This window comes from Acanthochromis polyacanthus, chromosome 13, assembly GCF_021347895.1.
Source record: "Acanthochromis polyacanthus isolate Apoly-LR-REF ecotype Palm Island chromosome 13, KAUST_Apoly_ChrSc, whole genome shotgun sequence".
NCBI classification, from domain to species: domain Eukaryota; kingdom Metazoa; phylum Chordata; class Actinopteri; family Pomacentridae; genus Acanthochromis; species Acanthochromis polyacanthus.
In genome coordinates, this window is record NC_067125.1 from 33,121,462 (window position 1) to 33,352,420 (window position 230,959).

The following is a 230,959-nucleotide window of genomic DNA, read 5'->3' on the forward strand; positions in this document are numbered from 1 at the left end:
TCCAAAGAAATTAAAGGTGAACTCCAAGGCCAAGGTACATCAGTGTCAGATCGCACCATTCGTCGTTGTTTGAGCCAAAGTGGACTTCATGGGAGACGACCAAGGAGGACACCACTGCTGAAAAAAACTCATAAAAAAGCCAGACTGGAATTTGCAAAAATGCATGTTGACAAGCCACAAAGCTTCTGGGAGAATGTCCTTTGGACAGATGAGACCAAACTGGAGCTTTTTGGTAAGGCACATCAACTCTATGTTCATAGACTCAAAAACCAAGCATACGAAGAAAAGAACACTGTCCCTACGGTGAAACATGGAGGAGGCTCAGTAATGTTTTGGGGCTGCTTTGCTGCATCTGGCACAGGGTGTCTTGAAAGTGTGCAAGGTACGATGAAATCTGAAGACTATCAAGGCATTCTGGAGAGAAATGTGCTGCCTAGTGTCAGAAAGCTTGGTCTCAGTCGCAGGTCATGGGTCTTCCAACAGGACAACGATCCAAAACACACAGCCAAAAATACCCAAGAATGGCTGAGAGAAAAGCGTTGGACTATTCTAAAGTGGCCTTCTATGAGCCCAGATCTGAATCCCATTGAACATATGTGGAAGGAGCTGAAACATGCCATTTGGAGAAGTCACCCATCAAACCTGAGACAACTGGAGCTGTTTGCTCATGAGGAGTGGGCCAAAATACCTGTTGACAGCTGCAGAACGCTCACTGACAAATACAGAAATCGTTTAATTGCAGTGATTGCCTCAAAAGGTTGTGCAACAAAATATTAAGTTATGGGTACCATCATTTTTGTCCAGCCCTATTTCATTAGTTTGTTTTTTAAATAATTATGTTAATCAACAATTCAAAAGTGATGGCTGATTTTGATTATTTAATTTTCAATAAATTTTTATTTATTGTTACTTTTGTGAGTTTCAAGTGATTTCAGTGAGAATTGTGGGTTTTTCCTTCTTTAACTGAGGGGTACCAACAATTTTGTCCACGTGTGTAAATAGTTAAAACTGGAGTTCAATCTACAAAACCAAATTATAGTGGACGACGGCGAGTGAACAATGGTCTTATCTATCTATCTATGTGTAAAAACAGCTAGTTGTTTGTAGTAATTTGCTGAATTTCTGTGTTGATTTACTTCACTTTGTAGCAAAAGAAGGTTCTTTTTTTATTGCGGATTAGTGAACTATTTACTGACCTCTGTAAAATAATTAAATAATTAGCTCATGGATTGACAATTGGGCGGAAAACTCACCACAAATGCAATTTTATATCATATAACTTACAAGGAAAGCGTTAAATGTAAACAACAGGAAGGAAAGGTAATGTAATTATTTCACTTTTAACCAGGTTACCCACTACATGTGCTTGTTAAGTGGTTTATTGTTTGCTGAAAGCTTAAAAAAGATTTTTGCAGAAAACATTTAGTCTCCACCCCCTAAAGCTTATTTGATTTAGTTAATTTAAAAAGGGCATGTCAGAAAGATAAATTATATCCAAGCATGCTTTGTTTCTTAATGTAGAAATTAAATTCAGGTCTTAAATGCATAAATTAAATACTTGTGAAATTACAGAAGGTTGAGCCTGAAGCTAGACAGACTCTCTGCTCCACTGTGCTAAATGACTGCATGGATGTAATTACTTTTGTGCACGGTTATAGGTTTTTCTAGTCAACCTTTCCCCCGTTGTGTCTTCGTCATATGCTATGTTTGCTACGTGTCCGGCTCCAGGGTCACTGGCCAACCATAAATTAGCAAAGTGCAGCATGTCCACTCACATCAGTGACCAGGACGGAGGCCTTAAACAAGCATTTATTTTTATTTCTGATGGATAACCTGTTGATTGGTTTGCCATTTTCTCCCATTTCCTCATTATTATTGCCTCACACTTTTCAAACTTGCAAGACTCAAAATCATCAAACTGTATTCTGCATGACAAACCCAATAACCCCCAAAATAACAAACATACCATTTACAGGTAAAAGTCCCAAATGGATCCACATGGCGAAAGCTTACTCAGCTGGTGGTTACCTTTTGAACTGACTGTAATGCCTGGGATAATTACATTCTCTTTCTCAGGCTATTATTCATTAGTTAAAGGTCAAGAGCATTATTTGCAACACAAACTCAGCCTGGCATTGTATGGGCCTGCACACAGTCTTCTAGTAGCTAAGTCACTTTGATATGCATGTGAATGTCAAATTAGAGAACTAAGCCCTAATAGGCAGCCATTACTGCAAGTGAGGAGCCTTTGTGTAAACCTTAGGTCTAATCACTTATTCAATCACAAAGCATTGTGTCCCTGCTTCCCTCCCCCTGCCACCACAGCTCCCCCTGAAAAAAGCAGCTGATTTTCATTTCCCAAAACCATGGATACACTTGAATAAAATATATATTTCTTTCCATAGCCAGAGCCTAATTGGTTATCTGAAGTACTAACAAGGTTCTCTTGGTGGCTTAAATTAAATGGGAATCCATTGTTATGTTAACTAGGTAATTAAGTGAGCCACAGATGATCTCGAAGAACTTTCTCTTATCAGTGGCACTGCACTAGATCTTACAAACAAGTATACAGAATGTGAAATACACTGGTGATTGCAGGCAGAGAAGGCTGCAGCTTCTCCTAACTATGTAATCAGTGAGATGTTGAAAAGATAACAGGAGCGTGCCTAAAAGTAGAAACTGCCATCTTCTTCTTTAGCTCTTATAAGGCTCATCTCCGAATTGTCACCATCGAGGACAATGTGGCATCGAGCCAGAGCGGTGGTGCGGATCAGACTTTTCCTCTGTCGCATGAACAAGAGAAAGCACCAGAAATTGATGTTTTGGCTTGTAATAACCTGAGGTGGTGCTTTATGTTCTCACTAAAACATCTATTTTGAGGCACCATTTCAGACCATCACACACAGCTGTCTATACACAGTGGCAATATTTTTAAGACGTTACTTCTGTATACATATTCACAAGAGGAAAAATATTTCAACCTGTATTTAGACTAATATGAATTCCAAAATAAGCCCAAGCAGGATTCATTTCTTTTTAAAGGGATTTTTTTAACAATATGAAGCTTCTACTGCACCATTTTACTATTTAAATATGCTCTGCACTTCACAGTCAAGATCCATCAAAGAAACAATGAGGAAGTGTACATTCATAAAGTTCCAATAATGTTTTGTAATGGAACATTACACTGTAATGAACAACCAAAAATGGTTCTTCATGGAGCCACTAAAGTGCCGTGAACCAGAGAAACACAGCTACTGCCATGTGCTATATTGCTAATAGATGTGCAGACTGCAGTCAGAGGCAGAACCATTAAGGATTTTAAATTGTTCCTCCAGAATGTAAAGAGTCTATAATGCACAATTTTGTTCAACTCTAAAGAGTCATCTCGGTAAGTGTGTAGGGCAACTATTATCTTGCAGATCAGCAGCCCCTGGAGAGGTGACAGTCCTTTCACCTTGCACCTGCTTCTCTTTGGCACCACACACCTCACACATCCCATCGCTGCATCTGGACAACACCAGATGTTCTTGAATAATTTTTCACACAGGTTAAAGTTCCTCCTCGTTGCAGCTGAACCTCAACTTGCTCGACATTTCTTCCGATTCAGACACATCAAGACAGGCTGGTGCAATTTCTCTTCTGATATTTCTCACTTTAAAAACCTTCGCTGCAGCGCAAGGAAGGTGAAAACCTACAGGGAGGGACAGTGGAGAGGGCCCTTTTTTCCCACTCATTTCATTTGCCCCCTGCTGAAAAATAAGACTTTAACCTGATCCTGAAAGGTACCATGTCTCAAATGCATCACAATGTCCGAAAAGCAGATGGCTGTCTAGCAGGGCTACAATTCTTTTTCTGAAAAGCTGAATAATACATGCATATCTTGCTGTGATCCAGCGAATTCAATAGCCTATAGAAAAGGATTGCTCTCAACGTAAACCATTTTGCTAGAGGCCGTTCGCTTTCCTCAGGTCCAGTCTCCCATAAATAATTTGCCTTCAACCTTCACATGCATAAAAATTGCAACTTGTTGGTTATGAGAGAGAACAGTGAGGATGCACTTTGAATGCCAATGTGGCGATGAATAAACAATGGCTCGCTGCTCCAGGAGCAATGCGGAGCTGCCAGGAGACATTGCTTTGAGTTCACCGGCTCTCCTAATGGTTTTTGCCACAGACCAAACCTTTCAGTCAGCTGTGAATGGGAGGCTGTTTTGATCTGGGGGGGAACACTTTAATAATTTTTAACAAAGCTACAATTCCCAAGGCACTTTGGACAACCTTGGCTGATTCGCTCTGATTATCCTCCAGCCAGTCAACTCTCTTTACCCATGATTGAATGGGCTTTCTATGGCAACAGACTTATGGTATATAAAAAGCCTCACACTCACTTTCAGAACATATCATCTCCAGCCGAGGTCACAACTATAGGGATCCATCACACTGAATAAATGAGCTCTTTACACATTTCCACACTGAATCCAGACAGTTTTTGTAATAATCTAACTGAGAACCATAAGCAATAGAAACAATGAAATAGTCAGAATCCTCTGCAGTGCTTCTGAACAGATATGAGATGTCTGAGAAGCAAATCAAAGTCTGTGATCTCCTCTGAATGCAGCAGGAGGTTCAGCCATTCCTGCAGTGCTACAGTGCCACCTGGTGAGGAGCAGACGCCACTGTGACGCTGCAAGACGTCTCAGCAGATATTGAACATACAGTCCAAGTATACAAAATGAGGGTCAGGACACAAGATTATCCCAAACATAAGAACAAGGAGGAAAAGGGATGCAACTGTTTTAAATGTTGTGAAACGTTTCCCAAGTTTTTTTCAGCTGGAATACCAGACAGTTCGATTTCTTCAGAGCTTAACAATTTCAGAAAAGAAACCCACTAGTTGGTTTAAAAACAAACTAGAATCCCCAAAGACTTCCATCCGCTGAATTATAGTGAATACTTTTGAACCCCAAGGCATTTAAACTACTGATGCAAAGTCTTGTGTTGTGTGAAACTCTCAGAATAAAGCTTTGTGTTTTGTTTTGTCCTTACAATAACCGTGTATTTAAACACACATGGGATTAAGTAATCCACAGAACAGTGAAATGCTAATTCATTGATGGCTGTTATTCTGTTCATTTGCTAAATTGTAGTAGCATATTTCTCTTTTATGAAAGTGTAGCTGCTTTTAACAATAATACATATTCATTTCCAAATTGATTCGGTCATCTTGTACTTAGGCCTGTACAAGAAAGAAGGATTTGGAGTTAGCGAGGTAACTTCAGGTTTAATTCTGGGTTTTACTGGTCACCATGTAGTTCACTTCTCATTTGGGTACATCGCTACACTAGATTATGCTGCATACCTAACCTACTCCAGAGAAAGTTAAGTACAAGACAGATCAATACGACCAAAAACACTGCATCACCATTCCATTTCTGTGGAGCTCACTATGCGTACTGTGAGCATCACCTTTGTTTGAACACGATTTTAAAATGATATGCCACTTTTTATGCTGTCAAAACCTTAAAGAAAAAATATTTTGCAGTACTCTCGTCTAGGGGTGAGACTCGCCACTTAAAGAATTTTGTATAAACGATTGTGCCTAAGACGACAGTTGTAGGACACATTTTATCGGGAGCTCCGACTGAATTGGTGACTCTAAATTGTCCATGAGTGTGCGTGTTTGTCTGTCTCTGCGTTGGACTATGATGAACTGGCAACCTGTCCATGGTGTCCTCAAAAGTGTTGTAAATCTGCATTCTTTCTAAAAGCATGCAGGGAACAACTCGTGGGATTTTCAGATTGTATAGAGGTCTATGAGAACATGGCCCTACTTCTTACTTTATCCGTTGCCTCAGTAAACATTTTTCAAACAAATTTCCGGTCTCAATCACAAGTTTCAAGTCTTCCTCAATACAGCATGGTCTTTATTTTGTAAATTATAGTTCCATTTAGAGTAAAATAGATGATAAAATGGGGCACGTTTTAGGGTGGGGATAACTTGTGATGAGAAAGTTGCTACTATAAAGGTGTGAGTAGTGTCCTTGAGCTTCAAGTCAGATCCACACACAAAGACCAAGATGGAGACAGCCTAATTCCAATCCTAAGATTTCAAAATGTTAGTCCACAAATGAGTGGGTGACATCTCAGTGGATATGCTCATCTTACATAATGGGTTGTTTGCATGTGGTTCAGTAATCAAACCAACTCTAAGTTATACTTTATCTGCTGCAGTGAATCCATAACACACAGCATGACAGCAGCCTTGTGTGCTTGTGCATTCTTTGTAACAGTTTCCTATGTATAGCAATCATTTGTTTTTGAGGCTTGCTATGATGTAGGCGGCATCGGCCTGTGTTTTGACTATCACCAGTTAACATGGGCACATTTCCTAAATCATCAGCAGGTGTTACACAGCTGACAGAGTAAACAAGATGTAGGTAATGCATTTTTATCGCTGAGACACAGTGTTTCAAATTCTGTTGCAGGGTTTGATAAAAAAAATTTAAATTCTTCTAGCCATGATGTTTTGTATTGTTGTCTGTAAATGATACCGACACGGATATGCATTTTACATTAACTGGTGATGTCTATATGTACGCTTTTTTTGGGCAATCTCTTCATCTCGTCACACTTCACAGACAAGGAGGCCCAGTATTTGTGAAAATGACAGAGCTGCAAATGTCAACATCTGCAGCAAAAGGAGGATGCAATAAGAAAACAAATATCACCAAACAACAGTCGCCCGTTAAAACTTGAACACTGGACCCCGAACACTACAGCCACTCACGTTCCACTGTGAGTAATGCAGGTGTCAGGTTTTGATAAACGGGTAATTGTATTGAATAAAATAAAGCATACCTGGTTCTGCTGCTCAATTTTTCCAGTTTTAACTGTTCAGTCAACAGTGGGGAAATATTAGAGAACTGCAAAGCTAATGAGTGCTCTTTTAAAGGCCAAATAAATCACAAAGTTTAAACGCAGAGAGTACTCCTCTAAAATATCCATGACACAAGAGTTCAACAAACTAGAATCATTGAGAATATATCTTTATTTTTTTGACTATCACTAAAATAACGCATTTAACATGTCTTAACAGAATATCCTCATCTAGTTTGGATTTGAAATAGCATCTTTAATGAATAAAACAACATCATATTTTCATGTAAAACACCACATTGTTAAAAGTTCCCTATAAAGAGGAAAGAAATTGTCATTTTTGTGACAAAAACCACAATGCCATACAAAATACACTTGTTCACCTAACTGAATGAGCTGATTCGCATTTATGTCAAGCATATTTCGCCATGGTAACTTTGACCTTAACACAAATTATGGCACTCATTGTTATTTTAAATTTGCATTATACAATGTGTGATAAAGAAAGAAAAAAAGTGAAAAGTTAGAATCCATGAGGTTATCTTCCATTTTGCCCCCCTCACCCAAAAGTGCTAATTTAGCATTAAACAATGATTCAGAGCAAGCCATTTCTTACAGAAAAAAAATATATGCTGTATATCAAGAGGCTTCATGTACACCACGTTAAGACAATGTGTTTCATACACAGTTATCCTCAAAAGTGCTTGCTGAAGTCTGAGCAGACTAGAATAGAAAACAAAATGTACAGTACATTGGCCACATGTTAGCTGTGTGTTATTTATACAAATATAATACATTTAAAATGAATGTTATTTAATACACATTCCTAAACATTAAAATAATATTAATAGAACCAGTTAATTTACCTTGTTGTCCCTTGTCACGTTTTGTAGACATTAAATAAAATACATGTCAGCCATCTTTTTCTCACACACGGTTCTCAGCTGTTACTTTCTAACAGCATACGGTTCGTTTCTTTCCCTTTCCAAGAAGCCTTTTGCAAGCTATGTAACAACCAGTGATGCTGACAGTAGGATCCCCAGCAGCAGCAGCCTCGCTTCACACTTTTTGTAGCAGCTCGTGAAGGTTACAACAAACACAGTTTCAACACAACAGTCTGTTGGTGTGGCTGAGGATAAAGTGCAGTTCTCCTTTGGCCCCGATGTGGAATCAGATAAAAACCAGTGGTCAGAATCACTCGTAGACACCGGCCTCTGATCTCAGTGCAGCATGATAAAAAGCCTCATGACCCAGAGCCTTGGACAGCAGTCTTTGCCCGCGGGGAGACATGCAGCTCTGGCCAGGCAAATATCCTGCCACGGCTTTACCGGATCTTGTGGGTTTAGGTTTGGGCACCGCGTAATACCCCTCCATGTGGTCATATTGTGTGGGCCTGACTTTAGTGCTCTGAGTCCTTCTGTTGGGCTGAGTGGAAAAGGAGCCCAGATGTTCAGGATCCAGAGGGGATTTGGCATGATAATGATAGTAGTGACGATTTTCTCTGGTGCTCTGTGACCGCCCGGGTCTCCTGAGGATGCTGGGTTTCACAGCACCAGAGTAGCTGTTGACAGCGTTGGCCATCATTAATCGATCCCGGTCGTGACCTCGGGTATGGCTTCTGTCATTGTGCTCAATGTTCTTGATGTTAGGACAGCCTCTTTCTGGGAGTGAGGGGACTTTGCGAAGTGGTGGCTGCTGTGAGGAGGCGTCTTTGATTTGAATTCGCCTCGATGGTCCAGATTCCATGCTGGACCGGTGACCAAACTGCTGTCTGGTGACCTCAGGTTCCACCTTTTGGGACCTCGGAGATGTTGGGGATGTAACTACCACATTTTGGCTTTCTGCCTTGCCAGGAGAAAGGAGGCAGGCGTTTCCGGGGTCCGACTTGCTTCGTGTGTGCATTATCTCTCTGCTCCTGGTGTCAGTTGGCGAGGCAGGACTCTCACAAGCAGACACAGCTGAATATGTGTTTTTAAGTCTGGATTTATTCTCCTGCTTGACTGGTTGATATACGACTCTTTCGAAAACTTCCGAATCTCTAGCCTCGTAAACAACAGTGCCCCTGCTTTCTATGTAAAGCTCCCTGTTTACAGGAGGGACGCGGCGTGGAGAGTAGTTGTAGTAATCTGACTGTCCGCTATCTCTTGTGGAACGCATGGTGTAAGACTGGCTGTGTCGGATACCACTTTGCCGGCAGGGCTCTACATAATAGCGGGAGCCATCTACGGGGCTCACATCTGAATAGGGGTTGTAGTGGTAGTCGGTGTGCGTTTCTTCAAACTGCGGGCGAACAGGGTGAAGACCAGCCTGAATCAGCCTCTGATAGGGAGCCTCCTGGCTTGTTGTTTGCTCAACATAAAACATGGTGTCAGGGGGCAGGACTTCTGTCTCTGCCAGCTCATAGTGACTAATCTGAGGGGCATGGAAGGAGCGAGCCCTCCGGATGGCCGGGTGCCCACTCGCTCTGTCTTCTGACCTCTGCCACTGGCTTTGTTGCCTGTGGCAGCCGCTGATAAGGTGCTCATCTCTGTGGTAGCGTCTGTACTGAGGTGACAAAGGGTGCCTTAAACCTAAAGTGCTGTAGCGGCTTTCAGAGGACTGCCTGTATAAGCCTTTTGGCCCAGACAGGTGAGGCGGCAGAGCGTCAGGCCGAGGGCAGTGAGGTGCAGGCATTCGTCCTGCTTGAATCGGCCGGTGATGATGATGGTGATGATGATGATTACCGTAGACATCCTCCACCATGCCCAGAGGTCTGTCTTCCTCTGGGCTGTAGTGACGGGTCGAGGAGGGCTGTAATGGACGTGGAAAGACCTCCTCAATGGAGGCAGGCATGGAGGTCTCCGCCAGAACAGCACGGAAGTTAAAAACATTGATAGAGTCTGCGTTGACGTATACGGGAGAAGTTGACGGGCTCTGAGCCGAGCAGACAGGCTGAGTGGGCGTTGAGACTCCAACACTCTGATACGCGTGCTCTGCTTGTGTCATATCTCGAAGCTCCTTTTCCTCTCTGTGGTCCCGTCTCTCTGCACTGCCTTCATCCAGGCTCCCTGACCCGAGTGGGCTGACATTAGGAGTGAAATTGCACATGCTTTCCTGTCCATCAGCAACCTGTAGTGGCTCTGAGCAGAGGTGTGGAGGCAGGAAATGAGCAGGATGGGGACAGCACTGGGTCTCCACGGGACTGTGCGCTGATGTTTGCCACTGTGAAACAGATGGGATATGAGGGCCACTGTACTCCTGAGGATACACTTTGAGATCGAGAACGGAGGGCCGTGGCAGTCTGTCCTGGGCATGAGGCGCTTCCTGTCTCTGGTGAGGATGCGATGGGGTGTTGCTTCTTCTTTGGGAGCCACTGCTCGCCTTCTGGGCAGATTCGGCCAGAGCCAAAGCCAACTTGCGTGCAGCACTCGTCAAGGGAGGGTGAGGAGGGAGAACAGACACTGAACTCATAAATCTATCTGTTCCTGGGGAGGGATAAGACAAACAACGCTACAGTATGACAGGACAAACAAAGCTATGGTAAGACATGATGGGACAAGACACAAAAGCTTTCATAAGAAACTACAAAGTGCATTATTATTTAAAAAGACACTAACTATAGAGTTAATATTGTATAATGTTAAGCAGGAAAAGCACTGACCTGGATCAGGCAAGTTCTGTGCAGACTGACTAAGGTCTGTCATGGCTGACGCCTGGCTCGCTGTGCTGAGTGGGCTGCAGTGTTGATAGGATGCTCTGGGCTGTTTTCCATCTGCAACTGCAGCTTCACACTTATCCACTGGGGGAGAAGACAATGGCAGAGGGGGCAGAAAGGCGGATGCAGACTGAACATCTGCTTGTGTCTTAAATGATTTCTTCCTGAGTTTTGGAGAGAGCTGCTTGGAGGGAACCTTCTTCCCACCTTTACCGAGAACCGGGCTGATATCTGGAGACTGTGAGTAGCTGATGTTGTTGTTAGGAGAGGAGATCGGCTCTGATTCACTGGAACAACCAGCGTTCTTCCTCCATTTATTTCCGTCTTTGCCATGTTGTGGTCCAGGGGTCGCTGCTGCTGGGCTGCACTGAAAAGACATAGGGTCAAAGTCCAAAGTAGAGATGCCCGCAGCCGGCGGAAAAAGGTCGAGATCATCTTCATGGTGTGGAGGTGAAATACACGCTGCAGTACGGACTTTATCAACACCATTCGGACTTTCATTCAGCGGAGTTCTGCGTTCGTCTTTACTTCTGGTGTTGTGTAGATCATCTTTACTGACAGCAGAAACAGCCTCACTGGTTGAACGAGGTCTGAGGGGACGGTAACTTGGAGGTTCCCCTGGAATGCATTTGTATACAGATTCTTTAGTAGTCAGAAATATGCAGATAATATAAACCATAGGGAGGCCATTTGAAGTGTGCAAGACAAACGATTCAAATGAATAATCACCTTCTAAATTGTGCAAAGAGGTAAGAGATTCTTCACTCTTGGTGGAGCGCAATGTGCCGCTATCTCCTCTTCCACCTGCAAATGTTTAAGCAAAATATTTCTTCTCAACAAATGAATCAGCACCTCTAAAACAACAGCACATCCAGGTGTCAAGGTTAGTAGAGGAAACTCAAACAAATTCAAGTAGAAAAAGAAGCTTTTAGATGTAGAGAAGCTGTATGACTTCCGACAGTGTAACAGCAGCGGTGAGCTGACCTGGCAGTGCAATGCTCTTTATCTCGTTAGGCTCACTCGGGTGTCGCTTCAGCTTACGTTTGGACACAGAATGGGACTTGCCCAGGTGGAAAAAGGAGAGCCAGTTCCCCACAGGAGACTTTTTAGCCTTGGCAGGAGGCCGCTTGCCGCTGCAAGACAAAAACAAATCATCTTCAGCATTTGCAAATGCTTCATTGAGCAAAAGTAGAAGGCCCCACACATAAGAAGAAAACATGACATTAGGGCTGCAACTACTGATTAATATCATTGTATTTAAATCTAATTAATCATTAACTTTACAAATATTCACAAAAAAAATGAAAATGCCTATTTTCTAGAGGTGTTTTACACAAATATCACTCTAAGGACATACAATTTTTATTACTGAAACAGAATGTTTCCAAATGTTTGGCGTTTTTGCTTCATTAATGATTTACTGACAATGAAACCTTCTATACATTTTCTGTCAACCAACAGCACATATCACATAAACCACAAAGCATCAGGACAGAACATCTCAATAATGCTCAAAAAGCAGAATGATTCATGTCAGAACAAACATGGGAGACGACTCTGGCGATCCGTAACTCTACCTCTCCATCGGGAGCTCGATGACTGTGTGGAACTTGCCGAGCAGAGCTCCAGGTCCCTCCCCTACCTCGATGTAGTCGCTGTGGGTGAGGCAAGGGGTAGTAGCAGGAGAGCCCAGCTGCACCTGAGTGCGAGCCTGGGCCTCCTCTAAAGACAGCAGCTTGGTGGACGGGGAGCAAACCATCAGGGACTTCGGTCTGGATATGGTGTTGTTCCCTAAAGTTGAGGTGTTCAGATAAGTATGATGCATGAAGTCTCTGTCATCTTGATTTTTTTATCTGTTCAGAAAATACATGAGGACCTACCAGTACTTTCTCTTATAATAGCATTGAGTTTGGGGCTGAAGAGAGCCTCAGTATTGTTGAGGATGAACTCCACCACCACCGACTGGATACGCACCTCCATGAACGCTGCTGTGCCGCTAAAGCAGGCCGACTCGATCTGTCTGGACCTAAAACACAGTTACAGAACAGGACAACCTATTTCACAGCTCTGGACCGCTGAGACATGCCCCAGTTCACTGTCACAGAAAGGCTAGAATGAAGCAGCAACGGTAACGGTGCCGCAACAGTGCTAGTCACCTGAGGAGGTTAGGCGCCCAGACGATTGCTAGGTTCTTCGTGTGCATGTTCGTGATGGAGCTGAAGGTGGCGAGGTGGGAGAGATGTCTCATGAGGTACTCCAGAGTCCTGCAGATAGAGGACAATGCAACTGTTTAATGCTCATTTCAAAATGTTTAAATATTCTCACTTTTAGACAGTAAAACTGGCAACTTTAGGTCACAAGAGAGGCTCATATAGGTCACATAACACTGTAATCCCTTCTAATACCAGCAGATGGAGTCATAGTTGGTGAGTTCAGTGCTTCGAGCAAAAAGCAGAATTATTTAACTTTGAACAGCTGCTTTCAGTGGACATCAGAGTTATGGAATTTCAGAGCTCAGAGGAGATAAGTCTGTTCTGTTGTTCATTCAGATAGAAGAATTGTGTAGAAATAATCCTTTAAAAGCTTGTTATCTTCACACAAACCAGTCACTACAGAGACCGTTAGTGCTTCTCTGATGTGGAGCATCTTTTTCAAGAAATCCCATTTCCCTCTTCAGGCCACCAGGGTGCAGTCGAGAGCTTTAAACCTGACCTGTAATGTGGAGGAGGCAGCTGCTGGATGACATTGTGAATTTTGACCAGCCTCTCCTCGTCTGTGGCTGCAGACACGGCCTCCTGTGAAGAGACAAGAGGATAAAGCGCAATCACTGCGAGGCAGATAATCACAGCGGAGGGAGTTGCCTTAACATCCCCACTCTCTTTTTTTTTATCCTCCCCTTTTATATTCAGAGCAGCCAGTGTTTCAGTTTGCTTAATCTGCTATTGGGTTTTTGCATCCACATCCCCTGCTGTTCCTAGAAAGCTGGGCGTAATGCAATGACCCCATTTTGAGCTACATTTCAAACTGAGCTGAAATTTTTATATTGTTTCTTCGGGTCTTTTGTTATGACACAGTTGCTAGAAGCATGTCCCCTGCTATCGTTTTCTCCTCACAATTCCTGACCCAGCTCCCTCCTCTGCATTTATCCCAGTATGAACCTCCAGTTCTACTGCTTTGATCCTTACTGAGAATCTGTCGTAGAGCTGGTAGGTGAGCAGAGGGTTGGGCAGCTCCCTGAAGTACAGCTTGCAGAGGGAGCCCACTGAGTGAATGTCCTGTCTGAAGACATCTCTGCTCAGGTCTGGGATCTGCTCAGAGTCAAACTCGTGCCTGACGGAGACAGAAAGAAAAATAAGAGGATATAGAACATCGTGGGAGTCATCCTACTGCCCATCTGTCAGCATAAAAACACAAAAACAACAAGGCATTTTTCAAATTACAAGCTACTTTCAATTTGTCACTTTTACACATTCTTTGATATATTTTAATTTACCCATAGACAACTGCAGAACATAATATTCCTCCTTCTCCAAATGACAAATGTAAAACCTTCACTCCTGGATTTCATGCATTAAGTCCTTTAATAGGCTTACTGGTCATTGTGAGAAAAATCACCAACATGTCAACAGCTTTTTATCTACCACATTTCCCAAAAATGACTATTTCATGTGCTGACAGTCAAGTTTTTCGAGTGAGGAACGTCCTTTTCATTCGCTGTCAAAGCCCATCACTTTATGTGGCTCCCAATTTATCTCCTGATGGGGGTTTGTTTCACAAATTCCTCCTGGCAAGCATAAACTACAGGAGAAGACCATTACAGTCATTCAAAGCTGCACAGCTTGAAACAAATTGTATTTGATGGATTTCAGGAGAGGCGGCTCAAAATCAGTAGTTGGAGAGCAACATCCACCGTAGCTGTCAGTAATGGGCTGTACAATTCCAGCCCTGTTAATAATATTTTCACTATATTCACTGTGACTGCTTTCTAAGCTGGGCTTGCTCCACTGAAACCTCGAGGTGAGAGATTTGGCACATGATCTCCTTTATAGAGGAATTTTAGAGATTGCATCACTGAATAAATAAAAGTGCTGTCCAAATTTGTCTACTTGACATGAAGTGAGATTGACACTTTTTGGACGCATTATACATTTTGGAGGACGTGGAACTTACTTTGTAAATAAAACGCAGCATCGTGCACAGAGAATAACAGCACCAGCATCTTGAGAGAAGTGTCAAAGTGGTGGAGATATGCACATATCAACATATCGTGTGATCAGTTGATTCTGATGATTCTAACCCAAAAGATCGTCACATGATGTTCTGTCCAGATCGCCCTCCTCTACTGAAACTAGCAACTTCTTAGAGCTGACTCACCAGCCAGGACCTCTGCCAATGAAAACACATTTGCATGCTACCCTGCTCAAGCTGTTGAGAGGATGGCGTTGCTCAAGTTCAATCGTCATTTGGAGTCACGTCTGATTTAATGTCATGTACACGACAAGCACAAACCTCAGCTTCTGAATGTTGGAGGAGATCCCTGAGAGTCTGTATATCCCGTCCACGACTCCATGTTTCTCGATGAATTCTGCACAACTCTTCACAACCTGTGGAACTACAAGAGACGAAACAGTCAGCAACAGGATTTCAGTCATTTAAGATATCTTGAGGGAAAAAAGTCCCAGCTAAGCACTTAGGAACACTACTACCGAGTTAGTCATGTTAAACTGATTTTTTAAGTCTGAAAAACCAGCATATAATCCTACTTTAAGTATTGGTTGTGCATCCAAAGTCTGAAAATCTGTATCTTACTCCTCAGCAATAATGTTCAGAAAGCATTAAAAACACATCACTGAGCCACATCACTGCACTGGATGACATCTTCCTTCATCACTAGAAATAAAAGCTCTGCAGTTTTTTTTTTTGAGTGAATCCAGAAAACACAAACCTGCTGCTGCAAATACTCACAAGTACAGCAAGTATACATACATCATTTACTACATTTGCTAAAATATACAGCACCCAGGTGTTTTAGGACATTTCCAAAAAAAGAAATCAGTAATCTTTTTTTGTAGATATAATCCACAAACATCACAAATAGAATTGAAAGTTTAATGTACGTACAATAAGTTGGACAATAAATCTGCAGGTTCATAATTAGACTATCTGCAAAGGGAAAATAAACTAATTTCTGCTCATGACAAAGTGTTTCCATTATGTTGACATGATCTCACAAGGAAGGGTCATAAATAAGTAACGTAAAAAAGGCTGTGAATCTCAACACAGTTTACTACAGAAAATGTGTAACTGAGCATAGATCGGAGAAATTCACATGAGCTTTTAATCCCTATTGTGCCACAGGGTTTTCAACCCAAGTCTGAATAAAAAAAACAAAGAAACAACTTTTGGCAAATCTACAAGGATCATTGCAGAACCACAGATTCACAGAGCTTTCTTTGGGATTAATTCTTATCTCCTGGCAGTTTACACTGAATTGTTAACTGCCAGTAGGTAAGAATTACACAATGGAAATAAGAAATAAAAGACTATTTTGGGAATATTTTACCCTCGTGGCCTGAGTTGTGGAGATGTTCCCCCAGATCGCAGCCAAACACTCGCTCTCGGAGAATACCGCGCTGCCGGAGCTTCTGCGGTGGCGGTCGAGACTTCATGAAAGTCCTCAGGAAAGTAACCAGCTTCCCATGCTTCTTACACACTGATTAAGATGGAACACACACACACATGAGAGGCACTTTAAATCAATCTGAGTCGTATCCTAGGAGCACGTCTTAAATAAATCATCAAGTGCAGTGAAGAGTACCTGGCTTTGGCACTGAGCTCTGAACACTGGGGGGGATCTTGTCATTTATCAGCTCAACACAGTCGCAGGGGAAGAAACCAACCTGCAAGAAGATAGAGGAGTGAGTGGACTAAAGAGGAGAGACAGAGGTGGTGATAGACCCGTAAGTTCAAAGGACCAGTGGGAGCGTAAAGCTGCAGCAGACTGTTGTAGTGTGAAGGTGCAGAAACAGGTCAGGAAGCACGAGGGTTCAAGCTGCCTACGGCTTCAGAATGACTTCTTTGTTTTGTTTACTGTTACCGACATTCTTGGAAGTCACACAATCACTTAGAAACACTGTAAAAAATATGATTAAAATACAAAATATTGGATTAACCTCATGCAATATTTTAGTATTCAAAAAATGTTCTTAAAATAGTTTTTTTAAATGTAGGACTCAACAAAATATGGAATTTACCACATGCAATATAAAATTATTAAAAACACACACTTAAACTTTTAAAATACACACATATGTGGATCACATCATGCGGTATTAACCCTTGAATGCACTGGACCCTACACTCTTCCATAAGTGGGTCAAATCAATGTGTTTTTATGCCATTTTTTGTCATTTTGGTTCAACCTGAGAATGATTTCATGGTTGAAATATGTTTATTTTTCCACTTTATAACAGATTTTGAACATTCTGAAGATTGAAAACGAAGAATATTACACAAAACAGCAACAGAAGAATGTCAACATCCATTTTGTAGACATTTTTCCACTATTTTTCTCCAGCTCTTCCTGCTCTCTGTTCCTCCAAATCTGTGCACTGCATCACCTCTTGTATCATATTATCAGTGACAAAGAGCTTGGGGTAGTAATACAAATATTACAATTTGAAAAGTATAAAAGTTAACCTAAAAATGTAAATGGGACGATGTCAAAAATAAGTTTTTGGAGGAATAGCAGGAATATGAAATGATAATATTATCATGTAATATAATGGTATTAAAATATATTATAAGATTTCTTTTAAATTATGCAATATTTAAGTATTTAAAATGTTTTTAAAATAATAATACCTACAAAATGCGCAGTTCATCTCATGCAAAATTAAAGCACAGCCAAAGGGAAATGATCTCTCATTACAAATTCCCCAGCCCTCAGAAGCATTATCTTCTACCTGACATGAAGAACAGCCAGTTTGCAGCCCTCCCTATTATACAGATCATACAATAAAGCAGATGTTTTACCTGAAAGCCATGCTTCCCTCTCCACCAGCCTGTGTCTTCTTTGGGAGGCATGTCGATCACTGACACAATGTCCCCCACCTGATCACAAAGGATGTAAAAGATGAGGGGAAAAAGGAAGTATGAAGGGATGAGATTTATGCAAGATATCCAGTGGAATAAAATCAAAGAAGAACATTCTTGTAGTGAAAAGACTGATTCAGCTGAGATTAGATTTCTCCTTTGTCTCATATAACAGCGGTTACCTCAAAGGTCAACTCGTCTGTGGCCTGAGCCGTGTAACGTTTGGTGACGTGGGCAGCAGCGATGGCGGGAACATTGATCGAGGCTTCTTCAGACACCAGCAGATGGTTCCCTTTGTTGTCGATCTGAAAACAAAAAGTGTTTCTAATAAAACCACATACGCAAGTTAGGTTAGCGTTGCTCAAAGCTCAGAAGCAGGGAATGGGAGCTGGTTATGCTTTATTAGAAGCGAAAGAGAGAAAAGAGAAAGTCCAGTAAAATTAATGTTTCTTACGTTTGCTGTTTTCTCCAGTTTGTTATTTTAATTAGTAGTTTTAGAGCTTGGAGTGGAGTCTGAACAATGCATCACAATTGCATTTATTTTAGTGTGTGTGGGATTTAAAACAAACAAAACGATAAAATTAAGCAAAAACTGCAGAAATCTGGCCCAGGAATCGCAACATACAGCGCAATTTCACATAGCATCTCCAGTGAATATACAATGTTTTAACATCTGTTTACTTGCTGGCCAGCTTCTGGTGTGGAGGAAAATTTTAGCTGGACCACACAGCCCTGGACCTGCTATTGTACTTCATGCACAGAGCTGAAAATGATGCAGTTTTCCTCTGCCAATTTTCCTCTGCCAATGTTCCTTCCTCAACTGTGGCAGCAAAAGTACTACACACACAGAAGCTTGGACATTGGCATGCAATTACAAAACAACATGGTCCATTCTCGAGTGTGCAGAATAAATTCAAGGAAACAACTGAGAAGAACAGCTGATACCTCCATCCATGTTAGCACTGGACCACAGTTGATCTTGTTGTCAGCGATGACAGAGAAGCGGGACAAGTAGGTGGCCAACATCGTGGTTATGGACTGAAAGAAAGCACGAGATTGTCAAGATTTAGAAAAGACCAACAAATTAAGAATCATAAATAATTCAGCAGCAGCTCTGTGGTACCTCAACAGTGTCCTTCAACGTGTTGAATCGTGGCAGCTCGGTGAGCTCGGAGTAACGGCGGTCATAGATGCACAAGTGCAGGTGTTTATCCAGCACCCGGAAGTCTTCATAGGATCGCTTCACCAGCCAGTTTTTACCCTGAAACAGAAAATACAAGAAGCTAAAGTGCAACTGAACCACAACACTAGCAAGAAATTTGCAGTGAAACAAAAGTATTGTTACCTGGCAAGTGATCTGGACCAGAAAGACCAGCTCCTTGGAGTCCGGACCAGCCTTCGGTGCTTCAGCCTGCCCCTCTGCAAAGGCCAACTACATGGGAAAAGAAGCAGAAAACAGGAGAAGAGCTAATATTGAGAGGGCTAGTAGACTGAATAATGAATGAGGATAATACAACAACCTCTCTGTATATAACCCGCTATACAAGAGGAGCATCATGTCTGAACCCTTTTCTCCATTAAATAGTAAAACCGCTTTTACACTGAACGATGCGGTCTAGAAAGCAACAAGGAATCATGGGAAGTGATGCCTGAGAAAAGCTGAATGCCAACATTTTTTAATAGACAGTCTGACAAATTCTTTTTGATTACTGTGTTTATTTTGAAATAAGTCAAGTATATTTCCTCTGCCACCGACATGATTTATTTTCTGACTTCGCCATAAATCCCGCAGTGTGAAATGCATAATAGATTAGCCGCTGGAGCTCGAAGGAGGTGTAGATTTAGCACAAATTTCTTCTTCTTCCTTCTCACCAATATTTCATACTCCCTGAAAACTCAGAAGATCAAAGCCTTTGCCAGAGTTTGGGAATTTGTTGATAGACGTTACTGCAGGAGTGACTTCAAAGGCCTCGAAGTCAAGGGAAGTTCTGGTTATTTTTAACTGGTGGCAACTCATCCAGATACACTGTTACACAACACGCAAGCGACCTAGTTACCGCTCAACAGTAACACAGCAAACCAGGCTGACAGGAGAAAACACACTGAGAAATTAGCTCTTGAATAAGTCATAATGGAAGAAGAAGGATTTGTCTGAAGTATTAGTCCAAACCAAACGGCTAAATGAAGCACTGAAGGAGGGCAAGAGGTCAGAGGGATGATGGGAACAAGGATCATAGACAGAATTACACATAAGCCAAAAAAGAGAAAAATTATTAAGCAAAATGGCAAAAAATAATCTGAAACTTTCCATTGAACGCATGCTTGCTTCCACTGTGATGCTCACACCTCAAAGGCTACAAACTAAAGCATGCTACTACAGCCCAGACCTCAACCCCTTTGCGCAAGAAACATAACTGCAATGTGTTATTTATTCATAAACACCTGCCACAGGAAGCTTAAATGAATACGTGCACATCCATATGTCCATGTTACCTGCCACTAAAGCATCTCAGATATCCATCCGCAGCTGGAGGAAGTGCTTCTCTCTTTGTGTGCAGCCGCAGTCCTGGACCACACTAAGCCCCTCCAAGAAGCCAAATCTTGGCTAAGAGGTAGCAGGAGTTTAAATGCAGCTCCTCACTTGCCTGTCTGCTGTCCCCCTTGCCGCCTCACGCAAAAAAAGCTCATTTACACTGCCTCGGATCGCCACGCGTTCAATTCAAAGCAGCAAATATGAAAAGAGGATGCTTCCCACTGTGTGTCTTACCCCCCCTCCTGCCTCCCTCTTTTTTCGATCTTGTCCCCCTCCTCCTCCCTCTCCTATGCTCCGTCTCCATCACCCTCCCCCCTTCCCTCTCTCTCTCTCTCTCTCTCTCTCTTAACCGCTCTCCTTTCTCCGCTGACAAAAGGGGGGTTTGCCAGTAAATGGGCTCAACTGGCACACACAGATGCACAAGCTCATCCATCATACTGAGGAGCGAGACAGATAGACGGCCCTTCGTCATCTCAAAACAATTCTCATTCATTGCACTCTCAAGGCGAGACTGGAGCTAATCTGGAAGAGGAATCAGTGAGGCGGGCTGCAGACGGAGGCGGTCTGCTGTCCTTGTGCTATTCTGCAATCAGGACATATGAGACTCGATCAGTGGCTTCCCTCCTTGCTGTGAGCGCAAAGTCAAACAAATCATCACAGGAGATGCAACAACAACAAAGACTCATGTGTGATATTAAACCACAGATTCATCACGTTACACAGTGACATGTGCCCACTGTGTCTTTTTATCTATCTGCGCAGTGCAGCCATTAGCCGGATATTTCTCTCTGAGCGCGGCCTTTTGTCTCCTCGTGAAGCATTTCAAGGTCACTGACACTGTTGTGCTGCTTCCCTTCCCTTCACATCACTGATGGAGCCATCACAGTCACAGCAAACCACAGCAGGACGTTCACCGAACAGACTGGGAGAACCTCGGGATTAAAGTTCCGTCCAGCCCGCCTCACTCTATCTCATTAATGCTACATGTGGGGATTCAGACACACAGAATGCATGAACTGGCCAGCCACCCTTTTGTGTTAAGCTATGCTGGCAGCTTCAGGTTGTGCAGAGGAGACTGATGCTCTCTGCTGGCGGGAAAACAGAACTACACCGAGGTTAACCAGGCGGGTAATAACCACTTCCACACATGACTGAGCAACCTCTAGTGCTTCAATGCTTCTCATTATCACTGCTGTGAAGAAACTCCTTCTTAAACTTACAGAATATCTATACGTCCAAAGCATTTGTCGGCTGGCGAAGTTAATTAAATCCCTAATAAGCACCTTCAGGACTGCAGGATTTTTAGATTAAAAATTTCCAGCAAAATGCTAAAACAGTTTTTCCAAATTTATGAGCATTTGTGAAAACAGGAAATAATAGTAGGTTTGTTATAAATATCAGTAAACTGACAATGTTTACATGTTGTTAGTTTTAAAGGTGTTTGCAAAAGTGAAAAGTTTGTGCAAATTCATCCAATAGGGTACATGAATGTCTGCATCAAAATTCACTGAAATCCATCAAACACTTACAGATCAACTTCACTCTGAACAAAAAAGAAGAAAAGTCTGAAGACTCGCACATTTAAAAAGCTTCACAAACTGGGAAACACGAACATGTGGACTGAATTTTGTGGCAATCCATCCAACAGTTTCTGAGTAATTTCAGTCTGGACCAATGCAGTGAGCCAGCATTGCCATTCCTCAAACCATGCTGCAAATTTGGCTCAAAACTGCCTCAGTTTGATTCGAATGTTTCGTACACTGTCTATTAAATAGCATCTACCTCCACCCACATTAAACAGCAACCACATATTCTCACACTTGTTATTGTTTTGACAGATTCTCTTTGTCATTTTTATTTGTCATCTTCCACAATTCCTGGAGGGAAACAGATGTCTGAAAACTCTAATGTAGTATTTCTGGAGAAAAAACAAAACGGAAACCGCAATAATGAAGACAGATTGTCTACAAAAGAGGATATTGATTCCACTGCCACAGTGCTTTTTAAGGATCACGCATTTCTAAAGCAATTCACCAAAATGGCCACTTGAAGCTGAGCCAAGGGCACAATTGGTAAACATACTAACCCTGCAGCTCACCTGGACATTGCCAAAATCAACAGTCTCATAGTGGAAGTGGGCGCACTCTGCCAATCTGGGGAAGTGACCTCTGGGAAACGTCAGCCTAAAAAACACAGAACAACAGCAACTCATCAGTATTCAATCACTGTGATGGAGAGAAGAGCCAAGTGAAAGAGAGCAAAGAGGAGAAAGAGGGGAGGGATGAGGCCTGCGTATGAGAACAGAGTTAGAGATGCAGCAGCTGACTCGTCTGTCAGTGTGTGTGTGTGTGTGTGTGTGTGTGTGTGTGTGTGTGTGTGTGTGTGTGTGTGTGTCGCACCCATCATTTTATAGGTCCTCATTTCACTGGCCTGAATAAGAGCCCTGGTTTACAGCCTATAATAGCAGCAACTCTGTCACAGGGAGCACCTACTTCTTCATGTTCTTGACCTTCATGCTGGCCGTGCTGACGCAGGAGCGCAGGAGGGGCTCGGCTGGGAGCTCTGTGATGTCATCACTCCTCGCCTGCAAAACAGAGAGAGCAGACGTCAATAAGTGTCGGTCAGCCACAAGACAACAGTTGGAGAACCAAAGTCCACAGCTATTATGTTGACAAAACAGAGCTGATGCAGTAAAAAACAGAGAATACACAACTAGACAGCTGGCATGACAAATAAAGACCTGAATAGTACATCTGTGTCGATTATTTTCAGTCATGCAGCTTCTGTCATGCTATACTATGCTGCACTATATCATGCAATGCTTTTATGCTATTTCATGTTACGCTGCACTATAATTTTAAGCTATGCATTGCTTATGTTATGTTGTAATGTTTCAGTATGTTGTGTTAGATTCCTACACTATTTCATGTAATGCCTGTGGCATCTATACTGCTGTTTTATGCTGTGTTATATCATATTTATGCTGCACTCTGTTCTGTTGTGCAGTTATGCTTTGCTATATTATACTATATGGTGTACGGCTTGGGCTGCACGGTGGAAGAACTATAATATGCCCAGTTCCCCCGCATTCCTGGAATCTTTGTGTGTGGAGTCTGCATGTCCTCCCTGTGCAGCGTGGGTTTTCACCAGTTACTCCAGCTTCCTCCAACAACAGGCTGAGGTTAACTGATGATTCTAAATTGTCCGTAGGTGTGAAAGTGATCGTGCTTGATTGTCTGTCTCTCTATGTGGCCCTGTTATAGACCGACAACCTGTCCACGGTGTCCCCTGCCTTCACTGTGAGTCGGCTAGGACAGACTCCAGCCCCCCGCAACCCCACAGAGGATTAAGCAGCGTATAGATAATGGATGGATAGTATATAGTTATACTTTACCATGTTGTTATGTTAGGTTCTTATGCCATTTTATTAGTGTTCTTAATTAATATCAACAGACCTGTGACCATTAAAGACCCTAAGACATGTCTATGCATTCTTTTGGTGACATATGTTATAAGTATCACTTGTAATTCAGAATATCAATATTAAAATGTGGCTGTGTTGTCTTATTATAACAGAATTTTTTGATGAGGATGATGACAGAAAGATAGTTGGGAGGTGAGACTACACAAAATCATGGTTCAGTAAAAATCTTGGTTTTGGAGTCATGGTGCAGTACGTTTTTGGTGCAGAAGAGAAAACCAAAAAAACCCCTGAAACATTCATTTATATTTCTACTGTAACAGTTAAGGAACTCAAATGTTGCATACTGTCAAAAAGAAAACACCGAAGAAAAGCTTTTATACTCAGGTATGAAGTAAATAAATATAAACTTGCTGTTAAAACAAATGCAGCATATTAATAACGAAATAAATGAACCATTAAGACCAGCAGTGCAATTTAAGCCCCACAAATAACACTATCTTTCTCTTTTTTGTCAACACCAAGGACAAAGCCATCTTATCTCATTAGGGAAAAACTTTATTGGAATTGTCGCTGGACAAAAGTGACCAGTGACTTACTATTTACCCAAACAGTGTGAGCAGGTTCTAGCTGTGGAGGAAGGCTGCTTAAAGCTCAACCTTGCATTAGAAGACACATAAAACTGGCAGAGTGACCCTCCCAAGCTTTCAAGACTAACCTTACGAACATAATGTAGCTGATGGACACCAACCAGTGCACTCCTTAAACATTCCAGTTGAAACTCGCAATATAGAGTTTCTGTTTTGGAAGGGCAAACATAAACAGACTTCTAAGTGTAACTGTTTGGCGTACGAAGCAAATTTCACACCGAATAAATCTACCATTAGCTTCCTAATTGAGACAGATTAGAAGACGTGAAGATGTAAAGAAAGACACACTGAGGAGGCCAGATATGTAACACTAGAGACCATTTTGCTGCATAGAATGGTCTGACTGCATCTTATAATCTGTCTATAGGGGAAAAACCCATTGCTGGTATTCTTTTACACCAATCACAGTTGTGTTGGGTGGAGCTAAGCCAAGGGTACAGTGATGGTGTCCCCTCAAAACAGAGATGGGTAAATTGTTTTCTGTGAAACATTTGCACACAGGAAGGCGAGCACTGAGGTCTGTCCTACTGCTGGATCCAATCCTCTGCAAAACTTGAAACTTTCATTGTGATAGTTTAACAGCTTGTAGGTGGGTGTTGCCGTTTCCCCACATTGAAGGAGACTTTAAGAGAAAGTTGTCTGAAATGCACAACCAATGGCACATTAATACCCTCAGTGTACATCCGGTGAGTCAGACTACATTTGAGTGACCCAAAGTAAAGTGACAGGGAGAGGAGGCGACATCGTACGTCTGCAAAAACACTGTCATCGCGTCTTTTCCTCAACCGTAATCAAACACACCACCTCACTCTGAGGCGAGACATCCTCTAATGCAAATCACATGTTCTCACTTTTGCAACCGTGACAGCTGACTCTCACATGTCCGCCGTATGACTTGAGTGACATCATGGTGTGAGTCATTTATACACCCAGCGAAGTCTCAGGGAGGAAAGGCAACATGTCTGCTGGTGTTTATGTATTTTCTTGGATAAGTGATGAGTCAGAATCATGTGTGCGTGGGCATGTACCATGGCAGTGGATGTCTCCTGTGGCTGTTTCTCTTCTGGAGGATTACTGTTGGCAGCTTGAGGTAAGGCATCGTCTTTGTCCAGGTCTGTAGTTGGTGGCACATCACTGCAGAGAGACAGGAATTTAAAGAAAAGAGTGACAACATGTCATGGAGTCAACTACTGTGTCATGCAGACTGAGGTTTTCAATTAAGGAGTGTAATTTTGTCAAAATACACCAGAGGGAGCAAGTGAGGGAGAATTTATATTATGTGGTATGGGCTCAAATCATGACACTGCACCATGATGGCCCAGAAAACATGTTGTACAAGGACTGTGATGGTAACGTTCATCATTGTGATCATCAATAAAACAGGAGATTATACTAATGTCTTCCAATGGGGTCTAGATGGAAACATATACGGTAACTGGTCCTTCATACAAACTAGTAGGAAGTGAAAAGTGGCAGCATCTTCACGAGGGTCAACAAAAAGCCACAGGGTCTTTTGAATGCACTCAGGAAAGCAAAGCTCGCCTATTCAGACAGCCATAAAGGCAAATCCACCCACAAGGGAGTGCTTCAACAAAACCTTCACTTGAAATGTGACTCAATGCATTCGGGAGTGAAGGGTGAGGTCCATTCAGCTCAACTTTTATGAGCAACAAAGAGGGAAAAAGCAGAGAGACTGGGCTTGGATTTGTAACAGTGATTCAGCGTGATGAGATCGGGACGCGAGGCCAAGAACGCAGACACACAGTGTAATATATGTGATCCACACTGACACAGCGAATTACATAAGCACAACATAAATCTGAGAGATGCATAGTGAGGCCTGGACCTGATGAAGCTTGAAACAGGGACAGTTTGTCTCTGAGACACTCCGCAAACTGGGTCATGTTTAAGCCTTTACATTGCACTGTTCCTACTTACATTCATTCTCACACGCAAACATGTAAAAGGCCACACGAGCACGTAGTACCCCACACGTGCATCACTCGGAGTACATGTATGCAGTTTTACATAATTCACATCAGCTGACAAGAAGCGAGGAAAAAAAATAGAGTGCAGCTCACCCCTCAAGGACGTCACTACTTCCTGGTTCTCCCTGGGGTCCTGAGGCAGCATTCTCAATCACCGCGGCAACCACGCATCCAGCCTCCATGATGCTGCCTTGCTGCAACAGCCCGCTGTAGAGAAACGTGAGTGGGAGGAGAGAGAAGGACAGAGTGAGAGGGAGACAGAGCGAGGGATTGGTAAAAAAAAGAAAAGAAAGAAAGAGGAAGGGAGGAAGAGTCCGATGATATGAAGCCGCCAGACGTTAACCCACTTGAGGCTGCAGCTCGCGCGACTCTCAAGGCTACAATCCAACAGAGCACAGACTGTAATCAGTGATGACATCATGCTACAGTGCCAGGAGTTGCTTCAGTGACAAAGCATGACAGGCTGCAAATTCACAGGATGGTTTTCACAAGGATATCAGTTTCTTTGTAGAGGAGCACTGACAGGTTTTAGCTGCAGAACACACACATGGATCATCCTCAAGGAAATGTCAAGAGTGTCAGCGGAGTGTCAGCATGGGTTTGCTGATTTAGGGTCATTATTTTTGCTCAAAACAGTCACGAATATATGCTTTTTGTTCCTAAGACCTAAGAGATTTAAGAACTGTCCACCTTGAAATGAAAATAAACTGCAAGGCAAAAGCCCTCCATGTTTCATCTCATTTTTCTTACAGGCACAGCTGTCATCTTCTTTCATCAAATAACAAGAATGTGTTTTAACTTAAATAACAAAGTAAAAAGGGACCAAAAAAAACCCTAGATACAGTGTTTTTCAGCTTTTTTATGTACATTTTCTCTCTAGTCTTTTGACCTGTATGGAGGCCCTTGGTCAAATTTTAGCTTAGACTTTGAGTTGTCTCACATGGTGCCTATCCATCCTTTATCTATATCTGCTTATCCTTATCTGGGTGGCTGGAGAGAATCCCAGCTCACATTGGGAGTTGGAGTACACCCAGTCCGTCACAGTCCCGACATTAATCATGAAATAATGTTCATACTTTTGCGCATTTTTATTCCGGGGTTATTTTTCTTGGCCTCGTCTTGTTCTAATTTAATATTTTCTTAACAATCAATCACCGAAATCCATGTTGAAATACTGTCAGATAAGAAGTTCAAGGTATTAAAGAAGAAAAACAGGAGCATATGTCTGAGATTGACCCTGTTGTTTTTGTATGAATACATTTCTACAGGTGCGTGAGCTATTTTCCCGGCATGGGAAGATTGATAACAGCCGCAGCCTCTATCGCTGTCACTCCTCATTGTACTTTCCTTATGTACTGTAAACAAACAGAAGGAATGTCTTGATCATACAAACGTGACTCTTCCTCTACAACCTTCCCACAAACCGGCTGAACTGAACGTATGTGGGTGCTTAGCGCTAAACAATGACTCAAGAGCATGCAGGCACAAAAACAGGTCCCTTCTCACGCCTCTGAGGTCCACCCACAGCACCTAAAAAAGTCCCTCCAATTAACACCGAGGCAGTTTTACCTCCTCCCTAAGGAGCTCGGCTAATCAACACGGAAATGTTTGGAGCAGATTCACCAGCACCCGACTGTCGGCCTGCTGTAGTAGCAGTTTCCCACCGGCCCCCCTCTGGCCCGGAGCCTCGCTGAGCTGCTGTTGACGGACTTCCACAAAGCCCCCTGACTCAGCAGAATGTGAGCCGGCAGACAGGAGTACGGGCCAGATACGAGTCCACTCTATCCACATCTCACACTGTAACTCCTCCCAAACAGACACCGCAACCTTGCCATAGGAGTGCACTACGCGGGCGGCAAATTAATTCACCGTTTAGAAGGGTGACGTCAAGCGCTGCTTCGTGAAGGGCCACTTGGGGGAAACGTCTTTGGAAAGTCATGTGAATGTGAAAGCAGGGAAATTATGTGGAACTGCAGGCACTGTAATGTGACTACAGCCTGTAAGTATGCAGGACAATGCAAAAAGATAGTTGCACTGCACAGTCATCAAGATATAAATGATGTTATTAATGATATTTTGGCTAAATTGTGCAAATAAGAGACTAAAATTCCTAGCTGTTTGCATGCTGTCTGTGTTCAAAAAAATGTTGCACAGGACAATACTTGACCTTGCTGATTGTACCACATCACAGAGCGAGCCCTTTCAAGTGTAGGAACATGTTGTACTGCACATTGCAGAGGAGGCTAGCTAGCTGTGAGCTTTAAAGCTGCCTGAAGAGAAACAGAAGCCCATGAAGTCCTCTATGTGAAAATACCTTGTGGGAGAAGAGCTGAGGATGAGAGCTGTAGCGAGCGCCCCCCTTACAAGCGACACAAAACATGAAAAGTAGACTATTTTGGAAATGCCCCAAATAGCTTGAGCTATAAAAAGACGAGGCGGTCACGATTGTAAAAAGTCATGATTTTCGGTGACATTTGATTCAGCATCACGGGCGAGAAGGCAGAACAATGTCAAAGAAGGCATGGCAAAATCTCCGACACTGGTTCAGTGTTAGAAACCTCGGAGATAACGCCGCAGGAATCATCCTTCTACTACGTCTCTATCAGCCACAGCCACTCCAAATGAAGTCGCCCCTTTACCTGTCACACTTACAGGAAGAGGCGGTGTTCTGATGTCACAGAGCACAAAAGGATGCCGCCCCTCTATCTGATGGCCTACATGGCATTTTCAAGAAAGAAACAGGGCAGCCTGCACGAGCTTGTACGTCGTTTATGAAACTGGGATCAGCAAGCGTGTTGACAAGAAGAATGGCTGCCTGTATATTTGTAGCTACAAACACACAGCAGATGTGTCTAAGTGAGTCATAGATACTTTATCACATATGAGAGGAGGGAGGCGGTGAAGCCAAGGAGAAGGAGGGGGAATAATAAGAAAAAATTTTAAAAAAAAACAATCCGGCTTTTTGTTTGACAAATAAATGTAAGTGACACACATTCACGTCATTATAAATCATCCATGGGTATTCAGGCTCCATGTTTGTGGGCCTTTGCAGACGACTGAGCAATTTCAAGAACATCAAATTGTTCAAGGCTGGCTCTAATTCAACCCACTCACATTTTCACAATGGAATTAACAGGAGCAGAAAGGTCTGATAAAATAGGACACTAATAATATTCACCATAATCTTTTTTATAAATCCCTGCTACTATATGTCAAAATACTATTTAAGCCTGATTTGGAAATAAGCTGTGCACAAACAGCAGATACATTAGCATTCACCTGGAGTCGTGTTTCTGGCTACCTGGTGAATGGAAATCCAATATTCACTCCCTTTTTAGTTGTTTTGCTCTCCACCGTCTCCTTGGGGAAATTGCTGGCTCTTTAGCCACTATGTTCACCGGCTTTGTTTGTCTGTCTTTCGGTGCTCGGCAGGTTGTGTGCAGCAGCTTTTCAAGGCTTGCTGTGACCATGCAGGTGGGAGCGGGTAGACTGAGCCAAAATAGTAAAGCTGCAGGCCAGTAAACAAAAACAATGAGCAGAAAGATGCTCTGTGGAAATGAGGAAAACTGCAGAAGTATGGTGAAATTGTTCCAGCACTGGAAGTGGCCAGTAAACAGCCAACAGTAACAGGATGCACTATGAGCACAAAAATTCTGATCAAAGCTGCTTTAAAGGTCCCATATTGTGCACCTTTTTGGCAAATTAAAACAGTCTGTCTTTCAGTTTTTCAGCTCAAAATACTTTAAAGATGGTTCATTTCACTGTGACTGTATAGCTGCTGGTTTTAGGGCTGTTGTAAATGGGCTGTTTTGCTCTAAAAACCAATGAGCTACTGCTGTTCCCGCCCTTTTCAGGAAGGATGTTGCACCTGGGTACAATTCTTGTGCAGCTGAGAGGCTAACTCTCTGTACATGGGCTTGAGGGACATCAGAAGTAGTTTCCACCTATAAGTTTTTAGCAACCACAAAACATAATTAAAACTGTTTTTCGCTATATACGACTTTCAACTGAACCGTTAAAGTGCCCTCATTTTGCTGCTGAGAGGAAGTGACAGGCCCGCGTTGTGTCTTTGAGGGCAAAGTTGGTTTTGTGCTCTCATTCTGAGCTGTGGATCGCAGTCAACACAAGCGCAGTGGAGAAAGCCCTGCGGTTGTCATGGCAACCCCTCTCCCGTCCATCGTGACTTGATGCTCCTCCAGACTGAGGATGAGGCAGCGCGAGCGGGCAAACGAAGCCTTAGAGGAAGCACATATCATCAGCCGACGGGCCTGAAGTGGCGTCACCGTGGCTCCTCTGCACTGCAGGACTCAGACAGCCACAAAAAAAATAAAGCCATCATCACTGGGGCTTTGTCGCTCGCTTCACATCTTGGGGATGCAAGAGGAGGAGGAGGTGACGGCGGTGGAGGGAATCATTTGATCCTATAATCTTCTTGAAATCTACCAGAGTGAGATTAACTTTATTTCATTGCACACTGAGTCGGCGACACGGCTCAATCATTGCCTTGCAACCGTCAGTCTCAGTGATCCCCGATGAAGGGCAGAGAGCAGGGGGTGAACTGCAGGCCGACAAAGACCCAAATATTTAATCAACAAGCCGAGCTGTCACTCAGGATGACAACCTAAGCCTTCCACTGAGATAAAGGCCTTTCTGTTAGGAGCACAAATTTCCTCCCTCTAAAACAGACCACGAGCAAAAACAACAAGAAAGAAAACACGCTATTGTGCAAGACTAATATTTTAGGAACATTATGCTGCTTCTCGGGAATATAAACATACCACTGTTCTACAAACTCAATACTGAGACTCCCACACAGTAACACAAGATCACCACAGAGTACAAGCCCAGTGCAATCCAATACAACATCCCTGCAACAGTTTTGTAAAGCTCAGCTGAGGTAAAACATCGATGAGGCTGTAACTGTGTTGTAGCACTGAACTGCATTACATCACAAATTACAAAACATGCACTTATTACACTGAGCCCACACACTCCAACACACATGCTGGTAGATGCTGTGGATACAAGCTCCACAATGACTTGCCGAGAAGCTATTTATAGATTAATATGCATATTGTCTTGATTAACCACTTGGTTATAAATTTCTTAAAAAATAAAGTACATGTGTTGCCCTCCAATGATTTCAAGTTCAAAAAAATTCATTTTGCAGCAACAAATGCACAGAAAATAAGTAAATATTTACATAATAGAAGCTATAATTGGTAAATTTGGGATTTTTTTTGCTTAAAATTGCTGAATTAAATTAGCATTTTACTTTTATGTTACCTAAAATGTATCTGTTACCTGGTCCTCAACGCAATAAGTCTTGGTTATTGTGGATAAATGTGTCATGATTTGTTCCTGAGTGTTTTCTTCAAGATTAATTTCATTGATTAATTATTTGTTCTATAAAATTGTAAAAAATTGCAAGAAAATGCCCCCAAAATGTTCTACATCCTAAGATAATGTCTTAAAACGACATGTTTTGCGCTACAAACTGTCCAAACCCAAAGATATCCAGGTTATAATAACATATGATAAAAAAACAAGCATTTTTTTAACATGTGTGAAGCTGGAACTAGCAAATTTTAAGATTGTTTGTGCCCCAAAAATGCTCTAAAGCCTAAGATAATGTCTTGAAATGACATGTTTTGTGCTACAAACTGTCCAAACCCAAACATAGTCAGCTTACAATCACATATGATGAAAAAAACAAGCAAATTTTTACATGTGCGAAGCTGGAACTAGCAAATTGTAGGACTGTTTGCTTAAAAACACCATTGACAATTATTGTTATTATTAGAGATTACTGTTTGTCTTTGCTGTCAGTGCTAAATGGTAGAAATTAACTCCCAAATTAATTGTCCTTATCTTGTTTGAGCAACAGTCTAAAACCTACAAATATTCAATTTATCATCATAAAACACACAAAAAAGCAGCAAATATTCACAATTAAGCCGCTATAATTTGAGAACGTTTGGCTTTTTGTCTCCACATCTTGCTTCAAGTACAACAACTGGCTTTAGAAGGTATTGTTGGGCTGCAACTAATGATTTATTTTTACTCATTCATCTGTAAACCATTTGGTTTCTGAAACAGCAGAAAGGGAGGAGCATTTTTACTTTGAAAAAAACGGCTTAAATGAGTAGCTCAGAATGTTTGCTCAGTTGACTGAAGGATTAATGACTGAGTTCTGTTGTCCCCAAACGTGCCCACACACATGCAGCGGCTTCTATTGGCAGAATTAACGCTCAGTTTTCTTATATCTATTCAAGATTAACTATTTTTAAATGTAGAAGTGTCTCAAAGGTGGCACTTGTTGCTGCTGTATTGATTATGCAGATGTTGATTATTGTGAGAGCCACTGCATTACAGTGATTCCCGGAAAATAAAATAAAAAAACCCCAGAAAAATCAGCACCAAAATCCCATATATATCACATAAACTCATTTGTTTTCTAGAACCTGCGTTGCACATGACACTCCTCTAAACCGTGTACTGGGATCTACTGGGAAAAGTTGTACTCTGACCTGTTGGGCCTGACAGATCACCGGTCAGCTCCATGCGCAAAAACAAAAAAAAACGCACACACAAAAACACGGTCATTAGACAACTCCATTGGCGGATCAGCTGTTTTAGGAGATGTTACAATCACACCTTAAGGGCTGCTTCGTTAGATTAACAAACCAGTCTGGTTGTGAGTGTACAGCCGGTGACGAGCCCTGCTCAAACAGCCTGCCTACCTGTAACCGTGCGCGCTGCTCCACTCCGCTGCCTCCTCTATGCTGCACCGCGCTGCGCTTCTCGATGAGGAAACATGTTGTTGTCAGCATCGCACTTCCACAAAACGCGCGGCTCCGGACACACACACACGCGCGCAAGGCGGACACGGCTGCTCATCTGAGGTAGACGACCCCGGCAGAGAAAGCCCCGATCGGGCGCGGCATCGCTGAGGCTGGAGGGAGTCCTTCTGTCCGCCGCTGCCTCCACTGAGAGCTGAGGGAGAAAAGCTGCACTCGGGAGCCGGGAGCGCGCGCCGATCTCGTGGCCGCGCCCGGGATGTTTTAGCCCTCAGGGGTTTCCAGACCTTTTCAAAGTCAAGGATCCTGATGTGAGGTAGGCGTGGGGGGACATGCAGGACCCTGGTTTGGTGAGATGCACCGGCCCGAGGAGCCTCATCTGGCAGGTTGTGTCGGTGTTAGGTAATGCTTGGTACAGAATTACATAAGACCCCAGTGTAGGTGGGTGGTAACAGTGAGAGGAGTGAAACCTTGTGAAACAAATCACTCATCCTAATACATCATCTTACTGTGCTGCTCCACTGAGGGAGATAATGTGAGATTCATCTGTTTCTCCTTTTTTCCTATAGGGGCCACAGGATTATTGAATTATCTCATCCCCCTATTTCTTTTTATGCACTTATTTTTTGGTAGTTAATATTTTTATTTAGTTTGGGTAGAAGTTCAGGTGAAAATAGTAAAAAAAAAATTAGATGAGAAGATTAATTCTTGCTATTTTACAATATGGCAACAGATCATGGAAGTAGAGAAATCCTACTTCCTGTTGTCATCTGTGGTCGGCCATTATTGTTGCCATACAGGACTGTTAACAGCCTCTTTTCCTTTATATTAATGAATACTTTCCTTTCTCATCTAACCTCAGATAACACTGTCATGTATCCTTTTTTTACAGTTTTAAATCAGATTAAACAAACAATATGTGATTTTTTCATTTGTGTACTTTGAGTTGCTGTTTTGGCTTTTACACTGAGCAACGCTGAGGCCCAACAATTGGGGTCAATTCATACATTCTGGATCTGTGTGCAGACCAATGCAGACTTTAGAACATAGATGAGCATACCATTCGATTCATACTATGATATGTAGTATTGAGGCTTCTGAAAGGCTGAGACTTTGCACTTTTAATGCAGCATTGACAGCTAAGCTTGTGTTAACATTGAAATCCTAGATTAGGTTAGCTTGGCTTAGCATGATCATCAGGTAGCCAGCTAAATGGGACTTTGCACTTTTACTGGAAATAGCAGCTGGTTACAGACTGGACTGTGCCGATTTGATTAGTCCTGAGGTGTGCTGAAAACAGTGGTTGAACACAGCCCGGGTATCTGGAGAAATGAGCTCCTCTACTTGAATTACAGTTTTGTTTTGTTTTTAAGTGAAGAATTAAAAAAGTGTAAATGACAAAGAATCTCCTCCAAACAAATATTTGTTTAAAGCATCAGTTGTTTTCCTGGTACATGTACAGTAGGGCACAGTAGCTTGGTCGTCAACACAGTCGCCTTGCAGCTAGAACATCCCTTGCTTGCGTCCTGGTCTGGGATCTTTCTTTGCATTGAGTTTACATGTTCTCCCATGCTATTTTGGTGCAGACCACAGCAAAAATGATTATTTTATATTTAGGCCAGAGTAAAAGAAATGCAAAAAGGGCCTTTCTCACTAAAATTGTGATTGAAATTACAATATCTGTCAAAATAACTGCTATATGACTTTTATTCATATTGTTCAAGTATCACCAAACGTTTGCACCATTTCCTGTTTACTCAGTGCAAGGTTTAGTGACTGCCAGCCGATTTACCAAAGAGATGTAAGAGTTATTTAAATTTTTCTAATTTAGCTCTGATGAAGACAAATTTCCATATTAAAGAATATGACTAAAAATGTTATGCTTTTATTTTTAAAACATTTTTTTTTACAAACTTTCATATTTTTTTGTAAATCTAATGCTGTGAGGTCTTTGGTAAATTATGATTCTTTATACTGTTTTCACTGCTGTACAGCCAACAGTTACTCATTATTTAGAATAAAGAATATAAAGATTAAAGACAGTGACTTATTTTATTCAAAAGTAGTAATTGCAAGTGAAACATACAAATCAATTAAACCTCTCTATTCAAGAGTTGGCTGTGAAATTTAGGCGGCGTGGCATCAAAAGGTCAGTGTTTGACCAGTGGATTAAGTGAACTTTTCATTTTCCTCAGGTGTATGCAGATGGCTGCCCATTTGTTTGCTTCCCGGTCTGCCTGAGGGAATTTGAACAAAAGCACAAAGGTCATTCTGACAGACCTCATCCTCTTTCAGGTTGTTTGTTTTCCTTGTTCTGGCTCGGCTGCCACACAATTCATGCCTTAACATCTGGGCGGAGATGGCAAAACTGGGATCAAAATACCAATCATTGAACAACAAGTAAGCAGTCTTTGATCTTCCTCGTTCTAACTTAAGCTGCATTTTCCAGATGTAAGAGTAAATTACTTGATGTTTCTTTTGGAAGGGAACTAAATTTGAAACCTGGCACTCCTCTGCTGCTCCTTCCTGTGTGTCCTAGAATTAAGAACACACACACACACACACAAAAAAAAACCCTGACCTGATTTAGCTTCGTCCTATCTCTGCACCATCTTCCCCGCTCTCTGCCCAACACTTACACCCTGTGTCCGGCGTATGAACTGCACCACCCTTCTGCGCAGACGGGAGACAAAACCACAAGGAAGATAAAACCCCTTTTGATTTTTTTATTATATCAAAATACAAAAATTTGAGAGGAAAATTTCATATGGGACTAAGCATTTGAAATGATATGGTGACATGATTACAACACTTCTTTCATATTCTCACAGACATGCCATAGATAGAGCATAGATCATGTGCTAGGCCCATGTCTACGTCATGATGAGCCACCGGGAGTGAGCCTGTGCGTTTTCCCAATAAAGGCTTGTGATGGCGCCTGTCACTGTACATCCACAGGCCAGTTGCTAACAGGCCGGAGTGTTTTTTTTTAAATTATTATTCTTATTTTTAACGTCATAGTTCATTCAGGTTTCTGTGTACTCAATAAAGAAACGAGATCCATGGCAGTTGAACATGAAGAGTGAGTAAGACATGATCTCAGATGATACAGAATTCACTGGACAGCAGTGGCAAACGAGAGAAAAGTAACACAAATATTTTACATAAGGCTTTGGTACAGCACCATACAGTATGAGTTAATTGCTCACAAAAAGTTAAGTGAAGCGTAAATACCTGATGCGGTGACAGAACAGAATGACAAGTCTAAAAAACCAACAAAAAACAACAGAAACATCAGGTTATCATTTAGAGAAAAGTAAATAAAAAACCAAAGAAACATGTTTTTGCTTTGAAATATTTACATATGAACATTATGAAGACAGATTATGCACAAAAATAAAGAAACAGAAACATATAATACAGAATGTAAACATGTGATGTACAGCACAGAGTTGAGTGGATGGAGGTGAAATGAAATGTGGTAAATTTTCTTCCTTTAAGCACTACTTGGTTTGCTTGAGTATGAGCATTAGCTAAAACAGTCAACAATGTAGTGCTTATTGTAGCCTACGATAATAATACATTCTAGTTTCTCAGTGCTGGTACACATGAAAAAACAGAGAATATAGAAAATACTACATATTTCTATTTTCCGTCCAATAACAACCAGCTCGGGTGTCCATGAATGATTGCTAAATAGGCGTTTTTGTATTGTCTCTACATGCAAGATTAATACAATAAAAAATCAAATCTGTTCTAAGTATCATCCTACCAGCACCTAGTGATGCACTAAAAGCTGTAAGCAGAAAAATTTGGAACCAAAAAAAAGGAAGAAGAAGAATAAAAACTGAGCTAACAGTACGTCCAAAGCAGCCCTCTTAAACACTGTACATGTTTCTGTTGATTAGGCAAAGAAAAACGAAACGAAAAGAAGCCCGGAAGACAACATCCATTCGTTAAAAAACCCATGGGGAGGATGCACGAGCTTTTCCCAATACCTTTCCACCAGGAGAATAAATACAAATGTGGACTGATGACTACTCATGGCTATACTGTACAGTACTAGTAGGAATTTCTACCTTCAAAAAGGTGGTGGGATGACATGAGACGCTTACGCCCCTGCAGTAGTGTGCTTGAAAAACAGTGCTGTTAACCAAAGACCTACAAGGAAGTGTGTAGAAAAGATCCCCTCGTGACCTCTCTGATTCCCTCCCATGTGTCCTGCGGTGGGTACTAGTCTAAATCAGGTTATGTTTTCTCCTTTTTAGGCTGGGCTAATATTCTGAATATCATCACAAATATACTTTAGAGAGGGTACCTTGGAAGCACAGACAGACATTGCAAACACACGATAGAAAACAGGTCATCTTGAGTTCATTTTTGAATGTCACAAGTCTCTATTATTTGAGGTTATACTACTACTTTCCAGTATTGTCTATCACTGTCGTCACACCATGATACTGTTATGATAAGGACCTATAGTGTCTACCGGAGCTAGTTTAGTTGCTCACACACGCACACACACAGGGCCGAAAGAGATGCTTGTGGAAACAGAAAAAAAAAGAGAAAATCTTTAGACCTCTATTCTACAGCACCACAAAGTTAAACATAGCACCAAGTCGTAATGTTCAAAGCAACTATGCCCTAACACACTTTTCGTCATCAAACTAATGTAAACACAATTTCCTCCACAGCACGTATTGTACATGACTATAGCATGTCCTTGACTCTTAGAAAAAGTTTCCGTCAGTTTATTTGCTTTGGACACGTGAAGGCGGAGAAATCTGAAGTGAATCTACATGTGTGCTCATGAACGGGCAAAATACAGTATTACTTTGTTCCAGAAATATTATAGAGGGCAACACACTTCTGCTTCTAAAGCTTTTTCCAATGGGCATTCACGTACTATACATCAGAGAAAATACTACTCAACTTGTGCAGCCAGCGGGCTATGGCAATAATACACTGTACGGTACTAACATTAAGTTTTCTTTTCTTCTCCGATAAAATAATGTCTGCTAAAGTATGACAAATTAGGCACCTTAAAATGTTTTAAAAACATTATCCACTTAAAGCCGCACTGTAAGCAAATACTTTTATATATAATCTAATTTCTTTTTCCGTGGGATCCCTCCCGTCTTTTCATACAGCCTCATACAAGAACGTCTTCCTGTAAAACATGGTTTGATTTATCTTACAAATACAATACACACCATGTACAGTACATAACAAATATAGATTTTTTTCCCCTCGTATTTTACACGAAACCAATTTGTTAAAGTATTCACTTTGACGCTCACTTTCAGGCAATCACCACTTTCTCACTTGTCAAAAGATTTCACTTAGCAGACATTGAGTCGATTCATTCGTGTGGATATTTCGCGGAAAACTTCTGATTTGTTGGTAGCAGGTGGAAAATCGGTTTGATATGTCTCTGAGTGATTGAACTAGCTTTAGCAACACAATGAAAACTTTTTTTTTTTTTTTTTGTAGCTGTGAGAGCAAACGGGAACTTGGCTCAGAACCTGTTCGGGACGGTAATACGGGAATTTGGACTTGATGTGCCGACTGGATCAGATCGCAGCTGCATTGTAAGCAACGTATTGGGTCATTCAATGTACTGTGACATTGGGACATTCATTTCCTGTACAGCAAAACATACATTCATTATCGGTTAGTGTCGAAAAATTAACAAACGTACAGAGAAGTAGCTAGCAAGTAATATACAGTTGTTAAAGATAAACAGTCAGGGTGGCCATTGTTTGAATATTTCCCATTGCTTGTTAACAGCTTTATGAAGCAATCACATTCTCCTCTAACAGCTGCAGTTAAACATTAACATCCTCACTGTACCGCTTTGCATGAAATCTTTTTGCACATACAGCGCTTCAGTACTTTTCCACTACAGCAAAAATGTATTGATTTATTTGCCTTGTTTTTTTTCCCCCTCCCCCCCGTCTAAACGTCTGCATTTTATAATTTTTTTCTGGTTCTGTTCTATTACTTGGATATACACAGTTGAAGCAGGTACCCATGTTAAAAGAAAACAAAACAACAGATATGCATTCCTCTGTAGCATTTTCTCACATGTGTCCTTGGCAGAGAAAGTAAAACCACACATATAATATCAGAGTCCCTCACTCCCTCCGAGAGACGAATATGAGAAGGCGAAGGAAAAAGGCAGTTTATGTTAGAAAAAACAAGAGAGAAAAAGGCAAAAAAAAGGCACCTCGAGACGTGCCACATTTCACAAATGATTCCTTAACAATGAGATACATATTACAGTACACTTCACAATTTTGTCACCCCGTCCTTCTGACCCTTTAAGTCCAACCTCTGTTGAGCAGAAAGTCCCAAATTTGTTTGAGAGATCTCATGAAGGCTATGATGACTGTCTTAAAGCAGCGCTGCAGCGATGAGTGTAAACACACTGAGCCATCCAGCACTAAAATTAAGACACTGTCCTCTATTGGTTGGCATCGGATCACAAATCAAAAGAAACACAATATGCCAGCTATTACCGATAATAAAAAGCTTCTAAATCAGATAAAGTTAGGCCATATTATCCATTTGAATGAGAGTGGTGTGTGATATAAACCTTTTTATCCATACGTTTCATATGTAAAAAGGTAAAGTACGTACAGTATACCACAAGAATTACAGCAACTCTGCGTTTACTCTGAGGTATATTTTGTGGTAAGAACCCTGTGTTTAAATACTGACACTATTTGTATTGTAGGAAAGGTAGACTCATGTCCCTGTCCGAGGACGCACCAGGCTTAACAGTACGCTGTATCACTGAAAAACCTAAAGATATGGACCCCTCGATGACCAGTGAGTGAAAAATCCTTCACGTGTTGTGGCATACTCAACCAACACATTTTTATTACTGTAAGAGGAAGCTTAATTCCCTTGTTTTACTATTTATATACATTATATATTTAAAGAGCATTTTCAAGTGAAATTCCTCAGAGACGAGTGGTGGTGACAACTGAGAAAAGCCATTGTTCTTGTCTTCAGATGGGATTTACAACCCCCGGAGTATTCAGCTTGATGTTTCCCGCTCCCCAGATGAACTTCTAGAGATTATAAGAAATGTGTTTGATACTGAGGTGGAGCAGGGAGAGCTGTGGCGGGGCTTTTTCAGGGGGAGGTCAGTTTAGTCGAGTCCAATGGCTTGGTGGGCACACGGGTCAGCGTAGAGTCCCATAATTTGGGCCCTCAGAGTCTGCACTGGCCAGGATGCCTGTCTGGTCCTCCTCAGACTGCCTGCGGTGCAGGAAGGAGGTCAAATAGAAATAGGGGTTCTTCTTGTTTTGCCTTTTCCTCTTTCTGTGGAAGGTGAGATCCTCGCCCTCTTGGGGTGTCTGAGATTGCTGCTGGGTCTGAGAGGGAGACACGTCTGCAAGAGAGGCAACACAGGTAACCCAGCAGCCACATATTTTAATACCCATCCATTGTGTCTTTGCTCTGTTCGTCAGACTAACCTGTTCTCCTTCTGGAGGTTGTATTGTTATTGTTGTTGGCAGCCACTCCCTTGGCTTTAGTTATACAGTGGTGTAGCAGTGCTGGTAAGCTCTCAGACCCGGCAGTATCACTAGACGCACCTAGAGGTTCCCTGAGAAGACGAGACACAGCACAGCATACATTGTTCTGCATTAATCCAACAGCCGTGTTCGGTCACGTCTCAGTGAAAAGACAGTATGGCACTTTCATTGCTATATTTCCAGTATGATTTGATGAGCTCTTGAACTTCTATTGAGAGCCCTTTCACTATGATGATGAATTTCCACTTTCTATCTGCATTGATGGATGACAAAAGTTAGCTACAAAGAAAGAAAGACAAAGAGAGAAAGAATGAATAAAAGAGAAAGTGAAAGAAACAATGTTTGATATAGGGTGGCAGTGGATTTGGTGAAATTATTAGCTATACGCTTTTTCTCAAACAATCACTACATTAAAGACCCAGTCCAGGATTGATACAAATTCTTATAATACAGATTATTCTTAAAGGGTATTTACTCTAAATTCTCACAATCTAGTTCGCTCTCATAATTTTGGGCCCCAAAAATTGTACCTAGTCTAAACAAGAGCACTAAAATAGAAGCAAACATTTCAGGTTTAGACAGTAAAATCAATTCCTGCAGTACTCGGTCTTTAAATAGTGACTGCTTCAGAAAGCGGGCATTATCGGTTGCTTTGCTGTATAAAACTCATAAAATGAAAATAATTTCTGGAACTATAAAATTATTGTTCCTGTAAAAATTAAGTTTTATTTATAATTCATTTTTAAATCTTTCAGTGCCATTACTTGTACTATACTGTAGGTCAGGGGTCGGTAACCAATGACATGAGAGAGCAAATACTCTAATATAATGTATGTAGTCATAATATGTATAACATAGAGATTAGAATGGACTTGATTGTCACTGCATTTGAAAAAAACAACAAAACTTTGGCAGCATTTCCTCAGTAGCATACAAAATCCAAGCAGCAGCATAACATTAAAATGCAGTTAAATAAAAACATCAAATCTTAAATAACTAAATAAATGAAGAGTGCAGCAGTACAGGCAAGCAGCATAATATTATTATTGCACTTGAGGCAAAATCTGCACACCACTACCGAAATACTACACAAGCTGCTAAATTAGGTTTGTAATGAAACCATCAGAATGAATTTATTCATGATCATCTGTTGAATCTGCATTTACAAACAGCGCACAGTTCATGCTAAGAGGTCTAAATTCTGCAGTAACCACCTAATTACAACATGAGGAGTAAATCTATCAGGCCTTTGTAGCCCAGAGAGCCAACTGTGTCAGGGTTGTTTTTGGAAAAAGAGGTGAAGGTGTAAGTGTATTTTTGCTGCGGAAAAGCGGTTTGTTTAGTGTAAGGCATCGTTTTGGGAGTAAACCTCAAAAATGTCAACTGGAGCCATCAGAGACAGATAAAAATCAGTATTTTCCCCGTATAGAGGAATATTTAGCAGCCCTTGGTTCAGTGTCGAAGGACAATCACCAAGCCCAGAATATAAGTGAGAATAAATTTTAAAAAATTATGTATATATAATTCTCACTTCTTATTATTCTGAACATGGCGATAGCAAACATCAAACTCATCGCCTTTACGGCATGCTCATGCTTCATGTCATGTGTAGTCACCCCCCTAAAGGCTCATTCAAAGAAAGGAAGAAAATGAAAATAGCGCATTTATGTGTGGCTACAGAAGGCAGAAATGACATTTTGGTGTACTGCAAAATGACTGAAAGCATTTGAGAAGAAGAATACTATAAAGAGGCTACTTTAATCAATGGTTTGGCTTGATGGACTGCTAAGTGAAGACACTATAATGTTGGCGATTGTGCATTTGTCCGTAAGAACTGTTAAAAAGAACATTGCTGAAATACTGAAATTATTGAGAAGCAAATATACGCAATTTATGTTTTACTTATTAGCAGCCTGCATCATAACTAGTATAAATGAGTAACAGAAAGAGGGAATCCTGTGCAAATCATAGGCCTGCAGCTCTACTGTTACTGCAAACAAATTTCCTTAACTGTTTAACTGTGAATACGGGTTTTGCAAATCGACGCTCATCATAGAAAAGGTTGCCGACCCCTGCAGTAGGAACATCCAGTCAGCGACTGTCTGACTGTTTGCTCAGTGTGCTGACATCAAACTACAGCATGTGTGCAAATGCAAAATAGAAAATAACCAGGAAGGGGTTTTCTGAAACCTGAAGAACTATTTTCATTTCATGAGTGATACATGCTAAGTAAAATGAAAAATAATCAATGTTTAATCAGCACAAAAAAATAATCACATCAAATATCTTCAGTTTCATGGCTGTTTGGGAAGCAGCTTTACCTCATACCGAATACTCTGGTTTTGTTGTCCATCTCTCATAGAAAGATGCAATAAAATTAAAATAAATAACCTCATAAAACGCTTAACGTTTAAGTTCAGGTTCATGAGGCTCAGTGTTGGCTCAATGTCTTTGCCTTTCAAAGAACTGAATACAAACAGCTTCAAAACCTGACTTAATGCTTTCATTAAGCCAAGTTGTTGTGCCAAACATGTATTGTTTCAAAAGGCATAGGAACACAAAGCTTTAGAGATGCTGTCCATCATTTGTCACTGTGGAGAGAGAGATTGAGAGCCATTAGCAGAGAGGGGGAGACAAAATCTGAGAATTGCAACAGTCCTGGACAGATAGAGAGCATTTTCCATTATCACATAGACTGTGCGCAGAGGCCACAGTGTGTGTTAAAAATGTAGTACATTTCCATAGACATAAACACTATACAGCACACTTTCATAAACATAAACACTGCGTACAGAGGCTTCACCATGCTGACGGGAGGAGATGGCAGGAAGAGGAAATGGCCGTTAAAGAACAAGTCACATGACAGGAGGAGGAAATGGCCATTAAAAAACAGTCACATGACAGAAAAACGAAAGCACTTAGGACAACAAATGTGACAAAGAATTTAGTCTGAGAATTGTTGTTATTTGTTTGGTCGTAGAGAGAAGTTTAGAGAATGCATGCATGGCATTTTGCACATGGAACAAAACTTTAAAGGGGAATACTCCAGTCTATCATTCGTGTGCATCCTCTATTGATTCAAGGCTTTTTTTTTGGTGCAGGGAAACATGTCTGTATTCAAACAATGAAAAAGACAAAAAGTCAAATGCTTCTCCACAGTCCAAAACCACTCCTTGTCCTTGCTCACAAGCCTAATTACTGCAGCCTACGCCACAGCAGGCTTTACTGTGCCTTGGAACTGTATTGACAAATGTGTCCTGCAGTCATTATTACCATTAGTTGTACTTCACTTGAATCCAGCACAGAGGCACAACCCAAAGCGATTCCCCTTTAAAGGAGAGAGTGATTAGAGCCCTCCCCCTGCTGACCCCTCCCCTCTCAGACATGGGTCCGACCCTTACCTATTGCGGCGTAGGGGACCGGGTCACAACAACGCTGCCCAGATAGCTGAGATCAATCAAAAACAAATCAGGTAAGACCCTTACCCTCTATAAAGCAGCAGGCCTATAAGCTACTTTCCCTTAAAGGCCAGTGATTGTGCAGGAGCAAGTCTCTGCTTCCAGGCTTTAGCTACCATGTGGCTGGAGCTTCTAGGGTTGTGAGGTGGGTGTGAGGGGGCACAGGAGTGTGTGCAGTCAAGACACTATATGGGGCATAAATGTAAACGAGTCTCACCTATATTGTTCATGTATTTTACGTCTGAAAATCTGCATACGGGGTCACTGATCAATGAAAATGTTGGATGTAACCGGAAAAAATTTGTTCCGGGCATTCCCTCCTGACAAACTGCCTTTTTTTGGATTTATCTATATGTGTAACACTTTCTAATAATGTGACCTATGGAACTTATTTACAAGTGGTAACTAATTTAATTTAATGGTTGAGCGTTTACTAATGCTGTGGAGGACTGTTATAAGCCTTTCATTTTCATTTTCGATTGCCAGGTTGTGGCTAGCTTTTATCCACACCTGATTTGGCTTTTAAGCTCTTCACATCAGAAAAGACTCTCCAATGGATCTTCTGGAAAAGAGCTACAAAGCACCGGGACCTGAATGCATTAAGAGCTTATTATTATTTGATGATGAATCATGGAGGACCATGTAACAACTTAATGCTTCTGCTTTACCATTTCAAAAGGTTTATCTCTGGCAGTGTTTACGGTGACTTAAAACTGCACTGACAAAAATCAGTATATTATAAAAATACCCACATATGTTTGGACAAATTATTCATTTTGAGCAACAAAAAAATTAGGTCTGCAGTTACGAATTTGTCATTTTATTAATAAACTGACAAAAATTTCTCACATGTAAAAAAGCCAAAAGCTTCAGTTAGTAAATCCATTTTATAGTATTTATAAAGCTTGTAAGTCATTAATAAATGGTCCACAGTAATTATATAATAATTAAAGTGTGCAGCAAATAGATTTTGGTCCCGATGCTCAGCCCTTTTCCAAAAAATTATTCAAATTTTTCAGTGAAACACCTAAAAAGACAAATCACATGTCTATCTGCAGGACGATAAAAGCCATTAATGATAATTGCTCTACAAAGCATGAGCAAACAGCTGATCAGTTATTAATAAAGTCAAGAGTTAAAGGTTATAGATTCCTTATAATAGGTGATAATATATGTAATATACATTTTCATCAAATATACATTATAATATTAAAGTTATACCTGAAAAACTTTGACTAGTGCGTCCCACAAGTCTGTCACATGTCTATCAATAATTTATTTCATCAAATTTAATTTACATCAAGCTGTGGAAAATACTTCAAATCAGAGTTTAATGTTTAATCTAAGGGACAGAAAAACAGTAAATTTGAGGGATTCTGAAGTCAGTAGTGTTTCATCATTATTTTCCTTTTAAAGTTTTATTTAAATTTGCATAATGATCAATATTTTATGAGGTTAAATATGAGCTATCAAATAATAAAGACAAAAATACTTTCACATGCCATTAAACTGTCAAAGTTTAGAGAGCTGTTATTTTTAAGAACTGACACAATGTGTGCTAAATGCAATTACATGCCTTCTGCATATTAAAGTACAATATGCATCTTAATTATTCCTAAATGGAAACATCAAAGTCAAAATGTGGATAAATACTGAGGAATTTTGGAATAGAGAGCAGACGAGGAGACAAGTCTCCTCCTTCAGTAAATATGAGACTATTCTCTACTGGAGTGGATCACCTACCCTGAGGCTGATATCTGGAGCTGGGAGGGCTCTGAGGGTAGCATCTCCTCCTCTGTCCTTCTCTGGGATGGCCTCTGCCCGAAAACATCCCTGCCCTCCGGAGGGGGAGAGGGGGACTGAGAGGGGTAACTGGCTGCAGTGGAGGCATAGGACATGTGGGCGTGGTAACTGGGGCTGGGTTGCTTGGCGCACTGGCTCTGAGTGGGAGAGGCGGTCAGGGAGGACCTCCGGGAGAAACTGACAGTGGCTGAGGGCTGCAGGGTGATCTCAGGCATCTCCAGAGACCGAGAGGTGCGGAGGATGCTGGGCCGCGGAGGGGGCCGCACTAGAATATCTGGGGAACCCGGCTGGGTGCTAAGGGGACTCTGGGAGAGTGGAGAGAGACGGGAGGGCTGGAGTACTAGCGGGGGTAGGCTGGGGTCTGCCCGGCGCCCCGCCCTCGGGCTGAGCCAGGACTGAGGGCTACTACTGGGGGCTGTGCTTGGGCTCCCTGTACGGGCTGCCGGGTCAGGGTAAGGCAACACTGGTACACCCACACCGTGGGCCGTGTGTCTGAGCTGGCCGAGACTCTGGGCCTGTTGCATAGCTAAACGCCTAACCGGAGGTCCCGGGGGCCTGTCTCTGCCTGGGGGAGCCACAGGGACCTCCAGCTGCAGGAGTCCAGGGCTTGTTGGATCCTTTAGGGAAGGGAGGTGCAGGCGACTGGGGGGGAGAGAGTGAGGAGGGTATGGGGGTGGGTCAGGGAGGTCCTGGGGATGATGTAAAGGATGGTGAGGTGGGTATATGAACCGTGGGCCCTCTAGGCCCAAAAAGGGTAACTCATGAGGCTGCCAGCTTTCAGGTGAGCGAGGAGGAGGGCTGTGTGTGTGAGACAGAGAATGGCCAGAGGCAGTGTACTGATGGTGCTCCATCTCTCCAACCTCCTCGGGGATGGAGGGGTAACCAAAGGGCCCTTCGGCGGTGCCTGGGGGTGAGGACAGAGCGGAGCTACGCGGGCTGATGTCAGGCATGTAGAATGGTGGTGGAATCCCTGATTCAGCGCGGCTGCCTAGATACCCATAGAATGGGCCCTGGGGAAAGCCCCTGTAGCGGGAGGCCGGGGCCTGCCCTGAGGCGTGAAGTGCACTGCCCTCTGCAAAGCTCATACCTTCCATGGGCCTGTGTAGGCGGGGGCTGTAGGTGGGGGGCTGCGTTGACTCCAGGCTGGAGGACGTTGGGGAGAGCTGGGGCCGCAGCGTGGGCATGATGGGCGGCAGAGGCCCGGGGTCAAAATCATTCTCCTCATCGGACTGCCGGAACTCAGGGTACATGTCAGACTCCTCTGCGAAGGGGAAGCCCTGGATGCGGCGGGGAGGTGGGCTGGTCTCCATGACGAAGCGGCCATCGGGACCGCGGCTTATCAGCTCAATAGGCGTGGTGACCTCTGCCTCATGTTTGGACACACTGTATTTCTTGCTGGCTATGGCACGCTTGGTTTTCTTGTAGAAGGACAGCTCTTTGTCTCTTTCTCTCTGAGGGCTGGGCAGCTTCCTGACGTACAGGCCGGGACCGTGGGAACCCTCTGATGAAAGAGAGCGGGGTCTAGATGGAGGGGAGCTCTCTGGACTTATCTTCCCCGATGACAACCTGTTGAAAAAAATTCAAACACAAGGTACTGGCTTAATTTTTTACCATACCAGATGGAATCGAGCGAGAGTTGAGTATTAAAAAAAATAATAATCTGATGCTGTAAATAAATAAATAGGCATGATTGCAGTCTCATTCTTAAACAACAGACACAATACAAAGCCGAAGCACTCGAATAAAGCAGCCATAATGAATTACATTATGATAATGACCAGTTTATGGTGGCAGCAGCATCCAGAGAGGGCAGCAGCTAATGAACCAAGCCACAGCGACGGGATGAGAAGAGAACCAACAACGCAACTATGACAACCACATCGCAGATCTATTGAATCGACATCTTCTTGAGCAGACGTGAGACCAATTTCCATATGCTGCACCAAATGGTGATGTGAGGAAAGCAGATGACATCTAACCAGGCCTCATTTGCCCACACCAGGAGCAGCATATTCAACACTTACTGTACTGGGTCACTGAATCCGTCAGGTAGACATAAATTATAATGAGTGCATATACACAGTATTATACTGTACATGCAGCCGAGCCAATGCAATTTAATCCCTGTATGGTGTGTGGAAGTCTGTGCATGCAAATAGGCCGGGAGGAGGCTCCGCTACAACTACAGATAATCATTGTCAGCCGATCATTTTCTATGCAATGCATTAACCATGCAGCCAAGCCGGTGCAGTGCAGCACACTCTGTACTTTGGTGCAGGCAGGCACTCACAGGGGGCTGGCCGGCGGGGGCAAGAAACTGCTCCTGGCAGGCTCGTCCCAGCAGGGCTCTACCCCTGGCAAGGGGGTGAGAGGAGGCCTGCGATGGGAGACAAACGACACGGGCCTGGTTCATCTCTAACTATGCTACTTGTAGGAAACACTACATGGTAAACTCCCTGACCTGCCTGGACCATTTTATTTAAACAGACAGAAGTGATCTGACACTGATGAATTACTTAAAGTCTCAAGCAAACAAACATTTACTCTGGAATGGGATTTACAGATTATTGTCAGAAATGAGCTTCTTGCAGTCATACATGTACACAAAGATTTACAGACAGACAAGTACACACATGTAGCTGATACTGTACAGAAAACAGCATCATTACACACTGAGAGTCATGCAGAAAGCACACAGCGCTTGAGATTAAAGAATACAGATGGATCAAAAATCAATACACATACTGCAGCTTGGGCACTCTGGGTAATGTGCTTAAAATGCTGACTTTGCTGCTTTGAACTCTCCTTAATTTGCCCGTGATCCGCTAGAGGTTGCTACTGTACATGTTCCTCCACACCGTCCAAGTAGCCTCAACATGTAATCAGTGTGTTTTTATCATTCACTAAGGCTTCTTCCAACTCTTGCCAATTTACCTGTTATCTAAAAACACAGGAGAAAGCATGCTGTGTGAAACAATCAGCTCCACTAACAAGGCTTTCACGAGGTGGTTCAAAACTCATTGTTTTTATGTTTTATTGTCATTTACTGTTGATACAAATGCCTTGTCACGGCATGCATTGAAAGTGTTGGAGTAAAGAGAGGATGAACAGTAGTAGCCACCTCTGGCAGACTGCAGGGGCTCCTGTGTGGCTTTACTTACGGTGACTCAATGCTTTTCCTGAAGTGTGTCACCGACAAGGGAGGATCTGAGAGGACAAACACATTTAAATTTAGCATTTCTTTTGCTGAACACCAAAAGGAAAAGGCAAACATATGGACAGATTGGGAGCATTGGGCCCGTGAACACGCAGAGAAAAAAGGCCCCGGACCCACCCATAAAGAAGAAAGACCAGATTTTAAGGGACAGAAAATGACAATGGACCGCAACACCTTTAACCCTCTGAACCTTGAGCAGTTTCTGGCCATTTTTTTCTCCTGTTCTGACTCTGGGATAATTTTTTCTTCACAGTAAAGTCCTGCACAACCATGGCCAGAAGCAGAGAGAGCTCAAACGTGTCTTTTGTGCATGACGGCAGAGTTCAAACTCCATAAATCATAAAAAAAAAAAGAAAAAAGTAAAGGTTGAATGTATTAATTATTTACTGTACAAAAACTAAAAACACCTGGAATCCAAATGTACAACATTTCTCCAGGTACCCACCGGTGCTGTCAGTCAACTGTCAAGTGAGTTGAATTCACTGACAGATGTTACCAACACTGGAAAAAATGTGGAGGCTCTACATACTGTAGATATTTCAGTATATACATTTTAAATTTGTTTTTATATTTGTTTCCCAACTGCTCTGTGAGACACAGCCTGCCTTTCAACCAAATAGTCCTTGAATTTTTGACATGTCATTACTGGCTGCAGCTGAGTCACTAAAGACTTCATGGTTGTACAAAGTAGTGCAGAATTTTTAGTTTTTTTGCGCAATCTGGTTCCTCAAAACAATTTATTTTTGGCTAATTTTAAATGACAAGTTCAAGGACCATTGGAAAGTTGAAAGGATTTTTCTTGCTTGTACAGTTTCCTGCTCTGATAAATAGTGTAATTTGGGGATTGAAATACAACTTGCCATGGTTTTAAGGTTCAGAGGGAGAAGTACTGTTTGTGGTAATTATAGTCAATTTGTGCCTTTCTGTGTCCAAACAAGAACCTCCAGGGCAACCTCCTGGGTCTGTTTAGTAACGCATCCACGATGAAGCATGAATTACATTTAATACATGTAAATTAAGCAAACAGGGAGACCAACCTGGTTTACGCTTGAGTTTGCGACGGTGCTGCTTATTGACGAAACAAGCAGCTAGAGTGCTGAACAGTACGGCTGCTGCCAGGAAGCAGATAGTTGCCACAACACCGGCCACCACAGGACGCGCCAGCCCCTCATCAGGCAACTCTGCAGGAGGGAAGGGATCTGATGGGCAGAAGAGACAAACATAAAAACTCAGGAATCTATTCCTCGCAAGGGCTGAGCATTTCTTTGCATAGACACTCACCTGTGCTGGACACTCCCACTACATTGCTGCTCTCACTGATCAGGTCATCCATGACGGCCATCACTCGGAACTCATACCAGGACTCCTGTCAGACAGACACAACAAATACACGTTTTTCAAAACCACCTCATATGTTGGTTTATGTGTACAGCTTAAAAAGGTATGGCTAAGTCACTGTGATAATGATACATGTGATTATTCTCATTTATTGTTTTTATTATAGTTTTCATTGTAATAAGATAATTAGAATTAGCGGTTGTCTTTGTCCATATTCTTACAACGAACCATCTTTTTGTAATTTTGAATAGGAATGAAATGGTCACAAAAATGCACTAAACAGCAAACAGACTAAGATTAAGAACTTTGTTTTTGCCACACACAGTCATGTTTCTGTATTAGTGTGTCTGCCACTGACCTGAACGAGGTCTCTGGCTATGAGCTCTGTCTCGGTGGACGGGATCAAGTCATCCAAAACCTCCCACCTCTCCCCGAGGCGGAACTCCATGATATATCGGTCGATGGGTGAGGAGTGGTTGGCTGGAGGGAGCCATGTGAGGAGGACACCGTGCTGCGTGCGATTGGCTGTGAGGCACCGTGGTGGAGTAAGAAGCACCAGTGGTTCTGGGGTACCCAGAGGAGAGCCTGGGGACCAGAATATATACATATATCTTTTTAGAGAAACTCCATCCATCCATCCATCCATCCTCTATACATCGCTTAATCCTCATTAAGGTCACAGGGGGCTGCAGCAAATCCCAGCTGACTTAAGGTGAAGGCAGGGGACACCCTGGACAGGTCGACAGTCTATCGCAATGCTACACGTAGAGACAAATATGCACATTTACATTCACGCCTCCAGACAATTTAGAATCACCAATTAACCTCAGCATGTTTTTATACTGTGGGAGGAAGCCATAGAAACTGGAGAAAACCCACACATGCACAGGGAGAACATGCAAACTCCACACAGAAAGATCCCAGGTCCAGGCCGGGACACGAACCGGGGATCTTCTAGCTGCAAGGCGACAATGCTAACCACCAGTTTAGAAAAGCTAATTCATACAAAAATAAAAAATTGTGAAATACCCTAGAAAATAAATTTGGATAACAGCTCCATGAGGCTGAAACATCAGCTTGCTAACTACATCTGTGATGCTTACACGCTCACAATGTCTGACAACGCTAACATGCTAAGGATGTGTAATCTTCATAATGATCACCATGTTTGCTCAGAGATCTTATCATGCAACATTTGCTCTAATAGGACTAAACACACAGTACAACTATAGGAAACAAGAATGTCAAGAGGTTACATTTCATCTTTAAAAAACTCAATTTTGATGACACAAGGGTTCTAGATGGAAAGTTCAGGGATCACCATAGCTACTGCAGTTCATCCTGAGAGGAACATGAATGTCTGAACCAACTTTCAAGGCAATCTGTCCAATAACTGTTGAAATATTTCACTCAAAACTATTTCAAGAATTTCCTTTGGAATGTAAGGCTCTTCTTATCTTATCTTCATCATCTTATCCTCATTACCTTATTCTCTACAATATGCAATATAATCTTCACGGCAGTACTATCAGAAAAACAGTATTATGTTAACCAAAAGTTATTTAAATACACTGTCTGGGCACCATGAGTGTTGGTGCCAAATTTTATGCCAGTCTATTTAGAAGATGTAAAGAATTTCTTATGATAAATTAAAATCAGAAAGTCTGAGGACCACTAAAGTTATTAGGATTCATCTTCTGGGTACCCCAGATGTCCACCAGTTGTAAAGATATTTCACTAAAAAACTAAAAAGAAAACATTAACCTGTTGATGACACGAGGGGGATTGCCGGGGGTTGAAAGTGAGTATGACTCATCCTCAGAGGAAACTGAATGTTTGCACAAAATTTCATAGTAGTCTATCTGTAGGTGCTCCAAATGTTCTACATTTTGAGAGCGGTTTAGCTTGAATATAGGAACTCACCAGTAAAACCACTTGACATCAATCTGAATGCTCTACAGTCTCCCTTTACAAACACATGGCGAAATGAAGACCATAATTGCTTTCTGTGTGGTGACTTTGACTGTTTTCTTTCACAAAAAGCCTGACACAGTTTCCTTAATTACCCACTAACAAAAAAAGACACGTCGCCGAGACAGACTAAAACATAGTCATGCTCACAGAAATATATTAGTCTGTTGTGTGGAAAGGGCAAGAAAATGTAATGTCTGATGTGAACAAATCAGAAATTCTAAGAAAAACAAAGAGAACTTCTGAATGTCCAGTCATGACTAAATGGTGATACAAAGATGATCTAAAATCCATCTTCCATTCCAATATATATTTAAAAAACAGAGGAAAAAATTGCATATTGAGCATTAAGCACATAAGTGATGGGTTGAGTTTGATCTCAGCTGGTTGGTTTATATTTGATAAATGATGTGAAAATGTTCTAAAATATTAGAATACGAGTTATGGAACAACACAGGACTCCGCAGAAACCTTATGGTGCATTGCATCCATCTAATGGCATCCAAGTGGCTGAATTAGGTCAGAACTTTGCAAGCCTCATTTAACCTTTGTTGAATGAAGGAAAGTTTTCTTTGTTGAAGCAGAATCTGGGATTAAACTACATCGAACACAGCTATTGTTATAAAATCATCATTGTAATGAAGTCCTTGAGGTAATGTTTTCTTAAAATTCTCAGATTAGTTTCACAGCCTCTCTGATAAAAAAAAAAAAAGACACAGAATCTCCCAGTAGTAGTTTCAATATTTAGGTTCTTCACCACTTTGGTTGGTAAATAAATCACATGATGCAGTGATTTTTTTTTTAGATACATGAGTTTGTTTGAGGTGCTGCTGCGTAGCTTTAATGAAAATATTCACTTCTTCATCTTTTTTTATTTATATGGTGCCAAAATGTAGTCATTTTTCTGGCTAAAAAAAGATTTTTAACATCGCATAACTTTAATTCAGGTTCTGATCGAGCGGTCGCATACACAGACTGAGCATCAAAAATACCCTTCCTATCAAATCACATTTAACAGCAGCTGCATTGAGCTGAATTCACTGACAAGCTTCTCTTAAAAGGATCTTTCTGTTGACGTGTCAAACGGAAGTGGAACTAATACCATTAATAGCATCTCTAGTGTTTCACACGCTGGCTTATTGGCACACCTAAATGGAACAGTGCCAACATTAATGGTATTAGTTACACCTGTCTCTACCCTGCTATGACAACTAAAATGTTTGTAATGTGAATTATTTACTGCATTGCTCACGGCACTCCACTAGTATCAAATAGTGGCCTTTACTTTCCCTCTGAATCTTGAAGTCAAGCATGCTACCTGATTAGCTTTGTGCACCCGGCAAAGTTTTCTTTTTTCTTTTACGATGCCAACAAAAATCCCACACACATACAGTAAACGGTAGATCACGTCTTGCTTGCTTAGTTATGTCATTCAGTGATTTGTGGTTGTTGGTGTTCAGTATTGGAGCATTTTCTGGTCTGATCCATCATGAAAGAAGAGCAAATGGACAAAAACTAAGATGTATAATGATGTACGAATGTAGGCAATATATACTGTATGTAAAATCCTTTTGTTTACATTTTAATCTGTCTATTTCCTCTGTAGTAAAACACAGTCTGAAATAATTCATTTTTTGTCGTTAAAGTTACATTTAAATCAGTCTAGAAGTTAAATTATATTGAACCTGCTTATCTTACTCACTGTAATAATGCTAGAAAATAGAGAAAAATACAATGTCTGAAAATCTAATTTCGTCTCCTTGATAGAGATGATAGATAATGACTCGGCTGCGTCTTTGCTGCAAGGAGCTTTGTGCTTTACTGCATAGTTTTTGGGTGATGTTCTATTAAGCCACTTTTTAGAAGAATACTATATATGCTATATCTTTAGTTTTATCCTTAGTGTGCTTCTTACCATGTCTCCTTTGTATCCAGCTGCTGTAATATGTAAATTTCCACAGTGATCAATCGATAAAGTTTATCTTTGTCTTTATCAACAGTAAGGTCACCTGGGATAGGCTCCAGCTGCACCGCAACCCTCTACTGGATGGAGCGATGTATAAAAAAAATGTTGAATATTAACAGTATAATATAGAAAAATTCATCTTTTTAAGTTTTTTTAAATTTTTATTTTTTACAAATGCTTGAAAAATGTCAGGATCAGTCTCCATCTTTGCCAACAAGCTCTAGTGAAGACTGTATGAAGCCTTCAAGGTTCTAATCTAGGACCGATAAAGCCCATGTGACTGTGTTTGCTACAACCCGACGCTCTGAGTGAACAGTAGTTATCCCTCAATTTTAGCGAAATAAGCAAGCTGAAACAAATAAGTGGGGGCGGGCCAAGGATCTGGACACATTCTACATGAATTAAAGCGTCACTAGAGGGCAGTGTTTTCCACACCGTGTCTGATGATATTTTAAAACTATAAATAGTGGCTCAGTGCAGCTCAGTGGGTTGATTCTGAAGTCAAGAAGTGGCAAACATGGATGGAACAGCCTTTGATTAGCGGAACCCACCTGCAGTGTTGACTGTCACAACTTCACTGAATGGGCCCGTGCCCAGTTTGTTCTGTGCCAGCACACTGAACTGGTACTCCGTCCCAGGCTCCAGCCCTGGCACCACCAACCAGGTCTGAGCACCAGAAACTGGCATCGAATGCCAGTCATGAGGACCGAAGTCTATTCTCTTTGACCTGAGAACAGAAATGAGACAGACAAATTATATATAGTATGGTTAATTTAAAACTGTACAACGATGAATAAGTTTTGTGACAGTTTGTGGTTCATCTAAGAGTCAGGCACCAAATAAAAAACAGTATTTCTTTAAAGTGCTTTATGGTCTTGGACCAGTCTGACATGTTTGCAGTTTATGAACCAGTGTGGCCCCTCAGGGCTTCAGGCTCGAGGCTTTGAGTTGCTCCAAAGATAGGAAAAAAAGATTGGGTGAGGCAGCTTTTAATTTTATGCTGTTGGAACGGAATGCCAGAGAATCAGAGAGCAGCTCAGAGTAAAAATGTCTTTGAACTGGACTTCTTTAAGCTAGTTTTGATTATGATGTTTCATGGCCATTTTTTTTACTTGTCTAATCGTGTATATTTACTGAAATTCATATGTTAATCCTATTAATTTTATTTATTATGTTTTTTACATTTGCCAGAATGAATTGCCAACTGCATATGTGATTTTTGTAGCAACTGTTGGATGTCTTCTAATTAATATGTTCACTGAGACTGTTCATATTATTTGACTTCATTTCTTTATATAGTGTAATCTCCATATTGTATGTTATTCTTCCTACCTCTGTGGGTGTATGTTTCTTTTTGACATTGGTACGTTCAAAAGTTAAAGAGAAAGATTACAAAAATTACAAAGCTTTGGTTAAAAACATCAGTTCTGTGATTTGTTAGCAGTAATATTCAGTCGGTAGCTATACCTGTATACTACAGAAGTAAATATCCTTTTAAAAACTAGCTATAAGTACCGTAAGTTGTGCAACAAGATTAAATGTGCAAAAAATGTCAAATAAATATGCGAGATGTGCAGTTGCTCCAAACCACCAGAGCCAATGAGATTTTGCCATTGCAATTTCAAAAACATGCTTGTCCTCAATGTACAAAAAAAGAAATTACATTAAGTTTTCAATAATAGAGACCTAATATTTGGTGATGTTATATATGCATCTTTACGACAAAAAGTGCAAAGAAAGCAATGTGGAAAGAATTAAATTTAGGCACTATTTAGGTAGAGTATTTATTAAAATTAAGAATACATAATGTGTGTGTGTGGGGGGGGGGGTTTGCAAATGATGCTATCTAGAGAGTTCTTGAACAAGGTAACTAAAATTTAATAGTAAAATTGGAACTTCAGCTGACTTGTATTTTTATCTTGTTAGTGTAAACTATCCACATGGAGGACAATGCAACCATATAAATGTAAACCAGGTTCTTTCATGCATATTTTTTATGCTATTTTCTTGATTTTTTTTGTTGTGTTTACATCTACAATATCCTCTCCACTAGGCTCTACAATGTGTTTGGCTCTACAATGTGAAATGTACTTAGCATATAATTATCTTCTAGCGAGGCAATTACAGAGCTTTGACTCACGTATTTGTAATTTCACCTCCATATGACGGCTTCACTTTCACAGTCAACAAATGTGTATCTGGTGCTACAAGGATAACTGATGTATTCATATGCATTGAAAAGTAAAAATAAAAAATCGTCTGTTCTGACCAGTGGCTGGTGCATATGTATGATGCTGGCTGAGATGTTACTGCAGCGATGCTCCATTACGTTCCCAGTACACACCATGAATTATGCAAAAGCACATTTTCTAAATACCCTGAGAAATCTGCTGTCAAAACAATTCTGCTGAGAGCTCTGGATTGAACTTTTTTTTTCAATCATCATCAGTGAAGAAAGGTTCCTGCTTCACGTCAGACAAGGCTGATAACCTCCAGGTAGTGTTTCCACATCTGCAGACTGCTGCCATTGATTTGAGGTAAACTAAGAGCACTCACACTGGACCGTACCACACAGAGAATGTCTGTTCGAAGCCGCCATCATAACCTGGTTCCCAGGACACATTAGCAGAGGTTGTTGAGGGCAATACATGGATATTGCCAGGAGCGTGTGGGCTGGTGCCTGAGTGGTTGACAGAGACAGAGACAGAGTGGGAATGAATTTATAATATACATACTAATTTACCTATCAAATATATAACTGCTTACATTTTGAACTGCAGTAATCAAGCTACAGATATCCTGTTATTCCAAATACTATATGAAAATTATATTCACATAACTGTTAATTTCATGCTGATTGGGTTTAAGTCGAATAATGCAAATCATGAGAATTTTGTTGCAGTTTTCATCCCCCAAAATGCTCTTGGTGGATAATTTGATGCTGGCTGAGAAGGCGACCGGCCTAAGGTCAAGTTCAAGAGCAGCAGCGCTTTTCTGCAGCTCTGCTCATCCCCACCCACCCAACAGCTGTGCAGCGTGGCCCCGAGCCAGCTACTCCTCACTGGGATAAAAGAGAGAGACCTGAGCGTGGTCTGAGGAGCACAGCTGTCAGTGCCACCCTGTGACACCTGTCGGCCGAAGGCTGGTTGTACCGAGACCGGCTGAGCGCTGCCAGCTGTGCCAACACTATAACAGCTCCATAGGCGCCAAGGCAAAGGACCAGCATGGCGACATACTGACCTCCTCACCTTTAGACTAGCAGACTTAAAGGAACAGTTAGAATTCCCTTGTTCACTTTTGAGAGTCTTGTATCTGTTTGCAAATTATTAAGCTAAAGTTCAAAGACAGATAGCACAGCACAGCAAAAAAAAAAACAAAAAAAAAAACAAACTAGCATCAAGTAGTTCTATTAGTTTTATTTATTAAACTAATTTAGATATGACATGTTCAGTAATGATTTTTTTTTTTACCATTTGGACAGAGCCAGCAAAGCCATGTACCTGTTTTCATTATTTATGCTAAGCTAAGCTAACTAGATACTAGCTTTTCAAAGACTAGCAGATTTAAAGGAGCAGCAAGAATTCCTTTTTCACTTTTAAGACTCTTGTATCTGTTTGCAAATTATTGAGCTAAAGTTAGCAGACAGCATAGCAAAAGAAAAAGGAATCGAGTAGGTTTAGTTTTTTATTTATTAAAGTAATTATAATGTGTTCAGTAATGAGCTTCAGAGATGCTTGTCAGCTGATTGTTTATGATGTGGACAGAGCCAGCAAAATAGTTTCCCTGTTTTCACTCTTTATGCTAAGTAAAGCTAATTAGCTACTGGCTGTAGCTCCAGTATTAGCGTTCCAATTTGAGAGAAGTATCAATTTACTCACCTCAAAGAAGTATATATTTTTTTAAAAATGCAAATAATTTCTTCAAACCAACACACCTAAAGGTGTAAGAACACATATTTACAAGTATTTCAACACGACACTACAGTTGTAAAAGCATTACTACAGGGTGTAGTCACTAGTATGACAGGTAACCCTTGTCATGCTAGTCTCTTCTCTACTAAAGGCAAATTGTAAGAAAATAATCACAATTATTGGTCTTGTCTCAGCAAACATACACGAAACTGCATCTACTTTAGCAATTTAACGGGTTTAATGAGGTGTCACCTTTGTGCACCTACAGTGTGCAGATTTTTGTTGCTCAACAGAATTTAGTGGAGAAGTCTTTTAAAGTTGGGACTAAAATCAGAAAATAAGGCACAATTTACTTAAGTTTTATAGAAATGTGTAAATGAAGTCATTTAAGTAATGTGATTTTTCTATACATGTTCTATATAATCTTCATCATTTGCCATAATGATTATCTTCCAGTGAGGCTATGCAGTTCATTCAGGCTGTTTTAAAACTTTGTGCAAGGTACTTGTCTCCTCAAAGTGGCTTCTATTACAGCTGTGAAGTCATTGTTACAACTTAAACAAGCAAAGGCATAATCAGTGCTACAATAATAACATGGATCAAAAAATGGCACAATTACAAAGGGTCGCTAAAGGCAAAGATAACATGATTACGTACTTATTAAAACCTGATTGCTACAATTTCCTTTTATACACACACTAACTTTTCTAAATGAAAAACACAAAACGTCGATGACCAATTTATGAAGATTGTCTAAACGATGCAATCTTTGTGCATCAGGCCTTTGTCAGCACATCACTCAGTCATTTTAAGAGTAAAAAGACGTCCTTGATCCAATGACTCAACCAGACAATGACTGCAGTAACAGTGTTTTAGCAGAGGGGTTGGACACTGCACACTGTAGTTACAGATTCAGGCTTTAAATTAACTGTATTAAGCCATTACAGATAAGATCAAATTAAATTTTAATGATGCCCAAGAGGAAAGTGGGTAGAGGCGAGGAGTTTGAGGGATGAGGGTCACTATTTCTTCATGCAAATCACTCAAACTATACAACAAAGTACGAAAGGTCAACGATGGAGGACACTGAGCAAGCTGAGAGCGCCGTGCAGACGGTTTATACCGATGACTAGGATACGCGTGCTGGCAGTGATGCTTGTGACCACATTGGTGGCTACACACTCCCATTCTCCATGGTCCTCCTTGCTGAGGGACAGAAACTGTAAGCTGCCACTGGGTAGGATGTTGTGCTTACTCCTGCTTGGCTTCCCCACCTTCAATTGACATGAAAATCACAGTGATATGGTTAAGCAGTGGACAAATTTCAGCACATTGTAGACACAGATGTAGATATGATTTGCTTTCACTTGATTTGTTGTTTGTGGTTTAGCACCTTTCTCCAGGTGATGGTTGGTATATCAGGGTCTCCAGAAGCAGCACAGGGGATTACTAGTTCTCTACCAGCCTCCTGACGGTACTCCCCCCCAGGCCTCACATTAAAGTAAGGGGGATCCTTAATAAACACACACATTATACGGATTTAGAAGGAAAAACTTGAAGAAACTGGACAGCAAACACCATAAAACCTGAGCAATAATTTACCTTTAGCACCAAAGTGGCAGGGGGGGACATGCCCATGGTACCCAGGGCGTTGTAAGGCACACAGGTGTAGGTGCCCAGGGAGTCTTCTGTGGCCTCCGCCACTCGGATACTTCCATCTGGCATCAGGCTCCAACCGGGGTACTACAAGACAAGGGGGCATCTGAAATGCTAGATTTCAGGGCTTTTCCTGAAATCTCAGGGTCCCATCTAAATGTTTTTGAACTGCACAAGAAAACAAAGATCCCCAAAATTCCTTTATGAATGTGTATTTATTTCAGACCTGCCCTCAAAAGTGGAAATACATTAAGGCCCAGTCACACCGCCCGAACTTTGCTGGAGCGTTCCTTGAACGGTGAAAAAAATTCATCAACACTCGTAACCGTTCACCACCGTTTAACAGAAGTTGGCTCCCGTTAAAGCAACGGCGTATACGCTCGGCCACCACTGATGTTTCTGGAGGGGCTCTCCTACCGCTCCGAAAGTTTTGAGCTGCACAAAATATTGCGAGCAGTGAGGAGGGGGCAATTTTCCGCCCCGGCAAAGTTCACCCCCGCTCCACCAACGCCCAGTCAAAGTTTGGCACCGCTAGACGCAAGTTCGTGGACGCTTGGGTCCGCTAGGCCAACGCAAAAATCTTGAACGCTGGACCACCGCTGCTTCGCCAGCGTTGCCCGGGCGGCGATTAAACGTTGCACAAACTTCGGTGGAGCGGTTGTAAGCGTTTTACGAGCGGACACGGGGTTGCTGGAACGGTATCGGGCATTGAAGCAGCGATCCATGGCGGCGATGAACTTTGGTTTGGCGTTGTCGGAGCGGGACCAGAATTTGGCTATAAATACGGGGAGAAATGGACCAGGAGCCAGCCACCATGCCACCAGCCATGTTTGATGAACGATCCGTTCAGCTCCGTAGTCACAAGCGGTATGCCGCTAAACCAACTTTATACCCCCGCCGAGCCAACGCCCGCATGCGCAGAACGCTGCTATACCAACGCTCGCGTCATCGCTAAACCAATGCTCGCTACCGCTAAACCAACGCTAAAGCAACGCCGGCTTCAGCGGTGCACCGCTAACCCAACGCCCGTGTTTTCGATTTTTTTCCCATTTTGTGCGCGGTGACGAGCGTTGTCGAAATTCGGCCCCCCCTCCCTACCGTTCAGGGAACGCTCCAGCAAAGTTCGGGCGGTGTGACCGGGCCTTTAGACAACAGATAAATAAATATGCACTTTCTAAGTAGGAGTCTGGAATTATTATTGTGGAAAGTTATGAATATGTAAAGTATGAATATGAACATGTACTCTATGTGTTTTTATTATCATTATGGTTATTTTCCAATTTTGCCTTGCTATAAAAATAAAAATGCAAAGAAGACCATGAAACTTAAAGTGTAAACCTCTGACCCTGGAAACCTGCCGTCAGGTTTGAAAGGCATGTTATCTTTTTTTAAAACTGACTAAGATTACACAATTTATCATAAGTACAGACTGTGAAAACAGAAAGAATTATCGGATATTCAACTTTCTGATGACATACGAAATATTCATCTATGATTGTTCTGTCACAAAACATGAGTATAGAGATGAAATTTGAGCTTCAAATTGTAATAGTTAATCAAAATAACTTTATTCTACATGTCATTTTTTTAAATGTCAAAAATAAGACCATTTGCAGAATCCAGATTATGGATGAGAAAAAAAATTATGTACTCCTCACTGCAAAAGTGAAGCCATCAATAATTCACCTATAACCAACAGCAATGCAACAAAAACTCAGGGACTTTTCAGCTGAGCTAGACTGAAGTGCACAGTGTGTTTATACTTAGACAAACATAAAAACAGACTTTAAAAAGAGAGTGATATAATATGTCTAGTGTGAGGAGTCAGCCTTTTTGGGTGCTTGGAGAAATGTACATTTTAAATCCAATTTAAATACATTTTTAATTCCTTATTATGAAAATAAGGAATTAAATAAATAATCTTTATTCATTTATTTTATATTATTCATTGCATCATAACAGTGTCATAGTGCACAAAACATATTTCTGAGTTCTCTGTTTGTCTAGACAGGAGTGTGCTGTTTCAATAGAGGAACAGGACTTTATATTGCAGATAAAAATCAGTCCACAGTGGATAAAAATGTGATAAGAGCACAGCCAGAGAACACCCAGACACTGCTTGGGGTTAAGAGGTTCAAAAACATTGAATCTTTAACCTTTAAAGCAGTCTGGCCGTCCAATAATGTAATCATTCCTGAAAGGCAAATTGTTCATTGCAATAAAACTGTTTTGGCCATTCTTTTAAAAAAGTGGGTCAACCAGTGAAAAATTGAATGAAGCTATCATTTTGAGGCAGTAACATGCCCCTCTGTAATTTTTTTATGATCTCCTGTTGGTGTCTTACAGTTAAAATGATCTTGATCTGGTAAATCAAACTCAACATGTTCTTAAAAAAGCATTATTTTTTAGGATTAAAGTCAGAATTAATCTATCAAATACATCCATGCATAAACCATTTTTCTTCAGTTTTACACTGAAGCATACTCTATGAAACTCAAAAAACAAACCAAAACATTAAAAATGTATTTTAAAAAACCCAGAGTGTTGTGAAGCATGGAGATATGAGATCCCAGAATCAGCCACAGTTGTGAGACTCTGGAAGAATAACAGCTAAATAAGGGGACACTGTGATATTATAACCTGTGATTTATGATCAAATTATGCCATAACCTAATGAATGTGATTAAGCTAACTCAAATACTTGTCTTTATATGATTTTTATTTGAAACAGTGTAACAATCAGAAGGGTGTCTCACTGTGAAAAGTGATGTTTTTGGCTACCAGAGGGAACTGATGTTTTCGATAGATTTGATGAATATGAGGAACTGATGCTTTATAAAATGTAAATGCTTTTAAGAGTTTTGATTACTATGATACTGAGATGTATTAGAAAGAGTTTGACTACTGTTAAACTAAGAGATTTTTAACGTGGTAATGACATAAGAAGTCAAGAGCTAAGGTGAACTAGGGTCAACTGTTCATGGCAAAGGTTATTAAACTCGAAATAGACTGGGTATGTTTTGTAAGTCTGTGCAGATTGTCTAAAAGATTGCACAATGGAATGTCAGGGACAGTTAGACACTGAACTCTGCTTCTCCATTTCCTGATCAGGAGCCTGCTCTGAGTTGCAGATGGAAAAAGTACATTAACAGAGAAGTGAGACTGAGTGGAAGGGTCCAAACAGTTCAAAATAGATAGGTTTAGTTCCTCAAACATGGAGAGGTCTTATGATCGATGAGAGCACAGAGAGCATAAAATCATTGCTCAAGTTAATTTAGAGACTGACCTTCTCCACTCTGAGTGGATATCCATCTTTCTCCCACTTCACTGATGTTACAGGTGGGTTGGCGTCCACCGGGCAGCGGATGATGCCTGGCAGTTTCCGTGGGACGTAGATGACCGGGGGCATGTTGATCACTCGGGCAGGGTCTGGACATAAAGTAAAGATCAGAGAAGTTAGGTGTGCCGAATATATTAACATTGATGTCTAAGCAGAATGTTTAACCAAGGGTGGACTTTTTTTTTTTTTTTTTACAACAAGTTGATAGAAAAGACAAGAAAACTTATTTGTGAAGCTTCTCAGAGGAAGAAATCATCCCTACAGAACCCAAAAATTCTCAGCATGATGCACTTTGTTTTTGCCCTCAGGACTAGAAATATTATTAGCATTAGCATTAGCATCTGTTCTCTTAACTCCTATCTGGGCCAAGATATAGAAATATTCCAGAGGTATCCTAACATGCAATTTGTCCCCAGAAGATGGCATTTAGTGAGTCAGAGGATGGGGTTATTTTGAAATACTTCACTTCAGTAAGGTTAATATATGCTATTTTGACAAAAACAGACAAATTTCTGAAGTCTCCAAAACATTATTATTTTTCGCACAAAACTAACAGGATCTTTAGTGAGAAAGCACTGTGTTGCCTGCTTAGTTACAGTAAATACAATTTAATATAGAGTTCAATCTCTATCTGTTTCTTTTTTCATTTCTTTAAAATAATGGCTTCCTAAATATTTCAGAGTTTTGTTCAAATCATTGTGAAGCCTTTTCCAAGACCGGCTGACATTATGGAAATCTATTTTTTTTCTTGCTATGTAGGGCACATAAAAGGGGATGCTGAAAGGGGAATTAGTGGAGGAGAAGATTAGTCGACAGCCGGCAAGAGAGTGTTCGACAAAATCGCTGCATATGCCTGATGTGTTGCAGCGTTACAGTATGTTAAAGGTGGTTTACAGAGTTTAGTGCAAATTTCCTAAAGGGGACGATATTAATATGAATTTTAATTAATTTTCCGATCATATATCTGCAGATATAAACTTTGTAAATTAATGTAAAATAAATAAAGCATTCCAGTTTCTACTTTGTGCATTCAGTTTTCTGCTGAAAGAAACTGTATTGCGCTTAAAATCCGTGCTCAGTCCTCCTCTGAGGTAGGAGTGTTTTGAGTCTTTACTAGGATACTTTATGCAAAGGTTTGTTTTGCATGTACCATCTAATGCTGGTTACATTATGGTCCCGCTGTATGTGAGGCGCCTGCAGTGCTGTGAATCCCACAGCTCTCTCTCATACTGTAGCACAATAATCAATGCCCGGCAGCAACTTGGGAGCAAATTAGCTTTACACCGAGGGCTGATGATGAAACGTCATATGGCCAGAAGTGGCGTCCCTCCCTGATCGGTCGCTGCTAATGTACAGGAATGACACCATTTCGCGTAAAGGGGCCCAGATTCAAAAGAAATGGAGTCTGAGGACGAGTCTGTCTCCATCTTTGCGCACAGGAATGAGGCTGGATGGATAATAATGCAATCACTAAAATCCAATGAGAATGTGAAAATGAGTCAAAGGAGGCTCAGTGGAAACGATGTCGGGACGAACTCTGATGCCGCTCCGTAACGGCCGACCTTGAAATTCAAGAAGGTTACTTTGCATTACAGTCGTGGAGCAGCGCTGCCAAATACTACAGCAGCCTCCGACACGAGCAGCCTCCATACTGCTGCTGCTGCTCCTCACACAGCTCGTTGTACCGTCTCCCCTCCCCTCCCCCTCCACTTAGTTGCCACGGTAACACTCACACTGAACAGTCAGGTAGGCTGATGCTGAGGGCGAGATACCGAGGCTGTTGCTCGGACTGCAGGTGTATTTCCCGGCATCCTCCGGCTTGACCCGGAAGATGATAAGGGTGCCGTCGATGAGAATGCGCACTCGGAGCTTCAGATCACTGCGAGAAAGACACAGATGTTTTGTCACACGCCGTGTGCTGGGAGGAAATAAAAGCTACACCGACAGCAAGACAGGGCACACATCTATTCTTCCTTTTGCTAAATTGCATCAAGGTGCCATAAGAGAGCAGCAGAGAGTCAAACAGCAGCCAACTGAGAGCAATCCAAAGAACACAGAGTACAGAGCAAGAGATTCAAATAAATCTGCTAATTGCAATAATCGCCAGATCGTACAGCATCCATGTTTTCCCCCCCAACACCATTTAAAATTAATCACTCTCACGATGGGGCACACATGCACTTTGCTATTTATAATTGAATTGCATTTCAACATTTATCATGCAACAGAATTGAAGATCAATCTGAAAATGGTTCTAAATAAAGCGTGATCACTCTATATTACGACGCACTTTGTTAAAGATTAATGTCTTATAACTTTAAATTTAATTAACCATTTACAAAAGTCTGCAGATAAGCTATGCACTTTATTAAAGCTGACTGGATCTGATCACCATTTGTGGAAAGGGTACAAAAATCCATGTCTCAACAATTCATTAATATATTTTTAAACATACTTTTCTCACTCTGGTATCACAAATAATTGCTAGATACGTTAATGTTATGTGCTAGCCCTGCTTTTAGTTAATTTTTAGTTATCAAAGCCCTTTGACTCCATTAAAATCACCCTATAATTAAAATGTATCAGTCTTCTTCCTACTATTACTGTATAATTATAAGATATTATCTGATAATACTTCATAGGTGGCACAGGAAAATAGATACTGTAGAGCTGCATACAGAAGGGCCGAGAGGTACTTTTTGAATTACAGTTTTCAAAATAACATAAGAAATTAATGAAAGAGGAAAATTTACATGCAAGATTTACGTTTCTATAGTTAAACGCAGCAACTTCTGCTGGCATTATGCATGAATGATATGGATATAATGTATGAATATATATGAAAAATAAATACAATACAAAAAGTCTATATATATTTAAATACATAATGCTATATATAATATACTATATGTGCAATAAATGCACAATACAAAGCTGAACCAGTGCACTGTTCCAAATTGGCATTTCCAGCCCGGTATTTGTGTTTGATTTGCAGATTTGATTTAATATATTTCCATGTTTAAAGGATGGTCATCTTAAATTATTTCACCTAGAATCTTAAATAAAGGTTGGACATTTGATAGAACATTAACCCAGTTTATGTTACGCTACTTTTGCATGTATTAGTGATAAAGCAGCAAGAGAATAAAGCTCCTCAGTACCTGAACTACCTGTATATAGACATAGATATGCATGTTATAAAGAATAAAGATTAAAATCACAGACAATTTCAGAGGAAAATCACATCACTGAGTAAAATGTAAGAAAAAAGCATGATTTAGCAGCAAAATCCCTTCATTTTAACTGGCTAATTCTGTTCTGAGCACACGTGTGATTAATCATGTGACCATCATTAAAGGTTACTCTTTCACTAAGCTGGAAGCAAGAGTAAGTTGCTTAACTAATGTGTCATATTCTTGGCTCTTGGAGCATTTTTGATTTCATAAATGCAGGTTCTTGTCAATGCATAAACTCTTCATTAAGAGTCCCTTACTAAAAACTGGTACCAGTGAAATTGCATGGGATTCTCTTAAGTAATGACGGACAAAACAAAAGCTGTTGAAAATGAGTTTGGATGTGTCCCCTGTGAGTGTCCCTCAGTAACTTGTTTTCACTGCCAGTCAAAACCCCCTTTCACTTGTTCTTCCTTCCCACTTGTTCGCTGTAAAACCCTCTCAGACTCTAAAGACCTGCTCCGGGGAGCCTGCAGAGGTCTTGGCTACGCTTTAGATCATCACTGCATGAGAGGCATATGATGACACAGGGCCTGAGTCATGTGTTGTTGTCATCAGAGCGCACTAACTCAGCTGGCACGCTCCAGACGGACCCCCGGCAGGCCTACTTTCACTGCCTCTAGGGCCGCAGCAGGACAGGCCACAAACACCAAATACCCTTGGACAGGCTCTCAAAATAGAGCGCAGCAGAGGGCTCACAGAGACAGATAATGTCAATCACAGCACAATAGAATTGAGCATAAAGACATGCTTGGTGGTGATTCAAATGGCCAAGTCTCTAAGCAAAAGGCTCTGAAGTCTTAACCTCTTCTTAGTGCTTGAGGAAGAAGTTTCCCTGCACACAGCTACAGTACAGAAGTGAACTTGATCATAACTTTACTTCTTGAAGTAGACGTTATCCTCTTCCCAAAACCAGGTGTAGGTCAGGTTGCCGGGATACGCCTCCGCTTGGCAGGTGAAGAGTGCATTCTGGGATATGTTTACAGTGACGTTTTCGGGTGGTGAGACGATGTATGGAGGCCCTGGGAGAAACAGAAACAAGCGTTGTAGTTCGTGGTACACCAGCACCAGAAGCCAACAGATGAATTTCAGTCCAATTTCAACTCTTTTTGCTCTGTTTTTGGTCTCCACCAGCTCCCAATGGGAATATCTGCGTATTTAACTACTAAATGCTCTATAATGTTTACCAGCTAGTGTTTTTATTTCATCTGTGGCTGTTTGGTGATGAACAGGTAGAGCTCAGTTATGTCTTTAGAGCATGTTTCACAAAAACAGCTGCGAGAATCAAACAAAACAGTAAAATTGTGGATCGTCAAACCAAAACAACAAGCTGAATGATGCTAAAAAGCCCAGCAGACCTGAGTGCAGCTGCGGAGTAATTATCTGTGCGACCTCGTTCACATTACACATAGTCATTTGATCAATTATGATTCCAAAAGAACGCCAAAAACCAACAGATTTTTGATAATTTCTTAGCTATTTTGAAAATAACTATTATTGTAATGAACTGACACAAACTTTTTTAAAATTTTAACCTTAATCAAATGGTTGAGATGTTTTATGTTCATTTACTTTGTCTAATGGAAAAAAGCTGTATCAAATCCAGTTCATTAAGCATTTTACATAGAACATCAGCATGCATTTTGATGTAGCAGCAAAATCCTGCAGTATTTACAGTAAGGTGGATAATATCCATAATGTAAAGATGGTGAATATTAGAATTATCAGCTTGGATTTACCTCATTATTTTATTTTTTAAAAGTCAAACAAGCACCAAAAAAATAAATAAATACTGTACGTAAGAGAATAACATAAGTTTTTAATCCACTAACAACAATTAATGATCAGAAAATTGTGAAAGCTATGGTAATATTCAGCATTTGGTTTTAAACATGATGTGCTCTGAGATTTTTGGGGGCCTAATATCAATAGAAGAGAGCATTTAAAAAGCACCATTGGGTTGATTTAAGTTCAATTTCTTTCCCAACAACATATCAAAGATCAAAAATGAGTACAGAAAATAGCAAAAGAAATAAAAAGCATTATTAAAACTAATACTAAACCATACGCAGGCCATCGCTGCTTCCACTTTGGAGATGCCAACTTTTTTTCTTTCAGGAACAGATCAGAGTGAGGAAAAGCACACGCCAAGTATTATTTACAATACATCACCGCAGCCTGATGTAAAATACAGCGAGCAGCCAGCTAGTGTAGCCTTAATAGTAGTCAGTGCTGCAGCTTATGCGTGCTTCACATTGTAACCTCTCCGTCCCCTGAGGTACTCGAGGTTTGCGCTAAACTCTCAATAAAACAGCAGAAGCCATGAAAGGTAAGCTGTCTTTTATGAGAGGGCCCAGATACAAGCCTCCTGGTTATTTTCCTCTCAGCGTGCGCAGCTTTATACATCGGCTGGGACGGCTGGCGGCGCTGAGGAAAACTGCGCGGGCGTCTCACATAACAATTAAAAACAGATCACCAGAGTGAGAATCATGACTCCTCAGATATCTGCCTGTTATTGCTCTGAGTGTGAGCAGTAATCATATCTTTTATTTCACAGCGCTTTTCCTGGCAAAATTCAGCCAAACTCCAGTGAAAACAGTTTATTTTTGCAGTTTTCTTATTACTGCAATGTAGATTTCTGCAGTCACTGGTGTAAACTGTTTGCCCCAATAAACACATCCTGCTGACATTATTGTATGCATTGTATCACAATAATATGACAGAGATTAACAAGGTGAGTACAGTGAGCTAAGCACTTAATATCATAATGTGTCCAACTCAAGTAGCCTGACAATAAATACTACTTTTACGGTTTCCAAAATTTGTTTTGCAATTTTTTGTGACTACACTGGGAACCGTGCTGCATATATTTTGGAGTTCTTCAATGTAAGATTTATTTTGGTCAATTTTCCATTGTGCAGATTTGTATTTGGATGTTCAGCCGACACTTCACTCATTTCTCTCATATGCAATCAGTTTTGATAGTCAGAACACTACTAGTTAAGAACTGAGTTCAGATTTTTTTTGTCATTATTATTTGAGAAAAAAAAAGTAGAAATGGCCTGATTTTGGTGTCTTTGTACATACTGTATGTCTTTTTAATTTTTTTATTGCTTCAGTCTCTCCCTCTTAGTGTTTCAGTGTCAATACTTGTATTGAAAATCTTAAAACTCAACTTTTATCAAACTGATATAAAATATTTCAATATTTTTCGACAATTTGTGCCTCAATTTGAGGTAGCAGCTTGTAGTGACTTTGTCCTCTACTGCATTCCACTCCAAAATATTTTTTTTTCATGAACTAAACCAAAAGCAACAACAATAAATATGGACTTGTTCTTAACTTGGTGACGACGAGGTTTAATGACTGATTTAGACAGAACTTTCTCTATAAAGAACGCATCATCATTCTGAACAAGATGGACAAAATCCACATGGAATTGTGGGTCAATGAATTTAATAAATCACTCCAACAAATATGTGTAAAATGAAAGTTTGCAGTGTACTGGCATGTACAGTGCATTTTTCAGACAATCGGTTTAGAAATATTTAGGGGAAAGAAAGAAAATGAAGGTCTATTTTAGGCTAAACCCTGCCAAATTAGGCTAAAACGCAGAAAATGGAGCCTGTTCTATTCTATTAAATAAAATTAGAATAAATATAAATCAAATTAAGTTGCATCTATTTTAATAATCAAATAATAGCCTTAAAATCAAAATGCAAAACGTATGTATCAGCACCAGCTTCATAAATGTGGGAATTTTGTCTCTTATTCAGTCTGCTTTCGTTTTCGTAATCGCTGATTGTAAATTATTGATTGATTATGGTTTTTGGCTGTCAATTAGATAAAATTGGAGATTTAAACATGTCAACTCTTCCTCTGTGCAGAGACTCTGACAAAATGATTCACTGATGAAGCCCAATCATAACATCTGCATGGATGCGATCTGCGATGAAAATGAGCTATTATGTACAGTACATGTCTTGTGCATTGTCCTCGCCAAATAGACAAAAAATACATAAATGCAGCTAGTCGTTGCTCCTTTGTGTAGTTAAAAAGAAACATTTTGTATGTGAGGAAGGCCTCTGTCCACTGCTGCAGTGTGCTGTGGTCTAAAGGAACACATAACCAATCGGTGGGTCCACTGGAGGCCTGAAACCTTAATGCAGTCGCATCACATGCATCGCTGGCTTCACTCCTCGCTCGGCTACAACACAGCCGCTGTTCAAATGTGTGTTTGCGGTGCGTCTCTGTACCTACATTTATTGTACAGTGAAAGAAAGAAAGAGGGGAGCGATTCCTCTGCTGTGTTTGCACCTGCAGAAGTCAAGCGTTAAAACCGACCTTACTGTATCTCCACCAGAGAAGCACGATGCTCAGCTGCTTGTTAAATACACACTGTTAACTCCCCCAAGCCCCTGTTATATCAGGAGACTGAGAGGAACTGGAGGCTGGTATCACAACCATCTATCTGATCTGTGTCTAGCAGAGAGCCTGGTTAATGGACCGGAGACAGACAGTGACGTTCTCGCAGACAGATCCTGTTCTACACACATGGCTGTGCACGAGAGCCAGCACATAGAGAGAGTCCAGACTGAGCTATTGACTGCTTGCTACAGACCCAGAAGGTATGTTACATACATCAGTACACCAGAGAGCTGCACGCCTTTGCCTGTAAGTATAAATAATGAAACGTAGCTACCGTATTGATGCAAATACAACATCAGGCCGCAGGTAGAGAGCAGGAAACACGTTTTTTCATTTCAGAACCCGGTGATCCGTGCAAATGCATTTGTCAACAATGTTTATTAATAAAAGGCTTCTGTGGTTCTTAATCTATGGAGACTTTTTACCTTGAACCAACAGACGGGTAGTGTGGAGCACTTCTCCCTGGTCACTGTAGGCTCGGCATGTGTACGCCCCTCTGTCATCTCTGGTGATGCCAAGGATGGTTAGACTGCCATCATGTACCTGCGGTTTAAAGTGCAGGAGAAACAGGTGAAAATCCAACCTCATGAACACACATAAATGCATCGAATAATGTGATAAAAGTCAAAGACGATGGTGAAAGAAAAATTCAGATTAAAGCTCCAACCGTTAATCAAATAAATTACAATTAATCTGGAGCAATTTTGATTCATTTTAACAGAAAAAAAAATCCAAACCTTTACTGGCTCCAACTTCTGAAAATTTGAAATTTGCTAGTTTTCTAGCTTTTCTCTGACTAAAAATGGAATACTTTTGAGTTCTAGATTGACAAAATAAGCAATCTGAATACATCTCTGGACTAGATTTGGAAATGAATTTAATGTTTCACTACTTCTCGCATTTGACATGGCTGAATATTTAATAAATTAAGAAATTTGTTTCTAAAATGTTTTTGACAGTACACAATCAAAAGTAAAAGACTAAGATAATACATGTAACTATGAACCTTTTTACTGAGGTATTGATGGAAAATGTGTTCTGTCTGCTTCAGGTCAGACTCATTCTTGCAACTTATTTAATTGTTTAGACCAAAGAAGCAAACAACAAAAAAAGACATATTTGAGAAGCTGGAAGCATTAAAATTTGGAAAAATTGGTTAAATCCATCAATTTTCACATGTTTTTGATTATTTTATTGGTTAGTTGACTGTTTAGTAGTTTAATCAATAACATAACATTAGGGTTTTTTGTACATATTTTGCATTTTTGCTTGTCAAATAAGAATAGGAATGGAAGCATAAAGTGGCATAAAATGAAAATGCTCTAATTCAGGTGTTATAGTACCTCAAATCTGCACGTTAGCAGCACTTCAGGTCATGAATTCAGATACATTCCACTACAGATAAAAGCTACACAACAAGCCCACTCCTGAAATATGTTTGTGGTGAGGATAGTCTAAAGATAGTCTAGAGAAAACACATGAAACACTTAAAAGTCATGAACGTGTCACACTTTAATTAACTCTATCTCTGACTCCTGCATATGGTAACCTTGGAAACGTCCAAATCTACGTTGCTGTGTGCAGGCACTGACGAGAACCAATAAGTGGTCTGGAAACACATTAACCAAACCTAATAGAAACACCCTCATAAATTATGCAACAGGTTGCGAGAGGCTCTGTCCATTCAAGTCACACACAGCTGTAGTCTGTCCATTCACACAGCTGAGGGAGAATCTGCTTGGCCTGCAGAATTATTCCTATTCATCTGTCTCTCAAACGTTTTACAGCCAAGAGACGCAACCAGCACATTGACCAAAGCAGCATTCAACTTCTGCATGTCTGTTGGCAAAACTGTATCGTCATCTGTCACAAGATAACACTTTGTGTGTCACTGCTGTAAACACACAACATGTGTGGCACGCCGAGGTGTGAGGAGTGGAACCAGTCATTTGTTGTGAAGCGTCACTTTGAGGTTTGGAAAGTCATTTGCATTGATTGAAAGAGATTAAAATTGGTATTATCTTAATAAAGATTTGGCTAAGTCAGTATGTTTTCTCTTCCTCCTCAGCTCTATTTTATGTAAGTAACTTTTACTGATCTCATTTAATATATGATATTTTTATGGCAGTCTTAAAATGAAGACATTTTTGTCCTTCAGGTACTGAAGAAAAAATATATAGTAAGGAATCAGAATCAACTTTATTGCTAATCAGTGGCATATTCCAGACTGTAATGATTATTTTTAAATAACTTACAAGTTAGTTGATTTTTTGTGTAAAAAATAACAGCAGCATGTAAAAATGGCATGTAATTGATTCAATTCCTAACACATGAATGCAAATTCAGCAGTAAAGATCAGGTCTGATGCCAGTTAAAACATTTACTCAGTTAAAATGGAACATTAGTTATGTGATATTTCTATGGTGTTGCTTTGCCATTAATGACCTCAAAAGCGTTTTTGCACACACAAAGGTTAAGGCTCAAGCTGTGCCCTAAAATTAAGTGCATTATTGGCAACAGTCATCAGCTGAGGTATCATGTAAGCAGACTTTAAGCTGTGAAGGCAAATGAAGTGAATTTTCTACTTGTATTATTCGTACAAAACAGACAGCTAAAACATTAGACTGAAACTCAATGAGAATAAAGAAAATCATTTTCAGTTCATAATGCATTCTAAGAGTCCAGGTTATGTTGGACTGAAGAGTGATGTAAAAACAAGAGAGATCAAAAAAAGAAAAAAAGTAAAGTAGTCGCAAATGAGTTGCAAAATGAGCCTGTGCTGTGCTAAAAACCAAAAACAGAAGTAACACAGTACGAGGACACCAGTTGAAGTCTGTAGAGAAGATGATGATTTTTTGTTTTTATACTTTCCATTGGCTTATAAAGGGGTGCACTACAAACCAAGTCGGGCTTTCTTTGTGTAAGCCGGTTAAACAAAACCTAAAACCTCAATCGCAGATAATGAGTTCCACGATACTTGTTGTCAATGTTGTTTTCTAGCCCAGCTTTTTTTTCCTAGGGGTTGTTTAATGCACCATTTGACTCTGTTGTGAACAACTGGCCAATGACAGGCCGTCTATTCAGTCAAGAGGACCTATGAAGAATGTTAAAAATTAATATGACGAATGACGCAAAAGACAAATGCTGGTCAAAAATAGTTAGAGTGTAAGTTAGTGTATTTACTTTACCACTCAGTTCCCTCTCAGTGCAGGAGCGTATTTTATATGTATTATATATTTGCTCCTAAACTTCCACTCTTATTCTTTTAAACATAATACACAAGACGTGCATTTAGGCCTGACTGTCAAATCAAAGTGAAATTAATGTCATTGATTGAATATTCTCTGTAACAATTACCAAGAGACTATTCAAATTTTTCCAATCTGTGTTCTGTTAGCTGCAGTACCAGCAGGTTAAAGTGAACCTGACAGCAAATAAGGACCTAGTATGAAGAATATTTATGAATTTTCTGCATGGTCAAATGAATTCATGGAGGTTTGCAGATATTCCCTCAGCTGAGAAACAGCTTTTCACTTTCTACAGCCAATTTAAATCCCAAACTCTGAACAACACCTCTTCTGGAGCAGGTTAGCTTTGGAGCATCAGTTACCATGGTGACCTAGCAGGTTAAAAAAGAGCCACCGTCATGACACTGAAAACTTTAGGTTCAACATGTGTCACTCACCCATTCATCTTTCTTCAGAGTACATCTCTCAGGATTATAGATGCAAACAACAATAAAGTGCTCTAAGATGCAGCATCATGTATAGCTGGATAATGTTCTGTTTGTTTATTTACAGTAAAAAACGTTTTCTTGTCAGCAAACTCTGAAGCAATGAGCGAAAAAAGACACATATCAGCTGAACTTTAACCACTTTTAGCAAAAAGTCTGCAGCGAAACAAATAAACAGAAGAGGAAAGAGGCAGGAGAGGGAAGCGAAATAACAACCAAAGTTTCTAGTGAGTTTTAGGTTCAGTCAGAGGCCGAGCATGCTTCCACAAATTGTTTTCAGTCGGCTTGTCGTTGCCAACTAGCTCCCATGCAGGAAACATACAGTTTTAGGCTCTCAAATCCTGGGATTTTAATGTTGCTCTGAATGTATAAAAGTCAAAGAATCCAACTGCTGTTGGATGGAGTCCTTTCACTCCTACACGCAGCAAATGCAGCAGCGGTTGTAACAGTCTTTCAGGACAGTCACATGATCTGATGATATGTAATGGTCATCAGTCTGCTCTAATACTGTGTGTGCCACAGCTGAACCCAATCCAAGGTGAGGGAGGGAAGATTAAAGAAAAGGAGGAAGAGGAGGAGGAGGAGGAAGTCTGCAGTAGATAAGGTGAGGCATGAGATGAAGGCAGAATCTCAATTTCTGTCACATGCACTTCACTGGCACATCCAACGAGACCGATATTAGGTCCCGAAAGCAGCGGGGGGGCTGCTGTTGTTTTCCTGCTTGCATTTATTGTTTGTGATGTTTGCGAATACCCTTATAATCCCATCTGTCCTCTGCTTCTCCTTTGTTCTATTTAGTGTCCCTGTTTTAAGTCTTTTCTTTTCTGTGCGAACAAGGGGAAAAAAGTAATGAAGGAAAGTAAAGAGGGGACGGAGGAGGAGGAGGAGGAGGATTCCTGCTCCTCTCTAACCCCGTCTGTCACATTCCTCCCTTTCTCCATGATGTCTCCATGGATCTGAGCATGTGGGTGAGCAAATATACCCTCATGCTCGCTCGCTCTCTCTCCCTCTCTCTCTCTCACACACACACACACACACACACACACACACACACACACACACACACACACACACACACACACACACACACACACACACAGATTTCTTCTCACCAAAAAGAATGAGCTTTTCCCGATTTTCAGGGGGAGATACACTGAAAACAGGATGAGGGAAGCCGATAAATGCAAAGCGAAGCTGCTGAAATACGGCTCTCTTTCCCTTTTTCAGTGCAACATTCATATTAGGACTAATGCAATATTGATGCAGAAAGGGGAGATTAATAATGCATCAGAATGTTGTCTAATCATTTACTGACAGGACGGTGTTAAAAGGAGGTGACTGGAGGAGCAAAGAGGGGGGAAAAATGAAAGAGCAAAGGGGGGAAGCAGCCCTGAACAGACACTCCTGTATGCTCCTGTCACTTCTTCTACAGTGTATCACACAGGCAGCTGGGAAGAGTTGATAGCGCCTGCAGCAGACTGCAATATCAGTGACATATGAGAATGTGAAGGCATGCAGAAAAGGAAGGCAGCAAACCACCTTTGAGAAAGTTCCAAAAACAATCGCAAGCAGCACGGAAAATGCCCTTCAAATTCTCTCCTACTTGTTAGACACAATCTGTTCTTTTAGTAATAAGCTGATCTAATTTCAACTTTTGCATGATTAATTTCACACAATTCAGAACTTGTTGCCTTCAGCCGCCAGTGAGACGTGTAGGTGGAGAGTTCGTCTGATAGTATGGTGAGAGCGGGACGAGACGTTTGCACCTTTTAGTCGAGATGGAGCGTCCTGTGGCTGCAGTGCATCATCGCTTCTCGGAGCTTTTTGCCGCTTCTGAGTCATCTATGATGGAACTGCGTCTTTGATTTCGTGCAACTAACCCCGCAAATCTTGTTGGTTTATGCAGCTGAGACGTTTTGCTGCTATCAAACCACACGGAGGCTGAGCCAGAAATATCTTGTCATGACATCAGACCGTCTGCATTTGGGAGTTTATCAACAGGAATAAAAATCAGGCATCACCAGACAACAAAGCGAGCTCAGAAATATGAGGAGCGCTGTCAGTAGCGGCTCTTAATGTGGTAACTCAGGGTGTATTTTTACTTTTTACTGAAAACATTGCGAGACAGAAGGAGCAGCCTGACTGTCAGTCATCATGGGCTGATGGGATTTTGGCTCCTAATTCACCAAATGTCTGCAACTTTTAACTCCCTCAACCTCCAATATACCAGTGGGTTTTTAAAACATGTCCACTTGGCAAGATTACACACATTTATCAGAGCCAGAAACGGTAAAAAAAAAAAAAAACAGAAATAATCTTTCTATTTGTTACTTTCCAACAATCCTTGAAAGAATCATCTGCGACGTGCATTTCCATCGGGAAAATTTCCCCAATGTGAAATTCAAATTGTCATGTTCAACCAAAATCACTTTATCCTCTTCTGACTTATTTAAAAATGCACAAAAATAAATGATTTGCTCTCACCAGATCCTGTAAAAAAAATAGAATTCAGTGTTTTTTGATGCAACCGTGAAGTCATTTGTGACTCAACTGTAATGAACATGACATGACAAAAATTCAGGGACTTTTTAGCTGAACTGCAAATAAAAAATGCAAGTAGTAAAATATCTGCAGTTTAGAGAGTCATGTTGTTGTTTTCAGTATTGGTAAAATATGTGGACATGTGCAGTAATGTTTTACATGACTCAATTATTTTTTGTAAATTTAAAAAATACAAAAAATAAAATACTTTTTCTTTCTTTTTATGATTATGGCATTACAATTTTGTTTAAATGCACTAAATAGATTTCTAAGTTCCTTCTCCTTTTAGTCATGACAGTGTTTTTTCCATAGAGGTGAAGGACTTCATGTGGCAGTAAAAAAGGAGCCCATAGTGAGTAAAAATGTCCAAAGACTGCTGAGGGTTATCATCTTGTTCTCCAAAAACATACAGAATTCAGTCTGCACAGTCTGGAGTATTCTCACTGTTCTTACCATATGTAAAGTGATTTACTGCAGATATTTTTGTTGTTTTCGGACTTAAATCAACAAATCTCAGCCAGTTTTAAAGACTAAAGAAGGTTCTATTTAAAACTGTGCAACACAACAACAACAGAATAAAGTGGTATTAGCCTGAATGAGATATAGTCCATAACATACTATCATTACAGATGGGCTCAGTGGACAACACCATCTGTGCACAAACCCCGCTTCTATTCTGGTACACAATCATAAATTGTGGTTATTATACTTTTGTTCATTCTGTTCTTACCGAGTATTTTGCGTTGGTTGCGAGCTCCTCCCCCTCCCTCAGCCAGCTGATCATTGGTTTTGGATTTCCCTGGGCAGAGCAGCTAAGCAGAGTGCTTCCCCCTTCCTTCGCCTCCACATACTGTGGCGGCGTCGCTGTAAATGAAGGTGGGGCTGCGGAGAAAACAGAAATAGGAATTATTTTTATAATAACAGACTCAAATATATCAGCAGCCATCAGATAGATTGCCATGGCATGTTGGAAGCTTGTCGTAAGGGCCTCTCATTGTGAATGTAGGGATTTCCTTATTTTTTCCGTTAGTCTCATCAGGATGCACTGGCACAAAATTTTGCACATTCATTAATGATTCCCACAAGGCGTCAGTGAGCCTTTTCCTCTGGGGCCAACACGACAACTACTTGATATTGTGCCATCAAATCTGGTGCACACATTCACGTCTTCTTCAGGATGAATTACAAAAACTTTCATGAGCTCCATAATCATATTCTCATATCCAATACTCAGGTGTTTGACAAGATGCCTGAACAAAACAGATCACTTTAACATGAGCTTCAGCTGTACATTGTGTTAAATGCTAAACATTAGCATGCTAAATTGCAAAATGAAGATAATTTGCTGACATTAGCACAGATCAGAGCATTGCTATGACAAAAAACAGCTTCAGTCAGGCTGTTTATTTCTGTATAAGGTTCAGTTTTAATTTTAACTACAGCTGTAATGATAAATCCATTAATATATCAGTTATCAACGATTAAATGAATAGCCAACTATTTTTGTAACTAGTTAATTCGCTTGAGTAACTTTTAAGAAAAAAATAAAGATTCCAGCTTTTCATTTGTGAAAATTTTCGGTTTTCTTAATTTCTCTGTGACAGTAAACTGAATTTCTTGTGGTTATTTAAAAAAGGACATCCAAGCATTCACTCAATGCATTTTCTCACAATTGTCTGACATTTTATGGACCAAACATTGAATCGATTTAGATTAGAAGATTTTTGTTGTCAATTTCTCTATATATCCAGGACGTAGGGCTGCACAGTGGAGTACTGGTTAGCACTTTCGCCTTGCAGCAAGAAGATCCCCGGTTCAAATTCCGGCCTGGGCCTGGGATCTTTCTGCATGGAGTTTGCATGTTCTCCCTGTGCATGCGTGGGTTTTCTCTGGGTACCCCGGCTTCCTCCAACAGTCCAAAAATATGCTGAGGTTAATTGATGACTCTAAATTGCCCGTAGGTATGAATGTGAGTGTGATTGTTTGTCTGTATATGTAGCCCTGTAGCCCTGGGTGTCCCCTGCCTTCGCCCGAGTCAGCTGGGATAGACTCCAGCACCGCCCGTGACCCTAGTGAGGATAAAGCGGTGTATAGAGAATGGATGGATCCAGGACATACAGAGAAAAAGAGAAATAATCAACAGATTAATGAACAGTTTAAATAATTATCAGCCATAGCCCTAATTTGAGCTGCTTTGGAAAGAGCTGACTCAGCTTCGTGCTATTTTGAAAAATGTAGTTTACGGATTCTGTTTTATTCTATTTCAATGAAAAGTGTCAACAATATTTGTCCATTCTGTTGGTATCAATAAAGAAAAATCCAATTATTCTAATTGAAGGAGTTTTTGTCAGATTTCCTGAATCTGTCCTTGCATTTCACTGCCTGTCTGTTCAGCTCAGACTGATCCACACAACACTACAGCAGAGCGTCCTGCATAAATATGGCACATCAAAACTAACTCTAAATAAGACCAATATTTCTCCAAAAACACATCCATCGATAAACTTAATCCTCACTAGGGACGTGGGGAACTGGAGCCTTTCCCAGCTGACTTAGGGTGAAAGCAGGGGACACAATCGCCACAGGTCAGGACCGGTCACCAGTCTATCACAGGGCAACATATAGAGACAGACGCTCGCGATTCCAGAAACACAGAAATATTAAAATAAAAAATAACAACACAGTTGTGAACGGATATAGGTGGGATTCTTTTGCAGGATTATTGTATTGTGGGTGCATATTGGACAACTGTGCATTTAAAGAGTGACGGAGGCATCTCAGTAAAACTACATCCAACAGTTAATGTGCACCACTTCTGATATAGATACGCAGAAACAACCGGCCCAGTACTCTGCAGTTTTCTTCTTTAAGGCCTGCAGAAACCACTTTGCGACATCGCTGCATTTCCACCTGATGTTTCGGAGCTTCACTAACAGCCACAAGGGAGCTGTTCACCAACCCCTGTAGGCCAATAAACTGTAGCTTCCTCAGCCAGCTGCTTTCAGGGTTTCAACCTAATATATAATATTATAAATAGTGGCACTGTGTTTAGTTAAATAGGAAAAAAAAAAAGAAAAGAAAAAAGGCGCTGCTATACAAGTGGGTCACTGCTTGCTGCTGGGAGGGCTGCCATGCTTCAGACTGCACACAAGCACCTGGCATGGAATAAACAAATTGCCCAATTAGCACATTTAGACATCTGCCCATCCATATTGGCCTCTCACTCCCCAACACTCATTACATTATATGATATAGTAGATTAATGGAGATTCTAATAAAATGCACCACTGATTTATGCATCCCTTGCTCGTGCAGTTGATGGGTCAACGGCTACATTAAACGGATCACGATGCATCATTTCAGTTATTAGGAGGCAACATCGTGCCGCTGATTCACAATGAGTTTTTATTTGACGACGTACTTCGCTGATTCTCATCGGGAGCTGCTACTTTATCATTCTGCTCCAGTTCACCTCAAAATATTACACTTCTCTATGTGTATTCAACAGTGTTAGCTCTCACTTAAAGACTTCGATAGGGAAAAAAAGCAGATGAAAGGCTTCAGAATCAGAAATGCTTTATTGATCCCTGAGGAGAAATTGCATGGAAATGGTTAAATTCATCTGGAGAATGCAGGTATTGATCCCTCTACCTCTTGCATGCTAAGAAGTGCTCTACCATTTGAGCTAATTCGACTCTTACATAAAGCAATGCACGATTACAAAGCAAACCCATGTACCTTGACCTTTTTGGCTCTACACAGAAATGTAATGTCTAGGTGGGGCTTCCTGCTCAGCTTCAGATTACTATGAGCTGCTAGCAGTTTCACCAAGAAGAGATCTCACCTCCACATTACACCCATGTTTCAGCACAGGCATAAAAAATGAACCAAAGTTTGTAAAGCAGAACATGCTGTCTAATCTTTCCCACCTCATTAATCATCTCATGACCCCTCACACTGATGTCGGACACTTTGAAGAGGCCTGACCTCAAAGTTAATAAACACCAAAAAACTGAAAATGGCTGGTTATACGTTACTGCATCGGTATTATTAATATTCTAGAAATATGTCGCGCTCATGAAATCATTTCTGCAGATTTCTTTACTTTAATATTCAAATTTATCTGATTATATTACTTCTGTACTTTTACCTATGAGGAATTTCAAAAATTATAACTTTGAGTTCTATTTATTTTATTTTTTATTTTATCTATTTAGTTTTATTTGATCCATTTATTTTTAAACACTGTAATTATTCTTAATATTTTTGGATTGATATTTGATTACGCATAATGTTTTTTATTATTTTACTAATAGTGCTTTGAAGTATCTTTACTGTTCATTCATATGCAGGTTTCTTACTTGTGTACCTACATCTATTTTTTTAACTCATCTATATTGTAGACAAGGAGTCCATAAGTCATTGAACTACAAGTTTAACATACAGGTTCAAAAAACAACAACAAAAATAGACATTTAAGTGCAAAAAATACACCTAAAATACTGTAATTAGTCATATTATTTTTGTCGCCATTTTGTTTTGCTAATTGTGCCTATTAGTAATTTATTGTTCAATTTTGTGCAAGTTTCTTATTTGTGTGCCTATAAGAACATAAGTCATTGTATTTAAACATTTAAAACACAGGCTGAATTTAAAAAAAAAGACTTAGGTGTAAAAAAAGTATAGATCTAATATATTGTAACTATTTCAAATATTTTAGGATTATTATTGTAACATTGATAATGTTTTTTTTTATTATTGTACTAATGCTTGTAAATATCTTTATTGTTCATTCATATGCAAGTTCCTTACGCATGTGCCTATATCTTAATTTGTTTCTATTGTAGATGAGAACTCTATAAGTCATTGTATTTCACATTTAAAATACAGACTGAATGAATAAAAAATAAAAAAATATAATCTAAAAAGCAGGACATTTAGGTGTAATGGGGTCTTTATACTCAGCGGTATTGGTGCTTCCACTTAGGTAAAGTACCTGAGAGCTTCTTGCACCACTGTAAGTGCTGTTATTAATTCTAATCCTATTTCATATTTTTCTCAGGGGATTGAGCGTCAGCTGACAGGAAATAGGTGGCACACACGGCGGCGCTGGTGACAGCAGCAGGTACTTTGGTCAACCTGGGATTTGTTTCACACCGTCAGCCTCGGCTCGTCACAGAAGAAGTGTCACTACGGTTGGGAAACCTGGGAGATGCTCCACAAAAAAAAGTGAGCTGAGCGTCAAATTTGCGGCCTACTTACAGCCTCTCTTCATCAATTATATACGTTAGAAGTTGCTTGAAGATCCCACTCTCCCGCTGTTCTTCTCTGAAGACCACACAGCGCATCAGCAGATGGCCTGGATGTGGAGACGCAGGGTTCGGCCGGCTTCAGTTTGAAGGCATACATTTTCTGCTGTTTGCTCGCAAGAGTGTGTCTGCATCGTTTTACTCCCTCGCCTGGTTTTTCTTTTCTTTTCTCTGCTCCGAAGAGAATACGGCTACATAGAGTACACATTTTTCATTGATTTCACATCATCAGCTTCAAATGTTTCAGTGTATCTGTTACACAGAGAAGAAAGAGGCACTCAAGGACACTTTCCTCCCTCTTCTAATGTCAGCACACTCCACAATCTACATTATTATATTTTGACATTAAGAGAAGAATGAAAAGGGACTCAATTTCTCTCCCTTCTTCACTGGCACATTACCATCCAGCTTTTCTCGTAGTGCAAAATGAGATGAGGCTTTGACATTAGAAAATCACAAAAAAAACACTTCATGGAAAGATATGGCAGACAACATTTTGGAGTTAGGCCTCTAAATTATTATTTGACCACAAAAATTTTTCAAGTTCACTTGAATCATTTCCATTCACCTTTGTAAAAACAACTGGATCAAGCTAACAGAAATATCTTATTTCCATCACTACTTCCATATGATTTCCCCCCTTCTTCTGCTTTGGTTTAATGGCACCAGTTGTTTATCTGGAGCTGCTTAACTTCCAATATTCAACCAACTACAAATGAGCATCTATTCACATGAATGTCATGGATTTAAGTAAAAAGTGAAACTCCACAGCACTACCTGGGTACAGTTTGGTTTTAGGCAAAACGAAAAACAAGATTTGCAGCAAAAAAAATGCAAAGCAAAGATGCTAATACCACTAATTTTAAACTCTAATTTTAAAGGCATACGATGAACAGAAGAAGACAAACTGTAATCACAATTATTTGATACTTAAATGTTGACTAAAATGTCATGATTGGACAGCCATTGCCAGCTTCCAGACCGTTTTCACTGTTCCATTTGTCAGCGCAAACATCAAAGAAGGAAAGGTTTAATTCTATGTTTCAATTTAGAAAAAAAAATAGCACTTTATAAGAGTTTTATTCATGTCTGTGTAGGACACATGCATGTCCAACAAGTCATTAATGTGAGCAATGTAGGGCTAAACACAAATGAAAAAACTCTACCTATATTGAAACTTGCACATTCAGGTCTCATGTGGTTCTGGAGGATGATGGTTAGCATCAGCTCCGCTACACTGGCCACCGTAGTCACAGACAAAGACGGATACAGACGGGGAATATATGGAGCTGACATTTGGGCCACAGTTGTCTCGAGCAAATGGGACCGAAATGCCACCCATCACTAACCCAGCAGCACAGCGCTAGTGTTGAATTCTTTATGTTTACGCTTAAAATCGGGTGAAAATGACGGCGTGAGGAGCGTGTTTCGATGTCAGAAAATGCTGCTGATGCCTGATAAGTGAAGAAGAACAGAGGAGATAGGACTGGTGACAGAGAGGAAAGAGGAGGAGGCGAAGGAGGGAGGATGGAGACGGAGAGTGGCCTTAGTGTCTTTTTCGGGCACAAGGCCTTGCCATCTGACACCTGCCACTGAGTGGGCATGGATTCCCTGTCCGCTTGGCAGGAAGTTAAGGCCGAGCAAACAGGAACTCAAAGGAGGAGTGTATGCAAATACCAACGGCCAAAGGAAATGAGTGCCCTTAGTGTCTGTGTCTGGGCCAGACGAAAATGGCACCTGCTTCCTTCACAGACTCCCATTTAGAGGACAACAGTAGCATAAAGTCTTCATATGAGCTCCCCTGTTAGATGTCTAGACACTGAAGCTGAAAGTTCAATGACTGTCTGTCTATTATTAACACCACAGCCCCAGAAAAATGAAATATTTGTACTAGCTAACTACATCCACCTGCTTGAGGGTGATTTGCAGGGTCACAGCATCACTACAGCATCCGATACGTACATTAGGTTAGGTAAAGTGCTATCATTTAAAATGCCAAATATATATGACATTCAGGGATATTATTAGTTCTGCTGCAGCCTGAAGAGCTCAGTTTCTGTTGAAAGGCCTGTCAGGAGCGTAGAGCAGCAGCAAAAGGAGGAGGGAGGGAGCGTTTAAGAGCGAATATTGATGAGGCAGCTACAGAGATGCAGTATTCCTGCACAACAAGACATCCATACACACACGCCTACAGACGTTCACAAACTCCAAACATCACGAGAGTGTGCAGGTGACGCTCGGCGGCGGAGTACGACCGATTCAAGTCCAGCCAGCAAACTGAGAACTCACTTAGTCAAACACGCAATGAGACGCTTTCATGTCATGCACACACCCTAACGCAGAGCGTAATTTGTAGAGTACAAATGCATGCAAAAGAAAACATTATATTCTGCGTTGATGATAACGATTTATACAGATCAGCATTTTTTTTTATTCCGGAGTGATTATGCGGTGCAATGGACTTAATAAATGGTTCTTTACACAGCATTTCGAACACAGCACGTCGTAATCATTTTTCAAATAGGAGAATTGCCTCTATTGTAAACCATACGCATGATCAAATTGAATATGCACGAGTTTCACGCGGTACTCATAAGTTCGCAGCCCAAAAATATACATGCGAATGAGCCTGACAGTACTTTGCACCCAAAGTCTCTCTCTAACAACACAGAGGATTAAGGCTTTTTGAAGTTAGAGACCTGTGAAGCTTTAACACAAGAAAATCACCACTTTTAGAGAGAATATTTCATTTTTTAATGCCTGTGGAGAAAATATTCCACCACTAGTCGCCCCAAAGCCAAATAAGAATTGCAGATGAGGGCAATAACGCTATAAAATTAAGACGTGCTGCTGCAGTTCTTTGCTGCATCTTTGCTGCAGAACGTATGCAAAGTGTTCCTCATATGAAACAGACACGAGCCTTGAAAACATGAAACACAAAGGCATCATCGTCTGTGGTGCTCTGCAACAATACGAATACACGCCTCACACAGGATTCTCTGAGCCACTGGGGCATTCCTGGGAAATGCAAAGGTGCAGATTTTTTTTCCGCCTGGTCATCAGTTTGATAGCTCTCAGACTATCACAGACGATCCCAGCCGGAACCGCCTTAAACTAGCCACAATCAATCCTCCTCTAACCAGCCTCTCATCCCTTTTTTACCCGAGGCCTTTTGAAAAGGAGCTGCAGGAATGATCTAAAACAGAGCCTCATCTAAATGACCTGATAAAAACCTAGAAAACCATAAATTATCATTAACAGACAACAGATCAGGGAGTCAAGGCTTTGAGCTGAAGATTCGATGTGACTCAAAGTTTGTTTGCGGCAACTTATCGAGGCCGTTATTTTGTAGATAAATTTCATTAGAAGATAGAAGAAGATTGTAGTCAGTAAAAAAAAAGGACAAAAAAGGGAAGAATCAGCGTTCAGCGAGTACACATGTTCAAAGCTGGCTTAAAGAAAGCTTAAATATTTAAAGCAAATTAGGGGAAAATAATTAACGAAGAATTGATTTTTCTATATACAGTGTCAGGAGAGAGTAAGGAAAAGAAGTGTACTGCAATTTCCAATTTCCCAGCGATGTCTTGAAATGTCTTGCATTGTCTAAAACTAAAGAGAAGCTGTGATAATACGACAGAGAACAGCTACAATTTTTACAGTTACGATGCTAGAATCAGAAAATGTTGTAGATTTTCCATAAAAAAGGTGAACAAAACAACAAATTTCTTAAAACCTGACAACACTAAAGAAATATTGTACTTCATTTTAAAACACTAGAAGGATTTGATGATAAAAATCCAGGTTATAACTGTAATATTGTAGGTAAGGATCATTAATAATGATGAAAAACATTTAGTATAATGCTTGATTCAAAACACCCTCACACACAGACGGCTGTGAACACCCCAGACACACACTTGTTCCTATTTTACTGCGTTTTATTAGTTCACCTGAATGAGTTCCATACATGCACAGTCTATATATTTCACACATGCACACAGCCAATCAAATTATAATGACCCATTTTGGTTTTTCAGCCAATACTTTTGGCCTTCTAGCAGCGAAACAGCTCAACAAATTAAAAGCTGCATCCACACAGAGCTTTTGATTCCAAAATCGATGCCACTCAGACCCTAGTGGACCTTCATGTACTCACAGACGCTGAAACCGAAAAACTAGCCTGACAAACACCAGATTATTACATACTGAGATTAAGAGTGTGACGCACAGGTTTTTTTCCTTCTTCATTCACACCCACATGTTTCCAGGTCAGAGAGGCTGCTTTCCCAGATGACTCACCATTGACTGTGAGGTGCACCCAGCTGCCGTTGTGGAAGGTGTCGAACTGTTGCTCCAGCATCAGGACCCTGCACTCGTACCAGCCCTGGTCCTCGGAGCGCACCGGATCAATCTGCAGGGAGGCCTTCCCGTGCAGAGAGGCTCTACCTGCAGACAGAGGAGGGGGGGAAAACACCACCATTAACCACTTCAACACTGTAAAATTATCTTCTAAAGATACCTACAGGCTCTTTTCCAGCACATATCACACCCAGGAGCTTTGCCGGTCACCACAAAGATCCATCATAGCAGCTGGGGGTTAAGTGCTTTACTTCAGGGCAGCAACTCTGTCAGGATGTGGGTTATCTTTCTGCATTGATAAATAGCCCACAGGTCACACAACTGTAATATATTTTAATTGTGCAACAGGAAATAATGCACAAAACACAGCCCTGCGCCACCCAATCTTCCTTTCTCCGTAACACAGACTTTGAACTACTAGTTATTCAAATAAGCACAAGCCTATTTGGATGCACAAAGTCCAAGTCGAGCGTGAAACACAAATTCATTCTTTAGCTCTCTCTCTTTTTTAAAGTACTTATTCCTATTCAGGCTGTACAACAGTCTGGAGCCTTTCCAAGCTGTGAATGGAAGGCAGGAAAACACCCGGGACCGGCTGCAGTCTCTCATAGAGCTAACAGAGACAGACAATCCCTAACACTTACTGTACATTCATACCTACAGGCAATTTGGAGCCTTTCAGTCAGCCTGACTTGCAAGACTTTGGACAGTTGGAGGAAACACATGCGGATATGAGCAAATCTAGAAACCCCTTGAAACTGATATTAATAGCAAAAACAATGTTCATAGACTTACAAGCAAAACAGTTTTCAAATGCAGGGAAATCTGTGCACAACAAGGCTCTGTCTGGATATAACGACAAAATAAAATGTCCTCACAGACACATCTAAACCTCAATAATCAACACAAACACACTGATCAGCCACAAAATAAAACCACCCACATGTTAAGTGAATGACATGGATCATCTCATCACAACGCAAGGAAACCTTCAGATCCTGGCATTCATGTGGAAGACATTGTTGTAGAACAAGCACATTTTTACCTGGCAACAACACACCGAGATGGCATGTGTCAAAGTGTCATTATTTCAGTTACAGGTTTTCTTTTGCTTCAACTGTTTTTTTCTTCTCGCTTTTGACTCTTGTCCCATGTGTCCTTTCTCTGGTCAATCACCCCAAATTTTCTCTGTTATCAAAGTCTGTTAATCAAATGTGTTTCTAAAAAAAAACATTTGAAGTGAGAAACAAGCCATGCTGTTGCTCAGTGTGTCCTTATTTTAGATCGATAATGGTTATTGTAAAAGTTTCCAGAGGCAGCGGATCATGTTTGATGCTAACTATTTGCATAAATTAGCCAAGACTTCAGCTGTATACAAATGAGGAGAGGGCAGAATACACTGCACAGCTGCTCACATACACAATGAATGGAAAGCACTAAAGTGACAGATGCAGTAGACATGTACCATTAAGGTGGAGATCAGGTTTAGGATGTGGTTGTCTACTCCCTTCTCCCCTGCTGTTGTTGCACCTTCAGCAAAACTCCAGCATTTGCTCCCTCATACTTTGCTCTCAGTTTAACCTGCAGCGTTCTTGTACTTCAGGTTCCAGTCCTCTCTCTGCCAATAAGTTGCACTACCAAACTCTAGTCGGCAACTCGCCATGTCAGACGCCATGTTCACCTTCTCCATCTCAAGCAGCCACCATACTGAGAGCCACCAGGCATCTAGTGCCATGTATTTCGAGTAAAAGCCCTCTGATCTCTGGTTTTCCCTCTCTATTACAAAGACAGTCTGTAATAAAACCTGTTAAATTGTGAGCAGAGTTTGTGTATTGTGTTTGGGTGCAGAAAAAACATTAACAACAACCCAATGACCATCCACCACCATAAAAATTGCTCAGGGTCCCAATCCACTCGACAAAGAGCCCAAGACACTGACTCGGCCTCCCAGTTTCCAAGATCCCAATCGGATCAAGCATCTTGCTGGAAATGCCTGAACAAGATTGATCGATGGAGGCATCACCCTGCAACCCACAGGACCCAAAGGATCCACTGTCAACACCACAGGACATCCCTAGAGGTTCAAAGGTCTGGCGGATCAGAGCTGTTTGGTGGCACGAGGGGAACCTGCACAGTGTTAGGCAGGTGGCTTTAACGTTGTGGCTGACTGGTGCATAGAATCAGGTTAAGCTGTACGAAAACTGTAGTGCAGCAGATGGTTGATTTAATGTTCACTCAGTGAAACAGCAAACATTACCCGAGCTTAGTTCGCATACAAGCACAATTAAACCTCAAAATTTGGACACAGTTAAGTGCAGGAATATTTTTGTGTTTTGTTTTTTACAAGATATAACATGTAACTTAGTGTATATTAGAGGTGGTTTTATACCACAATGTTTGCTTCTCCTGCCTCCAGTCTGTAAGTTAACATTAAACTATTAACCTTCTGACTGTAGCTTCATATCTAACAGACCTCATCTGTTGACAAGAAAATAAATATACTCCCCCAAAATGTTAAACTATTCCTTGAAGTGATTAAATGTCACAATATTTAAACATAAATGAACACCCATCCAGCTTGAAATATTAAGAATTTATGCATGAAACTGCCTGGGAGCCACACCTTAGCTGAATTAAAGTAGTTGGTGTCACAGTGGAAAAAGCCCAGCCTTCGACTTCACAGAAGTCATATTTCTTATAAAACTTCTCCATCCCCACCTCTTTTTTTCTTCAAGGCTGGGGATAAATTGGAATTCTAAAAGGAGGAAATCACAAGGGATGAGAGACGTTCAGGAAACCAGGCATGGTGAAATCTTCAGCTGCTAAGCTGTCTGTCTTCAAGCCTGCAGCCCGCTGCTCACATGGCTGCCTCTGACAGCCCAACAGACTACAACACTCGCTTCTGCTCTGTCTGACGAGTGTTCGGAGATGGAGCATTTTTCCCAACTTTGATGTGTAGATGTACTGTAAGCACTCTTTCCTGTTTCTTCAGACTGAATGTCAGGCAAATATATTGACGTTGAGGGCGGGCTGAATTGCTCCACCAGCACAGTGTAATGCAATAGACAGACACCCAACCCTGGGATTGCTGCCGTAGTTTGGGTAGCTAAAAAATCTGACATTTTTTTGTTAGCAGAAAATCAATACAGCAAAGACGAAGCGTGAAGAGTGAGGACTGCAGTCTTGCAGTAAAAAGGTAGCTTGTCTTTAAAAAGTCAGGTCTATTTTTGCCTGGGCATTGAAGTGCTGAGTGGGGCGGGTGGTGGCGTGAAGGGTAGGGATCAACCTCAGCTCCCATTTGTCAGGGAGTGAGAGGGTGCTGCTGTAAACAGAGTTAACAGCACTGTATCCACGTCAGGACAGGCCTCCTGGGCATAGACCACTTACACACTACAGGCTTCTGTCTACGGTGGAAACACAGCAGCTAACACCTTGTTCAGATCACATCACAGGCTTGGTCAGATAGGGAAGCTTTGAAAAGGAAATGTGACAGTGTGAAAAAAAATGGCTTAAACTCAATGACCTTCAATTATAACAGTGAAAAAATGCATCTAAATGGTAAAGTTCATATTAAATTGTGAATATAGTATAAGAGCTTAAGCAAAGATTTTTAATTGTGCCTCTAGCAATTGAGCAATTGTTACCAGACACCTTGACTTGTTAAAAGGTAAAAAAAAAATGGCACTGCAAGAATTGAATTTCCTCTTTCACTCTTTATATAAACCATATTAAGTAATGTACTCTATAATAAAGAAGAATAATAGAGATTTTGGACTCCATATGAGCTACACAAAGGGATTGGTAGCAAAAAGAAGCATAAAAACCCTAGCTTCTGTGGTAAATTAAGTCAAATTTTAGACTAAAACAGACACTACATATACAGATTTTGGTGAATGTGATTGGTTAAATCACATATAATTTCACATGACTCAGAAAGAACACTCATGTCAGCCTCCTAGTTGTAGTTCTCAAAGATATTGGGAATTTGGTAGCAAAAATTCTGCAAATTTGCCACTCTTGCCACTAATGCAGTCAATTTAGCTCATTTAAAAGGATTGATTTCACTTCCTAACAAGTCATTCCAAATACAGAAATTCAGCAATTTAAAATGAGAGCTGCAACCATTGATCTATTAGTGGCCAACGAGCAAATTAATTGGCAATTACTTAATAATCAATTAACTGACTTGTGCAACATTTTTAGAAAAGTAAACTGAGTATGTTTGTGTTCTAGGAAAAAAAGACATTTTGAAGGTATCAACACTAAATTGATTAATAATCAACAGATTACTGAAGAACAAAATACTAGATATTATATTGATGTAAATGGTGTTACAACAGGGTTCGAAGTTCAGGTGATCTGGAATAATCTGTGACTACAAACAAGCCGGAACCACACGAGAAATTTCTGGTCTTTCTATCTGCTGACATTATAAAACTAGTAAAACAGGGAGTGTTTTTGAACACAGCACATTAAACCAGTTTTTGCTGCATTTCTAGCAAAGATTGAGAAAACCATGTTTAATTCTGAGTTTTAAACTTTCATATATTATTCCAAGATGGTGCATTCTAGCATTGCAGTCAAAACAGACAAATAACCTAAATTTGGTCTTTTATTGTGACACATGGTTGAATTTGTCAGAGTGTAAACAGCTATTTAGCTTTATTTGTAATGAACTGAATCAAATTAATCAGAGCTAATGTTGGTATTTATTGAGATGCACTCTAAAGCCTCTGGTTCATGGATGTCTATGTCATTCTTTTTTTTTATTTTGAAAAATGGTCATCAGAAATTGCAGTTATTATCGACTTGGGCTGGCACCTGCAATATGAGGCTAAACTGCGCTTCCCAGGTTGCTGCTTTACAATAATCATTCCATTTTTCTACAAGGAAATGTAAAAATGTCTAAATAGCCTATTGCAGCCAACGGTGCAAAGCTAACCAGGAACTGCAAGCAACTCAACTCCAGAGAGGAAAAGCAAATCATTATTAACTCCCTGTTTATTTTAACGTTACGAAAAATATTGTGGCATTTTGCATGGAGTCTGCAGCCATCTGCAAATGACGATAATTACATTGCGTACACATCCGTATTATTCATGTGCAGGCTGTGGCTAAACTTGGTAGCGAGAGAGATACGATTTAGCTTCCCAACAGCCCAAGCGGGAGGATCTGACACTAAAATTTCACAAGCTGCACATCTGAATTATTGATTGCGTCTTTGCAAGAGCGGGCACAAAAATAGATGTTTTTAAATGTTATAATTTCCATATAGCCGCAGGACAAACTGGCAAAGTGATCCGGGGTAGCAGGGAGATATGCAACGCTTCTCATTTTGCAGGGAATCAGACACGGAAAATACACAGCTGTAATGAGAACATGTCTTCTCTTAAATCTGAATAAAATGAAGTAGAAACTGAACAGCAGTAATGATCACTGACCCAGACAAACTGACACACTGACCCTGGATGGATTCCTGCTATCTGCACGGTGAAAATGTCTGGATACTGTAAGTACAGTGCTCACTGATAATCATCCCTGTTTCTGGAAGCAGCTACGCGACGGAATAATCACACATTTACTCTGTTCATCAATTTCATTCCTACTGAGTGGTAACAGTTCATGGGGATAGCCCAAATGAGCTCTGAGACCGCATGGACCCATTAAGCACCCCGACGAGCATCTCATAAACTACAGTCCAGTGTCATTATCACACTGTCACCATGCACATGCAATCCCCAGAATACACTTTAATCTATGTAATGAGACTGGCCATATTCATGTTGCATCTGTTCGCTGGTAATTCCTCAACAGTGGACTTGACGCCACATGGCAGAGGCCCACCAGTGGAGACCAAGTGAGCACAGCAGAGTGTTGAAAAGTGCTGCTCGTTCATACCCTGCTGTTAGTCGGGAGGTTAAAGTAAACAATGAAACGCTTCAGCAGCTGCAGCATCTACTGTAGCCACTACAAGAAGAAGAAAAAGAAAAAGAAAAAGAAAAAGAAAAAGAAAAAGGAGGGCTCCCAAGACAGCGAGTAACTGCCAAAGGGGGTTCTTTGCAGTGAAAAGCCTGCAGGGAAGAGTTCCCAATAAATTTACTGTTATTCACACACTTTTCTCATAAATAAAAACACTAAAAAATTTATTGTGTCCACATTTAGGATGTTCGAGCTCAATCCTCCAGCTTCTGCCTTAATTTCACAGCATATTAGCAGGTGAGGCAGGAGTTTTGGGAGGTGGGAACAGGAAGGGACAGTTCTGACCTCGTTCTGACAGCTCTACATCGTCTCTCAGACACTGAAGCAACATCAGAAGAGCCAATTTCCTGCTTTAAGGGCTCAGAGTAAAGGCAGCTGCAGACAGATTGTCTAAGCCAGGAGATGGAGATTTTAAGTTTGTGTGAAAATGTGCGTATCGCCCCAATTTTAATACTGTTATAATCGATATTTTTACATCAAAAGTGAAAGGAAACTCTGCGGATCCTTGTTTAGGCTCAGAACTTTACTGTACTGGTTTCTTACTGCTTTTAGAGCCACAAAAAGCAGCTGTTTGAAGCAAAAATCCCAATGTAAGCTCCTTCCCAGCACCAAACAGCAAACAGACACTGGAAACAATTAGCTGCTGAACTTACAGAGTCAAACCATCTCTGACAACTGAGTACATGTCAGCTGTTGTGCTAACAGCATGTTTCCTCTGCCATCAGACAATAAATTCCAACAATTTGTTGGTTATAGCTTCATAAAAGCAATGATTTTTATGCATTATTGCTATTAGGTTTATTTCTTTATCTCCATTTTTTTAAACTCAGAGTACACAGAGTTTCTGTACAGTATATGTGGCTCTGTGGTGCATTGTCACTGTAGTGTGTGGGATGGCACATACGTACAATGCAGTAGTAAGTTGCTGAGACACAGTTATTTCCCTCTATTCACTCAGACGCAGCAGATGTTCCTGCACAGCCATGTTCGAACACACAGAAATTGCAGTTCAAGAACCAGAACGGTCCGTAAAGGTGCCCAGGCCGTTCTCCAGCTACATAAAGTCCTCAGTATGCTGTACTTGCCTTCTGCTTAAAGCCCAAACAGCTGAAGTACATTGTGAAGGAAAAACACTCTGGATCATGCTGAAATTGCAGGTCAGTCTTCTCAATGAAATGGGATTTGTGCTGCAATCTATTTAAAACTGCTTGTCAGAAATGGTTCTGCTCTCAGCCAGAAGCTAATAATTAGGTCTGCAGCAGCGCAGGAAAATCTATATCCTGTGTAATCACAGAAATGTTTATGAATGATTAGAGTCATGCAGCTAAACTCCCTGATGTTTTTGTAGTAATATATTACTAAAGTAGTCGTGAGTTTGATGGAGTCACAAGGATAGATTTAGTAGGGTTTGAGCTCCAATTTTCACATTATAGAGCCATATGTATCAAGGTGCTCACTTGATCGGTTGACTGATGACATCGTCACTAAACTAAAGTGAAAAAACTTCAACAAGAGAAAACTAGAAGCTCTGGTTTTTATTGTGTATATTTTTAAAAGTCTGGAATTTTGAGAAATACAATAATTCATTTTTATGCAGAGTTAGATGAGACAATAGCACTAAAACTCAGAGAAACAGCTACAAAGGTGACAACATTTACCTTCTACCACTTTCAGCTCAATAATTATCACCTCATATGTTTGTTTGCTTTGTACACTTAAGTGTCAGAAAGACGCACCGAGACTTTATGAAGGATTACGTGAGTGTTAAGTTTGCAGGCATCCAGCAAAAACAATAGAAAGAAGAAGAAGAGAAGAAAAAGTTAGAACTTGCCACCATTAAATTGTGTTATACTTTGTTTTTTGCACAAATGAGTTTTAATATACTACTAAACCAAATTTATATATGCTAGCAGATGGATTTTTTATGCCAGACTCATTATTTAATGCTGTTTTTCCAACTTCTAAGCTAGCCAGCTGGTTTTAACTTTATATTTATCATACAGCTGTATTAATCGTCCACTAGGGATGCACCCAGCTCAGACTTTTGTTAGTTGACTTGGATTTGGTTTTAAATGAAGAATTGACTCTTTCCCCCTCTTTTTTCATATCTGCCAGTCAGAAAATTCACTGGCATGAGCTTCTGTGATGATTTCAATCCCACTGACATTATCAAATGTAGCACAGTAATGGGAACATCTTTTAAAGCATTTCAAGGTGCCACTGCCAGCTAGCCCTGCTAGAATATAGTCCTTCACAATATAAATGCATGCATATATATGATACTAATTTTTTTGTTATTTGTCCTTAATATGATCTCTGTGCATTTTGTAAACTTCTGTCCTGCTATTGTAATGCATACTGACCAACAAACAACAACAAAAGACTGTTTGGCTTTAAGAATCCCCGTCAGCTCGTAGAAAGCAGCCCTATTTTCCAGCTTTGTCAAGACACACAAAATATCGACCTATTCCTATAAATATGTGCAAAAATGTATTCAGGCTTAGTAAAAAATTAAAACCTTTTTCACATGTGCTGAAATCTAGCTAAGAACTACAACCAGGTGAGTGGCTGGTGTAGCTGTGGATTACACGTGTTCTAGTCCTCTTTTGTGTCCTTCTACTTGGTTATTGTTTATCAGCATGTAGTGTGAAATTCTGTTGTCAACTTGTTTCTGCTGCAAGGTCAACACGACAAAGTCTTGTGGATTTACTGTACTTGGCACCGGAAAAACTCATCCAGAGATGCTTCCAAGTCCTCATTAATTCAGGAAGTTTTAGACCAAATCTGTTGCAGATGTAACAATGTATCTGTATCCTTTCACGGACGGATTATTTGCTTTATATTGTCCACATCATCTTACCAGTGTACTCAGGATCCACATGGGGAGGGTAGAAGCGGAAGTTGATGAAGAAGGGGATAGGCACTCCAAACTTGAACCACTCCACCACATAGGGGGGCTGCTGGCCGTCCAGGGGAGGGGACACGTCACACCCCAGGATCACGCTCTCTCCAGCGCGAGCCGTCACAAACCGGGGCTCCTCTCTCACTCCGTGGGCACCTGGAGGGACAAAGATGTAGCTTTAAAGACAACCAAGAAACTCTAATGGAGTCTGACAAACAAGATGCAGGAAAATTCTCGTGCTCAGAATACATGCAGACCAAGCAGGAATACGTCAAGTCATCCAAGACTAATTCACAAACAATAATCAGGCAGTAATTAAAGGTGATCGACAAAACAAATGGATTGAAACCACTTCTTATTTAACTGTACATTAAGATCAAAGTGCACACTCTTAGCGGTCATCGTGCACATGGGTAAACCCTCTCCTTTTTATCAGCTTCCCTCATCCCATCCTCCGATCGTCATCTGTCACCTGCATCTGTTGGTGAGTGTTTTGTGGCGGTGCCATACTGTACTATAAATGAGCTGCCAAGAGGCTCCATTGATCATAGCTGGCTGCTGCTCAGATGAGCTTTACTATGAGCACCACCAGGCCTGGCGTTTAGCCATGAATGTCCAGGCACGCTGCCGAGCGTTGACCTATCAGATGACTCAAAGGTCGGCATACCTGCCTCAGCAGAACGCTCACTCTGAGAATGGATTTTCTCCAGCTGCCACCCCCGCTTTCATTGAGCTGGCTGTGTCTCCACCGTCAGAGCAAGCATGACTACCTGCCCTCACCCAGGGGGAAAATCGCTTCAGGGATCAAGAGACATGCTGACGTTTCACTCCAGAGAAACACCAGCTGAATAACTTAACGCTTTCATTAGCAGCACCATTTGCATTATCAGGGGTAATTTATAGGTAGGAACAAATACGTGAGGACTTGAGATATTATGGGATCAAGCTGCTACTGTCTGCAATGATGTTCGACCACCATCACTGTTGTGTAACTGTGACCTGACTTTTCAACTGCGTGTACTGAAATGAGCACCCAAATGTTTTCACGCAGTTGTTCTGTCTGAAAAATAAAGCCTTAACTCCTCCCCTACAGGCCATATGCACCACTTAGTGATTGTGTTTACCAGTTTAATCTGCATTATCCTGTGACAGAGTTAATCCACTTTATTCATTTCAGCCAGCACAGATTCTAGACTGAAAGAGGGCTGATTTAATCAAATTACACTTTTTAAAGTGGAGATATGGTCTGGCCGTTACGGGCCACAGTGTTGGAATCTGCTTTGCTATTGTGCCTCTCTAATAAAAGGGGGGAAAGAGCCATGTTGTGCTACCCTGAGCTCTAATGAGAAACACAAAGTAAATGAAACGTGACTCAGTGAACACCACATGACCATTTAACTTCTCCTGTAGGTCTCTGACAGAGCAGAACGAAAATACAAGGAACCTGAAAACAGCAGATTACAGTACAAAAAAAAAAATCTGACATGGGAGCTGATTGACAACTACAAGCCACAGAAGTTGTACAGCAGAGACGGAGTAAAACGGCATGTCAAAATGCATAAAGATTGCTTAGACTGAACAAGAGGAGAGCTGCTGTGCGGCCCTGCAACCTGTACAACTATGACCTTTCAATGTGCTTCTGAGGAAACCTGTCCAGCTATAAGCACAACAAAATCAGAAATCTGCTCAACTAATCTTTACAGGCTTGCCCAAAGCCTGAAATTCACACCTGAGCGCGCTCCATTGCAGCCTCATTTATAACAACTTTAAAAACGATTAGAATAACCCCATTTCAGCACTGCATGAGGTGCTTGTGCTGAGGCATGTGACATCAAGTTTACTTGAAAAGTCCTATTTAGGAAACAAATAATAAAAACTAATTCTGCATCACTGAACCACCAAGTGCTTTAAAGTAATGGTTAGATATTTTGGGAAAAACACTTAAAGACTAGAAACGGGAGAAACTGCTAGCCTGGCTCTGTTCAAAGGTAGCAAAAATTCACTTATAAGCACCAAGCTCACTAATTAACACATAATATCGTTGCTTTGCTTGTTTAATCCGTGCAAAGGTTAAACAACCTTCAGGTGCTGGTAGGGTTGTATTTCTTCTCTGGTGAAGTTGAGTTCACTGGCTGTTCCCTGTAGCTGTATTCCTATTTATTCTACACACACGAGACTGGCATTGATCTTTTCTTCTAATTTAATGGGGGGGGGGAGCAAATTAACCATATTGCTCTAAAGGTTGGGTATATATTTAAAGTGTTTTACCTCAAGAAAAACAAGGGAAGATCTACAATAAATACAATTTTATATCAGGTTTTCTTTCAAAAAGTATCAAAATGTAATTAACAGGCAATGAAAAGGTGCATCAGAGATGCAGGAGTCTATGAGCAGCTGCTTTCAGGAGACACCTGATCGAGGGACAACAGATTATGGTGTCTTTTGTTTTAACTTTTAAGCACTTGAGCTCTATGGATTCCAGAAGAAAAGAGAGAACAGGCTCACATCCATAATGAAACACACTGGACACATTGTTTGGCTTGAGTAAGTAGAGTCACTTGACATGAAGCACAAGCTCAACCCCAGTGGCACAACAGTGCATGCTGCTGAAATCCATTGTTTTCTCTGCAGACAGTTCAGGTTGCAGTAGCTTAGCAGCTCAGCTTTCTAGCTGACATTATTTTTGGATCCTTGTAGCAGAAAGAGAACGCCTTGGACGCAAAATAGACTTTGAGGACTTGCGATAATATATTGCAGGGCTAATAATTCTCCAGTTCTTTTATGAGATCTTCATGAGGGGACAATCAGCAGAGGTTTGGTCACCACTTTTCATTTCCTTAATGGAGACACGGTAACCCAATATGGTTTATGGGAGCTTATGCAGGGGAAAATATTTATGCGTTCAACAAGTCATAAAGGCAATACAAGGGTCCATGCTTAAGATGTTCATAATAAACATCACTGTAGATATAAAGGAATCAATGCAGTAGAGAGATGGTTGCAGTTGAGGATTGCTTTGGCTCTGTAAATGTCAACAGATACCAAGTCTCAGAGTGAAGACTGAAACTCTCCAAATATACAGAGGTACAAATCTGTTGAGTAAGATCTGCATAAATCACGCTATCTAATAAATCCTGTGGACCAATATGTTTTATGTATCTATCGTCGGCCTATAGCGGATTTATGGCCATGATCATGAATTCTTGAAGGGTAACAATTCAGTCACCTGCCAGATAAATCACCTATGTGGCAAGCAGTTCATGTACAAAAGCAAAACAGAGGAGGAATAATTCTTCTGTGCTTGGCACTGGTTAAACAGGAGTGTCACGATGAGTTAAAGTATGAACAAGAGCTGCAACTAAGAATTGTTTTCCTTATCGATCAATCTGCTAATTACTGTCTCAATTAATCCTTTGCTCTATACAACGTTGGGAAATAGTGAAAATACCTGTTAGCTAAAAATGTCTTTCAATGTCCCACCAACAGGCCAAAACCAGTTTATTGTTTAAACCTTTTTTGCCACATAACCACTTAGAAATCCCCTACTGTGCCCCATTTTGGCAAATTATTTTAAGTCTCTCATATCTTTAGAATGTTTCCTTTAATTTTTAGCTCCAAATATTGCATCGTTCATTTTACCGTGACTGTGTAATGCCTGGTTTGAGCCCTCTTCGAAACAGGTTTTTTTCAGTGTCTGTAGTTTTCAGTGTAGCTGAGCTGTCCATGCTCGCTTCAGGAAGAAGACTCTCTCTGTGCCTGTGACTGACAGCGTGGATAGAAACAGCTGACTACACGGCAGCTGACATAGGCGTGAATGATTGTGTGAGACCAGGATTTTTTAGCACAGTTGGGTTTTTATTCATGTGTATAGTGAGACTGGCAGATAATATTTTAGCAGTGTGGACCAGCAGCTTGAAATTGGCTCTGAAGTGACTGCTGGTTAACATGTAGTGGTAATGGACTGTGTTTCAGTCAGTGAGAGAAACAGACAAATATGGAAACGAGATCAGATTTTTTTAAAATGTGGCTGTATTAAAATGCCGTATATGTGAGCACAGAGAGCAGGAGAGAACTAAACTAATACTAGTTGAGTTTAGGTTGTACTCATGAAAAGCACAGTCCTGTTTACAGGTTCCAAAATGGTCCTTAAATTTCCTGAAAATCCCTCAGCTTCCACATAGCTCTGATATGTGGGCATACAATCAAAGCTCAAAGCGCTAACACTGAGGACTTTTCTAATGTTGGGGGCACAATACTATCAATAATAAAAGCAACTGGGAATTTAGTTCTATAGATGCTGACAGTGCATGAAGATTCTTGCGTTCACTCTTGCAGCTAATAGCAGGACATTTGGTCAGCTTTGCTTTGTCTGAGACATTTTAGAGTTAGCAAAAGCAGCTCTGGAAAAGCAATGAGGGGCCAAAAATTCTGCACAGTTTGAACTTGATGACTAGTGTCGCATCTGGTACATAGCAGTTTAGTAAAATTCTTACTGTTGGGAGAAAATCTAGTTGTGGGCGGGCTTGAGGAATGGCAAAAGTAAACACCTTCATTTCGTAATACCTTTTACTTTATAACTCCAAGTTTATGACAACCACAAAACACAATAAAAATGGATTTTCACTATACAGGACCGTAAATGTAAAGTGATCCGACTCATCCTCAACATCCCAGCTGTCAGAAGTTCCATTAAAATTTCTCAGATTGTCTGAATTAAGCATAACATTTGAGGCACAAACAGGTTAAACTATCAGCTATTTCACCCAAAAAAGAAAGAATTCAAACAAGTGTACAGCAGAACTCATCCCTTTGGTTTAATTTGTTACCTTTTAACGCTGCCTCAAACCCCAGGTCGAGAAACACTGATGAAGAAAGCAAAGAAATGCAGCAAATCCTGACACAACTACAAGAAATGTTTGCCGCTTTTGCTTGAAAAATGACTGAAATGATAAACCAATTATCAAAGTAGCAGCTAAATCGTTATTTTTTTTTCTGTTGTTTGACTGATTGATCGATCGATTAACTGCTGCAGTTCTAGGAAAAGTATTGCTGAGTGAGTTATAGCAGTCATTATTTACAGAGGGCCTATCGAATCAGTGCGTTACAGCGCCACAAAAACAATATTAAGAACTGAGTGAAGCAGCCAAAGACAAATGTTTACTGATATGCACAAAATAACAAACATAACATCATAAACTAATAAAAGATATGTTCGAGGTCAGTCAGCAGCCATCCAGAGCAGCACATGCATCATCACAGCAGTGCAGCCAGGAGACATGGGGTTAAATACAGACAGAGATTTCAACTCGGGGCCGTTTTCAAGTGGCGCTGGCTTAAAATGGCTCTCTGCGCAAAAAGCACGCTGCACTGTACTTTCAGTAATGATCACAGATTTGTACAGTAAACAGCCTCTCAAGGCAATTTTGGGCAATAATCAGGCAGAGCAGAGCTGGGGAAATGTTTCCACAGTAATAACACAAAATATGAAAACCGAGGGAGTTCAGTGAGAGACAATTTAAGATGAGCAGTGCTCTGATTTTGTGACGTACCCTTCCCTAAACCTCTTTTTTTTGTGAACAATGTTTCACCCGGTAAAACTAAAATTTAATATTTACCTCATGTTCGGATTTGATTCAGTGCTTGAGCGAGGAAAACCATTGCTCACTGCAGCTTGAGATTTTGTAAAGGATACATCAAAAAGTTAAAACGCTGCGAGTGTGTGTGTGTGCTTCACAGCGAGGAGGATATGAGCGGGGCTTTATGCTGGATGGAGCTCCTGATGTGGAGGATGTAATGGAATATAGACTGGACGGAGGCTGGAGAGAGAATCTCAAGGACGTGCAGCCACTGGGCTGGATGGGCCACTGACAGGGCGGTAATTGAATGCCAGCCTGCATGTGCTGAAGGTCACATCAGCCAAAGGCCTCAGTGTGTGTGTGTGCAGGGGGTTTGTGTGTGTCTATACATATCAGTGCATCAGTGCTAATCTGGGCCTGTAAAATTAAAGCAGCAGCGTCTAAACAACAACAGAATACAAACTACGGCTGTCAAGGAAAAAGTATGACCTGCACTTTTCTTCAAAAAGGAGGCAAAAAGATCTATTCTTCCTTACAACAGGTATTCAGACCGGCAACATGTTCAGGTTTGTGCCGTTCCATCATTCATTGTTAATCACCGTTCTCCACCCGCCAACCAGTTTCCTCCAACAGAGATCATCTCAATAAAACTACTCAGCTGCACAGGCTCCATTCACAACCAGTAGGTGCAAAGTGTTCTCTAAAGCAGTCTGCAGTCTGTAAACCAAAGGGCATTCTCCACTGCAGCCAACAGTTTTGTATTCATCAGGCAACAACCACAGTACTCAGGTTTCCATTAAAACTGAAGTGTAACATTACAATGCAAATATTTACTGTGATCCCAGTTCATCCATGACCAATATTTGGGTGCAAAGTCTACATAAATGTTCAAAACTATGTTTGTTTCACACCCATGTGAGCTTGACATCATGTTCTATGTTAAATCAACAAGTTTTGATTTTTGAGTTAATTATATTAAAGCCAATGCAGCCAACATTGTTCAACTGACAACACATACAATGTGCATGTATTCTATCAGTCAATTAGCTGAACTTAAAAATTTTCAATAAAATGATTCCTCTGCATTTACATAATTTCTGTCTTAACAGAAAAAAACACTAAAATTATGATTCAATTATTATTTTCCACCACATATAATTCAATTAGCAAAAACTACATTGAATGTAGCTGATGTAAAACAGTTAATCTGAATGTGGTGTACTCAAAACACTTCATGTTTCATCTGCAAGCTGTCTGTAATACATGTTTAAGTAACATGAGCTAGGCACAGTTCAGAGTGAATTCACCAGTTCAGTGCTAATAAACCAGTGCAGAAGAAGATGGTGCAATAAGCTTAACCCTCTGAACCCCACACAGTTTCTGGGCGGTTTTGTTGTTTTTTGCTTCTGTCACTTTTTTTTTCTTTTATCACTGTGGGCTCATTTATCACTGCAATATAAAGTCAGAGAGGAAAAAAAGTACTTTGTGCAGTATGACACGGTTATAATACCATAAATCATAAACTAAAGAAAAAATGAAAGTTGAATTTCTGTGCCAATACTGAAACTTTTAATTTGTTTCCATACTTGTTACCTACTGTATCTGTTCTGTGCACAGCCTGCCATGCAGCCGAAATGTCCCTAACTTTTTGTGACGTGACTGTTGGTTGCAGTTGAATCGCTAATGGTTTCATGGACAGGCAGAGAAATGCAGAATTTTCTGTTTTTTCCATAATCAAGTTAGAGCAAATTTTATATGTATGTATACACTGCTCCAAAAAATTAAAGGAACACTTTGAAAATACATCATATTTCAATACGAGGAAAAAACAAACTGGATATTAGCATTGATATGGACTGGATAATGTGTTAGGAATGAAAAGTGCCACATTGTTTGATGGGAATGAAAATTATCAACCCCCCAGGAGGGCTAAATTCAAGACACCCCAAAATCAAAGTGAAAAACTGATGTGGCAGGCTAGTCCATCTTTCTGAAATTCGTTGGTAGCAATTCAAAATTAGACCCTCCAGAAAAACGCGGGCAAAAATCCTTGATTATGCGAATAAATATGCGGGGTTTTTATGCCATTTTATGCGGGGAAATTGTGGAAAGTTGCAAAGTATGCGAATAGTTGTGAAATATGCAAAAATATGCGCGATTCACCTGCCGTCTGACCGCGGAGGGATGTGTCCTCTAATCAGACACTGGGACTGCTGCGGGGTTACTGGACTGACAGCCTGTGCTGTGGGAGGGTTAGAAGCTCACAGCAGCACCTGCTGCTCATTTAAAACAGTAACTGCAGAATGATCCGAGTTTTCCTGTCAGTCTTCAAAACGGCAGAAAAAGTCGCTAGATTTGTGACTAGTCGCTTTTGACAAAAAAAGTTACTAGGACGCTTTGGAAAGTCGCTAGATTTAGCGAGAAAGTCGCTAAGTTGGCAACACTGGCGCCGCGCTCCGCATCAGCTCATGCTTCTAGTGTGTGTGTGAATGCGCAAAATGATGACGTCAGGCCAGGCGTCACATAAAAACCCACTCACAACTTCATTTATATTGGTTATAGTTTTCTCATTTTATGCGGAAATTGTGAAATCAAGCGGGACCTTCATATTTCTCTTTTTTTTCGTGGAAATGTGAGATTCTTGCGGGAATTATGCACTGTTTTGCGGGGATTATGCGGCCTTTTGGGAAATAATTGACCCTGCATAATCAGCGGCATTTTGGTGATTAATGCAGGAATTCATGCGATCGCATAATCGCGTTTTTCTGGAGGGTCTACAAAATGGTATTCAGTAGTTTGTATGGCCTCCATGTGCTTGTATGCATGACTGACGATGTCGGGACAAGCTCTGAATGAGACGACAGATGGTGTCCTGGGGTATCTCCTCCCAGAACCGGACCAGGGCATCGCTGAGCTCCTGGACAGTCTGAGGAGCAACCTGATGGTGTCGGATGGAACAAAACATAATGTTCCAAAGGTGTTCTATTGGATTCAGGTCAGGTGAGCATGGGGGCCAGCTAATGGTATCAGTTCCTTCATCCTCCAGGAACTGCATGACTTCTCTTACCACATAAGACTGGGCATTGTCGTGCACCAGAAGGAATCCAGGACCACTGCACCAATGTAGGGTCTGACAATGGGTCAAAGGATTTCATCCTGATACCTAATGGCAGTCAGAATGCCATTGTCCAGCCTGTAGAGGTCTGAGCGTCCCTCCATGGATATGCCTCCCCACACCATCACTGACCCACCACCAAACCGGTCATGCTGAACAATGTTACAGGCAGCATAACGTTCTCCACGGCTTCTCCAGACCCTTTCATGCCTGCCACATGTGCTCAGGGTGAACCTGCTCTCATCTGTGAAAAGCCCAGGGCACCAGTGGTGGACTTGCAAATTCCTGTGTTCTATGGCAAATGCCAGCCGAGCTCCACGGTGCTGGTCAGCGAGCACAGGGGCACTAGAGGACGCTGGGCCCTCAGACCACTCTCATTACATCTCTTTCTGATTGTTTGATCAGAGACATTCACACCAGTGGTCTGCTGGAGCTCATTTTGTAGAGCTATTGCAGCGCTCATCCTGTTCCTCCTTGCTCAAAGGAGCAGATACCTGTCCTGCTGATGGGTTGAGGACCTTCTACAGTCCTGTCCAGCTCTCCCAGACTAACTGCCTGTCTCCTGGAATCTCCTCCATGAACTTGAGAATGTGCTGGGAGACACAGCAAACCTTCTTGCAATGGCACGCATTGATGTTTCATCCTGGAGGAGTTGGACTCTCTGTGGAACCTCTGTAGGGTCCAGGTATCGCCTCATGCTACCAGAAGTGACACTTACCCTAGCCAAATCCAAAACTAGTGAAAAACAGTCAGAAAACATTAGGAAGGAAAAAAAATGTCAGTGGCCTTCACCTGTAAACTCATTCCTGTTTTGGGGGTTGTCTCATTGTTACTCCTCTATCAATCAATCAATCTTTATTTATAAAGCCCTTTTCATGCCAGGGAGCAGCTCAAAGTGATTTACATAAAAACAATGCACCAATTAAAAGCACTTAATACTAGTGCATCTGTTGTTAATTTTATGAACACCAAAGCAGCTGAAACCGACTAAAAAGCCCCTCAGTTACTTACTTGACCAGATCAGTATCCCACATGTTTCACTGATTTGATACAATACTTAGATTAAAAAGTGTTCCTTTAATTTTTTTGAGCAGTGTATATATATGGGGTGACTTTTTTAAGTGACATAAGTAGAATCAAGAGATTTTAAGGAAATATTAGAATTAGTTAAGTCTCATGACAGAACAGCACATCACACATGATTAGGTCAAAGACCGCTGGAAGGTTGATTCCTTACATTTTTACATATTCTGACTCTGATAGATGACTTCCTTTTAGGTGACTTTTTTTTGGTAAAGAAAACATTTGCTTTAAATCCACTTTTGGATTTTAGAGTTTGGAGGGTTACATCTTAAAAAAAGCATCACTCAAACCTCAAACGGTGGAATTATGACACGAGAGGAAGGTAACAGAGTCGTCATCTCTCTACACATACATTTTCAATTACGCTTCTGTCTTCTGCTATTTTTGTCTCTCAGTGGAGAGTGTGGAAGCTTCAGTGGGTGTATAAGTCACATGCTTCATGTATGTCATGATTTATTCACAAAGTCTGATTCCACTGCACATTTTGCTTCGATTGATTCATGAAGAATGATGTTTCAGTAAATTCTTTGTTATAGCATGCTGCATTTAAGTTCTAAATCCACATGTCAACGTGATTCACAGATCAAGCAACGTCTGGAAACTTTCCCACGATCTCCTGTTTTGACACCATGATCTGATCTCATTGCTACTTTGTCTAGTATCTAAATGCAAACCACATGCCGCCCATTGATTATAACTCTGCACTGCTTCCTCTCAACCATTTGATCAGCTGTATAATTGTTCTGTCAATGCTTTTCCTTGGCTTACTCTGGGCGACTGCAAGCTCTCATACTGCTGGAGACTCCACTGCAGCAAACATCTGAGGAGGAATTTGAATAATTTCTTCATTTCCTTAAACTTTTACAACTCAGCCAAGCATAAAAATGTATTTGTAACAGTAAAAAAAAAATTAAAAAAAATTACAGCCAAATGGAAATGCACTTTGTGTCTACTTTTCGTGCAGGAACAATTCCAAGAAAAATCAGATCTCTTCATTATTTAGGCCTCTTTAATGGCAAAGTTCCTCCGTCGCTGCCAAGCAATGCTCAGTCAGGGATGCAACGGATGTGCTGACACCTGCTCGAACGTGCAGTAAGAGGGAAGAGGGATGTGTGAAATGGACTTGGCTTGCCAAAGGCACAAAGGGCGAAACAACATTGCTGGGCGCTGCGCTGCCAGAGGTGCATATTATAGGGCATCTTTGGCAGGAGCTGGAAGTCACACAGATTCCTCAATCCAGCCATGATTCAGCCATTTTTAGAGTCGCTCACAGCAATGTTTAGATGAGTTATAAATGCTGTAGCCAAGGTGTTTGAAAGTAATTATGCAGGGAGGAACATTGCTGCTTATTGGCGCTTTCAACCCCGCTTGTCTAATTGCAGCTGCTTATGAGACCGTTTATTCAGCATCGATAAATCACACATAACCATGTGGATGAAAAAGTCAAAGCAACACGGAGCTGCTGTGCTTCATATGAGCAGGTCAGACATCCACAGAGCAACATCAGCTTCACATGTCTTCCAATCAACATATCCACTTCCCTGTAATTCCCATTCATTCCCTCCCTCACTTCCTCTTTCTAAGAGTCTCACACTCGAGCTGCAGTTCAGAGCGACATAAGAGTGCTCACTGTGGATTCAACACTTATCTCTGCAGACAAGCACTACTTGGACAGAGGCATGGATATGTTTCCCCAAAATAAAGGAAAGATGCAAGAAATTAGTCCAAACCTGAAGAGGCATGCGTCTGGCAAATGTGTTCGAAGAAAAAGCAAAATTAGTGCCTTTTGTAACACATAGTATTATTACTGTAGTGCCCTGCCGTGAGTGCCACCACTCAAGTTCAATTAAATGGATTCAAAAAAATAGCTTATTTCTTCTTTTTTGGGGGGAGAATTTCTGTATGAACTCATTAGCATCATTCAACAACTGCATTTGCTTTCTTTCTCTCCATAATCTTTTGTTAATGACTGTTTAGCTGTGCTTTATTCCCTTTTAACACTTTAAAACACAGCTGTGGTCAAATACAAGACACTAATTTGGTTTCAATTTACATAATACTCCAACAATCAGTATTTTTTGTTTGGCATTCAATAAAAGAGGAATTTAATGCTGCTAAATCCATTAGTATTCTGTTCATACTTGCATGAAAATAATATGTAGTTAATTCTACTTATAATGTTAGAAGGAATATGAATACTGTATGTGCTGTTTTCACTCTTTTCCTTTACTTTCATCTATTTCATCATGTTTAACGCTAATGGAGGGGATAAAATATAGCAATACTTTCAATGTAATGCATTCCAGTACATCACCACCCACTGTGACCTCAATAATAAATATAAAGTAAAATAATCCCCTTTCTGATAACATCAGCAAAAACTGAAAATGCAAAAGCTTCATGGAAACACTGGTGGCAGAGTTGTTGTATTGTATTACACAAGTATATATCATGCTCTTCTTTTTGGAAGCTGGCAGCGGTGTTTGAAAAATGATGCCTGAACCACAAGCCGATGTTGTCTACAACTATGTTATATACATTACAATAACTTTAAAATACAGCTCACGAAGACTGACAGTGGCATAAACCAGTCAGTGGTAAATGTACTGTGGCTCAACCAGACGCTGGGATGTTCTAGTCGGGCTTTCAGTACTTTCCAGTCTAATATTAAACTTGCATTGAGTCCATCTTGAAGGCGCAAGTGTTCAAATGAATGACAGCAGCAGCCTTTTCTCCAACAGATAGACCTCTATCGACCTGAAATAATGAAAATGAATGCCTGAAATCAGCGGTTCACTGTACACAATGAAATGGCTAACCAACCTCATGAAGAAGCCTCCACTCTGTTAATGAAGTGCCTCGATATTATCTGTTCAGTCCAGCCCAGTTAACTGATATGAGTGTCCAGATCCTTATCTTCAGCTCCCAACCCTGAGTAATCAAAGGGTCGCTGACTTCTCTTTCTATTCAAACCCCACTATACTCTATCTAATTTACTGATTTGGATCAGGAGATGGCCCTCTATTAATCGCTCCACGCAGTCCAACAAGCCCTCATAACCACAATGACAAAAGCACATTCGTGTGAGCTTCCTCTTAGGTGTATGTCTGATTTTTCCACCACTAAAACTACCTGGTTACTGTTTGGTAAAGGGTCAAAACAGTTTGTACAGGAATCAATCTGATACTGGATTTTGCGGACAGATAAGAATCGGAAACTGTAATATCAATACATCAGACAATTTTGTTCACATGTGTAATAAAATTATCAATAAGGCAAGAAATGGGGTAATTATTTATTTATTTTTCCAGCAATACTTTTTGCAAAACGTAATCAGAGAAACTATACAAGGACATCATTTCTAGATTAGCCCCAGCCTCTTTTCCTGCATTATGGTCTGTAAAAAGCATTTTCATTGGGCTGTACGTTGTCCAATATATACAATCACTGATATATCTCTGGTAGGTCACTATTAACCGGTAATACCAGCAAGCTGATTTATCAGCCAGGCTCTAGTTTATACAAATAAATCATCCAACCAACCTCCTTCCTAAGACTTTTCATGGCAGTAAACCAACATTACACTGCTTCCACCTTTGCTCATTATTTGTACTACTCAACCAACGGCCAACATTGTTTCCTTTCATCCGACAATATGGACATCAGCTGAGACCTTCTGGAAGTACAAGAGACTGCAAGTGTACTCTCCCTCGCTTATTAAATCACTGTAGCGGCTTCAAATAACAAAAATTTACATTATAAAAAGAGCTGTTAAGTGAATTAAGTTATATTCAGACCACTGATGATTCACCAATAAATCAAAAATGACCTGCAACATTTTTAAACAGCAAAACTCGTACAGAGCCACTGATTTCCCTGCTTCTATTTTGTCTCTGTGTTTGTAAATGTATATGTAAATGTATGATTATTGTGTGAGAAATATGATAGATGTAGCTGATTCAAAGCATTTTTTGTATAAACAAGATGTTAATACAAAACATAAAACTTTATATTTATGTAAGATATATAAATGTAAAACAACTGTAGAGAACAAAACTCTAAAAGATCATGAATGTAAGCTGCATTGCACAGCCTGAATTACATTACACTGATCCACTGACTATTGGTTTTTCCTCCGTTTAAATCCCTAATTAATCATTAAATACATTTATTGGTTGAATGCCTGATTAATCACAAGTCTATGCATATTTGTGTTTCAGCTGCACGGAGAGAGAGAGGCGGCTCTGGTGTACAGACGATTTAACCAGTCGTAGTACAACTGTCATATCACCATAATATCATATTATTAGGACAAGTGGCGAACAACTACAGAGACGAGGACATAGGGTTAGTCCGTCCAACCAGAAGCACATGATCTGAAAAACTGGCTTTCCCAGAATGCTGCAGGCTTTGTTTGCAAGGAGACTCCTCTGGGACTGGACTGGCTCAGGGAGAGGAGAAGGGAGGGGGCATCACCAGAAAGAGCTGGCACATGCCCAGTACTGAGAGTCTGCCATCCACAGCTTGAGCACAGCCCCTCTCCTAAGCTCATTACTAAGCTTTACTCTCACGATTGCGAGCGAGAAAGTACGGCAGAGAGAGAAAAAAAATGAGCAGAAGAGAGGAAGTTGTACTGTGCGGCTGCTGGAAAATGGCAAATGTACAGTATATGTGGTTAAAAACTGGGCATCTGAGCACAGATATGACAGGATCTGGCTAGAAATGAACACAACAGCTGAGTGACAATTCATTAAATGCAATTAGTGATGTTTGTATGAGCTGCTGAGCACCATTATCCCCCAACAAGACAGTCCTGCTTCAGAAAATACTTTCATTTAAGTAGCTTTTTAATGCAGGACTTGAACTTGCAGTACAGTATTTGTGGTAACAGATCTGAATCCTTCCTTCATGATGTATCTTCGCGATGATAAGAAAAGAAATCAATGAATGAAGGCGAAGGGAATATGATGACACAGTAAATCCTCTCCCCCAATACAACCTGATATGAACCCATGCACTGTGTTGGCCAGCACAGAAAATATCCAGGATCATGCTCTACAAAGAGCAGCGTGCACTCATCTTATTGCTTTAGTCGCTATAGCAACACGTATAGTAATGTCTGTCCATTTACTCAGCGGTGTGCAGCATTTAGAAAAGCTGTAGTGCTATTTTGCTGTGTATGTTGCCCGTGTTTTCTGCTGTTCCCATTTTATAAATGTGGCTCTAATCTTCTTTTTATTGTTAGTATGAAGAAATACCTTACTTCCAAACACATTTCATTTCTAGTACAAAATATATATTTTTTAAATCACTTCAAGGTTTTACATCAGTGTTTAGGTTAGTGCAGATAGTACAGGCAGTTATGATGACAATTTCTGAAACAACAAAGCTAAAAAGTTGCATCTTAATCCTTGTATTATTCATTTATTTGTACTCAAGTTTGAATCTAAAAAACTATTAAAAACACATTTGTAATTTAGTTTTTATATTACCTACATTCATTTTTCATTAATCAGTGTTAATTCATTGAATAGTCAACTTACACATTTACTTACATTCAAGTCAAAACTAACTAACTAACACCTATCGGCCTTGAGCGATGTCTCGCCCACAGCAGCATCTGATTGGCTACATGCTACAAGTAATGGCCTATCAACACAGAACGACAAAAACACATTTCTTTTATTCCACATATGTAAATAAATTAATTTCAACAAAGATGGAGTTTGTGTTATTCTAAATTTTGACATGAATGTTAACAGTTTTTACTACAAATGTAAATCAGTTACAAATATTGGTTTCCTTAATTAATAATAATTGGCATTGATATTAGCCCAGAAGAAACCATACTGGTCAACTCCTTGTTGTAAGTCCTATCACTACCCAACATGAGTCGTGCATGCATAGGTGTAAATGGTTTGCAGCAGGTAAGGTCCACAATCTGTACTGGACTATTTAAAAGCACAGAAAACCTCTTCACAGTCTGAAGACATACACCATCACTAATCTCAGCACATACCTAGATGTTACTGCCAGTCTTTATTCATAAAAGGTTGAACATAGGAAATCGCAGTGCTATAGCAGAAATTAATGAAAATCCCCTACGCAAAGTTAGAATACTAGGTAGTCTGCTCTGTTGACAGCGTCTGTGTTACGTTAAGTTGAACACGCAGATGTCTGTAGCTTTCTACAAGTTTGGAGAAACATCAACAGTGAGCGAAGGCCAGTACAGATGTGAAGTAAACCTTTACACTCATACATGCACGACTCACATCAGGTAACGATGTATATCTGGTACTGATTTTCATCTCAGTTCAGATGAATTAATTGTGTAAATGTCAAGGATGATGGCATGACAACTGATAAAATGCGCTTTATATGGCATATGACCCCAACAACACTGACATACAATCATAATGTGGTTGCAGATTAAAAATCAAAAGTCCAGTTAGGCCTTCTATTTTTGACTTGAGCATTAAAGCCAAGGTATGAAAAACAAACAGCCACTTGTGTTTTAAATGAAATAACATGTAGGTTGTTTATTTCAATTTCTGAATTTGGATTCTGAATTGAAATGAATGACGCTAACATAAGCCAAATCCAAAACCATTTTTCTGTTATAACTGGGCGCACCGATTGCCTTTGAATAGTGGTAATCACCAGACAGCAACACCGCCAGGGCCTGGGTTCTTATAGATGTTGAAGGCCAAAAAACTAGGCATGAAATTTCAAAATCAAAAAGAAATTCCACTTAAATGTACTGCCAATTGTGCTCCAAAAGAGTACATCTTTCTTGAAAACTAGAATTTCTATTCTATTGTTGCAGTTTTGCAGTCTACTATTTTTCAAACACAGAAAAGCAGTCATCAGATGGAACATTATTAAACTGCACTGCAGCAGAAGTTTAAAGGGAAGACATTCACGTCTCTTATCCATATCATTAAAACTTTTAAAACACTAGAGATGTCAGACAAATTAAAACTGAGCTGTCAAAACATTTTCCCAACCATCTTGTGAAAAGCAGCCTCACTTCACATCCCAGACAGTTGGAGGATCCAGACAAAAACCAAAGACAGACCCATTTATCTGAATCACAATCTGAAGCTGCACCCACAGAAGCAGTAGGAGGGCTTTCAGACGACTCCTCAGCGCTACTGGGAGGCCTCAGATATGTGAGTGACATTTCTGACACCTTCACATATCCTGTCTGCTTCTATATATCTCCTCTCTTTCAGAAACAAGTGTGCCAAGCCACGGCTCACGAGGGAGCTCCGGATCCTGTGAAACATCAAGGAGGCGGCTCACAAGAAGGGAATTACAGATGAATACCATCTGGCCTGAAGCCAGCTTGACAAATGCTTAAAAAGTACCAAGTCCCAGCACAGGACCTGAGAGGAGAGTCAGTCTGCCATCAGTGACTCTGGCTGAAAATAGTCCTTCAAATATACCACTCCCCAACACTTGCCAATGACATTTAATTACTTCTATATTGCCGTCAGCGTCCCTTTTGTTTCACCTTGATTGGTTGCCAAGTCACCGTTGACTTTGTTGAACTAACCTCAGGTCTCCCTGACCATATGCTGTCTCCCTGACGGACACTAGGCACAATAAAACTTCTTTAAATGTCTGTATACTGGGACTAATCACTTATATTGTACCTGAAATATCCTGTGTACATCGCTGACTGGTTGAAAAGAACTCCGCTGTCCACCTAGTCAATGTATCTGATTACAATTCCTGAGAAACTGGACTATTTGCTAAATAATATTCACTTGAGAAAGTCAGAACTCAATTCCCTGCAATAAAGTTTAACTCATTATCCAATTCAACACCTACATGCAGGTTCAAACAACCAACATTTCTGGAACAAGAATGAGATGAGCGACAAATTCATGAGATTATTGACAACGTAAAGACGAGCACTTCTGTCGACCTCAAGTTTAGACAGCCGTATTTTTATGCTGCGTTGATGGGGGCGTGTTGTTTCAGGTCACTGTGAGATGACGAAGTAAGATTAAGTAAGGTCAGTTTGAGTAATACGTTTGTAAGTTTTAAGTCTTATCAAACAAACGCCTACAATCACTGCACATGGGTTTAATATACTATGAGGAAGGGCTTTGAAGATTACATTACAAAGTAATCCTCCAGGAATGTGCGCCCGCTTGCACAGGTTCAAGTTTTTTTGCAGTCGTATGCGACAGCACAACTGTGCCAAAGCAGTGGATTGACTAAATAAATTAGGGGGTTACTTTTTATGAGCCAGTGCTGTTTGGCTCTACAACCCTGTGCACACTGCAGCTACCACAAGGAAATATGATATTCCTTTCACTTGCAAATCCACATTTTTGCCAAGAACATTGCAAAACAACAACAACAACAACAAAAAAACAAAGTCATATCTGCACAATAGGTGTTTGGCTGCATATGATGGGCGTCAGAAACAACAGATACAATGCATCTGTCTACAAGAGTATAAAGCAGCTTGCATTTTAGTAACACCGTATGCAAGTAACTAAGCACATTTTTGCACTTTGTAGTTATGCAGTATTGTTGTGCTGAGCTCCAAACACTGCCAGAACAACACAATACGGTGCCTGAACACACTGTGCAGACACCAGCTGAAGTTTTTGCTGTTGCTCTGCAAACATGCTGCCCACAATACAGCACCAGCACAGACACAATGCAACACAAACTCTTTAGCCATTTGTGCACCTAAGATGGACAATTTTGGTTAGTCATCATTTAAAGGGAGGTTGCAGAAAATGTAAGTGGCATTTTGGGTGAAGAAAAGCTGACGCACCACCCATCCTTCCACCTAAAAGATCATTTTAAAAGCCACTTCACAAATAATCATTCATTCTAAGCTTGACACGTGTTGGTGGCTTTAATTTTTTTGTCTGGGAATTTCTATGGACACAACTCAGAGTAGGACTCTGAAACCGCAACAAATGATAATGCACCGCACGAATTATTTTTGCAATGTTTTTATCTATAGATCAACTAGTTTTATCATATCAATAAAAGGCCCATCACAGGGTACATTACAGGAGGAAAGTGAAACAATTTTCAACAAACCTAATATGATTAAAACTACAATTACATTAAATTTAGTCTGTCTACAATGTTCACCAAGTATTTGATGCTTTATGGAAAACTGTGATCTTATACTCCTTCTGTTCCTTTCACACCAATGACTGTGTGTACCTCACATTTTCAAGCTAAATATGTTTGCAGATGATGCCACGTTTACCCTCCTGAATCATGCTTTAGGTCAGTATGAGGGAAAATCGTGACCTGCGTCAGACAAGCAAAGAATGTATATAAAGAATGACTGAAATCACTGATTTGTGAACTGAGGCCTTGAGTTTGGAATTTGGTCATCAGCACTTTGGTTTTTTTTTAAATGCGACATGAATCTGATTGAGGACTCAAAGACATAAAGCAGTAACCTGACAGGTTGCTGAGCTCTAAAACACACCCTACTTTATTGCATATTTTGCTCTAAATGGCTCTATAATCTATAAAATAAACACCATGTTGTAATACAGGAGACTTGCACTAGCAGTTGAGACCATAAGCTCATTTGGAGGATATTTACTGAAAATAAATAAATTAGGTCGAGAAAAGAATGCATTTCTGCATTGGCTTTCATTTTCAGACCTGGAGAATATGTCCATCTTTTATATTTGATTTATTATATGTGCCACTAATAAAAACTTACATGTTCAAATCGATAATACTTTTCAGCACCATTTGATCAATTCATCAGCATCACATCTGATGATCAACATTATCAGTGTGATTTCCAAGGTACAATAGTCATTGTAGTTTCAACGAATTATCATACATGAATTGTTTCACAAATTTTAGCTATTTTGAAAGTAATTACCTAGGAGAAATGAAAATGTTTCATATCAACATTTTGCTATATAATCATCAATCCTTTGTTAATGCCTGACACTGAATAAAACTAGCAGCTGAGCTACCTTGATGAAAACATTTATTCGCTTTGTGTTTGACCTGCTGCTCCGATTCATGGAAAAAAGATTGAATCCACGGTGGCAAACTCATCATACTTCATCTTAAAAATTCATGTATCATTGGTAAACTAAGGCCAAAGATAGTCCTGAATTCCGTTAGTATATGATAGACATATGATAACCAGCCAGGTTCACCAAGAAATCATAAGTGTCAGCTTTGATAGACAACCAACAGCTGCTGTCTGAACAGCAGCTGTAAAGATGAAGCTGGTAGCTAGTTAGCTTAGCTTAGCATTTAGATTGTGAACAAGAGGAAACAGCTAGTATGGTTCTGTTAAAAAGTAATAAATATACCTATTACTCTAAAGCTCAATAAAGGAACATTATACTTTGCTTCTTTAATTTATACAGTGAAAAAAAAAGATTCTTGTATGGATTTAACATCTTTGGAGGTGCTGCTTGACAGATTTATGTCTGCAGTGTTCATGCTAAGCTAGGCTAATTAGCTGCAGTCTGTGGTTTTGTGCTTACCAAACATTAACGTAGCATGTTGAGTTAGTTACTTGTGCATCCATAGTACATATTTTTATGCTTATATTTTTGACACACAACAAATTATTTTAAGCTGTACTTTACTGTCTTGGAACTATGCACATATTTCTTCTCACTCTCTAAAGTCAGAGCATTAGTGACATCCAAATTGCAATATTATTATCAAAAACAACATTGGCAAAAGTGTTTAAAAAATAAGTCACCTTGTGTTAAACTGTGTTTTCAATGATTCTGTGTAGCCAAAGCTGCAAATTACTGTATATTCTGGGACACTAATATAAAAAACAGACCAGCTCTCATTTGTAATTACTAATAGGCGATATTGTGATTTGTGACTCTCTGGTGCAGCTTGTAAGACTTAAATCACCTTCACTGCAGTGCCGATACCAGACAACACCTTTGAATCGATAATATTAAACCACATTTACGCCTACATGAGGTGGATAATTTGTGCTTTAAAAAATGACACCCCAAGAGGTTCTTGTGTTCCTAAATCAAACGTTGTTTCGCTGCATTACTGCAAGTTTTAGTGAGCTTATCTCAGCCTCAGCTTGGCATCACAGGAGGAGCCAGACCTGCGAGCAGACCAGTTTTGACTGGGTATATGTGGGGTCATTGGGATCATTTACCAGGCGACAGCTTGGCACATGTCTCCCTCATCTGGACACAAGTGGAAAAGCAAGGTTAAGTCAGTACATGGGTCAATACAGAAGTGCTCAGGAAAAAATGGGAACAAAAGGGATATTGTGCAGTTTGTGGCTGCAGAAAGGACCAGTTTGTGCACCTCTCTGATCAGCACTAGGTGGGCCTGGCAGTCTGGAGGTGCTGAGTGCATCCCATCGTGTACTGTGACCCCCCTATTCGTGTGCAGAGTGTGAAATCCAGCATATGCATCCCCCTGCATGCAGCAGCATTGGGCTTTATCAAATTCAAGAGTGCATTTTATCTGACACGTGATGCATTATTTAGTTACTTTTCCATCTTCAAGGCTGAGACGGTCACACCCCTCTCAGGAGAACTCAAATGGGACCTGCTTTGCTAAGATACAATGCACACATTTCTTCTCCCCTCCTTCTACAAAATCAGGGGACGTTATTTCCAACCAAAAAAAATCTGCTTTTAATCTCACAAATGAAGCCTCAACACATACACCGGCCCATCACATCCAGCTATCTGTTCCTGGATCTCTCACTTGGCATGTGAATTATCCCATTGCAGACATCATGCATGTGAGCCAGGCCATTTTTTAAATAAAAAAAGGCATTTGCTGTTTCCTCCTGGTGCGATTTAACTCAACTTTCACGTGACATGTTAGATATGCAGCCATTTGTTAGAATGAATCCATGGCTCGTATGAAGGGGGGAAAATGCCATGCGATTGAAAAAAAAAAAAAGAAGCAGCACCAAAGCGCACACGCAGAAGACAGCACAAATCATAAGCGATGTGCGGCACAAGATATATTGCACTTCAACTCACCTTGAGCGGCCGTTCCTCTGGTGCTGAATACACTTGCTATCAGAGTGGCCACATACCAAATCATAGTACTATTGCCGACCAGCTATTACCACGCAAAGTGCCCCGTTCAACCAATCTCTCATATTCGACCTTGCACCTCACGGTCTCTTAGCTTTCCAAAAAAAAAAACAACAAAGCCCCCCCTTTATTTTCTCCTCTATCATATCCTATTCTCTTTCCTCGTGGCGTTTCCCTTCATCCCTTCCCTCCCCCGTCCTTCCATCCGCATCCTCTCTCCCGAAGAGACAGAGCACCTGCACCGCCGCGTTTGTAGTAGACGGAGCCCGTTTTTTTACGAGCGCATAGTGAAACCAAGTGTGAGAATGCAGCCACAGGTCCGCCTCTGCCGCGCTCCGATTGGCTGCCGACGGAGGCTTTGGGGCGTGTATTGGTCCTCCGTGCGCACCCGCACCCCGAATGACAGGCGCGCGGCCAGTGCGCCGATTCAAGGTGAGTTGGAGCGTGCCGTAGTAGTGGAGCCGCAGTATCATGCGCATTGACAAGACGAAGAGCGCCTCGTCCACATCTTTAAATACAGAAAACTGGCCCCCACGTGCAACCTCATCCATTCATCCACACACCCCTTCTCTCTCTTTTTGTTTTTTCTATGTGTGCATGATCCCCTCATATCATATCAGGTCATATCAATACTGGCCCCCTCCGGCTGTTTATGCTGTTTAATAAAAACGGGGGGACGCTGGTGGTGTGACTCATCCGTGGCTCACCCCCATAGCCCCCGGGCTGTTGTCATGTCGCTGTCGCCGACATTAAAATGATTTTTTTTTTCTTTTTTGTATCACGACCGCGCCGTGCCTGGTGCTTTGATGGGTGTGGCGACACATACAATACAGTCTGTTTTTTTTTTCCTCGACGGCCGAGCGAGAGGATGCGGCTCCATCACTGCGCACGCATGGTCACCGCTGATAAGGAGGATGCTGCCTTCTCAGATTCACTCCCCTCTCTCTCTCTGTGTGTGTGTGTTTTTTCTACATGCATGACCACAGAGGGATTCATAACGCCCTGTGCTGCCTCTCGCTTCCTCCTCGACATCAGCTCAGATCTCACCCAAATAACGCGCCGCTCACGCTTGCTGCTGCTGCTGCTGCTGCTGCTGCGTCAGGCTGCTGGATGATCAACATTTAGGCGATCTATCATTTGGAGCATATTTTTACGAATATTTCAGCAGATTTATTTGTCTCGACGCTCATGTCTGTCTGTCTCCCCTCCCTTCCCTCCCGTCTCTCTCTCTCTCTCTCTCTCTCTCTCTCTCTCTTGAGACTGTCATGTTCCAGCCTGAAATCAAAGAAAATCTAAAAATGTGCCCAAAAAAATCAAAGGCGTTTCTGTCTACAAGCCTTCTTTTAGTGATATTGTCATACATCATTTGCACTATTTTTTGTTACATCCAGATGGAGGGCCACACTTTTATATGTATACATATGCTCCTTGACATGTAACCTGTAAGTCTCTTGACCTCTAGAGGGGTCAGTACCATTTTTTCCTGACTATATCCCCCCATTGTTTATTTTGATAATGGTCACACTGGCTCCAAATACTCCCATGGGTGCCAGGTTCACATTTTAGTGACTGTGAAGGCTAAAGCAACACAGGATTTATATAATTTAATATGCATGAAACTCCTCAGTGACCCTCTTGCACAAAAGTATTTGCAGTTGCACATTTATTCAGGTTTAATGCTTCACCTATCTCTGTGTTAGTATTACACTTAAAAAGTCAAATGAAGTCACCATTATTTACACAGCAAATTTAAGACAGCACAAAAGCCAAAGTGGTTTCCAATTAAGAAGTGAGATTGTTGTTGAAGAAAAAATGCCCGACTAGTTTAAATATTAGAGGAAAGACTCTCCAGTGTGATTTATGATGCAAATTTATGGGTAAAATCCAGCGAAATTACACACGATAAAATCTGTTTTAGGTTAAGACACTACAGTATTTTTAATTATGGAGATTTGCCTGACTACTTTAAAACTTAAGACCCTACAAAATAAACAGGGAAAACCAAACAAATTCAAAGATTTCTTGCCTGTAAGCATATTAGCAACAGAACCAGGCTGAGGCAGGGCTGACATCTGCCTCGACTGGTAGGGGTGAAGGTAAAGGTGGAGAGAGAGGAACAATCACGGAGACAAACAACAACAAACAACAAACAAGAGGACAAAAACTCTGGACAGATGCATGGGACAAGTTGCTGCTGATCAGAAATGTACCAGAGACACCTGCAGAGAGTTGCATGGAGAGAGAGGACAAGAGAGGACAAAGTACGAACTATGGAAGAAGGAAAACACAAGGTTAATAAGATGCAATAATGTACATAAATGCATGGAGGAAATAACAAGGATGAGCATATGCGAAGACAGCAGACAAGGAGAAACAGCTCGCCTGGCTCATATTTGTCGAGCAATACCTCCAAAGCTGCTTAATCCTGACAACAAATTTTCTCTGTAAAGAAAAAATATGCAACTGTTACATGTGATTTTACTGAGCTTTAGAGTAGTAGATATATTTTGTTATCTTTTGTCAGGACCATGCCCACTGTTTCGCCCTACTCCTAGTCTTATTGCTAAACTAAGCTAACCAGCTGCTGTCCTGCTGTTCAGACATGGCAGTGTGGTTTCAATTTCCCCACCTAACTCTCAGTAATAGTGTAAATAAACACACAGAGTAAATGACAAAGATGAACATATGTAAAGTCAGTCAAAAGAACAGGATTACCAAAATAAAGCATACTGACTGGATTTTTTTTTTTTTAAAGAGCTATAATAGCAAAATTGTAGAAGAGAACCCTAAGTAAATCAGGAAACTGATCAATACGAAGCAACAGGGTGATAAAAAACAAATGACACCACTAGACCAGCTTCTGGAAGAACTAAATGCAATGGCATAATGGTGAGTCTTTAAATTTGACTTGAATTTGCCAATAGTGCGACAGGATATAAAATGTGGAACAAGGGACTGTTTCAGAGCCAAAACTCCTGTCAGCAAATGAGGTAGTAACTGTGAGGATGACCTCAGAGTCCTGGGGACAGAAAACACTAAATAATTGCCTAGACCAGTCTGAGGGGTTACCAGATGATTAAGATTAAAAATAAGGACAACTACAACAAACTGTGCACATATGTTTACAATTCTGTGTTTCATGTTGAAATTCTGGACAGTTTTGCAATAAAACCCTATCAAATGAATCAATCTAAAACTTGGGGTAATTATTGCGTCTCTTTAAAGGGTGTCCAGCCCCATGAGGTTGTGAACAACTCCTCTAAGATAAATCCAGCTCCGTGCACTAATGATCACATATGGCTGAGATAGCAGCTGTTCCTCCCTCACACAGCAGATCACACCATGACGCAAGCATGTTTCCATGAAAGCAGGTAGAGGTGTGAGATCAAGTGTTAGAAGCTCTAGAAAACCTCCTCTAACAAGTGTAGCTCCCTGTAGGAGAGCAGCATGACTGGAGGCGAAGCTTTACTCTGCAGAACACTCAATGCCAATGCAAGGTATGAGTCATAAATTATGGATCCAAATTACCAATAGCTGTGTGGCAGAGTCCTTGTTTAGCTCTAGGTTTTAAAGTCTTTTCCATGGAGAAGGCCGTACAGAGGAATTGTTACCGTCGCCGACAAAGCTATTTGGAAGGTGGAGCATCTGTCAGATTCTCACAATTGCTGTCGGTGGAGGTGTGCGATGGTGTGCCTTGACTGCTGCGCAGCAAAACAAGGTCATATTACCGACATACCCCCTGCAACCCTCACCTAAAGTTACAGAAGTGCTGACACAACACCAGGACACACTGTAGGCCGAAGGCTTCAGTATCCAGAGCTGTGATGAGTCTGTTTCCACTGCCACACGCACGACATTTGCTTCATAAAACCACATAAGAGATTGGTTTTCTTTTTTTTTTCTCCCCCATGGCTGAATTGGATTTTCTATGAGCCGAGCCACGGAAAAGATAAGAACAGTTAAGATAATCTCTTATGTAATACTGGTACTATTAGTGCTACAGCTCTGTTAGAGCAGACTGAAGATGGCTGTTACCAAAGGGCAGGAAGAGAACATTTAATGTTTCTAGAGTTCAGTAGCAGTCGGGGACCAGTGGTACAAAAACAACATCGGGATTATTTTCTGCGGAAAATGCTCATATGCCTCGTACGATCAATCAGATTCTGAGCTGGATGTTTATACTTGCAGCAGCCTGGTATTGATCAGATGAAGGATATTCTCATTATGAACACTGTTCTGGTTTCACATTTAAAACTGTTCAACAACTACATTTACTGGACAAATAGCACACTTTTTATAGCTTTGAGTTCAACCAAAGAGAGACTTCTGCAGAACTTTTATCGTTTAAGTATCCGATTGAGGCCCAAATAGGTCAAATTGTCCAATATTGAGGAAAACTGTAACAAATGAAAATGAAGTTTTTCTTCTTTTCTGCTACATTTGTCTACTTACAGTCCCTCTGATCTGACTTGTGACTCTCCAGAGGGGCCAAAACCCTAAATTGGAGACCCCCGGACAAACTGGATCCACCTTGACCATCTACTACAGCAACACCACTTTGATATTTAAAGTTTACAGTGCTGGTGGTAATACATCTTTATGATTCTGAACGGACTGTTACTTACAATGGCTTGTTTCTAAACTGCTTAATTGCTACTTTTACTTCGATAAAAGAATCAATAAAGGCAACAATGCAGCTTGAATGTTTTCTGATGAATGCTGGGTTGAGGTACGATCAGGATCTGTGCTGATGTGTCAGGTGTCTCGGCAAAAATAATGGAATGAAAAATTAATAGAAATGTCTCTTTCAGTACAGCACACTCATGTATTTTTAGGGCCACCCTCCACCGGGATCCACTCAATCTGTCACACTCTGATGTCTACACTTATTTTATCTCCTTCCAAGCAGAACTTGAAAAGAACACAGTTAAGGCATCCCTCATCTATAATGTTCAACCAAAACTATTGCAAATTCTGTCATTGTTCCTTTATTCCCATGCACTTGAAATTCGTGCATCCCTGTGAACATGTGTGGCCCCAAATGCTTGCACAGACTCAGATGCTTCAGTGACAGAGACATATGGATGTGTACACTGAGGGCCCCCTCCAGCATCAGTCAGTCAGCCTGCAGCTCACTAACCTGCCTGCACCAAATGAGATGTTGAGCGCGCCGGCTGCCGAACAGATGTTCTGTTGCATGTCTGTTTATGGTGTTTTATAAGCTCTGTATGTCCTTATCTGGAGCCTTGCTCCCCTTTTTGAGCATCATTCATGCTTTTGGCCAGTAGTGGTCAGCAGTGTTTTACACAAGAGGCTGGTCCTGTTCTTCAGAGTCTGGATGTCCTGTATATGATGGTTTATTAGTTTCATCTTTATTAAAATGCTTTTTAGGATAAACTAAAGCTCTGTAAGAACAGAAAATGTGCAGGTAATTGGGACCTATTTATTCATCTTTTTTAGGACTTTTCTTTTAGCATAAAAAAGTGGGGAAATTAATTATCCTTTATTTGCACTTTACCATGATATAATTCTGACAAAAATATGATTATTTTCTATTTTAAAATGTATCTATATGATGATATACTACTACTGCTACTACTAACAATGATGATAAATAATAATAATAATAATCACTCAGAGAGCGCAGTATTCCACCAAGGCTGCTCAGTCTTTGTATCATTTCTGAAATGAAGTCTTTAATAAAAACTGACCTTGCACTCAGCACAAGTACATGATATGTATGTGTATGTTATGCATGGATACGGAATCGCATGACTTAAATATATAGCAGGTGAAACACGCCACAGTTTAATCAATTGTTCCTTGTATGCGTTCCAAGTCCCGATAAGTCCGCAGCGGTGGATTTGTAGTAGGACCACAATCATGTGACAGTCAGTAGGCAGCTAACGTAGAGTTTACTTGTTGTCATAGTTACAGTGATGCCGTGTCGCTATCTCGCAATGATATAAAAATCTTTAACAAATCCATGGATCCAGACTATAAGCCGCATCACTGCCAAAATCCAAAATGTAATGAAGTGGTCCTTATGTCATTTCTGAAATTCTCTGAAAAAAATCATACAAATCCATTAGTCCGTATTTGAGTAATGCCGCACACGGACAAACAGACGGACAGACAAACATATGCCGTCACATAACTACAGTAAGAAAAATAAAAATAGCGATAATACATTTATGCTAGATCAAAAAAAAGTGTGCACATGAAAAAATTCTGTTGTTTATTTATAGATGAACTGCTGGGCTATTCAGGGTGTGTAGCTTTCACTGTGATTATAAGAGCTGAAAAAATATCTAAACTAATTGTCACCGATTAACAGAATAGCAACCGGCAATTATTCAGTATCACAAACCGATTTTCAAGCAAAAATGCAAAAAAGGCTGGTCCTTGTTTATGGAATGTCACAAAGATGTTTTTTGGGACTTGGACGATTGGTGGGATGTAACAGAAAATTTAAACATGCATTCTTGTTCTTTGGGCAATTCTAATAAACATGTTTCATTACATTTTGCCATTTTATCAGCAAAATCAAGAAAGTAATCTGTAGATGATTTGAAAAAGCAGCCCTCATGTTGGTTACACTGCAGTTTAATATGAGAATGTTTTGGATGTAGCAGCTGTAAATTCCCTGCAAATAAGGAAACTGACAAATTGTAGATTGAAAGATACATTTTAGAAGTAGCATGATGCACTGTACAATAAGGAAAATGTGCATCTCTTGTAAAAAAAACAACAGAATACGCCTCTCAGAATAACTGAAGAGTAGCCTCAATTATAATCACAGTTGGATGTCTTCAAATTTTCACCTAATTTACTGTTAAAGTCGCTTTTTTTATTATATTGTATTTATTATATGTAAAATTGTAATTAAAACTGGCGCCCAGTGTTAAATGAAACCTCTCACACCACGACTTCACATCACTGTGTCTTTTGTCTCTGTTCGTCTGTGAGGCAGCAGATGTGAATGACACATGCATTGCGTTGGCAGCAGGGCTCAGGGCCTTGAAGTCACTTTGAGTCTCTGCACCGCTCCTCAGATGAGAATCACTTGTCATGTTCAGTGGTCATCAGCAGAGTGTGTGAACAGCCCACCCAAATGGCAGAAAGTATGAGAATAGTGAAGCGCTACCGTTTGTCTTTTGTCATACACCGAATTGCCACAACGTCTCCCAAGCCTGTCTGTGGCCTCTCAGGCGGATAAGTAATTGAATTTTAAGTGAATATCCACTGATTAAGTCTTCATATGGAGGGATGTTTTTGCATCTGAACATCTGTTAAAAGCACTACATGCCAAACTAAGCTAATCTAGAGGCAACATGTATAGCTGCCATATCTCTACAAGTGTACAATGCTGCCAGAAATAGCACTTCTTATTAGTTAGTATAATTAAGACAGCTATGAGTGAAAGAAAAGTTGCACAGAATGTGAGTTAAACAGAAAAGTGATTTTAAATCCGCCTCTTCTCCGTAAATCTGAGGCCCTCCAAACATCTTCCTCTCCTGTTCATCGCACCGTCTTTCAGCTCACTTGTGAACTCTATAAATACACATGTGCTAAAAGGGCTGTAGAAGCGGCGCCTGCTAATTCCCGACGCTTCATCTCATCATGGAGCCATTTAGCCTCTCTGAATGTGATGAACTTCACTGTGAGCGAGACTCTGTTGACAGCATCTCTCATCTTCGCAGAGGAAGGAGTTCGAGCTGCTGTGGCCAAGGGGAGAATCTGAGTGTGTTTGTGAATTAAAGATGGGAAAAGAGTATATTTAGATTCAGGTGTTGTTTTTTGATTTTTTTTCCCCCCAATAACGTGGAGAAAGTTAATCCCATTGAAACCAATGCAGAAACCTTCTGCAGTGCTTCTGATTCAGCCAGCTGATCAGTACAGCCTGTTCCTGTGTGACTCGTGCTGTAGTAGCCACCGTGGTTAGACTGGTTCTTATAGTTACAGCACGATTTAAACGGTCTCTAATCACTGATTGTCGTGTTAACATTTATACTCTGTGATTAGAGCTTACTCCAACTTAGAGATGCTGTCTGATTACTGATCGTTTTCCTCCAAATGGATACGAAATGTCACAAGAAGATTTATTAGGAGAAAAGAAAACCAAACAAACTGAAAACCATGGGATTAAAAAACGTGAAGATTTTAGGATGGATATACATTTGATAAGGCTACTAATTAGATTTCAGGGGAAGAAAATAGACAGCACCTACAGAGAAAGGTGATATACGAGAAAAAAGAGACAGAAAATTGCCAATTTGCTGTCATTTCTACATAATAAATAAGAAAAAATAAGATCAGTCACATGGAGAATTTAAGTACCTTTCCAGACTATGTACCAATGACTAGAAGTCTCTAACATCTCAGACAGACAGACAGACAGACAGACAGATCGATAGATCGATAGATCATATCTGGAGCATATCTGGCGAGAAAGAAGGACATTATTTGAACTAAATCAGTGCTCTGAGAAAAATTATTTAAAAGTCCAGGACTGGGCGCCGCAGCCAATTCAGCCCAAGAGCAGAGTGTTTGATTCGAGAAGAAATCTCTTAAATTTCATCACAGGATCTGCAGGTAAGTCTTGCAGCCGTTGGTGTCAGAGGGCATGAGTCTGCAATCAGAAATATTTTTCACAAGATTGACCTGTGTTGGAGTTGAGCCAGCAAAAAAAAAAAGCTGCTACTGTTTCGAATACCCCACAAAAAATGTGGGGATTTGAAATGTGCAGTGAATGCAACTAAAATGCAAGAATGACCTCAACCATCTTGCAATGTCAGGATTACTGCATAGTAGAGGAGCAAAAAATTTCAGTTAGCTGTTGTCAGAGATCAGTGGACATTTTTGCCTAACACCTACAAGCGCTTTTTCATGCTAAAGTCCTAATCGTAGCTTCTGTTGGGCTACGGTCCACTGAGGAATATCACTGCTGTTAATGGTTTTGTTGAATATGTGACTTAAAAAAAAGCTCCCAACTCTACATTATCATCAAGGTTAAGTGATCACAGCATTTATAAGCTCTACATCAGCAGAATGGTGACTTAGTAAAGGGATAAAGAAATCATCAGCCTTCAGCTACATCCACATCTCCTGCTACTGCTGATGAGGACTATATGACAAATGCATAGCCAGCACAGCTTACACCACTAGTTTCCAACTTATTCTGCCCATAAACCCTTTAAAAATGTCATGACACATTATGTTCATTTATGAGATGTGCATGTCTGTGAAAAAGCGGTTTTCCTTTTGTATGTTGATAATTTAGCTAATTAACTTAGTTTATATGCAAAACTAATTTCTCAAATGTAAAGTGCTGATTATTGATTAGAATTTTGCATGTTGAAAAAAATAAAACATTTTGGTCAGTCCACCTTAAAATATCTGATTTAATCAGAACAATTTCTGCTGGACTATTTCTGATTTTCCTGTAAATTTGCACATTGAATTATGAGGCTTTTTTTGAACAACTATTTCTCAGGAACTGTTAGAAATAAATATTTGGAGAATCATTATGAACTTCAAAACTCTGTTCTAGTTGGATCCGGCTACCGAGGAATATTCATGTTTTTGTGGTTCAACTTGTCATAAATATAAGTGTTTCATATTAAAAAGTAAGTGTAACACGCACCTACATATGGTTCAGAAAACATCCTTAGTTGACGTCTACGTTATCATTTTTTTTGTTAGTATGTGCTCAAAGATGCCACTTTTCTTTCATTCATCAATTCACCTAAAACTATGACTTTTCCAGTATTGCTGATTCTGAATCAATGCCGCATTGAGAAATAAGAGTAAAAAAGTCCAGCTTTTGTTTTTAATAGTTCCTGAAATATTGTCATCTAAACATAACCTCAAATTTCAATGTGTCTCAAATGACTAAAAGTTGATTGATAGGCAGCTTAATAAAAAAAAATCTACCATTTTACATCATTTTAACTGGCTATAGTTTATAATAAAACAGAGATGGTCGAGCAGAATGTCCCTGATGATGTGAGATGGAATAACACATTTTTTTCCCCTTTTTTGTCCTGTTATTCATTATAACCTCCGATTAAGGGATGGTGAAGGTTGGAAATACACTGACAGTCATTAAAAACTTTGAGACCATATTTTTCAACATAATTTTTATTTTGAAGCCCGAAACTGGATTTTCTTCATATGAATCATTTGTTTAGCATATTGGCATACAGAAACAAAAATCTAAAGTTTCAAGAAGGATTTCAAAATAAAGAATTTCACAAAAGAAAACGGCCCCTGCCAAACACAAAGTCACAACAGTCAATACCGAGTATGGCTTCGATGCAGGCAGCAATCCGTCGGCGCATGCTTTGGACCAGGCTTCTGATTGTGGGTTGGGAACAGCCCATATGCCTGGCTACATCACTGTAGCTCAAACCGGCCTCCACCATACCCAGTGCCCGGAGACGTTGTTCATGTGATAGACGCGGCATGATGCTGTTCACCGGACTAACAATGGTGGCCTTTTTTGGGCCTTTATATAGGCCTTCAAAACCCATTCTCAAATTGTGCAGATACTCACTGAGGTGTGTATTTGGTTCACTTTTGCAAAGTGACCAACCCAAAATGACAACTCATCATTATCTTAACTACCAGGGCAGTAGATCATCAGTAAATCCACAATGAATAATTACAACCCCCCTACAAGTAGAATTCTGCGTACATTTCTACCTCAAAGTTTCTACTGACTGTCAGTATACTTAAAATATTCGGTCAAGAAAAGGGCTCTTGGTTGTGTTTGATGAGGATGTGAAGCTCCTTATAATCATAGCTGTTGGATTGTTTGTTATTTTTCTACTAGTTGCTGGACTTTCCATCACCTGGTTGATGTTTATGTTTCATTTTGACATTAAACATGTCCGATACCAATTTGCACCACATGAATACACCATCCAATAGTACACAGCAGATCGGTTAGGTCCAAGTTTTCTGCATCATAAATGACGTCATCACAGAAAAAGCAGATACAAAATAAGGAACTGTTTTCAAGTCATTTTTCTATTTGAAGCGTGCACTGATTTCTGATCATAATCTCGTCTGTAATTCAGCTCTTCTGTTTGCTGAGATATTGACACCTCATGCTGACACCAGTGCAGAGTCAAACTGAATGATGATGGCAAATTACAAATGGATGTAGAGTGGAAGAGAATAAAGTATTAATTATTATGAAATAGAGTCTAGGAGCCTTCCTCTTGGTCTGTTTAGTAGGATTTTAATGGCATTTAGAGGATCTTTTTTGTTTGTGGATCTATCTTAAGACTCATACAAGAGACACTGCGTTGCAATTGTTTTAAAAGAAAATCCAAACATTTAAACTGATGGTTATAGGTTCGAGCTGCAGCTTACTATATTTGCATTAAGTGTGATTTGAGGAAAACATTTTATTGCAAATAGCATCAAATGACCAGTGTTAAGGAGCCAACCATGATGCTAAACTTGGAGCTCTCCTGCTTTGTTCGTTTGCCAGTATTCCATCTCACGTCTGGGAATTTTGTCCATCTCCTTATCTGAACCTTAAAGTCCTGTTCTGGGGCCTCGCTAGCTCTTCTGGCTGTAGCTTTTTAAGTGAAAGCTGCAGCCATATGCGTCTCATCTGTAGTTTCCAATATGTAAAATAAAAATCAAACACTAAAAGCAGGACACACTGACACATCCTGGGGAATCACCACAGTTTTACGTTCAGACCGCTGCTTAAATATACTTAGATTACAGAGTTAACGAAAGAAACAATAAGCAGCAGTAATATTGGGAGGAGGAGAAAATGTCTCGCTTCACAAGCACAATAATAATAGCTGCAAGGAGGGGGTTGGACGGGGTTTATATGAATCTTCAAAGAGCAGGTTTCTGACTCTCACAGAAGGTTACTTAGAGATAAGAATATCCATCAAAGGAAGTGTGACAGTTATGACCAATATACAGCCAGATGTAGTGTGCATTAGCATTTCTTTGAATCACTTAAGACATAGAGTGCCATTTTCTATTCAACCTGCGTAGCATTTACTTTGAGTGGGGGGAACCATGAGGTCTAACAGTATGTACAAATACTTGGCCCTGAGTCACATATCATACATTTACAGAAAAATAATATGTCAGTGAGATATAATGTGGGGCTGTAGCTGTTAATAATTCTGATCAGGTTTCATCTCAGCAAAGTAACTGTATGTTCTTTAACTTCTCCCCTAATGTTGAATTGAGATCATTTAAAAAAAAAATGTTAATATGGTTGCACTGCAGAGCTCTTTGTTTTAAAACTGTGAGTCACCTGCTCTATATTCTGGTGTAACTAACTCATGAGTCCAGCAGCTAAGAGATGGAAGACTGCAGATGGAAAAGTAGCTGAAGTTTAGGCTAAGCAGAAAAGACATATTTGAGGATTAGAGAAAGGCCCTTTGGTGTATAAGCATTTACATTGGAGAGGGAAAAAGAAGTATTTTATTAACTAAATCTTAGGCAAAATCCAAACTATAGACTTCACCCTTTCCGCACTTGAGGCTCCTTTACCAGGATCACACTGTATCTGATATTAAAGTGCCATCGTTTTTTGCAGGTTGCAGGGCGTGGCACATTCAGTGAAGATTTAAAATAGATGTAGCATTCACTTTGTTACTTTTCAGTTGCATCAAATTTGCAGCTTAGAATATTTAGAACAGGTTCAATAACACCAGTGTCACTGATTTGTTTTTTACAAGTCCTTTATTTGCGCTCTAATTTACAGCTTGGATGAAATGGAAATAAAAAGTGCTCGTTTTTCAAATCTCACTGTGGCCTTGGGGCAGGGACAAGGAGGCTTGCATACTAAAATTCTCGTAAGTGTTTCTTATCCATAGAGCCAAAGGTTGCTCATTTTGACCTCACAGTTGTAGAGCTGCTAAATATAATGAATGAATATGATGAATGAAATTTGGGGATGTTTTTAAAGAATATTAATCCAAAAAAAAAGGCTGAATATGAAAAAATCTACAAGTACAATTATTATACTAAATAATCACCTGTTTGTCTAATTTGTCTACAACGCTTTTGTGCAGAATTCACAGGATTCCTCAGCTTACTATGTTTCTTACTATACTGAAAATCTCAAACATACAGGAAAGAGCATAAACTTCTTTCATTTATTCAACCTGCAGCACCTCAGTGTTATAATCTTCTTTTATGTAAAAGAAATTTGCCGTTTCAATTCACTGTAGGTTTTGAATAATGTTGCCGGCTGATACGCTTTAATATCCTGTGCTTATTACCTTAAATAGCTCGGTTGGTGTTAGACCTGTCTGTCAAGTTTGCAGGAATGGTGCTCCTGGGTTTGAGGACCGGATAGACGAGTGGATATTAAATTCAAAACTAACAGTCGTGCATTATTCATATCTGGAAAGATATGCAGTTTTATTGGCAGTGCAAATGATGCACGCAGGCACAAAGCATCTTGTACAACAACTACATACCACAGGACATGAAGGTGCCAAGAAGCAACACCTGCAATATGACTCACTGTCACACTGTGATGTGTCAGTCGTTTAGTGAAATTCACTTCAATTAACTGAAGCTGAATATCACTTTTTCCTGCTCTGACTTTTTCCCCCTCAAATGCATTTAATGTCCTTTCATGTAAATCACAGGTACAAAAGAAATCCTGCTGAGTCTGTTCTCACACAAGGAACACTACACACGTGATATTTCTTTAAACAATGAAAATGTGAAGGTTTTTTTTTGTTGTGTTTAAACAAAGAAAGAGCAACCAGAGGAACTATTGCCTAGCAACATATTCTGCTAACAAGGGAAGCAGGGCAGGGTGGTCTTTTTCAAAAAGGGCAATGAGTTCATTTATATTATTTAGCCTTTTAAAATATATATATATATATATATATATATATATATATATATATATATATATATATATATATATATATATTCTTTTCTTCAGGGTGTGGACCAAAAGATTGTGTTTACACTTTATAATAATAATAAATAATAATAATGCATTTTATTTATATAGCGCTTTTTAAAAACTCAAAGACACTTTACAGAGATAGTTAAACATAATCAGAGACACAGAATACAGGATAAAACAGAAACAGTAGGGAAATACGATATAAAACAAGATGGAAATAAGATATAAAACAATAAAAAGTTGTGATAGTACTAAAATTAACTTTGTTTTTAAGTTCAGGTTCTGGGATTGTAAGGAATTTAAAAAATGGCAACATATGATATGAATATCGTTATATATCAATGCAAGCTGGTGCTGCTCGTTAAATGTGTGTGTTGTAGTGACAAATGTCATAATTTCTGGTTTTATACTGCCACCTGCTGTTTATTTCCAAGAATTCAAGCAGCTGCTGCTTCTTTTAAACAAAGACAATGAATAAAACTCCATACTAACTTGCAATAATTCAGTCTTAGATGGATAATTTGATGTCAGCAATATGAACCTCATTACAGAGGATAGTGTTCTGTCAAAATTTAGGTTTTGCAAACACTTTTCTGCTCATGTCTTAATTTAATTTTGCACTCAGTAGTTCTATATGTGTATATTTGTTTTGGGAATCAGTATTGATTCAAAGGAGCGTTGGCATCAGATATTAAAAAGCACATTGGGACAATGATGTTCAGGCATTTCCTGTCTGTAAAGGATGCATCTTCTGCACTGATGCCCTTGTAGTGAATTGGAAAGCAGAGGATTCCCTCAGTGTGGTCTTACAGGCGACAACCCTTTGTCATGGATGCACATTTTGATATATGTTTTCGTGGTACATCTGTGATGTGGTTGTTGTCTGCTGGTCCTGCATCACCAGATCCCTTTAAAATTGGTTTTGGTTAAGAACCAAAATTAGTATTTTTTGCACGATTTCGATCTTTATAACTATAAATCATGTGAACATTCACACATTTCTGGTGTTTTGGTGACTATTTACAGATGTTGGCCGTGCAGTTTTAGATTTCAAAAGTTTGTTTGCCTACTGAGTTAAGTTAGTTTGGATTTATTTTTGCTTAATTGTGTTATTTTTAATGATGCATTCCAGAGAATACCAATCAAACTGACGTTGGGTTGTTTGTTTTAGAAGTGGGTTTTGTGTAGTTTTGCAAATGAACTCATTAATTCCTGCATTTGCGTCAGACAGCAGGCAGCCATTGGGTTCCGTCTGCTAGCACACAGCTTTGAAATCAGCGAGTATCCCGCTGAAAACTTCTGAAGGCTTTCACACTGAACAAGTCAGCATTAAAATATTATAACTGTGAAATAATTAATTTTAAGTGCAGATTAATTTTTCAAAACCTGCCGTGCTTAAACTCAAAATGATACCTCTGACAAAAATGAATGTAGACTTGATGTTCATTTTGATTCACAAATCAAGTCCGAGTATTGGTTTTCCCACTGCAAGTAAAGTAATATAATAAAGCCATAGATTCTTGCAATGGAAAGAAAAACTACATGCAACTTCCTAGCTCATAGCAGAGGGACTTGGAAAATGCTTTGCTGTGATGTAATGATAAAGAGTAATTAACAAAATCAACAATGGTAGAAATCAACTAATTACTTACACTTAATTATCAAAATCTGTATTTAGGCGCAGTTAGGTCAGTTTATTTACGTAGCACATTTGAAAATTTACCAAAATGCTGCACAACACCAGACCAATCAAATGATTAAAACAATTTAAAGACAAAGTAAGTCAATTAAAAACCATAAAATATTTAAACCATTAAAACAAATGAAAGTCAAATTGTTTTAGGATAAAAATACATACATTGAAACTGGATCTAAAACAGAAATGTATAAAATAATAATTAGGTATAGCATATTCTGCACTTTCAGCACTTCTAATACTGCTACTTTGCAGTATTAGATGATATGCAGTATTTTCTTTAATGGGAAAATATGGTTCTTTTTACTGGATGTATTGGATTACTGGTGACTTTCAGACTAAAAACTTGATTAAAAAACATATAAGGTTATAAAATGCACCACTTTAAAAAAAATAAAGCAAAAAATATTTAATTAAACTAAAAGGTGGTGAAGTTTTTTTGGTTGGTGACGTAAAGAAATCACATCTCAGATGTTGATGGGTTGTTATCGGTTTCACCAAAGTGACTTTTTTGTTTGAAGCCTCTTTGACAATTTCATTTAAATTACTATTCGAAAGCAGCAAAATTTGTCACATATCTCCTCATGAGAGACTTGTCAAAGTAAATCAACTTGCAGCTATCGTTCACCAGCTATAAATATGGCTGAGCTTTAAGTTTCCAGCAGAACATTGCTGACTAAGTGGTACTGCGATACACATGGCATCATAACTAAGCAAAAGTGCCAGAAGTCAATTGTTATTCTGAGCAAAGAGGGTCTTTGTCAGTGTCAAATCAAAGCTAGATTGAAGGTTTCTGAGGGGGCAGCGAATGTCAGTCCAACACTTTGTGGAAACTGGCTCAGTTGTATCCAAAGCACGATCGGGCAGACGGAAAGTGGCTGCATCATCAGAACATCAATACATCAAGTTTTGTTCACTGAAAGATAGAAAAGCACTACCAATGTATTTAAATAATCTGCCAAATAAATAAGGAAAGACTCCAATCAAGTCCAAGCAAAAAAAAAAAAGGCTAAAGGATGGTACTGGTCTCCAAACCATTTCACAGGAGGGGAAATAAGGCCAAACACTTTGGGTGGATTAGGACAGAGGTGGATTTCACAGTGGATGATACAAAAAAGAAAGTCTTTTCACTGAAAAAATCTAAGTTTGAGATCTGCGGCAGTAACCGCAGAGTGTATATAAGGAGATGAAAAAGAGGGAGATGTACTCTTTTCCTCAGAGACACGCACCACCTAATGGCTTGCATCTTCATAGAGAAGGATTCATACTTCAGCAAGAACATCAGCTCAAACACACCTGAAGGCTTTGACTTAAAGACCAAAGAAGACCAAGGAGTTCTGACTGTCATGGACTTTCCTCTCCAGTCAGATGACCTCATCTGTAACGAACATGGACGACACACTTGAATATAGAGAAAGCCAAACATTCCTGACAACAGAAGAAGCTCTTTGGATCCTTGTCAGATCGTGTTGGGATAACAGGGCTATCAGTTGTATTTGTACACACTTGTGGAGTCCTTGCAGCTCAAATGGATGCTGACATTAGCACAAAAGCAGTCGCAAATACGAACATGTTCTCAAGGATTCAATATTTCACTCCAATAAATGAGCTAATATCATTTATACCAAAGATGTAGTGAATTAATGTACAGTGTAGTGTGGTAGCAAACAGCTTAAAATAAAAGCTAAAACCAGTCTCTGCCTATGCTTTGCTCATTCAGTTGACTAAATCAGAAGCATGAATTTCATTCTGCTCTTAACATACCTTTGAAATGTAACTGCATATAAATCAAAAATAGCTCCACCTTTAACACCTATAACAATAAAATGCTGCTTACACATTGACAGCTTTTCTGCAGAACCTAAACTGGGACACCTGGTAAACTGGAACAGTAAAGCTTTGCAATGAGTATCTTTTCTAGCAATACATAATCAGTGTTTATGCATGATGTTAAATTTGCTAAACTCATAAGTATCTAAAAACAAAAATTTAAATCAAGTGTTGGCTTTAATTTATTTTCTAATGGATGTAATTATGCATCAGACTTAATATGAATCAATTTTATACTCCTTTTGCTCCTTGAAAAGGCGTTCAGAGAACAATCTAGTTCTGAACTCCACAATAGCAAAAGAACTTGTCATAGACTTTGGAAGAAACCAAGCAGACCATTTTCCACTAACCATCAACAGGTGCTGTGTGGGAAGGGTCACTGTCTTCAGGTGCCTGTGTACACACATGAACAAAGATCCCTCCTGGACTATCAACACCACAGCAGCAGTGAAGACAGCACAACAGTGAAAAGCCTTTACTGCTGCTCTGTCAAGAGCATGCTGGTATATTGTAAGGCAGGAGAGCCCTCAGAGGATCATCAACACCACCAAGGATCATCAGCTCTTCACTGCCTTCTTTCGAAGACTTATTGTGTTCTCGCTGTTTCAGAAGAGCAGCAAACATTCTTAAAGACCAATCCGTCCTGGACACCAACTGTTTAAAGCATTACCTTCAGTTAGACGCTTCAGGTCCATCAAATCTGGGACAAAAACACTAAAAAACTGTTTTTACCCCACAGTGATAAGAGAACTGAACTCAAACACTGTCACTAACCACCTGGACCTGAGTGCCCACTGACTATCGATGCACTTTGTATTTATTTATTCTGCACTAGAGGATTGAACAATTTTGTTGCAAATTTCAATGACAAGACATTCTATTCTCTTCTATTAAGTGAACCTTCTATTATTCAACTGACAAAATGGGACACTAATAAAATTTTCACTAACCCTGCTCTTAGTGATTTTAAAAGGAAAAAAGCTTTTGCGGATCACAAAATACATCAAATCGAATTTTTCTAAAATATGTTATCACCGTGCTTTAGTTGCCTATTTAGAAAGTATTACCACTAACGACTACTACCAATAAAAGCTCTTAGTAGCTATTTGTGGGCATTTTACTTCTTCTCCTACCATGTATATGGGTCATTCCAGATGACATGACAAACAACAAAACATACATAATACTACCATTGGAATGACTACTAATACTTGTATCCCAATTTAAAGTACTGAAAAGCAAAAAAACGCTTTTGACATCACCCATGCCATTTTGAGTAAGAGTATCTCAGTAACTACAAATATAACCCTGCTGCTTTTTTGTATAGTGATAGAAGACAGATGGAACTGTCTTGTAGAAAATTTTGGGGTCTCTGGTACCTGTCCCACACTGAGATTTTTGCCACCAAAAATAGCCAATTAAAAATCTCGTCCAACTTTGGGAGCTCATATTTTCCAAACTGAGGTACCTAGAAAGCTCCAGTTTGCTAAGTTACCACATAAGTTTGTGTAGAATGGAACCCAGGGCTGTTACAACACTTCTGTGCAGTATTTCTAGTACTTTTAAGGTCCCAAACCCCACTCGTGAGTAGGTATCTCTTGATTTTTAGCATTTTTAGCAAGCCCCCATGGCCTGCAGAGTGTAGGGAAACACCTGGGGATGTTTGTAGGGCACTAGCTACATGCAGAGGCCTTGTTTACCAACTCACAGCTCTCTGGTATGTCTAGAGGCTGAGAAATAACCACTTAAAGATGTAAAAAACGCTGGCGAGGCTTTTTATAGCCCAAATTCTGAAAAATTCAGACCCCCACAACTCAAACTATTTGAGCTACAGGCCTACAATTTTGCATAGAAAGTACTTTTGTGACTATCTAATGGCATGCAAATTTAGGACTAATTTGAAAATGGTGCAGCAACCACCATCTGGTGAAACCACACGGAATGACCCATATAGCAGTTTTAATAAATATTAAAGATATTAATATTAGATTAGATTAAAACATGTAGGCTGCACAGTGACTTGGTGTTCAGTACTTTCGCCTTGCAGCTAGAAGATCACAGCAGCTAACAGATAACATTCATTTATAAGATATTCCCTAAACATAATGCAATGCTAAATGATAAAAAAAAAACATAACAAAAACGTTCACAATCCAACATTGGAAAAATGTTAATATCAATATTTTAAAGGTTTAATCTAATCTTCAAAGAACGTTTTAGGGATATATATATCTTTTCAGATAATATTCTTAAAGGGCTACAGAATATAAGTCTGCGATGTTTAGGGGATGCAGTTAAGGTAACACAATAAAGGACATTTAAAACAAAATAAAAACAAGAAAAGCACTTAGAGAGCACAGTTCTCCACAAAGGTTGCTCAGTCTTTGTATGATTTCAGATACATCCAGATCATTCCACAGTAGTGGATTTGTCGTAGGATCGCAATCATGTGATCATCAGCACGCAGCTGACGTAGTGTTCACTTGTTGTCATAGTTGCAGTGACACCTATCTTGCAATGATACAGCAATCTTTAACAAATCCGTGGGTCCAGACTGCAAGCTGCATTACTGGCAAAATCTAATCAGGTGGTCCTTGTGTCATTTCTGACCCTCCATAAAAATTTCATCCAAATCCATTCGTTTTTGAGTAATGTCACACACAGACAGACAGACAAACGTATGCAGATCGTCACAAAACTCTGCTACGTTCCTTGGTGGAGTAATAAAAAAAGAATATTTCCTTAATGTAACAGAATGTTAAATACAAAAAACATAAATATATTCTCAGTGTAACACTAGAAAAATGTTCAATAAATGTTTTAAACTTTTTTCTAATATTTAATATTTATCTTTTCAGATAATGTCCCTAAAGGACTACAGAATATGCTTCATAATGACAGAGGGAGAAGGTTCTCAAACCAACATCCCAAAAATGTTTTCAAGATGTTTATCGAGGACCCACACGTCATATTATAACAAAAGCAGAACCTTTCTCCTGTAATGTTTGGGATATGCTGTTGAGGTAACAATATGTGACATTCTTTTGTGAACATTCAGCAAATTTAAAAACAAAATTTAAAAAAAAAACCTTGCTGAAAACTTTATAGAACTATCTCACAACGTTATTAGAACAACAAAACAACTGTAAGTCGAGGTGAGTCTGTGGGAGTTTGAAGGACCATTCCAGCGATGCTCGTCAAAAGGAAGGAATGTTCACAGAGCAACACAACCACAAGAGGGCGTGGGTCTCCACTTTCCCACTATGACATACGTTCAGTGTAGTGTGATGTAGAGGGGGAGGAAGAGGAGGAGGACGGAGGAGGAGGAGAATGTGTTTTCTCCTCCCACTGCCTGTCAGCCAGAGTTCAGGGCTGAACCCCTCAGCAGCTCCCGTAGCTATGGAAACTCGTCGATGGCAACATCCACCAGTCCGCTCTGCCCCCATCCTCAAACCTCGGAGGTGCTGAGTGTGTGCAGCTGTAGCCGAGCGATGATACGCTGCAAAATGGCGATGGCGCGACTCGTAGCTTGTTTGGCTCTGTACACCAGCCTAGGTGAGTTATTTCCTCAGTTTTTTTTTATTTTTCCCACGGAGCAAAAACCGAAACGGGCTCCCACTAAGAGCGGCTGCCGTCTGTTAAATCTCCGCTGTAACGGAGCTGTCAGTGCTAACCAGACGTTAGCTTGACACAAACCGGCTGAGAAATGTCAAGACAGCGTTACTGTGGTGTGTTGTAGTGATTTATCTGGCGAGTTTTTTTCTTCTTCTTTTCTTTAAGCGTTTTTACACACTGAAACAAACGCTACATCCAAGCTGGAAAATGACGTAGTTTTTAAAATTAACGTTACATTATTGTTTTAGTACAGAAACGTGCAGCCAGATCTTCGCTTTGCTAGCTCGTGTGTTTACTATTTCTTTGGAATTTTCCAGAATGCAACCAAAGCAAGTTTGGTGTTAAAAGAAAAGGGCAGCCACATGATGAGGAACCTGTGGGTTTAATCAGAAAATATACAGGCCTGTAGGAGCATCACATAACATGCATGCACTCTGTGGTTAAAATGCACAAGTTAACAATCTCCAATCCAGGGTTTAAACAAGCAGCTTTAACCCCATTTTACCTGACCTTTCCATCATCACAGTGTGATTGATGGTGTGGTGTTATCACTGAGGCAGGTCAGCTGCAGTGATGTTGAGCCTGCAGGATGGAGATGATGTGCAACAACAGCTGGAGATTTGGGCTGATCAAACTGGCAGTAGGTGGATACATGAGGAAGGTGCTGAACTTTTGAACCAGGTGCTCTGAAAGCATGGATCAAACATCGAGAGAGGCTGACAGGAACAGATTCATTTGTTCGGCTTTTGACAGTGTGTTTTGGCTCTGAAGCTCAGGACTAACAATCCGGTTGATCCAGACCGTAAATGCAGCTTACGACTACAGTAGCAGGAGACATTACACAAATTCTGGTTTTTTAAAGTCTAAATTTAATAATCAAAGTGCTAAGCTAGAGTTTTAGACTGTTGTTAGGCTGGAATGATGAACAAGAACAACAATGAGCGTTGCTGAATTCATGCTTGACACACATTTGTGCATAAAAATGCATTATTTTGTTTGACTTAAGATGAAAATAATGGATTTTAGGATTTAGGAGTAAGGTGTTGTTAATCCTTTAACATCCAATTTCCTTAAATATTACCCTTTATGTATTCTCATCTGAGAGTATCACATGTGGTGTACACTTTCCAGCTAGCTCCATATTTTAACTAAAGTAATACGATGCTTGCATTAGGACTGCAACTGCTAATTATTTTCTTGATTGATTTATCTGCTGACTGTTTTCATGACTGATGGATTACTTTTTTGTCTATGCATTGTCAGAAAAATGAAAAATTTCTGCATAATTTCTCAAAACCCTCCTGCAAACCCAAATATATGTAGTTTACAATAATATACTACAAAGAAAGGCAGCAAATTTTCACATTTGACAAACTGGAACCCGAGAGTATTTGGTATTTTTTAGTGATGAAAATGATTAAACAGTCGTCATTGCAGATTAATTATCTGTCAGTGAACTGATCAGTTCATAAAAAGTGAAATAATCAAAGCCTAAACTCTATCCTCTTGATGGCTACATCACTGCACGAAATTATATTACTATTGACAGCCAACACATCTTGGAAAATTTGGGATCTCCACTTCAATTTGTCATTAGTTTGTGTTGTCTGTTTGCTCATCAGGACAGTGCAGTCGCAGAAGTTCAAAATACTGGAGCTACATTTTGTCTCTCTTTCCTGCGGTGACATTTTCTTCAACCGTGTCGCATGTGTAGCCTTGAGTGCTTTTAAAAAAAAAAACACAAGGGCAAAACACAGCTCACGGGTGTCTTCCTTACAGCCCCCTCAAGTGCTTATGATATCATGACTGTCGCAATCTAATCTGCTGGAGTGATTAGTTGTTATTACACAGTTGCTCCAGTATGCTGTGAATCCCAGTGGTCCTCGCTCCATCCTCCAGCCTTCAGCATATTTGCTGCGGCTGCACTGGAATGTCTGGGAAAAAGCTTTTTATAGATGCACTGAATCAACAACTTTTGTTGTAGCGATGGGGATGGGTGGTTGTTTTCATATTTAGCGCATAAGAGGATTGCAGAATGTGGCTATTTAAAAGCAGGTTTCTGTTTAGAACGGGGTATGGACCTACTTTGTCTGTGCACTACAATAACAGAGGGATTAAAAATGAGCCTGTGTTTGTTTTCCAGCAAGCGCTGAGATTATTTTTCATAATTCAGAAATATTGTCTGCTCTTCAACCTAGATTGTGTCACGGGGGGGACTGAGCATTGTTGTGCGAATGCTTTTATTCTAAGCTCGTATTAGTAATTAGTTTCACATTGTCTTGTTAATTGACTGTGGTTATTCTTTCCCACGGCCTACTTTGTGCTTTGTTAAGGCAAGGATGAGAAGAACCTTTAATAAGCTCATGTTAGCACTGTGCCTGGTTGTGCAATTGGAGCATTTATTTTAGATTTTGGACACCCTGATATCCATGCAGTGTACTAACGCCACTGTTATTCATTGTGCACTGCGAATAACCAGGGCTGCAAACTTTTATTCAGGCCACATGGATGTTGGGGGAGGTGACAAGCAACAAAGGTCATCCCCAAGGACCTTTTGTCAGTGTTCCAGAGAGCTTATGAAAACAGATGTTCTCTAGTGAATCTTAAGTGTCTTCTGGTAACTTAGAAGAACACATTGCACAATGGTAAAATTATGAAAGCAGTTTCTATTTCTTATGAAGTGCAGTTTGAATGTGTGAAATTTAATAAAATAGTGAACATTTAAGGGATCTATCGATAACTGATGTGGCTTCAGACTGTCTCAGCCCATGGAAGAAACAGTTGAAAGACTAGTTTTCAGTTCTGCTACGTACACAACGCCGAGGGAGCGTTTGTTGGACGAGCTGTCCTCGTGTCTCTCAGGATGTCCAGTCACAGCTGGGGTAAAAATAGCCATTGATGTACAGGGTGGGAAAGTCAGCAACAGAGACGGAAGCTGAGACCTGGGAGTCAAATCTCATCAGTGTCCGCAGCTGTGCTTATATGACCGGATGCTTTGGCAGGACCCACGTTTTCATCATTTCCAGGCCGAGCATCAGCCATATAATACGCAGGCTCCCGTTGACTCCCCGACACGCCGCACATCTCAGGGTCACTTGTGCGCGAGCGTAGCTGCTTTGAATAATAAAAAAAAAAAACTCGGAGTTAGTCAGCGCACAGTGCCTCGGGTAAACTGGAGGGGACGTCTTGTTGTATTCAAGGGCTGCTGAGATGATTATTATTGTCTAATTTCAGCCTTCATTTGAAAGCATTTATACTGCCCCCACTGGGAGCTCGAACGCCTCCATTACTCAACATGGGCGCTGTTAGCTGCATGTACACCCAGCAATTACTGCGTTTGGAAACGACAGAGACAAAAAAATGTTGAGTATAGGGTATCAGCGTGAAGGCAGAAATACACCTAATTATCCTTAGCCTTTTAAAACACACTCATTGTTGAATTATTTGCCCATATAGAATAGTAATTTTCTTATTTTGTCATCGCACTACACACCCTTCTACCCCACAATTCACTTATTTTCAGTGTAAATTTGCATTCCGCTGTCCCGAATTTGACAAAGCTCGTAAATTACGCCTCTTGCCATTAATATCTGACATTTACTAAATAACACTGATTGCTTTAAGCAGTTCGCTCAAGCATGGACGTTAAAAGAAGTGCGTCTCATGTGTTGTGTTTGGGCCAGAGGGAAACCAAGACGGTTGATTAAATATGGTTCAAATGTAAGCACATTCCCACTGTTTTATTTTTGTGCTTCTGATTTGATTTGTTTGGGGATTTTTGCTAAATTATTTATGTTGCAAACCTCAGTGTAAATTAGTGTCACAATTTAGTGTAGAAGCTCTTCTGCTAAACCTGAAAAAATACATTTAAAAATTCATATCACGTCATATTGAGTGTGTGGCTTTTTAGCAACAGTGTTAAAGTAACCGAGTGGATGAACTGTATACCCCTTCACCAAAATCGTCATCTTTTTTTAAAGGAGCAAATGCTTTGTTTGTTAAAAAAAAGAAATGGGCACACTCTGCTCTAATGGGTGACACGTCATCGACCGATTCCAGTTGTTCCTCAGAGGCGTATCGTCATCCGAACACTAGTGAGATGTAGTGGAGTAATGATGCAGACACTCACATTCTAACATCAGCTGTATCTTTGGCAGAAATCATGCATCTCCACCCACATTGTGCCTAGATACACTGCCTCTGTCTTTTCTATTTTTTTTAAGTTTTTATCACCAGAGTAGTTGTTAGCATAAAAATCTGTAGAAAAACCAAACTGAAAGCTCTTTATCAAGAATGTCAGTAACCAGTAAGTCTATTGATTATAAACAACTAAAGACTATGTACCATTTACTTTGCCACACCTGGCTGTACTGTAATACTAAGCACAAAAATCATAGTTCTTTCTTGTTTCAGGAGCTTTTAGCCTTCAGTCCCTGTTATCAGGAACTGAAACTAGCTGATTTTGGCCTTTAAAAATTTGCTTGTCATGTCTGTCGGGCTTTAACCAGTTTTTACTGTGAGTGGTTTGGTCTAAAAAATAGCAGAAAATACAATTAATTCAACTTATAAATGTGCTTCTCAAAATGCAAAACAGTGTCCTCAAATGTCTTGCTTTGTCCAGGACCCAGAGATGTGCAGTTTACTGTAATATCAGGAAATTAACTGAAAAGATTCAATTTTAAGAAGCTGAAATCAGAGAATATAGACTTTTTCTTCTTAAAATTGACTTTAACTGAGTAAACACCTGAAAGCTCACAACTGGATGAATTGTTGTAGATCTACTGTATTACAGCTACTGTTCTGGTGAATTCTCCTTACACTCTCCTAACATTCAAACATTTGAAGGTTAACACTTCATTCCAGATGCGATGTGCTGAATTAAAGCCAAAATAATTTAAAAAATGGGTCACTGTCCAAATATTTAGACATCTTTATAGTGATCTTTTTATAGCAGTAGTTTAACATTATGAACTTGCTCTCCCTTGCAATGATTCATCACCAGCCAAATTATTATCTAATTAAGCTCTACAAAAGAAACCAATTAATTACTAAAGCCAGAACATTTCTACAAAGAGTTTATTCCAATGGCTTCTTCTGTGCAGTACACATGCTTCATCAAACTACAGAACTTGGACATTTCGGCCCAAAGCGTCACTTTTTTCTAACAGAAAAGGGACGTAATTAATGAGATATGTTCACCTTAAATCACATCCCAAGGCTTTTGCACTCGCCGTATTTATCAGTCTAATCCACTGTTTATTAGGCAGCGTGCCCGGTTGATAATGTCTGCTAATGAAAATGCCTGTGTGTGCAATCAGGGTTAGTCAGCATTTAATGTCTCTCTTCCTTTTTTCCCCCACAGGCCACATTCCATCATCACTGGGAGTAATCCTCCGAACCACAGACAAGATTGTGTGGGCAAATGAGTTCGAGCGTAAGTTGCTGGAAAATTACTTCAACCTATTTAGCCAAAGCACCTTTTCTTTTCCTGATCTGGGCTCCCTTTCCTCCTGCATTCTCACGCATTCTGTTTTCTCTGCAGCCATCGAACTGACCTGTTTAATAGAATCCATCTCAACAAACAACCCGCGGATTGAGTGGAAAAAGATTAAAAACGGTGTCCCCAGCTATGTGTACTTTCAGAACAAGATATCAGGTAAACCTCTTGGAAAATGTACTCTTTTTTGGCCATCAAAACCATCAATTGGTAGAACACAGCATTTCAAAGCAACGTCTCAGGACTGAAAGCTTAGCTGAATGAATAGTACCTTGAAAGAAGTTGGCACCGAATTCGTTTTTTTAACTGTGAAGTGACGCTGTGTATTTGAATGAGCCATTGTAAAGTGTTCTTTTTTTCCTCTCAAAAGGGGACTTGGAGCACAGAGCTCAGCTCAGAGAACCAGCCAACATTCTGATCTTCAACACCACTCGATCAGACACTGCAGAGTACCGCTGCGAGGTGGCCGCCATCGATGATCAAAGGGACTTTGATGAGATACTTATTAGTCTTGCAGTCAGAGGTACGAAGAGCCGATACTTAACACGTCCCTGACCTGCTCATGACTGACTGAAACTCACTGCACATCTATATGTACACACTTCAAAGGGTTTAAAAATCTAAGATTCACTTGCTTTTCTTTTATTTTTATGCTATAGAACAAATATTCAGGTTTTAGGGGATTGTTTTAGAAGAATGGCATGACATTTTGGGACATATGTGTATTCACGTTCTTACAAGAAGTTAAGATGAGAAGAAAAACAAAGCCAAAGCAAGCAGTTGCTATGAGGTTGCAAGGCAGCCAGCTGTTATCTTTTGAGGTGCTTCAATCAAATGGCTGCTGGGATAGAAATCTAAGTGGTATAACACCCACTGCCTGCAGGGTAACAATTCACCCAGCAGTCTCAGCAAGGTGCAAACATCACGGAAAAGGTGTAAAACTGTGTAAAACCGCTCAAATCGAGGAGAATATCTGGAGTTTGTGGTGATATTGTTATGGCTGGAAAGAGGGGAGCAGTCGATAGCACTACCTGCAGGAAAGAAACTGTTTGGCTGCACAGCACATTTGCTTCATCACAGTCAGTAGGAAAACATTACATATCACTCGATAGCGGTTCTCTCTGAGCAGTCACCATGGACTGTCTGGCAATACACTTCACCTCAGGAAGCCCAGCCTTGTCTTTAGACACGGCGCCTGAAGCAGACGCTGGCCTGCACACAGAGAAACCCAAATAAATGAGTGCCAGCAGTGTTGGCTCGCTATAAAGGAGAAATCTCTCCAACCTGCCCACGTGTAACCACAGACAATCACTGTCAAGTAATGGTGATGATACAGGTTTATGCTGGTAAAGAAATATCAATCCTGTAATATAAGTCTCCGTAAAAAAGCATTGCCGAAGATGTCGTGTGGCTCTGCTGCTTGTTAAGGTATAAAACACATGAAAAAAATCGAAAAAACTTTACATCCTTGCTGCTGGAATTTTAGCCTGCAGTCCTTTAGTAGCAGTAGTAGGCTGTGGAAACACTGCATAATCCGCTGTAGGCTGATGTGAGTCTGTGTCTGTGTGCAGTCAAACCTGTTGTACCACGGTGCAGTGTGCCAGAGGCAGTCACGGTTGGAACATCTACAGAACTGCGATGTCTGGAGAACGAGGGCTTCCCTGCTCCTCAGTACCGCTGGTTCCACAACAACGAAGAGCTTCCTCAGGATCCCAAAAACAGCCCGAGGTTTATCAACTCCTCCTACAGCATCAACCCCGACACCGGAGGCCTGGTAAGAAAGAATGAGGCATACATGTGCCTATTATTTCCACATTTACTACTTAAAGCAGTGGCAACAATCAGTGTTTATTATTACTTATATTATTAGAAATCGTCCTCCTGGCTGCCTGTTCTGTTTGTGGATGGAAGTCTTTAGCATCAAGGATTCTCAATTACAGCTTATCTAATGCAAATGTGAACAGCTTAATCTGAATAAAACCTTAACCGTCTTATGACTAATAGCAGGATTAGCCGTGTGCGTGTAAAGATAGCCGGTGAGGAAGCTTAATGAAACACTGGCATATGATGGGATGTAATTATGCATGCAGCCAGCTGATGTATTTATGGTTTACTTTAAAGGCACAGTTGCAAGTTAAAAATGACATTCAGCATGAATTCAATCATGTTACAAAACATAATATAGTAATAAAATGTTACAACACTATTAGAGACTGTCAGTCTCTGGAACATCATAACATTTATTGACAGTCAGGCATCTTTTAGCCTTTTATGGGCCATCCAGCTAAAAAGATGTCCTAAAAATGTCTCCCCAGAAATTTCGACGAGTGAGGAAGGAGGATGCAGGAGAGTACTACTGCCAAGCAAAGAATGATGCAGGACATGCACAGTGTCCCCCACAAATAATGGAAGTCTGTGAGTGACGTGCACACATATGCACAGTGTTGTGGACACCATTTGAACTCTGAAGGCAAAATCAGAAGGTGGAACTCGTACGAAAAATAGAAAACTAAACATTTTTCAGTTGAATCCTGCAAACTTATCTAATAAGGGACACAGGCAATGAAGGCAAAGAGGCAGACTGTACAAAGGCAGAATGAAGGTAAACTGTATTAAAGTAGCTGGCAGGAACTGCAGAAACTGTAATTAATATATCCTTTTTACATGCAGCCTTATTTTTAGCTTTCAGTCGGAGTTTAAGATTGTTAGGGAATTCTGCAATGTCGAAAGAAGAATCAGGAGGCAAACTCAGAGACACTCGGAGACTCAGATGGCTTATGTTGAGAGTAAGGTTTACTGATGTCAGGAGAAATGATACCGCGAGCAACACAGTGATGTGAGCACTGGCAGCATCAGTTCTAAGGAGTCGCTCTGGCCTTGGGTATATGTACAGTTGGAAGGCATGCCATGTTAAGGTCACAATTCAAATATGGTAGCAGGACTGTTAGTTCAGGATCCATCTGGACAGGAATGCAAACAATACAACCTTGTTATTCTTACGTTGTCAGCCAAATGGTTGTCTTTCATTCCTATGTTATCTTTAGCAAGTGTCTGTCTGTCTCAGGGCCATATTAGGGACAGAGAGAGCACCAACATGTTTACATCCTCAGTTTTGGAGAAACAAAGGTCAAGGGTGACACCCTGTAGAGTAATCTGGGGTGACTTGGTACAGTCGTAAGAAAGTGAGTAATTTTTTCTTCACAGAGATCATATCATAACGTACACGCACTTTAAGCAGGGTACATCACGGACATGTAAAGTCTCACAAGGTCAGTAGTGTCTTAGTGTGGTGGTGTTTCACAGGTTAAAGTGAAGAGAATCCACCTAAAGGTACCACTGATGTGATATGTATGACTCTGTGGTGACATGCTTGGATAGCCCAATATCACAAAATTAATTCTAAAACTTTCACTCGGAAGCAGAAAAACTTCTCAAAAAACCTCTTCATCACAAAGAAGTGAAAGAAATTTTATGAAGACTGACAGAGGAAGGATGGAATAAGAATAATTACATTATAGAAAGTCAAGTGACAAAATTTTAAAATGGAAGCATGCAAAGAATAAAGTCTGCTTCACAATGTGCCACTGTGACCCAACCGGGGATGAGCAGGAGAACATTAATGGATAGAAGACGTCTTCAAACAGCCGGGGCCTGAGCCACATGTCCACCTCTACACCGTTAAGATGTGGAAACGCAAAAGCAAAACTCACAAATCATTCACACATTAAGAAAGGAACAAACACACAGAAATATAGGCATTTTTTTCACAAATATTTCCCATGTCTAAAAAAAGCCTTGAAACACACAAAACTATTCAACACTCAGCATTTTTGTTGTCAGTCCCCAAGCAGCAGTGACCCACGACTTAAACCAGGCCAAGCATACTGTGCACTCATCTTGTCAGCATGTCAGAAGTGTTTCCATGTGGAGGCAGCAGAGAGACAAGAAAACCACCTAACCAGCTTGTCTTTGCAAACAAAACTTGACACAGAAAGGCCCCGGTTGGCCATGTCGCTGTGAAGTGACAGTGTTGACCACTGAGCTCCCTAATATGCTAATAATTTAGCAACATGCCGGTGACAAAAAGGAGGAGAGGGAAATGCAGGCAGGGCAGGATACAGCAATGCAGCATAGTTGAATTTGTTAGTTTGGTAAGTTGTTTTCTGTTGCCAACATTAAAGTACTTGCAGAAATCTGTATGTTGCAGAAAGTTGCATGACAATATAATTGTAATACATAGTTTTCACCAGATTTCACCGTTATAGTATCATGAAGTGTAACAATTTGCAGCTTTTTAAAACTAAACTATTAATCAAATTCGGATTTCAGCACAGAAACAAAAGTCATAATCATTTCCGTCTGACTTAAAGGCCTTTGTACGTATTTTGTGGTCACCTAACTTTCTAAAATTCTTTGTGTGTCCTGTTACAGATGACGTTGACATCCTTGGGATTTTCCTCAAGTCATTGGCTGCAGTGACTCTGTTCATCTGTGTTACTGCCTGCCTTTGTCATTCCCTTAAACGCGGATGCTTCCACAAAAAGGGTCACAATGAAAATAAGTGAGTACAACCTGCAGTCCTGAGGAAGAACAGAGGGGATCTTATAAAGTCCTTATGGCTGCATCAAAGATTTTGCATCTTATGCATTTCTTTGTGTGTATTTCAGCTACAACTGGCCAGCACAGAATGACGGCGTTGAATACGGTGATGCAGATGAGGTAAACTAAATCTGCACAGCATTTATTACATGTGGTACAAAATAAAGGCTCTTCGCACTAATTTCCTACCTTCTGTTTTTCACAGGGTCATTTCCGCCACAAGTCTTCCTTTGTCATCTGACAGAAGACACTGAGAATGAGAAGGAAACAAGACAACAACAAACACTGTTGAGGTTAATCTGCAACAATGATGCTCCTGTTGGTAACGTTTGTGGCGAAACATAGCACATTATTCTCTGATGCACATCAAAATCAAATCAACCAACTTGCCAAAGTAATTTTAATATAATTTTGTGGCACAGTTTATTGATTTTTTTATATATTTTTTTATTTTCTTCGTATTGATTTCCATGAAAACATTTGTTTTGTTTTTTTTTTACTCATTTTTCAACAAGACTTTATCCAGCACACAAATCATTTCAAAGCTGTGAAATTTGGTATTTGGCCCACAGTGTCATCACAAAGGTTACTGTAAGCTACATTCCTTCATGGTTTTTTGAACAAATCCTCTTTTATATCTCCTAAACTTTTTACTGTGTACACTGACGTTGTTTTACAAAACTCCTTTTCTTTAACTCTGTTCATAATACAACCATGTTCTGAGTTTGTTCACATGCAGAAGAGTTAAAACGTGTTTTGTACATACTGTAGTTATGCAGGCAATAAGTAGCAGACTGCAAAAGGCTGATCAGCTCAAACTCATAAGGCACAATTTATCAGCCTTTTATTATATTTACAGACGATAACACATATTTACAAGTATATGGAGACAGACTAAATTGTGAATTTGAATACCATGTATCCCACTATGCTGCAAAGTCAATGTGTACTATAAAGGTGGTGAAGTATGATTTTTTAGAGTGCTGTTTCTGTGTATAAGTGACCTTTTGTGCTTTACTAATTATGTTGTGAGTATTGGACATATTGTCCAGTTTTGACTCGGTATTAAATGTACATAAATACATACATTTTTTGATATTTTGATTTTAATGCATTGCACTCCATACCTTATTGTAAATACTGCAATAAACTGTTCGTCGGAAATAAATTTACAGTATTCACTGTTCAGTGTGTATCTGCAGTGTTGAGTCTGTCAGTAACAACAGTATGTCATTTCAGACATTAGTGTCAATGATTTGTGTACCAACTCAGGAACTGTTTTAAAATGTCCACTGTTCATTTGATATTATTGCTATATGTTCATGTTATTTTGTTACTATTAAATACATTTGAACTGTTATTGTTTTGGAGACTCAGATGTTTTGTTTTGGTTACATATTGTCAGATTTTATATGTGGAATATGATTTTAGGAAAGGATTAACTTTACAGAGAGAACCGATAGTGGGACCATAATCTGGTTTCTATACAGTCAGTGAAGGGAAAACTTTGTACTATTGTACCAAAACTAGTAACTTGATGGCATTTTTCAAAAAGGCTTCTGTAAAAACAAATCTGCTAATCACTCTACAGAATACCAAGTTGAGCACATTAATGCACACAGTAATTGTAACAAAATATTTCATTAACAATGTGTCAGACTCTGTGTCGGAAGAAATTTTAGGACACTTTATTCATTTAAAAATAGTTATTACAACACTGAATATGCGCAAAAAAAGCAGACATTGAAAGTATTCAACACCTGCAAAATGTGTTAAATGTAAGCAGCATTTTAGTGTTTTAGAGGTTCTTTTAATGTCACTTATTATGTACATACAGCTGGACAATGTTTAGTTACTTTATATGTTGTTGGATAGTTTAACCTCCAAAATTAAACTTACCTTATAAATTATTTCATTTTTGTATAAGACACATGGTTCTCTATGCTCTCTTTGAGAAAAATGTGGCCGAACAGCAGCTTTTTGCTCAAGGACAACAGACTTCTGGAGTACAAAAGGGAGCTGGAGCACATTGCTACATTCATGGGATCTGAATAGAGCAGTGTGCTCCACCACTCATGTTTCTGTGCAACCATTTTCATCTTCTCATTTATAAATTGAACAAAGTAATAACTACAGTAGCCAGATATGTAGGAGTCTGTATGAAAAAAGAATAGTATTACACTGTCTTCTTTTGATAGTTTATTGTTGCTTTCTAATTTTCTTATTATTATATAGCCTAGTAATGCAGTATTTTTACAGTGCTGTACTCCATTTACTTACTTTCAAAGATCCCTGTTATTTCCCAGATCAGAAACGGATACAAATAGAGGGCAAAAATCAGCTGTCATGCCAAAAAGTGATCGTCTACCAATTATTGATTGCATGCTTCATTGTAAAGCTGCATTAGCCAGTTTTATATAAGTGAATGGTTTCTTTTATGGGGTCAAACAGTTATAATGTACAAATAAAATCAGTCATTTCAGTTACAGTGTAGGGGCTGTAATCACTATTTGGCAGGTGTAAAACAGCGTTTAATCACTTGAAAGGCAATTCAGTTGTGTTTTTCCCAATGTTAATGCTGTACCTGTTTGGTATGTCTAATATCCTTGCTTAGACTGTAACTAACATGACTTATGGATGGCTTTTACAATGAAAATAAATAATATATTGCACATTTATCTTATAGGGCATAAACTTTAAGATATCTGAAATTGCATTATATGAGTTGAACTGGCCGTTTTACGCCATTTCAACAGGTATGAACACCTGGATTGTTATAATGTAGGCTACAAAGCGGGTAAAATAAAGCAGATACATCATAACAGCTGCTCCCATCGGTTCTTGGCAGAGGACCACTTTTTGGCCCGACAAATGTTTTATTGTGAAAAGCCTCACCCGGAAGCTGTTGAGCTAAAGCAGCGCTCGTTAGCTAACGTTACATCCTGACCGTTTGACAACATTCAGCGTTTTCTCTTACAGAAAACAAACATGTAATAGATATTTACACATCGAGGAGTGTGTCCGCTGCAGAGTAACTGGTTGCAGACTGTGGTTTTGGTGACACCGAGTCCGACGGAGGAAAAAAGAAACGGCTAATTCGCTAATGGACATGTTATCGTGCGTTTTTCGATTATGCCGTCTCAATGCTAATTCTCTGGACATGTAGCTAATGTGGAGCTTTCTGTGAAATATCTTCGGACTTTTCCACGTCTAACAGTGTAATTTGTGCCGTGAAAGACGACTGAGCTCACACACCCTTCAGGCCTTAATGTTTGTTTGTTTTCTACTTCGTGACGTTAGCAGCGTTTTTGTATTAGTTTTGCTAACGGAGTAACGTCCAGATAAATAGTTGAGATAAGAGTTTAGCTCACACGCAGCGTTATAATGAGTTTCTTTAGTTTTGGCCAAAGTGCAGAAATCGATGTTGTGCTAAATGACGCCGAGACGAGGAAGAAGGCTGAACACAAGACTGAGGATGGAAAGAAAGACAAATACTTTCTTTTCTACGATGGAGAAACTGTCAGTGGGAAGGTGAATGTCACACTGAAGAACCCTGGCAAGAGGCTGGAGCACCAGGGCATCAAAATTGAATTTGTCGGCCAAATAGGTATGTAAAAACAGAAGTGCATGCCAGAAATTATAACTTCCACCGGTGACACGTTTTTAAATATATCTGTCAATTCGATGTTTCATTTTGCAAGCGTGCAGACACACTTTAGCATGAAGAAGATAAATAAATATTCCCATACTGATACTCAAAATACATAACCTGAGTCTTTGTCTTGATAACCTCCCAGCTCCTTTGGGGGAACTGTAGAAAATATTGGTTATTACATACGGAGATTACAAAGCTTCCCTTAAAAAAGAGGTAATGTTGTAACAAAATTCCCACTTTTATTGAAAAAATGTCTAGTTCTTATAAGGGTTGAAGCCTAACTGCAAAATTTATATTTATCATGAAAATCAGTGATGTTTGAACTTTTCTTAAAAAAGCAGCACATTTTATGCAAAGTCTTACAGTAGGTTTCTTGTAAGGTGACTCTTTCTGATGACATCCTTCGTTTTTATAGAGCTGTATTACGACAGAGGAAACCATCATGAATTTGTTTCCCTGGTGAAAGATCTTGCGAGACCTGGTGAAATAACTCAGTCGCAGACCTTCGACTTTGAGTTCACTCATGTTGAGAAACCTTACGAGTCCTACACGGGCCAGAATGTCAAGCTAAGGTAAGTTTGATCATTCACTCTACTTTATAGGCAGGGAAATTAATGACCATGTCACTCTTTAACCTGTCATGTGGTTACATTTAAACTTGGTGTAGGTTTACATTTTACTTGAAATAAATATATAACTTGGCCATAATGTGGGAACTGCACTTTATTCATTTTGGGTTTTTTTCCCCAGATATTTTCTTCGTGCCACAGTGATAAGAAGACTAAATGACATCAGTAAAGAGATGGACATTGTGGTTCACACACTGAGCACCTACCCAGAGCTCAACTCCTCCATTAAAATGGAAGTTGGAATTGAAGACTGTCTCCACATTGAGTTTGAGTACAACAAATCCAAGTAAGACTCTTAGGGAGGCAACAATTATTTTTTCATACACTAATTTGTAGGCAAACAGTCTGTATAGTGTTAGATAACAGTGAAAAATGTCCAACTAATTGCTCAGTACGTATCAACTAATTTTCTCACAGTTAAGTAATTAATGATTGTACTAATCATTTTAGCTACTAAGACATGGTAGTACTATTATTCAATTTCCCCGATTGGTAATAGTGAATAAACATGTAATAAAAAATATTTTTATGGGCAAGAAAACCAGTGAATCAAGGGATTAAAATTCTAACAAATTAAGGTAGCATTCTGTTATCATATCCAAAAAATAAAATTATAATAAACAGAAGCACTGACGTTGTCTCGCACTTCTTAATATGAGTCTGACAGTAGAGCCACAAAGCAAGCACATAATTATTTTGTATCATCTACTAATTAATGGTTTAGCCTGGAAATTTCAGCAAAAATAACAAGTTTCACATGAAGTGTATGTTTATTTTACCATAACAGAAAATGTGAAAACCAAAAATAAATGGCGAATCATTTTGTTGATTTAGCGAATTCACTTATTGCCCATTGCCTAATTATTAGTTATTCTAGTATTAACTATTTATTTCAAGCTGTTCAAGAATCCAGACAGTGGAAAAACCACTAAACAGAAAGACTGTGTACTCAGTTGCTAAACTACAGTCTTCATTCTTATTTTGTGTCATTCTTTGATTGTGCCAGGTACCATCTGAAAGATGTAATCGTGGGAAAAATCTATTTCCTGCTGGTGAGGATTAAGATCAAGCACATGGAGATTGACATCATCAAACGTGAGACAACGGGCACCGGCCCGAGCGTATACCACGAAAACGACACTATCGCCAAGTACGAGATCATGGACGGAGCTCCAGTCAGAGGTAAACACCACTTACTCATAATCTCAGCAAGTAATGTCAAACATAAAACAAATCCTTTTTCAGTCAGGAGAGCTCCTGTCCAACCTCTTGCAATATGTTTAATTTTTCAGGAGAGTCCATTCCCATCCGATTATTTCTGGCCGGCTATGATCTGACTCCAACCATGCGAGACATCAACAAGAAGTTCTCTGTGCGCTACTACCTGAACCTGGTGCTGATCGACGAGGAGGAGAGACGCTACTTCAAACAGCAGGTATGGCACAGATAAAAATTCAGGCTGGCCACTCCCTTATTTTTGCTTTTAATGTCAAAAGATCCATGTAAATACAATGCCCAGTTGGTATTTCCTTACCCACAAATACAGTTAAAAACCCACTGCAGAAGCCTGTTTACATGGCCATAGATAATTCTCCTAGCAAGGTTTCTCTCATGTTTCCTAAGAATGTTGAAGGAGTAGAGCCGAGATATGTTAAATAAAATAAAATTGTTGAATTAATATTAGCCTAGTACCAAATCATGCCAGTTGTGGGTATGTGGTTTGACTTTTAACCATAAAGCATTAAAAGGAATTTAGGATGGGCTCTAAGGTGCAGATGGATCTTAGATGAGAAAAAACAAGTGTTAAATCTTTGGAGCTAAATTTTGTTTCCTCTTTAAGTTTTACTGAAAGTGGCATTCAAAGTTTGAGTTTAATTAGCATCTGCTGGTGAACATATTCATATCCTATTAGCATAAAATGATAAAAAGTGGCATTGCCTTTTTGGATACTAATAACTGAACAGTACAGTCATTCAATTATTTAATTGAGTTGGAAAATGAATTCACTATGATTGCTTTATTCTTGAAGTTGATTTTCAGCTGAAATGCCACTGTAGGGACTGTTTGTTTGTTTTTTTTCATTTGTTTTTTCTTGTAATTAGTGTAGTAGTATTCATTCTGATCCATACAAACGGTTTGTGTATTGGTTTAGTCCAGTTAAAATACACTGTCAGCAAAGGGAAACACTAACCACTGTACAGAAAGGAAAGATGACTTTATGTGCATTTAGTGCTCATTACTGATCTCTGACAGCATCCAGCTGCTGGCTGGGAGCACAGCTGCTCTGCTGCTGAAGCTGTGGCTGGATATGTGGTTTTTATTCAGACTTGAGCTGCTGCTGTGGTTCTATCTGCGGTGCTGTGGATGTGTCCAGCTGTCACCATGTGAATCTGCAGTGCTTCTATGACAGTTACTGACACGCCACAGGAGTTCAGGAATGTAGCAGCTTCAGTACAAGCAGCCCAGCTATCACTTCACACTGACAGCCATCTGTGTAGTCAGTGTTGCACCAACTTAACAGAAATTTGGACGGATACAGCCAGAATCGCAGTGACAGATGTGTCATACTAAGGCTGCCATCAGAATCTGAGCTACACTCTGTCTCGGCAGCGATCAGTGGGAGAAGCTGGTGAACTAGCTCCTCCAGTTTTCTTTCTAAATGCACACTTGTGCCTGACAGACAGAGCTGAGGGTGCATTGATTCAATTTATAGTTACAACCAGCAGCAGTCTGCTACACAATATAAAACACTGTATCACAACACAGCTCACTCTTTCTCTATGAGTCTCAGGAAATGCAAATATTATTGCATGGTAATGCAAAAACAGACCAGAAGTTCCTGATTCTCAAAAAGTAAGCGTTGCAGCTGTTTTTGAGTTTGTATTTTTGCACATTTATTTTTGGACTTCTGGTTGAAAAAGACAAGCAGCTTGAAAATGTCATTTTGTCTCTGGGAGCACATGGGGGTCTTTGTCTTTCACTGTCATCTGAAATTTCATAAAGTACTTAAATTTTATAAACAAATCAATAAATGTACACTGCCTCTAGTTCTGGCCCTGTACAGTATGCTGTAGTAATGAGTAGATAGTATGTAATGTATTGGTTAGTATGGCACAGAGCAAATGTTTGCATGTAATCATAGTTATGTTTGTGACACTGCATGGCACAGATTTTCATTCTAGATAAAAACTTGATTTATGTAATAAATCACAAAGTTGAAGTTCTTCAGAGAATACTTCTATATGTGTAAATATGCAACTGTGTCCCTGACCAAAACATAACTAGAATGTACAGACAACAGCACATGTGTGTTTGTTTGTTGCTGTCAGTAGAGAGCTTAAAATGATCTTCAGTTTTTATGAATTTATAGTAGTGATTATTCCATAATGTAGAAAGGCCATTAAAAACAATCCAAATAATGTTTTTGACTTTATGTTTATGCCCATAATGGGAGATGTAGACACCCTCTTCCAACAAGTTATGATGCACGTTTACCTGATGTGACTGACACACCGTTTCTGCTTCTTTGGTTGCCTTTAATGCTGGACGGCATGAAAGATGGCTAATACCAGCTAACATAAGAACAATTACTAATTTCCCAAATGAAAAGAATTTCTTAAGACTTCTCTGAATTTTCTCATATAGATAGCCAAAGTAGTTTTTTTTTTTTTTTAATTAATGACAATCAACTGTTTTGTTTGTCCAGCTTCTTCTACTCTGTTTATTCTAGCTATGTTTAAGGTAGCCTATACCAACACTTTACAGCTCTTATTTGATAAAAAGCATTTGAAAGAAACAAGCCTAATGCACATTTTCTTCATCAAAAGTTGTTTTTTTTTTTTTTTTAACTTGCTTGAGATATATGTGGAAACACAGTTAGTGAAATTAGAATCATCATTAAACATAAAGTTGCCAACCTTTCATTTTGTCCACTCTGTAGGAGATCACACTGTGGAGGAAAGGGGACGTGGTGAGGAAGAGCATGTCCCACCAGGCTGCCATCGCCTCCCAGCGGTTCGAGGGTTCGGCGGCTTCGGAGAGCGCACTGGAACAGGCTGCAAAGGAGGAGAGCGGGTAGAGTGGTGGAGGTACCTGTCAACTGTACAACTTCTGGCGTGGCAGCTGTTTTATTTGTAGCCGCTGCTGGTAAAGGAAGGAAGAAGGGAGACCGACATATGGTAAAACTGTATGTGAACAATGGGGCAGTTTGCATGAGGCATTTAAAAGTGGCTTCGGGCTGCTGGTCTTGTCCCCCCCCCCCTCATTCATGCATTTTTTGTCTTTTCTTTATGGGAATCAAACTAATCACCTGTCGCAATGTCCGCAGAGTAAAATCATGTGAAATTCTGGAATTTTTAGGCCTTCTGTTTGTTACATTCTTGTGCTTTTGGGATAAATTTGATGATTTCTAATCTTTCTGTTGCAAATGAATTCTCACGAATTTTCAACAAAGTGTATCTCTGACATTCCACATTTAATGAATGCATTCCTAACATTGTTATAAGGTCATGAAATTTGAGATAACTTTGCACTGCTTTATCATGCTGAACACATTTTTTCTTTTTGTTTGTTTGTGTGTTTGCACAAAAAAAATAGGGTGGAAGTGGAAACTGGAATCTCTTGCTGCTGTTGTAGCAAGAAGACTAAAGTATTAACTCATGTTTTTTTTTTAAATCTGTAAATAAGACCAGTTAAACCTGTTATTCTGCTCCAGCTGGTGTACATTGATTATCCAGTACACAATGACTTTTCATGTCCATATGCTTTACCTCAGCATTCCAGTGGTGTTAGGAAAGGGTGTCAAAGTGTTTGTATTAAGGTCTGATAGTATGAAGTCTTCTGTATCCTCTTTATTAGAGACTTGAAAGTTGTGCCTATGTGTATCAAGCAAATGAAATCCTCCTGCCTCTAACATAATTTTAGTCTTTTAACCAGAGAAAAGTTACAGTAGAACTTATCTATCTTTTGCAAAATGCTAATCAATTACTCCTTTGTCCCCGAAAGTCAAATAAATTGATGCCAAATGGAAATGGGTGAATGTGCTGACATTTATTGACTATCTTTTTGCAATTTCAGAGCATTCTTTCTTTATTTCACGTTCAGATTTTACTTTTTTACCCAGATTTATCCTCTCCTGCTCTCTAGAAGTAAAGCAAATGCGCCTACAAGGAGGTGACAGCGTTTCTATTGGTTGGAGGATTTTGTTTCATCAAGTTATGAGATTTAGACCACAAATCCAAGAGCAGAAGTTTTGCACAGAAGCAACGTGAGCACGAGGAGACAGTCAAACTAAAACACAGGACAGTTGTTCAGCAAATGCAAACAGATTTGCACCCAAGCAGAGGCTATTTGAGAGAGAGAGAGGGCAGGATTTTGGGGAAAGTATTACAAAATCTGATTGCAAAATCAAGAGATAATGCTCTCAAATTTAAAGACCAGAGTCTTGATTAAAGATGGGGAAATGACTCCATAGACATCTGACCTGAACACACATGAAAACAGCACATGGAGCTAGTCAGTGTTTGTTTTCATATTCTTCAATATATGTAGACCCTTAGTGGTAAAATTGACAGCAAATCACTCAGAATGCAGTACTGCCCAAATGCTATTGGTTCTGTTCAGGTTCGCAACTGAATAAGTCTGTGGGGTACAAAAAGGGGGCTGGAGGACAATGATTAAATCACAGCCTTCAGTTGTGCAAACAGTTTCAACACTACTGTCAGGAGTGAACAGAGACATGAGGCAAACATCTATTCAGACTAAGCCACGTATGCACTTGTTACTGGATGAAAGATCCAAATGTGCTAGTTGTAAAAGTCAGTGTCCACGGCTGTGAATTAAGCAGTGTGCTCTAGCCCCCTTTTTCTACTGTAGACTGCAGTTTTGTAAAAAGATTGATTAGGTAGTTTGCACATACAAATTGTTGTAATGAGCAAAATTTCCTGATTTTCTTGCTCCCATCATCTCCCCATATCCCTTTATTCTAATATGGATCAGTCAGCCATTTTGTTTCTCATTTACAGAGCTAAGGCTATGCAGAAAGACACCGAATGGACCGTATCTCTGTCTCTACCTTTCATCAAGAAAATCATTATCATTTAATAGGAAAAACAAACACTAGCTAGAACCCTGTTGGGAGTATGTGTAACGCAAAAGGCAAACAGATAATGACGACATGCTGCCTGTCCACCTCATTCTGCTTTCACAAATAAAGAGCAGCTGTCACCAGTACAAAAGGTACATTAACTTCAACCTATTATGGATTTGTAAACTGCCTTTATCAAAGTGTACGACGCTTCTAACAAAAACTGTGATGCTAGAGTACATGCCACTCATTTAATATCTACAATAATGAACAGACCAGATGTTCCTAATCAGTGCCTCACTATCTACCACCTTACATTTGGTGCAGCCTTTTCTTCTCATCCCTTCCTGTCATGCAAGCACCAGGTTAGTTCAGCAATGTGCAAGGTAAGCAGCACTGTTCAGCACATGAAAGCACCACCTGAATGTCACCCAGGGGTCCTTCTTTATGTTGTTAGTAATTCAGTGCTGCTCAAATAAAAGGTGGTCGACCGGTCTGCAAAAAATCCATAATGACTTTATAAAACAGTGAGTAATGTGGGCTTTTCATGCGATTTCCCTATATAACTAGATAAGTGGATAATCATTCTGCTGCACAAATTTAACGGCTCTGGATGATGTCAGACGCCTTTTATCTTCATACTTCATCACCAGGCAGCAGTCAGTCTTATTGTGGAACTTTATGGAGTGCAGAAAGTTGTTTTCCTCTGATGAAACTGGCGATAAAGCAGAGTCTCTGATGTTGCTCTACACAAACTACAAGTTGAATAAACAAGGGCAGCCCTACCCAACGTTTCATACTTGAAATTAAGTTCTGCCACTGTGTTGCATCCAGTCTCTCAAAATTAAAATATGCACGAGTTTTCCAACACAAGGAATCTCACAAATTAAACTAAATCATAATTTGATATAAACACATTTAATTTTATAAACACAAAGCATTACAACAGTTACATGTCCCATAACCACTGAACTGGAAGGTGCTTTACATATCTGCTTGGCGACTTCACATCCTCACAGCGCCTCTTCATCCTCCAGACTCAAGATAAAGTCAAACTCCTCTGTAGAGAATAAACATTGTTTACGCATCGTTCGCGACTATATAATAGAGCAACATAATTGCTTTGCAGTGGCTGTTACTCACCAGCAGTGAGGGGTTGGACAGAAAGCCTGGCCCTTGTAAAAAGCGCCATGTCCTTTAGAGGCCCTCCACTGGCGCGATGTTGCAGGTGGTACTTTTTAAGCTCCGACAGCGGAAGAAACCGCTTCATCATTCTTTGATACTGGACATCTACCTGAGCAAGAAGAAAACAAAGTCAATCTTAAAGCTTTATTATTATCAGTAAAGAACACGGTCTTGTGTTTAGTTTACCATGCTCCACTTGGGGTTGTCTGGTTTGCTGGTTGCGTCGTAATGGACGTCTTTTTTGTCAAACTGTGTGTGGTCCACATAGGATTCCTTCACAATCTAGAGAAGGAGATACAGCTGAACATCACGCCTGTGTGGAGCTTTAAATAAAGAGAGAAGAGTGACTCACTTTCATGACTCCTGCTATTCCCGGTTCCTTACAGTTGCTGTGGTAAAAGAAGGCCAGCTGCCCTTCTTTCATCTGCCTCATGAAATTGCGAGCCTGCACACAGAACAAATTCTTTCCTAAAAAAATTACTGCACAATGGTGGTGAGAATAACACAAAGAAAAGGCCTTTTCTAGGTGGTGTGCTGTTCCCTTACTTCAGATGAACATCTTTTTATTACAGGAGTCGGTTCTGTGGCTCTACCTGATAATTGCGGACACCGTCCCAGCAGCCAGTTTGATCAGGCAAGGCCTTCAGATCTTCGATGCCAAACTGCAGAATGAACCAGAAGCGGTGAAGCATGCATACCCGGCTGATATTTTACATGTACATTTATTCACACACTGCTCCATACCTTCACATCGATGCCGTTCTCGAAGCGGCTCTCAGGCTCAGACTTCATCAGCCAGTGACTGCATTGTGGAGAACCAGGTGACTCTGAGCTCTTCTCATTTTTTCCAACGGAAGCTGCAGCTTTCCTCTTACCTCCAGCTGAAGACACCGTTTCCCCATCGTCACCTTTGCCTGTGTTGTTGAGACACTCATTAGAAGAGTAACATCAGACAACAAGTTTTACTTTGCGATGTCATTTGCTTACCTGTACTTGCAGTTCTTTTACTCACCCTGGCTTTTTTCTTTGGTGGCATCTCTGACAGTCTGTAAAGATTTATCAAATGGTTGGGTGATTTGATGCTTTACACCTTGTCATGATATCAACACATCAGAGATTAAGTCATATTGTTTTTACTGTGACAGAGTAATGAGGTACTTTTATTCATCAGCTACTTCTTTTGTGGAGTTAGCTAAAAAAAAAAAATCTATGTCTGGTCATTTTATCTATTTGGAATGGCATTTTTTCACAAAGCACAGTGCTGTGTAAACACTAAAAGTAAAGACAGGATTCCTCAAAACCTGAATTTATCAAGTAATGGCCTACAAAATAAAGTATAGTCTAAACATATTGCAGAATTTGCTGCATTTCTACTGTGGATTCAGAGGTTCTCACTGTTCCAATTTGGGACTGACTTGATGTCTCCCTTATGGTATTGCAATAATGTAAACGTCTGAGGTGCCTAAAATGTTTGCTGTATTCTGGTATTTTCTCAGTTAATTAATTATTAATTAATCAATTATTGTGACTATAACATGCCAGAAAGAAGAGCAAAATGTCTACTAATGTTGCAGTGTCAAAAGCCATTCCTAAGAACCAGAGACTTTTCCTGAAGGTATAAATTCATAATGTACTTCTCTAGGGACAAAAATAAAGGATCAACAACACTGAGCTGTCACTCACCCAGCTAAAATTACTGTAGCCGAAAACTGTAGCCCTGCATTAAATCCTGTATGCATAAAGTTTATAATCCTCAGTTTTTCTTTGTGTGCAGTTTAGAGACTGTAATTTGTGTTTGCATTAAGATGAAAATGTTTCTAATATCATACTAACGCCATGTACATAAGAGATGGTATATTAAACATTAGAAACACCTCATTGACTCCAAAATGGACAAAAACAGGGCATGTGCACCTTCAATTAACAGGTAAACCCATTAGCTTTAACTGCTAGCTGTACTCGAAAAACTGTCTGTACTGGACTTCAGTAAGGACACTCTGCTCTAGCATTAATGAGATAAACGAAACGCTTGGCAGCTGCTATCCAACGTCAACAGAAATTAGTGCTCTTAATCATTCTCTTCACTCACGCGTGACTGCTCTACAACATTTAGCAGCTTGATGCTGCAAAACAATTCGGAACATCAGACGGTAGATACCAACAACATTAAAACATGTGAAGCAAACGCATTTAACGCTACAATTTCGTGTTATAGCGCTACTTTGGTCAGTAAGTAAACAATACAAATATATTGAAAAAGTCCTACCTTTAGCTAAGCGCTTCAGGCCTTTAAAACACGCGGAAAAATCCCCAACACGTGATGTCAACAAACTTATCGGTGCGTTTGATTTATTCACCGGCTGCTCCTCTCAGTTAACCATTAGTTAACAGTTAGCAAAGGGTTAGCTAACTGTTAGCAAAGGGTTAGCTAACAGTTAGCAAACGGTCAGCTAACAGTTAGCAAAAACTTGGGTAACAATAAAAACAGTTCGGAAAGAGTTAACTAACAGTTATAAGCCCCCACTCTTCATATCTATGTGTGGGACGGCTATATTAAGCAAACCCCGCCTCGCGTCCATATTAATAAAACTACATTGCCCAGCAACGTCAGCGGCTGAGTGACATAATTCACCACTGTGGAGATAAACATGGCGGCTGTCGGACCTCTAGCAAGAATGGCCAGGCTGGGCTCCAGCATCTGCAGGAACCACCGTTCAATACCTAACAGAAACTCACAGAGAAGAGGAATAGCTTCTTGTATCGACCGTAAGTCCCAGAAAAAGTAAATGTTAGCGCTGATTTATTTTACAGCTGCGTGTGAGGAAGGAAAAGTCTGAATGGCACCGGCAAGTTTGTTAGCTGACAGGCTAATGACTCCGACAGCTCTGCAGCACTAAACATACATACCGACTGTTTGTAAAACGTGAGAAGTCACGTTTCACACAGCCGCTTTAATATTCCATTTATCCCAGCGAACTGCCATTGGTTAGTTGTGGGTCTCTGGTCCTCCAGTAGTAAAACAGAGGAGGCTACACGCCCCTCCTGAACACCGCCCCTCATTCTCAGAAGGATGTTTAATGTGTGAAAGATTTTCGGAATTTCAAGTTTCCTTTTCTGAGCCTCTTCTACTTTAATACTCATCAAGTTTTACACATCAGACACGATTTATTGGCGTTAGACACTGTATTTGTGGTTTATTTTTTTCTTAAGAGCACTATTGTGGACAACTCTTGTGCAAATTAACCATTCATGATCATTTTAAAGGCCTGATCTGCTGCCATTCACAAATATTCCAAAGCAAAGTGACACCCACAGAAGGTTGCATTTATTTTACCTTTTATAATACACACATATTCCTCCATCTGTATGTGTCATGTGTCCTGTTGTGTTGGTTTACAGCTAGTTATGGACTCACAGATGATCAGAAGGAGTTTCAAAAAGTGGCCTTTGACTTTGCAGCCAATGAAATGGCTCCACACATGGCAGAGTGGGACCAGAGGGTATGTTGTAGCAATTCATTTAATATTCATATACATGTAGTTTGGACTGCTTTGACCAAATTATACTCATGTAAAGACAGGGCACAGGGCACCCAGTGTCCTTGGAGAGATGTCTGAAGCAGCACAGCATATGACTAAACTACACTTAGCATCATTTTATAAACATTGCCCTGTTCCTGTCTAAAAAGCATTTTTAGCAGGCCTAAATTATCTGTAATTTAACATGCTATGATGACTGATAAGTCACAACAGCTTGCAGTGCATAAATCTCCTCTTTTCCACTAGAGAGCAGTAACAACAATATGTTTACATGTTGAAGTGCATCACTTTTGCTACCTTAAGTTGTCACCCTATTCACTCTTGCTCACCAGACAGGACTGTTGTAATTGTTATCTTTTCCATTTTTTTCTCCACAGGAAATCTTTCCAGTGGAGACGATGCGGAAAGCAGCCCAGTTGGGGTTTGGTGGCATCTACGTTCAGCCAGACGTTGGCGGTTCAGGCCTTTCTCGGCTTGACACATCAGTCATCTTTGAGGCCTTGTCCACGGGATGTGTTAGCACCACAGCCTACATCAGTATACACAAGTAAGGACACCTCATATGGAAATAAAAACATGTACCTGTACTTAAAAGTTCTTCTGAAGTTTAATTATTTGGTTGGTTATAAATTGAGATGATTCCATTCTCATATAATGCCTCAACAGTTTAGTTTCCAGTTACAGTTTTTTTACATACAGAATAAAGCAGTAACATGTTTTGCAAGTCATCTTTACTGAATTATTCTTAAATAATCTTAAATTGAAAAACACTTTGGTATTTTTCTTTTTTTACTTGGTGAGACTTTTTCCCCTACTTTATTTGGTCTTATACAAATGGTTGAGTGAATTACATTGCATCCAGTGTACATGGTGTCTTTGCCAGCTAATATGCAGTATCCTCCTCTCTCTGCAGCATGTGTGCCTGGATGATAGATACCTTTGGCAATAATGAGCAGAGGGAAAAGTTCTGTCCTGATCTCTGTTTGATGGAAAAGTTTGCATCCTACTGTCTCACTGAGCCAGGTCAGTGTGTTTGTAAAAGGAAAACGTCTGATAAGACAAAAAAAAAGTCTGGCGTTTATTGTAAATTAAAGATATTTTTTGTAAAATGATTTATCGTTGCTTCAGATAAATTTCTACAACACAATAAACCTGTGGTCTGATTTTAGGCAGCGGCAGTGATGCTGCTTCACTTATGACCACTGCACAGCGGAAAGGTGACCACTACATTTTAAATGGCTCTAAGGTGAGTGAAACCTCTCTGTGCCCTCATGTGATTTTAGACCTACAGATCTGAAAGTGGTTTCTTTAAACAGACAAAAGTGAGTCAGAAGCATGTCTCATCCCCTCATACCTTTCCAGGCCTTCATCAGTGGAGGAGGAGATGCAGACGTCTATGTTGTGATGTGCAGAACAGGAGGTAAAGGACCGAAAGGCATCTCGTGTTTGGTGGTGGAGAAGGGGACGCCAGGCCTGAGCTTTGGCAAAAAGGAAAAGAAGGTATAGTTCACTGTTGCTCTACTTAACCGTTTGTTGTCTTAAAGACTCTGCAGGTAACCACTAGATGGCAGAGTTAAGTCATGATCTCTCAGCTGTTATCCAATCTGTTCTTCAGGTGGGCTGGAACTCTCAGCCGACCAGGGCGGTGATATTCGAGGACTGTGCCGTTCCAGTGATCAACCGGCTTGGTGAGGAAGGACAGGGCTTTGGCATCGCCATGAAGGGCCTGAACGGAGGCAGGATTAATATTGGTGAGGAGAAAAATATTATCCAAGTAATTGCCCCTCTGTTGCACAGCAGTTTGAGATTTTCGGTTATGTTAATTGTCCTCACAGTCTCGTCCAAATATAACTTTTATAGAGCATTAAATAATTCAGTAAAGTCCTAATTAGCTTTAAACAAGGCTTTGGGGAAATATTTGTGCAGAAATTATGTGAATATGGTTTGTAAAAAGGGAGGTTATAAGGTAGTTAAGACATGATCAGTGTGGTTTTGGAAGCTTTTCATGAATACAGTCTTCCTTTTATGAACGAAAAGGTAAAAGCAAAAGCAGTGCTCATTTCAATTCACTCAGGTTCTGCTGATTCAGTATCACTTGGTCTAGTAAGACCAGTAGCATCAGTTTGCTAGCTGTATAACTCTGGCAGTGCACCTGTTGTAAAATTAGCTATTGTCTTAAAATTGTCATTTGTTTTTACAGTGGTTCTTGAGAAAACATTATTCTAGTTATAAATGATTGTCTGTGCTATTTGCTTGGCATACAGTCACTCATCAGTTTTCCTTTAAACTCTGCACCATCAGCTTCCTGTTCTCTTGGGGCAGCGCACGCCTCTGTACAGCTCGCGAGGGATCATCTGTTGGTACGCAAGCAATTTGGAGAGACGCTTTCCAACAACCAGGTAAGTCACTCACATTTTCACTCACAAAAGGATCAAGTGAACCAGAATCCAAAAAATAAAGCTGCGGCTCCAGCCACTGATGAAAAGTCATCTTCCCTCTGCCTGTCTGTGTTATGTTCGTAGTTTCTTCAGTTCAAACTGGCAGAAATGGCCACTAAGCTGGTAGCTTCTCGCCTTCTGGTTCGTGAAGCTGCGACGGCGCTGCAGGACGGCCGACCTGATGCCGTTTCCCTCTGCTCCATGGCCAAGCTCTTTGTCACAGATGAGTGCTTTAATGTGAGTTACACTGAATGCACAAAATCCACAGTATTTAGTTTCACAAAAAAACTGACAAATCCTTATTCTTACCTGTTTTTACTTAACAGATCTGCAACCAGGCTCTTCAGATGCACGGCGGCTACGGTTACCTCAAAGACTACGCAGTGCAGCAGTTTGTTCGGGACATCAGAGTCCATCAGATCCTAGAGGGTGAGATTATATAACTGACTTTTCTGTGAATGTCATGTCTGTCAGGTCTTACTCTGATTTCTTTGTTGAGACATCTGAGAAGGTTGTCATGTTGTGGTTTTGTAACTACTAGTATTTTTGTGTCTCTTTTGTTTACCGTAAAGGAACCAACGAGGTGATGAGGATGATCATTTCCCGAAATCTGCTGACAGAGTTATGATGAATCTTTTCTTTGGCTCTTCAATTGACTGCATATTGTGGTCTTCATATCTGGTTTGTTACTGTTTGACTGCTCCTGAATTTCTCTCTGTATCATTTTTTTTTTTTCCCCCAAAGGTGGCAGAAATTGTGGAAGAGTTTCGGGTGATCTAGTCAGGAAAACATTGGTTTTTCTAGTGTAATATTAGATCTGTTGTTTCATTTTTAGGTACACTGGTGACAAGGCTTTTGGGATGGGAATGTTGAATTCTTGATCTGCTTGTCCACAGTGAAATGACTCTGCTGTAGCTGCACAGATTTCCAATAAAAATATAGATAATATTGATTTGTGGCTCATACAGAATGAATCTATTCACCATCACTGGCCTGACCTCTGACCTTTTATTGAGCATAGTTGTACTTTAAGATTAATGCTAATGTAGCATGCTAAACATTAGCAGTCAGCTTGTGAGTACAACTAGAGAAGATGAAGCTCATGTTATTTAAGTATAGAACCCACATCAACACTGACAGTGTGTTAAACTGATATAACTGTACAAGGATTTTAAAAAATGTAGTTTTATTTCTCTGACTACACCTCCAAAGTGGTAAGAATCTAAACATGTAAAAGGTTTGATGTTCATTCACAAAATTTGGCTCCTGTGAAGCTGCTAGGTTGATCTTTTTTTTTAAAACAAAAAGCAGCTTTTTACAATAGTTTGGATTCTTTTGTCTATTACTTTAACAGAACTTGGTGTTAATAAAAGGATGTGGTTGTTCTGCATCAAATGCAGTCTCTGCATCAGTCTGTACAGTGGCCTTTCAGAGCATATTTATAATCACTGTTACTGTATTTTGCCCTGTTTTGTGTTGTGTAGTCTCCAAATAATGGAAATATGTGGGTTATGTATTGTGGGTTATGTACTGAATGCCACTTTGTCGATCACACTCCAAATAAAATCATCTCACGTTTTCTTAAAAGGAGTCAGCCTTCTGTTTGGTGCACTGGATGACACTTACACTGACACTGTTTATCACACACTCCTTTAAAATACTAAGCTTGGAAATATACTGTTTATTATTCAGTCGAACACTCCAGAATACTTTACTGAAAAGGAACTGTCAACAATCAGAACTCCTATAAAAGTGCTACATGTAGTCTTTCCACACCAACGAATCACTGCAACAATATTTCCAGAGGTCAGTATAATTACAAGAAAACAAGCAAGTCCATAATAAGAAATACTGGTCAAATACTGGGGAAAACCTGCTGGGTTGTTTTCTTGACCAATCTCCCCGATTACTGGCCTCATATGTTTGCAGTCATCAACTTACACCACGTACCTTTAAACAGAATACTCAGAAATCACCAACAATGTTATACTCTCTATTTTGGTTACATTCCAGCTACCATAACAGGCAAAATACTCAAAGCATGTACTCTCAGTAGACATGAAACCATACTGACACTGTTACAGCAGATTAAATAAAACTATTCTTTAAGTGAACAAGGAGTAAATGTGGGTCAAAAAAGTGAAACATCTGAAACTATGTGCAGTACCTGAATTGTGTTTTTTGTTTGTTGATGTTTTTTTGGCTCTAATGAGTGCAGTTTGCCTGAGAAAAGTGGTCCTTACGCAGCCGGGAAAAGTAAAATAAAAATAAAGTCATAAAAATGCGTTTATAATTAAGGTTATCATACAAATCATACAAATGTAGCTAAAACGTATTTGAGTAAACCGGCGTGTTTTTAAGGTTTACAACATCCTGACTGACTGCTGCCTAAAAGTCTTCACACTGTTTGGTTGCTATTTCCAAGGTCATTTCTAAGCGTTAAATAAAAATATATTCATCTTCAGTGAGCCTGAATACAAAAAGAAACTGAAATGAAAAACACTGCACTGAGTCAATTAACAAACCGAAGGGAGAGTTTGCGCAAAATGAAGCACAAACGGCCTGAGAGATGTTTATTCTTCTCTCACAACCTCTCAGGTCTTCATGGAGAAAGTGCTTTTCCACTTCAAGGCAAACTCTCTCTCTCTGTGTGTGTGTGTGTCCTTTATTTCCCGCCAGAGATGTTCCTGTCGGCTACACCAGTGAGCCGGCTTGGCTCTGAGCAGGCACCATGACAGCAACAGCTCCCATGCGTGTCAGAGTGTTGGAGCTGACTGGTGGGGACACAGTGAGTGGAGGTGGCACCTGAGGCTGAGCCCCTTCAGTCCTTTTGGGGTTGGCGACTGCAGGGCTCCTGAGAAGCTGCGGAGGCGCTCCGTTCGTACTGGGAGGCCGCTTGTGTTTCCGTGAAGGAGTTCCCCCGATGTTGTAACCCGGGAGTCCCTGCAACGTGTTGGCTTCTCCAGGCCGCAGCTGGTAGGCGTTGATCACCGACCCCGTGTCTGAGGCGGATATGGGGGAGTACGGGTAGTGGTAGTTTGGTTGATGGGGGTCTCGGGGTCGAGGGCTGGTGGCTATGGAGGATAACGTGCCGTTCTTGGACACGATGTCGGAGCCAGTGTTGCTCTTTGCCCACGACACTCGCTTTGGTGCCTGAGCATCTTCCCTGTTGTAAAGAGAGTGCGACAAAGAAAGACAGCAGAGAAAGACTTCAATAAACAGATAATATACATTCTATCCTTTAAATTGACCAACACCTCTTGTAGAACAAAAACAGCTCCAGTGTTTTGCACATTACATTTTAAACATTTGTATACTGCAATTTTTTTTAAAAGACCTCTATTGTCTGATGCAGTAAATATATAATACAAACAGACAGACAGGCACTTTATAAATCCCAAGGGAGGTTCAAGTATAAATAGACAACTGCGAACTAAATATCCACATACTAATACCAAAAATGCAAATGAATGTTCTTCATCTGAGGTAAAAACTCTCCTTAGAAAGAACAGAATTTAGTTTATCATATTAAATACAGATAATGTTGAACAATTACCCCAGGATTTTGATTCTGAGGTTTTGTAAAGGTGGTGCAGCTTTTACAAACTTTGCATATGACTGATTAATTTAATCTATTAGGCATTATATTTTACTATGCGATCATATATTTCACATATTTTGTTATGTAACATCAGAACCTTCAACACTAGCTGTCGGTTATGTATAATTACGCAAAAAGTGACAATATTTCTATTAATTACCCATTTAATTTCTATTTCATTGAGAGGTAAGTATTGGATTTTTTTTTAAATAAATCAAACATAATTAGGAAATAATTTAAACATAATTAGTTGATGTTTGATTTAATAAAAAGAAAAAGAAAAGAAAAATGTCTAAGTGCTCACTCTAGTTATTTGCATGTTTAACCATTAAACGTTCACTGGTCGAGTTAAAATTCTGCTGCGGTGTTTTGAATGAACCCGTGGACCCATTCTGAATCAAGTTATGCATTTAATTTAAATGGTGAAAGCCATGCAGTGGTTCCTTAGTAAGACTGCAAACACAGCAAAAATACAACTTCTAGTAGTTTTGAGTTGTCTGTAGTTAAACATGCTTGTTGAATCGCTCTGTGCTGCGCAAAATGCTTCCGAGGTTTTAGTCTGTTTTTTTTCATTAAAAACAGGGATGAATGTTAAGGAAATAATGCAGCTATGAAAATGTAGTACTCAAGTCAAGGACAAATACCCCAAAACTTAAATAAAATACTTGAATAAACCCACTTTTCACAACTGCAAATAATTTGTAAAAGCCACTATGGTCTGATCTAATGCAGTCCATAGTGTTGTGTTGTGTCTAATATTCTGCCACCGTCAAGTATGTGGGTTAAAAGGAAATACATTTGATGCACTTCTCAATAGAATTTGCAACATTACCTCAAATTATGACCTCAGTCACAAACATACACTGGTATTGGAGTTCACACATTTCTGACGTTGCCAGTTGCATTACATTATACAGACGTAATGCATATAGTAGAACGCTCACTTGATCTCATTGGCTATCTCCTCCTCAGTGTCCCGCCTCTTCCTCAATATGAATACAAGGAAGAGGACCATAGCCACCAGTCCCACCACTGACCCCAGAGTGGCTGCTGCGATCATGCCCGCATTGGAAGCTGGGAAACACAACAGCAGAAGGTATTCACACACAATGAGCACCACGGCTGTGTTATTTAAAAAAAATGCAGAGCTGAATTGACTGGTGTGTATTGGAGCACTTACAGGTGATAACCTCTAGGTTAATGGAGCAGCTGTCGGAGCCGGCAGTGTTGCTGGCCCGGCAGATGTACTTCCCTGACATGCTTTTAGTGAGGTTGCTGAGCCTGAGGGTGCCATGTCTCTCATCTGCGAAACAACCGCACAGATACAAACACTTCACAATCATTTATTTATGTGGTCTCTGCAAGTAAAACAAGTCAAGGGAGCTACACACACACACACACACACACACACACACACACATAGAATTTATATAGCACAGAATTACACGCTGGGGAACTATGCTGTCAAAGTAACACAGAAATTTACTGTGGGAAAGGAAATGTTGAAACAGACTATGGGATTTTAAAGGTTTATAGAAGTTCTAGTATTTTCCCCAACATTTCTGCTGCAGTTTGGTCATGTTTTGCCAGTTTTTGCTAGTTTTACACTTGACTTTGCATTATTTTTGTATGCGGGTGTAACTGAATTATTACAATAACTCCTTCTAATTTTACTTGTGATGTTGGCGGTATGATGTCCCCTTTATTTACACACAATCATCATCTGTATCATGATGTCACCAGTGTTGGCAACACATTATAGCCATGTTATTCATTATATCAGCTACTGATTCCCACTTTTAATCCTGAATATAATCTACTATTGGCCCATTTCCGCTATCTACTGGATATATTTTGGTATTGGTGCAATCCACAGAAGATAGCTCTGCTGCTGATTCTGTACTTTTACAATAAAATGATGTTGGTCAGCAAGTTTTGTTTTACTGTCTTCTCGCACCAAGGTCATGAAACAGCAAAGAATGTGTGCATCCGTCTCACAATCCGTTCCTCTTAGCACATCTGGCTTTAAAATGCTGTGTTGCACACATAGGATGAAGAAATACAAACAAGCTTCATGGAGGACTTATCACAACAAATCCTCTGAAATCCAATCTTGGACGTCACATTGCAGCATGTCTTCATCTGATGTGTTTCTGCTTTCGTGGCGACGTAAGAAAATGTCACTGTGTGTGCATCAGTTTTGTGGAATCGCCCTCTAAATGTGTTCTTCGGATTGCCAAATGTTTGTGAATGTCAGTTGTCCTCTGCACTGAGTCAATCCCCAAAGAGAGAATAGTAATGCAATCCAGAGAGTCTTCCAAATCATCTCGAATGAAAAGTCAAGCAACATATTAATGCAAGCACAGGGAGAATCCAAACAGCTGACTTTATCCCAAAGTTATAGCGGGTGAAAGGTGGACGGATCTTTGTGTTTTGTCTGCACCATCTGCTACTGCACGACCAGGAGGTAGGCTAGTTCATACAATTATAAAACAACAGTAAATCTGTTATTTAACCAAGCAGGAAATTATCTAACCCACCTTCACGATATTGAAAAGCTACCCTCTAGAGTATTAAAATCATGTCTCAGAGATCAAAACAAACAGTGCCAAATTAAACAGTTGCAGATAAGTGTGATATGCAACTGTCCCTCTCTGATTATTTAATCCTCAGGCTCGAAAACCAGCTGTGAAGGACCAAACCCAATTGTGACAGATTAGCAGACATCAGCTGACTGAGCTCAGAGGGAGTTCAGGCCCACAGAGAGATCAGATCCCTGTGGCAGCAGAGCTACAGGGATCTGACGTTACATTAGGTGCTGCTTCATATCAAGACAGAAGCATTACTCATATTACCCTGCCATCACTGCAAGGTCACTGAGCAGCATTTGTCACAGCCCTGCCACCTGACACGTGATTAATGTAAATCATACGATTTTCTATATATAGCACATGATACACAGTACTGATAAAAATTGTTAATCCCAACTGGAATTTTTTGCCTTTTATACAGGCTTTTATAATATTGCTTTTCAACAATACATTGAGATTTCTACAAAGTGTTGTCAAATAAGTGATTTCACAAGTATTTATCCTCTTCAATTCAGTGATTAGTAGATGTGCCTTTGGCTGCAATTCCAGCACTGAGCCTGTGTGGATAGATTTCAATCAGCCTTAGACATCTGGGCATCACAAATTTACCCCATTCATCTTAACAAAACTGCTCAAGCTCTGCCCAGATCACGAGTTTACAGTCCTTTTCAAGTCCAGCCGCAGTTTCTCTGTTGGACTGAGGTCTGAGCTTTCATCTTCATGTCTTTAAACCATTTCTGTGCAGCTTTGGCCACATGTTTCAGGTAACTGTCTTTCTAGAAAATAAATCTTTCAAATCCCAGTTCCCTGGCAGACTGCATGGAAATAACTGCACATTGTCCTTCTGGATTTCCCTGTACTTTGCAACAATCAATCTACTCTCTACTGCTACAAGTCTTTCTGAGAAACACCCTTAATGCTGATGCTGCCACCACCATGCTTCACAGTGATAATGGTGTGTTTGTGATGATGTGCAGTGTTTGGTGTCCACCCAACATAGAGTCTAGTCTGATGGCCAGAAAGCTAAATTTTGGTCTCATCAGACCAAAGAACCTTCTTCCAGTTGACTTCAGAGTCTCCCATAAGCCTTGTGGCAAACTCTAGTTGAGGTTTAATTAGCTTTCTCTTTGCCACTCCCATACAACTTTGTTGGTAGGTATAAGGGAGTGTATATTTATGTAATCATTTATATTACATTTTTAATTAACTGCCAATGCTCTGTAGGAATCTGTTTTCACTTTGACGAGACCAAGTCTTTTTTTTATTTTTATAAATTCTTGTGTAAAAAGTCTATTATTTGGCAGATTGTTTTAAAACACTGAAAAATATGCTTGAAGGTTTAAGGTTTTATTTGAAATCCACAAAAGCCAAAGTGTACAAACACTGTTCTGTAGTTTTAATTAAGTTTTAATTACCACGTTAGTGAGCTTATACTGCTAATGCTAGCCAAGCTCTGTATAACATATTTTTCACACTTTGGTTTCTGTACAGTTTAAATTAAAAATATATAACATGTTAATTAGTGAGATGTAAATCTAGAAGATGGATTTGAAATCTTGGACAGAACTAGGCTAAGTCATATGTTTCTACCTGCTAACTGCCTAACCAGCTAAGCTATTCAGTTGATAGCAACAAAATGGTCATCTGACTCACTCTCAACAAGAAAACGCAGTGTATTTTACAAGTGTAAGGATTCTGTTCAAATTCACAGTTTTTGTAACATTTTCTGTCAAACCATATTGACAAAACTAAATAAATGTTAATATTTTTATTGACTGTCAATCAGCTAACAGTGTTTTCATTGTAATTACAGCCCTTATATGTAATATAGTACTTAACAAAAACAAATTATAAATAAAATGGGAAGAATTTTTTGTGTACTCTGATCTAAATGTGGGTAGAAAATATAATGTGTCTAAATATAGCACACAGCTAAATCAAACACAACACACAAAAGATTTAAAGGACAAATTCAACCCTGTATCACAAAATATTGAGGTATGCAAGTCTGAAAATCCTACTATGAAACGATTGCAAGGTAAAACATCTTTTTATTATTCCACATGGTACAATAAAGATTAACTATGACATGATGATTTAATCTACAAATGTTCAAGGAGAGAGTGAATCCTTAAGGTTGAGTGGGATTACTACCTGGTTTGACACCTATGCTAATCTTTCGATGGTAATCATTTCTGCAAAACATAATCCTATAAGAATTTTTTACAACTGGGTTGATTTTTTTTTCCTTTAAAGCTTTTCTACAGCTCTAAGAGTGGCATTTTCACTGCAGAAAATGGGACTCTACAGGATGTCATGGTTTGCAGGTGAAGGTGGGATGAAGCTGGAAATGGAGAATGTATGAATGAAAACCCTTACCCATGAACCCAAGTACAAGCAAGGGCTGGGGGCAGGCTCTCCATTCTGTTTTTATTTTTATTTTTTTGTTTTGCAGAAGGAAAAATGGCAGAGAAAGAGTGAGAATGAATGAGATGTAGGAAAGGAGTGGAACAAACTGATAGGGATGAGGTAGAAAGAGTGAAATGATTTGCACTTTCAGTCTCAAATCCAACTGATTCCTCTTAGAGGGGGTTGATCAAGTAATGACATGGGCCTTGTTAGATTAGGCAACAAAGTCAGCAGGAAATTAGGAGAAGATCAGCAGAGGGAGAAAACAGAGATTGCTGGAAGAGATAAGCAGTGATGGCAGAGTAAAGGTCAAATGTCACAGAGTTAGCCATACATCAGCGCAGATAAAAAGATGAGTACACGGTCTGAACACGAGTGTCGAAGTCAAGTGAGGGTGTACAGATACACATGTGATGCAGGCGTGAGTGCAAACAGCACGACAAAACCCCCGGGTCAGTGTGCAATCAGAGGAAGTAGTTTTCATTTTACTTTTCTGCTCTAAAAAGATGAAGTCCAGAGATCAAAGCAGTTAAGTCAATACTCAATCAATCAGCCTAAGTCCTGTTGTTCAGAAACAGATGGTGTTTCTGCAGGATCATTCGGAAACAAATATCTAAAAAAAAAATGCAAGAAAAGGCTTTTTCGCTCTCTCTGTGAGACGAGGTCACTGTGTGTATCAGTGTGTAAAGAGGATTTCACTCTGCATGTTATGGAATAATCGAGGATCTTCCTCTGAGGTACATTTGGAACATAGATCTACAGCGGCAATCAAAATTATTCAACCGCCTCATTCTGCAGGACAGCACAGTGGAATGATTAGAACTGAATGCAAACCTATCAGCTAAAGCAATGGTGGGCAGTCAAGTAAGGTTTGGTTGACTTTTGAGAACATAAAGCTAACTAATAAAATGGATTAAGTGATACAATTACTCCACCTCCAAACGCAATGTTTAATATGACTCGTTGCCTCCAATAAATATTTCTGATACTTCCTGATGTCTCTCATTTGGTCCTTAAGCCAATTTCTGAGATGCTTCCAAGTCTATAATGTTCTTTAGTTTCTCTACTGCTGCTGCTTTCTTTAAATAAATCCCACCAAGGTTTTTCAGTTGGATTCAGACTGAAAAATATACAGATTAGCTTTTTTTTCTTTTTTAGCTCCAAGACTAAGCTGAGAAAGTGGAAGCACTTCTTTTAGCCTTGGCTGGTTCCTGTACTTTCTCTCAGGCTGCATACAACCCCAACCAGTGAGATAAGGGAACAGGTGTGAAGTCTAAGAGACAAAATGTAAAAAGTAGTTTTGTGCAGGTTTGGAGTTTTCACCTTGGAAAGAACTGCCTCTGTTCATTGTTGCAAGGACACTTTATTCGGGGTCTTAAAAGCCTTTATAAACCGTAGTGTAACTGATGTTGCACATTGCTGATTAAAGCAAAACTGGAATGACCTAAAGTAGTGGAAAAAGTACATACAAGGTGCACCTATTTTTTGCGTGTACCAACTGCGCTACATCCTAATTATGTGCTCAGAAAATACTCACTCTGCATTGGGGAGAAGAAGACCTCTGACATGGGTGCAGCCTTGGTCCATTTGTACTGCGGAGCGGGTTTTCCATGACTGGATTTGCAGCTTAGAGTGACGTTGCCCTTCACCACCGGGTTCCCAGTCATTGTGCACACTGGGGGAGAAGGAGGGACTGGGCACAGACACAGACGGTCTTATTAAATTAACACATGTACAATAAGAACACAGGATCAACAAGCGCAAACTGAACGTGTATCTAAGTTCTAATCCACTGCCAGCGATTCGAGATTTCTCAGGGCAGTAGCCATATTGCATAAAAATAAGTAGATGTTTTGACCCCTCCCTCCTCCCTCCCTGTTTCCATCTGGTGCTAGAGGATGACATAACGACCCCGGAGCTCTGCGAATCCCTAAGCAGCAGATGAGTTTTATTTCAACAGTGCTTTCTCACATAAAAATCAGATTTTTAACAGACTGGTCCAATCCAAAATCCTTCTAAATATGCTCAGCGTTTACCGTGCTGGAATTTTTCCAAGGAAACGTCTAAGCTGCACCGCGCACTGTCCTGACTCAATCTAACCTTTGCAGCTCCTCTCTCGCTGCGGACCATTACCTTTGACATTAAGGCGCATCTCCCCAGAAAGGCCAGGAGCTCCGGGGATGATGACGTTGCAGAAGTAGAGGCCCGAGTCTGACTCCTGGGTCTTGTTGATGTAGATGGAGAGGTTGGCCGAGGGCATGGCCACACTGAAGCCCACTCTTTTGGTGAAGTCATTCTGGCCGTGCCCGACCACACCTGAGCTAAAGTTTATCACCTGCACAGAGAGAACACATGAATAGAAACAACTGTATAGAATCACTGCACTTCTGCCCCATATAAAATCCGATGTTTTGATATTAATGTGTTACTTCACTTAAATGAAACACTTTTAATTCTATTCGCTGCAGCTATATTAAGATGCACAGATTAACCACAGAAACAATGTCCTTCATAAAGATAATCCCGACATGTACAGATGGTGGATGTTGAATTTTAGGCTGTTTTTTTGGTTGAGATAAGCTCACATGCATCGGACACTGAAACTGTTTAGATTATATTAATCATGCAAACACACATACTCGGCATGTGCACGTATGTCACAGTTTCACCAGCACTTCCTGCCACATGCATGAGGTGCAGCAAAAAGTGGAGATAAAATGTCATTAGCGGCATCCTTTCACTAATGACAGCCATCTATACATCCCTCATTCCTTCCTCTATAAATTAGAGCGGTGTTAGCATAAATCCTGATCTCTATTTGCATATTTTTCACTTTCCAAGTCACCACATGGGTTTGTCAGTGTCATTCAAGACAAAACAAATACAGATTTTCCACCTATTTAAATGCAAACCCTGTTAAAGCATGGAAAGAAATAGTTTAAATAATTTTTTTAATTGAATATAGTACAAAAACTATCATCACAAAGTAGTTCAGCTCATTCTTCCAGCTGTATTCATTTTGTATTCAATAGAATGCTTCTGCTATAGTATTTAGAGGATCTTCACTGTAGTTCATGGTAATCCTGTTAAAAGAGCTCTGTTTTCTATGCTCAGATCAGGGTCAGCTCTACAGCAGATCATGATGACTTCATGGTGTCGTGATGTTCTCACCTGCTTGGACTCGTTGCCCTTGAAGTGCCAAACCACAGTGTTTTTGGAAATGTCCGAGTTGGGGCTGTACCAGGCGTGTAACACCACCATCTGGCCCCTCACCACCTCCATCTCTTTTTTGGGGAATTCCACCTTCTGGGTGTCACCTGGAACAAGAGCAACACCACAGGCCAGCAGAGGTTTAATAAAGGGTTAAGTCTCCATGCCACATTTTTCAATCAGTCCGTTACCGCAGCCTGGATTGATGATTTGTGGTCCCAGACTACCATGGAATGAGGTATTAGTGCTTCTGTTAGCTTCTTTGTGTAACACCTCTTTGGTGTTATATGAAGGTTGCAGTTTTTTCAATTTCATTCTAAGGACTGGATTGAATCTGATTTTTGCAGGGTTGCAACTAATGATAATTTAATCAGCTTATTAAATGCCAAATGTCAGATAACAATAAAAAAAACATGCATATTTACCAAAAACACACGTGACACTGTAAAACATCTTATTTTGTCTGACCAACAGTCTAAAACACCAATTATTAATAATTACTGAAAAGCAGCATATCTTCACATATGAGAAGCTAAAACAAACATATATGCAGTGTCCTATATAGCTTACATGTATCTTATATATTTTATATTCTTCTTAAATGATTACCTGTTAATTAAAAATTCTAATTTTTGGTTAACTGCTGCAGGTCGAGCTTTTTATTTAAAAAAAAAAAAATTCCACTTTTTTTTTGTTGCCAATCATTTACTATAATCAACATGCTGATGTCATCACCCTCAGTGTTTAAACACAGCTGAAAAACTTTACATTTCCCAGGCCTCTAGAGGACCTCTATCAAAAAGTTCCTTGACTTCTAAGGCACTGACCATTGCTCCTTATACAAACACCTTCTTGATTGCAGAGTTTAGATAACCACATATAAGTCTTTTGGCAATCAGGACAATGGAAACCAATAACTTACACGAATATAAAAGTAGCAATAAAGTTATTACAAACACCTGCTATTTGCTCCATCAAAATTATAAGATACTGTTCATGACGCTGAGCTGAGATCCAATTAATGCCCACATAAAGTACCTGCTAATTCTCAAATTCTAACTTCATGCTAAAGTCTTCCACTTTTATATTATTGCTTTTCCATACTGTTCTCATGTGAGTTTGCTTCCTCCTCGACCAATTCTGGCAAATAAGAGCAAAGTTTCTGAGTGCATCAAGAAAGAAAAGCTAATTTTAAGAACTTAACAGGTGAATACAAAATGATTTTCAAGAACAGAAAATTAGATGCATTCTCACAAGATCGACAAAACAGCTGGGATCGCCCAGCGACGTCATCTCTCCAGTGTTGACTTACTAATACAGGCACTGCAGTCCAAAACTATATATAAATCATCAGCACAAAGTAGAAACTGTCGAGGGATGTTTCTACTTTGATTAAAAAACAAGTAAAAGAAAGCCATTAAAGAGAAGAAAAGATGACTGGGGCAATGATGTACGAGTCATGACCACAACTAATGACAGAAAGAAAGAAAAGACATTATGAGGAAAAAAAGAGAGGAGAGTCTCCAACTCACAGGGTTCCCAGTCACCTGAACCAGACAACGGAAGCTGGATCAGCTGATCCCAGCAGTTGGTTTCCACCAGTGTCTCCAGTTTGAGGCTTGGTTCAAAAACTCAAACACAAGGAATAATAATAATAATAATAATAAAAAAGTACTAGTGCTGCAGCTGAATCCTTTCACTGTGAAAACTGTCCGTCATGTGCTCAAACGGATGGACGGTGAGGATAAGTGGGCAGAGAGGAGAGAGACGGAGTGTTATGATCCACAGACGGCCAGCTGAGATCTCCACATCTGTTCATCCAGGCACGCCTTCCTCCTTTTCCAGACGGAAAGTGTGCAGAGGCAGGAGAATTAGGCGGTGGGTGGTGGAGGTGGTGATGGTGGTGGGGTGGAGGGTGCACGCATGGAAATAGGGAAGATGCATGTGTGAGAAGGAAAGGGTGTATGTGAAGCAGGCAGAATGCACAACAGAGGCAGAACTTGTTTTCCATGCAGTTTTGGTGTAGTGACCCGGTGCTTTGTCATTCATCCTCTTTGGGACAATGCCGTCCCTCCACTGCACCGCTCCTGTCCCTTAATTTCTGAATCTCGAATCTGCTAAGTCCTGCTGACTAATCCCCAAACAATCCCAGGCTTAGCCCTATTACCTCACGTGAGCAAAAGAGCTCAGCTGGACATGGATATGTTGTAACACGTGGTCATTTCTCCCACCGACACTGCCATTATCATCGCAGCGGCATCTAAATTACAATTAGCAGATCACTCGGCTTTACATTCAATCATACAAGTCATGCGATGTTTGATCCCGTTTCTCGATGCCACATGTTGGGAGTTCGAATGACGCATGAAAGCAGAAGGAATCATCTGATGGATCAAATAAAAAAAAAGCAGCTTTTGAAATCAGAAAGCAACTAGAAAATGATAATTGTGACATTTTAACAAATTACAGATAGTGAATGATAAACTTTTTAAAATGCCCAGTTAAATGAGTTTTTCATTCAGCAAAATTTTCCTGTACTCAGACCTGACTGAGTATGATTATTTCTGTGTAGATCCTCAGTCAACCAGGTCATGGCGTCCACTGAAGCACTTACGATTAATTGATCTAATGTTTCGGGTATACACACGGGGACAAAATTGTTGGTACCCCTCAGTTAAAGAAGGAAAAACCCACAATTCTCACTGAAATCACTTGAAACTCACAAAAGTAACAATAAATAAAAATTGATTGAAAATTAAATAATCAAAAACAGCCATTACTTTTGAATTGTTGATTAACATAATTATTTAAAAAAACAAACTAATGAAACAGGCCTGGACAAAAATGATGGTACCTCTATAAAAGATTGAAAACTATTTGACCAGAGTGACATGATTAACTCAGGTGTGTCATTTAATTGACATCACAGGTGTTTCCAAACTCATAATCAGTCAGTCTGCCTATTTAAAGGGAGACAAGTAGTCACCCTGCTGTTTGGTGAAAAGGTGTGTACCACACTGAACATGGACAACAGAAAGCGAAGGAGAGAATTGTCCCAGGACATCCGAAAAAAAATTATAGACAAACATCTTAAAGGTAAAGGCTATAAGACCATCTCTAAACAGCTTGAAGTTCCTGTGACAACAGTGGCTCATATTATTCAGAAGTTCAAGACCCATGGGACAGTAGCCAACCTCCCTGGACGTGGCCGCAAGAGGAAAATTGATGACAAATTGAAGAGACGGATCGTTGGAATTGTATCCAAAGAGCCCAGAGCAACCTCCAAAGAAATTAAAGGTGAACTCCAAGGCCAAGGTACATCAGTGTCAGATCGCACCATTCGTCGTTGTTTGAGCCAAAGTGGACTTCGTGGGAGACGACCAAGGAGGACACCACTGCTGAAAAAAACTCATAAAAAAGCCAGACTGGAATTTGCAAAAATGCATGTTGACAAGCCACAAAGCTTCTGGGAGAATGTCCTTTGGACAGATGAGACCAAACTGGAGCTTTTTGGTAAGGCACATCAACTCTATGTTCATAGACTCAAAAACCAAGCATACGAAGAAAAGAACACTGTCCCTACGGTGAAACATGGAGGAGGCTCAGTAATGTTTTGGGGCTGCTTTGCTGCATCTGGCACAGGGTGTCTTGAAAGTGTGCAAGGTACGATGAAATCTGAAGACTATCAAGGCATTCTGGAGAGAAATGTGCTGCCTAGTGTCAGAAAGCTTGGTCTCAGTCACAGGTCATGGGTCTTCCAACAGGACAACGATCCAAAACACACAGCCAAAAACACCCAAGAATGGCTGAGAGAAAAGCGTTGGACTATTCTAAAGTGGCCTTCTATGAGCCCAGATCTGAATCCCATTGAACATATGTGGAAGGAGCTGAAACATGCCATTTGGAGAAGACACCCATCAAACCTGAGACAACTGGAGCTGTTTGCTCTTGAGGAGTGGGCCAAAATACCTGTTGACAGCTGCAGAACGCTCATTGACAAATACAGAAATCGTTTAATTGCAGTGATTGCCTCAAAAGGTTGTGCAACAAAATATTAAGTTATGGGTACCATCATTTTTGTCCAGCCCTATTTCATTAGTTTGTTTTTTTAAATAATTATGTTAATCAACAATTCAAAAGTGATGGCTGATTTTGATTATTTAATTTTCAATAAATTTTTATATATTGTTACTTTTGTGAGTTTCAAGTGATTTCAGTGAGAATTGTGGGTTTTTCCTTCTTTAACTGAGGGGTACCAACAATTTTGTCCACGTGTGTAATACAAGCAGTTTTAGCATTTGTTGTCCAAACATGTAAATTCACGAAGCAAAGCTGAACGTAGGTGAACTCTAACCTTCATGTAGAAACAAGAACACATGCTGGAGCTGAGTCATTCCACCTCAATGTATGTACGACATGAAGTAAAGCGTGTGAAATCTGGGGTCGCAGCTTTCATAAGTTTTTGAGTGAAAAATTCTAGAAGGAGGTGTTGATTTTTTGCACCATTTTCGTTGTACTAAACTGTGGAGCAGTGTTTAAAAGTGCCATAACTTGAGAAATAATGTAGCTAGAGTCCTGAAACTGTGCAGGCTTCTTGATAATACCACAATGTTTCAATATAAATTACATACTTATATAATAAATTGAAACAGATGGCGGTGAAGGAATCAAAAACAAGCAAAAATACATGTCTGAAATATACACTACCAGTCAAAAATTTTGAACACAACTTCTCATTCAATTACTTTTATTTATTTGTACTATTTTCTACATTGTAAATTAATACTGAAGATTAACACTTTGTTGTTTACAGAATAATTCCATACGTATTCTTTTATAGTTTTGGTGTCTTCGGTATTAATCTACAGTGTAGAAAATAATTAAATAAAAACCATTGAATGAGAAGGTGTTTCCAAACTTTTGACTGGTACTGTACATGTGACTGGTTATGGTGCCACTTTCCACTATTTTCTTTTGAAGGACTATGAGTTGAAAACAGATTTTTCTTTTAGGCGAGTAACAATATCAAATAACTCTTTCAGTTGGGGCCCATTTTAAGGTGATTTCATTTATGGTAGTGTCTACAGATACGGACCCGTACCCGTAGCCTGTGGCCTACGGATACGGCACTTTCCATTTGCCAGACAGATACGGACCCGTACGTGACTCTCGCGAGTCAAGAAGCTGCTAACCACTGCAAACTGTTGAAAGGTAAGCAAAGGTTAAGGTTAGGGTTAGTGTTAGTGTCAGGTTTAGGGTCCGTACCTGTAGTACCGATGCTACGGTTCCGTACCTCCAGCGTCTACCGGGAGTCACGTGACCAGATCTCGTGTATCTGATTGGCAAATGGAAAGTACGGTCCGTACCTCTAGCAACTACCTTCATTTATCACACCTACTCAGTGTATGTTAAAATTAAACTGGCCATAAATGCAAAAAAAAGACACTTTAACTTCAGTAGTTTTTTGCTCATAAATATGCCTCTCACTGGCTCCATACTCTACATTTTAAAGCTCCTATTGGTGCTAATCACAAGAAAGCAATCCAGCCTCTTAGGGTGGAAAACAGAGGTTTTATGGTTGGTGAAATATCACAGTAGACAAAAACATTCACATTTTTTTTTAAATTTACACCATCATATGACTGCTTTGTATTACTCTATCAAAGCAGGGTTGTACCATTAAAGGCCACATGTACGTGTCAATGAGCTTGCAAAATTTCAGGATTCCAGCTGCATTATTTCTTAGCTTAAGGCACTCCAAACATTGATCAACAGATTGGTGCGAAGAAAAGATGGAAAATCAGCATGTGCCACCTTCTTTAAGAATTTTTTACTCAACAATAAAACTAACCTATGACTGCAGATTCTACACTTGGTTAACTAAATCAATATTCATGACATGAAAAAGAAAAATCTGTCAAACTGAAGATGGTCATTGGGCCATTCGGTGAATCGAGGCAGAATGAACCAGACACTACAATTGTCACTGATCATTTAAATAAACAGAAATTCACTTTTGGACCTAATGATGACTCACTATCTCAATTTATCCAATTCATCCTGTTTGTATGAAATTCCAAGGCAATGAACCCTACAGATCATAGAACCGTGAATATGATCCTGCTGGTGGCACTGGAGCAACAACATTGCATCATCAACATCATCAACAAGATTTTCTCATGCCTGGAAAGATTATTGAAAATCCTGCACGGCTAAAAACCTTATGATGGACCAACAGCAAAGTCCGTGACAGTGCTTTTATCATCGACACATAAGAAAATGCCAAGCCCCGTGATGTGTACTGCTAGATTCAGAAATCTTCCTCCATCTAATCCCAAAGCATGTCTTCATCTTCCTCATGTCAGCGGTGTCGGGGGCTAAAGCCATCTACCAGACATGTATGCATGGGATTAATATCTTTATCATCATCATTCCTGGAGCCGCCATCATATCAGGCTGTTCTTGATTGATAATGTACTGCAGCCGAGGGCACAGCGGAATTGTCTCTTTTCAGATTTTTCCCCCTCGCAAATCCTTTTAGTGCTCCGATTTCATTTCCACCAGCTATTGTCTTTGGTGTCAACCAATAAAGCTACATGTATGTGCAGTACATAACTGAGGAAAAGGTCTGGTTCGGGATGCGATTGCGTCTGCTGTACGCGAACAATGAGTTTCTGCAGCATCTCGCTCGCCTTGGATGCTTACTGATACACATTGTGCACAAGAGACACAATCAGAAATGATCAGCTTTTTCTGTAGGTTGATGAAACGGCGCTTCTTCTCGATGTGAATGAGCACCAGCTGCAGAGAGGCTGCAGGGACGCACAGAGACAGTAATTCCGAATGGTGCACAGACACTCTGTGATGAAGCAGGATAATGCCCTGTAGTCTCCTAACTCCACACTATGCTTGTACTTCTTTGAGCAGGTTTATCCTCAGCACTGTGTCACTCGATTGTTTATTAAATGAAGGAAAATCTTTGCTAATCCGTCTCCATCTGGGATGAGTCAGTCGGTGTGTGCTGCAGACAAACACAAAGACGGGTCAAGATGTATGTTTGAGGACCTGAAGTCAACTTAAATCCTACATCAGATGACAAAAAAAAACCACACAGGAAAAGCTGCTAATAAAGAGAATGCAGATATGATCCTATGTAGCCTCAGTAAACTCTGTCCTAATTACATTTTGCCTGAGGCTTTTGTTGAGCCTAGCTACGCTTTATATCTGCTAATTGGATTCTTCTCTTTAAAATAAACAATGTTTTTTTTTGTTGTTGTTTTCCTGCGGGGCATCCTTAATATTGGCAGTGTCTCAGCTGCAACAGCATTTAAGACAGCAGAGATGCCGGACTCACAAACCTACACAGAACAATCAAAGGCAAGTCAACCATGTCATGCATATCTGAGCCGGGGGACCAAATGTGTGTTTAGCTGTAGTATGGTGACTCGTCCATAGGGGGAAGCACATTCATGTGGAAAAACACCTGATCATCTGATCATGAGATAAAGACACACAGGAAATCATATCACCAAAACAGTTCTATCTCTCAATTTAAGAGTCAACAAATGATTAAATGAAGTCTAATCTGACTGGCAAAGTTAGTGGAAATGATATTTTGAAAACCAGTCGGGGCAAAAATAAACACATAGTAGTCTATTACTTGAATGCACATCATTTCCGAGTCTAACAAGGCATCCGATCCTTATTTTTGCTGCGTTTTAATGATCAATTGAAGGATAAAAAAGCCAGCGCCTGTCTCGAAGCCCTCAGGGAGCCATGTAGGCCTGTGTGAAGATAAACTGATCCTCCTTAATCAGCCCCACTCTATCTCCCGGAGTAATCTCTGCTCCCACCCATGTCTTCTCTCCTGCGAGTCCCTCTCTGGAGCAGAGACTTTATCTGAGGCTCAGATTTACTCTCCATTTACACCTCATCCCCCACTTCTTTCCCCGTCGATGCAACGAGGAGGGCTTGTCTCCTTAAAAGTGAACTGGTAATGTAAAGCAAGTGTTGGCAAAAGTCGGGTCTTCTTCACAGTTTATCTAAACTTTGAAGTTTCACATTTGTAGCGCCTTCAGACTGGTATAGTCGATAACATATTCTCAATCGAGTCAATCTCAAAGTCAAATTATTAGCCTTAAACGTGTAAAATAATTTCTGGTCCACTACACTGTAATCATTTATCACATCAAATATCAAAAACTGAGAATTTCTCAGCTCCAAAGGTGACATCTTTAATTTGAACATTACTTCCATAAGTATTTAACTTGCGGCAAACCAAAATACAGAAAAGCCAGAGGAAGTTTCGACATTTCAAGCCATGCATGTCTGTTGATAAATGACCTGAATCTCATAAATGACAACACTTTTGCAATAAACTAATGACCAGTAAAAAGCCACATTTTACAGCTGCAGAAATATTTCAAGCACCAAAACAATCCTAGGATATTAGGGCTATGCAGCTTTAATGATATTCACCATCTTGGCTGTGTGTTAGAAAGTTACTTAACAAAAAGTACAGTTGAGGCTGATGGGAAAGATGCTATCTTTGCAGATGCTGGTGCTTCAGTATGAAGCTGATGCTGAAAAAGTGACAGTGCTGTGCAGCGACTTCAGTGTAATGACCAAACCGCATTCATACAACTTCTGCATTTCATCATGAGATGGACACTGAAACCATACTTCCTGCACAACAATATTGGAGTAGGTGCTTTAAAAATGACTCAGAATTTGATCCATTCAGTTCAATACCATTTAGAAAGTCTAGAAGAGCTACATGATTATTTTATTTCAGGTCATTTATTTGCATGTTGCTAATCAGCATGCTCTGCTGGCCCCAAAAATGCAGAATATTTATTTTGTTTGAGTAACACAAACAGACATCTCAAACCTATATAAGCAGCTTTACAGACAGGCATCCTGATCAGAACGCAGAATCCAGTGTGAGCAAGTTTCAGAAATAAACTTTACATTACCAATGTGTCCTTAAATGCTCATATCCAGAAATGGGTATTACTGAAAATGACTGTTTGTAAATTGAGGCAGGAGCATCGATTGTCAGAATGCTCCATAAATAATGTCCACAAAGACTAACGGAACTGTTTGTAGGACGCTGTTGAGAGGGTTAGTTCATAATGAGAAATGAGAGCTGCTCAAAATGTCAGCTAATTGCTTTTATTATTATTCACTGAGTCAAGATATAACCCGAGTGAGTGTGTTTGAGTGTCAGCATATTGCATGTGGAGCAGTGAGTGACTGATTTATGCTTTCTGGTGTCTAATTTGGTACTGAGAATTGTGAAGTTTAATGGAGCCAACAAGGGGGTAGAGACAGTGTGCAGGGGCCTTTCAGTGTGGAGTTGGAATAAACAGAAATTTATGACCTGATGCCGACACTGAAAGTCTCACCAAAGTTAATACAGACCATATTTCACAAGAATGCATCCAAAAGTTGTGAGGATATTTCACAAAAGAATGAAAGTCAACCTATTTCCTGCCATAGTCAGCAGAAGTAATTCTCCACTAATGTCTAAATCATGGCTATGGCGCCTATACAAACATCATATATTAAACTTTTTGAAGGCATCTGTACTCTTAAATACTTGACTCAGCATGAGAAGTGGGAAATAAGACTTGAATCTTGTTTCTGTCTGGTAGTAGTGTACCAGTCAATCTTTGCATTGAGTTATCTCAACATCATAGAAAAACCTGTGCTAGCTGATGCAGTTCTAATATCTCACTGAATACATAGTAATATCGTCCAGCCCTTACATGATTAATTTAGCAGAAGATCACAGCCACAGTGGTTGAAACGGTGCTTGTTTGAGCTCTACAGTATGTTTGTGTGTGCTGAGCCGGGATCTGTGTCAGACTAAGGATAACAAAGACTTAAAATGACCCCATAAACGCAGCACCATGCAAGAAGATACATGATCATGAATTATTGAAGCATCACAATACTTTGGCTCATTCCATTAGTCTGGCTGGGTAAAAAGTCAGAATGACCCCGAGTTTTAGTTTTATTAAGGAATTTAACAAGCGAGAAACTGATTGCAAATTGTTTTTTTTCCAGATTTGCCGACGTCAAACAAGGTCAAACTCGAACGGAGACCATCACCGAGCCAGAAAATACAAGGGTAACTGTGACTTTTTGACAGACTAGACATGCAGGAATGTAGGACAACAAAACAGCCTTGTTGGTGTCAAAACCGCATATTGGACTGACCCTCCGGGCGTCAAGCAGATGGTGCTTCAATAATAAATATTTGGGGAAGGCTCCTTTAAATTGGATTACATTAGTGTAATCTCTGCAGCTATTTTAAACCATTTTGAGTGTGCTATCTCATCACAGTAGCTTTAATCCCTCTTAACTTTTGATTGTGTTTAAATTGATTCTCCTCGCACACATGGCTCCCAACTCCCACAGCCTCCCTCTGGTTCTCGGCGCAAAGTCGCACAATTTTGATTCTCACGTGCACAAACAGACACATGTGTCGCGATGCACACAAACAAATCTACGTACGGGCACCTACAGATTATTTGTTTTCACAGCAGTGTCACCTTAAGGTCATGGCAGATGCAGCAGCTTGCTTATGACAGAAAGGTGGCAGATTAAATCATAAGGGGAAATAGTTTTCTGTACTGCCACGTGGGAGGATTTTCTACCAGACGACGCATAAGTAAATTCAGTTTGAGTCAACAAATATATGTTGGGGAAAGTAAACGTAAACATGAAGGGTGTGAAGCACAGAACATAAAGAGAGACCTGAGGATAAATGAAGGAAAACAGCTTGTACTTTAAGGAGTTTCTAGATTTCTGAAGGGCAAAACATCCCTTCTCACTTTGTTCAGGAGAGCTAAAAGACTGTTAGACTGCTAAATAAATAATGCTAACTTAACCTTTTGAAAACCAAAACCCACTCGTGAGTATAAAAAGCATGCTGTTTTTTTTTTTTTGAGAAAATCACCAAAACTACACCATTTATCAGAGACAGAAAATGCAAAAACAGAAAGAATCACTGGATTTTTTTTACTTTCCGATGGTTCTTGAACTAATAATCTGTGATGTATCTTTATCAAATATAATGGAAAGGGTTTATTTTTAGCAGATGTTTAAAGGAGACATGTAGAACACAGTGTTTCTAATTAAATTTGATCTATTTTTTAACCAGATTCTGTAAAATTCAAAAATTATGTGCTCTTTGTCACAAAAGGGAAGCTACTGATAACGTCACTGTATTATAACAACATCAAATATACAAGTAGTAAAATATCTACAGTATGCAGAGTCTTTATATTTTCAATATTAATAACACCTGCAGTTGTGTATGCTGATTCAAGGCTTCTTTTTCTTTATTTTAGTAACTCATGGGGTGTAGGACTTTACACTGCCGTGAAATAGGGCTCCATTGTGAGCAAAAATGTGACAGGAACAACTACTCTGGGTTCAGAGGGTGAAACAGTAACTCAGAAATGTCAGAAATACTTTTTTCTGTCTGAGAGTCAAAAGGAAGTTGGTACCAGTGTGATGTCCGTGCATTTAACACAGAGCCAGACGGAGGTGGCAATTTTTTCTTTTAGCTAAGGATAATGACTGAAAGCAGGAGGGAAACAGCTAGCAAGATGCTAAAGTCTATTTAAAGTTCACAAATGTATTCAGCAGCACCTCTAAATCTCAGTAATGGCATTATTTATTCTGTGCAGAACCTGCAAAGTGAAAAAGAATGTTTTACTGTTTTTATTTTGCTTGTTTTTTCCTGGAATTTGAAAATAGAAACACTTAATACATCTGCCCAGTCGACATCTCTGCAGTGCATTCCTGGCTATAGCACCAGTTGCTTGGCAACAATTGTTGTACCAGGCTGTTTGTTTGTGAAGAAAAGTTAAACTGTGTTCTCTAAGACCACAAACTGAGCTTTTTAGACTTCTGTTTTAGTGACTAAACAAAGCTTCAGATGTGCTGGTGGGCAGATATCTGAACTTCAGAGGAGGCTGGTGGGTTTCCTGCTAAGCTAAGCTAACTGGCTGCTAACTTTCATCACGCTATTAAACCCTTAGATGCACATCCCAACAACAATTTAGATGTTGGGTTAAGCACAAGTCACAGCTTTTTAAAAATGATTACTATTACTTTTCGGTTGTTTTTGCTGTCTAGTAGTTGTCACACTTGTCGTGAAATAGGTTTGGACTCTTATGAAGAAGAAATATATTAAGAAAACCCTTTAAAGCATACTGAAACATTAATAAACTTAATTTCCTCACTGAGTGTTCATCCAATTGTCTGCCTACACCAAGGTGGAAGGATGAGGCCGAGACCGAGGAAAACCCTGCACAAAATATTGTGGCCTTAAGTCAAATTTAAAGATAACATTCTCTGCAATTGCTCACCATCACAATTATTTATATCAATAATTTCATGAACATTAAATCATCAGAAACAAGATTACAGCCATCACAACCCTCTGATTATCATCTTCATTCAGAACACTCACATCACTGCAGAGACCAAACATTTATTTGTTGCACAACTGTGTTTTCTAAAAGAGTCTGCTGCAGTTCAGCAAACATTTGACCCTGTCCTCCGACTCCCCCTACAGTGTTTGTTTACATGCACGATTCTGCATTTACAGCAAAGAAGGCATGCAGGCTTGTGTTTACGCTGGATTCCTTCCATGTCTTCCTGCAGCTCGGACATGTGGCACGTTTAATCGGGATGCCCTCTGAGCTGAACGGGACACAAGAAGGACGAATTAGAAACTGAGAAAGAGGTTTCTATGGTCAGCAAAGGAAGAAGGAATGGAGGGTGAATTGGGCTGAGGGTTTAATCACATGCAAATACCACACGAGCAGGGGATATAGGTGTTTATGTTTATGTAGGGAAAACAAAGACTCCTATTGTAGATCAAGTTTCTGATTCATGCAATCTGAATTAATGCAAGAGCTGAATAAAGTGGAGAAACAGTGGCTGTGGTTCTGGTGAGTCGGTCAGTCTGACTCGGACTTGTGGCTGCCAGTGGCCTTTTCATCCTAGCTGTCCATCACGAGTCCCTAACCCCTCTTTCAGTCGGCTCTTGGGTCCTAGTGGCAGCGAATGAAAGGCAAAGTGAAAGCTTAAATGGGTCTGCAATGTTACACCACAACAGAGCCCACAACCACCATGCCACCCCTCACGCCATCTCGGGTCTTTGAAGAAGATATTTATAAACCATTAGTGTGGCAGCGAGGGCGAGAGCTGGCTGTTTTATCTCCCAGATCTGTCATGCGTTACCAGGCACGAGGCGAGCCGCGCTGACAAGAGTGACAGAGTGAGGGCTGATAGGGCCGCCACCGCACAAGTCCAGGGTCGAACACGACGGTCCCCCGACTGCCTCGCCACTTTACCGCCTGTGGGGCACGGGGACGGCTTATTGCAATGCGACTGTAATTAAGAAGCTGAGTGATCTGATTTCAGATTTCCACTGAGCTCTCATCAGAGAGGAATTACAGGATGAGGCACATAATCTGGATGTAACATAAGATGCCTCCCAAGTTCATCATGAGAAAGGTGCTGGGTGTGAAGGGATTTGAATGTATGTTCTGGAGAATAGTTTCTTATGATAGTTTCTGGAGGAATAGTTTGACATTATGGGAATACACTAAAAAAACACAACAAAAAAATCTATAATCTAAAAAAAGTACATTAAAAGTACTGGCCTACTGTAATGTTCAAAACTGTAAAAATAATGTAAAAACCAGTAATGTATTAATTTTTAGCTTATTTAAATACAGTTAAAAAAATGTGAAAAAAATATGGTCACCCACTGAAACAGAAATGTAAAATCTGTAAAAATACAGATTTTTGATGTGAACTTTATATATGGTTTTGGCATTTTTTAAAAAAGCATATTTTTTCAATTCTTGATATAAACAATCTATAAAAAAGTGTCATTTTATATGCTGCAAAATGTTGTAAAAGAACAAAGTACTGTTCACAGACAGATTTTTCATGTGGATATTTTTTGCAGATCTAGCCTGCTTTTGTTTTGTTGTATGTGTTTCTTGAACAGCTGTGATTTTACAGATTTTATGCATAATTTAACAAGATAATTTCACAGCCAAGATCAGTTAAAGAACAGTTAAAAGATGATTTACCTTTTTTTTTTTTACATATTTTTTTCTTTTAATTAAAGGCAAATATCAGTAAAATCCGATTTTTGGCAGATTTGAAGATAATAAGCAGATTCTTAGCTTAGCTTAGCATAAAAAGCAGAAACAGAGGGGGAATCCACTGGTCATAGCCTGACTAATATTGGATTTCTGAGAGCTTTGTCAATAAGTGTATTGGCCAGCAGCATTCGTAAATAATGCTTTTCTTTAAGAATTATGACAAACACACACAATCAGTCGGACACTTCACAATACCAACTTGTCAGTGATCTTAATTGATGTTTCTAAATCACCCAATATCTAATTGAACATTTCCACACAGCAATTTCCTGAATTACAGCAGCACAGATTGTATCAGTATTTCAGTCTAGTTGATTGGTTTAGCTCCAGTCCAAAAGCAAACCAAAGCATAAAAAAACATTAATTTAATATTTTCCAGATGGTAATGTGCTCGATGACTTCTTGACCAAGCAAATAACTTCCTGGAGTCTCGGTTGGTTGCCTGGAAACTGCCCAGACCTTCTATACAACAGCAAATTGTTGTTTTTACATTTACTGTTTCGCTCAGCTTAAAGCCCACTTAAAGACGTGCTTTGATTGCTTTTCTTGAATCTTCAATACAGACTAGATTATTCTTAAATATTTAAATTTAAAGTTTACCAGGCACTCGAGGGTTAAGTCACAAATATTTTTTAATTTTTGTTTTAATGAAGTCCACATAATGGATGTTGAGGTAAAAATTCAGTGTGATCAGCAGGATTCTTTCCCTGGACTGACTCTTAATTTGTGTGGAGAAAACGCATTAAACCAAATCTATACACTCTCACAAAAATACCCAAAGCTTTCACACTTGGAATTTGTCACCATTTGAGAGCAGCACGACAATCTCTAAATGCAATTTTCCCCATATCATCCCCTTATAGTTACTATATACCATGTGCAAGAAAGCAGTTGGCTATTTACATATCTAGTAGAGGTTAAAAGGGTATGTATTTCTCCAGGGATATATTATCAACCACACACCAGACAGACAGGGAGAAAGGAGAAACACATACTATTCAGAGAGAAACTGCTTGAGCTATCAACTGAATACCCAAGTGCTTCTTGCCACATATATTCTCCAACTCATCACCACCTTTGCTCCTGTCAGTGTGGTCTGTCAGTTAAATGAAGTGAATTTTAGAATTTTTTTTTTTTTTTTAAATGGGAGTTCAGTTTTTAAATTTTTCTCAGAAAACCCCCAACAAAACAGATGAATGTTTAACTCCAGCTTTGAGATTCAGGGGAGCATGTCTTTAAATCTCTGGAGAATTAATCTGAAAGACCTTTTAACTAAGAGTTTTATTTTTTTCTGCATGGAGATGACAAGTCTCACTTGAATGGAGATGCTTTTAAAAGGATCCCATTCTCTATTACAAATCGTATTTTAACTTTATTTTGGTCCCCACCAATTCCTAAGGGAAATATCCACCTTTCAGGTATTAAAATGCTCCACTATATCCACCAACTTGTTGGTAATTTGGTCTGTGTGCCAGTAGAAAGTAGTGTCCACTGAGTTTCTTGAGCTTTCTACTGAAAATGTGAAATTGTTCAATGTGGTGGAGACCAAAATAGTGGAACAGAGAGCTGGAAAGCCAAAAGAATGAGCTAAAAACATGAAAACTAAAGAAAGCTAGAGAGTTGACCAGTACATTTCTGTGGGTTTGACAGTATACATACTCATTTGATCCACCATTAAAAAAATATGGATAAGTTCTGCTATAATTCATACTGTAAATGTGGATCAACACACATTTATGCTACATCATTTAAAACATCTCATCAAGCAGCTGCTTTCCGATTTGTTAAAATAAAAAAAGCTATTAAAAATCAAATACAACATATTCCAATTCTCTTAAATATAATTTAACAGTAACATTTTTTTAAGTTCAAACAAACGGAGCACTGTTTAAGATTTTTATCGGCCAAATCCTTTCATAATTCTTTGCACTACACCTGCTCATGGTCACATTGAAACTCCAGTGGGGTTCATGTTCAACACACCTTACATCTCAATGTCTATCTTTACCTTAAGAAGAGAAATGAGGTGATTAATATTTAATGTCCCTTGCTGTTCAAGCCATTACATGTAGGCTAAATCAATATTTCAAAAAATACCTAAGTATAGCATCCCATTCTAGCATGTATTTAGGACACAGTATGATGTCACTGCACACGTTTTAATAGAAACCCTAATCCTAGTCTATTAAAGTTTGTAATTTTAGTGGAAAAAGGAATAAATTATGTGTTTAGAGAGACAACAGCTTGAAAAGTGAAATAACGTTGTCAGGTTAGAAATGCCCCGGATAAGCGGAAGAAGATGGAAGGATGGATGGATGGATGGATGGATGGATGGATGGATATGTATGCATGAGGTGAAAGCGATTATTTGAATCAGACATGGAGAAAAGCCAGGTTCAGATAGTCAGTAATGATTTCTTTGCTGTTTATTATGTCCAACTATCTGATACGGATGAACCCAGTTGACAGTCTGGTTCCACCCACACACGTCCACCTACAGTTCTGCTGAGGAGTCTGGAGAAAGTAGAAAACAGGAAATAAGTCCTGAAGGAGCCCAGTTCTCTGTTTGTCACTCTGCTCTACTATTAAGTGCATGTTGACAGGTCAGTTTAACCAAATGACAGAAATATTCCTCATTTAGAGAACGTCCAGATGGAAGCCAGCTCTCTATTCACAAAGATAAAAATACAAGGGTGTGTGTTGATCAGAGTGTGTTGTTCAGGAAACCAGTGAGGCGATTAAATATGATCCAAGAAGTTTAAGGCCCGGTCACACCGCCCGAACTGTGCTGGAGCGTTCCTTGAATGGTAGGGAGGGGGGGCCGAATTTCGACAACGCTCGTCACCGCACACAAAATGGGAAAAAAATCAAAAACACGGGCGTTGGATTAGCGGTGCACCGCTGAAGCCGGCGTTGCTTTAGCGTTGGTTTAGCGGTAGCGAGCGGTAGCGAGCGTTGGTTTAGCGGCGTTCTGCGCATGCGGGCGTTGGCTCGGCGGGGGTATAAAGTTGGTTTAGCGGCATACCGTGACTACAGAGCTGAACGGATCGTTTTGATACAAGTTCTGATAGATTTTTGATAGAAGTCTATCACACAACTCTGTCTCTCCTCCTCCTCTCTTTTCTCCTTCTGTCAACAGCTTGTTGCAATCTGAGGAGGTTCTTATTCTGCTGCTGGACTAGTGCACCAATCATAGCAAGTCTCTCAGCATCCATGGTGATACAGTTTTACTGTAACTTTGAGCAAATTCGATATAGATGAGGTCTGAACTCAACGGCAGCTCGATTCCAAATGAGCTCCTGGTCCATTTCTCCCCGTATTTATAGCCAAATTCTGGTCCCGCTCCGACACCTCTATACCAACGACAAACCAAAGTTCATCGCCGCCAGGGATCGCTGCTTCAACGCCCGACATTGTTCCAGCAACCCCGTGTCCGCTCGTAAAACGCTTACAACCGCTCCACCGAAGTTTGTGCAACGTTTAATCGCCGCCCGGGCAACGCTGGCGAAGCAGCGGTGGTCCAGCGTTCAAGATTTCTGCGTTGGCCTAGCGGACCCAAGCGTCCACGAATTTGCGTCGAGCGGTGCCAGCTCAAAACTTTCGGAGCGGTAGGAGGGCCCCTCCAGAAACATCAGCGGTGGCCGAGCGTATACGGCGTTGCTTTAACGGGGGCCAACTTCTGTTAAACGGTGGTGAACGGTTACGAGTGTTGATGAATTTTTTTCACCGCTCCAGGAACGCTCCAGCAAAGTTCGGGCGGTGTGACCAGGCCTTTAACTAACAGATGCACAATGTCTAATTCTTAAGATTTTATTTCTAAATATTTTTTCTCATTTGGTGAGATGTGTTTTACTTAAACTGAACAGTTTCTGCATTTTTTAAATTCACTATTATAATAATTATTTTACAGATTTTTCCAGTTTTGTGAAAATAAAGATAACTCAAAAAAATCACAGACAAAACTGTAATTCTTTACATGTTACCCATTGAAAAAACAAACAAATGAAAAAAAAACTGTCAGATCTCTAAATATTGTCCACATTAAAAATCGAGATTTTTATAAACATTAAATTGTTCTTGAACAATATTTTACCTTTAAATTACACTATTTCTACTGGATTTAAATAAGCAAAAATAAAAATGGTATTTTACAGATATCTGGTGTTATGAAAAATCAGAAATATTTTTTAAAATATTATTTTTAAGATTTTCCCTGCTTTGGCAAACTTAAACTACAGATAACTAATAAAATTATACATTTTTTTCTTTTAAACTTACATGTTAACTGTAAAAATCAATCAATCAATAAAGCTGTAAAACAGATCAAAAATCTTTGTGTAAAAATGTAAAAGGTAGTAATTCCTTCTTTTAAAATGTGCGACTGTAAAATGGGTCACACATTTTAGAAAAGTGTGATGACTAGCCTGTTATCTTCTCTCATCTTAAGATTAAAACAGTATTTAAATCAGCTAAAAATATTACTATACTGATGTTTTACATTATTTCCACTGTGTTTTTGAACATTACACTATTTTATCATATTTTGAACTGTTTTTTTCTGAAACTCTTGCTGCCAGGTTTTAGTTTTTCACAGCTTTTTTTTTTTTTTTACACTGTGCAGGACTGAGGCGTTCAGATTAACACTTCCCTGATGAAATCTTAAAAGTTCAATTTCTGTTACACAGTCCTCTGCATCTGCACCACAGCTGCTTCACACCAGACATCTGTGTAATTTAAAACACTGCTGTTACCTAACCCTACTGATTCTGCTCTTGCATTCAGATTCGTGCAGATTTTTAAACTTTTTTCATAGAGGTCCGTGAGTTATCTAGATTTTACAGTAAATTGAATAATTGTTGGTGGAACTGACTCTTTAACCTCTTATCAACACACCATGATGTTATTGTTGCTGCTGTTGTGTGACTGGCCATTAAGTCAGCCTGTTTTTGGGCTAAAACCAGCTTCTATCTGTCTCTGCACAGCCCTGAATTCACATAGTTTTACAGATATGGAACCAACGATGCAAAGCGCTGGTGAAATTAAAACGACGACCAAGATCCACCTGCTACTGTCCATCAGTGTATGTTAGAAGGTCGCCTTGCTCAAACCCACAAAAATGCATGAGACGTTGCCATTTTTACAACACATTACTGTTAATTGCACTTGTAGAAAACATGTCTTTGCTCTGAGCCTCAGCAGCAGTTTCCACTCTTGCAGCCAGTGAAGTGTACATGGGACATTCTTCTGCTGAGTGAAGTGGCTTGTAGTCGTCTGGTTTGACACGCTCGCAAATCACAGGCATGATGAATGCGGTGCAGTGATTTGTTCAGGTAATTTCAGTCATGCTTTACTTCCCTGCTGTGCATTACCATGCTAATGTGACACTTTATTGATCCCTGTAGGGAAATGTTCTCTTCACAGCAAGGTCTAAGTGCAGGGTCAGGCATAGGAGAGCAGCCCTGCAGCTGGTAAAGGCTGGTGTCGTGTTGAAGGATGTTTGTCGACACGGGGGCTAAAACTCGTGGCCTGCGGTTGAAGGGCGTTTACCGACTGTTATGTGGAGTCAAAAGCAGCCTGGCATTTCAATTTCTGCATATTTTCCAATAAGAAAAAGCAGACATACTGCTGTTTGACTGCAGCACCACACTGACAGCTTAACTTTTGTAAAAAATCAGCTTAAATGCATCAAAACACACAACATATTACTATATAGAATTCTTAAAATAACCCTTTGAATCCCGGAACCCACCAGCTAATTTTAAAGGCATGCAGTTTTTTGCAAAAACTCCGTCTTTCCCTCTTGGACTACTCATCTGTGACATGCTGTTTGATCAGGAAAATTAACTAAATCTAAGCTTAAAATTGAGATATGTCAACTAAACCACTTTATCCTACATGTTTCTATTGAAAAATGCAAAAAAAATAAATGATTTGCACTAACCAGATTTTGCAAAAAGCTAAATTATTTTGCCTTCTTTGGCACAATTGGGAAGCCATTATTTACTCAGCTGCAATCAAATAATCTGACCAAACATGAGGACGTTTTTGGCTGAACTGCAGGCTGTAGTTACAGCGAGAAGATGCGAGACAAATATCAAAGTAAATGAAAAATGTAAGTAGGAAATATCTATTGTATAAAGTCACTAGTTTTATTGTTTTGACATTTAAGAAAGTGGTGTACATTATAGTTTTGTGAAATGAATGAAACTTAACTTTTTTCATTTTTTAGGTTTTATAGTATTCTAACTTTGAAAAATTGCTTAAAAGACATTTTTAGCTCTCTCTTCTTCTAACCATGATTGTTCTTTTTCAATAGAAGTGCAGGACTTTATATTGCAATGAAAACTGAGACCAGCGTGAGTGCAGAAGTGACAGGAGCAAGAGCCTGCTTGGAGCTTAGAAGGTTAATTGAAAGGCATAATTCAAATTTTTTTCACAGCCTGTGTTAGACTTCCATCCCTTTAGTCATAATTCTTCTAACTTACAATAAGGTTTTATTCACAAACTTTATTGCTCTGACTTTAAGACACAGAATCCTCAGTAAAACATGAGTAAAAGTACAATAAAAAGGAAAAGTGCATCAGCAAAATGTTTTACGAGCCAGTGTTAAACAAATGTCAACCTCTGGCAATCATCCTCTGTCAAACTGCCTCATTTATATAGAACTTGTATATGAAAGACAAAATGTGCCACCCTGTAAACCTGTATTAGATGTAGCAGACTACAACCTGGTTTAGACCCTCATATTTGATATATTCTCATGTCCTAGCCTAGCCATTTGGACATTATAACACATTAGATTTTTTATTATCCAAATTCCGCTGTAAAAACTCATATTAGCCAACTCAACTTGCTTCAAGAGCAGCTAAGCACATGCAAACTGATCAGTTGAACAGTTGATGGTTTACGTGGCACACTGATGACTTCATTGATTTTAGTATTGACAAAACATGCAGCTTGGACAAGTCACATCGAATTCAAACACAATTACTGCACAAACAGCCTACAATAACCTACAAGTGAGCTTTTCTAAACCTATTTGATTCATTTCACTTCATTGTTTGCTCGACGTTTCATCTACAGCTACAATATTTGGCAGGCATGTGCACCACATCAGACCACACGAAAAAGTCAATCACGACCATACTGTAAACTCAACAGGAAGTCGGCCATCTTGAATTATCTGTACATTTTTTTCAGATTAATAACTCATCGGGGGTAAGTCCGAGAGTCCTCAAATTTAGACAGTATATGCAACCGTCCTTACTGATGAAAAGTTATCAAAATTCTTTTCAAAAGTCAAAGGGCATGGCCATGGCGGCTCCCCAAAATATTAGATGAAACAATGTGATTCGTCAACTGTTTCTACTCGTAACTGCTGCTTCCAGCTTCAGACTTGTGATGATCTGCTCCTTTCTTTAGTGTCAATTTCTGTGATTCTGTAGGTTGTTGAAAACTGACGGGACAAAATATTCATTTGAAAGCATCACTTATAGCTTCTGAAGGACATTTTTCACCATTTCATTTCATCTTTCTGACCAAATGATTAATGGAAAAATCAGCACCACATTAACTGAAATAAAAATACCCATTATTAAGCTCGGATGACAAACAATTTGCCAGCTGCTGCTGGCCTGTGGCCCAAGGTTGTAAAAAACTGTACATTTCCTTTAAATTGATGGAGACTGACGAGCACATTGCGCACACAGAGTGATTATCAGTGAGTGGCAGCAGAATGGACCGGGTGATTAAAGTCAAAGGGCTGAAAAAGGCTCCTTTTTTCCAGCCACAGGCAGATTTCCAGCAAATAACAAATACATTCCTAAACACACAACAGACAGAATTTGCGTCAAACATGATGGACCATACAATCCAGCTATAGCCTCATCCTTTTCTGGAGAATCAAATATAATGGCTTCAATGCGACACAATGAAAGAGAATTACAGACAACAGACAACACAGCGGCAAAGTCGAGGTCTGTTTGGATTCAACACAGTTAAGAGCTGCAGTAATTTAAGAGAGGTGAGAGGACTATAATCAACATGGATTATATCAGAGTGTAAAAGGATTCGATGGCTCCCACACCCTGACATGATGGATTAAGAGAGAGAGGCTTTTAAGGCCTCCCGAGGGTCCGCGTGTGAATGCATTATAAACTGTGCTTTTGTAAAAGTGCTCCCTTCAGAGTCGGGATTAGATGGAGAACAGTTGCTCCCCTGAGACTGTGGTGTCTCTGTAATGGTCGAAGACATATGAAAGAGATTTATTCTGGTGTTTGTGTAATCCTCTTGAGCTACTTTGCTTTTTTTCTCTACCACAAAGTTGATAAAAAGCTGCCGCCTTAATAGATAACAGGTTTGCCAAGTGGCATTTACTCTAATGTGGGGGCTAAAAGGAAATTAACATGTACTCTTAAAGTGCATCTAATTTGTAACGAGAAATACCATTAGCCGTAAGTGGGGATCACACTTCATCACATTAGTAGTTTCTCAAATGTGAAAAGCTGAGTCTTACAAAGAAAAGCAGACAGAGCTTTTCTTTATGGCATTTTTTTGTTGGAAAAATGAACATTTATTGACCCACAATTGACTAACTGACTCATCATTTTAGCTTTACTAGCATCAAAAGTTTCACCATTTTTGGCATTTTGCCCTGAGCTGATGAGATAATGTAGGTATAGATGTTAGCCACATGGATTTCAGGTTCATTTGGGTTCATTTCTACAGATTTTCTGAGCAATAATTGCAGCTTTTATTGAGCAATTCTACGTTAAAACACAAACTCAGCTATGAGCCTGATGAAGTTTGTCAATTTCACTAAATACAAGAAAAACGAGACAGAATTTGCACAATGCTTAAGTGATAATTACTCAAAAGTAGTTTAAGTTTGTAAAAGAAACATGTTATTCCACTATTTATTCAAACAAATGAAGCAGAAAATGTAAGAATTATATCGTCTATTCAATGAAAGCTCAGTATTATTTGGCTTTTCATTTTAAGTCGATGTTAGCATTTAACCCAAATCATTTTCTAAAGTTTTCTCAAAATATGTTTAATGGTCTACAAACAAAAACGACCATGAATTGACTTACACAGTCAATTCAGTTCATCTGCATTCAAGATTGTCAAAGATGAATAGCTGGTTCAGCCAGAAGGTTCAGTTGAGGAAGAGACAGGGGTATGTAACGCTGTACAAACATCACTGGCACTATATCAGAAGTAGCATTTTAAAACACTGAAATGTTTCTGTGAATTCTTTCTTCATTGAATATATTTAAACTTTTGCCTACTGTCAGAGATTATTGAAGGAACAAACTGCAAACTTCCAAAACGGCCCCAAGATAATAAAAGTACATGTAAAGATTAACAAAGGGAACAGGGCACCCAGTTGCACGTTGTTTTTGTTTTCTGTGACAAGTAAATCTGCATTTTAACTTAGATTTTTTTCAGTCTTTGCAGAAGAATGGGTTAGCAGGTATACTGAGCCTAAAGTCGGAGTGTTCAGTGTCACACAGGTGGTAACACCTCAGCGTAATTAAAAGACAGTCACCAAACTGTTTGAGATTTAAATGAGCTGTAAGAAATGTCACCCTTTAACAAATTCCTCTGCAAACCTGTCAAGTTGTACATTATGATGCCACAGAATGAAGCTGCATAGTTACCAACTGTACATTGCTCCTGTCTTCCATTTTTGCAAATTTCTCACACTTAAATGCTCAAAATCATGGAAATCATTTCAATATTAGACAGATATAACCCACAAAACACAAAATGCAGTTTCAAGTAAAGATTTATGAAAAACCTAATTCACCCCTGTGAAAAAGCAATTGCCCTCCTGAACCTAACAAACTGACTGGTCCGCATCTGGTAGCAACAAACTGCAGTGAAACATTTGCAAAATCTTGTGATCAGTCTTTTCCATCACCATGGAGCAATTTTGGCCCACTTTTATCAGCAGAATAGCTTTAATTCTGCAACATCTGATGGTTTTCGAGCGCAGACTGCCCTTTTAAAGCCTTGCCACAGCATCTCAACTGGATTGAATGATTACCAAATTCTTATCAGCATTCCTCTCTTGTATCATTTGCAGCTTTTTACCCTAATAAACCTTCATATTCTTCTCAGCTCTTGATTACAACAACCTGTTGCTCAAATGAGGTGGCATATGATAGGTCCATTTTGTATAGAAAATGAGTCAAAAGATGCATCAAACACCAACAACAACAAAGAGCCTGATGAATAACCACCATTATGATAGCTGTCATCTCTGAGTGAGGCTTTAGGTCTTGTTGAGCCAGCTAACACACGACATTTGTTTCATTGCAATTAGCAGAACAGTCTTGAGACACATGGAAACAAACTTCTTCACCAGACAATCTGTTTAAAATCAAAACAAACTCAACTGCATAACCGACTTATCGTCTCAACCTCGGCATCACAGTGTTTTCATGCTCCTAAGCGCTGCTTACGCTCCACTCCAATATGTGTTTGAGTGCCTCGTCTAGATCTCGGCAGACAGCTGGCAGCAGAGGTGTTGAGCCTTTAATTCTTCCACAGTTCAGCAGCACATTGATTGGTCTGGATGGATGAGGCCATCGATGGACGCGAAAGTTGTGTGGCGCCGTGGAGGAGGCGGCTATGGATGGAGAAGTAAACAGATAGTTTGTGCAAAAGAAAGCGTTTAATTGTGTTGTTTCTGGGCACCTTTCGGCGGCGCATGTAAACAGGTGCACCTCTGGCAATTAAAGCCCGACAGCGGTGTGATTCTATGGACACATTTGTGCAGCGGCTGAAGGGCGCCTGTTGCCCTTTAACCTCGGCAGCTTCACACCCACCCTCTGCTCTGAGACCTCTTTGGCTCAGTCGTGTCTTTCTGCAGCAGCTTTGCAGATAAACGATCACCGTTTCTTAGGCCAGGTCGCTAAGCTGCCTCTCCACACTCTAATCTTATTATCAGCCCAAGCTGGCTTTAGCAGGGAGGGAGACGGGATAGACAAAAGTTGTACACAAAAAGGCATCACAACATGACCACTGTTGTTTGACGTGAGAGACAATCGCATTACCGTAGAAAGAGACAGACCTGGTAATGAACACGTGGAGAGGCTGTGGTTGGAGATGTTCAATATCTGGCCAATCTGACTGTGAAGTGGATAGATAATTTGCTTCTTCAAAAGGAGAGGAATCAATATTATACATCACTCTTTTTCTCTAGAGAAAAACAACAGATCTGTTTCACCAGGTAGTAGGACATTCATTTGTTTAACATGAAAAAAATGTAACTATCCAGTCTGCAGAAAGGAACTTTTGACTTTTTAATTTGTAATTTCAGCTTTTTAAGGTTATCAAATGACAAGAATCCAGTAAAATTAGTATTTACGGCAGTATTGGTGTCCTGAAAAACGGTACATTAAGCACACCTGTCTTTGTTTTTATACACTGTCATATAACACAGTGGAGTAGTGGTTAGCACTTCGCCTTGCAAGAAGATCCTGGGGTTGGCCTGGGATCTTTCTGCATGGAGTTTGCATGTTCTCCCTGTGCATGCGTGGGTTTTCTCCAGGTACTCTGGCTTCCTCCCACAGTCCAAAAATATGCTGAGGTTAATTGATGACTCTAAATTGTCTGTGAGTGAGATTGTTTGTCTGTATATGTAGCCCTGTGACAGACTGGCGACCTGTCCAGGGTGTCCCCTGCCTTCGCCTGAGTCAGCTGGGACAGACTCCAGCGACCCTAGTGAGGATAAAGCGGTGTATAGAGAATGGATGGATGGATGGTATTATTCAACGCAAAATCCCATGTTTTTCCTTTAAAAGACACACTTCCATCCTTTCTGAATACTTATGCTGGGATTAATTGAATAATTAATCAAAAAAATTTGAAAAAATAACCACGATATGCATCCAACTCTGCCTCAACATGCAAAAAAAGACTGGAAACATGATTATTTCTGGAAACAATCATGTTTTCTGAGATGAGACGTCGGTCCATTGCCATCCCCAAGTATTTCTGTCACAAAATAATAACCAGGTAAGAAAAAAACTGCCTTTCTAACCTTTGTTCAAAAGCCATTTCAATGAAAACGGCCTACTAGGAAGAGAATCCAGCTCCCGAGAACACAGACCATTGTCCAAGCCTTCAGCTAAACCAATTAGGTGTAAGTGTTGGGAAATGTCCTCTCATTCCAGCCAGCTAAAACAAAACGGGTATATAAATACACTGGTCACTGGGCAGAGCTGCTCATTCTTACTTAATAAAATTAAACCTGTCAAACAGTCAAGACAGCGAAGACTGAACTTTACACTGGGGATATTGTCTTTGGATTTTATACAATCACCAATGAAACAAATGTTCTACATGATGTGTAAAAAAACAAGTGGAATTAAAAATGTCTTCTACTTCACAGTTAATGATAATTGCAACAATTAGGAAGGTAAAAAGGTCAAAGAAAAGGGGGAAAGGAAAAAAATCTTGTGAAGATGAGGGTCAACAACTTTGTCAGTCATACAGTCACCACTAAAACATCGGCTCAGCTCTGCAGAAATCAATGAACTTTAGCTCTGGTGTTGATGTCTGTGTAGGTTCTCCTTCATCCAGGTCATGGTTATCCAAAGTTGATTAAATCAATCCACATTGATTTAAACAACTTTGGATAGCTCTGGTGTTAATGCTAATGGATAATGATTGTTTGTCACTAAGACTGTTAATGAACATGCTAAATATTTTAAAAAATTTAACACAGATTGTGACAAAACTGATTTCAACTTAGCCTCAACCCTCCTGTTAGAGGAATTAAGGAGCACTGTAGTGAAAGGTGAGGCCACAGTGAGCATACTGCAAACCTAATGTGCAAATTTCAATCACACTTTGTGTAAACATGACAAATATATGTATAAATTAGCTTTGCCTGAAACATTTAGTTCTGCAAAACTTTCTCTTTGAGTTCTGTGACGTCAAATGAAAGCAAAAAGCCGTATTAAAACCGCAGCTCTATTTCTGTGACTGCAGCAGTTACACTAATGTTCTCATTTCAAGGCAGCAAAGACCTACAAGTGCGCTGATTACAGGATCGAAATGCACGACTGTCGTCTCCGCTCCAGGATTTTACCGAGAACTCCAGCAGCATCTCCATCCATACTTGTTTCGTCTTTTGGGTAATTAGTTGGAGGAGAACAGATGAATAATGAAATAAAGCCTTAAACGCCACAAATCCAGGAAATGTTTTAGCGGGAATCATTGATTTATCACAAAATGCATGCGGCTCGCTGCAGCAGGAAAATGAAACGGCGATATTTTTAAGCTTATTAAGGGCTTTAGCATCAAATATAAATGTCTCTCTGGTAGGAAATTATTTGTAGCAACTGACAATCATTCTCAGCAGCACTTAAAAGCAGCTGCTAATCTCCGCTTTGTTTTCAGTCAACACTGCGACTCTGAATGAAAGAGACAAAAAGAGGGTGTCAAATTTCAAGGTGACGTCTCTAATCGTTCAAAGGCGAAGAGCTAAAAACAGAAACTGAGGGAATGTTACACTTTTCACTTGTTCAGTGTGAAGGCTCACTTTTTGTGAACTGCAAACACAACAGAAAACAAATTTACAAAATAACGGTTTTTATGATTATCTCTACAGTTGTGTAAAATCAGTCAAATGTCCTGAGGTGCAAGGACACAAGACCATTAAGTGCAACTAACAGCAAGCAATTCACAAGAACAGAGACCTAAAAAGATGCAAACAATGCATAAAATCTGATCATATGGAAATAAATATCACTTTTACTTCAGTGTTTCAGCGTTACAGTTAGGCTGCAAGTAAATATTGGTTTCCTTACTGGCTGCTTGTTTGAAAGTACGGCTAATTAATTGTCATCTAGAATTTAAATGTAAAAAAGAAGAAGCAAAAAACGGCTGAAAACGTGACTATTTCCTAAGCAACATATCCAAATCTTTCATTGGATAGATCAACAGTTCAAAATGCCAAATGGAATTAAAAGTTTGACTGACATAAAACAGAGAAAAGCAGGAAATTCACTTCACATTTTAAAGACTTCAAGCAACAAATGTTTCTTAATTTGAGCCAGACTAACCACATGGCATCACAACTTTCCTCCAGACTGAAATATCTCAGCAGCTATTAAATGGATTCCCATCCTTCAGCATGGATTGAAATCACTCTGCAGACCCCTGGTCATTTCAAATAACTGCAGAACTATTAACACTCCCGTCAGACTCAGCTGTACTTTGAGTTCAGCACTAATTAGCAGCAAATGCTAGCATGCTAATGCATCAAACTTAAACTGTGAACACCGTAAACATTATACCTGCTGAACCCCAACATGGTAACAGAGTCATTATAAACATGCCAGTACCACTGTATCAATGTATAGCATCAACACTAAACGCTAAAACTCTTGATTTTTGTTCCTTTCATTTGTTTTTACTTATTGTATAACAAGTAGTGAAACCAAGAGGCATAGAGGACTCAAAAATGTGTTCTGTGCAGTATGACAGTAAAAGTACTATTAATTAGAGATGACGTTTCTTATTAATTGTACAAAAATTTTAAAAACATGGAATCAATATGTACAGATGCACTTTTTTCCAAGTGCCACCAAGTGTTCCTAATACAGTACAACAAAATGGTGGCATTACGTACTGTAGATATTTCCTTACTTACATTGTTAATTTGCTTTTATACTTGTGTCCAAGTCTTGTGGCAAATAGGCCCTGTTTTTAGTCATGTGACTGTTGTCTTCTTGGTTACATTGAGAACCACAGATGTTTTTTTTAGCTTTTTGACATAATCTGTTTACAGCAAATGGTCTATTTTTGGTATTTTTTTTTAAACGAGCATGTGAGAAAGTCCCCTCCAGCTGCGACTGTCCCTGCCTGATATGCCGTAGCGACAGAGTAAATGATGTTACAGACGTAACAGCTGTTAACTTAAACGAGCGGAGCGCAGCCTGTCGAACGATCCCGTCAGAGCTGATGGACTGTTAATTCTTTATTTCACTCATGGCAGTAACGTGCATGACTGCAAAAAAGTAAGTTTATAAGTCAGTTATTCTAGGCGTTAAGTGCCATTTCTGTGTATTTGTTATGCTAATTGAACGACGTTGTTAACTGCTATCAGTGTTTTTGCTAGTTCTGCATTCACCGGCTAATGTCAGCAGTGAGGATAACTTGTGTTTGTGACCTAATTCCATTACCTAACTGCACTTGCTCTTTATGTGGCTGGCCCAGTGTCTGGGTAACTTGTTGCTTGAAATTAATAAGCACTGGAAATGTTCGCTTACACCAAGTACTCAATTTGCATTTATTGTTTATTGTTTATTTCAGAACCACACATCTTGCCATGTTTGATAACTTCATGTTACTGACTGGACATCAGTAAAGAGGAGAACTGTACATCTGCCTGCCGTGCTTCTCTGATCGGAACACATTCATATCTTCCACCTACTCAGAACTAAATCCAGAAGTGCATACTTCTTCACAGAGCATGTATAATAAAGTAATTCTGATGAAATATTACAATTTAAAGCTTCTTTTTGGTTCATTTTCCTGATGGAACGCCACGCATGATTAGTTCAATGACCATCGGAAAGTTGAAAACCTAGCAATGCCACTTGTTTTTACAGTTTCTGGCTCTGGCTATGGTGTAATTCTTTTATTATATTTATAAATTTTTAAAGGATAATATGTCTTTCAAACCCACAAAGGGGTTTTGGATTTCAGAGGCGTAACTGTTGGCAAATTATTTCAGGTAGATGAATTTATTGATGGCCAGCTGACTTCAACATTGTTGATTTATGGGACAATCAAGAGCTGCAAATGGGGGATATTTTCATTAATCTGTAATTCAGTATTATCCTGAATGTTTCACAACATGGTGACCATACTTGCAGCCCACGGTGATAACATTACAAAACTAACCACATTCAGTTTGCTGCCCTGCATGTTTAAACACATTTTTGCTTGGTGCTTCACAGATATCAGAAATATCTTCTGTGTCCTGTAAAGCTTTGATGCTTTGTTAATGTGATTTACTGCTCATTCATGACACAGGTACCAGGTGGAACAGACCAGTAGCCAAGTTAAAAAAGACAGCAAGCATGACTTTTGAAAAAGACTCTGGAAACATTAAGGGTTTAGATCCAATGATACAGGTGAGCCAGCCAACGCAGAAGAAGCTACGGTATTTGTTCAGAGTAACCGGTAATCCATCAGACTGTTAATGTCCTTGGTCGTCTGTAGATCCAACTACAGCTACACACTCGGGTCACAACATTTCCAACTAAAGCCAGTACATGTGCTTTTCTTCTTTGCAAAAACCATAGATGATTACGTCCTCGTGCATCTAACCAAAGGAGGCTCAATTACTTGGAAGACGCTCACACATGTTGACCTAATTAAGCAAAACTGTTCTGCATTTTTTAAATTTATTTTCCTCTATTGTTCAGCTAAAACCAGCACAAATCTACTGAACAGCATACATTCCCACTCATTAGTGTTTGTATTGTATGTGTTCAGTATTGAATAATAGAACACATTTTCTGTTCTTGTTTTACATACAAAAACATTATGAATAAACAGATCCAACTTTTGTCTACACTTCATGTACATTTTCCAGTTTTCAAGCTCAGGCTCCCACCATTAGATTCATTTCAATGTATTTGGTGATTTAATTTCGCAGTCCTGAAGTCTCCACTCACTGTCACCGGTCTCCTGAGCAAAAGTTTCAATTTATCAAAATGCTCTCTCACACAGATTTTCCTCATCACGTGTCCACAAACATACAGACAATAACTGCTCTGTGGAGCACATGGAGATTAATCTAGATAATAGCCTGCTGTGGGGAAATTAGGTTTCATTCATCATATGTTTCTCTGAATCTGGTGGGAGATATTTTAAAGGTCCACAGCTTAAGTTTAAAGTATTACAGCAAATGGGGATAAAGAACGGGAAGGGTTTCCCCCAGTACGATGACACATGCGGCAAAGAATGACATGAGGAAATGGAAACGTCTTCAAATGTCTGCTGTGACAGACTGAGCTGCTATCCTCTACGTAGAAGGACTGCAGATCTGAATCATCTCTCTTCTGTTTCAGCAGGTTCAGAGTAATTGCGGCGTTTTTAGGGGCAGACTTGATACCTGAGAAAGTTCATCACTTCACCTTCCCGTCTGAAATGAAACACATTTGAAGTCTGAGCTTTGCCGGTAAAAGGTGCCATGGTTACTGCGCTTATCAGGCCTGAGCAGGTTTCTTAGAAGCAGCTGTGTTCGCCAGATCAATTTAGAGGACCAACCTACCTCTGGGCTTGAAATAGAAATGAGCAAATTCCCCCTCCTGAAAAAAAATTATATAGGTAGGACTCTATGGATCCTAATACATGCAATTTAACGCGTGACTACCAGCTGCCACTTTGCTGACAGAGAGAAAGAAAAGTTTGAAACAAAGCAGGTTGTGTTTTTAGGCTAATTTAATTGCAGGATCGCCAAATATTATGTTACAGGAAAAAAAAAGCTATTCTCAACACTCATGTGGCTATTTTCAGAGCGAATAAGAAAACTGATGATTTAGCTACCCAGTTACTGTGTAAGCATATCGTCTGTTAGCACGCTTTCATGCATGATGGTGCCAGAGAAAGTGGACTGGAGCTAAAACGGAGCCGTGTTTGTTAAAATTCTGTACGGCTCACGTCTGTTACTAAACCAGCTCCTAGGAATATATGATGTTCCAGTTTAAAAACTCTGCACGAACAGCGTGTAAACGGTTTTAGGGAGAAATTCCTAATATTAGCATGCTACTATGAAATACTTTCTTATAGGAAATCCACACAAAATAATCAGTTTCATATATGACTGATTTCTTGTTGTTACGTTTAAAGTACAATTGTCACACACTGACTGTAGCATCTTTATTATAGAAGCTGTATTATTAATACATAATTAAGACTCAAAGCATTAGATTTAACTTCAGTCAGTATCCAATATCCGGTATAAAGTATCTAAGTATCCATGAATACAATCCCACCATAAATCAACACAGGTGACACATATGTCAATAAATCATTATTATTAATCAGTGTGTAGTGGTATGTGCACTCATCCTCAACTGTTTGATACAGGGCATTCAGTTTAGTATGATACTGTGACCTCTGACCCAAATAGTCACATATTTTTTATTTCTATATCACTATATTTACCAGGGACACTAATAAACATGGTTGTAAATGTGCCAGTGTTCACCAAGACGTTATATTCATACGTAGCCCCTCTATGTATGAGGGAGCCACTGTTTTTTGTTCAGGGCAGAAATCCAATTATTGGTAATCAAGGAGATCAATAATCAATGTTTAGAACCAATGCTTGTTAATGTTTTACGCAATTGAAGACAAACTTTTGAAACACTTATTGTCCAGTGTTGGTACACTATTTATCATGATGTTTAAATCAGTCAGACTTACTGCTCAACAGATAGAGAGAGGAGGCGCCATCAAGACAAAGTAGCCGTTTTAATTTTATGGATTTTATTGGGAATTGTTTTTTTTTTTTTTTTTAAAGCAATACAAGGACACCAATAATCCTAAAAATACTCAAAATAGGACTGATATTCAGCCAAGGCAATAATCTGTCGATCCCTATGTAAACCAGCAATGGTATAGCAGTGTATCAGTTAGCGATAGCGCACTGGCAACTTACACTAAATGTAAAAATAAATAAACAACAAAAGCACTCGGAGAGCACAATTTCATCCAGATCTGTTTTTTAGTAATGTTGCTAACAAACAGACAGACAAACAGAGAAATGTACGCCGATCATCATATAACTCTGCCGTGCTCCTTGGCGGAGTAATAAATAAGTGACCAGTCTGTCCACTGACAATTCCAATAAAGTTCGTTCAACAAAAATTTCCTCAGTGTTGACAAAAAGTGTGAAATTCAGTGTTACTTTGTGCAGTTCTGCTGACTTCCCTGGTTAATTTAAGTCAATGGAAATGGTGCATTATCTTAATTTTTTTTTGTATTGTTTAGGGCAGGATCCGGATATTAATTTTGGTATCCGCCCCCCTGTCCACCCCCCAGATATAAACACATATGTCTATGTGATCAGCCCCTCCTCCCCCCAGATGAAAATATTCGGAGCGCATCTCTTCCCTTCGCCTTCGGCCCACTTTGGCTCATTCCGCCGTGTTCGGCTCATCTCGGCTCCTCCATTCATGTTTGTAAACACCACCCGAATGGCCGGGTGGCTGCCGACTCTGACGTCACGCTTCATTTTGTTGCGTAAACACAAGACAAGATGCCAAAGAACTCCACTGTTTAGACCTCCACTGTTCAGTTTAACTGAAGACAAAACAAAGGCAAAATTTGGACCCGGGAGACCAGACGAATGGATCCGAATATTCGGGCAGTCTCCGCCACAAGCCCCGCCCCCCGTCGGATGTTACGGTGTGGAACGAATATTCGGATATTCGTCTTTAATAGGGCCCGAATATCCGGAGGCAAGAAACCACTATTCGAGTCAGCCTTAGTTTTGTTTACTTTACACCTCATACTGGTTCTGTAAAAAAATACAAAGATCGATGAGACGCTTTAAATGTTATTATTTAAAATGTTATTTTATGCATTTGTTCTATTTTCTTAGCAGTGTTGAAAATACATCAAACCATGACCCCAAAACTGAGAAACAAACGGAATTTTGTGCGCTGTTACTTGCCAAAAAGCCATTTTAATCAACACGTAAGGCGAGAACTATCCCTTTATAGCCTCTGAGACGAGAAAAACACCTCAACACCATCAAAAATATGTATTTCTATGATAATGATAGCCTACAACAGTGTTTGTTATTATGTATTATATGTGAATAACAGTTCTAATGTATTTAGTTGTTACTGACTGTCATCAACTCTGAGAAGACAAAGCTGTTGGCCGTCTAGTTGATCGAAATGTGTGTTGACATACTGAACCAGCAGCAGTCTCATTAGTCTCATTAACGGTTTCCTACTTTCCATGCTTTATCAACAAGAAAACAGTAGAACTGTTGCTCACATCATCTGTAAATTAGCTGCGTGTCTCCAGGCGCGTCCACAGAATCATCAGACGCCCTCAGCTGAACAACAGCAGATAATTGACTCAGAAATGAAGACTGTGGTCAGGAGGGGAAAAATCACTGACATGGGTTGACATTTTAAAAAATGGTCCAATTAAAATACTCAAGCGAATCTATTTCCATTCAAATACTCTGAGTGTTGACCGAGACACACAACAGTGGACCTGCATGTAAGGGAAGTCCAGGGAAAGTCATATTTGTCAGTTACAAACATGAGTCGTAGTACATTTCCCTTGACATCATCTGCAAACTGAAGGCAAACAGACACGGTCTAATGCACCGCACCACCTGTGAAATTAACAAGCAGCAATTTTCTCCTGAACTTGTCGGCGTGCAGAGAAAAAGATTACTTATGTTGTCCTGTAATAGGAATCTCCCCTGGCCATGCATCGAGTCCTTCCTGAAGGTGCCGAGGAGAAATTCCTCTTATCAAACCTCCGAGGTCGCTCTAATGGCACCTAGAGAGGCTTACAGGCAGGAGTGTCACTTCCAGAGACGGTAAGGTCATTACGCTGCCCGACTTCAATTCTCCGTCATCCCATAGTGCCAATTATTCCAGGGTCTGACAGATCACCCAGATTATAATCTACCACTGGGCCTCCCATTCTGCTCGGTAGGTTGTTTCTATTTTGAGCGCCGCCACCCCGAGGTATTAATTCTAATGGCAATTGCCTCGACACCACCGGAGGGACCGAACGGAGTGAAAATTTGATCCACAAACTAAATTGATGTTACAGCTGCAATAAACACTTGAGGGCTGGAAAGCTAAGCGGGGGGATTTATGGAAACAACAGAGTCCAATCCATGAGGATTTGCTGTAACATACATAGCGTGAGCTCGCAATTTAAACATTTTTTATTTGTCAAAACGACCGTTTCACAGGGGGAACAGAGCTGAGCAATTTATCCGCGTCAAATCGAAAGCGCAATTTAAAACAATGCAATTACCAAACCACAAAGGCTGCAATTTAGGATAGACGAGGTGTGGTTAATAAATATCGAGACAAAGTATGTAAGTCAGTTTTATTAAATTTAAGCAGATTTGAAATTTCAGGTGGATTTTATGCTTGCCCTTTAATCAGAGCACACTTTGTGTTTTAGGTATGCACGCTGTGGCTGACATGAGGCCATTCTATATATGTTTAGTATGTTTGACCAAGAGTTTAAACTGGACTGTAAAAAAGCTGGAAGCAAGGGTGCCAGGAAAAATTTGTTGAAAAAAACAGATGAATACTAGCCTAGCCACGCTATCCCCATGTTTCTGACGGCACAAGGGTCTAGGGAGGCTCGACAGGGAGGGAGGCGGGCTAAAAGGTTGTCTATCAAATCCCTCTGCAGCAATTGGGTAGGTATACAACCAATCAACGCAACGAATAGGCTGACGTAGTTCCGAGAGCACCGGCGGATTGTGGCTAAGTCCCATTAGCTTCCCAACCAGCGGAGCCAACTGGTATATTAAGGATTTGCCATATCCCGTCGGCATAAGTCCAAATACGTCTTTCTTCTCAATGAAACACTTCAGTGCCGTCCTTTGTTTATCTTTCAAGTTGAATTTTAGCTTCAAATCTTTAAGGGCCGTGGCCAAAGCCGAGTCAAAAGATAACTGTTTATTGTGCGCCGGTTGTTTCTGCCAGAATCGTCACGCCTCTGTCGTCACTTAGTTACGCCCGCCTTCTGACTCTACACTTCATAGTGATTCGTCCGGCCAGTTTTAGGAGAATCCAGCCTCGAGCCTTATGGAGGGTAACTAGACCCACCCTAGCAGAGAATTAAATTCGTTTCCGTGGGTTGTCTAGCGCGGCTAGGTTAGAGGAATACTGTACCGTAGAAACAATTCAATGCAATTTTATTTGTATAGAGCAGATTCACAACATATGTCACCTCACACTTGGCATAGTAAGGTACAGAGCAGAAAACCCAACAATCCAAAGATGCCTTTGGATTCCCTATGAGGGACGGTGGGAAGGAATGAAAAAATCCCTGGGATAGGGAGGGGAAAAAAACTCTGACAGAACCGATCTCTGGGAAGGCGGCCGTCTGCCTCAACTGGTTGGGTGAGAGTGGCGATGAGGGAGGTGGGGATAGCAGGTGAAAACAGTAAAAATAACGGCAAACATCTGTAAAGTAACTATATTGTTAGTTAATTTAAATACAGTTAAACCGTGATTTTACAGTTACACTGTACAAAAAACTAATTACTACTTGCAAAAATACAAATTAAAAAAAATTGTGGACTTTGTGTAAAGTTTTGGCTTTTTTCAGTCAACATGTAAATTAACTGATTATTCTGTGACTTTACTTGATATTTTTTGTATTTATCAAAATAAAATGTAATAACTGATTATGTACACCTTTTCAATTCTTCACTCACATATTGAATTTATATCATGTTGCTCATCACAACCACATGTACCCGGACTGTGCAAAGGCAGTTCTTTGACCAGACCTCATTAGAAAGATATATTATTCCAATCGATGCCCCAATTATAGTTCTAGATGGAGACAAAGGAAACTTCGTTTTTATATGGCACAATGCATGACGGTTTTTTTTATGTCAGTTACACGCATGTCGAATCGTTGTCTAAAACATAAAATACTCAGGTGTGACATGTATACAGGTGTGTGTCCTTATTTCAGAACAGTCTGTCCTTTGCTGCACAAAATTTAAGTCACAGTTCTGAACAGAGTCTCTCTGGATTTATTTAAGAAGCTTCCACTTCACAGCATTCCTCCTCTATGTCAGTTAACTAAATACCTTTAGGTTCAGGATGTCAGATTGGACTGTGGAAAATACTGATTGACATTTCTCACTATTTTTGGACATTTTATACACTAGGCAACTGATAGCTTAATTGAGAAAATAATCAACAGATTTATCACCAAGGGAAATAATTGTCAGTTGCAGCCATAAAAACACACACTAACAGTGGAGGATGTTTATGCGGCTGCACCTCCATAAAACAAAGTGATCAAAGCTTTGAGGAATTAATACATATGTGCAAACATACTTCATCTTAGCACCGAGATTTAAATGTCCAGCTACATGTTTAGCAGCTGTAACACTCACCATGTGGACAAACTGACATGTGGATAGCTCTCAATGAAAAGATTTCAAGGATTTCAGTATTTTCGTGCCAATCAATCCTGTAGCTACTGTTGTTAACCTCTTGATGGTAATGGAGAAAAAGTCAGTCAATAACATACGTCTAGCAGAGTAGAAAATTCCATTACAGTCCATCCTTTAGATGTCCTGCTGTTTCACACTGAAGCACAAATGTCAGCCTCATGGTTGTACTGTGAGAGCCAGCCGATCCACCTTATTATTCTGCAGTCACAACATACTGAAGATTATTTTTTTAGTAAAGAAAAACGCTTTCCTTGGAAGGGAGCAGTGTCACAGAGGCCTAGTAACACAGTTTTAATCTGTAAGGAGGAATAGTTGCAGCCTACACAGTTGAGTTGCCTGAGCGCGGCAGGATTGACCTGAGGGAACTTCTTTAACCGCTCACAACCACACCTGAAGTCTGTGAGGCCACGTTACACCTCCACCCGGATGACACCATTAATCTGGCCACTGTAACACCTCCTCCTCCCCCCAGCCTCCATCTGGTCAGTCGAGCAGCAGGAGCAAGGTGCACCGATGCCTCTCAGTCCTCAATGAATACTGATGTCTCACTTGTGTTCACACTAAAACCGTCCTGCCTCCAAATGCACCAGTTCCATCATTTCACGTGTTGAAAAAAACACGCCTGTTTCGCAGAGCTATCATCCACCATTTTAAAACTAACCTATCACCAACACACCCTGGCAGAAAACCCATCCAACCCGATGACAACATGAAAAAAAAATCCCATCTCCTACTGCTTTACTATAGCAGCCAAAGAGAGCTACAATCTTCTGGCATCTTAGTGTGAAACTCATCTGCTGCCACCAGACGAACCATTCCCCGGCTGCACTACAAAGTCAAAGAATTAAGGTGGTTTTTTTCCTTTGCAGACCAGCAGTTTTTATGCCTTTTACCCTTGAAAATCAATCTTCCTCTTTGGATAAAAGCAAATGTTTTGCTGATGAAATGGATTTTTACAGTCAGTTTCCCTTTAAAAAAATAAAAAAATAAAAAATCTGCTTCTTGCAATTTCTGTGCATGATGCTGCTTTTCAGTGAGACGTATTTGTGATGAATTGCAGAAATCGTCAGAGATTTCATTTCAGTAGTTAAACAGCATCATTAACGGCTTTCTTTGTCTCAACATAAATGCCTTTTTGCAAATCCAAAGTCGTTGCAGATGATGTGTTTGTATGCCGATGCTCTCGGGTTCAGACACTGGTAGCAAAGGCCCCAATTAAAGAGGGAATGTACCTCATTAGAGTGTGCCATTTTCCCAGAGTGCACCTGGTCTGAATCATCACGACCCTCGCCTACGCCAGAGGCGTAAATGACACACTCCTCCAAGGTGCATCATTTATGGCCTCCGATCAGCGGGGAAACCGCCGGGTAGTACAAAGGCAACGCGCCTCATTTGGAAGTGTTTTCCTCTGCAGAACGGTGATTCAGAAGCTGTGAAGGTGCTGAATCTGAGGTGAGACCAGACAGCGAAGTGACAATCTAATTGGCAATGAAGGAAGATTGAAATGTGCTCTGATAGTCTCATCTCCGGCTGGATAAACCAGACTGGTCACCGGTGGCCACATCATTAGTCACAGAAAGATGGAACATGGTCAGCGAGGTGATGTGGAAGCACACCTGAGAGGTTTTAGCCCTCAGTCAGTCAGCCTGCCCACGCTTCTTATGACTCACTGCACTGAATATTTAATTATAAAGTCACAACCTGTAGGCAGGTGGGTTTAAATTAACCAACTGAATTAGACTTTTAACAGTGACTGCTGTTTAAAAAGAACCACTGTAGTCTAAGACAAAGTGTGAGTGACATTAATTACATCCACCCTGTTATCTCCAAACATTTGGAGATAAGGTGCCATGGATCTGTTGTAGCTAACAGAACTTAGCTACTGATTTATCCTGGGAAGATCCATCTTTTCTGATCTCTACCTACAGCAGTCTTCATCCATCTATACATTAATGTACCTGATTTAAAACAAGATAGCTTTCTTATATATTGTAATAATAAAGTTCTCATTCTGCCTCAGTGCTTTGTGCATCACTGAATAAAATGTTTACCAGACTATTAACCCACATCATACCAACAAAAGCTTTTGCTTTTTGGATTCTTACAGTGAAAAAATGTGTAGCACATGAACATAAAAGATAAACTTTCCTGATCCCAGATCTCTGGGGAAATTCACACATTACAACAGATAAAAAGATACACAGAGTACGGGGTAAGAGTGGGGGCTTCTTGTTGCTGTCAGGCAGGATACTGAAATGGCAGCTGATGTCTTGGTGATCATCATGATTTTTCTGTTCATTTTATCTCTCTATTACTTTTACATTAGTGGCATTAGCCGCCGTACTGTTGCATATCTAACAAATTGCCTCCTCTAAGTTATCAGGCTTTCAATCTTGCACTGGCTTAAAACCAAAATGTGCCCACAGCGGTGCAGTGTGTTTTGGCTTTGCATATAAAACCGTGACATTGTTGTCAGTAAATGCTCATCAGAAGCTCAGCACCGAAAGAAAAACAGTTGAAGGAATTAAACTAAAGCTCAAGAAGGATGCAAACTGTGGAAAACAATAGGGTAGCGGTGATTAAAATAGAATCTGTCCGTTAGTTTGATGCAGCTATTTATATATGGTGAATAAGAACCGCCTCTAATATTTAGGCAAAATTATAACACTAAGCCCAAAAAAAATTTGCAAACTACAGATTATATAACAGCTGAAATAGGCCTATTAAAATAATACGTTTTCCTATATATGACAGAAAACAAAAAAAATAAACTACTACTTTGATCTGATCTCATGTGTCTCGAAACTAAAGGCCCGGTCACACCGCCCGAACTTTGCTCGAGCGTTCCTTGAACGGTAGGGAGGGGGGGGGGCGAATTTCGACAACGCTCGTCACCGCGCACAAAATGGGAAAAAAAAAAATCGAAAACACGGGCGTTGGATTAGCGGTGCACTGCTGAAGCCGGCGTTGCTTTAGCGTTGCTTTAGCGTTTAGCGGTGATGCTAGCGTTGGTATAGCGGCGTTCTGCGCATGCGGGCGTTGGCTCGGCAGGGGTATAAAGTTGGTTTAGCGGCATACCGCTTGTGACTACGGAGCTGAACGGATCGTTCATCAAACATGGCTGGTGGCATCCTCATGAAGTGCTGGAAGGCTCATGGATCCTCATTCCTCAGCTCCACCATCAGCTTGTCATACAGTCCATGTTCAGGCCTTCTCAGTATCCACTGTCTGACCCACACAACTCTCTCATTCCTTCTTCTCTCTCTTCTCCTTCTGTCAACAGCTTGTTGCAATCACTGGTGCTGGACTAGTGCACCAATCATAGCAAGTCTCTCAGCATCCATGGTGATACAGTTTTACAATAACTTTGAGCAAATTCGATATAGATGAGGTCTGAACTCAACGGCAGCTCGATTCCAAATGAGCTCCTGGTCCATTTCTCCCCGTATTTATAGCCAAATTCTGGTTCCGCTCCGACACCTCTATACCAACGCCAAACCAAAGTTCATCGCTGCTTCAACGCCCGACACCGTTCCAGCAACCCTGTGTCCGCTCGTAAAACGCTTACAACCGCTCCACCGAAGTTTGTGGAACGTTTAATCGCCGCCCGGGCAACGCTGGCGAAGCAGCGGTGGTCCAGCGTTCAAGATTTCTGCGTTGGCCTAGCAGACCCAAGCGTCCACGAACTTGCGTCGAGCGGTGCCAAACTTTGACTGGGCGTTGGTGGAGCGGGGGTGAACTTTGCCGGGGCGGAAAATTGCCCCCCTCCTCACCGCTCGCAATATTTTGTGCAGCTCAAAACTTTCGGAGCGGTAGGAGGGCCCCTCCAGAAACATCAGCGGTGGCCGAGCGTATACGGCGTTGCTTTAACGGGGGCCAACTTCTGCTAAACGGTGGTGAACGGTTACGAGCGGTGATTAATTTTTTTCACCGTTCAAGGAACGCTCCAGCAAAGTTCGAGCGGTGTGACCGGGCCTTTAAGAACAATAGTTACTGTTCACATTCTGTATAAATGGAGCAGATGCTATTCAAAACACAGTGTCTGAATTTTAATATCTGGGTGATTATGTTGTGTATTTGGGAGTAACACTCATTTCACTCACACCGACAATAAAGTCAACACACTCAACTGGGGTTTTTGCTAAAGCTGATAACTCTTCTGCTTTCTGTCAGAGCTTTTTCTGACATTCAGCTAAACAACAAATGCTCATAAAGTAAGGGTCAATTGGTATATTTTTTTCAGGGCAGACACTGTTATTGACGAAGAAGACCAATATACGGCATCTGGAACTGATACAGTTGCAGTGAAAATTTTAATTTTGGTGATAATATTAAGAAAAACACAAACTCCACCACAAAACTTCGCTAAAATGCTTTTTTAAATTCTTGTTTTAAATTTGAAACTTGACAGCATTTATCGGCAAGAGTTGATTAGCTATTACTAGTGGTAGTAATCAATCAGATAGTGATGTAGTTGGAACAGAGTGGTGATTACAGAGACAAATAACAGCTGTTTTATTGGTATTACTGAAAATCAGCTAAAAAAACACTGCTAATTGGAAAAAAGCAGAATTTAATAAAGGCTGATAGAAGAGGGATGTTTACATCTTCTTCTGGATGGAGACATTTAGTCAGAGTTTGAGTTGTTGCTTTTAAGTATGCTTCTCTAAATAGCACAGTGACGAGTGTTATTGGACTGTTAAAGTACGCTTTGGATAGCAAATCACTAATGCAGCCAGTGTACCAAACATCAAAGCGAGTCATTCAGCAGGCAAACACTGATTAGTGTGTGGGCATAATGGTTAACGTTGTGTGTTGGATTTTTTCCTTTCTGATGTGGCGGAAACACGGACTGTTCGTTTAATGCGCTTTAGCTATAATGTGCACGGGCTAAAAAATATAATGGCATTAGCTTCATTACAGAGAAGCAAACACAACCCTTCAGACTGGAAAATTAGAAAAACTGCATGTGCAAGTGAATATTTCTGCAGCAGGAGGAGACTTCACTGTCAGTGCTAAACTTCCATTAGGGGATAACTCAGCAAATTCAAACCCGTTCTGCTCACCTGCCTCAGAGCCACATTAGCTCAGTGAGCCGACACGCAAAGCTCCAATCAACACCTGTCAGCCTGCACCGCCGCAACTGTCGACACGGATAACCTGACGTTTTGATACGTCCGAGTCGCTATGAAGTCCAGCGTGCAGCAGCTGTTGTGAGTGGGAACAAAAAACTCTGTCCTCTGTTATGTGGGGAGCGTGGGCCAATTAATTTGACCTAGTTTTTCATGAGAGAATCCTTTAGGTAGCCTCGGCTCTTTGTGCCTCCAATCAGTGTCTGTGGCCTCGGCGGGGGTCTTCTTTGACTTTGTGCTGCACAGAGTGGACCAAACACCCACACTAAGGTATGTGTCATCCGAAAGAAATGTAACCACGCACAAAAACGCAGACAATTTACCAGTCAGAGCCAGAAAAAGATAAATCCGGCTCAATAAAGGGCCGCGAAGGATGTGCGACATCAGTTTTCCTGGTAGTTGACGAGGAGGAGTGATGGCGTTCACATGTAGAGCTTTCAGCTTATTAGCCAGCAGGAGGGGAAAAAACTAAAGCACTGTTTTTATTACCGAGCAGTTCTGGTAAATTATACGGATTCAATGAGTCGATCAACAGGAAAATAATCAGCAACTATTTTTATAACCCATTGAGGTCATTGTTAAAGTGAAAGCAGGGAAAAAAATACCAAATGTTCTCTGCCGCCAAGCTTTTCTTCATCATATATCGTTGCACACTGAATATCTTTTGGGTTTTACACTGAAGGACACATGAAGATGCTTTGTGGGGATTTAAGAAGTATTTGTTCTCAATTCTTTAAATTTTAAACAACATTTTTGATTTGTTTTAAAATTAATAAAGAAATAAAGCAGATTAATGAATAAAGAAAATATTCATGTGCTGCAGCCCTGATAATGATATCTATACGTCCTATACATGACAAATTTTCCAATTCTGTGTGATTCTTTGCCACAAAGCAGGATACTTTTGCTCAGTAATGCAATGAACTGAAACTATTTTCTGTTGCCCTTTGAACAGCGAACAGCAAAAAAGTCCCACAAAACCATTTAAAAAGGCTAATGTGACAATAATAAATGTTTAATCTGCCGTGTTTTATTCAAAATTTAAAGCCTTGTTCCAAAAAAGCGAATTTTCAGTCTGCAGTTTGCATTTGAAGTTGTCAGTGTGTAAACTGAGCAGGCAGTTTTTCGCGCTTGGTGGGGGTCGTCCTTGTCACAGAGCCAACTGTTCTTTTCACTGCTGCCGTTAAGACACTCCACAGATTAAGCCTGATTTAACCCTGAATTGCCCCCAATGCACCGCTTTACATTTAGTGCGAGGGTCAACAGCCGATTAACTGCCTGACCACCAAGCGACCAGTTTGCTGAATGATGTCAGAAATTAGGTCAAATTGATCAGTTTCCTGATCCGACTTCACACGTGGCTGCAGTCTGCTGGGTAAGATACTAGAAAACCTGTAATTAATTACTGTAATTATGATACTTTCATTCATTTTTGAAATTATTCCTAATGAGAAGAACTCGAAGAAATCCTTTTTTTATGCTCCCACTCTGGTTGAGGAAACTTCTCAGCGAAGGAGTCATCAGTGTCTTTTAAGGCAACTCATTTTATCGTACAATAACAATTAAGAGTGGAGATATGCTGTCAAGATAACGTTGTCTTAGAAGCAAAACCCTGCAGCCTGGGTGCACTTTTCTAATTTCCCAGTGCCCTGAATGCACCTTTCTGTCAGAGAATAACGCTACATAGACACTTACTGTTGCTAATTGCTCAACAGCTAAAGCAAGGAGTAACATTTTTTTGTTCTTTTACTTTGTTTTTGCTCAGTATTGCTCTGTCACTGGTGCATTGAATACCTCCAAATCTTCCACACCCACACGTTGCAGCTTTTGTATTTGGTTGTTGCTCGAGGTACGGACCCGTACCCGTAGCCTGTGGACTACGGATACGGCACTTTCCATTTGCCAATCAGATACACGAGATCTGGTCACGTGACTCCCGGTAGACGCTAGCGGTATGGACCCATAGCATCGGTACTACAGGTACAGACCCTAAACCTGACCCTAACACTAACCCTAACCTTAACCTTTGCTTACCTTTCAACAGTTTGCAGTGGTTAGCAGCTTCTTGACTCACGAGACTCGCGTATGGGTCCGTATCTGTCTGGCAAATGGAAAGTGCCGTATCCGTAGGCCACAGGCTACGGGTACGGGTCCGTATCTGTAGACACTACCTTTGTATTTAGCACGCAGAACTTTAACACAAGCCTGCCATTTAACAATCACGTTATCCCACAATTTGACGGGATTTTCTGAGCATCCAGCAGCAGCCATCTGACTCTCCAACTCTAAAGGCGAGGAAATTTTGGAACCTGGTGCTAACATTTGCCACATCAGTCACTGAATTCGACGGACACAAATGAAGGAAGACAACTACGACCAACCCCACCAACTCAACCACAGGCCGAGCTGATGCCAAACCTCCATTTAAACTTCAAGTAAGACAGCATTCATCCTCTGCTAGCATTGAACTGCATCATTACAGCTTTATCTCCACTGCAGATTTTCTTTCTCAGACTGACCAAACGGTAAATAAAGATGTTTTTCCTGTTGTGACGTATTATATAAATGTAAACCTATAATCTCAGATAATACCTCCTTACAGAACGGTAATCCAAGTTAGAGCTGAGGAAATAATGTAAAATCTAAACCTTTCTTTGAAGCAATGCAATTAGCAAATCACAAAGGCTGCAGCTTAGGATATAGTCGTATGTTGTGCAGAGGGTTTAAACGGTCGCAATGCCGAGCAGCAACAAACAAAGGAGACTTAAGAGAAACACTACGCTTGTGATGCAGAAAAATCCCCTTTGTTGAGCCAGAAACAAGCTTATATTATTGATTTAATTTAACAGAGTGAGAGGTTATAGTTGTTGCGTGGTTGTTGTTCTATGTCATTTTTTTAAATGTAGTAAACACAGGCAGGCAGGAATAAATGTACATTTTTAAGCTGCCATTCTTGCATTAGAATATACATGAGGTACTGCTCCACAATGTTTTAAATCCATTACAAATCGACTACTAAGCAGAAGGCTGACTTGAAAAGAATATATTGCAGATCAAGTTGCAATATCTCCCAGAGAAATCCCAATTAGACATTTCCCCAAATCGTTAAGCCCAAATCAAAACAGTGAAATGACAGCGGCTGCATGTTTTCAGCAGCAGTGAAACCAATGGCTTCATGACAATAACAAGTAACATTTAACTCAACCAAGCTTTCTGACTTCACACAGGTCAAAGGGCACAGACTAGGAAGGAGTGGTTCACCAAAACATCAAAGCCAATAAGCAACTATTCCACTGTGTACAGCCTTTTTTCCATTAAGAACAATGTGAAACAACCAAACTTTGGTGTGCACATGTTGCTTTCCCGAGAAATTGGTCTGTAGCCTCTAAAACTGTAAACTATCGTCTACTGTTGCACCAACACTCTGGTAATCTACAAGTTGCCTGACTTCCTGATAGCTTCCAGATCTCTGGATAACCGAGACTCTTTCTCTGGTCGCTGCCGAGGCCTGCCAGAGCTCTGCGCTGATAGTTAATTCTCATGCAGCAGCCTGGCGGGAATGCGGTTTGTTCCAACGCTGGACCACGACCGACTAATTTCTTGTTTAGTTAATCGTGCGATACATAATCAGAATTACCCTAAGCTCTGCGAATTATTCTCTGAAAAGGGATCTAGCTGGCTCACAAACATCAGCTTACACCAGAGCCAAGTGGCTCCCGTCTCATTATAAACCAGCGGTCAGTGAACACAATCAGCTGAAGACATGACAATATTTTAATAGCCAGGCCACAGAGAGAGAGAGAGAGAGAGAGAGAGAGAGAGAGGGCGGCAGGAGGAAGTGGGGAGAGATTGGCATGTTAAGTCACCTTGTCCTCGAGCCAATGTGGACTATCTGATGGGCAGCAGTAGTGTGTTTCAGCACGGACACACTGACTGCTACATCCAGGATGTGGTTTACCGCTGTTAATGGGCACAAAACATGATTGTAAATATCCAGGATCTGTCTCAAATCATGAAATATGAACGGCTCCTGAAGGCAGAGAGTATCAACGGATTTATTTAAGCGTTTAGTAGCCAATTAGTTATGGGTCTTCTCATGTGAAGTCAATGAAAGCGCTTCTGTTTTTATCAACCAGAGCTTCTTTGACTGTCATATGAGACGGTCAGGCTTCTGACAGGCTGCTTGGCTTAAATGTAAACACAAATCCACGATGCAAATTAGGAAAAACCATTTGATCATCAGAAAAGGCTGAAGCTGATCGCCAGTGAGCCGCAAAACTGAACTCATCCGTTTCATTCCATTTAGCAGTCGCACAGACCAGAGCACGGCAGATGTAATGTCACGCCACGGTGGTTTCAATGCAGAAGACCCTTAAAAAAAAACACAGATTTTAAGTCAGGTGTCCTCAGATATTCTGCTGCAGGACGACACGGAAGTTTTCTCAAAAGTGAGACGGAGACAGACCCAGTGTTGCGTTTTTGTCTTGCTGCTCATCAGTCCAAGCCGCAGTTTGAGCTAAACTAATCTTGACGTACAAGACACAAGCCGTAACAAGCTCCGATTTCCACTGGAGGACTCAAACATCTAGTGAGAAACCAGGCAGCGGCACAGTTGACAGAAACAAGATCGGCCAAGTCAGAAGAAGCCTGGAGGGCTTTTTGGAGCAAAGCCCGGATGATGCCGAGTGTGTGATCACAAGAAAAAGAGGCAAATTAGTAGAATTTAACACATCTGTCAATATTTTTGTGTGTTTGGGTTCCAAATGAAATGATTACACAGTCCAAAGTGATAATTAACAAACAAACAAACATGATAAAACCTCAATTTATATCAAATTATTGTTCAACTGAACGTGTATGGATTATTATTAGAGGGGTTTTTTTAATACACATGAGCCAAAGCAGGTGCAGGACTTGAATCTGTGTGAGCAATATTCTTAAGTAAGCCTTCTTAATTTAACAGCGGGGATTTCATGTCCAGAATTTGTTTAAAATGACATCCGGCTCCTTCAGGTGGCTTTTTGCGTTATTTTTAACCTCACGGGGGACAATAAGCATCAAAAGAAAGCAAGAAAGCAACAACATTTGACTTCCTTGAAATTCGTTTCAGGGCATTCAAGCGTGCAACAACATTATGCCCTCTTAAGATGAAGAGCACTCTGCTGTGTGCTTAAAGGGAAAAAGGCAGCAGCAGCCACAGTGGAATTCAAAAGCAAATAAAAATTACATCTCATGAGCTGTCAGTGTGCATCTTCATTTTTTTTTAACTTAAGTAGGGTTGAAGAAAAGGTTCTCCAAGATGCATATTTGGAATCTGCAAAAATCTGTTAATAATAACTGCTAATGAAGCTGCTGGGGATAAATCAGAGGCTCCAAAGCAAATGGGATCAAAATCTGGAGCAAGTGTGAAAAGGTCAGCAGGTGAAAAAGTCCACTTTCTTTCAATGGAGTCGCACTGTCCATCACAATTAACCATTAAAGCTCGCAGATCAGTGGGGAATAAGTTGGTTAAAAGCCAAACTGTGTTGTTGTTTTGACTTTCTAATCGGCTAAAAAGTGAAGTTTGACGGCAGGAGACGCTCTTAAAAGGAAAGTCATGTCCTGATTTTGAGTAGAAACTTACATTTTGTCCCTAAAAATGCCGTTTACATATTCATTTATTCCTTTTCGTGACGCTTTGAAGGTTTAATCAGCGCAGAGTGAATTAATTATCAGCTTACCTTGAAAAATCCACATGAACATCAGCATGGCTCGTAGTCTCGCTTTTATCTCCATGGCGCAACATCCACCGGCTCTCGGGCAGCTTGTGGTGAAGCTGACACCTTCTTCTCTCCACGCTCCCACAACTGCTACTTTTACTGTCTTCAGGTAGCAATTAACTGTCCGCTAAACACACCGGAGAGGCGACGTCTGCAGATAAAGCTTCCTCTCCTGGTTCCATCCCGCCTCCAAACAGCGGCTGGCATCTCAGAGCGGCTCCACTTCACTGTCCGCGCAAAGACGCACGAAGCCCGGGAAGTTTCTGCGTCTTCTCCCTGGATCCAGCTCGTGGAGGTTTCACTTCAGCTGTCCGCCTGCTCTGGAGCGTCTCTCCTCCTCCTCCTCTCTCAGGCAACTGTAGGAGCTTATTCACCAGAGCTGCTCAGTGGCGCCTCCTGCTGGCGACCAGCACACAAATACACCAAACCTCAACAAGAGCAGCCTTTTACTCTGCACATTTAGCTGTTTAAATTCTGTCAGTTTGCTGGCAACTTATTTATTGTTTATGATCCCACAGACAGCTCTCACATACATGTGTAATAATAATAATAATAACATGTTAAATGTGGGTTTGGAGAGGTAATGCTGTAAAAATGAAGAAAAGGTCAAATCAGGCCTCCATAAGGGTCAGTGACAAAAAGATTTTATATGCTTCCAAAGCACTGGGTGTTGAGCAAAAGAGTTTGTGTTTCTTTTTCACCTTTTTTCCTTAATGTTTTGGTGCCATCCATTTAAATGCATGTGAAAACATCCAAATCCACCCAAATACAGCAAAGACTCTGGCACAGCATCAGACAAGTCCATGGAAATATAATTGCGACTGTATTTGAATTTGAATTTATCCAACGCGCTTTATATGATACGTCACATTCACCCATTCACACACTGATGGCGGAAGCTGCCATGCAAGGCGCTAACCATGACCCACCAGGAGCAATTAGGGGTTCGGTGTCTTGCTCAGGGACACCTCAACATGAGCACAACGGGCCTTCCGATTGCAAGACAGCCACTCTACCCACTGAGCCATGCTGCAGAATAAATTCTGCGTCCTCTTTAGCATAGCTGCAGCAGAGAAACACACATTTAAAGTCAGATTTTGTGAAATACGTACTAAAAGGTTAGGTTACAGATAATAACTAACAAAATCACTGGAAAAAAATATTCAGTTAATTAGCCTTAAAAAAAAAGAAAAAAACAGACCAGAACTGTAAATAATGTATTTTTGCAAATGGTAATTTGTTCTTTTAGATGAATGACCAAAACATTACCCTTTTCTCTGTATTTAAATCAGCAAAAACAACAAAAAATATTACTATAACGATACTTGCCATTATTTGAAAGAAATATATCTGTATGTACATCTATGTTGTTTCAGATTTCTTAAAGAAAAACATTTTTTACAGATTGTTTTCCCATTGTGTTAAATTTTATACTATATAAGTACAATCACAGAAAAACTGCTTTAAAGAACTAGAGAAAATGTCCATATCAAAAATCTGTACTTTTGCAAATAGCTATTTGTCTTTGGCAATGTGTGACAATAAAATTGTACTATTTAAACAGACTTATTTTCCTGATATGTGCCATTGTTTTCACAATTTTTATTTTTTTAAATTGTATTATACTTCTTTTTTTTTTTTTTTTACATAATTTTACTGCCATCCTTGCTGCTGGATTTTCAAAGTTTTGTTGTTCTTTTTTCTCTTTTACAATTTGTTATTATTATTATTATTATTATTATTATTATGCTTTTTCATGATTTTTTTTAGACTTTTCTTGTACATTGTTGTTGGATATCACCTGCAGATTCCACAGTGGTGCTTGTACCTGACACTGTACGCATGTTTTACTGGAAACAAACCGTGAATAAAAGAATGAGGTAAGCTACATCACAGTGTGATTTAAAACTGGCTTTGCAATGTGAAAAACCACAAGAAAGAGCAGATCAGTGTTCGTATGTCCTCCATGTGCCTGCACAGGTTTCTTCCAGTTTCCTCCCCAAGGACTGGAAATATTATCTCTGTCTCTGTCCGGCTCAGGATTGAGACTCAGAAAATGGATACGCTGTCACAGAAGTAGAAACAGTAAGAAAAAATTTATACGAGCGGCGTGCAGCAACACGAGCCTGAACACTTGTGTTTCATTGTTCTCTCTGAGTGAAAGTTTGTTGCTCTTGATGCAGCATTTCACATGCGTGTGGACAAACGTGTGCCGAGCTGCACCTGAAACCACCTATTACTGTGACGTCACATCAGTATGATGCAGTCTGCTGTGAACCTTCATATCACTGCTGCAAGGTCACATGTTCAACCACTCAAGATCATATATGATGATAATATATATTGCAATTGTATGAAGGGTTAGTTCACATATTATATTTACTTCTCTGTCACTGCTTTTATCCTTCCATGACAGCTACAGCCAAGGCTGCAGTCATTATGTTTCAAAATTCAACTTCTGCACAAACTGTCACTTCATGGATAAACTGATGAGATATTGGAGGTCAAAGGTCACTGTAACTGTGCCCTCACAAAACAGGACTCATATATTAATTAGGACAGAGCTCTGCATAACTGTCTAATAGGATAAAACAAAAAAGGATTACATTTCACGTGTCAAAGGACAAAAGTCAGCTTCACTCTGACAACTTAGTGTCGAAAAAACACATTTCTGTTCATTATTCAGTGCAATAACTTAGTGGCAGACAATGTTTCATGCTTGACTAGATTTTGTGACACTACACTGAAAAAAAGAGTTTAAAAAACTACAGAAAAATATTTTAGCAGCTGGGACACCAAAATACTGTAAAATAATCTGAAATCATCTTTTTTTTAAAATGAAGAATAGTTACATGTGTAAAAACAATCAAACTACCTATAAATGTAGTTAAATAACTTTTACAAAACAAATAATCAGACCTAAAACTGCAAAAGTGTACTTATTAAATGAGTTGTCTTACATATAATTGTATGTTTAAAAAAGATTTTAAAAAGTCCAAATACTGTTGTAAAACTGTTCATTTGAATTCAAATTTTAGGAAGCAACTGTTAATTTTAGTTCTTATCTACTATCACGAATTTTTAAATGTAACTTCACATTAAATTTTGTATATTTGACGAGTTTTTAATGTTAGAAGTATGACTACCTTTAAAAATATTCATTTATCTTGAAAAGCTGTCAAACCACTGAAAGTTAAGCAAAAACTATGATCCTTATTACAGCAAGTAACAACTTTTACACGTAACTTTACTCATAAAATCTTGTATATTTAATAGATCTTGATTTTTTTAATACACTATTTTGCATTTGATGTGTAGATTCACAGTTTCTTTTGTATTTTGAAGATATATAAAGTAAAAAATTCCATGAAATTACAGACTTCTTTCCTACTGTAAAACTGTAACTTCACTCCTTTGCAGAGGCACACAACTACAACATGGTAGTTTTAGTTGCTTTTCATATTTCTATTCTATTCTTAATATTAAACCTTTTCATTTCATTTAGTGGAAAACACTTTCCTTTATAGACATCTAGGAGATACAGAGCATCACACTAAATACATTAAGTACTTCACAATGTTCAGCGGCTTGTTGCTGACGATATGAGTGATGAGTTTGTAGAGTATCTTTTGCTGAAAACAGCTCACTGTGTAAAACTCACCTAAATACACATAACACATCACCTCTACTTTCCTCTGTCTTGTATCAAATATAAGATTCTCCTCCTCATCTTCCTGTGCCTTCATGCCCCTCACTACATTTCTGACCTCCTCCACCTCTACGCCTCCTCCACTCCGGTCCTCTCCTCTGTCCAGGTTGTGGCCTCTGGAGCTTCTTGCATGCAGACCGACGCTCTGAAACGCTCCCTCTTGACATCTGAAATGTTAAAACCCTACAGCACAATTAACCTTGTCAAAACCCACCTTGTCAGATTGGCATTTCATCTTACCCACTAACCATTCGTGCTTGTTGTCCCCCTGATTTTATTCGCACTGGGCTTTTCTTTTTTTCATCTCCTGTCTGTCTTGTTTGGCCTCCTGGGTATATTAAAAAGCGGTTTTATAAATTGAAGTTATTACTATCATAACTATCAATCAGCCAAAATGGTTCATAAAGTTTAAGGCAACTGCAGAGTCTGGAGATAATGGAGATAATGCTCATTTACAAAAAAAAAGAATTAGTGAAAAATGATGAAAATCTGGTCAATCAAGCGAGCGAAAACAAAAAAAACTAAAAATAAAATGGGATAATGTAGCATTTAAGGGCTTTAAAATTGCTGTAAGTAACAGAAAATATCAGTTGAAAATGTTTTTTAGCTTATTTAAATAAAAATTTTAAATTTACTGTCCTATGTTGTAGAGAACCAAATATTATTTGTACAAATACAGATTTTTGATTTGGATTCTTTAAAAAAAGTTTAGTTTTTTTTTTTTACAGTCAAACTGTTAATAGTTAATATTTCTTTTTCTGTGATTTTACTCATTATCTGTACTTTTTTTTCTAAAAAATTAACAATCAGGCAGGAATATGTAAAATAACAATTTA

At 40.0% G+C, this 230,959-nt stretch overlaps 7 protein-coding genes across 11 annotated transcripts; 3 read left to right on the plus strand and 4 right to left on the minus strand.

Moving 5' to 3' along the window:
* Positions 1 to 7,032: 7,032 nt before the first annotated feature.
* arhgap32a (Rho GTPase activating protein 32a) lies at positions 7,033 to 33,478 on the minus strand. Its single transcript, XM_022211569.2, has 22 exons — positions 33,003 to 33,478; positions 26,353 to 26,466; positions 25,300 to 25,405; positions 22,693 to 22,784; positions 22,299 to 22,383; positions 19,013 to 19,099; positions 18,791 to 18,928; positions 18,613 to 18,705; positions 17,850 to 17,972; positions 17,608 to 17,685; positions 16,391 to 16,472; positions 16,136 to 16,285; positions 15,082 to 15,184; positions 13,758 to 13,902; positions 13,285 to 13,367; positions 12,729 to 12,836; positions 12,453 to 12,598; positions 12,150 to 12,363; positions 11,557 to 11,705; positions 11,302 to 11,376; positions 10,519 to 11,190; positions 7,033 to 10,342 (listed from the first exon to the last, which is right to left on the minus strand). The coding sequence occupies exons 2-22, from the start codon at positions 26,439 to 26,441 to the stop codon at positions 8,073 to 8,075; spliced, it is 5,088 nt and encodes a 1,695-aa protein (XP_022067261.2). The 5' UTR covers positions 26,442 to 26,466; positions 33,003 to 33,478; the 3' UTR covers positions 7,033 to 8,072.
* A 2,293-nt stretch (positions 33,479 to 35,771) lies between these two features.
* igsf9ba (immunoglobulin superfamily, member 9Ba) lies at positions 35,772 to 117,884 on the minus strand. 4 transcript variants are annotated; one of them, XM_022211581.2, is made up of 21 exons: positions 117,533 to 117,882; positions 95,709 to 95,906; positions 86,810 to 86,956; positions 77,932 to 78,083; positions 71,353 to 71,470; positions 67,380 to 67,521; positions 65,000 to 65,145; positions 63,213 to 63,355; positions 59,873 to 60,013; positions 59,664 to 59,783; positions 59,394 to 59,544; positions 56,916 to 57,039; positions 54,911 to 55,086; positions 50,781 to 51,007; positions 50,366 to 50,450; positions 50,122 to 50,283; positions 49,029 to 49,074; positions 48,158 to 48,244; positions 45,808 to 47,433; positions 40,547 to 40,677; positions 35,772 to 40,461 (listed from the first exon to the last, which is right to left on the minus strand). In XM_022211581.2, exons 1-21 carry the CDS (start codon positions 117,594 to 117,596, stop codon positions 40,253 to 40,255), a joined length of 4,395 nt encoding a protein of 1,464 aa, XP_022067273.1. In that variant the 5' UTR covers positions 117,597 to 117,882; the 3' UTR covers positions 35,772 to 40,252. The 4 variants fall into 4 exon arrangements, with proteins under 4 accessions (XP_022067273.1, XP_022067281.1, XP_022067290.1 ...); XM_022211598.2 differs by lacking the exon at positions 35,772 to 40,461 and adding an exon at positions 44,008 to 44,053 and having other exon boundaries at positions 40,558 to 40,677; positions 117,533 to 117,883; XM_022211608.2 differs by lacking the exons at positions 35,772 to 40,461; positions 40,547 to 40,677 and adding exons at positions 42,838 to 43,197; positions 44,008 to 44,053 and having other exon boundaries at positions 117,533 to 117,884.
* Positions 117,885 to 138,371: 20,487 nt separating this feature from the next.
* Positions 138,372 to 150,104, plus strand: jam3a (junctional adhesion molecule 3a). The gene is made up of 9 exons (XM_022211630.2): positions 138,372 to 138,588; positions 144,011 to 144,082; positions 144,191 to 144,304; positions 144,516 to 144,668; positions 145,717 to 145,919; positions 146,461 to 146,560; positions 148,577 to 148,706; positions 148,813 to 148,864; positions 148,950 to 150,104. The coding sequence occupies exons 1-9, from the start codon at positions 138,447 to 138,449 to the stop codon at positions 148,983 to 148,985; spliced, it is 1,002 nt and encodes a 333-aa protein (XP_022067322.1). The 5' UTR covers positions 138,372 to 138,446; the 3' UTR covers positions 148,986 to 150,104.
* A 1,532-nt stretch (positions 150,105 to 151,636) lies between these two features.
* Positions 151,637 to 158,058, plus strand: LOC110963336 (vacuolar protein sorting-associated protein 26B-like). Its single transcript, XM_022211660.2, has 6 exons — positions 151,637 to 152,351; positions 152,815 to 152,971; positions 153,150 to 153,314; positions 154,035 to 154,210; positions 154,321 to 154,463; positions 156,969 to 158,058. Exons 1-6 carry the CDS (start codon positions 152,129 to 152,131, stop codon positions 157,104 to 157,106), a joined length of 1,002 nt encoding a protein of 333 aa, XP_022067352.1. The 5' UTR covers positions 151,637 to 152,128; the 3' UTR covers positions 157,107 to 158,058.
* Positions 158,059 to 160,012: 1,954 nt separating this feature from the next.
* thyn1 (thymocyte nuclear protein 1) lies at positions 160,013 to 163,280 on the minus strand. 2 transcript variants are annotated; one of them, XM_051957819.1, is made up of 8 exons: positions 163,206 to 163,280; positions 161,286 to 161,344; positions 161,043 to 161,212; positions 160,892 to 160,960; positions 160,651 to 160,743; positions 160,485 to 160,580; positions 160,257 to 160,407; positions 160,013 to 160,173 (listed from the first exon to the last, which is right to left on the minus strand). In XM_051957819.1, the coding sequence occupies exons 2-8, from the start codon at positions 161,332 to 161,334 to the stop codon at positions 160,127 to 160,129; spliced, it is 675 nt and encodes a 224-aa protein (XP_051813779.1). In that variant the 5' UTR covers positions 161,335 to 161,344; positions 163,206 to 163,280; the 3' UTR covers positions 160,013 to 160,126. The 2 variants fall into 2 exon arrangements, with proteins under 2 accessions (XP_051813779.1, XP_022067362.1); XM_022211670.2 differs by lacking the exon at positions 163,206 to 163,280 and adding an exon at positions 162,565 to 162,909.
* On the plus strand, positions 162,904 to 167,862 carry acad8 (acyl-CoA dehydrogenase family, member 8). Its single transcript, XM_022211652.2, has 11 exons — positions 162,904 to 163,064; positions 163,698 to 163,798; positions 164,215 to 164,384; positions 164,751 to 164,860; positions 165,007 to 165,083; positions 165,200 to 165,337; positions 165,453 to 165,588; positions 166,139 to 166,236; positions 166,360 to 166,512; positions 166,602 to 166,704; positions 166,848 to 167,862. The coding sequence occupies exons 1-11, from the start codon at positions 162,947 to 162,949 to the stop codon at positions 166,901 to 166,903; spliced, it is 1,260 nt and encodes a 419-aa protein (XP_022067344.2). The 5' UTR covers positions 162,904 to 162,946; the 3' UTR covers positions 166,904 to 167,862.
* A 74-nt stretch (positions 167,863 to 167,936) lies between these two features.
* Positions 167,937 to 226,761, minus strand: esamb (endothelial cell adhesion molecule b). Its single transcript, XM_022211640.2, has 7 exons — positions 226,376 to 226,761; positions 178,048 to 178,193; positions 177,010 to 177,211; positions 176,414 to 176,569; positions 171,057 to 171,179; positions 170,821 to 170,950; positions 167,937 to 169,441 (listed from the first exon to the last, which is right to left on the minus strand). The coding sequence occupies exons 1-7, from the start codon at positions 226,428 to 226,430 to the stop codon at positions 168,970 to 168,972; spliced, it is 1,284 nt and encodes a 427-aa protein (XP_022067332.1). The 5' UTR covers positions 226,431 to 226,761; the 3' UTR covers positions 167,937 to 168,969.
* Positions 226,762 to 230,959: the final 4,198 nt, after the last annotated feature.

Excerpts from the sequence above, each read along its gene's own strand:
- acad8 (XM_022211652.2), top strand. The coding sequence starts at position 162,947 with ATGGCGGCTGTCGGACCTCTAGCAAGAATGGCCAGGCTGGGCTCCAGC. Across the intron at positions 166,237-166,359 it reads AGACGCTTTCCAACAACCAG|TTTCTTCAGTTCAAACTGGC; the intron begins GTAAGTCACTCA and ends TTATGTTCGTAG. Across the intron at positions 166,513-166,601 it reads TCACAGATGAGTGCTTTAAT|ATCTGCAACCAGGCTCTTCA; the intron begins GTGAGTTACACT and ends TTTACTTAACAG.
- arhgap32a (XM_022211569.2), bottom strand. The coding sequence starts at position 26,441 with ATGGAGGCTGGATGCGTGGTTGCCGCGGTGATTGAGAATGCTGCCTCA. Across the intron at positions 13,903-15,081 it reads TCCAACATTCAGAAGCTGAG|GCACGAGTTTGACTCTGAGC; the intron begins GTTTGTGCTTGT and ends TGTCTCCGTCAG. Across the intron at positions 12,364-12,452 it reads TATTATAAGAGAAAGTACTG|GGAACAACACCATATCCAGA; the intron begins GTAGGTCCTCAT and ends CCTCAACTTTAG.
- thyn1 (XM_051957819.1), bottom strand. The coding sequence starts at position 161,334 with ATGCCACCAAAGAAAAAAGCCAGGGTGAGTAAAAGAACTGCAAGTACA. Across the intron at positions 161,213-161,285 it reads TAAAAGAACTGCAAGTACAG|GCAAAGGTGACGATGGGGAA; the intron begins GTAAGCAAATGA and ends TCAACAACACAG. Across the intron at positions 160,174-160,256 it reads TGTCCAACCCCTCACTGCTG|AGGAGTTTGACTTTATCTTG; the intron begins GTGAGTAACAGC and ends TATTCTCTACAG.
- LOC110963336 (XM_022211660.2), top strand. The coding sequence starts at position 152,129 with ATGAGTTTCTTTAGTTTTGGCCAAAGTGCAGAAATCGATGTTGTGCTA. Across the intron at positions 152,972-153,149 it reads GGCCAGAATGTCAAGCTAAG|ATATTTTCTTCGTGCCACAG; the intron begins GTAAGTTTGATC and ends TTTTTTCCCCAG. Across the intron at positions 154,464-156,968 it reads GACGCTACTTCAAACAGCAG|GAGATCACACTGTGGAGGAA; the intron begins GTATGGCACAGA and ends TCCACTCTGTAG.
- esamb (XM_022211640.2), bottom strand. The coding sequence starts at position 226,430 with ATGGAGATAAAAGCGAGACTACGAGCCATGCTGATGTTCATGTGGATT. Across the intron at positions 170,951-171,056 it reads TAACCTAGAGGTTATCACCT|CTTCCAATGCGGGCATGATC; the intron begins GTAAGTGCTCCA and ends TGTGTTTCCCAG. Across the intron at positions 169,442-170,820 it reads GAGATAGCCAATGAGATCAA|GGAAGATGCTCAGGCACCAA; the intron begins GTGAGCGTTCTA and ends TCTTTACAACAG.
- jam3a (XM_022211630.2), top strand. The coding sequence starts at position 138,447 with ATGGCAACATCCACCAGTCCGCTCTGCCCCCATCCTCAAACCTCGGAG. Across the intron at positions 146,561-148,576 it reads CCCACAAATAATGGAAGTCT|ATGACGTTGACATCCTTGGG; the intron begins GTGAGTGACGTG and ends GTCCTGTTACAG. Across the intron at positions 148,707-148,812 it reads AAGGGTCACAATGAAAATAA|CTACAACTGGCCAGCACAGA; the intron begins GTGAGTACAACC and ends TGTGTATTTCAG.
- igsf9ba (XM_022211581.2), bottom strand. The coding sequence starts at position 117,596 with ATGATTTGGTATGTGGCCACTCTGATAGCAAGTGTATTCAGCACCAGA. Across the intron at positions 78,084-86,809 it reads GGTGCACCTCACAGTCAATG|CCCCACCTTCATTTACAGCG; the intron begins GTGAGTCATCTG and ends TTTTCTCCGCAG. Across the intron at positions 51,008-54,910 it reads TGTGACAGTCAACACTGCAG|GCTCTCCTCTGGGTACCCCA; the intron begins GTGGGTTCCGCT and ends TCTGGTCCCCAG.